Source organism: Pempheris klunzingeri, chromosome 2, assembly GCF_042242105.1.
Source record: "Pempheris klunzingeri isolate RE-2024b chromosome 2, fPemKlu1.hap1, whole genome shotgun sequence".
Classification (NCBI taxonomy): Eukaryota; Metazoa; Chordata; class Actinopteri; order Acropomatiformes; family Pempheridae; genus Pempheris; species Pempheris klunzingeri.
This window is the reverse complement of record NC_092013.1, coordinates 27720822-28009179: the sequence shown is the minus strand read 5'-3', so window position 1 is coordinate 28009179 and position 288358 is coordinate 27720822. Positions and strand designations below refer to the sequence as shown.

Here is a 288358-nt window from a genome sequence, read left to right as displayed (position 1 = left end):
AGCGTCTTTTGCCACTTCACCCTAAAAACTGTAGCTGGTCGTTAGATCCTTGTAGGTGTGGTATATTTGACAAATTGTCACATTTCCCGAACCCACTGTGCAATTGCAACCAAACCCATCATACACGCAAATACGGACTCATACTGACACTGAAAAATGTAATGGTATTTCGCAGAAAGGCGAATGATACTACAGCAACATGTTTAATTTAAATGGCCATAAATGAACAAGTCTCACGACATGACATGACATGATCGTTATTCTGTAGAGTAGCCACAATCAGCTAGTCAGCATGATTATCTGTCAATTGTATTTTAACAAAGGGTGGAATTTTCAATTAATTTTAGATCATTTGAATCATGCCCTTCAGTTCAGACAGTTCACATCACTAGCTGTGTGATTTGTTTGTAGCTTTGGTGGGAGGCCTGAAGGGAGGGGGGGAGATTTTTTTCATTTGGATGCTTTCAAAATCTAGTTACAAACCCTTTAAGTTGATATGAAGCACTTAGTACACAGCTGTAACATTTGTGTTGCGTTTGTGTCCATCTAATCTTCACTGTTGTTTTGGTCTTCACCAGCTCCTGGGGAAACTCTGTGCCTTTTTAGCTGCTAAATGCTCCACTATTTACTAGCTAGTTGCTGAGGTTGTCTGACTTCTGCCTAATGCTGAGTAGAAGCTTTTCTGACAGCAGCTGCGCTCTGCTCAAGAAGACAACGCTGTGAGAGGCTTGAGAGTGAACCTGTAGAGAGTTACGCTGTAAATTCAGTGATGTCACTAAATGCTGTGTCAATCATGATGTCTTCACACGCCTACACAGTCCTAAAGAGACGTCTACTTAACAACTGAAAACATCGGTTTTGATGGACTAAAGATATGTAGATATGTAGCGGATGTTTTCTTTCCCCCTTATGCATTATATTTTTACTTTTCCATTTTAAATTCAGTTATTTTCCAATTTTTCAATTTTGATTATATATTTTCTCTTTGAATTTTCTTTCAACAGTTTGCCTGTATACAGTGTTTCACTGTGTAATTCCCTTTAAGAACCTCTTTTAGTATGAAAGGGCAGTGTAGTTGAAATACTTGCAGCTGTTACCTGCCTGAATCTATCGCTCCCTTATGGCTCCCAGTCCAGAGGTCGCAGTGTGACTGATGACCAGGGAGACATTTTATACCCCACAGCCTCAGTACAGCAGCCCACCACCTCTGACCCTGACTCTGACTTAACAACCCTCAGCCCTCTCTGGTAGGAGTCATAACCTTGCCCTTGTCTCAGGGCAGCAGCCAGCCTCCCTCCTTGCACTGCTCTTTCAGTATTCACCTCTTTTACTGTGTTACATAACCTTGTTATTCCCACAACTCTCAGTGTCCTTGTTTTTGTGCTACACTGCTGTGAATGTTCACTATGAATGTGAACAAAAAATGTGTTTTGTGACCAGCAGAACCGATGTGGATCCACCTATACTTTCAGTCATATTCATCGGTCCGTATGAGGACAAGCGTCCAAACTGAGTCGATTGTCCAAAGTGTTCTCCTCTGACTTCCCTTCGCTGCCTGTGGCACTCAGTCCCAAACACACGGGTCCCTACTGAAGAGAGCATCAGTAGGAACTACTGAAAAGCAACTCTCAAATGTATAGTTCCTCTTTTTTCAAATTCCAAAAGCTGCTGGGTTCTGTAGTTTTTAGCAAACTTTACTCAAATATGTGTGAACAGTGCATTCGTCAGGGCCTATTTGCAGCGGTCTAGCGAGTATTCCCTGCGGCAGGATGGAGTATGTGGGACTGAGTTATAATAAACCACAGTGTGTGTGTGTGTTCATGGCAACGAGGGAACATGTCACCAAGTGCAACAGTGTGTCTCAATGATGTGATTTTAACTGTTTGGATGACAATGCAGCTTTTTTAAACTATTATGGTCCAGTTTAGCTATTTACAGAGAAATTGTGGGGCAGTGAATGAATATGTCTGGAGCAAGTAAAAAAAACCCATATAATCATGTAAACACAATAACAGGTTTTAGCAACTGTGTGTGTATACACTGCGTGTTAAAGGAAAAACGTGTGGATGAAAAAGGAAGTCTTTAAGTGTGATTATATTTCTCTGCCCAAAAATCTGACATGGAAGAGCCTGTGTGTCATTGAGGGCTTGCAGTTATGTAAGGAATGTTTCTACATAGCATTTGAGGAGACATGAGTACAATTATCTTTGGTCGTGAATCACTTAAATCCATTGTTTACACTGACTCTGTCTCGGCAGCCTGGGTGTTGTGTTTGACACTGCGAGTGTTTCTCTCTGTCTCTTGTCTCAACTAATCAAATTGTGAGGCTGCTCTGATTCTCTGAAGCAAATAAAACACGTGCAGCTGAAAACTCAACTAGACCTCGACCTTGACTGGAGTTGCACCCCAAGAACTTTTACGATCTGTAACCGCAGGCTTTTGTTGACGTAGCTTCTGGCTGATTGTCTTCAGTGTATGTAGGCGTGTGTTTTCCGCAGCGTTTTTACAGATCCAGCATGACTGTGGACCGATGACTGGCCTCCAGACAGTGTGTTCGAGAGGGGAGATTTATGGGATGTTATGGTGCTACTCCAGAAGCCGAGAAAGTGACCACCGCCCATCTCAAAGGGAAGGAAAGGGAGGGATTAAGGATTAGGAAACATTTAGTGACACTGTATTCAAAAAGCTTGTTCTATGATAATAAATGTCCAATCTAAAATACAGGAATGTGCATATTATTTACTTTGACAACTCTCTATTTTATAAAACAAATGTGATTATCTTCATCACTGTCAGATATATTTACAAAGGACTCTTTTGTGCTAAACACTCAAATTGTGTTTTTTCAGTGTCCAGAGTCAGAAAAGCGTTGATTAACCGATCCTCTCTCCACTACCCATGTCTGCTCCACCCACTATCGTTACAGTAGCTCACCTTTTTCTGACATCCCTGTGTTTAAAATTTGAATAAAAATGATGAATAGACCTGCCAATCACAACACATCAGTGTGCTGCCATACAAGTGTGACACAAACGTTCCATGCTTTATTCTTTAAGTACTAAAAAAAAAGAAATTATACCTCCCAAAGTAGGCTACATACAAAAAATAACAATGCACATCCAGAAATACGGTCACAGTATAAAGTACAGACAAGATTTTAATTAAATAAGTCTACTAATGTCTGACCAGGGAGATAGCCAACCCTAGTTGAGGAGAATGGGATTGGATTGAATGGTGGCCAATCAGTTTTTACACCAGCAGGTCTATGAGGCTGTGCTTAGGCAAAGTGCTGGTGCTAAATTCTAACACTGGGTTCCAAATCACATATTGTCCTTTTTACTTCTAGTATGTGCTCCAGCAGTACACTAGTTTGTCATAACATTGTGCCTTGACCTTTGACACTCTCGCCATTAAGCAAATGAAATAGCATGCTGCAGAAATCCAAAACAAATACATGAACAACAAGCATGCTGCAAATACAGAAATGATGCAAACTCAAAAACACACATTCCGCCGAAAATGATACATGCCCATAAACTAACCCACCTACAGTCATGTCTAGCAATACCTACCTATGCACAAACAAAATCAATACAAATAAGTGCAGAGCAATTGGCAAAATTCAACGATAAAGACAGAAGTTTGAAGAGCTCTTTATATGGCTGATGAGAGGGATTGCTGACACTGCTTGCTTGGAACTAGAAGAAACTAGAGTGTACAATGTAGAAATCCCCTGATGCTTGTCATCCACATTAGAAACATTTGCCCTTTAATTCATTGTGAAGTCTGCTAGATTATGTCATGAAACTATATATAAAGTACAGATTTAGTTTTTCAAGAAGAATTCAAAGTCAGCATCCCTGTCTGGTCTGGATTGTTTTAAATGATAAATCAAAGGATATACAGTAAGTCCTCACTAAATGCAGGCCACATGTTTCCATGTGTCGTATCACATCGGGAACTTCGGCCAGTGCTGACTTATGCACAGTAAAAACAGGATAGGCATGCTCAGTGTGAAGCCACAGTAATGTTAATAGGTGGAATTGGTGAGATATGGTGAAAGTCATGAGTCAAACAGGCTAAGAGATGTAAGTAAATATACACAGCACAGGTAAGCTCATTTTGGTAGAAAATATTGTGTTATTGAGCTGATTGTGTTTTTAGGAGCTTTAAAGTTGAAAAACAAAAGGAAATCAGTCAATATTAAGATCATATTTCATTATTTATTTAGTGTGAAACAGTCCTTTAGCTGTGAACGATCTGTTATAAGAAGTATTTTATGAAGACTAACAGGGATGTCATCACATGCATGTAAATCTGACCTGACAGCTGTGGACCTATCATAGTGTGCTTCCTCATGTTGCATGACACACAGTCCATCCAAAGGCAGCTGGCAAGAACACAACTGTGACACATTATCACATATGGAATACAGACTATCATGAACTTTTGTTGAGTAAAACATTGAAGCCAAGATGCCTGAGCTGAACCCTTTTATCAAACTGAAGCAGCGTAGCTGTCTTATGTCATCAATTGTATTTTAAATTCTCATTCTACGAGGATATGCCTGTCCCCTTAATGGACACTTCTTTACTTCATGTTTCCCATATGCCCCTGGGGCCTGCCCAAATGCCATGCTGTTTAGAGCCTGGGGGAAAAAGTCACCCTCAAGATGAAATAAAACACTACCCTTTAGTCTAAATTCAATTTTTCAATTCAATCTATTTTGTATAGCCCAATATCACAACAGAGTGTCTCACAGTGCTTTACAAAGTTCACTGAAATAAACAAGAAGTGTAAGCGAACAAACAATCTAATAAAGAGTCCAGCAGTCGATGAGGCCAATGGATCAGTCCGGTGGATCAGTCCGAGGCATCACCTGCCCTTTATGACCCTCCTTCTTCGGGAAGGAAAAACTCAAAAAACCCAGTGGGAAAAGAGAAACCTCCAGGAGCACCACAGTGAAGGAGAGATCCAGCTCCCAAAGACGGACAGGCTGTAGCCTTGGACAGACGCACATCCATTGGCTGATGGGGAACCACAACAGCAGGACCAGGACCAGGATCCACAGGAACCCGATGCTCCCAGACCCTTATATTGTTAGCGAGGGGCCAAGGATGGAGGATTTTCTGAACCCGTTTTATAGCTCAAAGTCAGAAAAAAGGAACACACCTCCCCCTCCTGTTATGCACCCTACATCTGATACAGTCCATTGCCGTGGAAATGATACTTTCATTTCACGGCTTTTATTTTCTATCCACATCTGATATCCCTCGCAGTAGGAGTGAAGACCACAGCACTTACATTGTTTGCCAATGACAACAGACGCCCTCACGCTGCTTCTATGCGGCTCACTGGTTAAGTTATCTAGGGGTGTGCCGTGGGAGAACACAGTGTTTGTATTTTCAGGTAAAACACAATCCCATATTGTTCTATCTTGTGGGGTGTTGCTCTCCGTGTCATCCTCCTCCCTCGTCAGCTGGGATACACACACATTGAAAGACACACACACACACACACACACACACACACACACACACAGGTATAGGCTAACACAGTCTGTTCTGGGTGAACTTAGGTATGAAAGAGTCAGGTCTAGTAAGACATGTGATGCAGCCATGAGGGGATATAATGTTTTACAGGATGTTAACCTGTCAGAACATTACCGTGGAATGGAAATCAAAACAAGCTTGTTAAATTATTCATTTTTCCTGTACTGTGTTTTTTAATGGTAGCAAGATGTTAAATACATATTAGAGTGTTTTTTCTTATTTTTCAAAATACCAGTCATTTGTTTTTATTTCTTGGTACGTGATATGGCTGCACTAAAAGTGAGCTTTGCCTAAATGTGACTCAAAAGTGAAGTTAAGTTAAACTGCATGTGACTCCCACAGTGGCTGAGGCAGCTCAATAAACTACAACTTACAACAACACAAGCAAAGGAAGAAAACATTTCCACCATGTGATAAGGAGCCTAAAGTGTATCACCAGATACTTTTTGGTTTAATTCTAAAAAAGTGAACACAGTTAAAGATAATAATGATAAAAACATAATAAATGTATACATTAGATGTACTTTTAAATAATGCACAAATAGCCTGATAGTAAATGAAAATGAATAAAAATACAGTCAAACTCTCCAATTAATTCTATATCTTAAACTATGAAATAATAAATTAATGTTAAAAAAGGAACTGACAGTTTACAGAGCGATCACATGTCATCTGGCTATTCATTGTCATTCATTAATGATAAAAACTAATTTTGCAATTCCATTTTAAATTTCATCTATTTATTCATCATTTAAAGCCAGAAGGACACAGAACTTTGAATAACTTTTTGTCTTCTTTTCATATTTGAGTTTATTATTAAAGTGCAAATGTCATGTAATGTTAAGGTTATAAATGCCATTTATTAAAATTAAATACTGTGATGGGTTTAGTCCAGGTTCATGGTCCTCTTGCCTCTTTTCAGTTCTTTTTCTTCAAATCAAAAAATGTAACCACATTTTCTCTGTAGTCTCCCCTTACATGCATGTGAACAATGTGCATTACATAATGTTATAGGAATAATATAATCTCATACTTGGCTCAGGTTGGACTGACTCTCTCACTCTCCTCAGGGCACACGCACCGCTGGAAGCTGTCAGACAGGGTTCTCCCTGTGCCCAGTGTAAACTGAGAAGGCAGGGGGGGGAATGGTTGGTTCCTCTGTGCTATTACATAGACTAAAGAAACAAGGAAAAAGTGTATACGTTTTATAGGCAGAGAGAGGCAAAGAGAGACAGAGAGAGAGAGGATGATAGAAAAAAGTGACGGGGTACAAGGGCACACGGCAGGTGGACATGATGGCAACTAACAGCACAACTCTAAGATTGTTTTGTTCTTTCCATTTGTCTCCTATCACTTTAAGTATTCTCTGAGTTGTCCTTATCTTTTTTGTTTGTTTGAACTGTGGTAAACACTGTTCTCCTCGAGCAGGAAGCATTAATGTTTTAGCTGCATGGGATAAAAAGGCCACCATGAGCCTGATTAGTCCCACTTCTCTGTGGAAACACCTCAGACTGTCACCTACACAGTGGATTAGACATGTATTTGTAATATAATATAATCTAATATGTTTATGCATTTAAACTTCATGTAATGTCTCTAACTTTCACATTTTGGCAAAACAACCACTTGAAGTCTTTTCTCACTTGAAACTGAATAACACTCAGGTGAGAAAGAGTGTAAATCTCATCTTTGTTTTGCTAGTCAAAGTTAGAATGTGAGTGGGCTCATTGTCTCCCTTTGTTGGGGCAAAAAATCCACTACAATGGTTCTCACCATCAGTAAAGCACCAGAGGGTGTTTTCTGCCCTCCGGCCTCTGGGGGCAGTAATGAGAGCTAGAAAACTTATTTGGACAAGCGACGCCAAGGTGAGATTTATGCTTCATCAGAGCTGGTTTTTATGTGTCCGTGCTGTGGTCAGAGGCATGTGCTTGGATTCTCTATCTGTCTGTGCGTCTGTCCGCCCGTTCTCATTAATGCAATATCCGAGGACCGCCTTGAGGGATCTTTTTTTTCAAATATGGCACACATGTCGACTCTGACTCAAAGATGATCTGATTAGATTTTTATGGTCAAAGGTCAAAGGTCAAGAACAACGTGATGTCACAAAACATGTTTTTGGTTTCATACACTGACTATGACATCATTCACACAAATGTATTACAGGATAAAATGGTGAAGTGATTTTATATCCAAAAGGTCAAAGGGCAACCAATGTGACACCATAATGCTCCGCAAAACACTTTTCTGGGCGTTTATTCAGTGTCATAAGTCAGGAACAGAATGGAAGATTGTGACAATACTTCACATTTGGCTGGGAATGAACAGACGTACACAGATGTAAATGCAACTGGACCTGGTGGCAGAGACTTACAACCGTGAGGTGCTAATTCCAGTTGAATGATATATTTTTTGATTTTACCAGAGAAAAGGCCACAAGGATGAGGGCTGACTGCAATCAGTGTACTACATGATTCATTAATATTTCTTTTTTGAGCATTTCAATTTTGTACAGTTCTTTGAATTTTGAGGGGTGTAAAGTGTACTAATCTCAATTACACAACAAAAATGAAGAGATGATGATAGACTTCAGAGGATCAAGGCAAATTGAACACTCTGCCCTCTGCATACACACAGAAGAGGTGGAGAGGGTGGAGAATTTCAAATTCCTGGGAGTCGACATCACGGCAGACCACACGTGGTCCATAAACAGCTCTCACCAGGTGAAGAGGGCCTAGCAGAGACTATAATTCCTTAGGAAGCTAGAACAGTCCCACCTCCCGCAGCAGCTGCTGGTGAACTTTTACCGTGGGGAGCCTCCTCAGCTACTCCTGCACAGTGTGGACAGCCAGCAGGATCTGCAGCTCAGTGGGACTGCACTACCACCCCTGAGGGACATTTACACCGTCTGGCTGCAACAGAAAGCCTGCTGTATTATAAAAGACCCATCCCACACTGGATGCTGACTGTTTGCAACTCTGGAAGAAGGAGCAGGACAATAAAAAAAAGAGAAAAATAAAGTTCATATGACTAATGTAGAGAACAACAACAACAATTCAGCTCTGTTTCGGTCTTCACCAGCTCCTAAGAAAATGTTGCTTCTAAACGCTCTACTGTGGTCACTAGCTAGTTTCTAACTGTCTGTCTGTTGCTGGGTACCGAGCAGGTAGTGTGCAGAGGATTTATTGGAGCTGCCGGCCAATGCTGGAACTGTGTTTGATGAGAGCAGTGAGTCTGAACCAAAACCGTAAAATTGCAGGCTGTAAATCTAAAACAATAAGTAAAAAGACACTAGAATGCTCTGTGGAGGTAAACTGCAGAGTTGGCTGGTAATTATTGTGGGTTCATCAACCCCTCTCACATTAAACACACCTTTGTTCTAAAAAAAAACATTGATTAGTGCAATCTTAACAATGTCCTGTATTCACAATGTTAATGAAATGCATGACAGAGTGGAGTGGTGCTTCAGAGGACCACCTCAATTCTAATACTTGTCTGCACTTCTTTGTTTGTTATAATACTGTCACCAAAAGACATATGAAGACTAACTTATCTAACTTTGATGTCCTCGGGCCTGTTCAGTTTGCCTCAACACCCGCTGAGATCTGAAAAAGTCAGTCTGCCGTATGTCGATCCTTAAATATTCACCAAAGAAGGGAAAAATGGAATAATGACTGATAAACTTGTATAACACACCATTCAAAAGTCAGGCAATTTTAGTGGATTAGATAAACGCACTGCCCTCTTGACTCTGTAAGTGTGTGTCTCTGTGTTATGCTTACTGAAGTCAGATCTTGTGTAAAATGATACACATGACGAGGTTATCTTATATGTGTACTGTTTACTGGTTCTGTAAAACGCCACAGATTTCAACAAAAATTCCAAACTCCTCTCTCCATATATGATTCATACAGAACATGACAGGTATCTGTTTTTTTTTTATCATTTGTGCATATTCTTTACTATTGGAATAATTTGAAGTCATGGCTGCTGCAAGAAAACAAGAAAGCTTTAACAATATTTGCTCTGATAAAGTAGCATCCTTTTCCTGCTTTGTGCCTTTATGTAATGCAGCACATTATTGGTCCCAATGCAGGCTGACAGTCTTTTATTTATAATAAGGCTAAAATTGAAATGGTAGCAGAACTAGCTTGTCTGACATAACTACTTTAACTGTTGTACTTTGAGTAGCTGTGGTAATTATTGGATATGATAGCACTGGACTGTCTGACCACAGCTGTTTAGCACTTGGAAGGTCTGGGTCACCCGATCTATTCTCTATCACATTACACACACACACACCCTTTTATTTCTATATTTGTTAGGACCCTCATTGACATATTACACTCCCGTGCCTAACCTTAACTCTAACCGGAACCTAATTCTAGCTTTAACCTTAAAACCAAGTCTTAACCTTAAAACAATCCGTTGAAGTTGTGAAGACTGGCCAAAATGTCATCGCCTCCCAAAAATGCTTTATGCTATTGGTTAAAACTTGTACCAGTTCACACACACACACACACACACACACACACACGTACTTGCGTCTTTCTCTCACTCAGTCTGTGTCTCCTGGAGAAAATCCTCTTTGCTGAACAAAGCAACATTTTAACTTGTACTGACAGCCGCTCAAGCTAAACATCCATCATGGATTCAGCCATAAGATCTGTTTGGCAGGTATAGACATATTCATATCATCATGGAAAAATAACTTCTGCATGCACTTCCATCATGAATGTGTATGTGTGTTTTTTTCTGGCAGTGACCCTGCACTATATTAGGCAAGCTGCACAGAAAGTCTTACTGAACTTGCTGACCTTTGAACCCCAGCTTTAACCTAAGAGACAGAAATCTGAAGGAGCACAGAGTGGTCACAGAGAGTTAGTGTGTGGATCTCTTCAACTCCCACAGACTTCCTCACTTTCCAAAGGTCTTGTTCTGCTGCTAAAAGCAGCCCCTAAGGCCGAAGAATCCTCATGAGACAACTGAAAATGTTAGTGTCTAATTTAATGACCCCCTCACCAGGAATCTCCTGGTCATGGCGCACAATTTAAAAAAAACTCCTCCTTCTGAGTAAGTTTCTCATCACTGATCATATTTTTTGATTCTTTACACACTTCTGAAGCTTGTGAACAACACTGAGTGTATATTGGAAGTAGCCACTGTGATTTTACCCATTGGTGAACTGAGTTTAGTTATCTTGTTTTTTTTTAGCACTAATAGAGTTTTGATGGTGCAGACCTTGCCTCTGAATGGTCAGGTTGAGACACAACCTGCCTCCAATTAGTTAGTCACAAGGTAATCCCTCCCCAATGCATACCATGCTTTGTTGTCTATTTAGCTCCAAATGAGACCACAAGTTACAAAATGACATTTTTTACTGAGGCATTAAATCAAGTTTATATTTGATAATGCATGTACGCTGTGACATGTACCAACAACCATATATATTACAGTATGTGCACATTCTGTAGAATAGGTAAATCCCAAAAAGAAATTCTCCCCAAAAAATCATTTCAATGAGACCAATGTGTGGGCTCCGACAAAAGAGACACACAGGCTAAATTTGGCAATAAACATCCTGGCTCATTTGAAACCAGGAGGTGCAACTGTCACATGAGCAGTGGGATTCTACAATTTACTTTGCAATTGTCCAAATGGGAGATAAAATAATTATTTGTATTATAAACCGCTGTGCTGGGTCTAGTTGTCATGCAACGTTCCAAACTCAGGGGACTGAAGTTCCTGTATCATAGCTTTTCCAATGGTGCCCCAATAAAATTTGTGTGGACTCTTGTGGCAAGATCCTTTGACTTTAAAGGCACTCTTTAAAGGTACTATAGGTTTGCATTCAGTGTTTCTCATCAGAACCAATGAAACCGATGTAAGTATCTTTGAGGTCCAATAAATGTATTCAATACATTTTCTCTCTCCCTCAATTTATTTGAATTTTGAATCTGAAACCTATATTGTGTACTTCTATGTTTGCTAAATAGCTGTCTTCTTTTTCCCTGCCTTTGTTGGTGCATTGCTACATTCGAATGTTACAGCCACAGAGCCTCTAACATGGCCAAGAGGGCTAAAAACACAGCGAACAGCAACAGACCTCCACGGTCCTCCCCCAGTTGTCTCTTTTCTGTGTTACTATGTGAATAGTAAGCCTTGGGGACTCACATGTGCTAACATAGACACTAGCATACATAAACATGCACACATGGCTGTCCTGGTTAGCAAAACAAAGAACAGATAATCTTGGATTCCAACATACACAGAGGGACTGTGACTCCATTCTCCGCTCAGGATGCAATCACTCCACTATGTCATTACATATCAGATATTTAATGCATGCTATTACCTGACATGCTGGTATATATTTTGCCCTGTGAGTTTTTCAAGTAATTCTGATGGCATACAGTTTTGTTGGTAGAAAAATGACAATCATGCTAAAGATTCCTGTGCAGTTTAATGCTCTGTGATGTAGGAGTGGGAGGGGAATGCATCCCTGTCTGCCAGTGCCCTTTTTAATACCACCAGTGGGGGGCCCCAAAGCCAGAAATGGGAAAATCCCACACATCGTGACTTTAATGTTGACTAAATGAGTTCTAAGTGTTGCTGTTTCTTCATAGAATTATGTAAAATACAATAATCAATTACAATCTTACTAAAAAAAAGATAAAGCGCAGAAAAAAAAAAAGTCAGTCACTGTAGAGTTAAGGCTTCACCCTTGTGTTGCACATTTTGAATAAAGATGAGAATGTAATTAAAAGCCTGAGGCATGAAATTGATGATATGACATCTGAGTGTAAGGCAGCATTTTACAGTGTGTTAACGGCGCTGCACTCTAATCTAATGTCCATGGATTTATGGGCATTCCTTCACGCACTTTAGAGAAGAAACCCCTGCTTGTTCCCTTCAAGCACCCATCCAACCCCTACCCCCACCAAACACACACACACACACACACACACACACACACACACACACACTGGATTTTGTTACATAACCAGAGCCCCATTATCATACTCTCGGTTTTAAAGCCAGGGGGTCCCTCTTTCCCAGCAGCACTGTCACTCACTCTTACATGTAGAACATATACATGGATAGAGAGAGAGGACTGTGTATACTTGTTTGTGTGTGTGTGTGTGTGTGTGTGTGTATGAGCTTTACTGCTCATTTTCCTAGAAGGAAGACACAGGATTGTGTGCTTTCTATACACACACTTCGCTCACAAGTTCACACACAGCACACATGCACACAAGCACAAAAACACAGATGTATACTGGCATATAAATGTGCTGCACTAGAGTGCCCCTGCCACTCTTCCCAGCCTCCCTCCCTCTTTCTCTCCCTCTCCCTCTCTCTCTCTCTCGTTCTCTCTCTCTCTCTCCCCCTGTCGTATTTCAATGACCTGGATTTCCTAACGTAGTCACATGTCGAAGTTGTTATGCTCTCCAAATGTCCTTGTGTGTGTGAAGTGGATGGAGTGACAACAACAATGACAAGTAACACACACACGCGCATTTCACCGTGATCAACGTTCACCCAGCAGCCTCTATTTTGGTCTTTTATATGATCTGTAAACATTCTTTCAGGCCCAGGAATGTGAAAGTCATCCAGAATAAGAAGAGACATATGGTAAAAATGTGTCTGTGTGTGAGGCTGTGTGTGGAAGCTCAACAACATCTTATATCAACAGCTACAAATGTCACCCTACATTGTTTGTTGGTGTGTAAGTGTATTTGTGCATTAACGACTTCTGTAACACCTGAGCAATGAGCATTTTCTGATCTGCCAACTTTAAGGTTTAAGTCACCCAAGCTCAAATCACAAAACTAAATAAAAGTTATTGAATATTGAAACAATAACATGCCTTTGGAAATACATCACAAATGCTCCTTTAGCCTCCAAGTGCACATGTTTTACCGAATACTCAGTGGGCGGCTGTGGCTCAGTGGTAGAGTGGGTCGTCCCTCAATCAGAAGGTCGGGGGTTTGATCCCCAGCTCCTATAGGTCAACATGTCGACATGTCCTTGGGCAAGACACTGAACCCCAACTTGCTCCTGAAGCCTGGCTTCAATGTGTGAATGAGTATGAAAGAATAGTCTCCTCCTGTCATTTACATTCCTCCTGTCATGTAAAGTGCTTTGAGGAGTTGAAATAACTAGAAAGGCGCTATACAAATACAGACCATTTAACTGCTACACTGCTAACTGTAGTTCACAAGCTACAGAAGGCTGTGTTTTGCTTGTAGCAGTGGTGGAATAAAAAAGTAGTGAAGTATTCAAATTCTGTAGTTAAGTAGAATTACTAATGCAACACTGTGAAAATACTCCATTACATGTAAAAGTCCTACATTCTAAACCTTAAGTATTAAAAAGTATTATCAGTAAATGCATCATGGTCTATAAGATCCTCATATGTTTGTAGTGCCGCTGTCCTGTGAGAAACTTGTGTCTCTAAATAATCGACTTTTAATTAGCTCAGACAAACAGCCTGTTTTCAGCTTTGTGGCATTGCCTTTTACAGCCTCAGCCCATAAAGGAACACATCATTCTTTCATTTATCTGAAATATAAAATCCAATTAAAAATCACCACATTTTGAATGCATGACTGTAAAAAGCTGTAAAAACTGTAATCTGAGAAGTAACTAGTAGCTATAGCTACCAGACAAATGTAGTGGAGTTGAAAGAACAGTACATGCCTCTGAGATGTAGTGATATAAAGTAGCATGAAATTCAAACAGTGACTCACTGGCAAGTACATTTTAAAGCTGTTCAATGTCGTGTTAGCCGACTAGCTAAGTATCTATCTGCCTGCCAAATTCTAGGCGGCACAGTGAAGCAGCACAATGAATGAAATTATTTTCATCCAGTTTATAGCTGCAAAACATCCTTTCACTTTTTAAACAACATTGAAAACGTACTTGGCTCCAGACCCAATTGTCAATTATTGTGGTCAATTATAACTGACTAATGTATGTTAACATACCAAGAACAGGAGTTAGATAACTTTCGAAACGAGCTACAACTTAACCATACACATGCACACATCCATGCACATCACAAGTGTGCTTTGGTACTTAAACAAATTGCACTAGACTTCTGCTCAACATGTCAATAAGTCATCTGGGAGTGGGAGAAACACACACATCAGCAGATACCAATGAGTTTGAGAGAGCATCTTACACATGCTTATATGGGATGGATGAATGAACATTACCATTTAGATAGCGGCTCATTTGTGGGGCAACTAGGTGTTGATCTGTCCTGCCTTGTCTGCAAAGTCTCCTCTCAGTTATGGGCTGATCAGTATTCATTGCGATGAGACAATTTCAGAGAAACCGTTGACTCTGAATGCTAAAAGATCCCATCTGCCCACCTCTTCATGATAGCAGCCGAGCTTTTTCCACCCACTGAATGAAAGCAAAATGTTCAGATATAAAATGTAAGGGAAGCTGTGCAGTCTGGTCATATAACGCTTAGTGTTCTACAGTTTGTTTTGGGGACAGTTATTCTTCTCCATTGCATTCAAATGGAACAGGGCCTCCAAAGAAAACCTCTTTGTGTTGCTCAGTTCAGACAGGGGCTATTTTAAGCAGGTTGTCACTGACAGTGGAGCTAACTGGGGTTTGGGATGAAGGGCCACCCCCCCCCCCCCCTCCTCCCATCAGTCCAGAGCAGGGGGTACTGCAGGGTAACAGGGCGAGCAAAACCTGTGGCAATAAACCCAATCTCTCTTTGGATATTATGCACCATTCCATCAAACCATCACTGTATATTTTAAATATTGACTGGTTGAAGTCTTGTGTTTTTACCTGCTGGGATCAGTGACTCATTTTCAGACGTGGCTGTTCTTCTGTAGTCACTGTAAACAGACAGTTAATAGTTGAAGTGCTCCCGTGAGGCCAGATAATGCAATTTTTGGATGACACAGCTGTTGCACACTGGCGCTTTGACCTGAAGGCTGACTTGAACATGCTCACAATAACAATGCTAACATGCTAATGTTTAGCAGGTTATGTTTACCATCTTCACCATCCTAATTTACATTGTTAGCATGCTGACACTTTGTATTTGGCTATGAAAATGACCAATAAAAATCAATCAAACTTCATGAGAATCCATTCAGTGGTCAATTTATCTAAACTAAAAAACAAATGCATCAACCTGACTGTGCTGCTGGGGTCAACAGAGTCAGCAGGATTCATTCTCTGCAGATCACACATTCCTGTAACCTAAAAATAATTGCATGTTATTTCCGTTCATAGTCGCAGATATTTTTCTCTCGGGTTGACAAAGAGGTCTACCAACAGACAGACCAGACCATCCAGAGAGCCATGCTGCTAGTGTAGCTAAAATCAGTCATGAGTTCATCACATCTTCGGAGTATGATCAGTTGTCCCAACACCTGGCTGAATCCAGAGTCTATTCCCTAATTTCCCTGTTCCGTTTTACCATCAAAATATGTGTGTGTGTTGGTCCCTTTAAAGTGTCCCTTTCATTGTGTGACAGGTGGATCAGCTGTCAAGCATCATACCACTGGATGGGAATCTCACCTTGGCCATATTCAGATGTCTCAATGTACCAGCACACACAGGAACACAAAACACTCGCACATGACTTGCATACTGGAACATACACTACATAGCAAACACACATGCACAAGATGAACACATGCCGTGTCTCTCTCTCTCTCTCCTTCTCTCTTCCACTTTCTATTCCTCGCTCTATCCCTACACACTCAGAGGAATCCTGCGGCCAGCCATAAACAGCACTCACCCCATCTACCCAAGCCACGGTGTGGACTGATATGGAGCCGGTGATGAAGAGGCGACCTCCCCGAACGGCCTCTGTGATGTTATAGCCGTGACGTCTGCTTCCTACACGGGAAGCTGCCATCTGTATCCTATCTTTAGTCTGTTTTCACGTCTTCTCTCAGGTTTTCCTTCATGGGGTTATGTGCTGCTGTGTGTACTGGAGAGCAAAATACATTTATTGTGAGTATTGTGTTTCTGGTCTACCACTGCCTTGATCGGTTAGTTAGTCTGTGTTATTGTGTGACGTCGGAGTTTTGGGATCTCCTGTGTTCTGCAAGGCAAAAGGGTACAAAGGTTTGAGCAATATGAGCTACTGGTTTTGTTTATGCATGTTAATAAATGGTTCTCATGAACACCAGTGCATAAAAATTGCTAAAGCTCAGTGTAAATGTTCTTCATACTTAAATATACAAGCAGCTCAACAGGCTTGTTTTCCAGGAAATCAACCATTTCCTGCATGGGCACCAGTTTGGGACATTGTTGGGCAGTCACTCACCAATACAAATTGAGCGTAACCACTAGCAGCGCCTTGAGGCACCTTGCCACCTCAAACAAATCTGCGCCACGAAGCGCTTCAGCAAAACACATTGTAACAACCAAAACAACCAACCAAAGCACCAAAACAACAATGCCAGAACGTGGAGCAGCACCCAAACCACAGGAGTCGCACAAACTCATGCCTACTGATGCACAGTGTAACCAGAGATAACCCTTCATTTGCCAGAGGCTTTGAGCAGTTTGCCATTTGACAGAGGAGGAGGGATGAAAGTGTTTATAGCTTGGCATGAGGGTGTAAACAGATCTTATACCCTCAGTCAAACACACACAAACACCCTACGTATATTGCATATTCTTACAAATAAGCTGTGGCATGACATCCACCACATCAGCAATATAACAGCAAACATAATAATGTGCAATGGATAATCAGGTGGTGCACTTGTAAACATCTATGTCTGACTTAAAAACATTTTTTACAACCTGGGATTTATATCTTAATAGTTTTAGCTGTCATTCTGTTTGGTTATAACCTGTATGTATAACCTGTATGTCTATGCACTGGGACTGTGTACCCAGAGAAAACCCATGCAAGCATGGGGAGAACATGCAAACCCCACACAGAAAGGCCCCAGAAAGGCTCTAGGTTCAAACCACAAACCTGCAAGCCAGCCGATTTGAACCTGGAACAGAGGCTACACACTGCACTACCATGCTGCCCACAAGTGGTTTCTGGCCATTTTTTCTGTCAGTAGTTTTCATGGGTATAGGTAGGTAGCTGGCTGGTTCCCTTGGAAGATGATGCTGACATTCGTAAACCTGCCTTTTAAAAAGCTTTGATTGGTTGACTGTTTCTCCAACTGAGCAAAGCAGCAGTCAATGCACACATGATCAAACCTTTTCACCGTACTCCAACCCCTTTGATACTTTGTGTGAATTATGGCTGAGACTTCTGACTTCTGTCACTGAACCGGTGTCTATGTAAGCTGGCAGCATGCTGCACCTTGACTTCACTACAATGTGGAAACGCAGACTATGACACTTTAAAGGGGATCATTTAACCACACCTCTGCATTCTGCTACAGAGCCAGTGAGTTTTTGGCTACACTGAACGTTTATAAGTGACTCGAGGACCTAAAACCTACAGAAATGACTGGAAAACCACAAATTAAGACTGACATTCATCAACACACACAGGTTTCTTAGCAGCATATATTCAAGGACTGCTGAGGACTGTGATTGCAACTGCATCACTAGTCAAGCACACAGTCTTTCATTGTTTACTGACATCTGTCCGTTGGTAAAATAATGGAGGGAGAGCTGTGACCACACAGGTCGTAAACTCCTCGGAGAGAGATGGAGGAAAACTTCGTCTTGCTGAGCTGTGGTTCTGCACTGAAACCTTTCTGTCAACAGTTTCAGACTGGGACTATTTCTTAAGTAGACCTCTGTGGATTATCCCAAGTAACTGGGACAGTGAGGAGTGACTCTTTAAGGTCTCAGTGCTTCCTATTTTGTCCCAAGGTCAATGTTAGAATCAGTTCTGCACAAGGCCAGAACTTCAGCAGTGCTGCAACCTCAGTGGTTTTGAAGCCACGAGCACAGTATCTTAATTACACTGACAGCTCACAGTTTCTTACAAAAGACAGAAACATGATAACAAAACAATAAAATGGGTGCAGGCAGATGGATGTTTTAGTAAAACACTGAAGGGAACATGAATAATCGTACTTTCCTAGTAACAAAGTGTCTGCATTTAATTATTATCACTCACAGTTTTTGACATTAAGACCTGTTAACTGATGTCCAATATTTTTACATAAGCAGCAAATAAGAGGAGGTTGCATGAAAGCATGCAGAGAGATATGCAGTTCATTAATGAGATGTTTCCAAGCAACACTGCTGCACATTGACCTGCTTTTATTTTGAAATATTAATAAATTCCTTTTTCACACAGGGAGATTTCATGCCCTACTTCTCTTCCTTCCTTCTCCTTTGTGTTTAGTTTTTGTCTGTGTTTTGTTCATGTTTGTGTGTTTGTGCTCAGCTCAATAACTTGCACATTAAAACACACACACACAAACCTGTGACTGCGCCACCATATTTGAATATCCACACGTGTACCCACATATTTAAGGGGAAATGTGAGTGTGTGTGTGTGTGTGTGTGTGTATGAGCATGCAGCTTCACAAGAGGGAAAAACGAGTATGTGTGTGTGTGCATGTGTGTGTCTATGTGTTATGTGGACATATGTGTGTGCAAGTATGTGCCAGTCTTTTCCAGTTTAGAAAACAAAGCGTTGTCTATACATTTACATTCATGAGGAAAATCTTCTTGAAGCTACATGCGGCAACCATTGTAAACATGGCCCAGATTTCTATGAGTGTGTATGTGTGTCAGTGTCTGGTTTCCATTTGGGGCTCTGTTTTAACCAAACCAAGCATGACCGAGTGTGGAGGGCGTGGGACCTCCAGAGCAGCAGGGGTGAAAGGACCTTTGCATCCCCCAGGAAAAAAAACCTCACTGTTATCAAGAGGCCACAGACTGGTTGATTAAATCTGCGTTATCATGTCCTTCATTATGTCTTTAATGGTTTAGATACTCCAATATTCAGACTGAATAAACTTTTGGTTGATCTAAGCTAAAGTTACGCCAGTTTACCGCAAACTGATGTCAATACCAACTGCAGATAATGTTTATGACATTCAAGACACAAAGCCACAACATAAAGTCTCTGCTGCCAGTCAGCCAGTGAAACAGATGATAACACATGACAACAGCCCCAAAATAGTACACAATTAGGCAGTCAAAGATTTCCACAAAATTAGAGTCCCCACCAGTGAGTCCTTTGTTTTCCTTTATCAGGACATCTCATTATCTCTGTCATACCATGGACACTTACCAAAGACACAGGGTAAAGCTGGGTTTAAAGCTGTGTCACAGTAAATCCTTTTTTTAAAATTGTCTTTATGGCAACTAAGTGCAGAAGGACTCTTCAAAGTGACACTACTAAACACTATTGTTGTTTTATGAAACAACATAATATGAAATAATATGATAATATAATAAATCATAATATGAAACAAATGATTATGTAACACATACAGAAAATCATTTTGAATAGAACTAGTGCTCTTGTCGTTATTACAAGAAACCACGAGAGTTTCTAAAACAACCAGCACTGAAATCTTGAAAAACCCTAAAGCAGTATTTCTTTATGGAAACACCCTCTGTGTATCACGCCATGAGACCCTTCATCCACAATGAGCTACAAAAAGCTCAGTAGAGCTGCACTGATGGCTGATAATGTTTTGTGGTCTCATCATTACAGAAGCAGAAAAAATGAATCACTTTGTCTATTGAAAACAAAGTCTATTGAAGCATTGTTTATAAAGTAAGGAGCTCGGTTGATTGTAACTGGCCCTGAAGTGTGCGTGTCTCAGTCATTTAAGGAAACCAGGTTTCTCATTTGAATGACATTTGAGAAATATCCACTGCTGATCGACATTTCTCAGAAAGAGAGTTAACACTAAGTTATGTTTGAAGGAGCTAAGGCCAGCTAAATGAGACACTGATGTTGCAATTTGAGCTTTCATTCTTCACACTGAGGTATTGTGTAGCGTAATCCATCCCTTCTCTAATTTAAGACCTGGGGACAGATAAGATTGGACAAGGAAGTAAACCTCAGGTATCAGTCACACAACTGAGAGTTTATCACATCTTATAACAGAATACTGGGCATCACACAACCAGGTCAAGTGGAGTCATTTTTAAAGAAGAAAGTACAGTATCTTGGAAACATCATCCTGCACATTGTTGATGTTACTTGTTCTCCAAAATACATAACATTCTTGTGGAATTGTGGATTCCCACCCGATTCACTCCGCCCCATTAATTTTAGAGTGCAGATGACAAATTTACTTTTCATCTTTTACATCCCACTTTTTCCTTTGCATCCTGTAAACTATTTTTCCTTGCTCTCCTCCTCCTCCTACCTGGCAAAACCACAGTGTGTTTTATGACTGTAAAATATTGACCCAGGAAAAAGGGAGCCAGCTGTATGACAGCGCTCTTTTCCCAAGAGGCCTGCTGGAAAGAACTGGAACGAAGGACAATAGCATCAGCACAATGTGCCGGTCTGTTTGTAAGTATAACTGCCAGGCCCCTCTCAAAGTGTAACATAGGGATACACGTGATTACATCTGTCCTTACTGTGAACTCCCTCTATTATCACATTAACATGGAAGACATGCTTTACATTACACCTTGAATGCTCTGATGGAAGAGAATTACGAGGCATAGAAGACTTTCAGGTGATGTAATGCACCTCTGCTGGGCATAACAATAGTACTCAGCACTCAATTGGTGGCTGGATAAATGTCCACACTAATAGAAATATGAAAAAAAAATGTTTTATTTGCATAGTGACCACAGGAAATGGAACGTTTGATTATCTGCAAAAGCAGTCCTGTGGTTTGCAGGTAGAGGTGTGGGGGAAACTGTTAGACCAACAAATAGATTAGGTCTCTTTAACCAGTGTTTGCCTATTAGAAATTTCAAAATATTTGAAACAGAACCAGATGCAAAGAGTTAATTATGCAAAAAAATATTGAAATGAGAAGAGAAATCTATCATAATGTCATGCAATGTCTGAATGCGGACTTGGTAGTTAAGTCTAGAATTCCGTACAGTACAGAACTAACCGTAGCAGTTTGAAGAGTCATGGGAATTATTAGTTGCTATACATTACTAAACCCAAAACAGCATGACACAAAAGTTAGAGAAGTTTGTATTGCAGAGGAACCAAATTCAAGCAATGTTAGTCAGGCTTTGAGCAGTGTTACTGCATATATGACAAAAGGCTAAATCCCACAGCTGGAGCTGATTGCAGTCAGACACTCTGCTATGCTCAAAATACACGCCTGGTCTATTCTGATGGAAGCCATGGCCTGGCCACATCAAGCAGCAGAGAGCAGATGAGCCAAGAAGGAAGTCAGAAAAAGAAACGTTGAAGAGAATTTTCAAAATAAAACACCCTCTGCAGACTTTGACGAGTGTAAATTCCATCACCACATTAATATAATTTTATAACGGCTAGCACCAGGCCCTACATCAGCTGGTCAGAGAGTTTTTTAACACCATGGACAACAAGTGGTTTATCTTGGAAATGGAGAAACACTTCCACGTTAGCCTGCAGTCTGTTGGCTACAGCACAACAAAGTAGTAAATGCCTACAAGACACACGTTAAAACAGACAAAATAATGCAACTTGTGAAATACATGCATGTCAGCAGATATCAAACACAAACAAAGACAAACACATTTACAGACACATTTTTTTCTCTCAAACTGGAAAACATCCCTAGACAGCTTTACATTTCTTGAGTACTGTTCACCTCGTACCCTTCTGCCCCACTTGTGTCAGAAGTACAAAGTAAAACCATCTCAGAACACATAGGAGCCAACCTTGGCTGACATAGCATATCTCTGCAGCCTGACATGCCATCACATTAATAAAAACACTACACCTCCCATGAGACCTCATTAAGGCCTTCTCTGCTGTGCTGATAAGACAGAATGGGGCTCTTGCTTTGTAAGCTGGAGTACACCACCACCTCAGGCAGGCAGAGAAAAAAAATCTCCTAAGAATAAAGGTCCATTGTCCGATTCCTGCTTTGCTCCCACTCACTGTGTCACTGTTCATCCTTCAAACGCCAACCCTGCCACAACAAGCCCCTTGCCAAATGTCCCTGGTCCACTGGGCCTGGGAATTAGGCAGCCAGTTTACACACTGAAAAATAAAGGTACAGTTTTATAGCCATTTTTCGCAGATGTATCCTCACAGGCACAGAACAGACCCTAATGAGTGCAGATGTGATGTTAATTTGATTCACCAATAAAAATATTTCTGATAGTTAACGAGTTTGTACAAGTTCAAACTCATCTAAATGTACATGTCACGATGAATAATTGGCACTGAATCATATTTATCACTAATATATTAAAATCATTTTAAAAGTTCCAATCAGTGATCACATTACAATCTGGAAATATATCAATCAATCTTTATTTATATAGCGGCAATTCACAACAGCGTTATCTCAAGACGCTTTACATAAAGAGCAGGTCTAGACTAAACTCTTTAATTAGAGAGAGACCCAATGATTCAGGAATTCAAAATTAAGGATTCAAGAATTCCCACATGAGCAGCATCAGATGTTATATTGAGCAACAGTGGAGGAAAAACTCCCCTTTAACGGGAAGAAACCTCGAACAGACCCAGGCTCAATGTGGGCGGCTTCTGTAGGGGTCCGCGTTGGGTGGAGGTTGGACAGAGAAAGAGAGAGAGAGAGAGAGACAACACAAACAGCAACCAACGTACTAGCAGTGACTATAGCACTAACAATAGGAGTGTGACTAAAAGATTAGCAGTATGATATTATTGAAAAACATGACATGACATGAGTGGCCGACGATCCACAGAAGTGATTCATGAAGCAGAGAACCACATCAGCAGGACCAGGACCAGGATCCACAGGAACCTGAGAGATGAGAAAGCACAGAAAGGCTCCGGGGAAGATAGCAAGTTAGAGGCAGACATTTGGCTGACATGAGACATAATGATGGAGAGGAAGAGGAGGAGAGAGAATAGAGGAGCTCAGTGCACCATAGGAGTCCCCCAGCAGTCTGGGCCTATAGCAGCATAACTAGGGGCTGGTCTAAGGCCTGAGCCAGCCCTTAACTATATGCCTTGTCAAAAAGGAAGGTTTTTAGTCTACTCTTAAATGTAGGGTGTCTGCCCCCCTGAACCCAGACTGGAAGGGGGTTCCACAGGAGAGGAGCCTGATAGCTGAAAGCTCTGCCTCCATCACTACTTTAGAGGACTTTAGGAACCACCAGTAGACCTGCAGCCTGGGAGCACAGTGCTCTAGTGGGGTAGTACGGTACTATGAGCTCTTTAAGATATGATGGGGCCTGACCCTTAAGAGCCTTGTAGGTGAGGAGAAGGATTTTAAACTTTATTCTAGATTTTACTGGAAGCCAATGAAGAGAAGCCAGTACAGGAGAAATGTGGTCTCTTCTCTTAGTTCTGGTCAGAACAGGAGCAGCAGCGTTCTGGACCAGCTGGAGAGTCTTTAAGGACTTATTGGGGCAGCCTGATAATAATGAGTTACAATAGTCCAACCTAGAAGTGACAAATGCGTGTACTAATTTTTCTGCATCATCTATGGATATGATGGGCCTGATTTTAACAATATTACGTAGATGGAAAAAGGCAGCTCTAGAAATCTGTTTAATGTGGGAATTAAAGGACAAATCAAATAAGACTCCCAGATTCCTCACAGTGGAGCTGGAGGCCAGATTAATGCCATCCAGAGCAGTTATGTTGGTAGAAAAGGTGTCTCTGAGGTGTCTGGGGCCAAGCAGAATAACTTCAGTTTTATCTGAATTTAGCAGCAGAAAGTTGCTGCTCATCCAGGACTTTATGTCCTTAAGGCAGATTTGAAGTTTAGCCAACTGATTGGGTTCATCTGGCTTTATTGATAAATATAATTGTGTATCATCTGCATAACAGTCGAAATTAATGGAGTGCTTCCTGATAGTATTACCCAGAGGAAGCATATATAAGATAAAGAGTATTGGTCCAAGCACTGAACCTTGTGGAACTCCATGTCTAACCTTAGTGAGGATTCATTGTCAACGTGTACAAACTGAAATGGATCTAATAAATAGGACTTAAACCAGCTTAATGCAGCTCCTTTTATACCAATGAACGTGCGGAGCACGCAGACAACATGCAAACTCACCCACACAGAAAGGCCCCCAGGCAGATTTCAGCATGGAACCCTCTACACACTGCACTGCCATGCTGCATTCTGGAAATACAGAAGAGGCTTAAATGATCAGGAAATATCCAAAGTGAATGTTGACAACATTTAATCAGGTGAAGACATGCATCCACACAGGAGCTATTTGTCAAGTGATGTCTGGGGATGATTTGTGTTGAACTGCAAGCAGTCCACTATTAAAATTCTCTAGTTCCCTTATCACACTTTGCATGGATACAGCTGCCTGTTTGGTTTCTTCACACTGTGACATAAAGAACCACTATGTTGAGTAAAGTTTCTGTGGTAATGACAAGATCTTTCACCACCTATCCACACTAACACTAGCAGTGATGGTTGCACTAAAGTTAAGTTATTTTAGACAATTATTTCACAACTTTTATTACATAGCCTACAACTCAGGAAAAAATATCAAGGTCCAAGCTTACATTAAAATTCAGTTCAAAGCATTACGATGCCTACAGTACAGTACAACCTGAAGGAGCTGCTAGCATGACTTTAGAGTCAGAATCAGGTTTATCGCCAAGAAGGTTTACACATACAAGGAATTTGTCTTGGTGTTTTGGTGCAGAACAATAAGTCTTAAAGACTGTACCCTGGTCTTGTTACAGGGTACCCTGTCATTGGTACAGTTCCAGCAACGAGGTTTTGCACTCTGAAAGAGTTTTTTTTCAGAGTGTATGCACCCCTCTGCTACTGCCCGGCTGGGCTGTCTGGGTTTCCAGCACTGATGAGCAACACACTAACTGGGTTAGGGGAAAAATAGGGCACTCTGGGAAATAAAACAAGGACCTGTTTTGAGTTGACTCAAAGCGCTGGTTCCATGTCAACAGGCACTGTGGGGAGATCAGAAATCAAAAGACACTGTGTTAGAATCACTTAAACACATAAAGAACAGTAGCAGCTCTCTTTATTACACTTGCTCTGGTTAATGAGGAACTGGACTCAAAGAGAGAAGCGATAATTCTAAAAGCAAAAGATGATTTTTCCATTTGTCTCTATTTCGATGTAGGCACGGTGAATATGATAGCCAGTGTGCCTATACAGTGTCAGAACGCGCTGCGGTGAAATTGTATAGCTCAGTCAACAGCAAGTAAACGTACCATGATATCCTGGTCCACAGACACACGCAGTAATCAGATACCAGTGCTCCCAGCACCACTGATGCTTTTGATGCTTTTAACTTCCTCATCTCTGATCAGACTGGGTTAAAGGTCACATGGCACAAAGCTATACTGAGCAGACTTCCATTATAATCATTATCATAATCATGAAAATCATCCCTATCTTACATCTTAAATACGTTTACTACACATGTCTTTAGTAGTATCGTCGTTTGGAGCATTATTATCTTTATCATCAGTATTAGTTTTGCTATGTTGTAGTTTTAGTAGTAATATATTTTTGTTATGCAGTATTCATCTAATCCTTAAGTTGATCTGCAGTGGTTTTGCATATTTGTTAACGGTTTGAGCTGTAACACACACCACTGGTTATGTAAGGAAAAGAGAGGGAGACCATTTCCTGTCTTGGTCTGTGTGTGTGTGGGGGTGTGTGTTTGTGTGTTTTAGAAACAGAGACAGTGTAAGATTGGACAGGCCGGCAACTTGGATCCAAGCTGCATGTGCTTAAAACAAACTGGTTCTAGGAATACGCCTGAGGGACTAAGGAGAGCTACAAGGGAAAAATTTACACATGCACACACACTTGGCCTTTACTGAAAGTCCACAGTGCTTCTCTCAAAGAGAAGCCCCGCTACTGACTGAAGTCAGGCAGCCTCCTGTGTGGAAAAGTGATTTCATTAGGATCCATAACATTCAAAACACAAGTCTTAATTCCTCTTTTTCATGTAGTAAAATCCACATTTTACCATTTGTATTTTATTTCATTTCATTCAATAAACATAAAAATGTACAGTGGAATTTTATTACTCAGTTCAACTGAGTTTATAATGAATCACGCGGCTCAAACATATATAAGGTCATGGAAAAGAGAGAGAAACTGGGAAGAGAAGAGGAAAAATAAGGACATTTTTTAGTCTAATTGTTGTCACATTTTATCTGTTTAAACAGTTTTAGTCTTGCTTTTGTGTGTAACATTTGTCATTAATCTCGTTTTTGCCATGCATTTTTAATTTTTATGTCTCTCACGCCGAGTCACTTCTGAGGATATACTTAAGTGCTTGGTGACGTGGTTATCGTCAGGGTTTAAGAACCTATTCATTTATTATTATCTTTGAAAGCTGGTAAACATGATTTAGTAACACTACACCGAAGCAAACGTTAGCTATGCAAGCTTTTGTTTTCAAAGGTTTTATTTATGTAGTTTTCGTTCAATTTTGGCAGTAATAGTTTCCATTGACAAAATAAACACTAGAGCCATATAATACACAGTTAAATAGACTAAACTATAACATTATTCTGAAACACACAGGCTTTTTCATAGTTTCAACAAATGAAGATAAACTCATCAATCATCAGCACTAATGAGCGACATGCTTATTTTCTGATTATGAATGATTGGCAGTAACAGCTCTTCCATAAACCTGCTTGACCAAATAAAATGAGATTAATTGACACATGTTCTGCATCTGAAAATATGTCTCCTGTGTCTGGACATAGAGCAGACCTGCCGCTGTCAGTGGTTAGTTTCCGCGTGTTGACACATGAGAGCTTTAAAGCTTGTAATGGAAAGGAGCATTTATCACCAATACTGAAATAAGGGCCTGTTGATGGAATGTTATGTAATGTGTTTACTCGTTCTCGTTCAGAGTGACTGCTATATTCATATATGTCTGCTCCCAGATATGTATGTAGATCTATGATGTGTGCTAGATGGTGTCCCTAGATAGAGCAGCTGCTGTTATGGATGACAGATACCGTGCATACCTGAGAAGGCATAGAATTCCGCAATGAGAGGCTCACTTCACTTGTCATTTCTTAAAAGCTGGAGAATGTGTGACATCCCACACTTGAATATGACTGAGGTGCTGTGTGCATTGCAGTGAAGATGCAAAACAAATTCAATTTCATGCCCAGTAATTTTAGCAAAACATGACAGGCTTTTCATGCACCTATTCTCTCTCTGCTGTTCAAACCAGTGGAGAACACAGGAGAAACTGGCTGAAGATGAGCAGGGTGCAGGTTTTTATAATCAGCCTTCTAAGCAAGAGGAACAGCTGCTGTCAGATGTCAGCATATTAACCTTTGTCTTCAAGGGCTGATTTCTGTATTTGGTTTGGATTAGATTATCACTCCCAACAAACCACAAATCTGTCCTGAAGTAAAACAGAATTTCAGTTTGAAAGACACACTTATCATCTCGCCAAACTAAAGGAGGAAACGATCCAGTGTTTGGATAAGCTGTTTTCAACTTGCAGGGTGTGAACACTGCAGAGATATCCCACATAGTATTTCAAACATCCACATCAAGCTGCAATCCACATGTACCAGGATTTTGAGGGAAACTCCCGAATGATTACAATATCCAGCATGAGCCTAACAATTAAGGAAAGATAAGGAGGTAAATGTGTGCATGTAAGTACGGCCTTTGATGCAAGTAGACATCCCTCATGTCCTTAAAGTTCTTAAAGGAAAACTATGAATTATTAAAAGTTGTTTGTTTTCTACGGATGGCAGTGACAGTATGAAATATCTGAAATATCTCATTAACTATTAGACGGCCTGCCATGGAATTTTGTATATGAAATGTTGGACATTCATGGTCCCCAAAGGATTAATCTCACTGACTTTGATGATCCCCTGACCTTTCAGTTAGTGCCACCACAAGGTTAACATTTGTGGATTTGAGTGAAATGTTTCAACAACTGTACCAACATTCATGTTCATGAATTCACTTTGGTTATTGTGACTTTTCATCTAGCTATGATCCATCTCTGGGTCAACAGTTCATTTTGTCCAATACTTTGGCTTATGGCTAAATATTGAATACTAATGGTATTCCAATAAACCTCAGCTGTAAAGCCGTACAGTGCTGCATAACTGTAGACTCCTGGCACAGTTTATTTGTTGATTATAATCCAAGTTTTCTAACAACTTTATCAATAATCATCAACCATAGCTGGCAAGACAGAGCCAACCTGAGCTTGGAACAGATTATCCAGCAGTAGAGTTTTTTCTTAATATCACCAATCCCATGCACAAAACAAATTTCTATAAACAAACTAAAACCACGGACATGAGAAGATCCATCACACATCGTGCTGTGTTTCTAACTTGTGAACTTTTTGAGCAGTTTGCACAATGGCTTCTACCTCATCGGGCATCTGCTATTGGTGTGTGGATGACGCTTTCCCTGCACCGCTTCATCCAACACATCAATAACAACAATAACATCAAGTTAAAGTGTGAATATGATGGGGTGGTAGGCTGCTGTAGCATGACATCTGTGTTCAGGAAAAGGCTGACGAGAGCATGAAAATCACCATTTACAGGAAATTGTTGCAAATGTTGCACTTGCCCTTATTTTTGGGGACATTAAATGATCTCTGAGTGTCCTGGAATCCTGAATTGGAACCATTGCCTCTGAGCAACATACAGTATCTCACAGTGTTCTTCCCAGCTTTAGCACCTAACAAGTCCAACTACTGTGTAGCATATGAAAAGGCCTGGGAGGCCACACCATGTTTGTTAATACTGACCTTGAGTGGAAGAAATCAGAGAGGCTCAGGGATCCTGGCAGGTGTGAGCAGCAGGGAGGCCAGAACACAGAGCATGTGATCAGGGGCGAGGTCTGATAAAGAAATATGCAAAGACTGTGAATCAAGTACTCTGGGAGAACATGCTCATCATTCATATATGCTACATGCATTTTAGAGTTCTTAGATAAAGAAACTTAAAAACATAGCAAAGTAACACTGGTACTCATATACAGATATAGATGTAGATATAGATACAGATACAGATACAGATATAGGTATAGATATAGATACAGATACAGATACAGATACAGATATAGATATAGATATAGATACAGATACAGATACAGCTATAGATATAGATATAGATATAGATACAGATTTAGATACAGACACAGATACAGATACAGATACAGATATAGGTATAGATATAGATACAGATACAGATACAGATATAGATATAGATATAGATATAGATATAGATACAGATTTAGATATAGATACAGATACAGATACAGATATAGGTATAGATATAGATACAGATACAGATACAGATATAGATATAGATATAGATACAGATACAGATACAGCTATAGATATAGATATAGATATAGATACAGATTTAGATACAGACACAGATACAGATACAGATACAGATATAGGTATAGATACAGATACAGATACAGCTATAGATATAGATATAGATATAGATACAGATTTAGATACAGACACAGATACAGATACAGATACAGCTATAGATATAGATATAGATATAGATACAGATTTAGATACAGACACAGATACAGATACAGATACAGATACAGATACAGATATAGATACAGCTATAGATATAGATATAGATATAGATACAGATTTAGATACAGACACAGATACAGATACAGATACAGATATAGCTATAGATATAGCTATAGATATAGATGTGTTGACAGGTTAATGAAAAGTTGTTCCAAAGAGCAGCTGTCATATGAGGATCATTGATGGACAGGCTGGTATCATTCCTGCTGTCGTCATCAGATGTTTGCCTGCTTATCGATAAACAGCTAGACCTGGGGTCCTGAGGGGACCTTCTGGAACACAAAATGCACAAATATTGACCAAGGCGCGCAGCCATTGTCGTCATCAGCTGTGAGCAGGTCAGTGGCACGAGGTTCGGAATATGTCATGAAGTTTTGAGTGTTGCAACATGTGTACACATTGATAACCAATGGAGGAAAGTAACTAGCAAGTAAGTTACTGTTATGATATCACAAGTTCAGGAGTTTCAGGCAAAGAGAGCATCAGAGAGAAAAAATTTACTTTCTGCTCCAGTATAATTTATCTAATAGGTGCAGCTGGTAGTTACTTTGCCATTATAAGAAACATATGATGAACCATAAAACCAGTATAGTGAATTACTTTTAAACTACTCAGTACTTAGCATCACCTGTATCAGCTACATTTAAATCATGTTGCTATTTCATACTGCAGAACGTATCAACTATATACTCTAAATACTTTATAAGGAACAATCAGAATAAGCAATTTCGATACTTGAATATATTTAGATGAAAACATTATTCTCTGGGAGATTCTTTTAGCTGACTGACATCAGCTGCTTTAATAACGCTTCACCATCAGTGGCTTATTCATCAGCTGCTTGGGTACCAGCTGATCTATTCAGTTCCCTTATGCCATTGTTTCATGTTCTTCAGCTGAAATGTATCCATATACCTTGATTGCCAATTCTGAAGTGAAAATCAGACAATGGTTTTCATGCAACAGAATTTATAGCTGCTTATGTAGAAGAACAAAGAGCTTTAATGAACATTAGATCCTGAACAATTCTGTTGGTGTGTCGAGAGATTTAAATAATCAACAAAGTAAAGCTGCTGTGCCTCCGGTAAATGCACACATTGCCTATGTTGATAGGGAGACTTGTTTCACCCATCTGCAACTCATCTACTGCTAAATTGTTATATTACAGATTAACCACAATAAAATTATCAAAAACAATATATTATTGGTAAGTGGTCTGTATTTGTATAGTGGCTTTCTAGTCATTTTGACTACTGAAACATGCTCAAAGCACTTTTACGTTACACCCTCATTCACCAATTCACACATCATTCATTCAGGAGAAATCTTAGTTGGAGGAGTCATTCTTTCACACACATTTACACACTGAAGCTGCTTCAGGAGCAAGTTGTGGTTCAGTGTCTTGCCCAAGAACACTTCAACATGCTGACTCATAGGAGCCGGGGATCGAACCGCCAACCTTCTGATTGAGGGACGACCCACTCTACCACTGAGCATCAGTGCCTTTTGATGTGCTGCAAAAGAGGTATAGATCGTCAGTTTTTCTTTGGTGGCCTCTCCATCCATTTCTGTGGAACATGCATAGGCACCCCCAATGCAATAAATACCCTGGATAGGTATACGTATTTTCTTGCCCCAACCTGCTGCTACTCTGGTTAGTATTCATAACTAAAAAGGCCAACAATGAATGATTCTCCAGTTCACCTTTTAAAAAACACAGTTTGACCAACTATATCAAAATGAAATAAAGAAACAACACAAGGTTTTATTTTCCGTTTTTATTTTCAAAAAGCCCCATTTTTCATTTTACAATTTTCATTTCCGAGTAGGAAATCTAAAAAAAAACATTTTTTTATTATACAGTTTTCATCTCAGGAGATGAAATTGATTGAGACATAAGTACACGGATTGAAATTGTTTCAATACTCTTATTTCTGCTGTGAGGAGACAGCAGGGATCTTTGAGGAGAGATGAGGGAGGATACATGAGACCAAGCTTTCTGTAAGCACGTATGTTAAACATATAAACACAGACTTGGCACGTTTCCCCACAATGCACAGTTAGACTTAACTGAGCTGAAGGGCTGAAGAAGGTCACATGTTGTCCTACGAAGCAGGATAGTGTAGAACAGTGGTGCCAGGCAGTGTGTAGAGAGACTGTAGCTGAACTAATTTTACAAAAGCAGCAACGCTCACTTCTCTCAGAGTGTAAATGAACCCACGCACTGCTTTAACCACACCCTTGACCTTGTTCTGGCATATCACATTGAAATTGAACAATTAACAGTCTTCCCCCAAAACCCTACTCTATTGGACCATTACCTACTTTTGATTTCTTGTTACTGGACTATGCGCCATATGACAAAAATGTCCTCACTAGATGCCTGTCTGAAGTGATTCCTTCAGTATTTAAGCCAATGCCATGTCTCCATACACCAGAAGACCCCTACGTGAATCTTAGCCCCTGCCAAATTGATTATCTGGTCGATAGTGCTTCAGGCTTTTAAATGAATTAAAATGAATTGAAAGATGATATTGATATTATTAATTGATATTATATTCTCTATAATAGTACTATTCCTGTGAAAAGTGGCTCATTGCATGCTTCTGTGTTGTTTTAAATGCCATTTTGTCCTTCTAGGCAACTGTAGCTGTAACTGTGTAATGCCTCTCTGGTTTTCATTTCTCGTCAGAAGGAATTGTTGCATTAGTTTTCATCATGAAAAAGATATGGTCAAACTCTGCTGTTTCTTTGTTTTTATGTAACTTTTGGCAGTTTGGGATGACTGGCAGTGTTTCCAATGAATATTTCAAACTGTATTGTCTAAAGAGAACATGCTGCACCAGTGATGTGCATTCCTCATATGGAAATCTTTATCATCATTTTGGCCCTTCTTGTATTCTTTTAAATGTAATTGAATACATAAACTGTTCACTGGGTTGTTTTTTACAGATGAGGGTTTATTTAAAGCAGAGGCATTCCTATGAGAAACACATGTTACTGTTTGGTAGCTACTTACACTGAAATTGCATCATTCAGCCCCTCAAATAAACGTAAAAAGTATGTACGCACAAAAGCAGAAGGGTACGTGTCCAGTACACAAAACCTCACATTTTGTCTACTGTTATATTACATACATAACACACAGTCAGAGCAGGTAGCACATTTCTCCCTATTTTGTTGCACCTAGAGTTGATTTGTGAGATTTTGATTGCCAGTTACTGGCAGGAACATGATCCCTCACCAGTCTCCCACCCACAGACACTACCGCTCATGAAGCACCAGGGAAAAAAACATAACTTACTGAACCAGGAGCCAGTATTGGGGAAGCTACTTCGAAACTGTAGCTGGTAAAGCTGGAAACCACTGTCAACTCTAAGTAGTAGTTAACTACACCTTTATTAAAAGTGGTAAACTACACTACAAATTACTTGTACAGAAACACTTAAGCAGTATAAGGGTTTTATGTGCATGTATTCTTTATCTCTAATGCTCCCACACATGCGGTATACACTCATAGTCTGACTATGCAAAACATTTACTTTATTCGATATGTACAGTATGTGTATATTCTAATTTTATCAATCTAACCAATAAATGAACCACTAAATAATTGCATAATAACCATTTTAAAACCTCACCTGACTTTAGCTTTCAGTCTTTAGCTTCAGCACAGTCTGTGGTGTGGCCAATACAACTTAAGAGTACAACACAGCAATGCAGAAGCATTATCTCTAAACCACTTTTTTTAATCATCATATAAAATAAAGAAAGTCTGAGCCATTTCACTGTGACATCAGATCTGCTCATGGGACAGTGTCTGTTGGTCTGTGAGATAGTCACGCTCCTGCTGACAGGATTTTCATGATAAAATGATATGACATTCACTAACAAACTAATCAGATGGACAAGCTGTAGCTTTACTTCATTATTTATAAAGTAAAGCTACAGCTTGTCCGTCTGAGTGGAGTGTCTAAGTTATAATGACCCATACAACAAGAACTCAACTCATCCATGTGAGGAAAAGGGGAGGATGGGAGTGCCGTTACGATGATAAATGTTTAGACTGATTACCAAACATTCTTGTTAGCTAAGACGTTACTGGCACTGTAGTTCATTTTTGGCAAAATGACATGTCTCAGGAATGATCAGAGATTAGCTAACACTTTATGCCTAAAACCTAAATATCATTGCTATTGACTTTTTTCACATTTTTCAATTCATTCTTCCAATTCACTGTGCCAATCCCACTTTGCTTGATTCTCTCATGAATCAGTAGATGTGGAGGTACAATGGAGATGCAGCACAATCTTCTTTTTTTTTTTCTCTGATGATTTTTTTCTCCTACTGTCAATAAAAGGGTAAAAATGCAAATAAATCATCTCATCACCTCATTTTGTCCTTGGTCTGGCACCATCAGCTCACTGTAATTGTGCCAAAGCAGCTTTTATGGTGCACACAGAGTCATTACGCAATTTGTTAAGGTTGTTAGGTAACATCATTTTCATCTGAGAGACGTAAAATGGTTAAAAAATGATCTGATTCTTGCATACTGTATACATCTATGGCATGAGGATATGTTATATGGTTCTCTGCTGAAACATGCTGTACATTATATGACATCCATGATAGAACGATATGGATCCAAAAAACGTTCAATATAATCCTTTTCTTCGCTGCACATTACACTTCAGCTCACTTATGTTCATTATGCATAAGCATGCAGTGAACTCATTATGAAAAGCAATGAAAAAGAGTTGTACTTTATAATAGTGCTGAAAGGGGTTGAATGGAGGTCAGTCCAATCCAGCCTGCAGGGATATCAAAAATTTCTGAATCATGCAAACACACCCACACTCAAACACACACACACTTTCACCCTTGAGAAATCCCCCCGCAGACAGCTTACGTTGCATGTCAACATTTCACAGCATGCTAAATTCAGTGTCACCATGTTGTGTAATTGTCCCGTCCCTCTGAGCTCCTCTTTTTGATGCATCATTACATAAGAGTCAGTGTGATTAGCCTGCCTAGTCTGACCTGCTCACCTTGGCTGTCCAGAAATGATCTGATATTTCACAGACTGTCAGGCCAACACCTTTTGTGACTGCTGAGAATCTAACTGGAACGTAACTTATATCCTTAATTTCTGTTCAAATGAAATTTTATAGAAGATTCATTGAAAATAAAGTGTAACCGTGAAATCCAAAATTTGTAACACAAAGCAAACATCTGCTCCACAATTGCTTGTTTCTGATAGGTCTGCTTAAAAGAGTATTCCATAGATTTAGCATCGCAGTCCTGTAACACTGTCGGACAAAAAAGATCAAAATAGATGCAGCAGCTCACCTTTTTTATTCCACACATTCTTGTTCTGTGTTAAAACCTGGCACCAACATTAACCACAATACAACAGAGTTGCTGTTCAACCAGAGATTTATGAATGTACATGGAGGGATTCATTTCTGGATTTGAATATGAATAATTCTCTCAACAAAAATATTTTTCAAAGAACACAGAATAGTTACTGTTGTATGCAAATTTAACAAATACATCTAAAACCTAAGGTTCAGAAATGTATTTTTGATGCACACACAAATAGTTCTTGTTTTTAAGTGAATGTAGGAGAAATCCACACATATATATTTTAAAACTATTTTCAGTTTTCATGAAGCACATATTTGGATTGCAGTGATCAGCATTTCTGCCTCACAACATGAAGGTTCTGGGTTCGAATCCACTTCAGCCAATCACATGAGCATGGATTCAAGGGTGTCATTTAAGATGATCACTTCAGTCACATCTACCCACAGGTCAACCTCAACATGGAGCCGAGTACCTGCTCTCCACAGGTAAATGAAACTCATAATTACAATTCATCTTAAGCGAGACGTGAATGTGTGTTCCAAATTTAATGACGCTCCGTCAAACAGAAAACTCACTCTACACAAATCAGTAGACTAAATTGTTTTACACACCATATCGTAATAATAGACTCTTTACATCATTGAAAAACAATTTCTTTCATTCATTCTATGATGCCCATAGTGTGTGACATGACTGGAAGTCAGTCAGCATTGGGGTGCTGAGAGAGACTGAGTCTATACAGTATAATAACGTCAACATAAATGGTTTTTGAATTCATTTGAATGGCCAGGAACCTTTATGAATTGACTACAGTTTTAGAGTGTTTCACAAGCAAAACAGCATAATGTATGTGGAAGCAGCCACAGCACCTACGCTGGCAGGAACACTGAACTAATGCATGAAAACTGCAGTGAGAAGAAGAGGGAGTGAGACAGCGCCCGGACCCATGATCAGGTGATCATAGTTGCAGTGCAGTGAGGACGCAGACATTTCACGCAGAAGATGAGTGTATACGTGGGTCTAACGATGAGAGACACATTCATATGAGACTGCTGTCACTCTGTTCACTGTTATCAGAGACTCAAGTCTGCTGTGCAGTTGACACGCCTCATTGATAAACACGAGTTTGCATCAGGCTCCATGATCAAATAATCTGTTTTGGTTTTGTGTCTCCACTTCTGTTCATATGCATGACCTCTCTCTCTCTCTCCCCAGGAGAGTACATCTCTTTTAAACATTATAAAATGAATACCCTGCTAAACCTCAAAGGAGTAGGACAAGCTGTAGTTATTATATACATTTCATGAGCCATAACTATGACCAAATCACACATCCTGCTGTACAAATGGAACACACAATGTTTCACTCTACAGTGGCAGTAATTGCTGACCAGCATCCTGACATCTTTAGTTATTCTGATTCAGTGGAACACTTGAAATGACACCTTAAACTCCCCAGAACACCTCAGTGTGTTCGCCTCGCCTTACCTAGTTTCTGTACTATAGACTAACACATATTAATGACAAACAAAAGTTTTTTTTCCCCAATAATACCACACGTATATCCCAGCAAAAACAAGAGAAAGTCATTATAAGTTTCACTGATGGTTTTTATTATGCCTGATTTTGGGGGGTGCTGCAGCCCCCTCAGCTGCAGCCCCCTCAGCTGCAGCCCCCTCTACTGCAGCCCCCTCTACTTCCATGTGAAAAACACTGGTTTCAATGAGGTTTCAACCATACAAAATATGCAATTATTTGAATGCTTAGAGAGAGAAATAATGAGGTGTTAAGTTTTTGCCAGCATCGTAACTGAGGTATATATTTACTAAAATTCTCCTATATTAACTCATATTAATGTCTATTGGCAGAAAAAGTACAGAACTCAACACTGAAGTTTTGCAGTTTCAGCTCACTGGTAAGTGCACCCAACATAAAAACCTCCTGGCATCGGTGCATTAGTGCATCAGTGAACAGCACGATGAGAAACATCCAGCTGACTTCTGGTCCCAGCTAGTCTGAGGTCCTATTTACAGCGGCTCACTGATGAAATCTCCTCTTCCTGTGTGGTTTCAGGAGAGAATAAGGCCTCTACCGGCAGCCTCTGAGAACAATGAGACAGAGAATATGAGTGAAAATAGACACTGCAGACACTTGGACTGACAGTTGCTAAAGAGTAGAGGTTGCAAATTTACGTAGGAGTAGTCTGGGCATAGAGAAAGGAGGAGAATGTTAAGGTGAGAGAAAGACATAAGCTAAGATGACCTGACAAAGTAGCAAACACACAGACTGAGAACTTTTAGAAATAAAAACAATCAAGGTGGACTTAAACTAAATTAAGATCACAGTAATATCACAGTAGACAAGTCTATGACACAGAGGTTAAAAATGCCTGTTTGCTCCTCAGAGTCTTAATGTCTCATTATATTGTCAAGCCCAGTGTGGTTTACAGGTTATAATTATTCAGTTTCAGTGAGATTAAATTGCCAGACTCAGGAAATAATAATCCCTGTTGGTTAGAAAGACTGTCCCTTCAGTGGGAATTAACTAATCCCAATAGCAGCCTCCCTCCCTGCTGGAATGTCCTCAGTCATTTATAATTGCCTATCAAATGACCCACATGAGTGTTTTCTGATGTCCCTGTCTGAAGGATTGGTCATGGCCATGTACAAATAATCACTACTAAAAAGACTGATATGAGAGTTGTCTGAACTTCCATCACCATGGCTTTGGTTTGGTTCGATTTTGGAAGATTAGGGAATGATCATCGTCATGGGTAAAAGAAACCAACACTCACTGGGAAAAAGACTGTTGATTCTCAGTTGAATTGGCACCACGAGCAGCTCTTTCACATTACAAGAGGTCATTTGGTAGCAGTTAAAGTTGCCCCAAACACATTTGTAGATGGGAGAACCATTCTTATGTCTACTTCTGGACTCTTCTCAGACAAACACAGTGGTGCTTCATGATAGAAATTCTAGCCCTATAGCAGACAGAACTGTCAACATGCTACCATCTTTCTCTGACACTCCACGCTAACTGATTTCTGTGGGGAGGGGAATTTTCCCCAACCAATAGGTAAGGACCTACAGTACATATCCACCTGAGTCTGACATCATTGTAAATTGACACTGATGAGTAGTGTGGTGTCTGATGTGTAGTGTCTGATATGATATGGATGAAAGCCAGATGTTGAGCTAGGGGGTCAAAGGGGTATAAAGAAGTGACTAGAGAAGTGGCTCGGGGAAGACGAGGACAGAGACAGCAGATTCGGCCGGGGGGGCACACTGTCTGTTCCTAGAATTGGCTGAGCGTCTTCCCAGGCTTCCATGGTGCCTGTTAGACAACTGATCTTTTTGTAATAAACCTATTTTTATTCACTAAGTCGTTGTCAGCGGACCTTTCCTTTCATCAACTGCACATCATCGGCACCAGAGAAGATACAACAGTAGCCATGCAAAAATACTAGTTTTGCTGGGTAACACCCGACAATGGCACTAGTCCCACCTGTGACACTGATTGGTTAATCGTGCCCCCGCCGCAGTCATTGGACTGTGAAACCTCAGACTTATGTCATGATGCCAGACCAGAGGCAGTCAACTGGGTGGAGTAGGTGGATTTAAAGGTCTGGACCCAGACAGAGGCAGAGAAATGCCTCTTAATTAAAGCTTCATTGCTCACTGTAATAATAATAATGATGAATCAAAATGCAGTACAATGTAGTAATGATTTGTCCATGTTTTAATGCTGCACTCACAGTGTGGGATTTTTTTCAAAGTCAAAAGGATTTGCTGAATTGCAGCTTTATAAAGTTCACAAAAGCAAGTTAGGGTGTTGTAGGAAATTCCTCTCCCTGAGTTAACAATGATTTCCTTCTACATGTGGTGACATTGTAACAGAAAGTTCATTTATAAAGAGTTGTAATGGAGAATACTGCTAGCTTTGTTTCAAACTTGTCTTACCGGTAGTTAGGAGGAAGTCTTACGATCACACACACACTCTGACACACATACGATCACGTGGTCACATGTGTAATGGCCCACAGATGTGTTCTCAGCCCTCGGCTCTCTGAAGAGGATATCCTGATGAGAGCTTGTTGGAGCTGCCAAACCTTCACAGAAACACAGCAAAAGAAATAATACAGAGACAAGGTGCAGATGAGAACATTATTCACATTTAAAATGATTTTCCAGACAATGAAATTGGACTTGTTGGTTGACCATGATGTTATGTGTTGAGATGGAGCAGACCACAGTCCAGGGGGAACATCTGCATACATGTAGGAACAAACTCTAAGGTTCATTCAAAAGTCATTTTTTAACATGACACAACACATCCAAGATCTTTTTAGCCAGCCAAAGGGTTTTACCTAAGCTTTTCTATTTGGTCTTTGTTTTCAACTAAATATTACAGAATTTTTCCACCTTTTTGTTCAAAATGTTCCTGGGAGGTTTCTGCAACTATGACTCAGTCTATACATGAAGAACAATATAAAACCAGTTACGTTAGAGATAGCGATGGCACAGACAAATTAAGCATATAAATGCTAATATTTAAACTTCTGAAAAAAATTCACCTCCTTAAGGTGCGAAGGGAGTTTTTTTCCTGTGTTGCTGGTGCTATTCGGACGTCTGGTTTGACAACGCAGTCCAAGTTTATTTGATTAATTAAAGCCAGACACAGATACTTTGGAGATAACCGTCCCTTCTCACCCTTATTCCAATCTTTATGCTACGCTAAACAAACCAAGCTGTTTGCATTTAGAGGAATCGCTCTTCCATGATGTTTGTTTGGCCTCTCTTTATTGCTGATTTATACCACACACACACACACACACACACACATTTCACCACAGAGCCATTTTGTTGGTGGTTTACAGAAATATCGACTTGGGTATGATTTATTAATAAAGCTAAAATGTATTCACATTTTCATATTCATGCCCTGTGGCCCCTCTATCCTACACGTCCTCGTGTATCAACACTCATAATAATGAGGATTTGTACAGTATATTGAATATATTCATTGCCCACAATCCACAATCTTGGAAGCTGCAAACTGACTAAAGCAATTACAGTTTTTTGACATAAACTGTCAATGCACAGTGGGATTCTTTTTCATTTGGTCACTAACATAGCTGCAGTTCCCATAAGATGTAGATTTATTATGCAGATGTGCAGGAGGTGATGGGTTCCAAGCAAATGAGGAGGGAGGAGAGCGAGCAGCCCATTGTCTCACTATTTCCTTTTTCACAGGAAATGTGGTTCCTTGTGAAAGACTGGTGTGTCTGTGCGGGCTGAGGTACCTCAGGGTACTGTGCAAGCATGTAGATACACATGCAAGCAGGACACGTGGGCATACACACATTCAGTCACACAAACACATCCAAGATAAACACTCTTCCCTTGGACATACAAAGTGCAGAGCACACACTCATCGCCCCACAGTGTATCTACCATCATGTCTACAGTATAAATGATAGATCACAGAGATTCTACACAGCTCTTGACAACCGCAGCTCTCTGCAGTCCCCAAAGCCAATTAATCAGCCCAGACAATCTGCTCAGTCCCAGCTCAATGAACTCAGTTCAGACATAAAGCACCTCCTGTCGAGCCATCAGCATGTAACCTTGAGCCTGCCTGAACGCCATAAAGCCAGTGGGAACACTGATAAGATACTGCTTGTGTACGTAGAATATATGGTCTCCTGTGTATAGCACTGCATGTTATAGAACACAGTGATGTTGCAGTACATGGTGAAATGTTGTAAACAAGCGCTGTAGACTTTAAAGACCTTGGGCTAAACAGAACTATGAATAATTCCAACATTATATACTCCTGAAAACACATCAATTGTTTTTACCTGTTGGTGTTAGCCGTGAGCTATTCCCACCTCTGTGCTAGTGTCAGAAGTGTTGGCTGCTTGTTAACACCATTAAAGTAGTGCTCCACAGCACTGTACATATACTTTATTTTTTGTTCAGTTATTGCCCGTATTAGGGCCCATTATGTTCGGCCTCCTGGCCTGCAGTTAGCCTACAACATCTTTAGTAACATCATTCTCCAGATGAGTTTGTCTTTGAGTGAGAATGATTAAAGAAAAAAATAAATCTAGACAATTTATCAGTTTTACATTATTAAACATTATTGATTCTATTTTGACTAAGCGGTTCATACTGTACCGTCATTAGTAACTAAATCATGCTGCATCATCTGAACTTTGTAGAAGTCGTTATTGTTCTTAAAAAGGCTGATGATGTTCTGCACATTTCTTGTCATGGTGTCATCTCATGTGCAAACCAACCAACCAAACCAACTATGAACGTATCCTTCTAACGAGTATTGTGTCTGTATCGATTGTATCACATATAACTTATTCCTCTGTACCATAGAGCGCCATTGTTGTCCAAGAATTATTAAAAAACACATCAGTGTTTTTCCTTCATTACCATGAACACACACACTGTAGTTTATTTTGACTCAATCCCACACACACCATCCTGCCACTAGAAATACTCAGCAAGTGTGTATTAACCCTTGTATGGTGTTCAGGTCTGTGGGTCATTTTTTTATCAAGAGAAAAATGATACGATTAATTATTTTTTCAAACTCAGACTCATTGGCCTTGGCTCATATTGATGAGTCTGAGTTTGAAAGAATGATTAATCGTATAATACAAACCCGAACACCATACAAGGGTTAATCCGCAGCTGAAAATAGTCCCCAAAAAGTATCCTGCTGAGCGACATTTACTAAAAAACTGCACTGTCTTTAAAGTGTGTGTATTGAGAGACAGATTAATACATTGTTTTTTTTCTCTTTTCATACAATTTGATGCCAATTACAAAAATGAAGTATAACACCAGCCTTATTCTTTTTCTTTAAGTCTGAACCCTAACCCTATGACATGCATATGTCTAATGAACATGAATAACTATAGAAAGGGACCTTCCTCATTCATTAATTTCATATATTGTGACACCTTGTACTGCATTACTACATACTGTACTGTGCCTGTACCCCTTTCAAGTACTATTTGCTTATCTTTAGCCGCTCAGATGACAGCAGAAAGTGGTACTGGGTTGCTCCCAGTGTAAATATATGAAATCAAAGCAAACAAGCTTGTTCTGCCAACAAAACCAACCTTTCTTAGTCAAATAAACTTCAGTCATAACTGTTCCTCCCAAGTGTAATGTGCATTAGATGTGGAAAGACGTCGCTAACAACAGCTCTTTATGTGCCCATAGTTTATGAAATAGCTCAGGAGCTGAACCAGGTGCAGCCTCCTGTACAGTATGTTCATGTCTGTGAGCAGTTGTCAAGGTAAATGCTTCCACAGTGGGATGGATCATATGGGATAAATTAAGTGCCCCCACCTCCCAGCGCTCTGTGCTCTCAATAAACCCTCTCCGCAAAGCAATACACACACACACACACACACACACACACACACACACACACAGATGCTTACCCCCTACATACAGTACTGTACATCATTATCAGTGTACAGTCTCCAGACCAGCGCTCTGAACCAGAAGCCATCATCACCACTTGGACAGTGTCCTAATGGAAAGTGAGCAAGCAGTTCTTTGCATTTGGAACTGTACTGCTGTGAGGTGAACTGATGTGGTCACAAAGTCTGGTTCTTGTGTGTGTGTGTGTCAACAGGGGTTCAACAGAGCTGGAGGTCACAATGGAAATAATGATCTGAAGGGATACTTTTATGTTGGCTGTGATTATACTGGTTCACCCAGGACCTGTGCACATATATGTGGAGTGTGTGCAGTGTAGGTGATCAGGCTGTACACTGACCATCAAAAGACATGGATCCTGTAGGTCTACATTTCAGATGAGTTGATCTCAGGATGAGTTCAGGGTTCCCCTTTATTTCATCATGTAGATACAGCAGAATAAGGCCGTTCACCATGTGTTTATTTAAGATGACCAACCAACTTTTTATTTCCTCTGAGAAACTTAGCTAATGTATGAACTGTCAGCTAGTATGGATTCCTACTAATTACATTTCACAGGAATAAAAATGTTTTCTTGGGTTGATGTAAAGCTCTGAAATCTTTTGTTTTATCCTTTTTAATAATGTAATGTATCTTATTAGAAAACTCTGTCACATGTGAGCGAGAGCAGAGCGGTGAACCAGCTCGCCAGCTTCACTCCATAACTGGCTCTTTTTCTTTTCTGCTACAGATCATAGATTCATAGATTCAGAGCTTCTGACCCATTTGTCAGAACATAAGAGACCATCAAGCATGCAATGCACAATGTCAACAAGCAAAGCAAATACTTCTGCATTAGTTAAACTGCTGTGTGACGTGCAGGCCTGTAGCTACCATTGAGGACATAAAGATCATCTCATCTTTTTCTCAGGGTACTTAAAAGTCCAGTTTATATATTTTAATTCAAAGTCACACATAGTGCCTTCTTACGTTAAGCTTCAGTTTAAAAAACGTTGTAAACTTAATAAATCCATTTTGACGACCAGAACTTTCTTTGTGGTGGAGTAGAGAAAACAACCCCTCAGAAAAACCCCTCTCTTCTTTTTCTGACTTCAAGGGAGATGTATTTGTGATGGACACTGGAAACGATGATATCCTCTGAAGGCGTAACTAACACTGAATGCAAACATGTATCATGTCTGTGTGTCCAGACTGGAGTTGTTACTGTAATGCTTGGCACAAATTGCAGCAACTAGGCACTAAGGGTTGTCAATGAGTTCACCTAAACTGCCTGAATGAGCTGTGTCACAGCAAAACTTCTGATTTAATGTAGCTCTTAAGAAAATAATTATTTTAACATAAATTGAAAAAAATCCAAGCAGTGTAACAGAAATGTGGAACAAATTAAACATGGAAAAGTATCCAGGTTGCGAGGCCACTTGCAAGGACTGCGAGGTCACTGAGATTTATCACCTCAGTATTTCTGAAACCCAGGATATGGCCTGGGTGACATTGTTTTTTGCTGTGTTATAACCTGGGATTTATTGTGTCACCTCTAGAGCATGTAGAGGCTAATAAACTTACTCCAGGATAATGAAACAGGTGTGGCTAGATGAAGGATTGACCCCTGAAGCCTCTGTTTCCAAAAGAAAAAAAAAATCACCTCCTCTTGTTATTGGTCTGGAAGTATGAAATACAACAATGTACAGCTTACTAAAGACCACGTAGTCATATTCGTTTCCTTTTCCATTTTATTTGTAAATGCATTTTGGATAGAACAAAGAAAAATATATATAATATATTCATATGTACTGAAACATTTGTACTGAAAAGTTATGTACACATTTAGGGTTTATACTAGAAATCTTAACAACCACTGATTTGTTTTAAGATATGGTATCAGAATAGTCTCTGTGTGTTTCCTGGATGCAGTGATGTACACTTCTGCATATTTACATACATTCATAGGATGCGATAAAACACCTGTGTTCACACAAGTATTAAAAATTCAAAAATTGAATGAAAGGAATGATGTACAATGTTGCGTACCCCTGCTTGTTGTCGCTTTACACACATGAATTACACTTGGACGGCACTGTCACACATCTACACATTCACAGCGGGGCATGGTACACATAGCAATCAATTAGGGCATTAGAAAGTGTGTCATGGCCTCAAAGGGGATGTTGAGACAACATTTCCCAGAAGCTCATCCTCCTGATAGTTCAGCACCATCGGTGTCACCTTATCATAACGTAACTGCCGTCTGAGGTCAAAGGCTGTCAGGGTGTCTCCAGTAACAAATAAAATAGTTGAGGCAGGTTTTGTGTCAAGTTGTCAGCAAAAAAAGTTCCAATAATGATAGCAGACTGAGACATTCAGTTCTGTGGCCATGGTTGACATGGGCCATATTACAAAGACACCTTTTGAACAGTCACTTAACACCCCATTGAAATAATGGATCACTGGAAAGCCTGATTTCCCAAACCATTTGGCTCTCCAGTAAGGATTTTGTGGTACAGTAAGGCCAGAAAAGCGAGACAAATAGAAGACCAGTGAGTAGGTACACATGACTTGGCTGGATAAAACAATAAACATGGATGATTTAACACTGATCAGAAGGCTGATTTAACAATCACTGTGCGCTTAACCTTTTAGTTGTGGTTTACTTTTGCATTTCTTGTGTTGCTCTTTCGTTGTCCTCCTCCTTGTGTCTCAGCAGGTTCACAAAGTTGCTGTTAAATATGAGAGGAGTCCTGGTAGCTTATTGTGAGAGTTCCCTTACTTTGTTATGTAATCAGTAGTTCATGTCCACATTTTTTAACAGGCCTCTCCCTGTGCGTCAACACCAAGCTGAATAATAAAGGTGCTGTCAGTGAACTGTGGTGCAAGGCAGCAAAAACTAGGACAAAGCTATCAGAGAAACCTCACAGCAGAAACCTCTGTAGACCCCAGGAAGAGTAATCCATGACTCTGGTAGTAGCTAACAAAGATCCCAATGATCCTCCATCTGACTTCAAAACATTGCATAAGATGAGGAATGTCCAAGACATTGGCAGCTTTCAAGGAGATAAAAGGCAGTTGTTTTTATCCAGGTAGAATGGACACGCAAGGCTATTACCAAAGCTATCACATAATCCAGACTGAAAATAAGCTTATCTTATCTTCTGCTGAGGCAGGCGATAAGGACAGAACAAACATAAGGAGTACAACATACCAAAGCACCAACAGCAACAACAACCTTTAGCTGATTACAGGGTGGTAAGTGTGTTGGTTTACTTTTGTACAATAAATTAGAACAATCACAGACTGCTGAAACAAAAAACAAGGTGTGCTTCCACTCGTATTCAAATTGATTTGAAGGCGCAAACATTTGCACACACACCCGTACGCTCACGCCCACACTTTGCTCCCAACCCTGCGTCTGTATGACAGCGATCTCAGCATTTCAAGAGATCCCCGTGATCCGAGCGGGACGTCAGTTTGCTGAGCGAACTGTCCGGCTGCTTCGTGGAAAACGGTGGACTTTGATGTGTTTTGACAGGTGGTCACTGCGGGCGAACTTCTTCTCACACACTGGACACTGGTAGGGCTTGACACCCGAGTGGGACCGCCGGTGTCGAGACAGCTCGTCTGACCGGGAAAACCTGAAAGGAAGAAGAAGAAGACGAAAAGACATTTAATATGCGACAAAGACAAATGGAAAAATTCACAAATCTGATTAAACTCAACTTGACAAAATCATTAAACACTCACAACTTGGCTTTAACTTTAACACCAAGCCTTTTGACTGGGACAGACTTGACCTTTCCCAAACCCAAGGGTTAAAATGTATGTAATTAAAAATTGTGCAGCCACTAAACTTTTGTTTTTCCTGACAACAAATATACTTTAAATCAGACAGTGGCCAATCAACTGCTCATGCAGGACGGAAACTACCACATTATCACATTTTGACTCTAAAACAGTCAAGTGAGCATCAGCTGAAGCTAATAAATGGTAACGGCCTGAGTGATGTGCCAAAAGGCCAAAATGACACTTGTCTGTTAACTGCTGTGTCTGTACTCAAAGACCACAAACAAAGACCATTTGTGAGCTTGTGTCGTCTTTAGTGAAATAATCTAGCTATGTCACAGCAGTTTAAGTTGTGGAAATCTCCCACTTAAACTCTTAAACATCATATCAGTTATTTAAGGTTCAGGACCGCCGGTGTTTAGTGCAAATTACTTGTGTGAGCAAAGTAGACTGCAGCTGTTATTTCAACGTGTCAGATGAATATTCCATATTCCATCCTGTGCAGCTCATCTCATTTTCACTGTAACTAAAAACCGTGAGTTTCTGCCTTCTCAGCCAACAAAAGGTAAAAATCTATAGTCATCTCTGCATTTTAGTTATTTACAACTTTTGTTGCAAATGAAGAAAGCTGAGAACATGGATTCAACAAGGGATTCAAAACTAGACTCAGATTTGATAGACTGCTATCAATCAATCATGTGCACCTTTTGCTCTAAAGTTTATATGAACGCCATAAAACAAATGCTTTTCAATCATATATCATTTCTGTAGATTAACTCTAACTGTGAAAACATCTCTAATGGAACTAAATTTAAAGATGGCGATATGATGACTTGTTTAGCACTCAAAACACAAAGTTTGGGACTTAGAACTTAGGACTTGTTGGTTTTGACTTTGGACTTGACTTAAACATTCTTAGTCAAGACTTGAGACTTGCAAAACAATGACTTTGTCCTACGTCTGGATATTGAGAATGATACGAGAAGTGAAGTCCAAATTTAGCAGTTTGTCTAAGGTGTGTGTGGTTTGGAAAAGAACAGTTGCATAACATCTCCAGAAACTGTTGTTCTGTTCATGGGGAAACTATTCTCCTTGGCTCCTCTGAACAAACAATGACAATGGACCTGACAAAAACATTTATCTCCAGAGTAAACATCTAAGGGGTGCCTTACAGCTCTGAACTTTGCCTATAGTGCATGATGCAATCAGACGAAAGCCTTGATTTCTCTACTGCCCTTGCGCTGTTATTTTGTATTTACTTCTGGCAACTCATTGTTTTTTCCCTACATGTTCAGAACGGCTGCCGAGGCCCACTGAGCCCCACAGTGTAATTATCTATCATAAGCAAGAATGCTTCACATGTTGATGATACAACTCATTTGCCTGTAACTCATTTGGACATGCAAGACATTGCAGCAGGGTTAGCATGTGAGGCACACGCTACTTGGCTGGAGCCACAGATATGACAGCTCTGGGGCTTCTTCCCAGCAACCTAGTTCTCTGAAACGAACTGTCCCCTGCCAGGCTCTGCATCCCAGATGTTGCTCTGCTGACCTGACAAGATGATGAATTGATACAATCGCACTCTGTAATTAAGCAGGAAGAACTAAGAAGCTGCAGTAAAAAGCGGATGTGCTCTCTGTCATACGTGGATACTGCACGTTTACAGCTAAGAGCAAAAGCAATGAGGCTGCAGTAATAGATATGGTTAAGTTGCATGCAATATCTGAGAGCAGTTTATATAGGGAGACACTGCCATTAAAACAATTCCAACAGCACTTGAAACGCCAAGCCCATACTTGCTAGTAACAACTGAAAAAGCAGATCAAGTCTACACAGTGAATATGGTAGATGGATCTGTTATTGGAAAGAGGTTTTGACTCTCTGTCCAGTCACATCTTCTAACCGGCGGACTGGACTGATTTGGATATCATGGGAACCAGCACATATGCTGCATGTGCGGGGTAAATTCACTGTAATGTGGAGCGGCAGTGAGCGTCATCATCGCAGGATGGATGTGGGATGAAATTTCATACGTGAGCATAACAGAGGCTAATGGCTTAAACAAATGTTTCATATAATGCACTCTGTCCCAGTAAACTGTGTGCATCCAAGTCTGATCTACAAACTATAGTAGTTTAGCGATGGTCTCGTTCAGTAAACGGTAACACTATTGCTGCCACTCCGAAGTCTGACGTTCCACCATCTGGTGTGGATCTGTTGCTATATGAAATGACGAAGTATTAGAGAAACAGTCGTGATCTATTATGTTTTCATCTGCTTTTAGTCCCAACTGAATCAACGTGAATCAATTAATCAATTCTTTCTTTTAAAGGGATTTGTTTTCATTTCCATGTCAGCGAAAGGAGTTTTTTTAGTGAGGATGAAAAACTGAATTTACGTTTCTTCAGATAAAAAAAAAAGCATCCAAAAGGGTCACACTGCAGAATGAAGAATACAAGAATACAGTGTTGGGTTGGTTTGGAATGAAAAGCAGTCGATCTTGGTCAGACCTCTTCATCTGACCTTGAAAGAGAGGGGGGCACTACATATAGTATGAGAGTAGGTACGTTTCTCTCCAGTTAAGCATTCCCATCGTGTGTGGGCACACTACTCCCAGAAACAGCCCCCCACCCAGGGATTCCCCAGCTTCATTCCTCCAACAGTCAGCCTGAAAGAGTTGAATAACACAGCCTGAGCTCCACGATATCATGCTCTCTATGAAGCAAAGCTATGCACCAAAGACACCTATTGTACTGAACAGCAGTCAATATAAACTTCTCTGTGATAACACAGAGGCACAAACTGCTGAATCACTGTAGGAAATTTTATTTAAATCTAAAGCTAACTGATCAGTTTATAAGTCTGTCAGATTGCTGTAAGTTGCTGGTAACGGACACAGGGTGTGACGTGATTGTTTTCAGGACTACCCTCCTGGTTCCCATAGGATCAGTGTGCAGCATTTGAGACTTGTTTAAGCTCTATATGCTTGAAGTCGACTCCTGCAGGGTTTGACAAAGCAACTGCCATAACTAAGACCTCTCAGAAATGCCTTTTCTGATCTCTTGTGCCGTGTGAAATTTTAATGCCACACAGCAAGACACAAAAAGACAATGTTCTTACCATTCTAGCTCTCATTCAAGTTCTCTTTCTGTGATCTACAAGCACCTGGCAGCTTCACTTGTGTTTGCTGTCTAACCTAAGCCCAGAGCTCGAGGGGCCCCACAGGCTCCAGGTTCATGAAATTTCACTTGATTTTTGGTCATTTGAACAGGGCTCTGTGTCAGAATCTTAATTAAATTAGTTTATACTTGTTGGTTTATACCGAACTCATGGTGCACATTCCAAACTAAAGGCCGGGGGCAAATAAAGGCCTGACAGCTCATTTTTGCCTCAGGGGCCCCTAACGAGTTAAATCCAGCCATGGTTGTGATTCATCATTTATTTTCAAAGTTTGTGATTACCAACAGTTATTGTAGACGGGTGACGCTTGTATCCTGTTCGCATTTGACATTGTATTTAGTGTTAGGGGACGAGAAGAGACAACATTACTAGTTGAGCAACAAAACAATCTACTAAAATGTTGGTAGGTTGATCTACCTGGATTGCACTGTGCATTTTGTTGTGTCTGGAATGACGTTATAGATTTAAACATACAGTAGCGCACTCAGTGCATCTTTCCATCCAGCCGTTCCCTCCCTGTTCCTCCCAGTCTATGAGGAACCTTGACTGATCCCTCTCTTCCCTTTCATGCAGCGTGGCAGCCTGGACGTTCCTAGCCCACAGTCATGGTAACTATTCAACACTTTGTCTTTGTTTGCTCCACTTCCTCACTGCTGCTCCCTTCAAATGATTGTGTGCAAAACTGAAACAGGCCTTTTTTTCTCCCCCCCACACCCCCTCACCGACGCCACCACCACCAATTTTGTCCTGTCTTTTCTTTGAAAAAAATCTCAGTTGCTCTCTGCTCCCCGCTTGATTTGCTTGCTTCTCTCACATTTTTACCAACTTTTTTTCCTTTGGTTGGCCCCCTGACATACAGTGGGTTACACACACACTGGTTCTCACACACACTTCCATCCAAACTACATCCTGCCTTTTGTGTACAGACAAGAGCCCTTTGTTAGTTGGAACACACAGCCTGGATTACTACTGCACAAATTTCTGCAGCTCCCCTCATGTATTAGGACACACACAGCATTACAAGTACAGTACATGACTGGTGGCGGATTGCCAGGTTTGTACTATATTCAAATGGACCGACACAAAGCTTTTAAGAGATATCATTGATCACTCACTACCTGCATGCAAAAGCAGGTTTGTAAATGATGGAGTATTTAAAACAGGATTCTCCTTGAGGACTCATCTCTGCAAGCTGTGACAGGTAGATGTCAAATTACATAACGACTCGCTGGTTGGAATAGATTTATACATAGATAACCTGTTCATGCACATGCAAAACAGTGTGGGTGGAGTGTTAGGAGCAGTGTGCCCCCAAAGTTCATATTTCTCCTTATTCATTAAGTAATGCACAGGCTAACTTAACACCCATTCATTTTAATTGAATAAAATCACAATGAATTGCGATAAAATAATGAACGCAGACTTGCAATGTGTGAGGAACTGCTGATTCTGTTTCATCAGTTCTATTTTGCATTTTTGCCTAAAGTGAATTCCCAAGTGTCATCTCAAGCTTCAGTCCACTATCAGCAGTGCATGACGCTAAATTGTAGTCTTGATGATTGGGCCATAGGTGATTTCCCTACAGTTTGGTGCACAATGTTTCCGATTGTTTTCTACCACAATTTCTCATTTTTTGTACTGATTTAATGAGGGCAAAATCGACATGACTTTTACTTTGGAATTTCTTGGATGTCAAAATAACTTCTCCCACTTCCTCCCACAACTCTGTTGCAGTAAAATATTGCAAATAGGGCTTAAAATATAACAGTATTAATAGCTTGGAGGCACCTATTACAACTACGTTGGGCTTACTTGGGTATAGGTTAATAATCAAAACGGGGTTAAAACAGTTGTTTACTGAACATTGAAATCATTGAAGTGAAGCAGCAGAGGTGCCACAAATGAATGTAGCCGCATCAATTTCACAGCATAGTTTAGGATTAGGCTCACATCCAAATTCATTCAAATGAATTATGTTCCTACTTGTCCAAAGTTGACTTTTTGAAAAACTGTAAAAAATAAAAAAAAAAGAGAGCATAGCTGAGGAAGTCAAACGCTGCACTCATTTCACCACTTTGGGTCAGTCTCACTGGCTGACCTGATGTCCTCAGAAAATCAGCCAACTCAACTCTGGCAAATATGGGCTCGAGTCACACTCCATCACACACCCATAAACACACACTCACACTTTCAGACTGATAAATGAAAAAAGACGCTTTACTTTAATGAGCACTGAAATTGCCTCACTGATGAAGACATCCAAGTTCTCTCTCTGCCTTTCTCCATTACACACAGCAGGTTCCAAATTAGATCTTGCTGCTTTATACTTAGCATACACTAATACACACACATGCACACACACTCATATCGCCCCAGCAACTGCACAGCTGTCGAGTCTCAACAGGAGGTGCCCATGTTGTGCCCATGTGACTGCAGCCCACATGCTCCGTCCCAGATTTAGTTTACATCCGCAAAAAAAAGGCACCCTAGCTATTCTTGCACATGGCAGATATCTCACCGCCTGACAAGACGTGTGATTTTGCAAGTAAACCTGTCAATACTGGCACCACCTTACATCGTCCCAATTAACACTGGGGAAGCAGCACGACTGCCATTAAGATCTCTTCAGCTCCGAGGCTTAGTGAAAAGAAAACAGTAAGATTGTTTTTCACTCTGCATTTCTATTACGGATCATTGAATAACTGTGAGTGTCGTGTTGCTGAAGCACATTGCAGCCATTCCACAAAAAGACACCCAGTGAAGTCCCACGTAATGAACCCTATAATGAATAACTGCATGCTGTAGTGCTGCTTCTCTCATTCTTAGTTGCTTGGAGCTTTGGGAGATCTTGGGGATGGGCTTCATGACCCTCTGAGTCCCCTCTCCAGTGCCAATAGATGACCCTCAAAGCGACAGGTCAGTTGAAGTGTCAGTTAAAATCTGCGCTGCCATTGAGCGACATGACGCTGTGTACAGCCCAAAGACATGGCCCACTGACATATAATTACTGCTTCTTCCAAACAGGCCACACTATCATATGGGGGTTAAGCCCTTTTAAATCATGCAGACACATGCTAGAATGTTGTTATTGTTCAGTCCTGTGAATAAACAAACCTTTAAACAGGCTTTATATAACCAGTCATAAACATGAGTCATACTCTGAGTCAAATCTGGTAAGATAAACACATAGACATAAAAAACTGCAGTGTTCAGTTACAATAGTTGTGAATGGGCAGAGATCATCTTGTCTGTGAGGTGAAAGTCTGATGTTGTAAGCAAGTGGCCTGTATGTTTATATGTATGTAAAATACATTCATTCAGTCAGTACCCACCTCCATCCACAGCCCTGCCAGTTGCAGGCAAAAGGCTTCTCCCCTGTGTGCCTCCTCAGGTGGGCCTTCAGGTGGCTGCTCTTGGTGTACATCTTGGTGCAGCCAGGAAAAGAGCATTTGTGCATTTTGATAAGATCCGCCACTGGGTTCTTGTGGAACTTTTGACCTCCAACAAGAAGCCCTGATCCCTGGTTAGCTGAGCTCTCTCCGATCCCGAGGGGCTTGGCTGCGATGGGGACAGGAGCAATGCGTACAAACTTGGAGGAGACATTAAGGCTGGGGGAGGGCAGGATATGGGGCACCAGGGCAAAGGTCTGACCTTGAATGTTGACCAGTAGCTGCGCAATTTTGATGTCTGAGGCTGAGGCGGGCTGTGGGGGCTGGGCTACTGGGGTAAGAGGCGCTACTGAGGGCTCCTGCTTAATCTGAAGGGGCTGAATCTGCAGGATGACCGGCATCCCACTACCGTTTGTACCACTGTCTGCAGATGAAGATTTGTTGGCTGTTGCCTTCTTGGCCCCTGTGCTGGGCTCATTTGTGGGGTTAACAGATGTGGTTTTGGTCTCACTAGAGTCAGCAGTGGCCAGGCCAGCAGTTCTGGCGGTGGGGACAGTTTGGTCTGAATACTTGGCCTCTGGCTCCATCTTAGGCCCAGGGGAGGCCTCCCTGCACCATTCTAGGCCAACTTCCAGACCAAGAGCCTCCTCCAGCCCTACTCCCAACCCTGGACTATTTTCTCGGATCTCCTGCTTCATTGTTACCACCTCCATATTCTCCTCCAGGAATTCTTCAATCTCTTCCAGTGTGGGCTGGAAAGACCCTCCGAGTTGTTCCTCTGTTTCCACACTGGACCAGGTGAGGAAGTCAAAATTTTCCTCCTTTACAAGCTCACGTTTGGAAGGCTCGTCTCTCCGTGAGTCCCAGAGGAAAGTGGACAATGGCATAGATGCCACAGAGCCAGCTGGCACATTGTTGGCACTTCCAAGTGAAGCCTGAGACAGCAGGTGATCCAGAATACTGTCCTGACTCTCAGCACTGGAGTTGCTGCCATAGCTGGAGCTGAGCACCTGCGAGTCCGGGCTGGAACAAGAACGAGGGCTGGACGACTCACTCAGGTCGTCCTCCGAAAACGGTGACGGCATCACCTGGTAGGACCCCAGGTCTGTCACCATGTTTGACAGCCGATAGGCTTGTGGAGAGCCACTGTAAGGAAGAAACGTCCCCTGGCTAACTGGGGAGTTATCTACCATCCCTGGATAGTGCCAAACTGCCGTCTCTTGTTGGACTTGGAGTCTGTGTTTGGGATGATTTGTTCAGGAATTTCTCCTATACTGCTGGGAAAGTTAGAACAACAAACCCAGGTCACCAAGGCCGCACTTCCCACTCGGGTAAGATAATGAAACACCTGGTGTGCTCTCTCGGTGGAAAAAGTAAGCGTCGGAAAAGCACTCTTGCAATCCAAGGTCTCCAGCCAGGACACAGAATATCTAAATAGAAATAAATAGACAGTGAGAAGTCTGTTAATATCAATCCCATGTGTGCCTACTCCTCCGATTCAAAAAGACAGTCTTTATGACTTTACGACTTTATAGGAAGAGTATTATATAATTGTATATCTAATGAAAAATGCATAGGGTGTCATATCCTCTAATCCATCTGTCAGCCTATATGAGATACTAGTCACAGTCTGTGTGTGCAAATTCTGAAACGCTGCGATAACATTTTAGACTTGCAAGTTTATAGTCGAATGCACCATTTAAGCTGTCATTTTAGAGCAGCCACGTCACAATATCAGTGACACAGTACGATGAAAAAACAACTTTATGACATACACACAAATGAGCCACTAAGCAAATGTACCAATAGAATCACTTGAACAATATACCTACTGCATTGGTTAACAACCTTTTTTTGTGACACATACACCAAAGTAAAGCCAACTTGTGACCCCTCATCACAGACGTCTGTGAGCTATGAACAGTCACACCAGAGAGTGAGAGAGAAGTGTTCCTTTCTTAAGTGGTTTTTGGAATCCTGAAAACTCTGTTGTAATTTAAAAAAAGATAATATTTGAGAAATAAAATGTCGAATTCTTAGCTTGAAGGTTCAGTCTTGACCTTGGAGACTGTGCAGTTTCACAAAAGTGTTATAAAGGCCATGAGATTCAACTAAAGCTCCACAATAATTCTAGTGAGCAGAGCTGGGTTTAGAATATTTTGCTAATCTTACTTTTGAGTGTTCTGTATTCTGTCTTTTTCTTGATAGTCATCTCCTGACCCCTCAGGTTTGTCCTGCAGCCCTTTAGGGAGCTCCTTTTTGGGTGTTTTGGACTCTTTGTCAGACAAAAGCACGACACTTACTGACATCATCCTGTGCTGGATGGATGTGATCTGTCGTTCTAAAAACCAAACTAATCAAAGAAATCAACGGTTGATAATGAAAATTATTGTTAGTTGCAGAGTTTTTTTGTGATTTGTTATACTATATTTCCTTTTGTCCTGTGCTATTATTATTAATACTGTGATGTCTCCAGTTTACTCTCTTGTATGCTCACATATCATTGAGTTTTCACATATTGAAAACAGGTGGCATTACTGCAGTAGTGATTTATTGATTTAGCATCAACTGGTTTACTACATGTTTTAATTCATCTCCTTTGATATTATAATAAGGAAATGTTTAATAACCTTATCATTTCTTACAGTGGCCTATTTAGATATGTGGTTTTAAGTTTATGACTTACAGATCAAAGGCTTTAGTTGCTTCTCATGTGCCTCAACAACAAGTAGACTATATGTTTCCACTGTATCACATCTGTTTTGATAATGTCCTACTATAGACTTCATGAATATGTTCTTTCCTGGAACAGAGAGCGTCGGTCCCACCCCCCACCCCACTCGCTTCCATCCGTCCTCCCTTTCCAGGGGCCCCTGCACAGTCTGAGTGACCGAGAGTAAACCCGAAAAAGAGGAAAAAAAATTGTCAACATTATTATCAGCAGCACCGCATGGGGCAGCCTGGAGCAGCGTGCGCTCCTCGGCTGCATGCGTAAATCACCTGCCCTGCGTGTTTACGAGACCATTAAAGAGCAGTAAATCTGTCACATCACTGCCTCTGAAGTTGGGAAGACCAATACTTTAGATAGCAGTCATCATATTTATCGCAACATAATGCAAGCTGGTGCATTACTGCCGCCTTGCATGAATTCTGAATTTGGACTCATTTCACATGGAGAGGGAAGCTTGGGCATCATCCCTTATTATGACTGTCTTATGCATTCTTATGCATTCACCTTTGTGATAATAACTCTGCCAAATTCCACGTTTTTATTTGCTCAATAACAATAGTTGCAATAACATCCATTAAGTCTTCAGCGCCATCGATTTTGCAGAACTTGAGAATCCTGGAACATGCGCAGCTGCAAACAGGAGACCAAAGCTGATTCATAACCCATTCATTTACCTTCTGTTGTCAAACTGTCCTAATAGTCCACAGTCTAGGTCTGTGTGCTGTGTTTTCCTGCCCGTTCCGACCGCGGCGCATAACGCATGAGTTGGCGCGCGTCTCCGCTCTCAACGTAAACATGTTTTCGTCCAGCCTGCTGCAGCATATGGCACCGAGCAGACACACGGCAATCCCCAACCCTTCAACACATCAAATCAACCTCCAGCCTTACCTTGTTCACTCGCAGCAAATATAATCCCTACGCAGAAGGCGCCGGGAGAATCGTTTTTATCCGTTGAATCGGTGAATCCGTCTGTTGCCACAGCAGGTTTTGCCCTTGAGACTCGCCATGCAGCAGCAGCAGCAGCAGCAGCAGCAGCGTTCAGACTGGACTGAGCGCTGGCTGAGTTGTACTATATGACCGTCACATGACTGCCAGTGTGTGTTCCAGGGTTACTGTAGTGAGAAATAAGAGGCTGCTGCCGAAGGCTCGTCCCCGCTCCGCGGCCCCATTGGTCGGTCGTGGTGGGATGGAGGCGGGTTGTCTGGTCTGTCAGTCAGAGGCTGGGCTGCGTGGAACAACATGTGGGACGGTGAAGGGGGGGACGTTCTAAGTAGTAAAGAGTTATCACGATAAATAACAATCACAGAGGCTGTAATAAAAGAGATGGGTGCCATGTTTTCATTTCAATAAATACAGTTAAACACAGTTTTACATTTTTAAAAGACCTGAATGATTCCAGGATGTTGGACCCAAAACACATCAGATCAGATACATATGGATTTATTTGATCTAACTGATTTAAGTAGAAGTATTCAGAAGTATTTGGGGAAAGTCCAAGTAAGTTTAGTTTGACTTATTTGCAGGTTAAAAGTAAGGACATGGAAATAGCATCAGAAGAACACTAGTCCTACCTGAGATCTAGATACACAACATTATAAATACATCGTAAATGATTGAAATGATTCAAATTAGATTATAATCTTGAAACAGAGCCTGTTCCTCCTTTGAAAACAGATCCAACATGTGTCCACACTGGATTGTGAAGATATCCTTGTGAATGACATGAGTTCTCTAAAAGGCTGATGACACCACCTGTGTCTTCATTTATATGTTTGACATCCTTTGTTGAGTTCAGAGCTAATAGCTGTGACACTGGGACACAGGAGAGGTTGGCTTTAAAACCTCAGAGCGACCGGGACGAACTGGTTCCCAGTATTCCACACCTACTACTGGGTGTTAACTGCAACGTGGCTTGAAGTCAGTGAGATTTAATCATCGAGCTAGTTTTAATGTGTGTTTGTGATGGAGTCAATACATTTCCAGATCTTGTGTAAATGTAATTTGTTCTCAGATCTGTTTTGCAAAGGAGAACTTGATTCCATTGCTGTTTGCTGAATAAATAAAGTCATCACTTCTACCTAAATGTGTTGCCTCCCACAAGGACAACACCATCCTGAAGTTTGCAGACGACACCGCTGTGATAGGACGCATCACCGGCGGAGACGAAGCATCCTACAGGAGGGAGGTGGACACTCTGGTGACATGGTGTGAGGACAACAACCTCACCCTCAACACGGACAAGACTAAGGAGATGATAGTGGACATGAGGAAGGAGAGGAGCCCTCATCAGCCACTGCTCGTCCGAGGTCAGGAAGTGGAGAGGGTGAGCAGCTTCAAATCCCTGAGGGTCCACATCAACGAGGACCTCACCTGGACACTGAACACCACACAGCTGGTGAAGAAGGCCCAGCAGCAGCTGTATTTCCTGAGGAGGCTGAGGAGGTTTGGCATGTCGTCAAAAATCCTCACCAACTTCTACAGCTGCGTTGTTGAGTCCATCTTAACCGGCTGCATCACCGTGTGGTACGGCAGCACCACCATCATGGACCGTAAACGCCTGCAGAGAGTGGTGAAGACTGCGTCCAACATCACCAGGACTCCCCTGCCCTCTCTGCAGAGCATCTACAGACACAGAGTCCACCGGAGGGCTGCCTCCATCATCAAGGACCCCACCCACCCCCAACACCAACTGTTCACTCTCCTCCCCTCAGGCCGGAGGTACAGGAGTCTGAAATGCAGGACGTCCAGACTCAGAAACTCCTTCTTTCCCTCTGCCATCAGGCTCCTTAACAGCCCATAGGAGTCACAACTACCTCTAATCTGCACATTGTACTTTATGTTAAGTTGCACATTTTGTAAATATATTTATATGTTAAGCAATAGCAGTTTATTTAGCAATAGTAGTTTATATTTATATGTTTTTATATTTTATTCTGTCCTCTTCTTTTTTTTACTCTTTGGCATTCAGTGTGGATGGCAAAGTAAGATTTTCATTGTACAGGGAAACCCGTTTCTGCACTGTACACTTGACAATAAACACTTTGAATCTTTGAATCTTGAATCTTGAATCATGTGAAAAATTATTCATAATTGAAAGAGATATTTTGATTAAGACATTTCTTTTTTTAAAATGGTCGTTGGTGTAATGATAGCAAAGATGCAGATGAGTCCAGGTGAACACAGGTGACATTATCTTACCTACAGACCAGTGGAATAAATACATGTATCACCCTCATCACTAAACTCACTCATACAAGTCATGTATGATAATAATAAAATAAATGACATCAGCTGGTGGTCTGTCTGTCTGTCTGTCTGTCTGACTGTCTGACTCTTACAGCCTACCAATACTGGACTTTTGATGCAGATACTGATGTAGATACTTTAGAGGACGTTACTGTATATCTGCCGATATCGTTTTTTCACATGAACACACAACATTTACAAACATTTTGAAAGGGATCCTTTGCACTGGTTTGAGTTTTGCCTGTGATATTGTGCTGAGCGTGACATGTCAGCATAAAAACAAACTTGTCAGTGCTCTCTGGTGGACAAACATCACCATATACCTCAAACGTCTCATCACGAGGTCAATGTAATTATCCTGACAGCAGACGGAATTGTCAACTTGTTAGCCTCTATTTCCATCTTCAGTCTGACCACTTAAACTGATTTCCGGGAGGGAAGGGGATTTGATATTCCCCAACCAATCACTAGAGATCAACATATCCGCCTCATTTTAAACCAACACTCATGTTTATCAATGTCAACATACTGGTCTTGCCAGAGTTTTTAGAGCGCAGCACAGAGAAGCAACAACAAACTGTGGTGATGTCACACAGCTGGACAACACCTAACAACAGATTAACGGCATTAGATTCGTTCCTGACACCGATTGGCTAATCATTAGTCCTGTCTCTGCAGGACACTCATTGGCACTTAACGACTGATTTTCAGCTTAGAAACCGCTCTTTCATGTCATGATGCCAGACCTGAAGCAGTCAACTGGATTCAAAGGTTTGGTCCCAAGCAACCATTTAGTACCATTTAGTCTGAGGGCTTTCTGTCATATGACATGGTGTGTGAGCGGCTCAATGTCAATGTGGTGTGATAATTTAGAGAACTGTAACATATTCAATGCATTATATAATTCGTTTGACAACTGACATCTGCTGCTTAAGATCATGTGATACAATCTAAAGCTCCAGTGCTGCTACTAAATGGTTTGAAATGATTTTTTTTTATCAGATGACACTTCCTGTGCCCTACATTCATATTTTTCATTTCTCTGCTGTAAGTCCCTCTGCTGCTGTCCCAACATGATTCCAAGAGAACATCAGGTCAGTTACTAGCTGTCGGCCGGCCCATCAGAGGCCTGTCAGAGGTAAGTGTGGGTTACTGTGGGTCAGAGCCTCTCTGAGGCTATCAGTAACTGGCCTCACAGCAACATTAACACTTCCTCACACAGCGAGGAACTCGCTCTCTCTGGAACAATGTGGGCGAACCAGTTGAGCTTGACAGGAAGAGTTTGAAAAGCATTAAGTTGCTCTGTAACATGCTGTTTGTTTAAGTAGTCCCTCCAAGAATCGGAGAGAAACATGGTCACAGGGAGAGAGTGCTTATTATTCTAGGAATTGCAGCAGAAATTAGTTGTATCCACACGATTGGCTACAAGGTGGCAGAGTTTTTGCTGCAATGTAGCGCCTGGAGGAAGGAGCTGAAAATAGACTCTCAGGCGGTTTTTTGTTTTTAATTCTTCTTTTTTTGTGATGATTGTGTAAGTGATCACAAAGTCTATCCTGACGGACCTTTGTTTCTCTTTGTCTTAGGAGAAAGGGAAATTAATGATGTGGTTCAGTGAACATTTAAAGTATAAACAGCTGTTTTAAAACTTTTCAGTTGCGGTGCACATAAGGGCTGAAATCAAGTTAGAGACTTTAATTAGATGTTTCACACCAATTACTTTAAAGGATAACTTCAGTTTTTTTTAAATATGGGCCCATTTTTATACATTTTGGGTTCAAAATGACTAGTAGGTAGAAAAGGTTTCGGAATTGGTCCAGTATATTGTATAACCTGGTAGCCGCAAACGGGCTACAATGGCTGCAATGGAATCCTTTAGGGCAAGTCAAGGTGCGTCCACTAAAAAGTGCAAGAAATAGTTGCTATATCGCTCACGTCAAAGCCACCAGGTTCAACAAAAACAACAGTTTCACAGATAATAAGGTATTTGCTGGTTCAACACCGTCTCAATTTGTCTGATTGTGTTTTAAAGGGTAAGTTCAGATCCAACACTGTATTAGTGTTGTGTTGTGGTTGTAAGATCCTTTTTTGTTTAACCAGAAACTATATCTATATCACTCACTTCAAAGCCCCCAGACTGCACTGACAAAAAAAAGTCGTTTCATTTGGCAGTACACAAGAGGGTCCAGGTGTATAAAGGCTGAAGTTATCTTCTTCTAAGTATAGTGTAACATTTTTAGGTGACATTTTAGAGGGAAATATTTCACTCCATCGTGTTTATCTAACACATACAAATATATAATCAGCTTGTTAAATCTGATGCATTGCTGTAGAAAAACAGCCAGCGCAGACGGCTCTTTTTAGGTGGAGGAATTTTCTCCAGTAGCAGACCGTCATGGAGGACCACGGTTCCAAACTGGGTGTAAACATTCTTATTTTTTAATAAAGCTCATGATGTAGATAGGGCCCAACCGACTGATTCTATCTCAGCATTGGCTTTGAAAGCTTTGAACTGATTTAAAACAGTATCAATCTGTACATTGCAGCCCTGTCACCTAGAAAATATATTAATACACCACTAAATTGCAACAGCAAGTATATTTTGAGGTAAATGTAATGCTGACTGAATTATGAAATTATGAAGAAATCTAGAAATAAACAACTGTAAAGTCTAGTAGACAACTTTGGAAAAGTTAGCGAACATTTTAGCAAGCAGTTGCCTATTTATGCATCCAGCAGGCACAGAAAGACATTAGCATTCATATTTGAAGTTGTGTTTCTGGTCACTCTGCATTGGGTCCACTTTGCTTGAGCATAAATATGCTAAGAAATGTGATTGCATCTAAAATCTCAGCTTCAGCGTATTGCTGTCTTTTGGTTTGAGTTTCTTGGTTTTGGTTCAGTAGTCCCAGAGTTTTGGCTTTACAGCAAGTAGATAAATGTTCCATGACCGGGAATTCGGTGTGTTCAGGCTCTGCTGTTTCTATTGGTCTGATAAACTACAGACATTTTCTGCCAGGAATTCTGGGAAGTGACCACAGAAGTCTGGCACTATTAGCATCCAGACAGTGTGTCCTAAAAGTTGAAATTAAAATGACTGAATAACTGAATTTTAATCAGTTATCTATGAAACCTTACTGCTGCTAAACACTGAGGGGAACTGCAGAGTCAGGTGATAATTCTCTGTGGGTTTGTCACTATGAGCGACGCCTTTCACATTGCACAGCCATCTGACCCACTGTTAATATAAGAATATGGATCAGAGATCATGTCGCTGTCTAATAAGCTGGTAATTATGCAAACATGTCAAATAGCTTTATGATATAATGTTAAACCATCAGATCTACTTTATTGTCTCTGTATATTCCTCTAAGATTAACTTGAGATAAATGAAAATATAAAACCATTTTAACTAGACAATAGAACGATGCCATCATTCATTCATACGGTTACACCTTCACTTATCACTATCTGACCCCGTAGAGCCTCCAGTGAGGAAATCAGTAAGATCACACATCTGTGGGGGTCATTAATACGTTACGAACAACCATTATTTTAAATGCACAGAGACAGACAGACAAAAAGAAACATCTTCCAAACAAGAACTGTGCATCATATTCAGTTTGGCTGCACTTCACCACCAATCATACAATTGCTGCAAGTAGAAGACAGCTGGGTGTGTATGTGACCTGTGAAGACTCTCTCTCTCTCAGGGAGAGCCACATCTGTTTGGCTATTATTCATTTATTTGTCTGTGCCCCTAGTTATTTTAGAGACATCCAGAAAGCTCAGACGATAACTCGAACCCCGAGCGAAGGGTATGACCAGCATTATTTATGGGGACTATACAGAATGCTTTACAGTACAGTTATTAGGCCTACCATGTTGTGCGACAGGCAGAGCAGCATGTCTATCTGATCCCACTTGACCTCTTCACCCAGCCATCAAACAGCTGGAGCCAAAAGCCATGAGACTCTCCCTGCAGGGAGCCCGTGCCCAGCCCACAGATTACAGGCTCGGTCTGGAGGAGCGCAAGCGCTGCTGTATCGAGGATTAGTCGTGTCCCTTTGCCCTACTTCTTCTGCTCTGTCTGCATCTCCCCAGGGAAGTGTACAGGCTCTAATTTTCAGATGGTAGATGTTGAAATCTGGTTACTCTTTCCTTCCAGAGATATTACAAGTCTGAGGATGCCAGATCACTGAATATAAATATGCAAGATGATGATTATTCCAACAAGATGGAGCCTTTGAGATCTCATAAAAATTTGATACCATTTCATATGTGAACTCACTGATGACACATTTAGAAGAATACAGACTCAGAACTAACTTTTATCGGCAAACAATAAGTAAAGACCAGCCTTACACCAATTCCAAGCCCCATTTGCACATGTATTACCCTTATTAACACAAATGGATGTTCTTTTTCTACCAAATTATAATTTCATATTTTTCAAATGAGTTGAGCTACGCTGCAGTCTCTCTGCAGAAGTACCCTCTGGGTAACAAATAGGCTACCTTTGGCAGGGGAGCACTGACCTAGTTATTGGTTATTGTGCTGGCTCAGAACACATACTGAAATGGCCCGAATTAAAATAATTTTCTAGGCATTAATCAAGACTGGGAAGATGATCTTTGGGGAAGAAGTGATGCTTCAAAGTAGCAACAATCTGAGCAAAATGAAGCTAAATTTACTTTAAGTGTTGACAATGTGTGGGAGCTGATTTTTGTTTCTTTGCGGATTGTTCTGGTAATAACTAGTTCTTTTGTGTGGGATCTTCATTACAGGCCCTGTTGTTTCCAATCATCATCATCATCATCATCATCATCACCATCATCATTGAAAGTGGGTGGAGGTCTGCTGGTAATTATGCGATGGCACTGGAGTTCATGCGCTTATAAGGATGACAACATTGTAATTTGTCCACTTTTACCGCATGCAACGAAGCTAATATGAGAGTCATGGAGGTGTATGTGGAGCCTGATCTGTTTACAGTCCTGAGAAGACACATGATGTCTGCCAAATAATGCCAAGAGCCTACGTGAGTGACCCACAGATGTGCAGGTCATTTAAAAGAAGTGGAGTTATGTGGAATACAGCATGGGAAGCGTGAACTCATTAATCATGACCAATCTAATCATCAGCTTTCATGCTCCTATTGTGCGAAAGCATTGCACAGTATGACATAGTTACAGAGATAACAGGTCAGAAAAGTGTTGTGAAGTGCACACCCCAGAACAAGTTAATACAAACACAGCACCTGAGATGAGTTCAGTTTGTAAGGAGACAACACAGAACAGGTTGCTGCCACCTTAGACAAATGTAGACCGGAGCAGGAAACCGTTCGGTCACGCTCCACTAAGAGCTTAATGTGTGGAGTCAGACAGGTGGCAGCTCCTGGTATGTATGTATGTATGGAGGACACAGCTGCTGGGACTGCACCAACCAGCCATCATTCACACCCCAGTTACATTTTTGATGTGATGTTTTTTCTTTCCAAAACCAAATCTCTTGCAGTGCCCTGATAGATATGCAGCTTTCTCTTCCTGTCGGGGAATTATGTTGAGAATGTTATTGTGTGATATTTTACAGTGATCAGTCTGTGTATGACGTCGCCGACACGTGAGCTGAACCTTGGCACCATGCCCTACTGAAAACAAATTCTGCCGAACATGGTCATGGGATCATTAAAGTGAAGTGAACCGAGTGCTGGTGCGATGCGGGTTAGTGACGTGGACCAAAATGCACTGCAGCACTGCAAACACCTTCATGAACCTTTCCTCCCACGTTGTGACAGCTCACCTATGTATCAAACAGGTGCGTGTGAGAAAATAAACTGTGCACCTGACAAAAATGCTGCTTCAGGGTAAAGCCCCGCCGTGATTAATGCACCGCCGCAATAAGAGAATCCAGAACAATAGGATCTCATATCTGTCCTGTGAAAACGTGACTATATTAGCTGTGTCAACCTCTGGCCTCCTTAAGCTCTGACACTGACTTTTTAGCATTGCTGCTGGTCCCCAACAGGGGAGGTTAACGAAGGCATGGATTACTCAATGCCTCTGTAAGATACAGTAGTAGGGAAAGATACAGTTGGTCTTTGTCAATAGCAGTATAATATACTGTATGATGTAATTTACTGATGTACAGTGCCAAGTTCATATGCTTATCTAAAACTGCAAACACTGGACATTTTGACAGAGGCCAAAGATTTGCCTCTGGTCAGATGAGAGAGGGGATGAGCACAGTCGGGCAGAGATAGAGTGCTGTTTCCCCACTCTGTCAACACACCCACAGATAGAATGAGAGATTAAAAAAGAAGAAATCTTGCCATCCAAGACTACGCTGTGTGGAAATCCTGGTGTCACTTCCAAAACAGGAAATGTAATCTTATCTATGGAAAATACCCAGCAGTGCTTTTACAGACACATTAACCTTTATCACACTTTGATTCTTGATGCTCCAGATAGAAAGACTGGTTTCTTGAATCCAGAAGAGTAACATTGTTAGAGAAGTCAAAGAACAGGAGATGGTTATTCTTAACATGAAATAGACCCTTTCCACTGTATCACAACCTGTCATAGCAGGAAGAGCACGGGGGTGACTAATGACACTGATTCCACATAGGTGTCCCACTGAGCCAAGCAACTGAGCCTGCATGAACAACACCAGAGCCCTGGGACTGACACACCTGGATGTAATGCAACAGTATATACAGTATATAGAATATCAAATACACCTGTTCTACTGCTGCGATGACTTAAAATATCTGCTGTGAAAAAGCTACAGTTGCTTCCCTGACACAAAATCTGCAAACCTATTTTTATGTAAATGATTAACTGCCAGTGATACGTTCAGGGTCAGTTATGATGAATTAAAAGTTACTTTTCGGTCACAGACCTTCATCACACATCTATGCTTACTCCATAAACTTCCTTCCGTCTGTATGGACTTCTTCCTTCAGCATTTGTTCTGCTCCCCACACTTCTGCCTACAGGACGTACATTAGAAAGTATGCAACTGAACCACTGCACCTTATCACGGGAGACATGACATGTCAGGAAAAGCACAGATGTAAATAATCAAATTAATGATGGCTGAACTCCAATCAGCTGCTTCAGCTCCGCAGTCCTGCTGGATTATTCATGCTGGCTCACTGTCACACTGTCATGGAGCCATCGCTCATGTTATTAGTAACATCTGTGCTTCTGTCTGCTGGGGAAAAGGACCGTTACACTCTGCAAACAAGCAAACAAACTAAAATAATATAATACAATATTGGCTTTCGGTGTTCTGTAGCATGCTTCAGACATGCTTTTGCACCAGTGCTGGACTATACCGATATGGTTTATTAAAATGCTTCAGTCTTCTTCCTCTCAATGTCATCTGCAATAGTTTCTGCAGATTTGTGGGTATTGGAATCAACTTATTTTCAAATCCATTTGAATGATCCATATTACTTAAATCCACTCGAACACATGTTAGCTATACTAGCATGCTAACATGTAGGTTTTTCTTTTTTTCATTGTTTTAATTTTAGGTTTTATTATTTTAGTTGCATTTTTAATTTTTGTGTTTATGTTTGCATTAATCCTCCATCTTTGCTGTGCACATTTACGATATAAAGGGACAAGATAAATGAGATGATACATCTGAAGGGGTTTGACCTGATGTAATACATCTGACTATTCCTGGGCAGTGGTGGCCTAAAGGTTTGACAAGTCCACCTGTCACAAAGTGAAAGAGAAGCACTTGCCCCTCCATCATTTCATCACTGTGGTGCCTTTGAGCAAGACCCTTAACCCTCATCTGTCAGGTTTGAATGTGTAGGATTAAGTGATCCAGGCTTTTTGAAAAACAACAGTCTCATTTCAAAGAAATGGCAAAAAAGGTTGAGGTAAAAAAAAAAAAAAAGAAGAAGAAACAGTTTATTCCAGGTGCCTAAGCTGAAACAGTGTGAACATTTAGGTGAAAGGACCACGGACAGCGTAACTTCACACACCTGTAATCCTACAAGCTGAAAACATCACAGCTACGAAGGAACACACATGGAATTGTGTAGCATAACAAAAAAAAGGTTTAAGCAAACCAGAATGTGTTTTATATTTCAGATTTCTCATAGTATCCACCTGCACACTCCCGGCATTCTCTCAGTCAGCTTCATGTGGTCGTCACCTATAATGGCAACAGTCTTGAGCTCCCAGAGGTGCTGAACACTTGTTGAACACTCTGCAGTCCAACTCACCCCAAACCAAATCAGCTGTATTTAGGTCAGGTCACTGTGGAGGCCAGGTCATCTGGCACAGCAGTTTTAAATAAATCACCCACAGTGTCACCAGCAAACCTCCCTCCCACACATACCATCACACCTCCTCCTCCATGCTTCACGGTGGGAACGACACATGTAGAAACCATCCATTCACCTTTTCTGCGTCTCACAAAGACATGGGGGGGGTGGAACCAGAGATCTCAAATTTGGACTCATCAGAGCAAAGTACAGATGTCCACTGGTCTAAATGTCCATTCTTGGTCATGTTTCTGGGTCCAAGCAGTTCTCTTCCTCTTCTTGTTCTTCCTCAGTAGTGGCATGTTGACTGTGAAGGCCTGATTCACGCAGTCTCCTCTGAACAGCTGATGTTGAGATGTGTCTGCTACTCTGTGAAGCATTTACATGGGCTCTAATCTGAGGTGCTGTTCATTTGCAGTTTCTGAGGCTGATAGCTCTGATGAACTCATCCTCTGCGGCAGAGGTAACTCTTGGTCTTCCTTTCCCGGGGGGTTCTCATGAAAGCCAGTTCCATCACAGTGGTTTTTGTGACTGTGTTTCAGGATACATTCAAAGTTCTTTAAATTTTCCAGATTGACTAACCTTCATGTCTTGAAGTAATGATGGACTGTCATTTCTCTTTACTTTGGCTCTTGTCATATTATGGAGTCAGTAGTCAAATAGAGCTTTTCACTGTATAGAACTGTGTACCAGCCCTACCTCAGCACAACACAACCGATGGTCTCAAACACATTAAAAAGGCAAGAAATTCCACAAATGAACTCTTGACAAGGCACATGTGTTCATTGAAGACAAAGTAGGTGAGGACTTCATGACGCCGATTGAGAGAAGGCCAAGAGTGAGCAAAGCTGCATCAAAGCGAAAGGGCACTGTGTATGCACATAACAGAGGAAACTGTATTAACCACCAGACAAGCAACAGCGGTGAATGTTACAGAAGTCACAGACAGTTCCTCTGGATGTTCAACCCCATTTGCATTCTCATCCAAAGAGTTTTTGATCAGCGTCACCACATCTTTGTGTTGATGGTGATGCAGGACATCTGTTCGATGTCACCGAATGAAAGTATTGAGACTGGATCTTTAAGATGTCTTGCAATAGATGACGTCATATCATTTATGTGTCTGTGTATCACATGTGTGTTCCAAACCATTTGTTTTGTGAATGTGAACAGGGTGATACTGAGAAAGAGAGCATTGCTCTCAGAGAAACTACCCTGAACACATGAATGAAAAAAAACCTAATTAAAAGTTCCCATTACTTTCAATGAGAGCAATTTGCTGTAATCAAGCAGAAGCATATTTAAATGCTGCAGTGGAAGTGAGCTAAAATAATGAAGCAGTGTCACTATTATAAGTTAGCCCTACAGTGTGCACATTAGCTTCTGTTAACTTTCTCTAAAAGTCCAAAATCAGAAAACTGGGAGAGAAACCACAAAAAAAAAAGTTCTTTATATTGAACTAAAACCTGCTAATTAACAATGAACTAGAGGGGCCTGGTGCTCTGAAGTGACTTCATTCCAAAAAAAAAAAAAAAAGATCATGCAGGTATTAAAAGCTTAAGACAAGTAACAAACACTATCAAGCATCACACACTATGCAGCTGAGCAGTGTTAGTCCTCCAGTGATTATCTGTGTGGAAGGTCTAGGCGTTATCCCCGATGACATCACAGGTGGCTTTAGGAGCACATAAATGTCAGCCCACGAAATAAATCCATCTGAAGACATGTGCAGTTGTGATCTCAACAACACTCAGTCTCAACACATTCTGACTTTTGACACTACACTGCGATCAGATTTAAGCAGCACACGGTGAGCCCTGTGGAACTGTGGGTGAGTATCTTTGAGCACACAACCATTCCTCTGCTCACCAAGCTCTCACACCCAAGTGCACGTGTTGAGGTCAAAAGATCGAACAGATGGGCAGGTGGAGACTGGACAGACAACAAAGAAAGCAAATCAACAAATCATCATAAGGTTGTTGTGAGAACTAGTGCCACTGCCAATAGATGCCCACATAGTTAACACGGTGTGAACTAACAGCTTCTCTCTGCATGGAAGCAATGAGGAACACATGACTTGGACGCCATCTACTGGTTTGGAAATAGGACTGTATGCATTTTTTTTTTTGTCCTCTTTGGGGTTTGAGTAAACTGGCCCTTTAAAACAGGAAGATGGTGCCATTTCTCTAGCACAGTCAGAGCTGAGGATGTAAATGGCAGACAGAGAGGGAGCGAAAGACCGACTAGAATTTGACTTGCAACACGAACAGTAAGTCCCCTTTAGCAATGTGGAAAATGGACCGCAAATACAAGGGAAGAGCTCATGGGAAATGTGGTCCAAACCCAGAACCAGCACAGGTGTGAGATAACAGAGAGCAGCTTTCTCTAAACTGCTTGAATTTTTTTTTTTTATGTTTCAAATGATTGAAAAGGTCCGGTATTTTTAAACCTGCCCTATTTTAACACATTTTAGATTTGACAAGTACGACAAGTAGTTAGCAAAACTTTTGAAATAGGTCCAGTAGCTCACCTCAGCAGGCAGCCCAGAATGGGCAGTGAGTGAGCTACAGTGGAGGTAATGTAATCCTTCAGGGCAATCACGACTGATCAAACTGTGTCCTCTAAAAGAGCTTGTTTTGCCTACAGAGATACAGAGATAGAGATAGACCTGTAGGACCCTGTTTATTTAACCAGAAATAGCTGTTATATTGCTCACATCAAACCCACCAGACTCCATTGACAAAAGCAATAGTTTTACAGGTAACAGGTAAAACAGTTACCTGTTGTGTCTACTGATGTGTTGATCACTTGTTTGTCTGAATGTGTTTTAAAGGGTTAGTCCAGATCCAACACAATATCTGTGTTGTGTTGTGGCAGCAGCAGGTCAGCCACTCCTGCAAGGTAAAATTGCCATTTTTGTTGATTGAGTCTGGTGGGTCTGAATAGCTTGATGAGCTCTGTATGGATTCCCTGTGATGGACAGGCGACAAGTCCAGGGTGTACACCGCCTCTTGCCCAATGTCAGCTGGTTTTGGCTTCAGCCCCCCGCAGCAGTTTAGATACCGAGGGATGGATGAAAAGGATCTTGTAAAAGCAAGGCAAGTTTCCCTTTATGACGAGAAACTGGGCAAATACGCTTGTCATGGTAGGAGCAGAGCTGCTGGAGAGCCACAAGTCTCTGATCTAATCTTTTTTTTCCAACAAAGCTGTGAGTCAGTTGTGGTCAGAGGCTGTCTGTGCAGAGTTGTTTACCTTCTAACCTTTGGTACTCATAACTTCAGCTTCAATACTGGAACTGCAATAACTCAGTAAATCTTTCATCAACTGTAGCGACACGTTAGATTGAGCTGAAATATATTAGATCAACTGAAAATTGTTACCATTTGGCCAAGTTGTTTTTCCCACACTACACTCATGGCCACTTCATATGGTGAAACTGTTCAATTGCTTGTTACTCCAAATATCTTATCAGCCAATCACATGGCAGCAACTTATTGCATTTAGGTACGTAGATACGGTCATAAGGAGGCTGTTCAATTCCAGTCCTGCAGCTCTTTGCTCCTCCCTGGTGTTTAATGATTCACTCCATAAGGTCACCTTGCTACCAAATAAAGAGGCTGCTGAGTGTATTGTACAGGCTAAACACTTGGTTTCCTTCATGAATCGTGTGCATGTTTTGTGTTAAACACTGCAGTTCTTACTCGATTAAAGACAGTGAAATGAAGGATTCTCCACAAACTGTTCTGATTGTGCTTTGATTCTTTAATCCATCTCTGTGTTTGGCTCTGCCATTCTGTAAACCCACAGCTAAATAATAAATAAACAGATAAAATTATTACAAGGTAGTAACTCATTAGAATGTATATAAACACATGAATAGGCATGTTTTCAACATGGACTTACTGCTGCCATAGAAAAATAAATCTAACAAAACATAAGAAATCAAAGTAGCAACAAATGACGCAGATAACCCGCCAGTGGAGGAATGCACAGCGTGAGGTGTCTGTAAGGCAACTGGAGCGTAGACAGCGCACTGTGTGTGCATGAGTGGCAATGTGGCACCATGGAATAGACACCGTTACTGTCAAAACCCACAGGACACAGAGGAACAAGGAGCCGCTCACATCTCTGTGACAGGTGAATGCTCTCAGGTTTGATTTTGGTACAAAATGGACTATAGAAAGACATAATATTCTTCTGAACAAAGACTCCTCATCTCCTCTTCTCAAGGTGCATTATCTGTGGACTCTTGCCCACCCCCACCCCTCCCCCAAACACCATATTAACCACATGTCCGAAAAGGCTTTCATTGTCCTGGGAAAAGACGAGGCAACCGTCTCCGGGTACGTTTGTTTTGTAAACTGTGGACAGTGACGAGGCGCCTGTGAGGTCGGTCGTCGCAGCCGACCTCTGACCCGCAGCTCTGTGGTCATCACTCCAAGTCCTGAAGGTTGATTGTGCTTCCTGTGAACTGGGAGTTGTCTGAGCCGTTGTCGTCCTCTGTCATCACCGAAGGCTCCTGTGAGGAAACAGTCACACAGCTCAGTTCTCTTATAACGAAACGAACATCACACCCCACCGCGTGGAAAGGTCCACCTGTGCTCCCACCTGGTGGTTACTGTATGTATACTGGTCAAATAGATCAGCAGTCACAAATGTCACCAACAAGGTTCATGTTGGCAAGTTCAGTGTTTAAAAAGACAGGACTCAAAAAATATTTCAAGTCATTTTGTTCACTTGTATCTAGATTTATCACTTTGTCACTGTGTTCTGTGTTCTTATTGGACTTCAGTGGCTCTGACCCACAGGAGACATCCACAAAACATGTACCATCATCCACAAATTTCTCTCTATCCACAAACTTGTATCCATTTATTTGTGATGTTTAAAGTCATACCTGCCAAAACACACACGCCAATAAATACGTTTTGAAAACACGTAAAAAACGTATATTTTAATTTCACATAAAATTGACAAAGGTTTTACAAATTTAAAAATGCTCTAGGGATGTAATTCAAATGTTTCATCACAATGTAACACTCTTATCTTTCTTTAGACAATAATACAATAAAATTTCGGTTGGATTAAATTCAGGGGTCTGTGAACAATGCTATATGCCTATAATATCACAATAGCTTACATTTATATCAACTCGGGATGCAACGATACCAAAGACTCATGGTATATTATCACCACCATAAAAAGTCCATGATCACGATAAGATATAAAAAAAAGAATGAAGGAAAATTATGATTTGAAAAAGTTATTTGATGAAAAAACTGTCAACGCCGTCAGTAAGAAAAGTAGGTGTGAGCATCCCATAACAGTCCAAAGTATTTTCACACAGCTGATTTATTCTTAAGCCGGGAGTAAATAGGAGGGAAGTCACAAATGTCACGTTGCACACAATGGATGTGACTTTAAACAATGCAAAAAAAAAATCATTTGTGGATAGTGAGATATTTGTGGATCACGGCACACATCTGTGGATTGTTGTCTGTGAGTTACGACTATTAAAGTCTAACAAAAACTTTAGGTGAGTTTCACTGTGCTAATTTCTATTTGTGAATGTACTAACATAAAAAGAAGTCAAAGTCTTACTGTACTACCGTTTTCATTTTTAATGTTTGATTTGCTGTGAAGTACAACCTCCCTGTATCACTAGGTTCTGTGAAAAAAGGCATCAGACATTGTAGATGAAAACTTTTCTCACTTGTAAAATGTTGACGGGCAGGTCAGCAGTGAGCTGAGAGTGGGAGCTGGAGGGCTGAGAGCTCAGCTGGAAGGCCAAGTCACCATCAGTGGCTGGGTCATCCTGCACGTACACACAATTTGATCAGATAAAGGCTATGCTTTATGTGGCGACTCAAACAGGCAGTACCACCCCAGAAGCTATTCCAATGTCAGGTGGGAATGTAATCGAGCGACATCAGATCTACACAGGGTGTGTTTGGGAAATTGTAATCAGATATCTGGGTATCTCACCTGCAGCAGCTGAATCTGGACATACTGGGCCCCTGTGACAGGGTCACGCAGAGTCAGGCCCCCATTGGCCACTGCAGCTCCTTCACCATAACGCACACTAGAGGAAGCCATTGGCGATGGAGCCATCGCAGCCTTCCCTCCTTTAGTTTTTCTCTGACTCAATCCTGAACTCCCTGAATTGAGTAAAGAGAAGGCAGTCATCAGTCGCTATTGTACAGTGTCTGAATGGCAGGTATCAAATAAAAGCCTGCAATGGGCCAATGTGTGTCTAACCAGAGGAGGTTGAGGGACCTCTTTGCTTCTTCTTCTTGGCCAGCTGGATGGCTCTGTAGTCAGTCCTGGCTGAGCCTCCACTCTCCTGAGATGGAAAATGGGTACAAAGTTAGTACAGAAAACCTCCAACAACATGTAGGCTTTTGAGGGCAAATACCAGCTACATTCAAGTTGTTAATAGCAGAGATTTGTGACTTTTCCAAGCAATTCGACCCTTTCATACCAACAAATACAAACAGCAAGAGCCCATTTCTTTAAAAAGAAGAGAAGTGTGAAAAAGTGTGAGATGAGGAGCAGGCTGCAGAGGTTACTCCTTTCCAACTCTTATTCCATATACGCCATAGTACTCCCCAACACCAGGAAACATATTCGGAGGTGTTAAATTGGTGGAGCTCCCCTTTAAATTGTGCTTCATGACAGCAGGACCACTCACCAGGAAGCTGCCTGGAGACACAGCGTTGAGTTCCTGGTCTTTCTGTGGGCTGAAGCTGTTGCTGTGACCAGGAAAAACAAACTGGGTAAGAACTTTTCCTCCCTCCTGAGGTCCCAGCACCTCCACACATCCCAGGAGAGGCCCTGCTCCCCCCTGGCCACCCACCTCCACCACCTTTGAGGGTGAAGCCAGGAGCTCAGCAACAGGGGCCACTGCCAGGGAGGCTGTGGGCTCCACGTTCAGGGCACTGGAGGAACTGAGCGGATGCTGCAGAGTAGGGTCCACAGAGGCACCAGCACCCTGCATGGTCAGAGCTGTGAGGGTTCCCAGGGCTTCTGGGGTAACTGTTTGCACATCATCCAGATTGAGAGTACCCTGTGGAGGCAGGACATCACCCACCGTTCCTTCCAGACCATGGTGGGGGCCCATATCAGCACTGGCTGCCAGGATAAGAGGGTCCACAGCTTTGGCCAGCGCGGTGCTAGTGCTGGTACAGAGTGTAGTGCCGACTGAGGAGGGGTCAATGGTGAGAATGCCTGAGCTGACCAGGGAGAGGTCCATGGTGAAAGTGCCATTAGAGCTGCTCCCACTGACGGGGATTCCCACTCCAATGCCAGCGGTAGGCACAGTGCCTCCAGGCACAGTAGAGAAAAGAGAGCTAAGGTCCAAGTTGGTCAGCTGGTCACCCCCGGCAATACAAGGCCCTGCAACTGTTGTTGGGGTGGAGCTGATTAGCTCGCTGCTGGGGGTCAGGGTGGGTGTGGTCTCCATCTGGCTGAGAACATCTGGGGTGGAAAAAAATTAGCAAAATTAGCAAAGTTTTCCCCCATTTTCATAGTCAGACTGTTTTATACCAACAAAAACAAAATACTTTGGACAATTTTTCTGACTTATTACTACATACAAAAATCTAAACGTGCACATTACTGTGGGAAATCCTTTGTCAGGAACAGACATGTGTATCTTTGCCTCTCTGTCATGGCTGTGTATTGTGGCTGTGACAGCATGTTACCATGATGGTGCTGTCTCATTGGTGATGGTGTATTTCCTGAATTTTCTTTTGGCACTTTGTTTTTGCCTGCTTAGATAAGCTTCAATTCAGCATATATAAACTGCAGAGACATAAGTGGGCCACCTATGAGCTCTTGTTCAGGAGGAAGGTTATGTGGTTATCAAACCCCCCACAGTCAAACAGTTCCACTAAATGCATTACTTTTTAGGTCATGAGTCACTGCATTAGTGATGGTTACTAACCAGGACTGAGGTGGTGGTGTTTGAGCATGTGGCTCTTAAGGCTACTGCGGGATGAGAAGTGCTTGGAACAGTTGGCCACAGGACAGCGAGTCCTCAGGGTGCTGGCGTCTTGCTTATGCTTCTTGGAGTGGATGTACAGGCTGCTGCGTGCTGAGAATTTGGCATTACAGCCTGAAGAACATAAAAAAAGACAACATCATGAATGATCACCAGAAAAGACACAATAAATCAACCATCATTTATTTGATGATTGATTTATTTGAGTGGAAAAAAAGAAAACAAAAACAAAAAAACATGTATAACTACTGATTTTCTTCGAACCCTTTGTTTCTGGTATGCGTACGTACCTTCGGCATGGCACTGGAAAGGCTTGGTGCCCAGATGGGTAATACTGTGACCTTTAAGGTGCTCTGCCCTGGTGAAGGATTTCCCACAACCCTCCTCAGTGCAGACAAAGCGGCGGTCATCATCGTGTTTCCTGATAATCCCAGAAGGAGACTGTGGTCAGTGGGACACTCTGCTATCACAAACTCGCACAACATTATGGGTAGAAGAGAAAGAAATGCCTTCAATGCTGATGCAACTATACGGAAGCTTGAAATGCAACAGGAACCCAAACCCACAAAATCATGACATGCTAGTGGTTTTCAGCAGCACATACAGTTCACCAATAAAGCAGAACTGCAGCAGCAAGGCTGGTATATGCCAAATTCTGTTTTACAAAATTACTTAATCCAAAATCTGGTGTATGGAGTACAAAACCTGAGGCCGAGTAACGTCAAAAGTCTATAATGTCATGTCTATAGCCAGGATTTTGTTATTTAGTTGACATAAACCGGCAGTAACAGTTGCCATTAACCCTGGTTATGTCGGAGGGGAAGCCTTTGTTATTAAGCACTTACCGTTTATGTCGGAGCAACTTAGACATGCTGGTAAAGGACCAGCCACAGCCCTCTGAGTCACACACAAACGGCCTTTCACCTGGAAACAGGTAATTAGAAACTTATTTTTCAGTGCACAGGATCTACAGCCTGTATCACACCAAGACTAATTAGTTCGTAACCAGTGAATTTGGGCTCAAGATAGGCTTTCTGATAGCTGAGCCACATTTATCCAGCGCAACCTATGCTGCACGGTTAACCTGCTGCAGAGTGAGTTGAGTTTAGAAGATTCAGTCCAGACCTCTTCTTAGTTTCCAGTGACTAGTTTTGTAATTGTGTTTTAGAAATATACAGCATTAACAGCTGCTCTCATCTGAAATGAGTGAACAGAGAGCAACACATTCACAGCATCATGTGATTGAGCAATGACTTATTCTTTAAGAAAACAGCCTCAAACGTCTCTATGGCCTGAATACTCTGTTGTAGAATTTAAAAACCAGGTTTAATCGGAGCCACTGTTCACTAACTGTGCCTTAAAGTCCAGTTAAAGAGCATTCGAGCTGCCTCCTGAACCAGTGGAAAGTTCTAGTAATACTATTGACATCAGTATCAGCTTACCAGTGTGACTTCTCATATGGATTTTGAGGCGACAGGCCTTGTCATACGTCTTGTCACAGCCTGGGTAGGTGCAGGTAAAGTGGCCCGTTTCTCTGAAGTGAGTGCGATTGTGGGAGAACAGGGCACTGAAGGTGATGAAGGTTTTCTCACAGCCTGCACAAGACACAGGGGAACATGAAAGGAATACAGTGATGGTAGACTGAAACGTGTTTTACACATGTACAATTAGATTTTTATATTTATCTTGCTGCAAGAATGGGATTTTAAAGATTCCCGCTCCTAAATTAAAGTTCAGACATAGTTTTCAGATGGAATCAAATGGACCGCTCCAACTGAGTGTTTTCAACAGAAATCCCTCTCCTTAACATATAATCTCTTATGTCTTTCAAAAAAGGCATCAGATTTATAGAGAATGTGAGTATTGCTGTGATGTGTGCAGTTTACAACCATCAACGTAGACATTACCGGCTCAAAACTCTTTGTGCAGCATTAAACAGGCTATTCTTTCAAGCATCATATCCAAAATGACCAGTGTGTGCTTGTACAATACCAGACCATCAGCAGGTGGAGTAAGTATATAAGGAAACAGGGGAATTGTAAAATGATAAATAAAATCCAACATTCAGCTTGTGTTACCTGGGAATTCACACTTGTGAGGCCTCTGTGGCTCGAAGTGTACCCTCTGGTGATTGGTGAGTCGTGTGGCACTGCGAAACCTCTCGCTGCAGATCTCGCAAATGAAGGCATTATCCTGCTCATGGACTTTGACATGAGCCTTTAGGTTGTAGACTGTGGTGAAACGGCGCCCACAGCCCTCAAACTGACAGGTATGTGGGCGTTGCTTGTCGTGAGACTGAAGATGCCGCTTTAGCTTGTAAGAGGTGGCAAAAGCCCAGCCGCAGCCCTCCACGGTGCACTGGTACGGGCGTGGGTCCTCAGCATGGTTCAGAAGGTGAACCTTGAGTTTCTGGCGTGTATCAAATATACAAGAGCAGCCCGGTTCTGGGCAGCTAAAAGAGGCCACAGTCTCTTTCTTGGACCTGATTAGCGGTGCAGACTGTAAATCCCCATGGTCAATGTCGGCCACAGTGGCTTTAGGGTGCGGGGTGACCAGATCAGCCTCTGTTACAGCACAAAGTGCCCCTGTCTCCTGCTTGATGATAGGACAGGAGTCCAGAGAGGTGCCAAGCTCTGATAATGAGCAGTCATCCACCAGAGCCAGCTCAGAGTCACTCACAGACAAACCAGGCCTGGGCTCTTCTTGCTGGTTGGAGCTGGACACTGCCAACGTGCTGATCTTCCCGATGGACTTAGTGCCACTGTCATAGTTGAGCAGAACAATATCCTCGTGATCCTTCATGCCTAGATGCTCCTTCAGGCTGACCATGTCATCCTCCTTGTGTACATATCCCTCCGGTGGGGCAGCCAGAGTCAGTATCCCGTTTTCTATGGTCACTATGATGCTTTGGTTGTTTATCGTGATAGTTCCGGAAAAGGTTTCGCTAGCAGGCGGACTTGTGGAGGCCGTGACCGGGTTCGCACTGTTTTGAAGCCCCGTTGAATCTGAAATGAAGTCCGAGGTGTCCATGGCTTCCACCATACCCGAGTCCCCTGAAATCAAGGCATTGCTCTCGCCATTACGGGAGTGCGACGAAAGCTCCCTAACCAGTTTACTTTCATTGTTTTCGGTGCAAATCTGGCCACAAATCTTATCGCCATATTTGTTTGTCAAAACAACGTCTTCGACAGTGTGGCGATAGTCCGTCTGTTTAGCATTAGCCACGGCAGAATTGTCGTTCAGTAAATTAAAAACATGCTCAGTCTTTTTCAACACTTGTGTATCAAGACAGTTCAAGTTGTCATTAGATTCGCAGAGAATAACGTCACTGCTGTTTCCAACCTCCATGGAGCCGCCGGGACTTGCTTTACAACACTCAGGCTTTTTACCTTTCATTTTATCGCCATCTTCAGACAACACATCCGGTTTGCTTTTGCTCGTCTCGCCGTTGCCATCCTCTTGAACGACATTAAAAACAACATACAGTTCCTGGGCGTTTTTGTCTGCGCTGTCCGCCGTGTTGAAGCTCCCCGGCGCAGTAGCGCTGTGGCTGGCCACTGAGGGCTGCTTGAAGGCGCCGTCCTCACGCTGCTGCCGTAAAACTGGAAATGGTAACGTTAACTGCCGCTGCGGCATCGGTTCCTCTTCCCCTTCAAACAGAGGCAGCGCCATTTGCATTACAGTGTCCCCGCTTTCCACCCCGTATTTCCAGACAGTCCTGACAAAGTCCTGCGAACCAAGCACTGCGTTGAGCTCATTTTCCGTCTCCGTGTTTACGTTATGAAGCCCGACACTTGGTCTGTTGCCCGGCAAACTGTTTTTATCTGTTGGCTGTGGTTTGCTAGCAGGCGCACAAACCGCCCCGCTGCCATTTTCCGCCAGTAGGCGAAATGGTGATGTCCTCGGCCTGGTGTTGTTGTTGTTGTCACTTTGTGGCTCAGACGACTCCAGTTGTCCGACCGCTTCGTTGTCGGCGGAAATAGAGCGAGATATCGACCCTGTTGCTGTGCGAGGTGGAGACGAAGTGGTTCGGTGTAGGGCGCCATGTTGAGACTGAATGTTTTGGGCACCAGAAAGCCCCTGGATTTCCATCTTGGTATCCCTGTAGCAGCGGCACAGGAAAGGCCCGCCCTGGTAGACGGAGGCCGTCCAGCGGGCCAGCACGTAGTTTCCAGCAGGCCCGGTGCGCCCTTCAGGGACACCACGGAAATCTCACTCACGGATGGAAAAACCAACCTGGGCGATCGATAAAACGTTTACCCTTTTATTAACCCATCTATCAAATCCATAGGAGATTGCGATTTTTCATATTTAGTTCGGTGGTGCAACTTTTCAGGGTAGGTTTGTTTTAACCACCGAAGTTTGAACGAAGAGCAAAGGCGTGTACGGCCGATGGCTACATGTTCATACACACCAACATGAAACACACGTCTCTTTTTCAGTTGACCATTTCCGTATAGAGTAACAGTGTGTCATAACAGCAACTACAGCAAGAAGGTTAGACAGTCACTCTCTACCAAGGCTACATAAGGCGCCTGTCAAAACTTTAGATCTACGAACAGCTACGAAGGGGCCTGAAGGCAGCAGCAGCCTCCTGTCGGCCAGTGAAGCTGTGGAGTGGATTTTATGGCTACGAGGAGGATTTGTTACTATGAGTAGGATTTATCAATACATTTGTATGACCCACTCTGCCAATAATGCTCTAACTGTTAATTGAAATGTGAAGCCAAACTCGTTATGATTAAAGTAGTATGATTTCCAATCCCAGTCAGTGTTTTTTCATTGCATTTCCACTGAGTGGCAGTGTAGTATAATGAATCGTAAAAAAAAAAAATCCTCCTCTTAGACTGTAAGAAACAGATCATCTCCTCCATGATGAAACCGACATTTAAAATGCATGACACCCTCAGGGGTTAGACTAATTAAGACTCACTCTTTGCTACTACTGTCCAACTTCTAATTGTTTTAATAGCAGAAGTGTGTAAAAGACAATAGAAACTGATATATCACCTCACCACACTCAGATATAAACATTACTAACTCTGACAACTTTCTAATTCTAAAAGCTTTTTTCTTTTGTAATAACTAAAGGGGGCAAAGCATTAATTAAAGATGGCACAATCAATATAATATGTAAAGGAATAGTTTTTTTTTTTTTTTTTTACAATAGCTACAAGTGCGTATATTAGAAGAAGAATTTACAGTTTTCAGTTTTATGCCAAACACTATAAATTGATATATTCCGGCCAGCTCTTGACTTTTCCATAAAGAGATATTAAATGCAATACCTGTAAACATTAATTATACTGGCCAACTTAATATGACACTTTTTTTTTTTACATCCTATTACAATGCAAGAAAAAATAAGGCAAAAGAAAACCCTGAAACAATGACAAGGTTTTTTCCCATTTCCCATGTACATTTTACTACATACAATTTTTCTACAGTCCCTAACGTAACTCATTAATTACTGTAAAAATAGTAACAGACTACCCTGCAGGGCACAGACTAGAGATGAGCCTGGAACAACATCTTTATTTTGTTTCTAAGCAAAAGCTAGAAAACATTGACAAACCTGTGACTAAATTCCGACCAACACAAATGGAGACAAAAATAGCAGAGACATTTAGAGTATAAGAGAGGAACAAATGAAAGGAAGGAAGACTGTTCACTGTACATCACTTTAGATGTATTTACATTGGACCTACATAGGCTGTACCAAACACACTAGACTGGGGAGAAGCAGTTGGCAGTATATTGTTTGTCAGTGTAATTAACTAATACTGTACACACTGTATAGAAAGTTCAACATGCTTCATACAAAAATATCCAACAGGTTATGTGACTTTGGGTTGGTGTACATGTCGATCATAACACACACATGCATGCATGTTTTTAACACTGCGTGATACAAATCTATCCTACTATTCATGTATCTCTTACATGTTTTGGATTATTACATTGGCAGTTCCTTCAAGTATACTGTACACGATAACAGTAGAAATAGAAAGAATGCTCCTGCACAGTACACAAGTCAACACATGTAGGAATGTTGTTTGAAGTCATTTTCACATATGAATAAAGATACAGATCATACAATCATTGGCAGCATATCAGCCAAATAAGCATGCAAAATAACATATAAATATAAAAATAGAGTCCTCCCTCGCACATACTTGTAGGATTATGACAGAAATAAGGCCACATATCCATTTCCTTTCTGATACAAATATGACATGCTTAATAATCCAGGCAAGTCCTAATGAATCCATTCATTATTGTTATTATTAGCTTCACAGAACCATTCCTAAGCCTACAACAAGTGTCAGAGACAAAAAGAAAAGTTTTGACCAAACTGCACAGTATCTGTTTTTAGGAGTGTACGTGAGGAAAAGACAGCACAACCTGTTACAGTATAACAAGTCTGGAATTTCTACACAAGCACTAGCTCACTCTTGCTTGAAACCCTTCATGCATACGGCAAAGGCGTGATAGATGAAACCACAAAAAAATGGGAAAGTCTGAAAAAAAGTCAACATTCTTTGCAAATCAGCCTGTTTACACAGTAGCTGATGAGCCCTGACTGACAATCACAGGGAATATGCAGCCACATATCAAACCACAAAACTGAAGAGGGAAAACTGTGCATACATTTCCAAAAGTAGTCAGCACATCGCAGCTCCCTGAAAACAGTCTGAGTGACTTTGACACAGCAGTACATACCAAACGTTACTCTCTTTTTCACTGTTTTTCTTGGTGTCTTCTTTTCAGGCAAAAATAAGGAAAAGTAAAGGTGACCCTGACACTTTCACACATTCTCTGCTACATATGAAGTATTCTGGCCTGTGAAATGCACACTGACCAGCTCTATTCATTTTAAACAGGTACATGCCCCAGACAGGTTGGGAACTAGAGGCACCCACCTTATAAATGATTCATCCCAAATGACAGCCCCAGCTGAGAGAGTTACAATTTAGAAGAAGAGGGAGGACAGCAGAGCACACAGACGTGGTTATGTTCAGCTTTGCAGCCGGGGCTGAAATAATCTGTACCTCCTGATATTGTTAAATTGTACAGTGGCTGGAGGAAGTGGTAGAGCTGGAGTGGAGGATATTCCAGTCTGTTCTCCATCCTGAGCTAATTTCACGGCCTTATATGTATTTCCTGCTTGCAGGAGGTGCTTGCAAGCGCCTTCCTTTGCGTCCAAGTGGGATTAGTTTGCTTGCCGATGCTCCATCTGTGAATGTTGACCTTGAAATGTGGAGCATTCTCCACCCCTTTACATAAAAGGATATTTGAATTTCATGATCAGCATACAGTAATATACAGCATACATTTTCACGAAGCAATAAATAGAACCTGCTTCCACTGGCTCTCAGATGCCACAGCCAGGGCAGAATTTAATTTCTGCTTCTTTATTTTCAGATCCCCTGTGTTGCTGTCAAGCCTTAAAAATGCCCTGAGAATAAACAAACAAGAAAAGGACACCAGCTTCAATTACAACTGATCAAAATCAATTGCCCGGCTACTTCAGGATTTATTCCTCTATTACAGCTGACACTCTTATCACTGTGAGCAGAACAAGTGGGTTGGACGGAGCTGTGGATTCCACTTCTGCAGGAGAAGTTGTGTTGGCAACCAGTCTTTAGTGGCTTTTGTTGCTCGATTGAAATGTTAGAATTGATGACTGAGGAAAAAGTGCTAACTACATTTGGAAGCTTTAATTTAAATGCAGTCTGTGGGTCGTTGCAGAATTGTGTTGCACCCGCAATGGGCAGATCATGATGGGTGCTGACAAAAGGGCCAGAAATGTTAACAGGATCAAAAGTGGATTTTCTACACCTTTAGTCCAAATCCTGTAAGGGGAATCTTCCCAACCAACACCTTTAAAGGACTGTATTATTTTGTATTAGGTGTCCCTTTCCATTTACTTTGGAAACGGTCTTCCTCACTCTGTTCCTGTCAACAAACCCTGAAACCATACAACATACACACAGAGACACAAACACACATCTCCCTTTGCTCAGATCTCCAACTACCGTACTGCTCCTCTCACTGCCCTCATTTCAGGCGTGCATGTTGCGTTCCTTGGGGGTAGCAGTGGTGGTTGTGGTGGTGCTGGACATTGAGGGGGAGTCGGAGGTGGCAGGCAGGGGGGGCCGTGGCTCGATCCCCCGGCTCTTCATGAAGGACAGCAGCTGGTCTGGGATCTCCGCCAGGACGTCCTTGGCCAGTCTGGCCATGCTCAGGACCTGGTTCCCTGATCGGTCGATGTAGTCCCGAAAAGGAACGAACTGGACGAGAGCAGGAGAACATGGATGATGATGATGATGATGATGATGATGATGATGATGACAGCAGGGAAATTTGCCTAAATTTGGTATTTCTAAATTTCTTTTTACATATTGTTTGTTGGCTATTGAAAATGTGTTCAGGATTGCAGTTGAATGTTATAAGAATGGTATAAGATAAGAATAGAGCATATCGGCTTACTGTAGTCAGAAAAACAGAAATACTCCATTGTTTATGACCAAATACTGTTAATGGCAGCCCTTATCTGCTGAAAATAAATTAGTTTGCTTTAAACAAAAAAAATTGTCTTAATCAAATAAAATGCCAAGAAAGGGATCTGAGCATAATTCATCAAAGCTTCTCCAGCTTCCTATGCAATCTTGTTTTCTAGTTAAAACTCTGATGTGGACCTTTGTTTGGAGTTGAATGGTGAAGCATCATCGAGACTAGTAGAGCCAAACTACTGATGTCCAACATGTCTACTAGTAGAAATTCAACAAAATCAACGGCATGCTGATCTTTGCTGGTCACACTGATAGAACATCACATTGAAGGACAGCATGTACTTCACCTGGACAATGTCTCTCTCGGCGAAGCGTCCCCTGGAGGACACTCTGACCTCATCCCCATCCAGCTCCTCCATAGCTGCAGTCAACAAACACAACATTTAACTGTTAGAGGTAGAGGCATACTATATTGTACATTCTATGTGTACCTTGCTGAACAATCTAGACCCACTGCTATTTACAGAGCAGTTAGTGGAGGAGAGTCTTTACCTATAAAAGTGACACAAAACAAATAATAAAAATACAAATACAGGGTTAATTTATCCAACACTTTTAACAAGTTGAAATATCAGTCCCAGCCCAAGAGAGACGCACCGTTGAGGGCATACATTTTTTAGCAAACTGTCATCTGCCAGCCAGAGTATGAAGCTCCTCTCTCAGTCCACAGTTACTGTGGTTCATTAGTCTATTCTGTCTTTTTTTTGCCAACTGTTGCGAACAAAATCTCAGTTTTTCCTCAGTCATTAGTGGAATTCATTATAAATTAACAGCACGACGACTTTAGCTGTCTGGCTAACTTGACTTTCACTTCCAGTTGTAAACAAAGTTAATTATGTCTCACAGGAAAAACAGGGAAACCACTAAAGCCACTAAAAGCACATTCTTTTTTCTTATATTCATGTATTTCTTTAACCAATCCTCTGAACAATAACTGAAATAATATTCCACACTTGTAGACAATACAAGTTTGTCTATTTTTATGATTAACACTGATAACACACATTAAATGATCTGTATTTGTAGAGCACCTCTCTAGTCATTTAGACCACTGAAAGAGCTTTTACATTACATCCTCATTCACATACCATTCATTCGGGAGGAATCTTAAGTTGGAGGAGACAATTCTTTCACACACATTCACACACTGAAACTGCTTCAGGAGAAAGTTGGGGTTCAGCGTCCTTCGAGGCTGACTCATAGGAGCCGGGGATCGAACCACCCACTCTCCCTCTGAGCCACAGCCGTCCTAAGCATGTTAGCATGCATAGGACGGATATCTCCCCAATCTTTTTGTCTTATCTTGGGCGAGATGGCCAAAGTAGCAGAAGTGTTAAAAAGCAATGCAGCCTTTTAATAAAGGCTACAGGACTGAAATGGTGGTCTGCGTGAACATTCTTCTTCAAAATGAAGTCTCAGCATGCTGCCCAAACTGTGACCAGGGGTAACAATAGATCCAGGTGCTGACGGGCCATGCCACAGTCCACAGGGAAGAGTTCAGACCAAAGTCCGTCTGTACCACATCACCTCCATGCTCTTCTCTATTCTTATACTGTAACTCAGCCTCATTAGTGCTTATGTAGGCCACAGGAAGGAAGGCAAGGTAAAGTTCCTGCCTGGGAAAGAGTATGAGTTCTGCATCTTTTTATAGTTTCTTATCAACAAAGCAAATCAGATGAGCGAGTGACAGTCTGTGGCATTCCCAAGAGAGACCCTTTTCATATTCGAATTTAAAGGGAAAAGGAAAGGAAAGGATGCTGAGGGAGGGATGCTGATGGGAGACTGGTGAGGCTCCACATGGCACACAGAGATGGCAGATGGTGGTTGAGAGCAGCAGAAGAAAGGAGGAGAAAAAGGGGGAAGGAATAATTTGACATGACTGTGTAAGAGAGGAAATGGTGAAACAGCGGACAGCGAGAGACCAGAGCGAGATGGACAGAGACTTGAGCGGATGGCAGAGATGGAATAGAAATAAATTCAGGCTAAAAAAGTGGTAGCGAGGGAAGGTTCAGGTGTGTTGGGTAAACCTCGGCATGTGGGGGGAGGTCCACAGAGACGCTGAGCCTGACAGAAAACCTCCTGCTGCCCTCAATATCATATGGCAAGTGTGTGTCTGTGCATAGACTGCACTCTCAGGGGATTGTGGATGTATGGGAATCACACTCAAAGCTCTGATACACATGTCCACACACACACAATCACACTAATAGGGACATGTGTTCAGTACATGAGTCATAGAGGATCTGGAGTGGCATGGAGGCTCTTAATGATTAAGAGAGTGGAGAAAAGATGAAAGATGAACTGACTGTTACATGATCATGTTTAAACATCAGCCTGAAATTTGTGAGATTTCTAATGACAGTTTGGTGTCATCAGAATCAGCACCCATTAGCTAAGTGTCTCTTTGTATTAAACCATGTTTCACATATACCCTGTTGTAGTTCCTCTCACCCCTCAAGTAGGTGCACATGTTGGAGGTTGGTATAGAAGACACTTAACAATCGTTCATTTAAATTGTTCAAGAGAGTTGGTGACCACCACACCTCAGTATGCATTTAGGAGATTGTTTTGCCGACTACTATTTTTTTATCTCAGGCTCATTAAAATTCAGTCACTACTCTCAGAATTGTATAAAGTCAGGATAGAGATCATGACATTCATTTCCCTTAAAACAAGCAGATATTGTGTTTACCGTGTTCATCATCATAGTTTAGCCTGTTAGCATGCTAATATTTGCTTTCTCCAGTGAAGTCCAGTTTTACACATCACAGCAGTCTCGAGACCACAGTTTTAGCAACAACGTGCGCTCCAATAATATTAAAGCATGCTCGCTACAGTCGATAACAGATCGTGTTTGATGCTCAAACTGCAAGACAGCAGAACAAAGTTTAGGACGTGCCAGATGTTCAGCCACTCATCCGAGAGGGTTGGGTTTCGCTAATTTCCAAATTGCTCACTGCACTTTTTACCAAGCATCACTCAAACACGGTGAAGTAGTGAGTTCATGGAAATGAAGGAACATGTGATCCAGTGCAACATTATGGCACGCTGATAAAAAAGTTTGTGGACAACAGTGGACGTCTATGGCAGTGAGGACAGAAATCAGGCTTTGATGTGCCCACAATACTTGTTTGAAGAGTCTATTCATTATAAAATTATACAGTTTCATCTGCCTTAATTTTGATGTGATGCATTTAAATGATGGGATTTCAACGTGCTTTTTTTCCTTACTGTTTTAACTGCATATGACTGGATGGAGAAAAAAAAAATATTTAGAAGTAAATGTAAATGCTACATCCCATCCCATCATATTCTGTGTCTGAATGTTTAGTGCTGCCTTTCGAAATAAGCACAAAGTACATCAAAATGAATTCACAAGTGATATTCATTCAAAATACATCTGTCAGCAGATATGTGCTGTCAAAAGATGAGCGTCTTGATGTTATTCACATATTTCACCCTTCATTTTTATAGTTCAAAGTAGCACAGTGTCTTACTGTTCTTGTGCGGTAATTTGATGTTTCCTGATGTTTAATATTCCTCAATTGAACTATTTCGTCTCCCCGTGGGGATCAACAAAAGTTAATCTTACCTTCATCTTCAGACATTTTTTGAATGAAGGCTACACATTCACAAACACATTTGTGGCCCAGTTTTGTTCATTTCGCAACACATCTTTCAAGCGTCCCAAAAATATATGTGAAATGTATTTTTAGCAGCGTGGGAAGACAAACAGATGAGGGAACGCTGAGAATAAAAAGATGCAAGGGAGATGAAACAAGCATGAACAGAATGAGTTATAATAAATTTTGGTTTCAAAAGGCTGATCCCCACAGGGCGCTCCATGAGAGGCTTGGCTCTGACTGGGGATGAGTGATGTGTGGAGGTCTACTCAACCAGGGAGCAGACCTGGGCGAAACAGCAGCTGAATACATTTCGAGCTCTTGATTTGTCCTCTTTTGCGTGTCTGCTTTTGAAGCTTCTGAAGCATCACAGACGGTAAATCGGGCACACATGAGGAAGTTCTGCATGTTGAGTGGCAGACTCTGCAAAATGTTTTGCAGGGGCCTGACTGGCACGTATAGAAGAGGAGAAAGAAGGAGCATCAAAGATGATTCACCAAACACTGCGGTGGAGTTCTCCTCTCGCCACTATAATTTTTCCTAAGTCTCCCATACTTTGCTCCTGCCTGATTAAAGTGAAGTGATCCCCTGCGTGCACGGAACTCCGTGATTAGATTGGCGAATGAGGTAGATGAATCTATAAATAAGTTCACCACAGATTTACCATCTTGTTCTCTAACTCATTCTGTGCTTCTCCTCCTGTCATGCTCTTTCAGTTCCATCATCTCTGCTTTCACCCTTGACCCTTAGCCCTGTGCACTGAATAATAGCCCCAACGAGGACTCTTTTCGTTCAGCTAGAATAATTTCGTGCTTCACCTTTTCTTCATCTGGTGATTTAACTCAAATCCTTTTGCCAATTAACTTCTAGAAAGACACCTTTGCTTTTCAATAGTGCTCAGATGGTGAGCACATGATGAGGATTCTATTTTTCATTTAGCTGTTCTGTACAGCAGACTGAACCTCACAGTACATTGAGAAGCATGTCCCAGCATGCACAAATCAAACTTGAGGATCCGGAGATGGACTGGAAAAAATAACAATGGTCCCGCCTTCAAACCCTACAATTCAATACCATGTTAGAAAAGGTGCAATGTATTGTGACACGCATGTTAAAGTAGTTTTCTAAGATGTGACTGGACATTAATGGTCTTTTTGTGGAAATGAGATTTTTGCAGCAACAAAAAGGTAAATTAAATCCAGATAGTCTTCAGTGAGGATTAGAGGTGCCGTGCAGAGTCTGATCTCTGCATAGGTCTATTATTTACATTATAAAAATGACATATCTGGCTCTGTCCACCGGTTAGTCTCTAACTGTGTCTGTCTGCTCTTTGTGGCTGAGATAGGTGGTGTACGGTGGGGTTTTTGGGGCTTCTTCTCAGAAAACAACAGCGTGCTGCTGCTGGAAAAGGGCTCAACACAAAGCTGAGAGGAACTGCAGGATTAGTTTTTGTAGCTCGGCCATTAATTCTATTGGTTATTTACATTTACATGATGCTGAGATCTTAGTTACAGGTTATCTACTCTCATAACTTACAGGACTAACAATCAGAGCTGTGAAAGTTTGAACAAATTGCAGTTTTCCATGAACTGTGAAGAAAAAATTGAATTAGAGACATTCATTACATATAGCTTGTAGCCTATATAGCTACACATAGCTTGAGGAAATGTTCTCTGTTTGAAAAGAGGAATGTCTCTACATGTTCGGTAGCCAGATGAAGGGATACTAACTCTGGCTTTGGAGAAACACAAAACATTTTTATAAAGTCACAGTGTGTACCTGCCAGAACTGCCAGGAAAATAAACACATTTTGGCAAGTTTGGATAGACAGTGAGGACTAAAAACTACAGCACTCTGTGTGTCAGCACAACTTAAAGCTGAGCAGTAGAAGTGATAGGGATAATTCAGGATGATTAAAGACCCCTCTGCTTTGTGTCGGGGTCCTGCATCTTTTGCAATAATGACCAGCTTGATGTACATTATTCGGCTTATAACACGGCTTTGTGCCCAAGAAATCAACAGTTTAAGACAAACTAATGACTTAAAAAGGATTTTATTGAATTAAAAAATGATTATATGGCTTCTGCTATCAGAGTGGTTTCCATAGCAACAGTCTGCTATACAGAAATAACAGACTGTGGAATGTTATATATGTATAACACACCACTTAGCTTCGCCTGTAACAGCCCATCATGACACTGCAAACCTCATGTGTGATATTAATCTGTTTCATTGCAAGTTGAAATGTCATGGGATTAATTTAAGTTTCTTTTCTCTCGTAGAAATGTTCTGCTGAGGTACCCTGAGAGGGAACATCTCTATTTGGGCAGTGGAGTTTTGTCCAGTAGGTGTTCTTACACTTTCAGTACTTCTGAATAGTGTGAAAGAGGACATGTTAAACCATTTGCTCTCATATTTGCTTGTACAGGATCACTAAAGCTGATGTTGTCCATCAGTGCTAATTTAAAGGTAAAATCAAATGATAACACAATGGCTCTCATTCTGTTTGGTTATGACAACATTGCAGTCACCAATGAAATTGCTGAGATCTGGGAACAAACCAGGCAACCGTTTATCCAGTTTATTATAATAAAAACCTGAAATGTTGGTAATAATCCCTCACTGCATTCAGCACTATGGATACTCATTCAGTTCCATTGTATTCATAACTCAGTACCTGCATGCAGTATAAACTCCATTCACCATTGTTCTCACCATGTGCAGTCCACAGCTTTCATACAATAATATAATAGAAGTCCCCATTCAATCCCATTTTATTTAAAACTCATTCATAATAAGGTCAATTAGTGTTCATATGATCATTAAGTCATCCAAAAACCATGTCATTCAGCACCGGGGAACGTGCCAATCATGTCCATTTTCTTTGAGACATACTTCTCTGGTTGGAGATTGTTGCCATGATACAAACAACAGTGCAGTATCCTTTAATCAGAATCAGAATCAGAATGAGGAGAGGTCTTCTGTTTAGGACTTAGTCTATTTGATCCTGCCTGGAAGCACCATGTCAGTCATTTCTTCAGGAGCACCAAATTATCAAATGTCTCTGGAGTTCATTGTGATGCCCTGGGGGGTCATTCTAAATCACACCTGGACTCCTTACACATGTGCCCACTTTCTACTGAGCAGTAGAAACAGTAGAGGCAGTAACAGGTAGGGTTTTGAGTGAGATATTTTTTTCTGTTTTGCAGTATTGTAGCTGACATTTTCTGTCCATGGCTTACTGCAGTCCCCTGGTAAATTATTAAACAGTGTGGATGACTGACTGATATTACAGGCATGTAAGTGGGGGGAGGGGGGGGTGGGTCCGGGGGATAAATAGAAGATTTACATATCTACACTGTGGAAGCTTTGAGGGGCATTAAATAAGCTGAAATGTATGTAGAATGTTCATGTGTATTTGAATTATTTTAACGAAAGAAAGAAATGGCTTCCCAGTTGTTCTGCCTAATATGATGAAAGCTCTGTACTGACCAATACACACACACACACACACACACACGCACACACTTACCATCAAACTCAGCAGGGCCCACTCCTACTATGATGACAGACATGGGCAGGGAGGCTGCCTGTGGAGAAAACACAGGAGGGGTGTGAGCCTGAGTACTGCCCCCCCCCCATCCCCCCACTTCAAAAATACACACTGTACATAACATGCTTGAATGTACAGTATGTATACATGTCTGAGTAGACTTGGCTGCAATGAGAATAAACTGCTTTCAGACCATTTTCACATCCTCACACTGCGGTTCTTTGTTTGTCCAAAGAATTCACTTGCACCCCCCCCCCCCAGCCTGACTGCACTGGTCTGCTTTCACACTGACTGCACTGTTGATCTGCTTTTCTTCTTTCCTTTCATCAACAAAATTCAGGTGTTTGCTGACATTGTGACAAATGCAAGGAATATTCTGAATCATGTCACACGCCCACCCGTATGATCTGCATAAATGAGACAAATGAGCTCATCCCCGCAAAGATATTATGTGGCATCAAGGTGGGTTTGAATGTTAATCTCTGCATCAGTGGAGCTTTTTATTGCTCTCGTTTTTCTAGTCTTGCTAACAATGTACACATCTATTTGTTTCCTGTGTGAGTACTCATGCCTTTAAACTGCCACCATAATTGAAGTGGATCTGAACTAAGACCAGCACTTTCATGTGGACATTTCATTTAACCAAATGTTTACCCACTCTCTGCTGCAGAATACACTGAAGTGTGGCATGAAAGTAGCCATATTGTGCCAAAATGTGCTTTTCTATTTTGTCTCAAACTGCTGTTAGGGTTAGTGCCCATTTGCACATCCAGCAAACACAGAGCAAGCAAGTATCTCCTTTCAGCCCTGTTTTGGTCTCACCTCCTAAGGAAATATCTGTTTGTTGGGCTGCTCCACTATATTCACCAGCCAGTTGCTAGCTGTGTCTGTCTGCAGTGGGTTTGCTGTGGCTGGACATCGGGTTGATGAGAGCTGATGAGAGCTGTGTGAACCAGTAACTTGCAGGCTGTAAAACCAAATATGACCTCAAAGATGCTAAAATGCCCTATAAAACTGAGGGGAACTGCAGAGTTGGTGATGATGCTCTGTGGATTTGTTACTACGTGGGACTCTCACATGACACAATTCAGCCATTGTTAATATGAAATGTCAATTAGTGCAATTAGTGCAGCTTTAAGATTCTGTAGGTGGCACTCTATTTGTGACTATCTCTGCTAACAGACACTTTGTCCTTGTAACTATATCCCAAACAAACACAGCACCAAATCTATCAAATAGGAAAATAAATATGCAAGGAGGTACTGTAGAAGTAAACTGCATTTTTATCAAAATACTTTCCCTTAATTGAAAATCCACAGGCCTGTTTCACACAAATTACCTCCCATACTTTGATTTTTTGCTCTCTTTAAATGCATAGACACACACACACACACTCCTCAAGGACTCCATCTGTCCCTCGTGGCTCCGGTGTTAATCCTCCTGGATTTCTGGGGACCTCCACAGCACAGGATTGGATCGGTTAAATCCTTTCCCCACTGAGTCTTCTTCTAATTTCCTCACATTTCTTAACATGGACTGGAGCCACATCCTGCATAGGCACATGTTGTCGGGGGTTTTGGCAGGCCCACATGTCAGTGACAGGTAACAGTTTGAATTTATTTTAAGGACTTTAAACAACAAAATCTATGTAATATTGCACCAATACATCTTATTTACTAATCTGTGATGACTTTAGAGTACAGAATGTACAAGTGGCAAAATATTTTGATTTATAAACAAAAGGGGAAACTATAAGTATTTTTTATTTATCAGTAAACCACAATGGTTGCTTATGGCAGTTTCACTTCAGAACTACCTGTAAGCAGAGATTTTCCTGCACCAGCTGCCATACCCACATTTAGTTTTACATAAATCTGAGGTTGACTGTCAGCCCTGAGCTGCTGAAATGTTAATGTTACTAGTGTAGCTTTGATTCTGACTCAGATTCTCAGCTCAGTTATGATGTAGCTTCCCTGGTTTGACCTGGATGTTGTTTAGACTTTAAATGGGATGTTATTTAAAATTGCGAGCCCATCCACGTGGTACCTCTACGTACACTTTTATGTTCTGTGTGCAGTGGTGTGTTTTACTCACGTTCACCACAGACTCTTTGGTCTGCGCCATGTCTGAGATGACGCCGTCTGTGATCATCAGCAGCACAAAGTACTGGGAGCCGTCAGTCACCTCTGCAGCACACCTAACGTCATAACACACACACACACACACCAAAATTAGGTTAAGTGTTGTAGAAATAAAGCTTGGAGTAATGTCACGTTTCTGATGTGGTGGAACAAATCACTGACAGCACAATGATCTTAATGCTCCAGGTGTTTAACATCTGTTTTCCTGGTGCACTTTGAGCCATCTGAAGAAGCATCCTCTGCCAGTCCCTCCCAGATCTTGTTGATTTTTTAAAATTAACAAATGAAAAATTACCATACTTATATATATATATATATATATATATATATATATATATATATATATATATATATCGTGATAAATTGTGGCAGTATTCAAAAAATGCTAAGCCACAGGAAAGAATGACAGTAAAGGAATGTGTGTTTAAAACAGATATTTCCAAGTTTAGTGTTATTCCCTGGATGGTTTTATTGAGGTGCAGGTGTGGTTTTATCTGCGCTGGCCCTTTTGAGTAGATCTTGACAAGGAGGTATTGGCTGAAAACTGACCACAGTTATACCTGACATCTTCTGTTCTAAGCTCTCAATCTCCACTTTGGTTGCTGAGCTAACGTCAGCTTATGTTACATTAATGCTACATTTTCACAGACTGACAAGTTGCTTGTTCTGGAGATCCCATTAAATGAATGACCTTACGATACAATACTGAGGTGCTGTGATTAAAAGATTAAAATCATGACTGAAGGAATCTTTTAATACATGCTAGTGTTGCAGGTCAGCCTCAGCTGTAATCTGGCTGGACTTTTCCCTCGTTTGAATCATTTGTTTTGTGTAATTTCTGCATCTGTGTGTTGATATTTTTACACTTACACCACTTTTACACTTTACACTTCCATCTGCAATATTAGGATAAACAAAGTTCTCTTATTTTCTCTGTGAAGTTGTACCTTGTGCATGTTCTTTATTGGGAGTATGTTACCTGCTGATTCTCGTATGAAACAAATGGGCTACATATCATTCATATCAACCTTTAAATTGAATGCCTGTCACGCTCTGCAGGTAACTGTCCAACCATCAGATATTCCGATGGTTCTCTGCAGGTTGTTTAATATGTGGATTTAAATGTCTGCGCTAAAGAGCAGATGCAGAGTGCTTCCCTGCCAGCACAGGCTTCTTGTAAAATAGTCCACATAACACTGTGTTGTATAATAGAGTATTTTTGCTCAACACTGGTTGGTGTGTGTGTGTGTGTGTATGTGTGTGTGTGTGTGTGTGTGTGTGTGTGTGTGTGTGTGTGTGTGTGTGTGTGTGTGTGTGTGTGTGTGTGTGTGTGTGTGTGTGTGTGTGTGTGTGTGTGTGTGTGTTGCAGGTAATGCTAGGATCCCAGCAGGGAGAAGGAGGACCTGCTGTCTGACTCACTGTTTGATTGGCTCACACTCTCAGTCTGGCCTGAGGGTGAGAGCAGGCAAAATGGCAAACTGTCTTTCTGTCTACCAGCCTTCCTGTCTGCTGGCTTCCTCTCTGTCTGTCTCAATATCTGCCCCTAATGTTTTCTGTTTCCCTCTCCCTCTCATTGCTATCATTGCCAAAGCGCCGTAATATCTACAAACACGTTTTTTAGTGTGTCAGCATTTAAACGATTCTTTCACCAAAGACTTAAAATGGCCTTGTGTAATTAGATATAGTTAGAGCATATCATCATAAATAAAATATCATATTCTCATATTTCTGTATTATAAATATCTCTATCATATATTTCTGTGTTTTATATTTAGTCTAACAGAAGCGTCTTGATACTGGTGTCCTAACAGTTCCGTTTTAATGCTTATATTAAGTCTGGTACTGGGATTTTCAGCTCTCCAAGTAAGTCACTGATTGTCACACCAATGCAACACTAGATGGATACTGTGATTCATGAATAAATTAAAAAAGCTTTTTTGTTTAGTTATACTGACGAGAAAGAGAAAATGTATGACAAAACAGGTGTTTTGAGCAAGGAGGATGGAGTGGCTAATGTTTGGCTGTTTGTTAACTGATGATGAAGAATGCTAATGCTACAGATAAAACAGCTCCCAGGACTGACATAATGGTCCGCTGGAAGCAGCTCATAAGAGAAAATGATTGTGTTGACAGTGCTGAGCATTTTGGAATATTTCTTAAGGGCATAAGTGATGTCATATTGAGACACTCTGATGAAATGAAACTCTGAAAAGTGAGGACAAGTCAAAGGGAGGACTGTAACTGAAACTATACATTTTAGCATCTGAGGAGGTTCAAGATATGTCAGCATAAAAATATAAAGATTTAGCCAACAATTACTACTACCGTGAGTCAGTGCGTGACTCACTCTTCAGACGACAGAGCTGTCAGTCAGCAGGAGAGATGTTCCACTGGGGTGTGAATTTAGTCACTGAATTATGACCAGGGAACACTCTTTTTATTTCTCCGACTATGTGAGAATGTGACATTTTCACATCACCAATGACAAAAAAAGGAATTAAAACATAAGCCTTTCAGGTTAAACATGAGACTCACGCAGGCTGTTATAGGGGCACAAGCTGTGAATAATACATGTCTCATGATTGTGGGTAAGACATATTGGAAAAAAAACCCATCTCTAATCATTTTGGGTATTTGTACAAATGAAAAAGGAGGTCAAAAAATGTAAGACCCACAAGCACATGATGAATTAGAATATAGATGTTCCCTGTTGGTATACTACGGTGGTCGGGAGGTGCAAAACAATTTTACAATACGAGAAACACTTTTACGGCCGAAACAAATTTACAAGTAACTTTTTCAACCGGAAAGGGAATGTACCAACTGTCGAGTAGAACCGGAAGTCATAAGGAGTTCATGGCGACCCACGATGGACGGCAGTCAAGCGGTCTTTTGCCCGTATTGTGGCGAACATATGAGGTTGAAAAAGTTATTTGTAAATTTGTTTCGGCCGCTTGTAAAAGTGTTTTGTCACTTGTAAATTTGTCTCGGCGTTTGTAAAAGTGTTTCACGTCTTGTAAATTTGTTTTCTCAAATGTAAATTTGTCTCAGGACTTGTAAATGTGTTATGGCAATGTCATTTTGTTTTCTGATTTGTAAAAATGTTTTCTAAAATGTAAATTTGTCTCCAGCTTTGTAAAAGTGTTTCTCGTATTGTAAAATTGTTTTGCACCTCCCGGCCACCGTAGTATCCACTTCACTGCTGCTGAGTTATAGGCTTTGGGCTCACAGACTTCAAAGACCTCACTGAAACTGTGAACCTTCAGTTCTATTGGACAAGAAAAACGTAGACTTGATCCGGGTTGTGTTTGTGTGTGTGTGTGTGTGTGTGTGTGTGTGTGTGTGTGTGTGTGTGTGTGTGTAGGCTGGTTACTTGTTTCCAATAATAACATAAATAGTATTTTCATCGACCCTCACAGATTCTCTGCCCACAGAGACACACAACATGGCATCAGACAACACACAAGAGCATATAGTGTGCAGACAAAAGCTGGGCAAAAAAAGCAGTGAGGGCAATACAATGCATGTAAACACACTGTTGGAGAGAAGCAGCGTATGTTTCTTTGGCTGTGATAATATGATTGTTGTTCCAATAAGTTACTGCAAATGGTAAGAGTAGCCGTATGTATTTATGTATATATGGATTAAACCATGCATCTCTCTCCTTTCTCCCTGTCTTCATCACCCTCGCTTAAAACCCTCGCATGGATGACAACAACAAAGAAGAGATGTCTGATGAAGTGGAGGAGGAGGGGGAGGATGAGGAGAAGTAACTGGACCAAGAGGAAGAAGGAGAGGAGGATGGGGAGGTTAATTAAGAGGAAAGGGAAGAACCAGAGTAGGGAGAGAGGATGGCAGACAACAAGAAACAGGGAGGAGGAGAGAGACAGCGAGCATGTGGAGCAGGAAGAGGTGCAGAGGGATAGCAAGTCAGAGTAAGTGCTAAAGGTATGGAGGGAGGAAGTTTAAAAAGAAAAAGAAGAAAAGGAGAATGAAGGAAGGTTAGCGCATCTGATTATCACAAAGCAGAAAATATCTGGAGACATGAGAAACAAAACAAAACAAGAAAAAAAAGTGCAAGGACAGAACATTTCATGGTCTCTCTCTCTCTCTCTGAATGGATGGATGGGAGTTTGGAAGCTCTTGAGCCCACAGTTGAACAACACAGCACTGCTACACTCCATTTGATTATGCAACCACAATCACACTTAACTGGGACAGGATATTATTGCTTCATATGGGGGCTAAGAATACAATAGTAGGTAATAACCAGCCAAAATCCATTAAAAACCTAACACTGGCTGTACTCCAAAAAAGTTTTATTGGTGAAATGTAATTTGTTTTAGAAAGAGTTTGTAGAATGAAGTGCTGCAGGGTTGAGCAAGGTTTGTTAACTTATTCCTAGTGAAGCACTGACATCATGTGTGCATGGTTTTTCAGAAAATAATACTCAGGAAATAATAAGGTGCAGTCAGCGTGTGCGTGTAACATTCAATACCTCATGGCACAGCTGCATAACCTTTCATATGTAACATACAAGGACAAAAGGCTCCGAGGAAAAAGAAAGCCCTTTGTGGCCGCTTTGCAAGACATGTTGTCACAAATGGGGCTGTTGATGTTCGATTACACAGCGGCAGCGTCCAGCGGCTCTGGGGCGTCCCTTCTCTGTGTAAGTACTTTGATGTGTTGTTTTAACACTGACACAGTGAGCAATGAACTGTTGTAGATTCATTTTACATGAAAAAACTATTAGAAGAATATCAATCAGAAGATAAAAAAAATGTGGAAAATGTAAAATATATTTAAACAAATTGAAAATGCTTTGAAATAACTAGCTGTGCACTTAGCAGCAGTGGCTCTGCAGAATAGAGAGGAGGAACAGAGTATATAAGGGACTCAGAGCCACTGCGAAAACACCAGTCAGTGTTTTTTTTACAGCTGATAGGTAGAAGACAGTCGGGATAAAATACACAGTCCTCAAAGCATTTTCTTTGTGTGAAAAACCACTAAAAAGAATCGTGTTTGGGGGCTGTATTTATAGTGGTGCTGTCTACTTTGTTTTCTCATAAAGCATTTGCAGAGCCAGTTTCTAATGAGGAAGAATATGCCCTCCACACACTTGTTAGAACTCAAGAATACATTTAATATCTATGGTCTGTGTTTCGGTGAGAGGCACTGCATGTAAACATACGTTTTATTTATTTACGAGAAAAATCTACAGGGATCTATAAAATCTGAAAATGCCTGGGAAAAAAATGTGAAACTGATTTCTCTACAAAGACAGGGATGATTGACAGACAGACGGTCTCTGTGATCTCTTTATCACTTCTCCTGCTTCCTGTTTGTAGGCACGACATGCATACACATAAACAGCTGGCTTGATGGCACATGATGAGTGACACATGCATATGGAACACATGGAAGTTTGCAGATTTTATGTATGAGAGACATTATGTATGTGTATGTAGGTTCGTGTTTGTATGCACATATGAGTGTACGTGTATGCGCATAAATTGTGTGTGTGCCTACATGACATGTATAGTGTCACAAGTAGATGTGTGTCTCTTGTATGCGTGTGTGCATGTGTATGTGTGTGTGTGTGTGTGTGTGTGTGTGTGTGTGTGTGCGTATCTCACCGAGCCACCTGGTTGATGACAGGGGCAAAGTTAGTTGGGCCATACAGCTGAACAGTTCGTAGGCTCTGGAAGTAAGCCTCTAATACACCTTCAATGGCCACACAGTTCGGGTTTTCTGGATTTGTGTTCTGCAAGAGAGAAAACTCAGTTTGTGTAGAAACATTGACCTGGAAGGAACCAAAAAGGACATGGGGGGGTGCACATTTTTTGTCTTGTGAATTATTGTCCATCAGTCTTGTTGTTTTTTAACCCTTGGACTCTGACCAAATCAATTCATCAATACACAAGGTGACTGAGCTAAACGATAAGTCATTATTCATCTCTGACCCTGACTCACATACCTTTAAACCTTCACTCCTGGATTCCCCCAAGCAAAGAGCACAAACTCGGCAGCATGCCTTATAGTATACTCTAAACTGTATCTGCTTTGGCTAACCTACATTGGCTGGCCCCACTGGCAATCATAAATAGACTAGGTTGTCATGGAAATAGCCACAAACCAGCAATCCCTGCAGTAACAGAAGTTTTCCACATATTCGTTAAGGCCCCTAAACCTAGAGTGTAAGACTGCAGTCAATCGAAAGGTTTATAAGATGGGGGTCCTCTCAATAACTGGCCCCAGCATCCAGAAAACACCCCCGTCTTTACCTGCCCCACACGCTCATCCCATCCCTTTGGAACAAATTAACACTATTCAACAGGGTTTAACTGGCTAACTCCACTCTCTGGGATCCATGCTTCATAGGACACAGCTGAGATACCTCTGAGACATTTTGGTTGGTTGTAACTTTCAAAGGCCAGTTGAATCCTTTGAGGATGGGATTTTCTTAGCTGAAGTCCAACACTGTGCATTCAGCTGGAGCTTCATTGGCACCAGTCCAATCAGCCTGGTTTCATTTTTTGAGCTTGCTGTTTGATATGTACCGTATTTACCGGACTATAAGCCGCTACTTTTTTCCCACGCTTTGAACCCTGCGGCTTATACAACGATGCGGCTAATCTATAGATTTTCCTTCGCTAACGTTTCAGTGACGGTTTCAGTGCACAGGAGGAGGATGAATAAAAACATTAATGACTTTTCTGTTTTGTTCAATCAGCCGTGTTACAGGCACCGTTTGGAAACAATTAAGGTATGTAAGTAAACATTTACAAAATCTTTCTGTGTAAATATCTCATTTCAAAACATATATCTCTGTGGCTTATAGTGTGGTGCGGCTAATATATGTAAAAATATTTTTTTCTTTTAAAATTTAGTGGGTGCGGCTTATATTCCGATGCGCTCTATAGTCCGGTAAATACGGTACTCAGTGGCTACTTTATTAGGAACATTTCTCTGGTGCTGAGTAGAACCCCCCCCCTTTGCCCCAGAACAGCCTGAATTTTATGTGGCATGGATTCCTTTTTGCAATTTTACAGAAATTGATGGTGTTTGACCATCCAAACAAGTACTTTGGTTGGATTATATGAAATAAAATCTTTTGACTGTGGAGGCCACTTTACATTTGATCATGTTAGAGGAACCAGTTTGGGGTGTTCTTCGTGAGATGATGAACTATCCTGCAGGAAATTGGGTACGAGCTGTGACATTTTAACAATGTTCAGTTGGTGTCTAATGACTTAATGCGAGCCAGGAACATATTCCCCACATTAGCTTGACTATTGACACAAGGCAGGATGGATCCATGGATCGATGACTTTTATTCCAAATTCTGCAACTACCACTTGCATGTGACTGCAGAAACATTTCAAGTCTTCTTCTATCCAGTTTTGGTGACCCTGTGCCAACAGTTTGTGGAGTGGAACAGATTGTGGTCTCTGCTGTTGTAGCCTCTCAACTCGAGGGTTTCATGTGTTGAGCACTCAGAGATGTTCCTCTGCAACATTACAACGCCTGTTTGATTGAGTAACTGTTGTCAGATCAGCACTGTGAGAGCCAACAATCCTTTTGGTCCCATCTACACCCACATGCATTTTGTATCTACATACATTATCTGGATAATGACATCTGCTCTATGAGTATTTAAATCTACGGGTAGTATTAAATGTTCTGTTACAATGCATTCATTCAGTCATCTATCATTTATTTTTCATTATCAACATACAAATCACATTAGTGCCATGTATAAATGGGGTTCTAATGTTCAGTCACATGCATTACGTACATCTTCCCCATTCTGATATTTGTTCTGAACAACTGAAGCTCTTGACTGCATCTCCATACTAGTATGCACTAAGTGTCTTCTATATGATTGGATAACTACATATTTGCATTAATAAGCAGCTGTATGTAAATCTTTAAAGCATATAGAGACAGACAGGAATATCACCAGCTCATGTTCCTGCATGTGATATGTCATTTGAGAATAAAATATGAGATGCATTTCTTTACATGTCCAAAGGAATATGTGCTTTGAATTCTCACAAGTTACATTAATTACATGGGGATTTTCACTTGTGACAAGTTGCATTCGTCTGAATCACTCTTGACACGTCTGCTTTGTTCTGCCTGAATTAGTCACCTCTTAAGACTGCATCATTTAGACAAGGACATGTCAAACCTGTGAGATTGTCTTTGATCTCCTCCTTCAGTGAAAAAGAAGATAGACGGCAGGAGAGAATTGCATGTCGCAGGTTAAAAACGGAGGGATAATTGACATCTTAACCCTGTAGTGGCTTCACATTCTTGCTTCCTCCTGCATCACTGTTGTAAATGTGCAGTTGACCACTTCATTCACTTTAATACTTTTTCAACCTATCAAAGTCACCAACTGCTTTGAAAAACTGCATGTTCACACTTTCACACACTTCAGTTAGTCTCTCTGAGCAATAAAGACATTTCCTTGATCAGAATTATATTAATGCTTATACGCATAACCTCTTAGTTTGCTGTGTATTTGAGGGTTACAGACAATGTGATGGTACTTCTTACAAGGTAATTCAGGCAAATAACAATGACTCATACTCAAAACAAATACTGGACCAGGTGTCTCATTAGTTTACAGAAGTCTCTGTAACTTTGTGTTTAGACAGAAAGCAAATTTCAAGTCATTCACCAGTGTGCTAACGACAAACGTCAGCTGTAAACTAGCTGCCAAGCATGTGGGAGCTTGCCTTTGTGTTTGTGTGTTCAGTTAAGAAACTCCACTCATTCCTATTATTCTCTTCTCTGTACATTTATGAAGAAGAGTCATACATCTCAGATGTAAATTGGTCTTCTGAATACCACTGAAAGAGGACTCATTCTTTCTGATTATTTGATAGGATGTCTAAAGTAAGGTTCATATGGAAATTTGATTGGAAGACACTGGGCCTCATGCATGAACATTTTCATCTCATCTTAAACGTCCTGAATTTTTTTCTACGAGGCTTACACTCCAGAGCCCTGACTCTTATTCTCTAGAGCCCTGTGCGTGACTGTATTTTTAATGGACTGGATTTCTGAACCACTGATGCTAACACTAATCCCAAGTCTACGCCGCTTAATAGGGTCTTTCAGCTCATTGTTTTGGTTTAACCAAACATGTACTTTTTTTGGTTCAGTCTCATCACTCACATTGTGTTTTCAGCACGTGTCTGAAGCTGTCACGTCACCGTGCTACTTGCACCAACAGCTGCAAGTAGCTTTTTCATTTCTGCTTTACATTTGCATTTTTTTGCGATTATCAGCATGCGTCTATTTTCAAATATGCTAAATTTGATTATTTTCCACTGTGTAGGCCATTCACATGAAAACTTGAGTAGTAGTGTTTGTTTACTGCATTGCTAAAGAGGGTCATGTTATCCAGCATGGGTACAGTAAGTGCCCGTCCACAGAGCATGAAAACGTTGAAATGATTTCGTACCCCCATGTCTAACCCGCATTCAGCATTTGCAAATCACCAAACAATGATGAGACATTCTAAAAGTCTAACATGTCTGTGTTTCCTGTCAGTGGCCTGACGCTGTAGCTGTTGACAGCTAATCATGTTTTTTTCCAAAGGCAGGTTCACATGCATGCTCTCTCCAAGATTATTTTCTTAATTATTTCCTCTGGGACTGGAGTTTTTGCTTAATAATATGGATGACTTGAAAGCATCAAAAACAGATTCCAAAGACAGTGTTAATTAGGCACAGAGTCAGTGATTCTCAAAGTGTGGCCCACAGGCCAATAGCGGTCCTCAGAACCATTTTGAGTGGCCCCTGAATGTGACATGAAATGCATGCTTATGATTTATTCATCCGTCGTCCCTTTCAATACTTTCAACAGCCTGCATTATAATAAATGACTACGCTGCTGCAGCAAACTGGGCCACCCTATTAAGTGTCTGTCAGGTTAGGACAAACAACTTTGTTAATGTTTCAGTATCATTGATACTAGTGCTGTTAGCTTAAGTTAGCCAGACAGCAAGACAATCGTGACCCGAGAAAATCAGCACGTTTAATCTCACAAGAGAGGCTGTGTTGATGTAGTAACACATTTAGTCAGAATGTTACTGTGATTTATGTAAGCTCCTATAACTGCCAAAAGCGAAAATCTCTCTATCGCCCTTACTCCCTGCAGCGGGGAAGCTTTCTGGCATCTTTAATAAAAAATTATGGTTTTGGAATGATTGTGTTTTATCTGTCATGAAATCACGAAATATCTTATATCTAATAAAATAACATATCTAAAGAGATGCCATTTTAAGATTTTAAGATGCAATTATGAGATATCTAAAAGTGCATATGTTCATATGTTCTTTATTAGGAGTTGATATATACAAGAGCGACTATTAATGAAATGATCGTTAAATGAACCAGGGTTGTGTCTGAAGATACTTTCTTGTTTTATAGACATAAACAGCATAGACTGCACAGGTTATTATCTCACTATACCCAACGTGAGCCATATATTATGTGACAAGATACTAAGCTTCACATTTGATTTACTCGAGGTTGCTCGACGTGCTACAGGCAGTTTCCAAACAATGGATTCCTAATTAGAGTTGCCTTAGCATGACACGGCGCTGGGATTTGTCACGCTGAGGTGAATTCTAATTGGGAAAGCTGATCGAGCTGCTGCTCACATGGAAAGGAGCAAAGTTATACAAAGTGATGAAGCTAGACAAGCCAGATGCTGATGCTGTGGTCCACCAGTGACTTCTGACTGGGAGGGCGCCAGGAGGATCATGGGATTTGACAAACCTGATTGAAGAAGACAGTTTCAGGTCAGAGAAAAAAAATTCTTCAGTCCACTAATGCAAGACCTGAGGCGTGTCATTGAGATGTTTACACCCATATGAAAAGTGCTGGTCACATTATCATCTTCTTAAAAAACACTCCCACTAATCTTATCCTGCAGCCTTGGAACGGCTCCAAATATAAGATGACTCTCTTTTTTTTTTATATCTTCTCCCACCCACTTTTATCCTCATTTCCTCTGCAGTAACTGTCCAGGGAGACAGATGTGTGGAAGGATAAGTCATCTTTTTTTTTTTCGTTTTGCTGCTTTGCTAATTGCTTTTGTTGCCATCCTATTGGCTGACGAGGGCACAGCAGAACATCATCAGAAATGCTCCTCTGCGCTGCTGCCTGTCTGTCTGTGCTCTATTCTATCTCCATCACTTCCATACCATCAAACGGATGGTTTCTCTCGACGTGCAGCGTGATTCACAGTGTTTTCTTCCTCCCACCTCTTGTTCCTTTCCTCTGCCTCAGTCATCCACTTCACAAGACTACTCCACAATGCCTACAGCTTGTGGGTTTATGTAACCTTTCCTTTCATTGACTCAACAAGTTGTCCTGAGTTGAATTGCTGCAAGTGGTTCAGTGCATTGTGTCCTTGAGTGTGAACAAACAAAATGGGGACTCACACACAACAACATTCTTCCATAGCTTTAAAAGTGGTCTATACTCCACAGGGAACATTTAACTAAACATAAAAACAATCGCATTCTGTTAGTTCTTGTGGTTACTTTATCTCAGTATGGCCATGCTTATAGTAAGTGGAGAAGGGTTAAATGGTCTTTTAAGGGATTTAAACACGCCCTAAAATACTTCATAAGATAACAGCTACTTCATGAAAAATTGGTGAAGCGTCTAAATGGTTGAAGCCAATTATCAGTATCCTCCATACCCCTCATCCTTATACTGTGCACTGTGTATGGATTCTATTGCCTTTAATTCAGGATTCAGGTGCAGTTTAGCACTCATGTTCAGCCCGGTTACTCACAGTTGTATTGGTTAACACAGGCTTTTTCCAAAGTCAAAGGCTTTTGTTTTTGCCCTGTGTGTTTGACTGTATTTTTATCTGGCAAAAAGTCAGCCTTGAAGAAAGTCCAAAAAGGAAGTGGGCTCCACATCAGCAGTCAGAGACCTTACGTCTGACCGACAGACACATATCAAATCCTGGCAGTGATTCAGTCAGAGCATGACAGAAGTCAGCCGTAAATAAAACCTTCAGGTTGGCAAACGTGTTTTCTGCTACTGCTTATCATCAACTTAAGTTTCCAACAACAGAAGTACCTATTCACTGAATATCTCAAATTGTTTTCTACTTTTATCTAAAGAGAGGCAACAAAATTGTATTTTCTCCCTCCCTCTGTCGTTCTCAGTGCTTTTAGACTCAGCCTGTCTCTTACCAGTGGGAAGGCATGGGAGATCTTGCCATCAGGGGGGAGTTTAGCTCCAAAGCCGTATGCTGGGAAGAGTTTGTCGCTGTCGTAGTCCTGGATAATCTCCCCCACTGCCTTCAGGGCCATGGCGTACGCATTCATCTGGTATGGACTCATGTAGTGCAGGGAAGTGGGCTGGGACGGGTTACCTGGAGAGGCAAGACCACACCCAAGACACAGACAGACACACACACACACACACACACACACACACACACACACACACACACACAATGCAGGGGGATCTTACATTATGGAGGTATTAGAAAGGCATGCAACAAGATTAACATGACCAAATATTTTTTCTTTCATCTGATTATGGTAAATTTATTAAAGCCATGTTCACTGAAGTTAATACATGCCACATCAATGAAACAAGTGTAGGCGAGGCTTGTTTATCTGTGTAGCATTTGCGTATTTCATACAGAAATCGGTGAAACTATAATGGGATACTGCTCCTTTGGGAACTTCAGCCATCTACTTAGAATCTGTTACGACTTTTCCATACGCTGATCGATTCCAAAAAATCACGCATGCAGAGATGACGATACATGCTGGAAAAAAAAAATTGTGTTCTTTTCCGTCAGGTTTGTATTATCACACACACAGAAATGACAAAAAAAAACATGACTTCTGGTCTGAATCCTTAAGAAAAGAATGTGTTGTCTCCACTGACAAAAAGTCCAAACTTTATAATTATGTATCAAAATACCTATACTTGACCTATACAGACACTAATTAGTAAGCAGCACTTCTAGTTATGGGTATGAAAACTGAATGCCAAACAAAAACAACATGTTGATTATTGTGTCTGTTAAATTGACAATTTTTAGAAATGATGTTGTGACAGGGCTTCTGCACAGTACCACTGGTGTGACGGATCGTTCGATAAAGTAAACCAATTATCTTGTTTGTTTGAAATTACACCAAAGTACAGTACCACTAATTATCTGACAATGCTGCTCGTGTCTAGGCGTATCTAAGAAAGTATGTCATATGAGCAGTGACAATCATATGTTACCGAAATATTACAGAGGTGACCGATCAAGATCAACCCAAGGGTGACAACATAGTCCATAAGCAAATCAACAAATGTGATAACCACAAACGTTGCGGGTGACACATTCTCACTGAACAACAGAAATGTGGACATTTCTTGCGTGCACAAAGATGTAACGCTGTCCTACCGTTGGATGCTGTGAAGTCTATAGCCACAGTGAAATTGAGTTGTGTCCTGGTGAGAGATTGAGCACATCAGTATCATTCAAAGCAGAGATGTTAGGAATGTGCCAGGAACTCCAGATGGGAACACATTCACAGCTGTTCAGGCAAGACTGAGAAACTCATCAAAGGTGCACCGCTGTCGCTTATAAAGCACAAGGCAGGGGATCTGCACCATGTTTCAAACAATACGGGCTTCTCGAGTCCTTCACAAGCGCTTTCTAATTCAAATGCTGATAATATTTTGCGATGACATCCAATGTCTTTACATTTGACGATTTTCAGCCTGAAGACTTTTTATGCGTCTCAAGAGTTTCACTCATATTACTAGAAATCACATATTGCATTCTAAATCTTTGGGAATACAATGAAGGGGAATATTTTAGACTTGAGAATGTGTTTGCCTTGCAAAGGAGGGACTGCTTTCAATTGATTTCAGTGCAGTATAAAAGCTAACTTTTAGAGACTTGCAACTTAGATCACAGAGAGCATCATGTCTGTGTTTTATGACAGTAATGTAGTGCCTCAGTTCATACAGAAACAATGTCACTTTGGCAAAAATCAAAAAAGACTGTAAGGAGTTTAACAATAAAGTAACAAAACGTAAGTAAAAGACTCCAAACGCACCACCTGCTGTCATTCTGATGAGATACTGAATTACTAAAGTCCTGGTCAGTTATTTGAATATTTCATATTCAGTTAATAGTTCAGTTAGATATTCAGTATCCTCTGCTTCCCAACATGAAGGTCTAAATGCCTTTTCAAACCCGTCTCCACACTAACAGAAATAACATGCTTGTGAGAGAATAATGAATACCTTATTTGTTGACTCAAATGTAGACAAATTTAAATCTACTAATAATACTGGAATCCTATTAAATACTTACAATTTTCTTATTGTGAAATGCAAACCCCTCCCAGGTAGCAAAGACCCCCAAATACCCAGAGAAAATACAGAGGATATGATCACAGTGTCCTAAAAGGTAACTATAGCCCTGCAATCAAAGCAGACATAATGCTCACTGTGATCGCTTAACTTAGGTTAAGTCTCCACAAACTGATGTTCACTGCACTAAAATAAATGATTCGCTGGCTTGAAAGTAAAAATGTGACATTCGGCAATGTAGAAGTATATAAATGATGATACCTGCTTATAACTTACTGAGGTAAATTATTGATTTTAGTAAAATCAGTTTTTTTGCTGTTTAGTAAGTGGAAAATTAAAAGAATAAATGAAAAACTATGATACTCATGGTAATAATCATCTGTTCCTAATGAGAAGAGTTCTGGTTTTACAAAGCTCAGCCTCTCTGAGGTTCCTGTTTATCTGAGTGCTGAAGATAAAAATTGAAAGGGACTTTAATAACTAAAAGCATGGCCACCTGGTGGAACTCACCTTGTTACGGTATTTAGAAAATACTAGAAAATAATTTCAAATGTAAGATGTGATTGAAATTTCCTACAAATAATAACTTGTATAACAGCAATTAGTGGATTCACTCAGATTCACAGTAAAGCTGCAAATTTTCAATGTCAAGTTCAACTTTGGTGAACTTTGACCTGTGAATTTTTGCCGCTGGCCAACACGTTTCGACCTTTGGGAGGACAGAGAGTGTGAAATGGACGAAGCTGTCGTTGCTTATTAGCTGTCTCGCACCATTAGCCTTTATTTCTGTCAGAGTAAAACATGTTCTATGAAGTAGCTGTGGTAGCTGCGAGAAAGTGTGTGGTGCAAATATACGTCTTTTGAATGAACTGCATTAGCTATCCCGTTAGCAACAAACCTAAGCTAATGAGCTAACAAGTTTGCTAACTGACCAACAGCAGTTAGTTAGCTTGGATAGCTTTTATTGAACATTTTATTGAACAAAAATGATAAAAGCTGTACAATCAAGAGTAAATGCCAGAGAGACTAAACAGAACAATAGACAGAATACATAGAAAGATAGAAAATATAGACAATTGAGACATTGTGAGTGAGCACTAGCACTAGCCCAGCCAGCTAGCTCAGGTTAGCTCATTAGCTACTGCAGTTCAAAAACCCATTAAAACCAAATATTTGCACAAAGACACGCAGATTAATTTCACAGTTCCACTTTCAGGTGTGACCAGGTTTTAGAACAAGTCACACTGTGGAATAGTCCTTTAATGGCTTCCCATAGACACTGATGAAAGATTAGAAACGGAGCTCTCACCCTCCTCTGATGAAGTCGACAAACGTGTACTCAGACTCCACTTTGAAAGACAGCAGAGTCACCTTGAACAGAGAGGACAGAGAGTTAAAGGGAGGAGGGGGAGGACAGCCGGAGATCACAAAAAGGGTCACGGGAAACACCATCCGTTCGCTGTTAAGACATGTCACCGCTCTTCATGACTCTTCTTCGCGAAACACGTGACAGCTGCCGAAAAAAGAGACTCAGAGCAGGTCTTACCGTCCCTGAGTTGACGTATTTCTTCTTCTTGCCTTTCTTTTTAGGATTCAAAACCTTGACCACAAGACAGGAAAAAAGAAATGAGTTTTTCGACCAAATATTTCTGAGTCATTCATTTCATGTCTGAGCTGCTGTTGGTAGATGTCAAAATGATTCTATCCTCAGATGTGGGATGGAATTTATAATACAAGAAATACTTAAATGAATAATATATAACATTGTCAAAGAACTATTGATGTTGTTGCAAGTTACCAAAACACTGTTACATTTTTTATATCCTTTACATATTCAGGGAAAAGTTTTGGAGAAAATCTTGGATTCCTTTTTAATTATTTGCTGATCGAGTTTTTCAACTTATTCTTGGCTATCCTTGTATTTTACCTCATAGACATTGAACTGGCTTTGGCCTCTGGACAGTTCTCTGTAGCTGGTGGTGAACTCTCCAATAAAGTCATGACTGGCAGAAACATTAATTTCGACATGAATAGACAGAGAGACAACAGAGAGGAAAATGGTTATACTACATCAGCAACATATTCCTAATTTCTAATCTGCTATAAAGAGAATGATAATTCCAAGAATGCCCGGCACTCTTAAAGTCTTTCAATCACACAAGAGAGAAAACAACTCCAAATTTGTCGTATTCTAATAAATTGTAAATGCAAGCAAAACACAACATTAAAGTTGCATTTTTTTGTGGCAGTGGAACAAATTGAAAACACAGCAATGTCATATCTTCACCCTCTAAACTTGGATTTCAACATTAGTTTTGATTCATGTTTCCAGTCCAATATTCGCTCTCCTTTTAGCTCTGTTTTGGTTCCCACCAACTTCTGAGAAAAATGTCTGTCTCTTCATCTGCTAAATTTGCTCATCTGCTCCACTATGTTCCCCATCTAGTGGCTAACCTTGTCTGTCTGCTGTTTGGTGCTGGGCAGGTAGCATGCAGTGGATTATTTGAGCATTTTATCTAAAAACAGCTTCCGGCTTTTGCCAAAAGTGAGATAAACATGAGCGGTGAGACTGGAGGTCCAGCTGGCAGTTCCAGTCCCACTCAGACTATAAATAATATAAACCTATTTCACTTTAAAACCTTGTTCTGCTCAGGATGAAAATTTAAATAAAGTGTGACTCTCACATTGAGTGTCAACTTCAAAACACATTTTTGCCATGTGGATAGCCAAGAAAGTCTGTGACAATTTCAGTATAAAATCCCATATTACACCCATTGATCCAATGTCACAGCGGGTCACGACTCAACTTTTGAGGCTATTTTTTGTGAATAAAAGCACACACACATGCTCAAAACATCAATCTGAGATTCTGACCATTTTCTCATGCTTTTTAAATTCAGCTCCTTACTATGTATTCCCAGATTACCAAATGTGAGACACCAGGTTTAGAAGATGAATTTGTATTCTACCCACAAAGTGGAAGCTAGCATGCTAGCCTGACTAGCTTCCATACATTGAGTTGAAGCTAGTTAGCCTAGCTTCTTAACCCCACTGATTCCCACTAAACATTGTTTTAATGTTTTTTAAACACTTGCTGACTCACTGGCAGCTCCTGCACACTCAATGTTGTCCCAAATCATTCAGAAGAGGTTTGTCTAGCCAGCGTCAGCTTGTAATCGCAAATAGCATGGTGCTGTAACGCCAACACTTTATAATTACTATAAATGTGATTTGAATCATGACACAGAGTAACATATGGAGTCACAGAGACACAAGGAATCCTCAAGTAAATCACAGATGGGGCCAAGCTATCAGCGTGAGCTAATTTACTGCCTGAGTCGCTGTTGGAAGTGAAATACTATAATGATGATACTGTACTAATCAATTCATCAGTGCAGATTCAAAATTGCATAAAAAATTTGTGTCAAAAACATTAATCCAGATTAATGCAAAATTAAAGACAAATTGTATTTAAGTATATATAGGTATATATTTTTCATACACAGTAGACAGTATACAAGAGAAAAACAAACACTAATGTCAACTTGCAGTGAATTTTAATTTTAGTTTGACCATAACTGGCCTGTCTGATTTACTACGTTACATTAATTCTGATAATATAAAGTTTTAATCAAACTACACTGAAATGGTCTAATTTGTAATAAAACAGCATTTGAATTTGCATGGTCACTGCACTTTATCTGTGCCAGAATGAAAATCTGTCCCGAATATCGGTTGAGAGGTTCCTTTAAGAGAAAAAATGTTTGCATGAGTTCAACACACTATTTTTCATATGAACAGGAAAAAAAATCCCCCCCAGCGTCATCAGACTGGCAAATATCAACTCTCTGCATGCCCTTAGATCATCTCTGCATCTCAATATATCACCACCTGAAGCTGTGCGTGACACCAACGCTGCCTGCATAATGCTGGTATTTAGAGGGGAATCCTCAAGGAGTAAACAATGACTTCCATCTCCCAATGGGGAAAGAAGGAGGATGGAATATAACAAAGGGAGGAGGTCAGGAAGCCATAAATAAGTAAGAAATATAAAGAGGGTATGTGGATGCATGTGGATATGATGTACTGTTCAATAATCACAAAATGCTTGTATGTACAAAGAAAAATAGAAAAGCTGAGGCAGGCGCAGGTGAGCAAGACCCTGGGAGCTAAATAGACTGTTGTGATGTGACATTTCTATCCAGGCTGTACATGGGGCTGCCTTCATGGAACTGAGTGGATTGGTCTGGGGAGTGTGTTGTCCATTAAATGATGTATGCAGTTATCGATGGGCATTAGTCTATGAGTTCTTTAGCAATACACTTTTTCAGATTAATCTTGTTTGTCACTTAATCCCATCCAAAGGGTGTTACTTGTCATTTTCGGTGGTAATCTGTGTTGGGTTGACTTGTTCACTCTCTGACTCTGACTCTCTTTTCTAAAATACTAACCAGCATCTTTACTTTTTGGTAACACATCGTCTAGATACAGTGTAATTACTTGTTTGGGTGTACCAGGTGGATGATATATTCAGTGGATATATTTTTTTATGGCCCTATTTACTCCCATTCCAGAAATCGAGAACTAAAACTGTGGTGCTCTAGAGAATTGCAGATTTCAAAATTTTCAGTTTTAATGTTTTTCCTATAATTGGAAGTTAGTTCTGAACTTGAAGTACACTGAGGGGATGGTAAACAGGCTTTAATTGTTTAATGGGTGAAAATGAGTTTTAACCATATTTTACCCATATTTGGCAAATGTTCTCATTATCTGGACACAATGCATCCCAGGCCCACTTTCAGAGAGCATTTTGAGGGCCCATTTTATAAAATGAAGGTTTTCTTTTTTTTCTTTTTAGCAGAAATAGTAACAGAAATTACAATACTGCTGACAGTAGGCCTTATCTATAGATCTTTATGATTCTTGGTTTTGGGATTTTGTGACAATATGACATAGTCCATTCAATCAATATCTGCCTTATGAGCCAATGCAAGCACATACAGAATGAAAGACATAGAGTAGCCTAATACTAATATCTAATACAATATCATATCTACCTCATATAATATCTAATATTAATATAATTGAAAATTGAAAATTTTATTGCATGTGGAATAGTAGGCTAATAGATTAGAAATGGGGAAACTTGACATTAAACATTGACCGTACAAAGGAAATATGGATATATGGACTGTGTTATGGATAAACAAATGAAGTGTACGCCTATGCAATGGTGACAAGAGCAAAAATTAAATGTAACATGTGCATAAATAATTAAATTATGTAAGAGTGGAGGTTGAATATAAAGCACAATATAAAGTTCAGTTTGATCTAATCTAGTTTGATACACACAACACTGTTGGCAATACACTGGTAAAGAACACTTAGCCTTTTTTCATTGTCTAACTGCTCCCCACTGACAGCTGTGACAGCAGCTCTGTTTGTCCTCCAGCAAACTCATTTTATTTTTTACAAAATGTCTTTGTCACATCAATAGGACGCTCTGGACATATTTGTTTGCCAAAACAGATACATTTTCATATTAGTTCAGTTGCTGAATATAAAAGTGATATGCCACAGCATTAATGGAGACTTGTGTACTCCAGTTGTACTTCAGTTCACTTACATGAGCTTAAGGTTCACTTTACAATATGTTATGATATCTCAGGATTTCAGACCAGAACAACCTCACCGCTCCCCCACTCCCTGCTGCTGCTGCCACTCTCTCTTGTTTGTCCTTATTTGTTCTGTACACAATCGCTGGCTGATAACCTCTCTTTGCTTTTGTTCTACGGTGTTAATTCAGTAGTTTAGCTGAGTCTGTCGCTGGGCAGCAGCTCTGATTTGATAAGCTTGGACTACAACTCACATAGAGGGAGTGTAACTGCAGTCTCTGCTCAGGTCACTATTACTCCACAATAGAAAATAGTTGTTTAATGTTCTTAATGTGATGTAGCCAACATTTAAATGAGCACAAACTGTACTGGGATCATTACATTCAATGGGTTTAATTGTCTCTGTGTGAATGACAGCACACTCTCTGTACTTGCTTATTATTACACAGCCTGAAATCTTTTCATCTAAATAAAAGTTCCTTTCCGTGATTCCCTGGAAGGACAAAACATAATCATCTGTCAAAACCTAAAGAAGCAACTGAGTATGCAGATATGCAACATAATTACCACAATGGCTGTCAGACTGACAGACTTTACTGGAACACTGCAAGACAAACATTTACCTTTAGTTTCCTACTGTCTTGCAGATAGTGATAGGGATTTGCAAATCTGGGAGTGGGGATTTATAAAATACCACAAGAATTTCAAATGAACCCTAACTGAAATTTATGGAAAGCGCTAAAACACAGATGGGCAGCATGTAAAACCTACATGTGGTTTCCAATTTACACCCACAAGTCAATGAGAAGAACTTGTACAGTAACCCACTATCACTGAGGTGGAGAAGCTATGTCAGCACTGCGGTCAGCGCTCATAAACCCTGACCTCGTGTCCACTCAGCTGCAACCCAGTTGTTTTTGATTTATCAACCAGCATGTGCGAGGCGGGTGGAGCCATCCATCTGTTCTAATATCTAATAATATGTCTTGAAAGAACTGCCCCCAGACAGAACAATGTGTGACATTTGGACATTTGAGGGATTCAATCTAGAGCTGAAAATGAATAAAGTCAAAGAAAAAAGGAACAATAAAAGAGAGATAGCGAGCGAGAACTTACCTTCCGTCTCTGTCCCAGTCATAAACGTCCACCTTGACCGTCCTGGAGGAAGGTGAGATGAGAGAGTGGATGTGAGACCGACAGAGGTGAGATTCACCGAGAGGAGAGAGTGTGAGGGCGAGAAAGAGAAGCAGCAGAGAGGAAGAGGAGAGAGATCCACAGAGGGACAGTAAACTTTTCTTGGCCTCATATAAAAGGATATTTCACATTTTAATAGCAACACAAACCAGGATCATATCAGTATTTTCGGCACTGACCCTTATACGCAATGCAAACACAGTCACATAACATTCCATTTATAAACCTGACTGGTAGGTATGCGTCACTAAAACTTGTGCTCCACAGTGTTGACAGCTCCATAATAATACTTGTTGTGCTCTTTGTCATAGCAGGCCAATAGTATAATGGGATATGAAAGGACTAATAATATCAGTGTCTCTCACTGGCTCATCAAGTATCCAGCAAGTACAGCACCTACTGTAGAATACACACAACATCTTGATTGTATTTTGCTTAGACCCCTGGTGACCAACCACTATATGTGCTGTAAAATACCATCAACCATCACCATCAACTCTTACTGCAGCTGGAAAAGTTACCCCTTAATAGTTCAGGATTATTTCTGTAGGGGTTTTTTGGATACATGCTACAATTGAAAACTGTCAGATTTGGCTTCAATCAAGTCAAACAGTCAAAAGAAGGTAAAACGTTAGAGTTCTGTACAGTTGTCACAGTTAGAAACACTTCAAAGGGAGAGAGAGTTTTCCTGTACCAGTACCTGTACCTGTCTGGATTTTGAATCTTAGCACATTTGCATTGCTCTGGCTGCTCCTCACCTCTAAGGTCCTCGTTTAAATTAGGGTTTGGGTATAAGCTTAAGAAATATGAATTAGGTTTAGTTTAGGATTAAGTTTAATTAAAAACTTGGACAACTGGCGTATGGCCAAGGTAAGTACAGTTATTTAGTTATATATCTATATTTGTCAGATTGCAGCTGCATTGCCTCCATGTTGGTCTCAATAACACCAGCACTGGCCTGAGACTGACAGCATGGCCGACTGCTGGCATTATTCTGACCACCACAGAGTCCAGCGTCACCTTCACGTGTTCAGCAGGAATTTAACTCAAAAGCATGATCTAAAAAAGTAATTCCTTCCAGTAGCAGATTAAAGGTTTTAATGAAGGGAAACTCACAGTCGCAGAACTCACAGAACTCTGATGACAAATCTAACAACCAAATAACTCGCAGTAACTAGCTGTATAACCCAAACCTCATCCTAAACTAATAGGTTATCAAACAAATTTCAATGAGTTCAAAAAATCTATCACAACTGTGAGAATGAGCAACCCAGTCAGTGAAATAGTCATGAAACGCCATAAATTTATTTTATCAGTCCACTTCATTTTAAGTCATTTCTCCTTCCATCCTGGACAATCTTTTTTCCGTCAGACCAAAAGCGGCTCGGCTGTTTCTACGAAGCCGAAGATTCTCTGCTTTTCCTCGCTGTCGTAGCTTCCTGTTAAACGTGTCGACATAAAAACACAACAGTGTCCTTCACAGCTCAACAACACGGCGGACTAATGTTAAAACAACCAGTTTTCATTATTTTCTCCTTGATTCTAAAAAACAGCTTTTCTCTGTTTTTCATAGCGGAAACAGCATCATTAACAACAAGCCTCATCAAACGTTTATATGGAGACTAACACATACATCTTATCATTATTATGATACTATTAAATCATTTACACTACTGAATTAAATCATAGATCATCCAGGTGCATGTTATTACTAATTTGGCTGCATTAGATATTTGATATATTTGATAGATGTATTTTTTTTTTTTTTACAACCCTTCTTTGTAAACTGTAAGAACGTGTGTGTGTGTGTGTGTGCATCAAATTTAGCCATATAAATGGGATGAAAATAGGGTTATCAAGCTGGATTTTACACTTCATATCCCTCATCTAATCCTTGCACTTTCATGGTTTCTCATCAAACTGAACTTTAAATGAATTGCATCCAGCCTCCACTGTTACACAATTCAATTGTTTATCCACGTCACATTTAATTCTTGCTCTTGTCACAGTCATATATTTCCTCGACCTACATGTCATTTTTTAATCCATAGTACAGCTGTCCAACTGTTATGAAGACCTTCAAAAACTACAGTTCCCTAGAGCTGCAACATTTGACACAAATCAACATCACAGCCATAGTTCTCAGTTTAGGGCTGTAAATAGGGTCATCAAATATATATATATACTGAATATATCACGTCTAGTGCACCCAAACTAGTAACTACACTGCATCTAGATGATCTATGTTATGTCAGGTATTTAAGTTAGTACTATGAGGATTTGGGATGGCGGTTCTTACAGTTAACAAAGTAAGGTTGTAAAAAGATATATCTATCGAATGTATCAACAATCTAGTACATGTGATTAAAATTTCGTGTCTATTTCACAGACTTCTGTGAGACTGGGTTGCAATGAGAAACCAACATGGAGACATGTTCCACTGTCACTAGCAGAGCATAAATGAACTCATCATATAGACTGGCTACACTCGGTAAGGTATTAATCTATAGCTTCTTGTTAGCACTGAAAGTAGTTTGGTTTTTTAAATTCTATGTCACGCTTTGTGTCATTTAACATTTCAACTGTGTGTTTTAGTTCCTCACTTTTGGACATAATGCATATCCAGTGTATTTTTTCAGTGTCCCTTTCAACAGCCATAATGATACAATATGAAACAGTTTTTTTTGCCAAGATGACATGATGTGTATAAAACTGTTTAAACCAACAGGTGGAAGATCACTTTTCACCTGCCAGCAGTCAGACCCCTCAAAATCCTTTGGAAATTCTGAATGGATTGGTGGATCATATTACCATCTAACCTCTGACCCTCAGCTGTCTCCTCACCTGTCATAGTCTCCATTACAGAGTGCTCGAACGGGGATGGTAAATGGCTGCCAAACAGGGTTCAAATTGTTCTTGATCACCTCAGTCTTGTGGCAGATGGTAAACCTGGGAACACAGAGACAGCTCGACATAGTCAACTAGTTTGTTCAAAAGTACAAGCCAAAAAGGTTCCTACTGTGGTCTGATCTCCACTTCTTGTAGTATGTAATATGCAAAGTTTGCATAAGTAGAGAATATGTGCATATATGTCCAATATTCTTTGCCCCTGGGTGAGTATTCAAAGGTAGCTCGTTCAGACTCACAGTCTCTTCAAATACATATCAAGTGTAAAAAATCTTCGGCATGAGACAGCAGAAAGGGAACAGGCCCACAGAGGGTTTTGATCCTGAACTGTCTGAAATATTGAAGACTACATACAGTACTGTAAGTACAGATTAGAACTTTATATCTCAGAAGCCCTTCTTCCAACAGCCAGCCAAGAAGCTTTCAGACTCGCCTCAGCTAAAGGACTGCACAATGAAGGATTTACAGCCATTTAACAAACACACACACCTAACAAAAAAAACACACACTCACGTCCCATCCTCGTTGCTCCGGTAGAAGACGAGGAAAGGGTCAGACTTGCCAAAGAAATCCTTTTTGTCCAGCTTGTTGGCACAGAGCTGCATGGTGGCTATGTCCTGGGAGAACAACAACAGCTTACTTTTTTAATCCTGCATTCATTTCTTCCAACTATGGTTTAGTTCAGACTCACAACTGAACTTTGAATTTCACAACATTTACTCATGAGTTCACTTGGAATTTAGCCTTATTGCTTGATACCTTCCTCAGGCGCACAGAACACACTGTGAACACTTCAGGACTGAAAACTCACATGTTAGGACATGAGACTTCTCTGTTTGTGACTTGGCTGTCTTTACTCAATGTAAGATTTGACCATTAGGACCTGAGACTCACTGGCCAGTTTACAGGTTCACCCACTATGGCTGAAATGATATCGTGTTGGTATTTGGTGAACTTAATAAACTGACACATGAGTGTACTTCAGTGGTGGAAAGCAACATGGTACATTTACTCAAATATCCCACTTTTACTTTTACTCCATATTTCAGAGGCAAATATTTGTATTTTTTACTCCACTGTATTCAACAGCTGTTGAGCAAAAAACAGCTAAAAACACGACAAAATACATATATTAATCTAAATCAAGTTCTAATTTGTTTTGGTGAGTGGTCGAGTGTGACTACAATAATGCTTTATGAGGAGTCCCCATAGTGGCCTCGCCTCTACCTTATCTGTTATTCTGTAATTCTATTATGTGTATTTATCACTGACTTTACCTTACATCAGTGTGATATTACTATAATAATTTATTTATTTAAATTTATGACATAACAGGTTTCTATGAGTCCAAATAAGTAAATAAAAAGTGAATATGACTGAAACAGTATGTGTTTAAGCAGATTTTCCTCATTCCCCCGCCAATCACGTTTTCAAGCAATGAGATATACGTAGACATAGAAAACATGGGGCCGAGAAAGCAAACCAGAGTAACTCGAGAGCTTATGGTGACATCAGTTTTGCAGCTTGAAACATAAATTGCTCAAATTGCGAAAGTAATGGGTGAAAAATGCAAACCTCCCTTTGAATTCAGAAAGCGTTATTGACTATTTGCATTTAGCCACCTGGGAGAGAGAATAGAGGTATTGGTGAAGAAGAAACACTTGTTTTAAGGCAAAACAGCTATCACTGCTTTTGCGTGTTTATATACTGTATATATATATATATATATATATATATATATATATATATATATATATTTATATTACATTGCTTTGTTTCACTGTGTGACTGACAGAGGTGGAAAATGCATCATATACACTGCAGGGTCCTAAGCTTCTGCACTAATGTAAAACATCTAGATGATATCTCATGTCTGGCTTCTTCAGCTGCCTTAAACAGTGATGTCCAGGTGCAGTAGAGTGCAGACGATAAATCAGGTACAGTACAAAAGGTAAAGACACACTGGTTTGTTATTAATCATAAAACCTTGGATAGAATTGATGTTTCATCCATGGAAATAAAACCAACCAGGGCTGGTTTTCCTGAGATAGGCGTAGTGAACCATAACTAATAGATGTGAATGTAAACTCTGAGTTCTGCAGCCCTGAAGCACTCAGCAGTATACCGTCATCACAGCTATAGGGCCTGAAGTGTGTTTAACCTTCCTCACATTCTTATGCATGATATAGTCTGAGAAAGGTTATACTTACTTTTGTGTATTCATCACAGAAGACTCCTTCCTCAGTATTCAAATCATTAGCAGCTTGGATGTAACTGCATATGTTTGCATTTAAAAGTGTATACTGCAGCGCCATGGTGAACCTGTTTGTGTGTGCTTGCATGTGCTTCTCTCTTTGATTGGGGTGTCTAATTATTTACCCACTGTGGCAAGAAAAGTGAACTGTAAGACTGGATAAATAATTCATGAGCGGCCCTCATCATCACTTTGAAGGAAAAGTACAAATTCACTTCCCCTCCACTTGATGCAGATGACAAAATTATTCTGAAGTCTGCGCAGCCATTTAAATTCACTCCGCAAAGTTAAAAATGGAAACACACAACGTGCATGTCATGAATTCAGACTGTAGTGCTTAACTTTCTGACCCCTGTCTCGGACTGTTTAAGTTACCGAGTGTGTGTGTGTGGGGGGTGAGCGTGAAATGTCCAGAGAATGATCTGATACTAACCCGGCAGTTACTGAGCTCCTCGGCTGTGAAGATGATGGTTCCACACTTCTTCCCGGGAATCCCACTGAGAGAGAAAGAAAGAGAGAGAGAGAGGCTGAGGAACAATGGAGGACTACAAAAGCAATAAAAAATTGTCCTGCAGTTATGTGTGGCTGTATATATGGTCATGGTAATTTCCTGCCTCAACACAAGTATGTGTGAGCCAATATTGGTATCAAGAAATGCAATAATACTTGAAAAAGAAGAAACATCAATGATTAACAGCAACCTGCTCCCAACACTAATCATACATTTTAATATATAAATAAAACAGCTACTCAGAAACAGAATACTTTTTTGACTTTTTTGCCTTTTTTTTTTCTGCCACCAGTCCAAATCTCAGAAGATTAATTAAATCCATCATTGTTTCATGGCCCAGTAACGTTAGATAACATTAATGACAGAGACAGTACGTTATTAAATGCAAGATGTAACATGTATTGTCATATCTCCTTCTCGGCGGTTAGCTTTAGTGTTGTTTTTGCCATGAGAACGGTTGTTAGTATTCTTTAGCGTAGTTTTTCTTGACAACATGAATACTGTATGGAGCAGTGGTTTGTCACAGTAAAAAAAAATGCGTCATTTTGCTTCAAAAAAAGTCTACAAAACAGCAGATGGTGGAGTGAAGGAGTGACTGGCTGAAGAAAAAAATGTGCGTCTAACCTGTAAAGCTTTGGAAGTAACAGCGTTTACTGATTTGATCATCACAAATGCTTCATGCAGCAGGCTGCACGAGTTTTAACTGATCCTTTGCCACAAATCACACAATCAGACAGTAACCATTCATCCGTTAATCCCATTGCAGCCAGTCACATTACATCCTGTTGATTAATCACAGCAGCAATGAAAGAGGTACTGACCCCTGATCAGATCCTCACCACTTGCAATTATCATTTATAGGAAGAAAAAGAAGACTTCTGCTCTGGAGACATGTCACCAATCTTCTATCTGATCAAAGCCCTGTTCCTGCCTCTTAATTTATCTCAGGGGAGAATGGACTTTCACTGACTGTGATAAATTACAGAACAATCTCTGTAATTGTATTGAAATTAGATCTGGATTGGAAACGAGGCCTGAAGTCATTTTTCTCAAAGGGAGGAATCCCCGGGACAGTTAGAGCTGAATGCTGATTTCTGCTCCACCTTTAAGCTGCTAGAGGAAGCTTTGTTTCTGCTGTCGTACCTGTGGCCTACTTCCGCCAGTGTTTAATGATCCCGATCCAGGTTAACAGACAAGCTTTCAGGTATTTTCTGCACAATCTGCACAGCTCCTCGTATCTTTTCTAAAGCTGTGTTCACATTGAACACAAAGCTAATTTTTAAAGTGGATTGATCAAACACAAATGGAAGTTCAAGGTAATCAGCTTGAGCAGAGAACACATTTTGTCTTGTTAAACATGAACCTGTCTGCTGTTCTTCCTCCAGTTTCCTGTCTACGCAAGTTCTGAGCTGTCACACACACAAATACACACATTATTACATGTAGATACATCTGAGATTCATGTTAATAATGTTTGAATGAGCCCGAACACAGTATTTCCTTTGCTGCAGCAGCAACGTGATACTTGGCGCCTTACAGAGTATTCTGACCTGCTATTGACTATATACGACTATTGGCAATCCATCCAGTAGCTGTCAAGATATTTGACTAAATATCAAAAACCTGCAGATGATGCCAGGAAGAAAAGTCAGAAGATCCATGAAGTCATTCCTGGTGTTAGTAAGATTGATCCTTAAAGTACCATCACTGTACAAAATTCCATGGCCATCCGGTCAGTGGTGGTCAGCCAGTCCGTCCCCCACTTTGTTGTAGACTAACATGTATGAACAGTAGTTGATGCTGTAGAATAGCATTTGTTTGTAACATTACACTCACATTTTCAATTGAATCACAGTGATTCGATCAACGTTGGTGGGCTCAACACCTGCACTCACCCAATAAAGATCGATGAAATTAGCTGATAACAATTCTTGAAATACCTTTTTGACCCTTTTATTTCTAATTGGGAATCATACAAAAAATCTTTAAACAAAAGCACTTATACTGTAGTTTATAATTGGATTCTTCTTCAGACTGGCTTTTATGAAGCTGTTTGCTAATTGCTAGTCTGCTAATTGCCTTTTGGGGCATAATTTCGTACAGACATTCATGGTTGTAATACAAGTCCTGATAACTTTGGTGATCTATGACTTTGATCACTGCCACCTCAGTGGTAGAGTGGGTCGTCCCTCAATCAGAAGGTCGGGGGTTCAACATGTCAAAGTGTCCTTGGGCAAGACACTGAACCCCAACTTGCTCCTGAAGCCTGGCTTCAGAGTGTGAATGAGTATGAAAGAATAGTCTCCTCCAAATTACATTCCTCCTGTATGATTGATGTGTGAATGGGTGAATGAGGATGTCATGTAAAGCGCTTTGAGTAGTTGAAATAACTAGAAAGGTGTTATACAAATACAGACCATTTACATTATTTTATGACCGAATACCTGAAAAACTCTGTTCTCTGTATTACGTGCTAATGAGCAAATGGTTGCAATAATGGTGAACATGCTAAACACCAGCTTTGAGTATTGGGTCAAAGCAGCACTGTGCTTCAGTACACCCTCACAGGGCTGCTAGCCTGGCTGTAGACTCATAGTCTGGTTTCCCTGCCTATGAAAGACACTTGATGCCAGGCAACACAGTATGCTGTTAGCCACAGTTTTGCTTCTCCTTGTGGTGATACCTTGTTAACGGTTGAGAGGCTCTGAAACACCCGGAGAGCTATTCCCGGTTTTAGCTCCCAGCAGACTCTACATGTATTTGTTTCTATATTCTTCATCATGTCCCTATATTAATTTGCTTTTTTAGTTCAGTCCTTTCTAAACTTATCTATGTGGAGATTTTCACGTCTGTATAAACAATATATAAGTACGCTTGATTCTAATCATCCTTGTTGTGCGTTGCTCTGGTTTTTGAACTTAAGTAGTCCCAAAGGTGACACAGTTTCATAAAACCACACCTGTCAAGGGTTTGGCCCACCCCCCTTCTTCATAGTCCAGAATATCTCAAGATCTGTATGCGAGGGGATTACATGCTGACAGAGAAAGCTGCATAATTAAAAAGTTTTCAAGTCAAGTCAAAAAAAAGTTGGAAAACCTTTGTCATCCACTTGAAAATTCCCCATAGCTGCGAGTCACACTCCACTCCACAACGCGACATGGCGATTTGTTCCATCCACTTGAAGCTGCACTGCTGCAAGCAGGCCGCCTGATGCCGAGCTGTGATTAAAATGCCGGCTGAGATTCACAGATGTCGCCGTAAACATCTGTGACACATACGAAGGCACTAACACACCAGAACCCAAACACACAATCCATTATGCTGGAGGGAACCACAGATAATAATATTGCACACACACATAATATATTCTCCTTGAGAAGCTGTTTCCTGTAACCTTGAACCTACCGTGGCTTCGCCTCAGTCAGTCTATTGTCCATTCCTCAGCCTATTTTGTGAACACAGTCACGTAACCCCTGCTGCATGAAGGCAGGTAAAACTCACCAGAAACAAGAATTAATTCCTACACTTCCTTCCTCTCAGTGTAGTTTTGTTTTTAAGCAATCTCCGCTGACCCTCCCATTCAATGAAGGATGCTAGCAGTGATGTATGAGCGTTTGCTGCCAGCTATTGCTGTGATAATGACTTTTGCATGGTCATGGGGGATGATGGGGATACCTGCAGCATGGCAGACAAACACACAGCAGCACCACTTGTCACAGGAGGTCCTGTTCCCATTCCAGCTGCACCACTGCTGCTATAAGCTCTGGGGTGGTGAAGCAGCAGCTACATGACCGGAGCGGAAGCATAGAAAGATGGAAGAAATCGATATGGCGAAGATGAAAAAAATAACTGAAAGACAGGAGTCATCAAAGAAAGTGTGTGTGGATGTGCGTGTTTGAGTGTGAGTGTGTGTGTGTGTGTGTGATGTATAACATGCTTGTATAACATGTGTGGGAGTGGGGACCCACATCAGGCAGTGGAACATGTGGGAGGAGGATAAGAAATGTGTGGGAAAACTCCTGCTGAAGGACCTCACACACACACACACACACACACACACACACACACAGTTACACAACTCTGAACAGACATTAATACACTGAAACAGTACATAAAGCCCCAAACTCTCTCCTTTTGTTTTAGTTTTTTAAAATTAATTAATCATTTAATTGCAATTCAATACTTAACTCACATGAAGTGGGGGGACTCGCAAGAGGCAGAAAAATAAACAGTAGCCCAAATCAAAGCAGCAGACTTCAGTCCCTTACATCAGAGTCAAGTAAAAAACAGTCTATCTTCAGCACAGCTAAGACCTGAATCTGGCACATAGTCGTGTCTTTAATACCTGACCTGAAACTGCCAAGTTTGAGACCTGAAACCAAAACACCTGAGACTCAAGGTTATATTTCATTTTTGACCGACCCACAGCTAGCAAGGTTAGAGTGCAACACATACTAAGGATGCCATTTGATACTCAACTCCTGAGGAGAGACTGAAGATGTAGTCATGGTACAGAAGCACATGGTCTCTCATTCAGTTTCTGTTCTGCACTGTAAGGACCAGTGTTGACAGAGCTGCCAAATAACTGTACCTAACCCAACCACCCAAAGCTTTACACAGAAAATCTATTCAAATCTGAACCCAATCCTAATACTTCTCCTTCACTTCCATGATACAGCTTTGTTTCATCAGACCCACTCTGCCAGGTAAATGTGTATATTGTATGAGACTTGGAACTGGTCATAACTGATGGAGCAGAGTCCAGGATATCCTCATTTTGACCCTCCTAAGTTCCTACATTTCCCATAATGCAACTTCATAGTGTCTTTTCGTTCGACCCTCCTTGCCAGATAAAGGCCAACACTTTCAAACTCACACTTTATAACCAAATCCATGTACGATACGACTAATATGTTAGCTTCCTACATTTTGACTCTTGGGCTCACTCAGGTCCTTGAAATGGCAGATAAGATGGTCTGCAAAAGATCCCAAACGAACAAAGCTCATTAAAGTTGAACATGGCACAAATTTTCTTCACCTCTGCGTGCAAAAGAATGAATGAGCAGTGAATCCCTCCCAGATTCATCTCAAGCAAATCTTGAAAAAAAGAAGAACTCTCACTGAAGTAATAAAACTGACTCATGTATATACTTTGTATAAAAGTTAAAAGCACAGTATGGGGACAAAGTCAGAGGATTCTAAATGTAAAACATACAGTAATTCCTTGTGCTGAGCAGTAAGTCTGTGAAACCATGACTGTCACTGATGCAGTACATTCCTTTGATTCCTCTATTTTTCAAGACGGGAAGATAACAGAACAATATGAAGAAGACTTTTTTTAATGCAGAAAATAAGCTACAGTGGAATGTGCCCTCACAAAAGATTTGACTACTACTTTATTACTCTGGAAACTAGTTTTCCTGGAAACATGTAGACAATTAAAGACATGCTCAGCCAATGTTTTTTTTACCTGTGTAAAGTTTTGGTAAGAACCTGTGCTTGTCTCATGCTACAATCAGAGAGAAATGTACCTTTAGTTTATGAATATGAATATTCAAGAGATTATCTAATATTTCTGTTGTCATGTAAAAAAAAGTGTCAAATTTTCAGGAAACATGAAAAACTAACGTATTTGATTAAAACCAGAATTTTTATGCAGGATTTTAAATATTTTTTTACAGTTTTTGTATGCAGTAAAGGAAAGGAAGGGAGCAAATGAATTGAAACAGTAATGGAAAATGATGTTGAGTTATGTAAAGCTGAGTTTGTCAAGATTACATGAATATTATATAACCTCTTTGTGGCCGTGTCAGGACATCGCATACTTGTGGAGGGTACACAACATGATCAACCAGGACTCCCACCAGCGAATGCAGCAAGCCATCAGCCTCCTGACTACACGTGCAGCGTGGGGGATCCCTGTCAGAGCTATAAATAAATGCATGGAAATTAATGTAAATGCAGCACTTTCAAAGCACCATGAATCAGTGCGGTGCCTGGATGACTTGTGCTGCTGCCTGTGATAGGTGATGGCACACAGTGTCTTTGATGTGGTAGTGTGGGACTACTGTGTGACATGATTGAAGAGGAATATGCTCGTGCATGTGTAAGTAGAGAAGCAAAGTAACAGAGTAAATATATACCTAAATACTCATCATGGGGAGTACCAATGAAAACACTTGTATGATGTCTTCTGTCACTATGGAGGGGCTTTGTCAGGTCTGAGAAAATAACTCAAGTGATGTCACCCAGCTTGGGCTAAGGTTTTTAAGGGATTTGTTTTAACACTATACATTTTTTGTTGTATACATCTTCTTTGTTTTACATATTGTATTTTCTATATTTTTGATTGATTTTTAATTTGACTGATTTCAGCCAATCAGTCATGAGGTCCAGGCTCTGTATACAATGCAGAAATATGTAGAATAGGTGACAAATGATAAACTGAAATGGCTTAAGTTCCCCTTTAAGGGTAGAAGTCTCCTCATTATTTGATGCCGATACAACTGTGACCATTAAAGTCTCTGCCAGAATATATGATATATGATATATGATCATATGTTGGCTATCATGTTGTGAGAATATACTGTATATTCCACTAAACTGACAGTATCTATCTGTTGAGATCATTATTTACTTTTAAGGGGAGACTATACTTTGGTTTTGTAGCTCTCACCATCATTTCTATTGGTTATTATAACATCGTTCACACCAAAACTGTTGCTGAGATCTGGGAAAACAGCAACACCACTATGAAACAGTCAGGTGGGGAAAAGAGCGTGCAGACCTTTCCAGGGTTTCTGGGAATTTTTGAGCTTCCTAGTTTTTTTTTTGGTAATTTCCCTGCATTCCCAGATCTCATCGGTACAGTTATATCATAGCTGACGGAGGCAGTGGTCAGAGCTACAAAAATAAAGGCTCTGTCAAACATAGCTTTTCTTTAAGCCCATTCTCTGATCCCACATCAAGTAAACAAAAATAAATAGCTAAATAAAATAATCTTAATGAAGTATTTATTATCAGCCACACAAACGTCAACTGTATTTTGAGAGGCCTTCGGCGAATGTACCAGATCCTTAATATATCTGCGAATCATGTCATTATACACACAAAGCTGTTAAGGAGCTTTCATCTTTCAGCAACAGATGTATAAAGTAGAGAAAAGGAGACGGCTCCCTCAGATATGCTTTAACAGGGACAATGCTCATCTAGTATTCATGAGCAAAGATTAAACAGGACTTCACATGCTATCAATAAAATATCTCAACCAATTTTTTGAATAACTTTAGATTTTCATCTGTAGTACAGCTGGAAGACTTACTTCCTCTCTGAAAGAGAAAAGGTCCAAAAAGCCTAAAAAGATCATTCAGACTTTAGCTTTGAAATCGCTGACACTGTCTTCCTCTTCTTACCTGAAATTTCTTACATGTTTTTATACATACGTTTACTGAAATAATCATATTGCTGATGTTCACACTTGACTTTAACTTTCTGATGTATTTAAGCTAATATATCCTTGATTCTATGGTTAATTATATTAGAATAAAATACATCGCAGCAAGCTTGAGTTTTATTGATTTTTATCATTATTTTAACCAGGCTAGATATTAAAAAGTCTTCTAAGGTAAATCAGGCCAAGACAGCAGCATCAAAATCAATATTAATATTGGAGGGAGCCAACATATTCAATAAGGATTATTATCCAAAGGCTGCCCACATGGTTTACATATACAATATGTCATATATAATAACATATTAGCAAGAAAATATCTGAAATTGAAAAAGTTAGTAATCGTTCTTGCTGCAGAGTCTGTATCACAAGGACATTTTACTCATAAACAGCATCATACTTACTGAGTTTGTTTTCATCTTCACTTAGAGCATTAGCATTAGCTAACGTCATTAGCTACCGTACATTAAATCTGTGACTGGCAGCGCTGCCTGCACTTCCACCGCAAGCTTCTCAAAATAAAGGCAAAGTGTGCAACTCAAGTTTTAAAGCCAGCAAAGACTGATCAAACCAGAACTGAACTTCAGCTGAAACTTTGAAGACCATAAAAAGTAAATAGTATGATGGCAGAGGCAGGATGGCCTTCTAGACTGATGATGATTAATAAATGATCAGTGGACAGGTCAGCACAGTAACTCGGATGTATTCAACATGATGACGTCTGACAACTTTTAAGTACAGAGTAAAGGTGCAGTTGACATTTACAGGACAGAATAAAAAGAGAAGGATAGAAAACAATGTTATAATAAAGTCCCAGGAACTAAATTCATTAAATAGGGACTTTAAAATCCTTTACAGCAAATGGAAAAAGCTTTAAAGAATGGATGAAAAAACACATACACTTTGCCTGCCTGCAAAAAAGCAATAATTCTTTATCCACGCTAGCAGCCCGGCTCTATGGCTGGTAATGTTGGTCTGTCATGTTACCAAGTCGGCTAAAGGACTGTTTCAATTAAAGAAATCCCCAAACCTAAGAACATCGATACTAGACGATTCTGCAAAACTCAAATTACATTTGGTGACTACATTCTGAAATGTTAAATGCAAATGTTTTGTAATTTTTTTTTGCGCTGGCATTCAACCTTGGTACTGGACCTAAATTGTGCATTGTGCAAATGTCCCACATGAATGTAATTCTGAGACTTTCACTGTTAAAACTGTTTCAGGAGATAAAGACAAATATATTCCTGATCATTTTACAATGTAATTCCCACCTTTGATGTCATTCTGCATAGAGAAAGTGGAGCACCCTAATCTAAGGCTGTCATTAGGCTGCAGTGATGGCCTGCGGCAGTTTGGCCCACACAGGCCAGTCATATCCACTCAGCAGTGAGAGAAAGAGATGTCCTCTGTGGTCAGTGATGGCTCTGGGAGCAGGACCACATCAGTAGTTTCACTGTGGCTGAATTGTTGCCATGGTGACATGATTGGTAGTAGTAATAATAATAGCTTGATTCCTAAGAGATGAAGTTTCAGTGAGTGAGGAACACATAGACAGCAGGTGTGATATACACACTGTATATACCTACTGAATAGCATCATTATGTATCTAATGCGGCCTATAGCTGACTGTCAAGGATCCATACAGCCCTCCTTCTGGCATTAAAGAAAGTGAATATGTTTGGAGGCTGTTCTTAGTACATTGTTAGTATCTGTGTGGAAGGTTGTCTTTGGAGTTTTGATTTATTTCATTGCATTGGTGATACATCAGGTTGCATCTTTTGAGGTGCACATGGTTGTGTGTTGTGTTTTTGTGATTGCAGTTTGATATATTGAATAGTTTTTAATGACCTACAGATTGCAGTTGACCATTGTAAATTAGGTGTATTGGCAAAATGTAAAGATATTTTGCTGTGTTCAATGAATAAGTCAAACAAGAGCAATTGAAATAGGTCAACACAACTAATATTACAGGTGGTTTCTCCAAATTCAGAGGTAGAGTGGGTCCCTCAATCAGAAGGTTGGTGGTTCAATCCCCAGCTCCTACGAGTCAGCATGTCCGTGGGCAAGACACTGAAAGCATAACTTCAGTGTGTGAAAGTTAAAGTTAAATTCCTCCTGTGTGAATGGGTGAATGAGGATGTAAAAGCGCTTTAGTAGTTGAAATAACTAGAAAGGTGTTATACAAATACAGGCCATTTACCATCTACTAAGGCGGTTGCCAATACACAATTTTGAGTGTAACTGTATAATAACCTAATACATTGTAAGCAATATCAAATGTAGACATGGATTTCAGATGATTTTGCAAAATTGTGGATTATGTTCAATGGCAACAGTTTTGAAATTCTGTCTTTCTACAAAATCTGCGTATGACAAGTGTAGTATGGTTAAGTTTAGGGTATTACTACGGTGTTACGTCCTCCAGGAGCACTGAATTCAAAGATTTTTCTTTAAAGATAATTCCAAGGAATACTGTGCCACATGAAGATTTGGCCCAGTTTCTTTAGTTCTAATGGGGAAGGATATTACTACAGGTTTTAGCAATTCTTATTCCCAACTGTTGATTGTCTGTATTTTATTCTTGGAAGTGTAACTGTCATACAGAATAAAGAACATCATGCTAAGTTTAATGTCAATGCAGGATGTGACTGCAGTCTCAGGGGATGTATTTTCACTGTGTAGGTTCCTGGTGAATTGGGTTTTACAATGTTAGACCTCTACTGATACATAATGTGATGTATTGAACTAGTTTTGTTATTTCACATCCTCGCCTCTGTTATGAGCCAGAAATGCCTCTCTGTGTGATCATTCTTCAAAGAAACACATTTCAACAAGTACTTTGAGTGCAAGTAACGTTCTGCATGAATGTTAAACCCATATTTTCTTTTTCCGTTGAGGTCTTGACACAAAAAAATGTATTTCAAATTTATTTAGTGTCATGCTGGAGCTTTCTGCTCCTAAACCCCACCCTCCTGCACATACCCCTCTACTTATCGTCCAATCAGTACCTGCCAGTTTTTTCCCGCCAGTACACCTCCCACACCCACGGCCACTTCCCCTGTATTATCTGCCTGCCAATCAGCTGCCAGCCTGCTCAGTCTGCCACTTTGCCAGATTGTTGTTAGTGCTCCTCCTGCTTCGTATCCCACCGGTCTGTTTGTACAACCATTTGGATTTCTGACCCGTGCCCGTTTTCTGATTTGTTGCTCTTCCAGATGTCCTTGTACCTCTGCCTGGTTGCCTGGATTTACTGTTTTTGACTTCTGGAACGGACTGTACTTTCCTCTGCCTTTACCCTTCAGGAAAGTTATTGTTTTGCCTTACTCCTCTGTCAGGTGCTTCTGCGTTTGGTTCTTCTGACATTTAGATGAATATTCATTTGAACTAAAGAAAACATTTTATTACTGTGCACAGTAACTTAAACATATTTACAACTTACACAGCACTTTTAAAATGCAGGTAAGAAGCACAACTCCAAAGAAACACTTTTACATAACCTCAACTTTCATGGATGCTTCTAAAGTAGGCCTTTATATCGAAGTATAAAAAAATCAAGACTTGTGCTTGGTTCTGAACGAGTATAAAAATGACATTTTATTTACAGTAAAAGTATTCAGGAGGAAAAAGTTACATAGTTATTAGTTTCCTATTATGGAGATTTAAAAATACATCTTAACCCTTTAACCTTCTGCTCAACCATATGGTCGAGCACATTTTGACTCACTATATCTTATTGAAAACATGTTTTACTTACGACATCTCAACCGTTTGGTAGAGGCCAATATTTCAAAAAATGTGGGGTCTGTTCATAAAAAAACATTGATTTTTGTAATTAGTGCCCCAAGGAAATAAAATATATAAAGAATAAATTTTTTCATTGCTTTTTTCTTGGTGAGGAGGTTAAAGGGTTAAAGGATCTCTAGAGTCACTAATGTGCAGTCAGCTACATCTTTTCTCCTTCTCCTGCTGTTACCTTGCTGTGCTGGAAATGGGAGAGCTGAATCAAGTCAGATTGGTCCCAAGGGCCCTCAAGGGCCCTAATGATACACAGCTCACCTCCCAGTTTACAACGCCACTACATAAAAAATGTTCTATTACAGAAACTAGAAAAGGCTGTGAAACAAACGCCACACATACAGTAGATTCTGTCCTCCTCTAAGCCTGAGGGGTGTCAGGAGTGCAAAAGAGGATCTACTGAGGCGCATAACCAAGATCTGACTAATGTTCAAGCCATATATGAGACACAGCACAGCAAGTTCTCAGTGAGACAAAAAATACCACCTAAACATCCTTTGAATAAGTGAACCTGGCTCTGACCATCGAATAATGAGCTAGCCAAGATAAACCTAATGTGGGTCGACGTGTTGCCAAGGATATGGACAATGGATGGAGGTCATGGTGGCAAAGAGAAGGAGACAAAGAGGATTAATTAAGTACGTACAGACTCCACTTAATGTGTAGTCACAAGCTGGACTCATGAGGCACTCATTCAAAGAGAATTCAGAGACCCTGTCTTCGGTTGTCATGGTGGAGATTCCAGTGTCACATGACTTATGGCTACCAAAATTCCTTTCAGATAGTCCACTCACCCAGCAGTGTTTGTGAGTCATCTGAAGTGTGTTTGAACCTCAGTGTCGGCTCGGCTGCAGTAGCCTCAGACTGACTGAAAGGTGTTGGGGCTGCAGATGTGAGATTTCTTTTTTTCTTCAGGATATCCTCACAATTGTTTACACATTGCATCACTGTTACGGCCCTGGCCGTTTTTGTTCTGTTATGTGTTGTTGTTTTCTGTGTGGTCCTGTATTGTCCTTTTGGTTTGGTTCTTGTTTTTGTGTCGGAGCGAGTGTTCTTCTTTTGTAGCAGCTGTGTTGGTCCTGCTCACCTCCAACCAGCGAACGGGTGTGATTGGTTCCTCCAGCAGCATCCAAGGATTTAAATCCAGGGAGTTCCAGTCACCAGCGGGAACCTCGGCTTAACAGCAGCTAGATTGGAACTTTGTTGTGAACTTTGTCCTCAGATCGGTTTTGTAGTAGATTGCTAGTGGTGCTCTGATTAGGTTTGTAGTTTGGGTGGTGGTTTTGATTGTTCGTTTGTTTGATTGTTTGTCTTTAGTAGTCACTATACACATATTGCACTATTTTGGTTTTGTTCTTGGACCTTTTTACCTGCACGGCAGGCCTCTTTCTGTTGTTACAATAAATTGGTAAATTTGATTTGGAGACAAAGTTTGTTTTTTCTTACTCTTTTATGTTGTGTCCCAGCTCCCCTAGACTGGGTCGTGACAATCATTTTTCTCCAGACACACTGTGAAACAATACATAGATTCAAATACAGGTCTTACGGGAAGCAGAGGAACTCATCCTGCAGGATGAAGGTGAGTCAGAAGAAGAGGTTAACAGTATTCCCTGGCAACACCGATCCTCTGCAGTTCAGCTCGATATGCAGACATGGACGTGAAAAAGGAGAAGCAAGAGTACGTTTGTGTCTCAACGGCTGTGTGCACAAATGAGCATGTAGAAAATAGTGTATGGCAAATATGTGTGAGTCCATTCCTAACAACGTGTGAGGCTGTCCCTATGTCAAAGTGTCTCTCCACATGGGGCTTTTTCTTCATGGGAACGCTGATGTTCACTTTGATTACAAGGCAGGGAATAGGAGAGGAGGACAGGAGGGGGGATAACCGGTAACGTTGGCCTCTGCCACACACACACACACACACACACACACACCCTCAACCCCTTTCTCCCCTGTCACCCACTGATGGGGATGACAGGGCGACAGGGCGACTGACAGCATGAGCAGCTCATTCAATTACACAGCTCTCTGATGAAAAGCTTTCATGTTCTCCAGAGAGAGCAGAGGATGGAGGGAGGAGAGAAGGGAAGCGGCCTGCATTTGGGAATAGGGAGAGAGGATGTGAGTCAGGTTGATGATAAGTGGAAAGCATAGAAAAGAAATGAAGTAGGAAAGAGTTGGCTCATGTGTGAGGCAACCATCAGATACAAAAATTGCGATTGGGAAACATTAAGGGCACACTCACTCAAAGTATCAGCCTGTTCACTTCTTGTTCATTTCTGAAGTTTAGTAAGCAATACCACTAGAATTTGGGTGACACCAAATCATATTCCTCTCAGCTTTGTAAGGTAGCAAAGCAGTGTAACCATTAAACAGTGTTTTGGAGCAGTACACATCCATCTGTGCAGTTGTTTCAGAATTAACTACGCTGTTATGTTTATGACACTCCTTTATACTTCTTGGCTGAGTCTAGAAGAGGGTCTGTACACATGTTCTAAAGTATACATGAGGAGCACGCTTTCTCACAGCATGCTCTAGATGTTTTAGAGCCCATCTTCATTTGAAAAACATGGCTGCAGGAGCTTTATACAAACACATTATTTATACACCTCAACCCTGGTGTCTGGGTCTTTGCTGGGGAAAATTCTCCAGCCTACAACAAGTGCACATGATGTAGCACACTGCAAAACTTACATATCTAATTTTCTTTTAGCCATTACGGAGGGAGTACTGGGCAGTGATAGCCACCATTACAGAAGTGACAAAGAAATCAGCACCTCCAACAAAGTAACTAAAAAGTCACTGACAGGAATTCCAAGGAAATGAACTTGGGTAGCAGCAGCACCAGCCTGTCTTGTTGGAGTCAAAAGAGGAGGGTCACATTTATAACCACTTTAATCACATCATTTTCTTAATTGCGCTGGCAATTGCTGCTCTGTTGTGTGGGTGAGCCGGTAGCCAGTAGCCAGTGATTGGAAGGAAAGGGATTAAAGTAGGTTATAGCTGTATATCCTTTTTCTTTCTTTCCCGCCAATTAAAGCCTGTACTTCACACAGGCATCTCTGCCTCCCTGTCTCTTTTGTTTCATTGCTCTCTCAGATAGTAATTATAGTATGTGAGAGTGTGTGTGTGTGTGTGTGCAAGGCAAGAAAGGACCGCCTCCCCTCTATCCTGATAATGAAGGAGTAAATGGAGTGAAAGTAGAGCCTTGTGCTACAGGATCTTCTGAGATCCAAAACTTTTCGAGGACTGGCCAAAAGAAAACCTACCCAAACATGATGTGTCTAAATCAGTTTCCAAAAAAAAGAGGCCAGATCCAAAAGGGACCTGTCAGTCAGCAGGACCACGAATAACTGTGATTTGGACCTAATAGAAACCACGAAGATATGGTCCTTGTGCTGGAGACTTCTTTTGCATGTCTCAGTCCATAGCTGTTTTTCTCAAGGGGTCCATCCAGCCATCCAATCACCCATCCATCTTCTGCTGCTTATCTGGGTCCCAGTCGCAAAGGCAGCAAGCTTAGGAAGCCCAGATGTTTCTTTTTTTTTTCTCAGTAGCGTTTGATACACCTCTCTCTGGGTATCTTGCAGAATTCAACACAGGAGGCTGGTATACATTTAGTCCTGCTGTTACCAGAATGAGGTGGGTTCTGCCAGGCTTGTGCCTTTCACCAATTACATATGTGATTGTAATGGATAAAATCTCAATGATCAGCCAGGGAGCATCTGGTGTGGCAGCCTTAAGACTGCAACTCTGCTTTTTGCAGATGATGTGGTTCTGCTGGCGTCACCTGCTGTTTTACACTTGGTTTGCAGCCAAGTGTAAAACAGCAGGGATGAATATTAGTCCCTTTGTGTGGCGACTGAGTTAATTCCCCAAAGGAAAACTTCAAATATTGTAGGTCTCAGGGATGCTTCTATAAAATCATTATCAGGCTGTTTGCAGATTGTGGTAGTTGGACAGTCCCACGAGCCAAAGCAAACTAAATGAACTCAGCCAGGCATCAGAAGAGAGGGTGCCTAAATTAGAAATGTAATCACAAAATGGACACTGCATGTAAAGAGAAATTGGAGAAAAAGGTGAGTGGAATTTTTCGAATACATAATTCAAGACAAAGTGTGTCAGGCACAGTGTAACTCAAGAGAGAAGGGCATGGCATGTTGAAGAAAACCATGAAAATGTGAGTAAGAGAGACAAAATAGAAGATGCGAATAGCAGGAAGATGTATGCCCTTCTGCGGCGTCCCCCTGGAGCCGATAATGAAAGATAAAACATGTCCATTGGCCTTTTCCATAAAAAGGAGGACGATTCATTATGCATGTTTGTGTTTCTTGCTTCACGCTTACCCTCCTGTGAAATGTGACGAGAAATTTCGCGCAGGACGAGAGGAGAGCTTTTTAATTGGCAATGAGGGGCCATTGTGGGTAATTCTCTTTACTCTGGTATTCAAGAGAATTGAGGGGTTTTAAAGCAGAAAGCATCAGGAAGTAAATGAGAGGAGACAGAAAAACATTTGCAGTTCTTGTCTTTCTGGAAGCTTTCCAGTTTCGTGCTGGTTTGGCCTACATACAAACACTGAGGAAAAAAACACTTCAAACACTAGAAAAATAATGTTTTAAATGAAACCAGGTCAGAGTCAGGCACTTGACAATCCCATAAAGATGCATATAGATTGATCTGCTGTGTAAAATCCTTTCACTGGATGCTCACTGACACTAACCTTCTGTACCGTATCTCTGGCACTCAAGTAAAGGGGTTTGCAAAGATGGAATATTTTTCCTAAATTAAACACGAGAATGTATAAAATTTAGGACAGTTGACTGGAATAAGTTTGACTGCAGCATTTTGTCTATGTTTCCATTCATGTTGTGATGTATTTGGTCATTTTGAAGCATTTTGAATGGATCAGTTATATTTATGCATTATATTTATACATTTATCCAAAGAGCTACACAGTTTTTTTTCTCATTCAACCATTCACACACACAATCGCACACCGATACCAGCAACATACCATGCAAGACACCTTGCATCTTGCTTAAGACCAGGGATCAAACTGCAAACCATGCAATTCATGGATAAATAATCAAACTCCTTAATCAAGCCTCATCAGTCAGTTTTAATTCCCATCAGCCTCAGCTGTGCCATGTGTCAATGTTACCATGGCGACATGATAAACTAAGTAAACATGGTAAACATTACACCTGCTTAACCATGTTAGCAGTGCTGCAGCATTGCACTCCAAGTTTCGTTCTGCCTAAGTGTAGCCTCATGCTAGCATGGCTCCTCTAAGAATATAGCAGCGATGGACAATGGCACTTACATCGGGCTCTTACAAGCCCCTAGCAGTGCCTCCCCATCTGGACATCCCTACCACACCACCACCAGACTAATACAACAATGGTCATGTTCTTCTCCATCAGTCGAGTGCTGAAATGAAACCTTCATTACAACATTAAATGTAGTAATGTTTTCACAAGCTTGCTTGTGGGGGGGGTGGCAGTGAAGCAAGCTTGTGAAAACATTACTACATTTAATGTTGTAATGAAGGTTTCATTTCAGCACTCGACCGATGGAGAAGAACATGACCATGACATCCCAACCCTAGTTAACTCCTAGCTTTCCTCCTGACTTCTATAGCACAATTGTATGCTTTTCTTCTTAACACTCAATTAAAACGAAATAATTAGAAACTATCGAGGAACATTTTATGCTTAGATTTTGAGTCTTCATCAGCAGGTGGCACACAGTACAGTCTATGGCACTGCAGAATCCACATTGCTACTGTCTTATACAATATGCATGGTGTCATTTCAGATCCAAAGTGAACAGTCTGGACAGAGCACTGGTTGAGACAGCACCCTATCTAGGTTAGACGAAAGCTCAGCGAGTAGCTATTAGGCTGTGTTTAATAATAAATGGCCAGTAGGACTGAGGTTGAGCGTCTAGGAGGAGCTGTGAAATACAGAGGAACACATTCATCAGTGAGTGGTGCAATCCCTGCCACGCTTATTAACCTCATTACACTCAAGGAAATAGTTAATGCCAACTTGCTGTGCTTGTCAAGGTGGAAGAAAAGGAGCAAGGAAGATCCTGTTATTTGAGTGAATTTGAAGTCTTAATCAGGCTCAGCTCACTGCATATTTGCCCGGACTATTTTAGGATACAGTCAATTTAGAGAGGCAAGAAGGCGAATTTGGCCGATTCACCGATTAATACACAATCGATGGACTGCATAGTGTACATGCTAACTGAAGGGTTATGAGAGGTGCTGGCCTGAACTTGTTGGCTAAAGGAAGGAAACAGAAATAAATCTCCAGAGACGGTCTGACCTCCTTTTGCTGCTCCTGTGAAGTACTAAGGGGGTGGTGATGGAAGAGTGACAGAGGGAGGTATGGAACAGGGTTTCCCTCTGATAACCCAGCACGCAGCCACAGTGGATCTCATTCTAACAGCCTTCATATACTTTATGTGAAATGGTTTAAAACACAGCAGAACAATCTGAGCCGGTGATTTAAAATGGCAGTTCTCTTTTTGTCTGCCGTATGGCACATCTTAACAGCACACCTGTATTATTGCCACACCATTGTGGAAAGGAGAGCTACAGGGCATTAATGAACCCCTTGAACTTCTGGAAATTGCCTTTATTAATTTTGAATTAAATTATTTTTTTAAGTCAACTTAACTCAGAAAGAAAAGTTTTGACTATATTCATTAAATTAGCACAGGTCATGAAATATGGTCTTGTAGCACTCAAACTGCTTAGCGCTTCAGAACAGACTGATTTGTCGTTGCCCTGGACTGGAAATTGACACAATAAACTGCCACTTTGCCGTGACCTTCAAAAGCAGACTCACACAGGTATTGTAATTGATTTTAAATGACTGTTAACTATCGGCTACAGGAACCTTTTGATAAAATAACCACTTGTCTGATCATCATTTATGAGTATTGTGTAAAGTTTATTTAGAGCCCCATCTCAATTGTCCATGTAGCATATTAAGCTTCCCATCCCATCCTAGCATTTAGTTGTGTCAGTGTTGTGGTTCGCTCTTTTGTCTATACTACACAGTGAATGTGCTGTTAGTTACAATGTGTCGACTGCATCCACTGTGACAGAGATTCTTCTTCACACTGTGCCTTCATGCAGTGGCATATCTGTGTCTAGACTCTTTGTGGCCTTTGTGTTTTGTGGCTGTATGGTTCAAACATCAGGAATCAGTGTAACCCTTTAACGTCCTCACCAAGAAAAAAGCAATGAAAAAATGTATTCTTCCTATATTTTATTTCCTTGGGGCACTAATTACAAAAATCAATGTTTTTTTATGAACAGACCCCACATTTTTTGAAATATTGGCCTCTACCAAACGGTTGAGATGTCGTAAGTAAAACATGTTTTCAATAAGATATAGTGAGTCAAAATGTGCTCTACCATATGGTTGAGCAGAAGGTTAAAGGGTTAAGTCAGTACTCATTTAGTGTCATTAAACTAATGAATTCATTTATTTTGATATTAGGTGATACACCTGCCATCACTGATCAGGCTTCGTGTGGAAGGACTGAAGATGGGCTCACGGCTTCTGATGCTGTGATGCTCTAAGGAGACACAACTGAACAGAATCAGTTGATAACCAGTAAAAAAAAGGCCATTTTGCAAAATAATGGGCAGAGAGTAGGTTACATTGTGTGAATACACACTTGAGTCAATTGAAATAGACCAAGTGGACTTAGAAGCACAAAGGGGGGGTATTTACTGAAGACTAGCGGCACTTTTTCAGATGCTAAACTACCAAATAATGTTTGTCCCCATTTATTAAAGGGCCTCACAAAGGTTTTAGACAGGTAAAAGAAAAACACCACCACTGAAAATGGCATATTTCAGCTGATGAAATATGTGTTTTAAAGTGTTCCTGGTGAGAGCTGCAAAATATGGGAGGAGGAGAATTCTACAAAGCTGCTGAACTGATTTATTATTGCTGACTGACTACTGCAGCTGAGGAAACTGTCTGACATTTAACATTTGGGAAAAGCAGGTGTAAAATCTGCAGCATTATTTTTTGGACACAGAGAGAGAGAGAGAGAGAGAGAGAGAGAGAGAGAGAGAGAGAGAGAGAGAGAGAGAGAGGCATGGACACATTATAAAGTTACTGTGTTGGAGCGCTCAGTTAAGCACCATAACACAAGTCATAAAAGCAGCAATACAACAGCATGTGATTTTTCACATGCCTTTACCTTTCTGTTTCCCACAAGTACCTCCTGCCATTTCCCCCTGACTTTTAATGTTTTCCAGCAGCTCCAGTCCAGTGTGATGTGCAGCCACAATAGTTCATGAGGGGGCTGTAATATCATCTGTTCACAGAAATAAGAGATAATCTAGTCCCAGGAGTTTTAAAAGTTACCAAAAATCTCCAAACTGATTTTTAACAGCTTATTCGGTCTCTAATCTTTGTCATTGAGCTGACAACATCAGAATATTTCACTAATACTTCTTCCTCAGCTGAAAACTCTCCCTTGTTTTCCAGATACGCACAACGCCAGTATCAGATGTCATTTAAGTTCTCTTTTCTGTTGCTCTCAGAACAGAAAACATTGTCCGCGGAACATTTACTACAAAAAGTATCAAACATTACAATGTAAAAAGCAGCTAGAGGAATGGGATTACTCTCCTGACATCAAACTCCAAACAGCTCTTTTTTAAGTTTTCACTGACCACCTGTCTGGAATGACAAGCTATTTCTAGTCAGCATATGGTCTTAGTCACAGACAAGAAATTAAATTTTGCCCCTTACAGCAACCCTCAGTGAGAAGTACATCTAACATAAAACAGAGAGACAGAATCCATGAACCATTACTGTGTGATCAGACAAAACAGCTCAGATTCAAGGACTTTCCACTTGGCAAGGTATGTTTTGTTCTGATGAAAGAGATGAGAGGGGGCCTGTGGGAAAGAAAAATATTACTTTACTTGGCAAAGTAGACACTTGAAGGCCTTCCAGCACTCTCCTTTCTGTCTTTAAAATAGGGATTTCTATTCCCTTTTCCAAAACTTTGTTTGATCCACAACTTGATCACCTGCATTACTCAAAACTAGCGCTATGACAGACCACAGTAGATTTGTGATCCTTGTTGACACACTCCCATGGTTCGGCATGAACGTAAACCACAGATTAATTGCAAAGTTGGATTATCATAGCAGGAAATATTGTTCTACTGCTGCTGTTTAAGTAATAATTCCCTAAATCTTGAGGCAGAGTTGTGGTGAAAAGACACAGACAAGACAGATGAGTACTATGTTTGCAGTGTTTGTATCTCATCTCGTCGATCTGTGACCCCAAATCCTGATTTGTGAAACTGCTACACTACAATAAAACTTAGATATTTTGTTCTTCTCTGATGAGCCATTCCTTTCATTGTGTAGGGACAGATATCAACTGACTCCAGGGGTAGTCAGGAGCTCACACACGCACACACACGCTCCACAGCAGGGAGTCTCAGCATCATAGCACCCACTTAACCACACAAGCTGTTTGAAGGTGTAGTGGTAACAGCGCTGTGGGAGCTTGGCATACAAACCATATAGAAAACAGGCCTGAAGCCAGAATACAGTATGACTGACAGAGGGGAAAAAACTCTGAATGTAAGGTTTGATGAAAGGGAGGAAGCTGAGAGACTGGCATGGTGAGGATGTCACGAATTTTAAATGGCAGTAAGATAGTGCCACCATCTATTGTATGTCTAAGATAATAATAATAATAAATCTAATCTATATTTTTGTAAGCTCATTCCTCTGTGGCATGGAGCTCCACTGTCCAAAAAAACACATCACTGAGCCATATTGTTGCTGTTGGGTAACGTGTTCCCTCGTTACTATGAACTCACTTTGAACTTTGTACTTTATTTCACTACTTCGTATATCCAGAGATTTTTTTCATTGTCCTTCCCTTGTGTCCTAACTGTGCCAGGCAAAGGGGAGTGCACAGCTGGGCTCCCAGATGGAAAACTGGTGATGATTCTGCCCCAGTGCAGGTCAGGTTATATCACTGAACTGAAAACAAAAAGTCAATGGGTCAAGAAGGTCACACTGATTGGGGAATTTTGATATCTGCAGTAAATTTTGTGGAAATCTATTAAACTGCTGTTGAGATATTTCAGCCTGGATCCAAGTGATGGACTGACCACCACTGCCGTCGCTAGAGCTAGTTTAACTACAAAACAGTAAGAAACGCACGACTATACTTTCTTTATAATACTTCTGCTTGTATTGCATTTGCATTTTTTGGTTCAAGTGGCATCTGATCAGGATGCCTCCTGGACATCTCTTTGATATTCTGGAAACATGCAGCTGGTAGGATGACCCTGGGGAAGAATCAGAACATGGTTGGGGGGATATATATCACATCTGTTCTGGGAACGCCTCGGAGGAGCTGAAGGACAAGACTGGGAAAAAGACTTAGTGTGCTGCACTGCTGCACTATGGGAGTGGAAGATGGATGGATGGATGGATGGATGGATTATAGTGGTGAACTTTAAGTTTTGTTTCATGTGCCTTGGTGAATCACAGCAGCAAAGCCAATGCCTCCAGTCCTGAACACCTTGTCTTGTTTTTATGGCCAAGTTTTCAATGCCACAAATTAAAAAATGGATATAATCCAAGCTGAGGATACAAGCATACAGGGATGATAAGAGGGAAAATTCAGCCTCGGTGCCACTTAATCAGTCAGTAACTGAGCCTAAATAAAATATGCTGATCACCTGCAGGGTAAATGCTGCTATAAATAGCTCAAGCAGGCAAAAAGCCTGCTCACAAAAACCCTCAAGAACCCCTTAAGTTCCCTCCCGTCACTGACGCCAGTCGTAGCGGGACCTGCCGGTAGAAATGGATCCTTTTGTTTCCTCACAGCACGGGTGTGACAGGGAGATGGTGGGTGGCATGCCATGGCATCTCCTGCTAATTATCTATTTGGACAAAGATCAAACACCCCACTGTGGAAATTATGTTCAATGTTTATGCAAGTCTAAGCATAGAATGTGCCAAAAGTCTTCTTACAGAGAGGAGAAGGGCCTGAAGAGAAGCACCAACAAGGTGTAAAAATAGTGACACAGTATGTTCTTTGCAGATTCCTTTGCTCACTTAATTGTTTCTATAAATCAGGCCCAGATTTAGCCAGTCTGGCCTGTGGGCCTGTCATGGGGGGCATATTGTCATCAGTCAACAGCCATCATGCACTACTGTTTTGAACTTTTGGTTTTAGGTGTGCGCACATTTGTTGTTTTCAACTGTCTCCACTCATTAACGCTGTGCCCCTTTTGAAACCCAAACCAACTCTGTGGATATTTTAGAGCATGTTACGTGACGTAGACAGCCTCAGTCTGCCTGGAGAACAAGTCAGCCTTGCTGACATTTTGGCACAGTTTTTCTGATGCAACTAAAAATTCCTTTTTGCCCGAAAATGTTTCCTCATAGACTGCAATTATAAGAGACAACTATTAAACTGCAGACAAGACACTTGCAATGCAAACTAAATCAATTACTATGATTGTGATTATAAAACAGCGAAGGATTAATACATGTATAGCTTTCCCAGAGCCTGGAAAAACTATTTTTCAAAGTTAAAGTCAATGTATGGGATCAAAGTGGTAAGAATTTTGTGTGAGCAGTTCTCATTCAAATGAATGGACGCCATCTTTGAGTCCAGTTCTAATCATAAACTAAGTGCATGTGCTTCACCAGGCAGGTTGTATGAGGTTCTTCATGTTTTTGCTCAGCTGTGATTGGGATGGGTATTAGGATTTGTCAGTTCTCCTGCATCTCAGCTGTATACTTTTTCGTTTAAGGTTTTCAACTTGTCGGTTGTCCTCCTCTCACCTCCATAGTTCGTCCACACTTTTCTCTCTTGCTTCCAGTATTTTATTATTTATGTGCAAAGACATCATTCAAAATTAAACTGAGTCCTAAATGGTGCACAGCACAGTTGGGTGTCCTGCTGTCTGAGGCAGGGTGCAACACCAAGGCGGCTGTGGCTCAGAGGTACAGCATCCATCAATCAGAAGATCAGAGGTTTGATCCCTTGCTCCTTCAGACTCCAAACTCCAGACTCCACTACTCCAAAAGCATAGCTTCAGTGTGTGAGTGTGTGTGTGAAAGTATAGTCTCCTCCAACTTAGATTCCTCTTGCATGAATGATGCGTGAATGGCTCATGTGGATGTAGTGTAAATACACTCAGAGTGGTCAAAATGACTAGAAAGGCGCTATACAAGTACGGACCATTTACATTTACCAAGGCTTGTCTGAAGGCCCGGGACCAGTAAAAAGTTATGTCAGGCCAGTTGTGTGACTAAGCCAGTGAAAAAAACATTAAAAAACTATTTCATGTAACTAATTTGCCAGATGTTGCTTCGCAGGAGATGTTACTATGTCTGCTTGAGACTTCACTCTGCTCTGCCTGTGTCTGTCTTCGCACAGCTATATATTGTAAACAGTATACAACATATAATACTGTGAGTGGAGCACGAAGGTAGACACAGGAAGGCTTGTTTACTTCATAGACAGAGCGGCAGTCAGTCATAAAACGAGATACAAGTTGAAATCCAAAAAATAATTTGTTTTGGACAAAAACCTACGACTGAGTTGAGAATGATGACTTGATCAGGTTTGTACCCAACAAAGTGAATGAATGAATGAATGTCTTTGTCATTGCAACAAGTACAACGAAATTGGATGGTGCAATCCTCCTTTAGGTGCCATAAAAAGTATAAAAGAAACACACTTGAATGCAGTGTAATAAATAGCTAAAAAAAAAGTAGATAATTATTGGAAACTGTCGCTTAAGAACAATGAGTCAAGTAATATTTGCTATGTGTGGCCACAGAGAAGAAGGCTGAAAACCATTCAGTGGCCAAGTTAAATGTCTTTCTGAGATGAATGAACGTGGAGTTATATCACTGCACTGAGAGGTTGATGACTTTGGCTCTTCATCAGCCTTGAGCAGTGTTGGAAGAAGTAGCCATTTCACATATTTTACTGAAGTAAAAGTAAAAAAAAACATAGTGTAAAAATACAAAAGTGCAAAAGTGTTGCATTCAAAATCTTTCTGAAGTAAAAGTACAAAAGTATCAGCATCAAAATATACTTAAAATACCAAAAGTATAAGTACTCATTATGCAGAATAGCCCATTTCGGAATCGTGTATTGTTCAATTACTGATGAATTTATGTGTTCAATCGCAATATTTCCCTCTGAAATGTAAGCAGAGGGAACAAGGATGGTAGTTTGATCTGAAACAATAGTATCGGTTCACCCAGTTAAAAGTTATTGCCAAAGTAGGTTGAATGAATGAGTGAAACTGCAAATGAAAAAGTCAAACCACTTTTGACGGCAGCTGGGTCTGCAAGGTCTGCTTCAGGTATTCGGGAACCTGGACTGCCTGATAAGAAACGGGCTACTGGAATAAAACGAGGGTGAAAGGGAGCCGAGGATATGGACCACTTGGAATGCTACTATAGAAATCCCCTCAGTGAGAGGGGCCACGTGTAGAGGATGTGTGATATATAGGTGCTACTTTAGAAAAGTCGGAGTCTGTTATCAGAAGTTTAAGGGACCTGCAGGTATTTCACCCCAGATCTGTTACAGAGCTGGAGAGGCCAAAGAGCAAGACATTTAAGTTTCATACAGAGTGATATATCTAAGGTTTTCTCCTAATTACAGAGAGGGTATGGTTTAATTAAGAGGATTCAAAACAGTGGTCAGTGCTGAGACAGAAAGAGAAAACGCTCAGGGGGAGGGAGATATGAGTGAAGAGAGTAGGGGAATCCGGCACGACATATTTCATCTGAATCTAAATCTTATCACAGCGCTCACGATGTGGAATGCAATTACAGGAATTTAAGAGGCAGCAAGTTGCCACGATGCTCTTCGGCATGTCTTTGAGTCCGAGGGGGGAGAGAACAAGGACACAGCAGCTAATGAAAATACCTGTCGGCAATGAACATCCCAGACATTTTGAGTCAGACTGTTGTACTCTGAAGTGATTTAACTGTCTGTCACAGTGAGTCAGTGTAATAACTTTTCTGAGCGGTCTCAGTTCAGCACTGTATCATTTAATTTTGAACCACAATCTACATGAAAGGGCTGAGGATACATTTATTGAGCCAGTCAGTGTCTGTCTACAAACAATAGGAATGGAAATGGGGAAAAAAAAACTCTTATTTCTCACATTGTAACTGTTCAAAGAAGGCCATTAAAGCAGTGCTGAGAACGCCGGGCTGGTTGGAAGGATTGGTAGGTGGTGGGGTATCCTGTCACCTCCCTCTTCCTCTGATTTAGCTCAGACCCTCCAGCTCATACATCTCAATAAAGCACCTCGACAGTTTGTTCCTGCTGTAAATTGATGTTTGCGGGATTTAATTTATTTTGGGAACGTGACTCTATTCTCTGCACTGGAGGACATTTAATTATGCATGTATGAACTAAATAGCTTGTCCTGGGTAGCAATTCATGGTTGCACAGTGACCTATGGATAGGCTTGGTTATTAAAAGAGGGAGAGGACAGAAAAAGGAAAGGAGGGGGTAAAAAGGAAATTGGCCGTAGGAAAGTATTTCACATCGTTTTACTCCATAATGGAAACTAAGAGAGCAAATACGTACTCAGTGTGAGCGTACAGCTCCAGAGTCTCCAGGATCTCTAAGGAGCTGTCAGGGAATGCAATTTCAAATAGAGAAGACCTGCTAAAAGCAGTGGGATGTAAGGAGTAATTATTTTATATATGACGCTTTTCAAGGCATTGGGGGATAGCTGGGATTGAGAAAACGGAGGGGTCAAAGGTCAAATATGTGAAAGTTGACTGGAAGCTCCACCGTGATTTAATGGAGAGTCACGAGGTTTTGTCTTTACCAGTGGTGGTAAGATCTCTGTGGAGGAGAAGATCGTTATAGTAGGCTCATAGAGTTTGTAAAGTGGGCTGACTGCAGGTCAGAGGCTCCGACACATATGACTTGCATGAATGGACTACAAGGCAAAAGTTTTGCTCATCTTCACAGGCCTTTAATGCCAATGATCTCTCAGCCACACAGATCATTCAATGGCTGAACTGATGTGGGATCAGATCAATGATACAACAGCATGAAAGCATTTGTCACACATGAAACACATGTTTCACACATGAATTGGTGAAGAACCTGTAGGTTTTATTTTGTATGAAAACAGCGTCACAAGCAAGTTAACCATTACACTTGTCCAGAAGTCCTTTGTGTACGCTCTTTTTACATTGGATTTATGTTCTATCTTGACCAGACTGTCAGGGGCCATTTGGCCACTGATTGACTGTGTGACAATTACTTTGATTAAGTATATATTTGTTTGTACCAGTAAAGGACAGTAAAACTTGATAAGGGCCTTAGTGGCTTCTGCATTTTTACCTAATCTTGTGTCAGAACGTAGTTTTCTCAGTTATTCTCAATTAGATTTGTGTTCATTCAGAATATCACAAACTAAGGGACCAACTTGTCTTAATAATTACACAACAAGATGTGATGTCCGCGTCCTGCAGAACAACACAGAAAAGCATTTTGTCATCTGCGGCCTGTACCAGCAGGACTACATCACTTCTCTGTGCCTTCGAAAACAGTTACATTTCACCGCTGAAAGGTAAATTCAAGATTCAGTTAGGTTTCTTGGCAAAACATGTTGGGGGGATGTCTGTGTCTTGAGGTTTATTAGGGGCCCACAGCTCATTTCTGCTCCGGGGCCCCCACGCGGATTAATCAAGCTCTGAGCACAAAGCTCTACTTTTAGATCTTTCCGGGGGTTTTAATCCTTAAACTTGTACTTTTGTCAGAGCAGCAGCAAATTACAGCAGTCTGTGCTGCTACAGACTGTGCTGGAGAGGTGAGAAACCTGGAAACAGACAGACAGGAGGTCTGTTAAGGCTCACTGCTATCCTGAAACTATTCCCCACACACACGCACACTCTGCTCCCAAGAGTCCTTATGGGCTTAATTCAAAGCTCGTCTCACTGACCTGGCCCTCAGATGTTGCCCCATCACAAGCTACAGCTCGAGCTGAGGGCTTAGCAGCAGCCACAGCCTCACCAGCCTGAGTCTCCCACACAGGACCTTTCCATGGCAACCTTCTCTCCAAACACCTCAAAATAAATAAAACTCAGACAGGCACAAGGACGCACAGACGACATTCAGATCAAAACACAAACTTCCTGCTCTGTCGAAACTCATCCGATATATCAAAAGCAAAACTACAGGCTTTGATCTTACTTTCAGAATGGAATCAGTAGCTTTCAGAGAGAGATGGGGATCGTCAGGTTCCTGTCAGATGAACAGACATCAAGTTAAACTCTGGGTGGGACAAAAGCAGTAGTGCCTTGGAGAGAATTGACAAATCTATGCGAGGGTCTGTTAACAGGCAGGAGCGATAGGGATTGATCAAAGAGGCGAGCTGATGCCAGATCGCTGTATCAGTGGCACGCTAGATGGGAAAAACATCAAGCATCTATCTACATATGGCTTTTTAATATTTAATCAGACGGACTGCCAATAGAAAGGGATTTACATCTGAGAGGCAAAGCCCTCATTAAGAACAAAAATTAATTAAGTGCGCCAGCTGATACGTGCACTGCTCATTAACAATTCTTTTGTCAAACCTCAGATGAACATACTATGTGAAGTATTTAGTTTTGCTACGACTAATGGCACAACTTTGTCAGACACTGCACAGCGGAATGAAGCGAGGGGTCACATGTCAACAGATATCTGCAGAGCCAGACCCAACAGCTCAGGTGGACAAAGAGCAAATCAATTACTGTTCAGTTGTGAGGGACTGAAGACCTCCCATCACCCCACTCCTCTATTCACTCCTTCACATGTGAGAGCAGGACTTGAGACTTGCACTGTAAATAGGAACCATGGGGACAGGCAATTTGAATTTGTGATGTGTGAGGCAGCGGAGGAGAAATTGTTGGAGAGTGGAGAAGCCCCAGTTATGTGGGATGTCATTAAAAAGAAATAGGGGGGGGGAGAAATAATTTAGCGAGCAAAAAAAAAATCACTTCTTGTACGTATGTAAGCCGGAGGCAGTCGAAGAAATAATACAGAGGAAAATATCAATGCACAAACAACCTACCCAGAGTGTTTCACTGGCCACATCTGTGAAATAGTATTGATGATCATAACTGCCCTACTTCTGTGTCCACAGACACCTACTTTGCTGGTGGACCTAGTGATGCTGGTTGCTATGGATACCATTCAATCATTGCAGATCGGGGCTCTCTGAGACATCTCTTGATGTCAGCGTTCGGTATAGTAAAAATAGCAACAGTGAAATTAAATTTGTGGAACAGATTCCATGTAGGCTTTATACCATCAGTTTGTATAGTTCAATCTGAAATGTTTGTTCATTTTTACATGAATCAGAATCACATAGAAAAATAAAATCATGTGAAAATGAGTTGTTTACTATCTCAGCACACTCACACTTAAAAACCTTATCAAAAGCCAGAAAAATGACTTTCTCAGTCAGCTTCTTACTGTAAGCGATCAGTACCACATATCTAATATTTTCAGCTAAAGTTTGATCAGTTTTTGTCATTTCACATATTATTTTCTTTTTCTTTTTCTTATCTTTTTCCTATTTTCTTCTTATTTGTTTGTCTTGTTGTCGCTGTTTGTGGGACTAAGTCAGAAAAAGGTGAAGCCACGTCTTTCTATAAACCGATCAAGATTTAGCCGTACTATAATCAGAATCAGATGACAGCTGCAGGGTTATCTGCTGATGTGACCAGCCCACCGCCAATCAGATCTCATCAAACCACGCACATGGAGCCGTGATGTCAAGTGATGTCACTTGAGCCGTTGTCTGTTGGAACTACAAAAACTACAAGTTTGAAGTTGGAAGACTACAAGTTTGAAAATAAAAATATCTACAGGTTTTGAATTAGAAAGAAGTGAACTGACTTCTGTTGCCAGTTGCTCATCTCTGCTTGAGAGCTCAAGGCTACATTAGTCGCAGCTAGCACAACACACCTGAATCTCTGACCTATTGGTGGTTCAGTTGCATTGTGGGTAAAACAAGGAGGAAGAATGCATTGAATAAAAAAGTTGATTTCTGATTCTGCTGCATTGAATTCGATTCTTTTTTTTTTTTTTAAACAGTAATGGTAAACGGACTGTTCTTGTATGGTGCCTTTCTCTGTCTTTTTGACCACTGACAGTGCTTTAACATTAGATTCACATTCACTCATTCACACACTGACGATTGCCACCCCTACCAACAGGAGCATCCAGCGATTTGCACATTTGCACATTCACATGCTTCAATAAAAACTCCTTCATGTTCTAATTACTTCTCCTCTGTGTTTGCTGCTGTGCATGAAGTAGTCTTCTTTGTGCACTCACTACTGTCTCTATGTCCCTGGTGTCCACAGTATGCACACTGGGACTGACATTTCATTGGATGTACGATTTTTATTACAAACAAAGAGGAGGCCTAGAAATGTCTAACAATAATAAGCCCTTTTTCCAGTGGTCGAGCGTCAAGTATCACAGCAGTCACACTATTTCATGTAGACCTTGATTGTAGAGTACATTACCAAAGCACAGGAGGCGGTTCAGTTTAGGTCAGCAGGTGGGTGATTCCTATTAAAGACCCATATTTCAGCCTCAAGCTCTTAAGCTGCCTAAACAGAAGAGCGTGCATCGTGACTCGAGGTGGGTTTCCCTCGTAATCCTGTCCTCCGCATGGTAAATGCCACAGGGTCTTCTTCCTCTCCCCGCCCAGCGTCTGAAAATAGATTCTCACCGTGGCTCTGATGTCATCTTAAGCACAGGAGAATAGAGCAGCACGGAGGAAACAGCTCATCCAGCTGGATTTTTCAGAAATACAAGGCACAAAGTACACTTTATGCGCTCAGTTGCCTTGGAAACACATCTGCCATTAAAATATACTTTTATAATTTCTGTGTCTAAAATCTGTGTGTGTGTGTGTGTGTGTGTGTGTGTTTTCAGGAGTATGCATCTACGCTTTAAACTTAAAACTCACTCATCATCATGGATCATCTCTTCCTCCTCCCTGTTGTGGTCATTGTGCACTTTGTGGACAACAACTAACACAGTGTTAGTGTTAATGCTCCATCACTGAGTCACCAGTCTAAATACAAATGACAGTTTGTCTTTAAATCTGACAATCCGACTATGAGGACAGGACTTTCAGAGATTCAGCTGATATTAGTCAAAACTTGATTCATGGTTGAGGGACAAAGTCATGTATTATATTTTACTATTTATGTGTTCTATGTTTTTGAAAAAACAAGATACAAGATCTTTATCTCATGCGATATGGATCTAATACCTTTTTTAATCAATTTAGCTGGAACTATGCTGTAGTATGTTGTCGAGTGTGTTTAGAAGGGGCACACAGAGTTTAGTCTAAAAACGACTATTTCAATGTTTGCTGTAAAAACCAGCTGTGAGCAGTTCACTGTGAGTGTGTCCTTATTGTGTTTTATCAGCATGACCTGACACAACTCCTGACATCAGTCAAAATGCTGCTCCTGTCTAGGTTTTTACTACTAGCTGTTCCAAATATCCATTATGACAACTATTAGCGATACTGAGTCATAATTATAAGAAAACATTTTCTCTGCTGCATGCTATCCTTACATTTCACAGTCTCAAGCCTCAGTTGAAACCACTTCAGTGATATAACATGAGCCATTTTCTCAGACATGAAGAACCCCCCCCTCCTCTTCTGACAGATATGAACTATGAAGAGTAACTTGACTTTGGCATATATTATAAATGCAGTGTCCTTAAATATAACAGCTTTTGAGTGCATGGAAAATGTTTAAAGCAGATACTCAGATACGCAGATAGCAGTTTCCCACTGCTTCCAGTGTTTGTGCCACGCTAGGCTAAACTCACCCCAAACTTGCACACACACAAACAAAAATGATACCAACGGGAGCTCCGTCAGGTGAGACAATGTACATTAACCAAAGCATTAAACTGCTCCCTTTAAATTTGTCAAAATTACATGTTTATTTTACTGTCACTGAACTAAGTCGACTTGTGAATGTCTTGGTCACAGTGTTGTCTGAGTCTGATGTGAACACTGTATATATCTGGCTGTTTACCAAGTGAGTGTGACTTCCATCCAGGTTGCAGTGTGCTGTAATCAATCCCTCTGTGCTCCTGAACACACTTTGCCTCTTAGTCACACACCTCACGTCCCTCATACAGCTTCACTTGATGGGACACGGCCAACAATCGTCTCCACACACCAAAGTTGCTGGAATCCAGCACTGGCATCCAAGGGCATCAGAATCTCTCCTTCTCATTGACAAGCTGTCCGAATTAGGAAATGCTCCTGCAGCTCCAACAAAGACAAATGACAAACAGCTTTGACAAACAGAGAAGACGCTCTGACTTCTCTGGCTTTATGACTTAATGTTTTCCTCTCACTGCTGACGTTGTTTATGGTTTCATTTTAGCAGAGGGTTTTCACCAATCAATCATATTAATATTCACAACACATACACCATGACAAGATTTAATTCCACTTTGGTCCTCATCCACGTCTCCGGTAACACAAAAAAAAAATCTGTCAAGAGAATCTGTCTTTGTTTTCTGCCTGTTTGTTGTGAAATGCCACCTCAGAGCGACATCATCATGATTCGAGCACACACGTGTGTCTGCTTGGCCCGTCACAATGACTGTCTAATTATACACAGAACATGCAGAAGCCCTCCAGGTTCTTAAAAACACATAAACAAAAAAGCTTGGTGGAATAGTAGTCTCATCTTGTTTCACGTTGTCAGCCTCAGGCAAACACACAACTCACCCCATTGCTCTCTCCAAGGTGGGGAGAGAAGCTGCCACTTTGTCAGAGCTGCTGTCAGCAGCCGAGCTGATGATGACGGATCGCTCAAACATAGACAGGTGACGCTCAGAATTTAGTGACAACTGGATCATTTTTTGTATCCTTACAGTAGTACTTGGTATTGACAACATGAGTGGCAGGGTGTCATTTTAAACCTCCAGGATGGTTCATGCTGTATGTCCTCTAGTCTGAAGGCTACATTTACACTTCCCAATACAAGCACAGCTTTCCAGTGCTGGCCAATAAGGAGCTCCAGCTGAAGGGTAAAAGCCTTGCTCAAGGACACCTTAATGATATCTACATGGGCTGGAGGTTGTCTGAACATTTCCCAGGCAGCCTGCAGCCCTGAGCCTCCTGACATTCTGACTGGAGGAAGAGGTGATGAGGTCAACGCACCAGTACAATCCATGCAGCATGACTTCCAGCACACAGAGCCATCGCTGTCCATAATGACTTCCATACTGAGTTCCAAATCAGCATTTAATTCTAATCACAAACAGACACGGGCAAGCTGATCTAGCAGCCTCACTGAATTTATGAAAAGATACTGAAGAGAAGTTCCGGAAATGAAGGAAGTAGCACTCTCATCATTATGACAATATGTGTATTCAGTATTTCAATCTCTCCAAAGTTCTTCTGTAAAAGAAAATGCTGCTTCTGATCAGTGGGCCTGTGAATAATATTATGATATTAATATTCAACTTAAAAGTCTCTCTGTGTCTCATCAGATTGCAATTATTGTGAGAGATAACTGAAGAGATGACCAACATTTATATTTGCACTCCAGTCTGTAAAGTATTTGATTCTTAAAAATAGCCGTAGTTGACATGTTATTGACTAAATCTTTCCTTTGGGACTTACATGAACAACCATCAGGCAATATGGATAAAAAGTAAGATTGTCGGAGTTTGTTGAACAAAAATATCAAATTAGGATTAGTGTGTTACCTTTTTAACCACACTGGCAGGGCTCTATGGATGGTAGTGCCACTCAAATGGTCGGTCCACCACTTTAGTCCAGACTGAAATTACTCAACAAATACAGGAACGCTTTGCTATGAAATTTTGAGGCCCCTGAGTGCCTTTTTTCCTAGAGCCTATTTTTTTTTGCTGGCTTTGGACTACGTAAATTGAAGAAAAATGCTATTTTATGTTCTTTTCTGTGCCATTACTGTCTGTCGGCAAGTATGTTGAGCAGCTCTTCTAAACTTTTAGCTGAGGTGAAAAGACACAGTTACATCAAAATACTGAGATAGACAGACAGATACATGTTTATCCTTCAAATTTATATTCGTATTTGTCATATTTGAACACTGCAGAATAATGGATCTACAAGCACGCAAACCTAAATGGTTCAAATTATCTAAAAAAAGGAATATCTTATTTTTCTTTTCCCACAACCAATGGTGGGACATGAGCGCCTGGGTGCCACGTCACTACAACAACAGCCCATTATTCCAAAGCCCATTTGTCTGACATCCCACAGGATAACTTAACTCGCAGCCTACATCTGATGATTCGGGTAGCGGGGGCACACACCTACTTAGTAAAACCTTTATTCCATCATTGAAAATGTGTCTGTAAAAGTAAAATCACTTGAAATGTCATTTGGTGTAAGGCAGAAATATAGCCTATCAGAGACAAAACTCCCAGCTGACTCAGCACCATGGACAGGAACCGCTGTCGTTAAACTAACAACTGCAGGAACAATGGGAATTTTAAAAGGAATGGTTTGTTTTCTCGATAATTGAATTTTTTCAGTCTAAATAAAACAATATACTCTAATGTGCTGTTGAAACAATTAGCAGTGCCTGTGAGCCTGCTAGGGTCTGCAGAGTCTCTGGAGAGGTTTGGGAGATCAAATTATAACAATTAACTGGCAATGTTGAGTCCCCACGGTTTGGTTTGATGGGCCTGAAATAATGCATTCTGATGTGCATAATGTGTTTTAAAGACATTGAAAAACTATTAGAGACATACGATTAAAAAAGAACTGAAATGTAGAAGTCTTGCGCCAGCCTTCGCCTGTCCGCAGAGCGCCCCACTTTGGTAACTCAGACTCATAGTCTTGTTGTGTGTATTACTTTTAACTGTTGTAAATACGTAATTATAAATATAATATAAATGATATGATTAATTATTTCATCTACAATAGCACAAAATGACCTGCTGTTTCTGCTTCTCCGAAACCTGGTGTGTGTGTGTGTGTGTGTGTGTGTGTGTGTGTGTGAGTGTGCTGCAATGTACTTACGAGAGTGTCCTGTCCAGCCTGCTGCCAGTGGAGCCGATGATCTCCCCCAATGTACAGAACGTCTGACCCAAGAAGTCCTTCATGGACGAGACCAGCACACAGTTAATACACAACACAACGTTTCTGCACACTAAGTCTGTTTCCATTGCACTTTGCTTTTCAAATTAGTTTTCAAATTTCTGGTGTTTCAACTCAGGTATTATTATGTGCTCATTGTAAACAGGTGGATGAAAATGTACTGACTCACACATTCATGCACTCAGTTATTTACTCATTTATTCAGTCATCCGCCCACTTACTCATTCAATCGCTCACTCACTCAACACCTATGACTTTAATTGAAATTAAAAACTGGACACTTTAATGTGCTTAAAACATAAACTGTAATAATATGATAATATTTGATGATGTTACACATTGTTCCATACTATTAAACAACTTAGCTCATTGTAAAAATGTAATTCTATCACTAAAATAAATTGAAATGAACAGATGAACCAGACAAAAGTGTAGCATTCTGTTGTGGGATTTTGAGATTGCAGTTGTAGTCTCAGAGATGAGCAGATCCACTCAAAATCCAGCGCAGGTGCTCTGTTATCTGTGGACCAGTGTGCTTCACTTTATTGTTATATGAATCAGTTAAGTAGTCACAGACCCACCATGAAAGGGCATCCAGCTGTATGCTTAACCCTTTAATGCCTGAACCATGAAAAACTTGCCAGAAAATTCAAATTTCTTTGAAACTGGAGTGTTTATTGAACCTTCTGACAAATTACAAAAAAAAAAAATTAAGTTTAAAAAGTCTTAATTTGTATGGTTTTTGCTACATCCTGCATTTTTGTGTAATTTATTGCTCACAGTTTGGTCATCTTAAACAAACAAAAACATATAAAACACAGATAAGATACAAAAAACCAAAAAATATCACACTGATGATGTAGAGGTCTCAAAAACTCATGTATCAAATATGATACATTTGGCGTTAAAGGGTTAACACATGCAGTATACAGTAGCAAAAGAAATGAAAAGAAGGGATACAACATGATGTATGAGCCTACCTTCTGCTCATCCAGGTGGGTAGGCAGTAAGGAAAGCAGACACAAGTTATAGGAAAAGCTGCAAAGACACAAAGAAAACACCTCAAGTTGACAGTAAAATAAAATCTAAATTTTTAAAAATGGAATGCTACATTCCACATAAAACACCAGAAAGGAGCTGTTCCGAACTCATGTCATGGACCATGACTTATTACTGTGACCAAGCACCGTATGTTGTATCGGAATTAAAAGCCAAGTTATCCTCTTTATTTCATTGAAACTTTATACTGTTCTTTTTTTTCATTCGAAATTCAATTTCAGGAAGTTCAATTTAACCCCTTGTTGCCTGTTGTCGCGAATTCGCCTCAAACCGCTTCCGGTCTTGATCTAGCTGAGGTGGCCTCTGTATCCCACTAATGCCGGTTGATGCATATTCTATGTATATATTATATATACATAGATGCATACATACATAAATAAATATATATTCTATGCATATATACATATATATTTTATTATACTATTATTATATTGTACTAGTCTATGCTATGCTATATTCAACTTAACAATCTCCACTTCATTTAGCATCTGCTTGAATGCAAAAACACAAATCATTGATTTTTTTATATAATTGTAAATAAATTCAGGCAGTAAGGGGTTAATAGAGCATACTCCATATTCCTATTCCTATTGAGCCCTGAAACCTCACAAAATGAAGACAAAGCTTTTCAGATGAGTCAGAAACATAACAGTACACATGCATGAACAGTAGTAAGTAGCTAAAGAATAAAACAGTGTAATGTAACACTGTAACAGCTTAATGATTTTCATTTAACCTTCGTGAGTTGTTTAAAAAGAAGAAAAGCTTTACACTTTTTTCAGGTAGTAAGAAAAGGTAGTAAAAAAAAGTGTCTTTTCTTTTGACTGATGTCAAGCTGTTTGTTACTTGTATTGAAAGTGCTACACAAATAAAGTTATTATTATTATCATTATTATCATCTATGTATGTATGTATTTATTTATTTACCAGTGTCTGTCTCCTATACCATTTTACATCACTGTGGATTTCATTTCTTAAAGTCTGCTTACGTGTTTCGAAAGGTTGGAGCTCCTGGTGTCCACATTGTACCTGCAATGCAACAAATAACAGCAGACTTAGACATTTTAGAGGACACATAATGCAACAGACATGCCAATAGGAAGAGAGAGCCCAGCCTCAAAGAAAAAAGAAAACCTCCTCCTGGTACATCATCTGACAATCAGGACATTGACATAATGGGCAGCAATAAAATCTTGTATGCCAATCAAATAAATAGATATGGTGTACACAGAAGGGATGAGTCAGGAGTGATGAAAACTAACTGCGTGGATCTGGAGCATCAGTGCAACACAATGAACTCTGGGATCAATTTAGAGGCTGAAGTCATTTCCTCTCTGCCAGATGTGTTACTTCTTCCTCTGGGCGACTGTCTCCCCAATGATTAATCTCTAGGAGTCACCACCAGGGGCTTCTTTGAAAAGGATTCTGTTCATCTTTGACAAAGGAAATCCACTCCTGTGCCGGATAACATTACACAGACATCATGTATTCTTTAGCTCCTCATCTCTCCCTGGATCTCTCCCTCTCACTCTTTGCCCAATTCATTCACTGTCGGCGTCTTTCTGATGTCTACAGAGAAGATGAAGGACGACACTGAGCTCTACAGAATCAGCTACAATCTTTTCACCTGTTTTCTGATCTCTTCCTCCACTTAAGTCACAGAGCCACATATGTAACCTGACAGTAATTGACAGCCTCACGCCGGCAGGAGCTCCAAGGTTGTCTGAAGTAGATGGAGCATGGAAATACATAAAGAGGTTGTAAAAGAAATTCTTTATTGACTCAGGAGGAACAGCGCTGAGTACTGTACCAAGCTAGCTATTTCAACTTTATTATACAGATGTGCTGTATATCTCAGCAGTGTTTAGTTCTCAGGGGAGCAGGCAGGCTTGGAAAAGATGAGTGACAAAGCCTCTACACTGCAGTGTTTGTGCTGAAGCCCTGTGGACCCGCTGCTCTCCTGTTAGTCAGGGGTGAAAGCAAAACTAAGACCATATAAAATGAGACTGTCAGTAGTTTTCAGTGTCTAGAACACTTCAAACAACTGGCACACAATTCCCAAGTTACCGTTGCTTTTTCATTCACTCTACATCATTTTTTGCATTTCAAAGTAAAACAATGGGGAATGTTGTGAGAGGGAATGTTGGGAGGACAGTTTATTTATGTCCCAAGCTCCTCTGCCTTTTTCTCTCTCTCCTCCTCAGCTGTCTTTTTCCTACTTCCAAATATTTGGTTTTTAGTCTTATTCTCTAGTTTCCATTCTTCACCTCTCTACCCAACACTTGTCACTTAAAAATGATATACAATATTATACAATTAATTTGTATTTGGAAATACATTTTGTAAGAAAAAATAGTTTCAATTAAGCTTTTCTTTGTGTGTTTGTTCATTTCTTTGCTTATACTGATATATGAAGGAAAGGGTTGTAAGAACTGAACTGTATCTGCATATCTTAAATGCCAGAATATTTTTACTGAACGTACAAAATGTTTGTGGTCAACATTTTCATTTGTTTTCCTAAAATATCCACTGGCAACTAAAGCATGATTAATAATGTGATTGTTATATTTCAGTAATTGAAAGCACTTATTATGGTTAGAGAAAGATCATCTCACGCACAAAACAGGAAGGTGGCCACCACATTGCCAAAACTTCCACTATTGCGACTTGGAAGTATTCGTGCAAACCACACCGTCAGTCCATCATTTTGGTCTATAGCCTATTGAAATCAATATCTTGGTGAATATTGGGTGACTTGAGACAAAATGCATTCATGGTTCCCGGAGACTGGAGCCAGCTGACACTCTAGTGCCAATGTGAGGTTGACATCTTTGGTCTCAACTTAATTATTTAGACAAATATTGATTGGACTTCCATGAAATTTGGTGCAGGAGGATGAATCCTGATCCACAGAGGATGAATCCCGCTGACTGCACACTAATATGCTCTAAACAGAATTAGTATTTGAATTAGTAAAGTATTTAGCACAAAGCATGCAAAGCAAGTACAACATCAGTGTGTTACACGTGTGTAGTGGTAGGTTAACAGGTTAACAGGTGAAACCAGATACATAGAAACAGCACATGCCTCCTTTTATTATCTGTTCTGGAAATGGAAATTCTTGACTTGGAAATACAACTGAGGCTCATAATTACTGTCTGAGGGACACAATATCTATACTGCTTAAAGTCTGGACTTTACTAAGTTATAAAAATGTCCTGGACTGGTAAAAATATTGTCAATGATCATCCAATAATCATATTTCAAAGGAGACGGGATCCCTTAACCACACACCCACTTATTCTGCACTCCTGTTTGATCCCTTTTCTCTCCTCAATACTTCCCCTGTTGGTCCTGTAGACCTGTGATGGACAGGGGAGGGTTCTGCATGGCCAGAAAAGAGACCAACACAGTGTTGCAGCGTGACAGGACTGACAACCGTGTGACAAACTGACCCACACAACCTGCATCGGGAAAAGGGGGGAACCAAAGATTCAGAAATTTCAGAAGTAAAAATCCTGTACACACCGACTCTTTTTCTAGTCATGCCTATTGAGAGGGCACACAATAATGGAGCTTTTTGGAAACTGTATATAGCTACGGTGCCCACTAAACTCACTTTGATTGCCTGCTGCTTTCGGGGGTTTCATTTTTTCTCAGCTCGGCATGTGCCAAGTGTCGGGTTATAGGGCTTTGAAGAGGGAAGCAAAAGCCGGGGACTAATGGAAATGATGGAACTGAGAGGGAATGTGAGAGAGCCACCAGCTACATATACCACCAACTGTGGCACTGTAGCTTGTTCGAAAGTGCTAAATGCAGTGCTTTCTCCACTTATACCCCCCCCCCCCCAACACACACACACACACGCATTTTTTATTATATTTCTATCCTCGGTAAATCACTACTTCAATCTTTCCACTCCTCCATTTTAACAGAAATCTCGCCCACCCGCCCAGCAACACCACCACTACGACCACCCCATACTCGCTTAGCAAAAAATCTCCTTCTCCTATGATGTCAAATCGAGCTCCATGTCGAGCTTGGGTGGAATCAAATGAAATTACCACACAGTAGGTTAAAGCCTGTGAGCGATGGCCAAATGAGATTCGAGTGCGGAGGAGAAATAGAGTTGCTAAAAATCTAATGACCTCGATTTAGGTGGCAGGCGGCAAGGCAGCTTATCAGAAAGGAGAGTGAACAATGAACAATTTGTGTTTTGATACATTGTGAGTCACCTTCATGTTTCATATCCCTCCCTTCCTTCATTTTGTTTGTATTTCTTTGTGCAACCTACATGGTGGGATTCAGATCACACTATGTGGAGCTGCATGGGTCTTTTGTGAATTGAGATCCATACAGCTGAGCTGCACCAAATCAGGATCTGCATTAGGATTTAGGTATATCATGCTTTGAACCAGACACTCCTGAGAATCCGGTTTATTAAAAAACTTGGATTTCCTCCTGGGCTTCACACATACTCGTAAAACTCAGCAGTAAGAGTATTACTCTGTGCAAAATGTGCAGCGAGGTAATTGAGCTGATTCATATAGTAATCATGGCAAGGATTAATGCAGTGGAATCATATTACTGTTGTGTGTCAGCCAGTGAAAATCCACCCTGTAATGAATTTTTAAATCCATCATGATCCACCATGTGTGGAGACACACCACATAAGAAGAAGCTAAACCAAGTTTATTTGGGGTAGCAGCTTTAATGTTAAGGCCCTCAAAAATGTTCAAAAGCAGAGTACAATAACTTTTTTTTAATTCTATTCACTGACCTTTCCAAGAGGAAAACTCTCATAAATACTATGATTCGTCTTTGTTAATCAGTATTTTAACCAGCACAACACAACATTTACCAAGAAACAAGTGAAGTAAAAATCATAACTCATGTTCTAATTTCGAAGTTCCTGAAAAAACCTTGAATCAGTAGATACTTTACTACATTACATTACTTTAACTGTGATGCACCACTTTACTTAGGGGCATTAAAATACTGAATTACTAAACAATACTAATAAATAAATGCTACTGATAAATCAATGACTAATAAACACCAAAAAATTACTAATACAGAAAAAGTCAGCAGTGACTTGAGACAGAAGACTTGAGGAACTGTGATACACCACTTTGCTTTGGGGAGTTAAAATACTGACAGAGACGTCAGGAATTAAGCACCGAAGTTCATTCTTGACGTTGGGATTTGGTATGTGACAAAATATTGTCAACTGAAGGTACATTTACTAGCCTTTTCTGATCTCTGAGGTTTCTACCGTCCAGTCCTCACTAGCAAGGAGTCTCAGGTGTTAGTATTTGATCTAAGTGTGGAACTTCTGTCATGTGTTACACTAAGGCTATACAATAACTTGGATTAATGGTATTAAGGCATAAAACATTAAATTCACCTTGGACTGTTTTTCATAAATGTCATAAAACAGTGAAAATGTTCTGCCACTACACATGTGGGTCTATTTGTGAAGGAGTAACCACAATATCACCTTCTTCTTCATCATTCTCACCACAATCAGAGGGACTGCAGCAGATTAAGAGTCATGTCACTGAGAGCGATTTATGTTAGGAACAAGCAGCTTTATGTTAGGAACAAGTTAGCAATGTTATGCTCTATTTATGTTAGAAACAACAATACAATAAACTGTATTAAGGCACTTTAACCCTTTAACGTCCTCACCAAGAAAAAAGCAATGAAAAAATGTATTCTTCCTATATTTTATTTCCTTGGGGCACTAATTACAAAAATCAATGTTTTTTTATGAACAGACCCCACATTTTTTGAAATATTGGCCTCTACCAAACGGTTGAGATGTCGTAAGTAAAACATGTTTTCAATAAGATATAGTGAGTCAAAATGTGCTCTACCATATGGTTGAGCAGAAGGTTAAAGGGTTAAAACCTGAAGATATGAAGCACTCACAGTGGATCTTGTACTGCTGTTGATCTAAAGGGATCAAGTCCAACAAGTCGTCCAATTTTAGCTGAAGTGGGACTGAGTAAATCTGAAACAGTGAATGACTAATCACTGAATGACACTGACATAATATTATTAGTTCCGTATTTATTAATTTTATGACAAAAAATAACACCTCATTGTATGTCATGACTATATGTTGCTTATATACACTGACGTGGTGTGTTAAAGGGGAAATTTGAATTAGAATACATCTGTTTTGTAATAAATGAACTGTACAGTCTGACCTGCTCAAACTGAGAAAACATGGTTGTTCATGGATCAAGCAAATCTCTATTCGAAAGACAATTGCTAAATCAGTGAAGCTACAACTTGATTATAATTCTACGCGCAAACGGTTTTAGTGGAACTTTTTTGCATGCAGCTCAAATGTGCCGCCTACTTTGATGTGGCGAAGGACACAAGTCGCAGGACACATTTTAATTGCTTCACTACAGGCACTGGACAAGCTTTTAATGACATTTTAACTGTTTCAACAGCATTACAAATTTGATGTATTTCTCACTATGTTGTAGTGAAATTGCATTTGGCTGTTTTGTACGTCTGCAGGTTTTAGGACTGTAAAGAAAGGAGCTTCTGAATTAATTGGCTACATTTAATAAAGGTGTGTATCGAAATGTGATTTACATATTCAGTTTGCATCATGGATGAGGCTTCTCCTAGTTAGAGTCTGAGCTTGGAATCGACAGAGTGTTGGGAACATTTAAAAACCCAATTACACACCACTGCACGGTGTGTTAAGCCAAGGGCCAATTCACTTCTTAAGGGCGCAGAAAGAAAACGTTGAACAGCCTTAATTGCATTTTTCTACAATAACCAATGATTGCAACACCTGTGCTCTCACTGTGATGGAATTCACACTATTAGCACCCCATGGCTAGGTTTATGTTCTTTTAGTGTATCACCGGTGTTAGTTTGGTTCTCCAGTGGACTGGCCTAGAGGGTCTTTGATGAGCATCCTTCCTTTATAATGTTGCATTCAGAAAATTGCTTTGCCTTGTCCTGATGCCCATCCCAAAGCTAGCATCTCTAACATCAGCTCCATGGTTTGAGCTAAAAAAAAAACCTTAATGATATTAGCAAAGGTGGAAGACACACTCAGATCAACACAACAATATAGAAATACTACAATTTCAAGATAAAGTCCTCCAAAGTCCCAGGGTCTAGGGTCACTAGATAAATCTGAGAGTTTCTGAGAAAATTAAAGGAAAAAGGAAAAGAGAAAAAACTGCTACATAAATGTTCAGTTTTTGCTAATCTTTCTTTATTTCTTGTGAAATATTGCATAACTTAAACAGTTACTGAATTGCAGCCATGTGAGAAGTTTAGAGCGAAAACAACTCGTTCACAGATACTGCTTTTTTGTAAAAGATCTTGTGCCAAAAAATTGGGAACCACTTTAATAATGTGTTGTGTTTACAAAGCTGTACTGTGCTGCCACCAATTCCAAATACTGGGCCTCAATGGGAACAGAGATAGTGGCAACGACCTCGTCTGAAAGCACCTTTACTCTCATTAAATCCCATGTGCTATAACAAGTATTTGGTGTGTATCAAAGCCTGATATATCTAACTCCTCTTTGCCAAAGAGCTCCATTAAATCACATCTGTGAGCAACATGCACTGGATGTTGCATGTTTATATACAACTTTGAACAACTTTAAATACATTTGGAGAGAAACGCACTGCCAATCAAATTATGTTTTCTATTAACATAATGAGAAAATATTGTTAATCAACATACCTGGCAAGTCTTAACCCCTTACTGCCTGAATTTATTTACAATTATATAAAAAAAATTAATTATTTGCGTTTTTGCATTCAAGCAGATGCTAAATTAAGTGGAGATTGTTAATTTGAATATAGCATTGCATAGAATAGTACAATATGATAATAGTATAATAAAATATTTATGTATATACGCATAGAATATATATATATATATATATATATATATATTTATGTATGTATGCATCTATGTATATATAATATATACATAGAATATGCATCAACCGGCATTAGTGGGATACAGAGGCCACCTCAGCTGCATCAAGACCGGAAGAGACAACAGGCAACAAGGGATTAATACTGTTAATACTGAATGTACAGTTGCACTCAAAATGAATCTATACAAATATAATTTTTAGGATACAGAAGATGCAAAGGGTGGCATGTCCCTTCATTACACACACACTGTAGTTTATTTTGACTCAGTCCCACATATACTATCCTGATGCCCCAAATACTCACTAGAGCACCAACTGTGGGAATGAATCCAAACAAATGCACTATTTCCTTCCTGTTTAAATAATATGCTTGCATTTTTTAGGAACCAGTTGGACTGAGGCTGAGGGCCACAGACGCTGTAGGGAAGTCAGGAAGTACAGATGGACTTAAATATTGTTGATTTTAGTCTTTTCATGGAACTTTTGTTTATTTGAACACAAACACAAGCCTTATCCTTCAATAACACAAGTGTTATTACATCAAATGTGTGCCTCATTGCAAACCATTATTATTACACTGATGCATGTGATATGAATTACTCAATACTGACATTTAGTGCAACGCAATAATAGATATTTAACAACCAGATAAATCTGCCATTCAAACAATATATTTTTGAACAAAAATCACTTCAAATGATAAATTGCTTTTGTTGTCACAATTTATCAGTTCAGCCCATTCCTCCTCCATTCCTTATGGAAATAATACATCACTTTGCTCCACATCTATCTATTGTGATTCAGTGGGCTAAAAATAACCTGTGTGAAGAGGTGGGAGTTTAATAATTGATTCCCTCTACTGGGATGCTCCCTTTTATTGGAATCCCCTGTCATGACCCCATATCAGCGAGACCACAGCACTCTCCCGAGACTCAGTACAATCCATATCTGGGCCATGCTGGATTCAGACTGAATACCCATTTATTTCTGTCTCTCAGACACTGTTGTCATCATTTTTGCTGTGTGGGAATGTGAGTGCCAACAGATGGAAAAGTGGCCGATAAAAATATATTTCATCATTACCGTATTTACCGGACTATAAGCCGCTACTTTTTTCCCACGCTTTGAACCCTGCGGCTCATACAACGATGCGGCTAATCTGTAGATTTTTCTTCGCTAACGTTTCAGTGACGGTTTCAGTGCACAGGAGGAGGATGAATAAAAACATTAATGACTTTTCTGTTTTGTTCGATCAGCCGTTTTACTGCCGTGTTACAGGAACAATTAAGGTATGTAAATAAACATTTACAAAATCTTTCTGTGTAAATATCTCATTTCACAACGTATATCTCTGCGGCTTATAGTCTGGTGCGGCTAATATATGTAAAAATATTTTTTTCTTTTAAAATTTAGTGGGTGCGGCTTATATTCCGATGCGCTCTATAGTCCGGTAAATACGGTACATTATTGACCAAGAACACCTTATAAGGCCATGAGTTATTATGTGTTATTGATGTCAACATGCAGCGACATTAATATGAATATCAACAATGGATCAACGATAAACAAAGCATGGCAGTGACCAAACCATGCATAAGACTCACCCTTCATCATACAGATATGTGTGATGCAGGGCATAATATGTATAGCCAAACAATAAAGGTGACATTCTTTTGTTCCTCACAGTTACTGTGGACAGAAATAGCAAAGCCAAGCAGCAGCCAGGTGGAACCCTCAAATCCAATCTGGAAGTGTTTCTTGTCTTCAACTTTTACTGTATCTTTCCCACATTTGGTGAAAATGACATGTACCTCTGAAATCAAAAAATGATTTAGGTCATTTGAAGCATTTATATTAAACATCATTTATAGGCCACAGTTGAAGGCAACAGACTGAGGTGCAGCTAATATGGCAGATAAACAGCGCTGCACTGCCAACAGTTGCAACTGCAACATATGCATGAATTTTAAAAGATAAAACTAATTAAAATGGGAATTAATTCTCTGTAAAGGCCGTTTAATATTACTCGTAGATTCTGGGCATTTGTCATTTTCACTGAAGCAGTGACTTGGGCTTTATTTAAAGAAGAAAAAAGAAAAAAGAAAAGCACACATCTGTTGTTGGTGATTTTTTTTAAGGTTGACAAGGAGCAGGGACAATTTTGAGTGACAGCATGATTTTGCTATCTTACATTTACTTAGGATGTTCTGTGGAAATTGCACATAAACTGTTTAAAAAAGCTTCCATCCAGGAAAAATGTGTTTCGTATTTCATAAGCTTTTAATGATTAATCAATGATCCATCCTTTACATAAGGTCTGAACTTTCAATCCTGGTTTAGCACTTTGTGGAAGCCCATTAGTATTTCAAGGACAACGTGCACTTACTTACTACAATTTGCATCAAGCACCAGTAAACAGTTGATGTGATGAATTCATTCTTTTCTGATTACTGACGTGAAAGCATAGAAAAGAAAGTCAAAGCATGCAGTCTTTGGGAGTTTTGCACCGCAACCAGAAACAAAAGATTTGCTGTCATGTGTGAAGAACGGTGATTCAGGTAGCATCCACATTAGCTACTAAAGCCGATGATGCACAACACTTTGAAAAGAGGGAGAATGTGTTGCCATTGTTAGTGTGTGTGTGTGTGCGTGCTATATTTTGCTCTACTTAATAATTCAGCATTAATGATTTACTTTGTTTGGAGATTAAGACTCCTCACTGAGCGGGGCAGTTGCTGTCCCAGGGGAGGAAGCTTTAAACTCAACATTCAGTGCCATGTAAAACTTGGACTCTTATGCAGCCAGAATTATGGGCTGTTCAAATGTGTCTAACACATTAAAAATGTCAGCTGTGTCACTTTAATTCTTTTATCCAAGGTGCTTGGGAGATTATGCTACTGTCGTGCCTGCTGAGACTAAGCAGCCAAAGCCAGATACCGTTTTGCCTAGAAAATATGTGGAGCAAACACTGGAGAAAATATAAATTAGAACAAACTAGCATGACCATTACATTAAACAGGATTGTTTATTCGTCATCCTGAAAAGTTAAGAGAGGCTGTCAGTCAGTGGCGTCAGCTGTGGCGCAGTAGCCAGACTCTCTTCACTATTATGGACTCTTGCTCCAGCGGTAGTGAGGCAGTGTGTATTCAAATGGAGAGAGGCCTGAAGGGAAGGGGTAGGAATTTTTCATTTGGTTACTTTCAAAATCTGCTCTTGCTAGTTTCTCTAGTTTAACCAACTCTGCCACCACTGACAAATCTAGATATTGTTAAATAGTAAATAAACACATTTTAATTGTGCTTAACATGTTTCTGTCCTTATTTTCTTTCATACCCTGCCTCCCAGAGAACATAAACCATCCTAAAATGCACACATTTTTGTAGCAACTCGTCATTTCTTTCAGTTAAACTTGAGTCTGTCATACAGTAAAGCATATACTGTATCAACTGAAACGCAATTTTGCCACCTTGTATTATGTAACAGTATATAAAAACTGAGATCAATCTTTTTATTGTCTTTACTCTTAGTATAAATCATTGTATCAAATCAATCAATTGTTTAATGGTAAAAGTCATAAATCAGTTTGTGTTTGTTGTATAACTGGTTTTGTCATCAGAGTTAACAATGCTGTGATTTACCTTTACATCCCTGTCCTCGCTGAACACAAATGTCGAAAGTGTAGCTTCTTCATTGACATTTCAAGTTCTAACGAGCATATCAGTTCAGACTGCAGCTTCTTCTGTTATTGACAAAGGATTGGGATTAGTTCAATCAATGCTGCAGCCTGGTGTTGTTGATGTTCACATTTATTGACCACACAGTGATGGGCAGAGGGGTGATGAGCAGCTCTGGTCAATAAGAGGGATGTGATAGGCTCTTTGGCCTCTTCTTGTACCTGACCCCTGCTGGCTCTCTCATCTGATCCCTGTAGGGGCATCGATCCCCTATTACAGTGGTAAAAGTCTACGTTTTCTCCTTCTGTCTGCCTTTATCTACCTGCAGTCTCCTCCATGACTGACTTCACAATAAAAGCATACTTTGAAATGGATCTGTAACTACAGGGAGGCTATGTAGATCAGTAAATAAACAACAACACTGTTCTCTTCTGTTTGAATCCTCTGAGACTGGCATTGGCCTCAACAGGCTGCAGAGCTCATTGTGCTCATTTGCAGACTCTGAAAAATTCCATTTTAACTCTCCTCATAAAAACTTCAGAACATCTTTATATACTTTAAAGCTTTGAACCAAACAAAACAACTTTGAAGATGAATAATGAGCTCTTGACAATAGATTCAGAGGAAAAATAGATTGTGACAAACATAAAAGGATAATCAAAGGCTGCGTGCATATCGTGCTGTAATGAATGAACTGCTTGTTTAGTGATGCGCTTAGTTCACTTTCAACTGGAAAACTAAATCTACTCTGTCACTGCTGGTTTATCAGAGTGGATGGACCAGTGGTGGATAGGCTGACCTTTGATAAAGAAACAATTATTTACTTTTCAGCAGCAATTCATAATTCAGATTTTCATTCAAGACTGTGAAACCATCAGAGATGGAGTCTTGCTGACAGGAGCAGTTCTGGTTTAATTACCTTGCTCAAGGGCAGTGCTGCAATGCCAAAGAAACGATAAATAAAAAGGTGCTGACATTAGATACTTTTCCACTAATTTGCGCTTGTGTGTGTGTTCACATGTTAATTGGTGCGTATGGCCTGAGCAGTCATAAAGTTTGGGCTTCATGCAGATCATGTCATGTGGATGTCAAAATGAACCTCCCGCATGGATCCTCGCAGCTGATGCATCACCTTGGATTTAATTTTCATTGGACCTAATAGCTCAAATTCTCATATTTAAATGAGTCATTTCAGTTTGTAATATTCAGAAAAAATGTATTCATTGTTTCCCAGCTGTAATTTTTGCAATGACTGTATATGAATAGGTAAAACTGTGGCCGGTGTTGATCTCATGCCATTCAGGAACAACTGTCTGTGTAGATTGACATCTGCTACTTGTGATCACCTTGTTTCTACATTTTTTGACAAATATCTGACCAGTTGTATAATCTAACACACAGCATGAAGGACTGACGGAGCTGGAAGAAAATGTGCCAGTTTCTTCTACAGCAGTCTGACAAACACCAACTGATATTTACACAGTAGTGTTGCACTGGGACCAGCTGGTCATGTTTCTGTTGTCTGATTGTGGCTATTCAAGACATGTGCTAACACCATGTTTCATGAAATGAGCTTATTAGTGTGTCACAAGCTGACAATTCAAAACTATATTATCAATGAAACACGTATCTACAGAGGTGGCTGAACAGATGTTTTTAAATTCATGTTAATAAATCAGCATCCAGACCAACCAAGTAAAAATGATCTGGTTTAGAGATTGTTTTCGAGATTGTAAGTAATATTAATAACTTCATTATCTGCTTCATTGCCCTGATAAGTTAGCATAGCAGATCTCAAGCTGGGCCGACAGGTCAGACCCATTTTTAGCCACTGATGAAGAACACCTGACAGATGTCTGTTAGCCATAAAATAAAGCCAGCATAATCTCATTTATTAGCCTAAACGGGTAATAATCACACAAATGAAGAGGACATTTAGCTACTGAAAGAAATTTTTAACGAGACAAGTTTTAGGTACCATGCTAGAAAGCCTGAGCCTGGGTAAAAGAGTTGAAGGCTGTCATCTCACTGACTTTACAGCTTGAATGATTTTTTTAGGATACAGTTTTCCAGGATTTACTTTATTCTAAAAATAGAAGGAAAAAAAAAGTGTTGCATACTCTGTGATTCTGCTGATTTAATCGAACAATTTGACACGAGTCATCCAGTCATGATGCTTTCATGCTAATCAGCTTTGACTGGAGGCTTGTAAACCTAGCGGGTATGAGTCAGCAGGCCAAAATAAGAGGAGGTTTGATTGAAGTCATTCCCTGGTATAACAAAGGAAAGAGACAGCAGTGCTGTAGAGGGAAAAGGCGGAGATGTTCCCACTTACACATCAAAGCGAAGATTCTGCTTCTCTTCAAAGAAGAAATCAAGGACAAACTTCCTCACAAAGTCTGGGTTCAGCGTGTTATCGATCACTTCTGTCCGACCAAACTGGAAGAAAGACATTGACAAGAGAGACAAGAGAGGATGAGAGAGTCAGCACCATGCTGATCTGTACATTTAGTGAGAGGGAGAAGAAAGAAACACTGTAGGAGGTTAACTGCTTCTGCTGTGTTGCTTCTTTTGTGGTCTTATAAGTAACCAATTAAAACCATTTAAAAGGAAGAGACACACCGTAAATCAGTCTTAACCTGATTAAGGCAGTGCTAAGTGTGTGGTCTGATTATCTTACTGGGAAAAATGACTCATGATACATTTATGCTCATCTTTTTTCAGGGAATGTAGATGACTCAGATTTCGTTGGTTTTGTAAGCTACACATCGGTCATCAAATGCAGGGAGGGCTGCCGAATCAATTTCACCTCAAGATAACAAATGATGGCTTTGCTGAGACAATTAATCCTAATTATCTGGAGAACGATTGAGGTAATATTGAAAAAGGCAGAGCTAGATCTTGATCAACGAAGTAATTCAATAAGGTATAACAGGCGGAAAATGGAACCCCATAATTGCGTCACAAGGGGCCGTAGGGTCAGGGCCCTCTGGCTAGACAGCTCCTCGGCACAGATTAAGAAAATATACGTATATTTATGTATGCAAATTTTCACATATACGTCCTGTAATATATGAACAAAATATTGCTGAATACAAAAATTCCTATCCATACCACAAAGCACAGTGATTGTGATGGCACTAATTAAAATCAGGTCAGTTAGTTTTAACTAACTAAGTATTTCTATACATTTTCTATATATATTTCTATATATTTCTTGTTTGAGCGTCAATGGTCTATAGTATTCTAAACCAAGCCATAGTTTTCCATGCCTTGTTAGTAGTAAGTATCTTGTCTCTGTAAGTATCTTGTTGAATTAAAAGTTTGTTAATCTGTCTCACGTTGTGCATTTGGGTCCACCTTGTCTCTGAGCCTTGAGAGTAACAATAAGTATTTGGAAAAGCATAGCTGGACTCATCCAGACTGACAGGTCTCATAGAATCTGATCAGATCTGGAAGCAATATTAACCCTTGTATGGTGTTCGGGTTTGTGGACCAGATTTAATCCGTTTTCATGTTCTTTATCAAAAGAAAAATGATACGATTAATCATTTTTTCAAACTCAGATTCATCAATATGAGCCAAGGCCAATGAGTCTGAGTTTGAAAAAATAATTAATGGTATCATTTTGCTCTTGATAAAAAAATGAAAACGGGTCTCACAGAACACCATACAAGGGTTAAAATCAATTCGTTAAATTGTACAATAAGATCAGAGATAATCAAGGCTGGATTATGGACCAGACCAGTGGTGCCAGCTCCCTGGTGCCTCAGACAGCCAGGGGGGCCTCCAAGCCTCAGGCCACGTGTCGTCTCAGAAGAAAGTTAAATGTCAGGGCCCTCTAACCACTAGGGCCCCTAAGACCCATCAGGGCTTACAGTGTGAGGGCCCACAGACCCCTTGGTGCCGTTGGGCCCCTCGGCAACTACAGTGTGAGGATCCCTGGGCTCCTATGCCCTTCAAGCATGAGCTGACCTCTAGGGCCCCCAGGCCCCTCGGTGCATACACCAAGCACAACACCTGGGCCCCTTGGTACATAAAGTGCATGCTTAAAACAAGAGCCTCTCTGAGAGCCACTGGTTGGCACATTATACTGTTATATTATACTATTATACTGTGACATGACACAATATTCACTGACAATCACTGGCCTAGAACTCTGTCTAGTTAGTTAGTTGGCATTTTTACTCACAATCACACTATTTACGGATTATTGTATATGAACTGTTGTTCATATTGTGTAAAATTGTGAACCTTTAAGTAATCTGATTATAATTGTGGACCTCACAGGCAGGGGCCTCACAGGATCATGATCTGATAATGATGATAATGTCTTTAGAAAACACCGCAGTAAATAATACAGCATGATGCTGCAGTCAGCGTTCAAAGTCAAGAAGCAGATAGATTTGTAAATGCGTGTAAATTGGGTTATTTGAGATATGTGAAATGTTAATATCACCTCAAGCTGTTATTTCTATGTTTTACTGCAAATGTTAACACATTTCTTTGAGGGGGAAGAAGTTGGAAAGATTACCATCAAAGATAACACACATACTAAAATATATTTTACCCTGACCTCATCAAACTATGCAGGTAGGTGGTACTATGAGTAGATGAATGTAAGCATCATTGCAACATTGACTTTTGTGCAAAATCCAAACTGGCTTTTAAATGCTTCTAAATGCATTAACTAATTTTCGGCATCAAAATATTTATTTCCTGGTCACTTTAACTTGGATTCATCAGTTAAGTAGACGTGAAAACAGCTTATAGTAAAATCCTGAACTGCTCAAACTCAATAAATACAGTATATGTATTATTCACACATGGTTACCTTTGACACCTATATTGTTTTGAAGTGCATTATATTGCATTCTGTACTGATAGCACCATTGACAATAGGACAGTAATTTTCCAGCTCATCCTGTCATACTGTGTTGAACATAATAGCATCCTCTCACATATATGTGAATCTCCTTTTGATTGCTGTACAATCATACACTCATTCTTCCACTCACAACACAATCCCATCATGCTCTCTGGCAGGTGACAGTGATGAGCTATTGATCTGACAAATGCTGATAACCCCCACCTCCATACCCGTTCCTGCTCTACTCTGTCACTCAAACTCAGTAGAGACAAGAGAATCTTCTCCATCAGGTATTAATCTTTTTGGATGGATTTCAGTCAGAGCTCTTTAAGTCTGTCAGCGGCAGCTGAAGCCTTCAGAGTTATGAGTTCAGATTGTTGCAATAGATAAAGTCATATTGTCAACAGATGCCATCAAAATATTAATTAGTCACCAAAGTTGTCACCAATTTATTAAGCATGGCGAGTACATAATAAGATCTGTTTTCAGTTGTATATTACAAGAAAACCACAGGTGAGTTCAACATGATAATTATCTTAGTTGTTTAATTGAAGGGGAAAAACAGCTCTGTATCACACAGCTTCACATGATCACATCTTCATTGTGATAAAAGCCAGTAATTGGGATAATGAATGGGTTGCACTTCATCCCACAGTGTGATGGCACAGATGAATGGTAGTCATTACCTGATTGGTTATGTAGCATGGTAGCCAGCATAGACTGTTCAGCTTGATGATGATACTGAAGGAACTTGAGGCAGACGCCAACTTTGACCAACTTTGTCTCTTAAAAATTACATTTATATATCATCCATCCATTGTCTATACTGCTTATCCTTACGGGTTGCAGGGGGACTGGAGCCAATCCCAGCTGAGATTGGGCGAGAGGTGGGGTGCACCCTGAACTGGTCACCAGTCAATCACAGGGCCAGCACAGATAACCACTCACACTCACACCTACGGGCAATTAACCTAAGCTGCATGTCCTTGGACTGTGAGAGGAAGCTCAAGCATAAGTTCATTAAAGCTGTGGTGAAAATACTGGAAAATCAGATATTTGGTAGAAAACAAATGTAATATGTTGTCAGAGAACATTTACTGGAATGTTCAGCATGGACATTTTGTGACTTACCATTGTATTGTTTTTTCCAGGTTGAAATAGCAAAGTAACAAAACATCCAAACGGCATTTGGCCTGTTTAACAGCAGAGTCTTAAAGCCACATTCAGTATACTATACTGTGGTTAAAAACCCTAATCTTTTCCCCTGGACCAGCAGATTTATAACCTCATCTAGCTTTGAGCCAGTTATGGTCCAGTATACAGCTGACAGCAGTGTGATGTGGACACTAGACGCCACCAGGTCACGTGCACAGAAAACTTTTCAGTGAGGTAGGAGGCATCTTGTGCCCAGCACTTAGAGTTGCATACTCATGGATTTTGTTTTTTTACAATCAAAATCTTGTAATTTTTAGAAGTAATAGGTTTTACGTGTTGGGAAAAACTATATTGCTCTTGGAGAACATTCCAATCTGTGAAAATGAATAAATTACCTTTGAACTGAAATGCTTCATGATTGATTTGGAATTCAATTAAGATTGTTGGCTCTAGTGACACTAAATTAACAAAAATAAATCAGATCAAATAGACCCTGGGATTATATATAAGAATTAAGAATTAATTTATGCATTTTGTAAGGTTCGACTCATGAGAGATTTAGATTTGCCGTCTATGTACCCTGAGCACATGATGTCTCAAGAGCAAGCCATGGTATTTCTAACGTGATGTTTATCTGAGGTAGTCTCTGTCATGTTTCCTCTCATTGAAAGTGAGGGAAAAACAAATCCAACTTTTATGTGAAAGACGGAGAAGCATTTTAACTCTAATCTGGGTAAAGGGTTAATACTATGTAGATACCTGCATGTTAATGCTAGGTGGAAGGAAGATCAAACACCCACATACAGTACAGTACAGACCCCCCACCTGCCCACTCCACAGTGTAGAACTTCTGGGGCGAGCCAAGGCAGCAGGGTGCTGTCGTGGACAGAAACTTAAATACTTCCTGCCATTGCTGCTCTGCTGAAAGCTGCCAAAACACCCAGCAGTGGCACCCGAACCACCACTGATCCCTTTATTTCATATCTACATGTTAACTGTTTTGCCTGGAGCCTGAAGCTCCTCGAGGGACAGGATGAGAGACTCATCGTATTCCTACTGAGACGCCTGGAGGAGGTGAAGGGGAGGGGCACACTTCTTGGGTCATTGTTGCATCATGATCTTTTGATCCAGCAGTGACAGCGACAGACTGGGAGATCACACTGCCTGCTGGCCATAAGGAATAATACAAAACAAGTTCCTGAAATCACTGCATTTTCCTGAAATGATTCTGCAACTTTTTAACAACTATAGATTTCATTATATTACTTTGTATCCTGATTAGATTTTGCATCAAAATAAACTTCAGTAGTCCCAATTAGGAAAAAATAAGTTCTTGTTCAAATAAAGAATAGCACAAAAGAGCAAAGAAAAGATGGCATGTGTACAGTAATTAATATGATAATAATAATAATGACTGAAAACCATGTACATATATATGACTGTTCTGGGGCACATGTATTATTCATGCCGGCTCACTGGCATGGCTTAGTGGAAGCAAGCCATTGTTAAGGTCATTGGCAACACCTGTGCTTTACCTGCGGTGACCTGTCAAAATGTCTACCATGAGCAACACCTATAGCATGTACCATGGAATACAATTGGAAACAAATAAAAAGTTATGCCACGCTGTTTGGAACATACAAGGGAAGTTTCTGCATCAATATATTTGTGATGCAAAGTGCTGCTAAACTGCTATGCAACCATGTTGATCTGATGGGATGGAGACGGGTGTGGTGATATTGTCAAGTACGGTAACTAAAAGGTCTCACATGTCTGATATAGTTTCAAATGAAATACATGATAAAAATATGATGAGAATAATAATTGTATAATATTAAGTAAAAATACAGATTAAAATATAATTACTTCACCTGTAGATTCATATGTAGACCCTGTAGAAATGTTTTTCAGCCCTGACAAGTGTCTGCAGGTCTTACTCTCATGCTGTTTACAGCCACATGTTGGGGCTTCTCTGTGTTCCTCTCCCTTCTGTAAATACATGCAATCTCATTCAGCATTTCTTTCATTGGTCTTTCAGAAGCCTGTTCTTCAAAGTAGCAGACACAGTAGAATTTAGAAAACTGGGGGGTATCTGTCTTAAACTGATCACTTTCCATTTCTCATGCCAAGAGCAGTCACCTACTCCTCCACAGGGATGCGAGTGACTGGAGCTTATCCCAGCAATTTAGAGTTCCCTGCTCCCCTGACATGCATGTTTTTCGGTCCAAATCCAGGGCCAGAATTTAAAGGTAGCACCTTCTTGCTGTGCAGCAAACCAGTGTCTCTCTGTGACATCCAGACTGTACAGTCTGTGGTTTTTATCTCCAGGCAGTAATATGGGAGTTATACATGAAGCTGTGATGGAGATAGGGTCCTGGTTTGAGGCCAGAATGTGTGCATACAGTCAGTTTTGATCTGGGCAGGGCAAGTGGAGCTCTTTCAGCCATTAGGGAGATCTACAGTTAGCACAGATCTGTTCAGTAGGGCAGGAAGGACAGCACAGGGGCTAATGAGCAGGCATGTGCCTTTGTTGGATGTAGGACCGTTTCACAGCCAAACCCCTGCGGGGTCATTCAGTAAAGAGGAATATTGGAGCTGCAGAGGATTTTCTCTGCTACTATTCTCCTTCGTTTCATGGATAAAGGACTACACCAACTTGTTATGTTAGTCATGTTGAGAGGTTTGGAAATTATGCACAGTACAGCTAATTAGCTAGTTAATTAGTAAGCTAATTAAGCTACCTTTAGCATCTCGAGTTGGTTGAAAACACTGTGTCCAGTCCAGCTCTTTAAACGATGAACGATGGATCAAAGCCCTTTGGCCTTGTTGGGCAATTATTTTACCCAATTCCAGTCTTTATGCTAATCATACATTCTGATGCCAGTCCTGCACAGCTCTGTTATGTAAAACACATACAAATGTAAGATTGAGCCTTTAATTTTGTGTTATATTTTCAAGAAAGCAAATAAGCGGCTGTGGCTCAGTGGGGCGGCTGTGGCTCAGTGGTAGAGTGGGTCGTCCCTCAATCAGAAGGTCAGGGGTTCGATCCCCAGCTCCTATGGGTCAACATGTCGAAGTGTCCTTGAGCAAGACACTGAACCCCAACTTGCTCCTGAAGCATGGCTTCAGAGTGTGAATGAGTATGAAAGAATAGTCTCCTCCAAATTACATTTCTCCTGTATGATTAATGGGTGAATGAGGATGTCATGTAAAGCGCTTTGAGTAGTTGAAATAACTAGAAAGGCGCTATACAAATACAGACCATTTACCATAAGCTTATTCCACAAAACTCTAAGTTAATGACTAGATTCAAATAGGTATAACGGTCAGTCTTTTGTGTGTTAGCTTTGTCTTTCACTTGAACTCTTGAATGCTTTTGCTCGGATTCTTTTACAGTGAAATTAGAAGGAAGTAATTTGCTTGCATATCATAATGCCAGCCAAAAATACAGGATTAGGTAAAACAATATAATGACGACATTATTCACATGCAAGGACTGTCACGAGAAGACTTGAAAAAGTTGTAATTGCTAAAAAGTTGAGACAACTGTACCACTTATCTGTGAATGCGCAACCCACAGTTCTCACGGTGCAAACAAGACTCCTTCCTCATTATGAAAAATACAAATTCAAGGGGAAGACAACCGTAAGGTCTGGATAATAAATGATGCTGTTGCTCTGTGAGAAACTACCACTGTGCATCGCTGACCTTGTGACTTATGTTGTGGTTTTATGGAGCTGAATGGAAAGCTTCTGTGAAGTGCACTTACCACACATTTCCTGCAATATTCTGCGTTGTTGCCCCTGAAGTGGTTTTCATAGTCATGAGCTATTACTAAAATGTTGCTGATTTGAAGACATAAACGCCCAGGTTGTCTAATTTCTCTCTTTCTGGCTGTCCCTGTCTCTCTTGTATTTTAATGATTGAATTGTCTACAGACAAACAAACTATTTCTCATTTTGCCATTGTACACGTTTGTCAGAATGTAGATGGCAAAAGAACTGCAATCTGCAGAAGAAACGGTGTGTTTCCAACATTAGTGGAGAAGGTTGGCGCAACAGTTGGTGCTCGCAACTTTACATTTGGGTGCCATTTAACTAATGCAGGAGATAACAGCACAGCAAAATGTCACAATGGAAATGATGGGAAACCTTTAATGGAAATTTCTGTTTGTTTCTTGTGGTAGTGTGAGGAAGGTTACAGTTTCCACATTACTCCACACAAATCCTCCGTTTTTGTCTCTTCAGTTTTTATCTCTTAACATGATTCATTTATGTTATGATTAATCCACTAAGCCTTTTTCCGTTACATTTAGTCACATTTTCTTTTGATTCATACACCAAATTTTCCATCTCACAAAAAGCAAGTACATTATCAAACATTGGCAATATTTGATTATGATCACCTCCTGCCTGACACACATTTACAGTACACTCACACTTAAAGATAAACTTTTCCTAGATACTGATGCCATTTTTATTCAAAGTCAGATTTTTGGTTAATAAACTCCACATGGCCAGCTTCAGATAAATACAGCTATAGCTGCATCCTTTTTACTATAAAAGAAAGTGTAACCATGACCAAGGTGATATCAGATTGGTATGTTCACTCCCTTACTTGCTTTGCTTGAAAGTATTTCTTCTTTTAACGATGTCATTTCTGATAATCAGAGGTTTTCGAGTTTTCGATAATGTACTGGTAAGATAAATGAGATACATGTTCAGGTTTCGAGGTGCTGGCAGGCTTTTGTTTCATTTTGGAGAGAACCAAACTTGCCGTTTCCCCCTGCCTCCAGACTTTATGCTAAGCTAGGCTAACCATGTCATGACAATCGATCCTCTCTCACTCTCAGAAAGAAAACAAATCAATGTATTTCCCAAAATGCTGAATTATTCCTATAATGCATTCCGTAAAACAGACATATCTACATTAGCATCAGCAATACAAGGGTATTATGATCCCATTCAGCTGACTAAATCCCTGCAGCCATGAATTTTTACACCATTAGTCACTCATCTAAAAGAAAACAGAACGACCCCGTTGCACAAAGTGATCTAATGTAGGTACCTGAGCAACAAACACCAACCACACACTACTGCAAAGTAATCAACAAAAATAAAATGCCCTTCGATACGTCCCTACTGTCAATGAATGCTGCTGAGTTGCATCACATTCAATCAAACATGATGCAATACAGTGGTAGAGGAACATCCAATGATTTCAGAAGACCTCTGTCGCTGAGGAGTAAAGTGAAGCTTGAGGGCTTTCAACATAAGACAATCCATTAAATTGTGTATGTGTGTGTGTGTTCACCTCCCAACAGCAATGTAGTGTGAGCAGGAAAACAGCCTGCCAGCATCAAGGCAATCAGGGCAGCTTTTTTCTCTATTTGAGTCTGCTGCATCGTTAATGAACTGTCTACAAGTGGAGGAGCTGGTAGAGTAGTAGAGAAAGCAGGGCAGAGACACAGACAGAGGGAGAATGAGTTTGTCCCAACGGATCGGGGATCCAGAACTGCATGTAACGCCCACAATGTGGACGCAAGATGTCAGTTGAAATGTTGAAATTATTAGTGTTATTCCCCAGAAGTTGTTGACGAAGTAGGTTAGCATGTGTGTGCGTCCTGGGGGAGCAGGTTAAGCCAGCAGTCAAGCACTGTCAGAAACTGAGCTAATGAAGCAAGAGAGAGGAAGAGGGAGCAGTGTCTGGTGGAAAAACTTTCAGCAGTAACAAATTACAGTAAAACTACTTTTTACTTTTCCAGGGGCCCATAAGCAGGATCATCCAAGCTGCCATTTTCTAATTAAAGTAACATTAGCCTGTCTTCGTAATGTTGGCACCGTAACGCTCAACCTGCTCTTAGTGAGTCCTGGTTCCCTTCATGACAGTATCAGATCCTGTCGAACGTTGCACTAGTGACTTAAACTCAGCCCTTTCTACACTCCTGGATTCAGTTTTACCAAAACTAAATGTTCAAAGAGGTCTGCACCCCGGTTGTCTTATGAAGGAGATTGGAATGTAAATGGTAATAATCAAAACAGCAGCACAGCACTAGAGTGTTTTGAATCTAAATGAATTATTCAGTAACAATAAACACAATCCTAGATTTCTTTTTGGCACTGTAGCTGAACTTTTTCAACATCAATTATACACAATCTGCAAACAAGCTGACACTGAAATCCAAACCTTTGATTTCCTTTCTTTATAATCCATATAACACCACCAACCCCTAGATTACAATTTCCCAGATACAAGACTCCATAAAGTTTTTCATTTCTCTGGGTTTATTATTTCCCAGGATTGATCCTGAGTCTGAAATTGACTATTGGAGGTGAAACAGATGGAATTCTCATAAAGTATTGACCCCCCAAACTAACAAGTAAAATTATTTCTGCTATGAGCAAAGACAGTGAAGTATTTCATTACATGTTGTAGGTAACAACACCAACACTGACGGAGAGGAGAGGTATAGTAGGAGATCGGTTTCAAATAAATGGAATATGAGCTGCCTGCCTGTCTCTCCCAAACACACAAACACACACACACACACTGACAAGAAGCATCTTTTAATAAGCTCTGCTTTAGACAGCTTCTCCTTTTGTTTAGTACGTTTCTGTACAGTTTCTTCTGTGTCACAAACTAAAAAAAATCAAGATAGTTTGTTTTTGGCAGAACTGTAATTATTTTCTTCTCCACATTAGTGTGAGAATTAGATTTCTGCTAATTGCATCAAAAAGTGCCTCGAGCCAAATCTGCCAATGTGTTCAGACAGCCCACGCACTACAAGCTGGTGACAATACACGTGTCGCAGGGAGGTTGATTGTTTCCTTTTGCTCATTGACATGCAGCCATACAGGAGACTGTAATAGGAGGAAGTGGGCAGTTGAGTGGGAACTGGAACCATATGGAAGATCTCCAACTGTGGCTGCACTCCAACCTGGCAACCCAGGCCTGAAGAAAGCTCCTCTGCTCTTCAATCAGTTCGGATTTATAAAAATAAAGAGCAGCGGAAAATAAATTCACGGCCAGACCACATGCCTCTGTTGCTGCTGTAATCAACGGCAAAAGGCCCCGGAAATTCCACGGCAAGAGAAGAAAAGCTTTGGCTCGCCGCTGAGATAGACAGGCAGTGAGGAAAATAAAGTTTAGGATGCTACCAGATAAACTTTTATCTTTTTCACAGAAGCGAGGCATTTCATGATATTTTCCAACTGTGATGTCTTTCCTGAGATGGGGGCTTGAGAGGTTATCCTGCACAGTTTCTAAATCTGTGATAGGATTACTGCGCTATCGCTCCAAGCAACCTAATATTTTCATAGCAACTCGCTCTGAAGTTTAAAAATGTGAATTGCCTCTATGAGCACGGCAGAAATCTGTTTTAGTCAATCACTGTCAGTCAAGCAGAAAATAGTAAACCCTGGGACCAAAACCAAAAAGAGAGCGATAAGAAATAATATATGGAAATCTTGACAAAAAGAATTACAAAAATGATGTATTGGTGAAGGAGGATTATGGAGGCTGTAATAATGACCATGTATTCTACTCACAACAAACATATTATACTGTACAGAGCTGCTTATCAAAGGCATGAATCATTTCACATGAAATAATGATTACACGTGATTTTATGTGACTCTGAAACCCAAATATTTCTGTGTGTGTGTATGAATACGAGAAAATAATAACTACATTTACACAGGTTAGTGTGATGCAGATCTCTTCTCCATAAAACGGTTATTTTTGTATCTTGTGTTATCAGCTCATATCATTTCTGTGTAGCTGATTGCTTTGAATTGGACGCCACTACAGGTAGCAACCAGTTCACACATTCCTTATGTTTTTAGCAGCTAAGACATTCCTTCAATTTTAGCAGTGCAATACACCCATTTTAAATTAATTGTAGATAAAACAAATTAGGAAGGACTTAACACACAAAATGTAGATCCAGAAATAACTGGTGAAAGTCATTACTGACCGTGGTGACATGAAGTTTTATGGTAATGTGATAAGATCATCATAGTAAAAACTGAATTGATAACAAAAGGCTTTACCATTCGAGCATATTGTTAGCTTTGGAGGTGAAGCACTGAAGTTACACTTTCATGAGCTGATTGGCAACAGCTGTTTCATTCAAGACTGGCAAAACCAATCAGAACGATGCAGGAGTACAGCCAATCATCTCTGATCCCGTTGATTCAATTCAGACTTAATGATCATGTGTTTATTAAGGGGAAGTAGCAGCCTAGATATTTATATCCAATATATTCACATTACCCCAGGACCCTATGCAGGATATGTAGACATGAATGGATTCATGTTTAAATTACTTTTACATTTAAAGTAATATTTGGGTCGTTTGTTTGTTTCAGGATTTAGCTCTCTGATGTCCTTTACTTTGTCGTTTATCTTAGAATTGTCTTCTTATTGTGAGAAGAGAGTAAGCAAGAAAGATAATCAGGATAAACACTCAAAGGAAACAGTTTTTCATTAGTGATTACTTGTTAATCTTCCAACACAGATTACTGTATTCTTTATAATAAATGAAGATTATGTTTTCATGTTCCATCAAAATTCTTATGATTTTTTTTTTTTTCATTTTTTGGAACCTGAAGATAAAGATTAACAGTAAGACCACAGAAAATGAAAAATAGAAAAGAGCCCCCATCTGTCCATGATAAACAGTGTTTATATTTGCATAATTACTAAAACTGACTCCTCATCAGCAGAAGGAATATATCAGCCAGTAATCAGATAACTGATCCATCTCCAAATTCAAATCTTAACATTTTTGTGATCAAAAAATATTTCCTCAACTGTAATACTTGAGGACTTAACAGCATCTTGCACATTTGTTAGATTTATTGAAAAGCAGATATCCTTAAACATAAATTGCCTTGAACAAGCTAAATCTGCCTCTCTCCCTGTCTCCTTCTCCTCTGCTGCGTGTACCTACAGCCTCATCACTCTGTTCCGTGTTAAAAACAACTCAATGTTCCCGTTCGTTTGTGACGCTGGCTGCCCTTCAGCATCAGATAGCCAAGATTACAGTGACATGCAGCATAGCCATTTACCTGCAAACTGATCCATACTGCTCTGTAGGTGTATCGACCACTGCGTTACAGTGTGTGTGTGTGTGTGTGTGTGTGTGTGGGTGTGTGTGGGTGTGTGGGCATGTGAGCATATAGCTCTGCTGAAAGCTTCTCTCTGTGTGACTGATTGAGGCACACTGTGATCTATGTGCATGCATGTGGATCCCCGCTGAGGTGAGACTGATTTTCTTTGATAGCGCAAAGTCCAAATTACAGCAAAAGAGAGAGTGAGAGATACTGAGGCGGAGAGGAGGGAGAGAGGGATATGAGCTTTTCTGTATGTTAGCACAGCCACGGTGTTCCAGGGCCAACCTCCCAAAGCGTCTCGGATGATTTTCCAATTTATGAATTCCTATATTTGGCTGCTCTGGCTTCACAGAAGGGCTTAGTTTTTATTACATTCTGTTTGCCATAAAACACTCTGATCAGTGTGACCGTCACAGGACGCTCGCTTAGACTCTTTTTCGTTCTGACCTTACTGGAAGAAAGCAAAAGCCATTTCTTACATGTCAGTTTGTTTGGGTTATCGCTAATGTGCTAGGAATGACAAATGCTTTTTAAAGGGTTGCTGTTATTTTCAACCTTGGCCTTGTTTTCTAAGATGTTTTGCCAGTTTGTTGAGTGTCTGTGAACACACACTCAAACTCCAAAAGCAATTAAGGGATAATAAATAGTTTGTGAATTTAAAATTAACCCTAAATTAAAACTCAAAACACGTTTTTCTCAGTTGAGTTGAGGGTATTACTGTGCATAATGTCCATACAAGTGGTAGTTTTGATATTCAATACTTTACAGTGGAGACACAGCTGGATTAGTGCTTTTGTTTACAGATCTGGTGGCAGGTGGCAAACGTTATTGCAGCACTCAAAAGATTTTCTTCATATCCTGATTAGAACAACCACAGAGATTGATGTGTAAGGGTCTTCCAGCTGAGCAGTTAATATCATACACATCTGCCAGAACACACTGTAAATGGCAGCATTGTGTTGGATAGATAATAATTTCATTTCACAACATAGACAAAGGGATCTGAAGTAGGATGTACACTAATCCGACAGAATATTAAAGAGTATATGAATTATAAAATCTAATCTATGTAAAGATCCACACATTATCAAAGTAAAATTCATTTTGAATAGAATCAATCATCAGGATGGTAAAAAAAAAAATAAGGCACAATTTGAAAATAGCTGACTTGATGTACAGATTTGATTATGTGATTTTGATAATGGCTTTAGAGTTGATATGGCTAATGTGCTGGCAAACAGTGGCATATTTTCATATTTAGCAGACACAGCGCAACATTAGAAATCATTTGACGTGGTCTTTCAGGTCACCTGATGAATCTGAAGAAGACTAATATTCAGTCTTCTTATAGCTCTGTTTTTGGCCTCCACCATCTCAAAATAACCATCTCTTTTAGCTGTTAAATGCTCCATTATGTTCACCTGCGTGCTGCTAACTGTGTCTGCTGTTTGGTGCTGGGCAGTTAGAGTACAGTAGGTTTATCAGAGCATTGTTACTGAAAACAGCTGCAACCTGCTGTTGGAAACGAGGTTCGTGACAGTGATGAATCTGAACCAAAACGGTTGATCTACAAACCAAAGCAATGAGCTGAAAGACGCTAAGAGGGTGCTGAGTTGGTGTTGATTCTGTGGTTTTTGGCACTACATGACACTAAGATGTTTGATCCATTATTAATCTAAAAATATTGATTAATGCAGCTTTAAGAATCAGCCAGGTGGAAGTTAATTAACTCCTCTTCACACTCACTTAAAGGGCAGTTCTGATACTGCATGTCATGGGTTAACAGATGGATATACTCACACAGTTGCATTTATAGCACAGTTTATAATGTAATTGTTAGAGGGGCTTAAGGAAACACAGGCTCCCTACTGATTCTTTCAACAACAAGAAAATCTACCTTGACGTCTTACTCAGCTGACTAAATTCATTGTGCAACAGTGCACTCAACAAGTCAGCCATCAGGGAAACAACCATCCCTTTAACATACACTACGACAGAGCACACTGTGAACCTGAATGCTAGCAGTGATCCAGTGTCAGTAGTACAACTGCTACTTCTAATGACCACTGCTTACCACACGACCACTGCGACTACCCCGTGCCAATCTTGTGGTCTTATCTGTGGACAAACAGCAGGTGATTGTGCTCATCAGTGATGGAGGTTAGCCATACATAAGAGAAGCTAGCAGTCCTTTCTAAGTCCATCTGCTGAAGACTGTTAAGGACCACCTTACTTTTTGTCAGTTGCAAACTCAATGAACTTTCAGATCAGCCCAGTTATCACCCTGAATTTTTGAATCGATGAAATCTGCATTTGAAAACAAAACTACAATTTCATCTGGACTCAAGATTCAAAGACATTCCACTCACCTCTCTCCACTCCTTGGTCCCCAGGCCCTGCACGTACAACACCACCACTGAGAAGAGAAACGCATATATACATGTACATGTTAGATACTTTTACACTTTGTACATTTCAAGGCAGATGAAAGTCTCAGAACCACACATCATGAATACAAATAGTTACAAGTGCAGCTCTGCGGTGTTCTTATAATATTAAAAATGACAATGAAAAGCTAGAATAATCTTTTTCATAAAAGATTAATATTTATATAATGCTCAATTACATTTATAAGAGACATGATGTTCTATATTCATACTATACTGTATGTATAAAAGTTCTAAAACGAAAAAAAGAAAAACAAAAGATTAAACTTTGATTGTGCCTGCAAGGAAATTGTTGTCACTGCAGAACAATAATGAGGTACAGTAATGGAAAAACCAATTTGAATAATAATTAAAACAAAGTTATTGAATGCATGAGGTATTAAAAAAACTGTATTAACCACAGTAGAAAAAATAATTAAAAAGACATCATTAAAGCGTCAGCTACAAAACAGATAATAAATCCCTTTCAGTGGTGCAGGTGTTTGATTGATTTATTAAATCATCATTTCTCCATATAAAGAAAACAGTGTTTTTTTTGTGTCATCGAAAGTGACATTCTGAACAAAACCTTACGTGTTTATTCTCGAGGATTAGTAAATGTGTTGAATGCATTTCTTCATCATAAAACATGAAAGTAAGAATTTTAAATCCAGTGTTCTTTACATTCGCGTTCGCTTGCTAGCAGTCTTCTTCTTCCCTGTGCTTGCTGGTGCACTGCAGCATGTCTTGGCATGTTACCACCACTTGTTGATCACTGGAATAGTGTGAAACCAAAGGCAGGACTGTCTATCGCGTCCTCATGTGTGTCCACAAGGTAAACAAATTGGACACCTACTAATATAAAAACTGCTCCATAGTGCTGCTGGACGTCTAACACTCCTCCAGAAATCTTTAACCCCAAATAACAGAGTCAAATATACTGTCACAAAAAAACGGCATGTCAGTTTGGTGATTATTGGTCATTTTTGTGGGGTATGTAAAACTTATTGAAAGTCAGGCTGCTTTTGCCTATCATCACAACACAAGCACTTAATAAAAGCTGTTCTAAACACTTTACGTTTGGGAGGTTTTAGGTCTGGTCAAGTTTGTTAAAGCTGGTTCATGAGTTTTATATATTTCCTGTTTTATTGTGGTCAACTTTTCCCTCTTATTTCAGGTCCCTTGACTTCCTGCCCTTGTGCATTTCCCGCTCCTGTGACTGTCTGCCCCGCCCTGATTATTCCCACCTGTGCCCCCTCCCTGGTGTATACATTGTCTGCGTTCTCCCCTGTCCCGTGCATTGTCTTGAGTGTTCCAGCAGCTCAGTGTTAGTATCTTGTTGAGAGTTTTTGAGTCAAGTCAGGTAGTATTTGCTGTATTTTTGATTGTGTTTGTTGGAGCCTTGTGCTTGTTGTTCTTGTACAACAATAGACTGCATCTTTTTACCATCCGTCTCTGAGTCTTCTTGAGTGCTTCTGGTCATAACAGTAGGTCGCTCCAGGTAGCTGATGCATTTTACATTTACACTTTGTTTGAACCCATTGGAGGCATGGGCAGTGCAATGGTGATACTGAATGATCCTGCGCTGCCATGATACATAAACAACAAAGGATGAAGAACAACACTCCCTGTGATGGCACTGGATGTCAGCATGGGATGTAAGTCATGAGGTGTGGAACTGCCCAATATGGACGTAACGCTGATGTTAGGCTGGGGCAGTGATGGACAACATAGTTCCCCACAGACTGTATATACACTAGCAGAGAGCACTATATCAGCTCATAGAAACAAACACCACAGAAATTCAAACTTCATCAGTAGAAAATATATACTGATTGACACCGACTTTATTTATTTATTAGGGCAGTTCTGTGCAGAAACACCATGAGAATGATCTCTTAGCACCAACGACAGGGACTCAACTACACAAAACAAGGAATGCCACTTTAAAAAGAGAGGCTATAAAGCATGCAGGAGGAGCGCGTGGGCAACATACAGCTCCAGCTTGTACACACACACACACACACACACACACCAGCTTTCAGCATTGGGCTGCTGTGGTTCAGCTGACAGCTCAGTTGGCTGTCCAAACACTCAGGCAAGCAGTGCATCACTTCCATTAAAAACTGCTCCTCTTCCTCCTGCTGGCTTGAGTTTTAGGACTACAGTTTGAATCTATTTCTGTTTCCAGATCTGTCTGGAAAAATATCACCTGATCACACTGTCACTGATAGATTACAGAAATGTCTGAATAAGAAACAATGACATGAAGTGACTTTGTTTTAGTAAAGTAAAGTCCCGTCCACCACTCTGCATCCATTCTCTTCTTTCTATTAATCCATCATCCTTGCATTCAACTCCTCCTCTTCATTTTTACTTCCTCCTTCTCCTGCTCTCCCTCATCCCTCCTCTCCTTACTACTACCATCTCCTCGCCTGTCCTCTCCGCTCCTCCTTGTCCGCCTCCTCTCTTCACCTGCCCACTCCTCTCTCCTCCCTCCTCCATCCTCACCCCTCGTGAGCCACCAATGTTGTCTTCTGATGTTTTCTTTCTAATTCTGCCTCTCTCCTTGCTTTTAACTCTTCATCTTCTCCCCTACCTCCTCTTCTTCTTTCTATTCCTCCTCCTGTCCTGCCCCCCCCCCCTCCTCCTCTCCTCTCCCAGCATCAAAACAGAGCAGGGTAAAGGCAGCCAGTGTAGAGAAAGCCTCGTGTTTCTGCTTCAGTGGGACTGAAAGCCAGTCGACCACGACCACCCAGCCACCACTGGGACCTGTACAGCCCAATTCTCTCTGCTTTTCTCTTCAATGGAGAAAAAAAAAGGAGAGAAGGAAGGGAGAGGAGAGGAAAGAAAGGGTCAAACTAAATTAATAAATGCCGAAACAGACAGAGAAAGGCAAGAGCTCGAGACTTTAGGTACGGTTGGCTAACTGATTCCATTTGGTAGAAAGAGAGAAACTGAAGCATTAATGGTCACTGACCAGGCTAAGTGAGTGTGTGTGTGTGTGTGTGTGTGTGTGTGTATATATATCTGAGAGAGAGAGAGAGAGAGAGAGAGAGAGAGAGTGGGTGTTGTAAGAGTATGGTGAGAATAAGCATCCATCATAATCTCAATCACATGCACTATGTATGTTCTTTACTCGATGCAGGCCAGCACTCCTGAAACACTTACTGTGTGAGCGATGTATGTTGTCAGTGATGTATGTTGTCTCTATATGATGATATCATATAGAGGCCCTCCCATGGTGGTGTGCAGAGAGACTACATACAATATATATACAACACGGATCCCCATCTTCTTCATTTTGAGTTGTGACATCTCGTTAAAAATGAATTGTACTTAATTCAGCCTGACTGGTTTGTAGTTTTTAATTTAATTCAGTTAAGGAGAGCTGACTGAACAGTAAATGAATAAATGAATCCCACACCATGCTAGGGGCATGGATCAAGAGATGCCACTGTCAGCCCGTCTGTCAGTCAGTCGGTCAGTCCACCACTTTGGTCCAGACTGATATATCTCAACATCTATTGGATGAATTTTTGTACAGTCAAAGGGTGTTTCGAATGAGATGCGTCAGAATTCCCAAAGCATAACACCAACTGAAATAAGACCTGAGGTGGGTCTTACATAATCCTGATTTGGAAGAGAGGGCCCTCTGTCGAAATCCTCATTATGTTCGCTTACATTGTGTTTACAGCGCACATATTCCAAATAGTTTTTGCACTTGGTGGCTAAGCAGTGTTATAGTATAAAAATACTTTACATGTTGCACAGGCAGAGGGAGAATGGGAATCAACACGGGCCTAATGCCACATTTTTTTCCTCAGGACCCCGTAGCAGGTCAATCCGTGCTGAATGGACACAACCAATGATGTGATATGAGAGTGAACTGCAGACTGGAATGCATGTTTACACTCCTATACAGCTCCTCTCTGAAGTGGACAGAGATGATGTGTTTGCATCCTCTGCAGTGCAGGAGTGAAAATAAAAAAGGGATGCATTTTCTTTGCAAAACGCCTTAATGTGACATGTTTCCTTTAAGGTATCCTTTGCTTACTTAGGATAGATAATTGTACTTTTAAACATGCACATGGTGCGACAGGTTGGACTGCCCTCGCAACTTCTTTTGTATTGCTCTGCTAATTTCTGTTACTTGCATATAAAAGGGCAAAAAGGTCAGTTAATTAGGATAGATCTAAAGCAGACCAACCGGTGCCAAGAGAAGGCGAGGATAAAGGCAATTTTAGTGCGTTTTTCAAAAAATGTGATGGTTTTTATAGCAGAAACTAGGTTATGCAGAACTCATGGAGGAGCATTCTGTGCTAAACTTCAAAGCAGCAGTGAACTGACGGTGGTTTAGGCCTTTTTCATGTGGAAGCAAAGATTTGTGATGGATTATCGATGTGAGGAGAAAGCCATCATGGGGACCTTTGCCTGGTCAGCGCTGCCCGCATAAAGGATGTGAGCAGATGACAGCTGGAATCAAAAATCTAATCTCACAGGCATTTCCAAAGAGATGAAGGAACAGCTGAAGCCCACAACACTCAGCCTGCAGAGACTGTGAACAAATTCATCCACACTCCTTTGGATCACGAAAAGGATATTTAAGAGTAAATGTTACAGCCGATCATTTCCTCTGCATCCATGTTTATAAAGAAGGGAAGGCGCCACTCAGTCCACTTGGAAAGGAGAGCTGGTGTGAAACAGCAACGCTGTCTGTGGACCCCACCCTCTGGAAATCTTATCCAACTTATTGGACTACAGCACAGGGGTTTATTAGCATCCTTTATTCAGACTTCATTTTATATAGCAAATCTATGAAGTGTTCCTGAGACACAGTGCTCTTGGGAAGAACATTCACATTTGGCTGTGACCTCTATTAAAAAACAGAGAATGAATGTAGACTTCCAATGAAAGGCTACCAATTCAAGCTCATTTGAATACTAACTCTACCTCACTAAAGAGGTCAGACTGAATTGCCATTTTGTTTCAATTCACAGTTCAGTCTGAGATCGACTCAGCCTCAGCTGTACTTTGTGTTTAATGCATGTTCTCTGTTGGCTTATGAGGTTACAGTGTATGACCATCACACAGCACAGGTTCAATTCCACTTGGGGATTTTTCTTCCAATTCACCTATCCACCTATCCAAAAAGAGGCGAAAATCCCTGAAAATAATCCTATAAAAAGTTGTATTGCAGGTGCATGATGATATTATAAATAAATCTTCATACCACAGAGCATTTGAAAACAATAAATATAACCACACATGTCCACTGTGATTAAAGAGGTTCAAGGTTTCTTGGGGAGTTTTTCTGAGGATATAAGACATAAGATACATATAAATATATACACAGTTGCTCTCAAAATTATTCATCCCCTATTGCAAAATATATACACAGTTGCTCTCAAAATTATTCATCCCCTATTTGCAAATTTTGTTTAAATTCACAGTTCAGTCTGAGATCATGCTAATCATCAGTAGTGATGTCAGTTTCAATCAACATGGAAGCAGTTGACTTCATGTTCTTCACTGTTTTTCCATTGTTAATGTTAAAATATTGATTAGTTTAGCTTTGACTTAAAATTACTTGAGCATTTCTACACCTGAATAATTAAACAAGCACAATAAAATCTGTTCATCGACTTTACTACATCATGATAATTACCATTATATAATCAACACTGTTAATGGTAACTGAATAATTCTGAACAATTCCCGACTATATATTTGGTAACATGACATTAAACATTAAATGACATCTGATGTTGTGTAGTGCCTACTTGGTGCTGGTGGCCTCTACATATTTATAATGCTTCACTGTGAATTTAAGTCATATTCTTTGTGATAATAGATGGAAGCACTTTTAAAGCCAATTTTGACAGGATCTGACTATGAATTGAGAACTAAATTATAAGGAAGGGGGAGGAAGCAGTTGTCGATTTGACGCCAAGCAGACAGCATGTGACCTCTAACACAGCATCATTTATCAATCGGTTCATCTGTAAAGAATCAATACTGATGTTAGCATTTATTGACTCCGTCAGTTATCCACAGGAAAGGATCTACCAAGTAAACGGGTTCAGTCATTTATCAGTGGTTGTCAATGGTGCGTGACATTATCAGTACACATCGACCCCGTCCGGGTTGGGCGGATGCCGGGCTCAAATAGAGGGGTCTAACCGGGGACATGAAAGAGCTGAGGGGGCATCATGGCCACAGCGAGTCCCGCTTCCCTCTTTCCCCCGGTGGGGAGGACAGGTTTGAAGTTCAGGACCCCTCTGACACGATCATTACCCTCCATCATGGTTCTCCACCTCCGCCCAGGAAGAAAGACTAATCTATGGGATGTGTCAATAAAGGACCCCTGGCCTGTGTGCAGTAGTGTGTGTGTGTGTGTGTGTTTTTTTTTTTTTTGCTTATTGTCCTAACCTAACTGTAAGCACAACCAGAAGCACCAAAGAGTCCAAAATCTGCAGCTAAATTTCTTAAATTGATTATTTGATTGCTATCAATACTATTTCACATTACGTATTATTTAATATTCTTATTTAATAGCTGACAATTATAGGTCTTATATGTAAGATGTAGTTATACATAATCACCCACATTCCTGTCTAGGGGTTTGGTACCCTTGTAAAGTGTCAAAATGACAAGCCAAGATGATGCTAATCCTAAAACTGAGTTAAGACACAGGACATAAACCAGATAACAGTCAGAATCTTTCATTTAATGGCTTCTGAAATGTAGTTCTCGAATGAGCATCAGCGTGTTATAAGATTCCTTAATCCTGCCTGTTAGCCAAAGTAGACAATCTCCTTTCTGCCTGCCTGTCACAGTATTTACTTAGATAAAACCTACTGAAATGATTGTGGTAAATGCTCAGAACAGCTGACATTTACCTCTTTTTCTTGCAAACGAAGCAACATTTTACAAAATCAGAAAGTTTACTTGAGGTTTTTGGCCTCATAGGAGTTTTATCATAATTACTGATTATTAAACAAGGAGAGAAAGTGTTTCTAATCTGGAGTCCATGAACCAGATCCAAATCTACAGACTGACTTTAGACAATTTGGCTTCTATCACAAAGATACACTTGTGAGAGTTTGTTGTGGGGCTGTGAGATAAAGGTACTGTAAGGACACACACTTCACAGTTTTCAAAAGTGTGAAATCTTATTAGATGTTACATCAAACAAAATCTCAATTGGTTTTAAAGCTGCAAACAGTCTCAAATAACAAGCATGAGGCCCTGGTTGTTTGATATTTTAGAAGTGCTATGTCCAGTTCACAGGCAGTTTGATGTTGAGGGTGTTAAACTGTGACTGGTGCCTTTTAAATCAGTGGTTCTTACTGTAACACTGCTCCATATTTCCCATCTCTTCCTGCTCCACATTCACATAGTCAACTAAATCAGGTGAGTTCAGCCAGTCAAAGCAGATTAAACGGCCCCTCATTTAAAATCAAGTTTTATCATTTCAGCTTACATTGCACTTACATGACGTATATTCCAAAATGTTTGTGCTTAATCATGTTAAAAACAAATTAATGCATACACAGTGCACAGGACCCACAGCTGATTTTTCCCCGAAGCCACCTAGAGGGTTTATCTGACTCAGTGGTTAAGTGAAGACCTGAAATTTGTTGAGACAGTTCATCAGTTACAATGTGTTAAGTCACGCTAGCAGTGTGGCTCTAACCACGGCAATGTCAGATAATTGGACAGTTGGTCCGTCATTTTGGTCCAGAATGAAATGTCTCAGTAATTATTGTACTGAAAATAAATTTGGTACATACATATTTTTATAATTCTTTATGTTTGCGATGAATTGTAAGGATTTTGGCGATATCCTGACTTTTTATATAATGGCATCATCATGGCTTTATTTTAATTTATCCAATACCAAATACCTGAAAAAACTAAAGTCATTCCTATCAGCCTCAGCTGTACTTTGTGTGTTTAATGCATGTTCTCTGTTGGCTTATGAGGTTACAGTGTATGACCATCACACAGCACAGGTTCAATTCCACTTGGGGATTTTTCTTCCAATTCACCTATCCACCTATCCAAAAAGAGGCGAAAATCCCTGAAAATAATCTAATAAAAAGTTGTGTTGCAGATGCATGATGATATTATAAATAAATCTTCATATCACAGAGCATTTGAAAACATTAAATATAACCACACATGTCCACTGTGATTAAAGAGGTTCAAGGGTTTCTTGGGGAGTTTTTCTGAGGATATAAGACATAAGATATATAAATATATACACAGTTGCTCTCAAAATTATTCATCCCCTATTGCAAATTAGGTATATTAGCAAAATGTAAATGCTGTGTTTAATGATGAACTATGTGAAACTCAACACAACTAATATTACAAGTGGTTTCTCATTTGCAAATCAGCTGTTGTCTCAAGCACACCTGATGCAACTAATCAAGGGTCTCATTGGTTGCATCAGGTGTGTTTGAGATGGAACGCATCAAATACCCGGACACAGTGTTCACAGTGACGTTTGGTTGCATCGTAGAAATATGGGTATGTCAAAAGTATTATCCAAAAAGTTAAAAGAGGAGATCACTCCAAATGTACACCACTACTGACCCAAAAGCAAGACAAAATGTTCGAAACCATATAAATAAGACACGGAAGTTTTGGGATTCTTTTCTGTGGAGCGATGAAACAAAACTGGAACGTTTCGGGGTCTATGGATCAGCAGTATGTCTGGAGGAGGAAGACTGAAGCATACGCTGAAAAGAGCACCCTGCTTACAGTGAAGCATGGCGGTGGGTCAGTGATGCTCTGAGGCTGCTTTGCTTCTTTTGGCACTGGAAACCTGCAGCGTTTGCAGGGCAAGATGAATTCAATCAAGTATCAGGAAATCCTTGGAAAAAACATCATGGTGTCTGTGAGGAAGACGAAGCTTGGGCGTCATTGAACCTTCCAACAGGACAATGATCCCAAGCATTCTAAGCATTCCAATACCAGGACTTGGCTTCAGAAAAAAGTCTTAAAAGATATTAGAGTGGCCATCATAGTCGCCTGATTTGAATCCAATAAAAAATCTCTTGTTGTTGTCCATGAGGAATTGGCTAAGATTCCTCAGCAACGCAATCAGAACCTGGCGTCTGGCCGTGCATCACATTTGCAGCAGGTCATAACAGCAAATGGGTGCTCTGCTAAGGACTAAAGATGCTTATCAAGAAGGGGTTGAATACTTTTGAGACTAGAGTAGTCATTAAAAGTGGCACACTGTGTTCAATTCGGAGAAACCACCTGTAATATTAGTTGTGTTGAGTTATTTTATTGTTCTTGTTAAAGTTATTCATTGAACACATCTGAAAGTTTGTACGTTTTGCCAATACTCCTAATTTGCAATGGGGGTTGAATAATTTTGAGTGCAACTGTACTATACTGTATAGATGTTAAAGCCCTTTGAGGCAAATTTACGATTTGTTCTATTGGACTGTATGAATGAAACTGACTAAAGTTGACATGTGATACGTGGCCAAAATGTGGGCAAAGCACAAGTTAAACATTTTTCATTCTTACAGCAATTACTTAAATTCTGATAATTGTGTGGTCTTAAAGCTGGTAATGTAACATGATACCTGAGACGCTAGGTATCTTTTGCTATTGTTGCTTAACATTAACAGTAACATTAACAGCTCCCAGACAGACTCCGCTTCCTCTCTCCCTGAATAGACTAAAAGTGTTACCCCTTCATCCATTGCCAGGAACTCTGAAATAGCCTTGTGTCTGCACTTATAGAAAGGTCGTTGCCATAATTCCCTCTGCAAATCTGACTGTTACACAGTCACACACAGTACACAGAGCACCTCTACCTAAGGCGGATTTAAAGTTAGGGAGCGCCTGCTTCGTACCCGATTTGTTTTGGCTTGACTTTTTGTTGTGTCAAGCAAAAAGCAGCACAAGCTCACACGGGTTTTGTCAGGTTGTAGTGTGCGACTAATGTTCAAAGAGAATTTCTTTTCTTTTGGTGATAGTACTGTGTGTGCTTTGGCACTGAGATCTGAGGCTCCTTTATCTGAGCTACAGAGTAACACAGTCCGTGTGGAATACATGACCCCAACAGCACTTACATATACACTCACTATCAAACTCACTATCAATCTGAGCAACAACCACACAGGCATGCATGGACACACTGATGACACACACACACACCCCCCACACACACACACACACTTTGAACAGTCCCTTAAGGAACTGTTTGTGTGGTTGCATGTCTATGCAGCATTCACAGGCCAAGTATGAGTCACGTGTATCTGACAGAACTGACCATTTTCAAAAGCATGTCATACAGTCTTATACTGTACGTCTGAGTCAGTGATGTATTAAAGGAAAATTCTGGTATTTTTCAAACTGTCCGTGGGCCATGCTAATTTTGCACTCGTCATGTCCTCTGTAGAGATTCTGGCAACTCTGACCCAGGAAAAATAATGTATATCTGGGGTTTTTCATTCTGTAAATCATGGTAAACCTTTGTCTCTGAGTCTAACCAAAATGTATTAAATTAAAATTTAATTTCTGTCACAGCACCGTTTGTGTCGGGCCAGAACATGCAAAATACTGCTCCAATGATATTACAATACAATACACAATACACTACAATACACTACAAGAAGGAATAACAAGGACCTTTGGGATCACAGAACTTCTCAAACTCAAAGACAGCCAATCAAAAAGCTGACCGCAAGATCATTGATTGTTTGGGCAATTAGGAAATCAGCCGTTGACCTCCCTATCCGTTTGAAATTTGGCCCAATTGTAAGATTAGTCGGGAGCAATCAAGAAATGTCAGAGCAGTGATGCAAAGGTTAGTATACTATGTAATCAAACTAAATTGTATTAAATGAAATGTTACATATATGAAATAGACTAGAATATGAAAACACAATGGTACGGACCTAAAGTATAGCTAGCATAACCACATAAAATATACTAATACACACTTCAGCAATAGCATGCAAGATGATGGAAGATGGTAACGACCATGATGAGGATAATAAAATGATAAACCATGTGAGATCTACTTTATTTATCCCAGCGGAGAAAGATGTAACTCTCTATCTCACCAGTCAAGCACAAACCTCTCTTGACAGCCATGCTATTTATTTTTTGTCATCCTTTGTCATTTGCTAATTGTGCTTTCTTTCTCTGAGTCACTTGTTCTCTGTCACTGTTTCTCTCACATTTTCTTTCTTTCTCTTTCTCTGGTCTCACAAATTGTTGAACTAATCACAGTAACTCTCCGCTGTCCACCACTCACTGCTGCTCATACTGTATCTCATGTTGTCTGTGTGAGTGAGTGTGTGTGTGTGTGTGTGTGTGTGTGTGTGTGTGTGTGTGTGTGTGTGTGTGTGTGTGTGTGTGTGTGTGTGTGTGTGTGTGACCAGCAATCATTAAGTGTCACTAATCCTGTATTGATTCTCCTAACACTCACTGTGTTACAGCTCATTGGTGCTTGCTGTGCACTGATAAGGTGCATGAGGTAGTGATTCAGTAATCGTTGCATAAAGTCAGTTTGAGAAATGTGCTGTGGTGTGTAAATGGCACTGAGGATGTGAAATCACTTCAGAGCTGGAATTACAAAAAAGGAAAGTTGCGTTTGATTAAAAGGCAAGTGTGGCGGCACTTACCTGGATCTGACTTTGAAAAGGTGTCCATGTCTAACAGGTTTCTGCAACAAAAGGAAAAGACTGTTAGAGATTGACAGAGACCGTTTTTCTGTCTGTGATGCTGAGATCTCAGTTAATATACAATTTCAGTCATTCATAAATCACTGTAATGCACCAGGCTTGTAATGGCTCCCAATGGCACCCATTAACTGGCCCAAATAAATTAAACATAACACAACAGCATTAAAGTCACAAAGAAGTCACATGTAGTATTTTTCCCTGATAGATGACTTGATTAGTGAATGTAGCGTTATGCTTAGATTAGCATAATCTCTGGGGTGACCAGATGTCACAGGACACCTGAGACAGTCCTGGGTTTGTGCCCGGGTATCTTTTGGACTCTCTACAATACATGAAAACATACCGTGGCTCACACATGAAATTATTCACCAATATAGGATGCTTTTTCCTCCTTCTGTTCTGTGTTACTGCATTTGCTATCTTCATATAAAGCACAGTCCGTCTGCTGTAAGCCCAGCATTAGGGAGGTTTTGTTTTGGCTCTGCACTCCATCACACTGGATATACAGTGAAACAATGAGCGCTTTGAGGTTGATACTCTCCACATCAAATGAATACATAGAATGAGTAGTGTTAACTATAGTTGTTAACTATTAACTCTGGTATTGTGACAAAATGTCTTGAATGTAAATTAGAACTTTAAATCAAGTGTTCCATATGTTCCTCAAACGTTGTGCAGGTCAGTGTGACCTGACAGACTGGTGTCTCCTCCATTGTTTTAAGAAGCAGGTGTGATATCTTGATTGTAAGAAACAGAGAGTTCTTGTTCTGTAAACATATTCCTGATAGACACAAGCCTACGCAGACAACGCTGATGGCTGGTGGAGACTGACGTACAGACCTTAGCGTCCAATCAAACAATGGCTACGTGTGATATTGTGACACTCTGCCCTTTAAAATCTGTTGGAAAACCCCAGTTCTTGGCTCCCCTGACCAGAACCAGTCATGAGCCCGGCGCTTCCTGAACCCCAGCGTTGTATTGCATTGTATTTCACCTGTGAATCAGAATTAAAGGTGCTTCTGAGACCGTCTGAACCCTCCGGCTGTGATGTCAAAAATCTTGGGTTGTCCATTAAAGAATACGGGTGCATGAGTTTCAATAGTGTCACAGTGCTAAATCATGCCGTATAGGTTATAATGAAGATCAAGTAACTAAAATGTTTGGTGCATGAGCATTTATCCATTTTACCTGTTGCTCACAGGTCCAGACAGCCGAAACAGGAAGTCAGAGCTTCCAATGGGCTTTACAGCAGAGGGGACTCAGATTGTACCATTCTGAGTACAGAGCGGGGGGGTCTCAGAGGATAGGCTTGCTTAAGTGCCCTAAACAACTTGTATGATTAATATATCTGTCTAGGGACAGCTACAGAAATGATTGGGTATTGTTTCTATTGTTTTCGCATCGTATTGTTAATGAACTAAGTGTTGGTTTGTCTGAGGGAGGAGTTACCTGTATAAAACCAAGAGGTACATTTGGTTGGTCGAGCTGTTCAGGTGCAGATCTGCTGGAAGCTTGACATTTCTTTTGGTTTTTTTGAAAAGTTTTGTTTGTTGTCACTTTGTATATACAGTTTCACCACCACAAGTCTGAGCAGTTTTTGGTGTTTGGTGTGTCCTCTTTTCACCACTCAGCCAATCCTTACAAGTAGCCTTTATCACACCTTTAAGTGGATTTCAACACCATTTAACACCCACCCAATGTTTTTGATTCTACACCTCCACTGCTGCTCAACGAGGAAACACTGTCAAAGTGAACATAAAGGGTATATAGGCACAAGAAACAACAACAAAGACCCAATCGTCCTTTACAGGTCTCATATTATGCAAAATGTACTTGTCATTTCAATTAAACATTTATCCATTCTGTGTCCAGAGACCCTCAGGCTCTAAGGGAAACCCATCCTCCATCTGTTTCTCCTGCTCCATCTTTCAGTAAATGTCACTGAAAACTCTCCCTTTAGATTTGGCTCCTTTGTGACGTCATAAAGTTGATCAGTTGATCATGTGACCCCCTGAGCCCACCAACAGGCTGACTGGCACTTAAAACCTCGTCCACCTCGCTGTCCTTCATTGCTTTTTCCACACACTGTTTTTGTTCTTCTAAAACGGAGCATTCAAACAGAGGCTGAAAAACGCTGCAGCAGAGAAAAATAATGTGTTTTTGAACATTCTATCCTATCTACTCTAGTAGGACCTCCAAATACGAGTCTGAACCTGAATATGGGGCCTTTAAAAGCCGAAACACAGTGAAGAGTTACCTTTCAAATCAAATGGGCTATATTCTGTCTAGTTACAGACTGCAATGTACAGTGCATAACTGTTCCTGGAAAATGTTTACATTCATGGCATGGAAATGGAAAATACTCATCTCTGATTGGCTGGCAAGTCTTTAAAATCAAATAAATCACATAAATCAGGACACTTTCAAAATGGGTGACAAATTAGAAACAGTCTCTCTTTGGTAGTTGGCTATGATATAAAATAATTGGTGTGAGGCTTCATTCCCTTCACGCTGCTTTGCCCCCACCACATCCATTTTCTTCTTGCTGACTTTACAATTAATAGTACAACTTCTTCAGCCCTTTCAGAATAAAGTACAGTACTTCAACATGAACTTATTTCAAGGTTCACAAGTTCACAAACAAGACAATATAGCAAAAACTTCCTTTAAGGATAGCAGCCAACAGCTTTGTGACCGAAAAAAGGCTCCCATTTAAAGACATGCAGCTTTCCTCGCCTACAGGCGTCTGTCTTCCAACAGCCTGCAAGGACAGCTTCATTTCCTTCCCTCTGAGCACTACAGCACTATCAGTCCTGTGTGTAATTAGTGCAGTGTGGGCACAATTTGAATGTGTCTGTTTATTTGAGTCACTGGAATTTCTCCAGTCAGCTCAACAGCCAACAAAAAGAAAAACTGGAAAGGCATGAGCTAGGTGCAAACTCTCACTCCCTGGTCAGAAACACTGAAGTTCACACAGAGGAGGATTTCATGCTTCCTTATTTTCTAGCAGCAGCAAGGGAAATGAATCATACACACACACACAAACAGAAAAGCATCATAACACAGACTTCAAATCACTGCCAGGATTATGACCCAGTTTCCTTCTTACAACTTGATACATTAGTGAGAGGTGACTGTGATAACACCTTGTTCAATAGAGAGCAGAGGAGCAGTGAGTGACACAAGCTAAGTACCGTCAAGACTTTGGAACTGAATGAAAACTGTTGAAAACTGCCACTTAACTATATGGTTCAACGAGGTCAAATTCTGCTGATTTATAATTTATATATATGTATCAGTGTGTTGTTTAATCAAAATAACATCTGCAGAACTTCCTCTGGAATTCCTCCGTGTGAATCTGAGCTAACTTACAGGATGGCCTGCAGAAAGATGTCTTTGTACTAGATTTCTCTGCCTGCTTACCACATTATCGGGTCATTACTGGTGAAGCCAGAGACATGATTATTAATTTGTCTATTTTTTTGAGTCATCAATTTGTTTTGTCCATGTGAGCATCGTGTAGCTGTTTATTGGTGCCATATTGCAGTTATAAATAGCCTTATAGATGTGAGCGTGTGTTGGCTGGTACATACAGTACATCTGCAGGGCACTGGAGACATTTCCTGAGGGATTTGAAGCCTGTTTTCTTTTTTAATGCTTGATCAAGTCATCCCTTTTGCGTGTTGCAATGTTGCTTTTATTTTGTAAGTGTGGGCACATCTTACATGAAGCGTGTGAGTGCACTGCTGCTGACTGGTGAGTGATTTGGTTGATGATGAAGCTGCACCCTCATTACAATTCTCATTACAAGTTACAGATCTTAAAGAATTTGAACATCAACAGCACCCTGAAAATGAACAGAGAGTGAGCGAATCGATCAATAGAATGATGAGGCTCAAATGTCTGTATTTCTAGACAAGTTTTTCAATGATTTTCCACTTACATTTCTTGTCTTTGGGTGAATATGTATATTGAGGGACTTATTAGGGGTTGCTTGTTGGCAGGGGCTCTTCTCTGATAAGGCAACAAAATCGCACATCTTTGAAAGGGGCACATAACTACTGTAGAGAGCATGCTGCTTTCCAGTAGAAATACCAAGATAATAAGATATACATGCAACTAGGACTGCTGTCTGTCTTCTTTAAACTGTGACGGGTTCTGTTTGGTGCAGCACTTTTACTCTGAGAGCACATAATCTCCTTTGGCTTTTAACCGTAACTTCTGTGAAGCACTTAACTTAAGGTGGGGGGTGAGGAAGGGGCGTTCGCTTGGAATGTGGCCTTATGCTTGAGACCTTCACGACATGATATGGTGGAAGTTGAGTATCCAATCAGAGACCTTCCCCTGCTGTGATTGACATTCTCCCACTGAGAAGGCCTGGCTCCCCGTGCTGACTGACCTACCTGGCATTTCACTCTGAAAGCACCACCAATGTCACGTTTTAGCACGAGACCACCTAGCACACTGTGCAGCCATCACAGCTGCTGTGCCGCTTTGAAATAACTACAGCGCCACAGTGAAGTACACCAAAAACCATAAACATTCATATGACATTATGCTCTGTACGATTCTTAAAATTACATGGAGTCTGTCATTTTGTTTGAAGAATTCAGAATCTGTACATGCAAATATTGTAAAGTCTTGTAAAAACTACAGGATGTCAGTTGTTGTAGTTTGGCCAATGATTTGGCCAATTTACCCACAAGGTCAGACAGCAGCGTGAGGCTGTGACACACAGCTTCTTTAAAAGCTTTAGCGCCTCATTGCCAAAATTTGCATCAAAAAATTGTGCTCCTTCTCTGAGTCATAGCTCAGTCAAATCTGAAAACACACCCATGATGTGCATGTTAGATGGAGAGTGACTTACACTTCCCGAGGATATCATTAACTCAAATGATCATCCATACAGAAAAACCCCTCCTTGTAGCGCCAGAACTTGCCTGAGAATCATCACGCTTTTGAGTTCTCTTAAGTATCAAGTGACAGTAGTCTCTACATTTATGAATACACAGCAAACAGGAACTGCTGATCGCTAATTTGGTTCACTTTTAATGGGAACAACCTGGCAAACTGTAAACACATAAATGCTTGGTGTCTCAAGCTGGAGTCCACAGATAATTCACTGAATCCGTGGCAGCATTATATTTCCTGTTAACATCTCCCCAAAGCTTTAGGGGAGACATGAGGTGTAAAAGATTATTTTCATTATCAATGACTCTACTGATTGCTTACTCATCTAATAAGTAAATTAAATATCTAACTAAAATGGAAGGAGTATATCTGTCTGAATGTGTGTCTGTCTTTGAATTTTCAAGAACTGTTTACAGCTGTTATTCTGATGGACTGTTGGGTGTACGGCTGAGGACCCAAGGAAGTGCAGTGCCGAGTGCAAGCTCAAAATTCATAGTACATATTTATTAGTAGTGCGTTACTACTGCCAGAAGTGCACACTGTGTAGTGTATTGAGAGGTGACCCCTTTTAACTGTGACACCACCAAACGGTGTGCAGGGTGCAGTGTGTTCTCTGCCACCCGTTACAGTGCATTCAAGAACAGATGAAGAAAGAGAGACCGAAGACACCAGAGATGTTACATTGTAGCAAGCTCAAACATTTCCAGCATTAGTGGTGTAATTTTTAGAATTAACACTTTTGAGCTGTGAGCAATGATTAGGTATTAAATTAGGCTAGGTATAAAAGAAAATGTTTATTTGCATGAGCGGTTCTTAATACCAGAGGCCAAGCACTCAGCCCTTTCCAAACAGGCACTGCACTAATATTTACAAACAGAACTATAGAAAACGGTATGCCCCTCGTGGTGTGAGACGGAAAGTAAAGGTGTGGAGGACAAGTGTTCATCTGACTCTCAGTGTCATCGGTGACTGTAACCTGGGCTTGTTGGACAGTGTCGAGCGTGACGTTGTTTGGATGTGAAATGTTAAAGATATCGTTAAAAGAGATCAGGACCTCTTGACCTCTCCAATACGGTGGCTGCAAACACCACCTCTCATCCTCTCCACCCCTGACGTGTGCGTGTGTGTGTGTGTGAGACCTTTCCAACATGGCCGGCCTCTCAGATGTTTGTGTTCATCTCGAGAACCGTTCATTCGATCAACTTCACACTTAACGAGTGTATTGCTGTGAACCCAAGGGAATTTAGTGTTGATCAGATCAGCGCCTCCAGGAGCGAAGCCATTGGCCTGCTCCGAACATGCAGTCTGAACAGCCACCCCTTGATTTAAATTAATTACAATAAATTGAATTAAATAAAATATTCAGCAATACGATACCCAAATATCCATCTAACTCTACTTGTTTCTAACAACGTAAGGTGATAGATATAATCATATAAGCACCCCCAAAACTATAAAATGTTTGGTCTAAAAAAATCAGTTCAATCAATTCCAGGAAGCTATTTTCATAATTCTGGCATCCCACAAGTCAGGGATCAATTGTGGAGGATTGTTAGGGTTAATAGGTGCTTTGCTTGCACAAGAGGGGAGGTCATTCATTTCCCACTGTCTCATTTAGGCACTCCTGTGCCAGCGGTAATCATTGCAGACTGCAGGGTGGCTGCCACGCTCAGCTTGTCTAATAGGATCTAGAGGAGCGGCGTTTGGGTGGCAGGCGGGCTGCCACTTATATAAGACAGAAGAAAAACACTGCTTCCATCCACACTATCTGACTGTGAGTCTAACCCACATACACACTGACACATCATCTGACAGAGCTGTTTACACACACACTGATACACCATGCTTACACTGCAGCCAAACTTGAGTCATTTTGCAGCCTGGTCTTTAAGGCAGAGCCTCCATATTGCCATTGACAAGTGATCAAATCAGATTTGTGCATTTACACAGCAGAACCATTTTCTGTCGTTACTGATCTATTTCATGGCAAAATACACAGTGTCACTGCTTTGGACACAGCAACAAGCCAGTCGAGCAGGAAATGCATCAACTTCTTGTCTGATGAATGCAAATGGCTGATAAACGCAACAGCTGTCTTAATGCTGTCTGTCATACTACATCTAAACAATCCAATAAAGGCTTTTTACAACTCTGAACCCACAGATCAGCATGTCTCTGTGCCACTGACACCACTATGGTTGGAGAAAGTCCTACTCTTGTCCAACTGTCTGATTCCCCTCCAAAAGAGCACACATGGAAAACAAAATACGTGAGGTCTTCCTTTATGTCTTTTATATTTACATCCCATTTAAGAAGTCTGATTAACACAACTACTTCTATGTGGTTTCGCAAACTTTAAAACTCAAAACTTTAAATGAAGCTACGAGGTGGAAAAGTCAAAGTATCAATTAAGAAGAGATGGCTACGGGGGATCTGCTTTCACTAATTCTTTTTCTAATTTTATTATCTGTGGTGTAGCCTAAGCATCAGTGCACGCAGCCATCAAGAAAAAAATGCCACAATGTATGTGTGGACAGAGGAGACAAATTCATTAATTAATTCATGAAAATAATGCAATCAGTGATTCAGTGACAGAGAAAATGGGCTGAAAGCAAAAAATAGACTGCACAAAAGCTTCTACCATTAGAAAAGATCCATTAATCATATCAAGTCTCCATACTGTATAGGCACTTTAAGGTTTTTACAGTAGCAGGGCTTCATGTGCACATTACCTGACACTTCTGGATTGTTTAATAAATGCGTGTAACATTTGCTGCCACTGTTATTACATGGTTTGGCTGCTATGTCAAATTGGCTTCAGAGTCTGAGGCAGTTACTGGGAGCTTGCCCAGGATGCAGATACAATGATCTTGCAAAATAGTATAACGTGGAAAATTGCTTTGATGGAACATTTGCACAATGTGAGCCCTGGCATTCATGTGGCTATATGCCTGCAAAAGAAAACGCCACATAAAACACTAAAAGGTGTATGTCGAGTATGTGATTCAATATAACTTGACTGAAGCCTGCCTAAGTTATACTAAAGCTCTGGAGGATCTCACAGGACTCAGTAAATCCACAGACATTTTAATGGCTGTACGTAGCTCTTGAAGAACGTTTCGTGACCGGCTGACATTGGGCGAGAGGCGGGCTGCACCCTGAACTGGTCAGAGATACAATCAGACCATTTAGAGTCACCAATTAACCTAACCTGCATGTCTTTGGACTGTGGGAGGAACCTGGAGTGCATGCAAAGTCCAGACGGAAAGGCTGCAAGTGGCACGCAGGTTCGAGTCAGTAACCCTCTTGCTGTGAGCCAACAGTGTTCATCACTGCACCACCATGCTGCCACATTATGAAACCAATATAATGGACACTTGTGTGAAGGGACAACAGCAACTTATTGAGCACACCAAGGAAAAACCCAGACTCTCACAGGACTCTCATACCTGATGCTGATCTGTTTTCTGACACAGATGTCATCAGTCGGTGTTGGTGCACCACTGACACTGACCTGACCAGTGTACCAATCTGCTGCACTTCACAGGGGCTTCTGTGATATCGGCTTAATAATGCTGTCAAGTTACGTTTATGTTTGTTATCAGAAAAAGTTGTTGTTTCACATAATGATGGGGGCTTGAAAACTGTAGCACATACGGTAGAGGATGTGTTAAGAAGACTGAAATATTCAGTCAACACCAGAATTTATACCAGCAGCTTACATCCTGTGCATAAGACTAAAAATAACTTCCTAAACCTAAATGGAAATATTGCTGAGCATCAGTGGCGGCTTTCCTCCAAATGCTCCTAGTTGTGACGAACAATCATGGATCTCCTCTTCTTCTCTTATCCCTACATGACGTCAAACGGCCATCACGTACAAAACACTTAAAGCAGATCTGAGCGGTCGATTGCAGCTGCCTGCCTGTCATTCTGTTTGGGATCATGAATCCTCCCGGTTATCCCCTGATTCTCATTTCCCTTTTCCACTTGTCTTATCCATCTAAACGGAAACGTCAAGCATTGTAACCTGAATAGGGAAAGCAAGCCACCTCATTACCACCTGCCGTGGCTTTGAGCTACAACACGATATCTGGGCTGTAGGATAAAACCCTTAATGGAAAAAAGGGACAGGAGAGAACAGAACTACTGGGACATCAAGTTTGTAGAGACAGACTGAATTATTTTTCCTTAAGATAAATCTCCCTCATATTAAAACACAAGCTGACTTACTTCAAGATGTAAAAAGAGGGTATAAGTAGTGAGGTCACAGAGCAGGAGAACCTTTAAGAAATGAATCACATATTCACCTCCAGGTAACCTCCTCTGAATAATCCGATGTTCACGAGATAATGAGACAGCATGGCTACTTTTCAGATCATCCAGATGTCAAGTATCTGTCAAAACACATCGGGCACGCCCTCTCGGACAGAGGAAGATGAAAGAAGCCAAGTCAGGACGAAGGTGATGGAGAAGCACCTCAGATCAGACTGAGTTCAGAGGTTGGCTTGTTGGGAGAGGCAGCAGTTGTTCTGATGAGAGGGAATAACAAGAGTTAGAATCCACCTTCAAGATGTTTCTGTCACCGGGGATGTTTCTCTCAGGCTCGGCTGGTGATGCATGTCATCCTGAATTATCTTCAACGCCATTAGAAGATGTCTACATCTGAGTAAGAAGCTGACATTTGATCAGGAATTCCACTGGTCCCCTGAGAAATGAGGAATTACCTTGTGTTGTCTGACTTGGAAGAGGAAAGGAATGCCCAGCCTCACAGATGAATAGGAGCTGAGACAAGTGACAGTTGTTTGTTCAATAAACTGTTTAATATAAATGGGCCTATTCTTCTAAAATTCTTATGTTATAATCCTTAAGATCTGCATTATGTCAGCATGACTCTTTGCCCATGTGGGCTTCAAATTGTGTATCCACACAGGAAAAGATGCATGTACAAAGTGGACATGATGAAGAGTGAAGAGTGTTTGCTGCCCCCAGTGGTTAATTCAGGACATATATACAAATCTTGATTGGTGCAGCCCCATCAGTGGCCTACAAATGAGGGGCGCAGTACATTTGATAGGTTCACTTTGATGCTTATCATATTTAAAACTATCCAGGTTTTGGATTGCAGGATTTGTGATTGTCTGCATTTACTCACACACTCAGACAAGATGATCTCTAGCTTATCCACATGGGTGTAGTCAAATGGGAACAATAAAATCCATCAAAAGAATAATAATAATTGTACAAAATGTGTGACCAATTCCTCTCACCAGCCAGGTAGAAACACATTATGTACACAATAATCAAACTCCAGTGGTTTAACCTCTTAAGAATGGGTGGGGTTGGAGGTCATGAAGCCTCACACGTGCATGTAATAGTGGTTAGGGTTGGCTGGAATGTGAAGAGGTATCATCCTCTGTTCTTTCTGGAAAGCTCAGGTGTTAAGAGCATTGATGATGGCTTGTTCCATTAAAGAGTCAGTACATTACTTTGGAGTTGTTGATAATGTTATATCATTCTGTGGGTTCATATACATGTTAAAAACAGAAAATTATAATTATTTCGTTTTAATTTTGTTAATTTTAATTTTGTTGCTGTTAGACCTCCTTTGGTCTTTGGGATTCTGTAGTGTATATACACTGATTCTGTCCTTTTTCCAGTAAAATCTGTTAATGATGGAGTCCAGGGAGCTGAGCCAGTGTGATGCCGGTTGGACTGGGGTCATGGAACAGATATAATTCATTCTTGGTAGTGCCGACATTTTTACTGCTGCTCTTCTTCCAATCAAGAGGACAGGTGAGCTGTTCCAGGGAGTGAGGTCTTCTCCAATGCTTCTAAGTAGTGAGGTGAAGTTAAGATGGAATAACTCTGACAGCCTGGTGGAAAAAATGATAACTGTGTGAAACTTTTTTTTTTTCATTGCAGCATTCTCATTTCCGGCAGTTGTGGATCTAGACCAGTTTATGGAGTAGCAAAATACTTTTTTCCCACTGCTCACCTGAGAATTGGTATATAATTGGCATTTCCATTGGAGAAACCCGGAAAGGAACGTGGGTAGAGTTGCCCTTTAAGTATCCCAGCAAGTCAGTGAGTGTACAGGAGCAAGGAGCTAGAACTGATCCACCTGAATGGAATGTAGCCATTGTTAAAATGATTAATTACACCTGTGTTTGGCCAGTCAACATGTCCTGTGTGAAAGGACAGACCTGTTTTATCAAGCGCCTGATTAGAAGGTGGTTCCTCACAGCTCCACTGCTAAATGTTTCTTCAACGTTTTCTCTCAACAAAGGTCAGCCTTCAAAAACCCAGACTCTCTCTCTCTCTCTCTCTCTCTCTCTCTCTCTCTCTCTCTCTCCCTCAGCAGTGAGGATCCTTCTGGGGTCCACTTAACCAACCCCATTCTGTCAGTGTCAGGGAACTGAAGCAGCCCCTCTCTAACCTCTACAGACTGGTGGGGCTGGGGGACACTGAGGACCAGGAACAGCTTGTCACAATCGGGAGCTTCCAGTGCTGTTAGCTTATAGACATGACCCAGGACAAGGAAATGCTTTTGTCTGAAGGGAAGCACTGGCCATTATATCCTGGCCTGCCAATACTCAGTGACAAGGGCCCCTGCCGTAAAGCGTTTCATGGTTGAAACTGAAAACAGTATGATTTTTTTTAGCGCCTTAAGAAAATACTGTTATCAAAACGTAACATTAAATTTGTATTCATTCATTTTTGGCCACTTTTTGGCAGCAGAATAAGTCACACAACACAACACTGACATATTCTCACCACAAGTCAGTATTCACTCTCCATTTTCCTCTGTTTTGGTCTCTACCAATTCCTGAGGGAAATACCTGGCTATTAATTGCTAAATGCTAAATTATGTTCACTGACTAGTGAACAGGAACACGCTAACTTGTTTGGTGCAGGACAGCTGGTGAATAGTGGGTTTATTGAGGTTGCCATAAACCCAAAACCAAACCAACCAACAGACACTCAAACACTGCAGAATCCCATGATGATTCTCTGTGAGTTTGTCACTACGAGCAATATCTTTTGCTTTTTAAGTAGCCATTTGAACAACTGTAAATGTAAAAAATGGAAGTGAAGCTTCAATGCCATTGCACACTGGGTTCAAAATGAAATCCCATCGTAAAAAACGTGTGTGTGTAGATTTTGTGCAGGAACAGCCCACACTGAGCTGAGACACACAGTACTCTGCCTCAGACAGCTTTCGTTTTCTTTTCACAGAGCGAGTCAGCGGTCTCCACACTCTCACAGTTAGTATGACGTTCTGCTTTTCATGGCCCTCCCTTACTTGTTTTTCTTTGACCTCAGCCTCTGGTTATGGCTTGAATAATTCACAAAATAAAGAGTGGACCAGATGGGTTAAAAAAGAATGCCTTCACTTCACCCCCTGGTCTTGTTTCGTCCTTTAACAAGGCACGATGTTCATTTCTGTCCAAGAGAAGTGTCCCTCCACAGTGTCATCTGCACTCAGCTTGATAGAAATGCTAAGTTTCGGTCATTTACCAGGTATGAATCATCTTTATGCTACAGGCACAGGCTGCAACAACCAATCAAGCAGGAGTAAAATCACAAACACTTGAGACAAGCTCAAAATCAATGAATAATAATCAAACAAAAAGGAAACAAGTGCATGAAAGTGTTTTTTCTCGTCAATATCCTGCATGTAAATTATGATTTTAGCATACAAAATAAACTAATTTCCTTTCATTCACTGTTGAATCTTGTCACTATATTACAAAAATCATATAATGGCAGTGGAGTGGGGGTGTAGGCAGGGGTGGGTGGGACTCATGACATGCTGCTTGGAAAGCTTTGGCTTGCACTGCAGTTCTAGCTTTTAAGAACGAAGTATATTCAAGTCTTTCAGGGGGGGGGGGACAGTTGTTTATGGCATCCTGAAAATATTGATTCATTTTTATGAACTGCTGTTTTTGTTGGTCTTCTCCAGGGGCTTTACGTACAGCAGGGGTTTGCTCAGGTCTGTGTTCAGCAGCTTCTTGGCTGAATATCAGGGAACGAGCTAACGCCTCGGTACCTGACACCAGGATGGAGACATCCAAACAACACCGCCTGCATCAGCTCCTTTTCTTCTTATTTTGTCCTTTTACTTCCTTTGTCTTCTCACTATTATCACTATTCTTTGACTTTTAAGACACACACACAAACTTACCTTATTTCAAAAAACATTTTTTTATTCTCTTGGACAATTAGTTTTTATTAAACCTGCTTATTTCTATTTACCTATTTCTATTCATTTATTCTGGTTTACAGCTAAAACATATCACCATCTTTAGAAATGGACCACTGGCACAAGGACTGCTCCTCCTGAGCCTCACAGTTTGTGATATCAGAGCTGTTGGACTACAGTTAGTGCTAAAATTAGATTCTGCTTATAAAATGAGTTGAAATGTTGTCAGATGGCTCCTCTCTGATTGTTTCTCTTGCTCTTATTAAAACAATCATTGTTCACACCACAATCAGTGCCCCCCCCCTCTCTCTCTCGCAGTCTTGTCAGTTAGCACATTTAATATCCACGCATTCATGTGATTTCAGAGTTGCGCTCTCCGGAGCTCTCCAAGGCACTCGGAATAAATCCTGGTACTGTTGGTTACTGCACCCCCACGCACTTCTACACCCACAGCGCATGCAAATTCTTCCTTTGCAAAAAAAAAAAAAAAAAGAAGAGTTTCTCCGTGCACGTTAAAGACACACAGTGGTGATGAGAGAGGAGAGGAAAAGTCTGGGATGAACCCGAAATGGCACCAAACTACACACAAGAACAAGAGAGCTCCTTAAAACACAGCCACAAATCACACTTTCATTATAAGCGTCGCAATTGTGCAAATATGTGAAGGCGAGAAGATGAATGACAGGTGAGTGGAGAGGGAACGTGTGTGTGGTCCAGACCTGCAGGAAACGGTGATTTCAATCTTCGTCGCAGGTACGGTGGAGTTGAGTGGGTCGAAATCCCCGATTGTCGCCATGGCTGAGGGTTTTTTTTGTTTTGTTTTTTTTAAATCACTTCTTCTGAATCCTTGAAGTTCTCACTTATATCACAGCACTAATTTTTTCCCGTGGCTGTGATGTGTTTGTTCCATCCACCCGGGAAAGAGAGGCAGAGAGCGCGGAGAGCGCGGCGGGCTCCGGGAGTTGGAGTTGTTGCTGCTGACGGTCGTTGGAGCGCAGCTGAGGGTTAGGAGGCATACCTGAGGATGAGGCTTTCATTCATGGCGAGAGGGGGAGAGAGAGAGAGAGAGAGAGACACACACACACACACACACACACACCGGAGCAGGAGACGCGGATCCCGGAGCCCCTCCGCTCCACATTTCTCTTCATCTATCGCCAGGTGGAGGCAGAGACCTCCACAAGTTCTGCTGCGCCTGGGCGCAACTTGTGGTCCGCTGTGGTGGTGGGGGGGGGGGGGTGGTTAGAGCCTCAGAGGAGCAGGTGGAGGAGTTTACAATCTTTTTGCATGCTTAACCCTTTCATGCACAGAGGTCACTACAGTGCACAGCTATTCAAAAGCTTTCCTTGTAAAAAAAAAAAAGTTGTCTTGTATATGCACGAGTTTTCAAGATTCAAGATTCAAAGCGTTTATTGTCAAGTGTACAGTGCAGAAACGGGTTTCCCTGTACAATGAAAATCTTACTTTGACATCCACACTGAATGCCAAAGAGTAAAAAAAGAAGAGGACAGAATAAAATATAAAAACATATAAATATAAACTACTATTGCTAAATAAACTGCTATTGCTTAACATATCAATATATTTACAAAATGTGCAACTTAACATAAAGATCAATGTGCAGATTAGAGGTAGTTGTGACTCCTATTGGCTGTTAAGGAGCCTGATGGCGGAGGGAAATGCATAGTTGCACCTCAGCCACTACAGTATATGTTATTGCATCATCTCGTCCACTGCCGCCCAGTACCAAGCCAAGATGGTCGACAGACAGACAGAAACACCAAGTTGCTCATTTTTTTCAAGGAGTCATGCAATTGCTACATTTTTCAAGTATTGATTTTATATTGGGAGGAAATGATGATTAATCACATGTCCACTGAAGTGTACATCATGCATCACTGGCTATATTTCAACTACTGGACATGTAAACATATCTATAAAATATGGGTTGAAAAAATAAAGTTCAAACCTTGTTTTTCATGGCTAAAGATGAATAAAAAAATCCTGACTGATCATAATTCATGCATGAAAGGGTTAAGCTGTCTTTTTTTTTTAGAATACTTTTTAATGAAGTACTAGGCCCAATTTGGCTTCAGGCGTGTTTTTCACACCTTTCATGTTATCATTGTGCGAAGTTAGTTTTATTTATACAGTTTGCCCCAAAGGACCCTACAACAGGTACAGTACACATCACACAACACATTAGCCTTAGATCCTTGTCAGTTTGGATTAGGAGTAATTTAGAGGAGGGGAAATCAGCCTCCAACATAGCCTACTGTGCAGTAAGGGGAATCCAAACGTGGAGAAAACACAGTGTTGACTTCTAAAGTCAATCAACACACTCAAATGCATCACCGAAATAAAGTTCCAGCAGTCAGACCCACATTGGAAAATGGACTGAAAAAGTGCTAAAAGTGATTTTTGGTAAACTGGCAGAATCAGAATAAACTCCTGTAATTCGTTTTCAAGGCCGCAGTTTGTAGCGGTGCCCAGGAAGAGTCATGGAGTCTGTGAACAATTAACACTCAAAGTAAAACTCATGTGCACAGGTTACTTAATCCGTGCTCTAAATTTAACCCCTTGAAGGTCCTCAGAAATAATCACGTTAAAGATCCTTACACACATAAATGTGTATGCATAAAAACAAGCCATAAAAATGTTAAAAATCTTTCTTTTTTTAAAATTTTTTTTAAATAGTTTTTTAGACCAGCATCAGCCCTAATCATACATATCAAATTTTAATTAGTTTTTTAAAAAATTAACCCTTAAATTGCCATGTTTTTGTCATGATGCGCATCATTTTATGGTCTAAAATACACAAAAAATACATGAAAAAAATTGAGAACTCTGAAAAATTCACCATCTTGCAAAATTATAAGCAATATGCATGAAAAACTGATAAAATATGCTAAAAATAAAAATCATAACACACTAGAAAGTGCTGAAGTCCCTCAAAGGGTTAACATCATATTATATTTTTGCTTTGTCTCCTCTTAGAGCAGCAGACGCCTTCGAGGCTGTGCACTCAGGGAGCTGGAAGCTTGATGATGAAGACATTTGATCCAGAGCAACGTTTTTATGAGGTGAAAGTTTTGATATTACATTTTTGAATTTAAATGTATTTTTGAAAAGGGTACGATTTGTAGAAAGCTACTTTTACGTGTTTCTGCTGATCAGCAAAGTCTGAACACTTCATTTTAAAGAATTCTAGGAATAACAGGTGTGGCATTTAAAATTTATAAAGCTTTTTACTGACGTCAGAGGTGTTCTATCAAATCAAAATCATCTAACAAGATGGCAGAACTGAGTTGGGGAAGGATGGCAGGTAGAAGAGCAATGGGCTGACATGAGACGTAATGATGGAGAGGAAGAGGAGGATGGAGAAAGAAAAAGAGGAAAGCAGCGTGCCTCTCCTTAGTGCATTTATCACCCCTCCTACCTTTCAAAGTCCATTACAACAGTTTATCCACATCCCATAAGCAGCAAGTACACGTTAGGCCCATCACCAGTTGATTAATAGGATAAATATGTCATGAATGAATAATTCATTAGCCACTGCAAAATTTTAGCGTTCGCACCTCTGAGGCAGCAGGAAGATGTAGTTGATTTAACAACCACAGGCTGACTGATCTCAGGCCAGTTTCCAGCTGGCGCGTGGACTGTTAAAGTGTCACATTGTGGGCTGAACTCTGACCTCGACATTCAAAGAGGCGAAGAGAGACTTTGACCATTGAGAGCTGTTCAGGTAAAGTTAAAAAATAACTGCAGTATTTTCAAACATGCCCTATTTTTCTCATTTTGAGTCAACAATGGCGAGTAGGTGCAAAAAGTTTGGGAATTCTCTCTTAACTAAGGAGTTTGGTCTTGACCTGCTCTTCTATGGAAAGTGAAACATTTGTTATGAATTGGCGCTAAATCAACAAAGATTTATTGATTTATTTGTACTTTCGACATCATTGCAAACGAGGACATGCCCTCAATGATTACTTGAAAGCATGTCCACTGAAAATGCATGTTTTTTTCCACTGGCACTATGTTATTGTGTGTTACAGCGGTGGACCAGCAATCTGACCTGCGATGTAAAATGACTGTTTTTGTCAATGGAGTCTGGTGGCTTTGGAGAGAGAGCTATAACGGCCATTTCTGGTTAAACAGAAAAGATCTTACAGGTCTGACTTCTGCAGGGATCCATTCAGTAACATTGTCTAACAGAACAACCATCTGAGCCTGTCAGTGGTGAAAACAGGCGAGTCCATGTGGGATTACATTGCAGCCCGTTTGCAGCTGCTGGCTGAAGTGATTTACTCGACCAACTCCAAAACTCGCTGTTCCTGCCAGTCATTTCGAACCAAAAAGAAATAAATAAGGCCCAGGTTTGAACACAGATTTCTCATTTGCCAAACTGTATTTAGTGATCTTATCTGTGTTAAGAAGGACCACTTACTGTCAGCTCAGCTGCTAGGGGAAGTAGATTGTGTGGTGTAAATTGTTAATACGTCTCTCCATGGATGATAATGAATAAATCAGAAGCAGAAAGTATAAGTAGTATAAAGCTACAGAGAACGTCTGCCAAATCAAATTCATTTAAGCAAGACAGAAATAACCATTCACAAATGTGTTTTTTCTTTATTCACAATTGCCATCCGCTGCTCAGTTCACCTTTCATTGTAGCCTGCATCTGCCGACAATTAAGAACACAAAAATCAAAAAAGGTAGCATTAACTGTACAAAGAAAAGTCTTTACACAGAGAACACCAGGACAAGTGCAATGCAGCATTTTAATAAAAGAGATTCTGAAATAAAAATGAATTTGTAAAACAAATAAAACCATTCTATGCCACAATTAAGATCAAATTGGAGGATGTCATGCCAAACCGGTGAGAGAGAAAGTATTTTAGGTAAATCAGATTTGATAATGACAACAGTACTTTTGCAAGTGTCCTGTGATTGGCTGCTTAACAGCTACTGGCAGCCAGTAGAAATTATGCAAGAATAAAGACAAATGATATGAATTAGAACTCCTCCTCAGGAAAGACATCTTAAAAAGAAAGCTTAAGGCCTGACAGCGAGATGAGATCAATCCTTAAAGTCTGACATAAGCCTGGACAGAGTGTTCACCTGTGAGTTTATGTGGGGGTTTAAACTTCAACCACTTCCACAGACCAGGCAGAGATCTGAGACATGCAGTCATATGAACCAAACACTGACAAATTCCTAACTGCATTAAGGAAAAACGGGATGGAAACCCACGTGGCTTAAAAATGGCTTGGAGAAATGTGTTTGTGGTACGAAGAACTCAGAATATGGCATAAAATCTAGCAGATCAAGAAATTCTGCAAGTGAACAGATGAACATTTTGGGAAATGTGCTTAAAATTCTTTCCGAGTGCAAGATGAAAATGGATAGCACTCACATGTCTGTGCACGAAGTACAGAACGGCAGTCAGGACGTGGTTAGGCTAGCATAGCACGAAGACTAGAAATAAGGGGGAACAGCTGGCTTGACCATATTCAATCAGAAAAATACACCTTACAGCACCTCTAAACCTGACTGACTCACATGTAACCCCCCTGTTTAACCCGTGCTGGAACACAAGTGTAAAAAGATGCTGCTCAGAACAAATAACAGACTGACTGTTGTTTGTCCAGAAATAATTACACCATGCAACTTCTCCTTAAGGGCCAAATGTAAGTTTTTTATACTTGTCTGTTTATGACTTCAGCAAACCTGATTGACTTGTTTGGAGGTTTATTAAGCCTTCATGCTAATCTAGACTAGACACGTCCCAGACCCAGCTCTGCACTGTACACAGAGATATGATACGGATGAAAACCTTCCCATCTCACTACAAAGAGAATACATCCATTTCCCCAAAATTCCTACTAGAATTACTCCCTAAATCAATAAAATCTTTTTTGGCTGCAGTCTTTTTCAAAGGCAGAAATGAAAGTCTCTTCGGGTCTTGCGTATCTTGGGGTGAGTGACAAACGTGTCATCTCATCAACATCATCAGAGGTGTCCATAAGACTCAACAGCTTTATGTCACTGTACAACTTAAAATCTTGCAAAAGTAAGTGGTATGGGAAAAAGCTTTATTGCAAAGCTAACGCTGCTAATGCTCTACAGTCAAAACCTTCAATAACAATCAGCTGCAAACACCCCAAGCTCTTAAAACCGCTTAAGAAACAGAAATACACCTGAAACTGGACCAGACGTGGAGATCTGATCCAGTGTTACTGAAGTTAAAAAAGGCACAACAAAAGGTCCTGAGGTACAGCAGCTGTCAAAACCGTTTGGCGACACCGACAAGCTAGTTTCAAATAAAAACTTCCGACGCAATTCTCTCGTACTTTAAAGTGTGAATCTAGCCGAGAGTAGCCCAGGTACAAATGTCTGTCTAAGTGTGACCTGAAAGAAGGTGCACGTTTTTGAACAACAGTTGTGTGGTGGCAGCTGGGCGGAAACCTCAGCACAGACGGGAACCGCACGGACCTCGCTTCACTGGAGTCCGACAAGACAGAACATTGAAAAAGGCATTCTGTTCATAGATTTGCTACCACAATACTCAGTGCCTCTTGTGCTACCATGTCAGTGCTACTGAAGAAGAAGAAGTGACTGGATATGGACTCAAGTAGAGCGTATGGACACATTAGACTGGCGAGGTGAAAAGAGTTGCTGGTTGCTGTAATCATCCCTTCTGTCTGTTCTGATCTTTAATAGGTTTGCAGCGCAATTAAATCTGTAAGAAACATTTGACATTTCGTTGCATGTCATGACGACAGGCTTTGGGCCTTCACATGTCACCGTTCTTAACAGCCACAAGCACTTTTGTGTTTAAACATGCTCAGCAAACTAGTACAGTGTGGTCACGCTATGAAGGGAAGGCTTCACTGCCAGAGCCGACGGAGGGCGTTACAGCAGCAGCCAATAACTCTTTGCACGTGCGAACGGCGTGTGACTGATGAATTAAAACAGACTTTTAAAAATTAAATCATATCCTTTAAGTATAGACCCCAAAGCTGTAAACTCAAAAACTGATTAGAGATTCTGATTTCAATCTACGGTGCCAAATAAGAAACCAAAAAAAAAAAAACAGTTTGGTGCCATTTCTGTCTGAACACATTAAGTGCTGTATGTATCCCATCTTTAAAATCCACCCAAAAGACCAAAAGAACTTTCCTCCTCAGTTAAGAGTAGCAGCACAAAACAAACGAAATAAAAACATCGCTTCCTGTACATGGGACGGTCACTGCAAGGACTCTTTAGGGACTTTCATGAGTTGTGCACAAATTAAGGAAGAACAGAGGAAGGAAGAACTCTGTATATTCTGCCTGTACCAGGTACAGACCCCATGTTCTCAGCCATTTACATTTCACTATCCCTTTTTGATGCCGTGGCTGAAACCATTTCCCTCCCTGAATGCGACAGATGAACCCAACATGGAAGATTAAAAGTCCAGAGAAAAGTTGGAAGAGCACAGATAAAATTAAACTACGGGTGTGTAAAGGTTTGAAAACAAAATCAATGAATATTCGAGAAAAAAAAAAAAAAAGCAGCTTCACCCCTGAATTGATCAGAGATGTTTGGCACTTTATTGTACGGAGTCCGACATGTAGCATCGACTGTGGATGGATGGAAGCAGAGGGAGGGTCTGAAGTCACATTGAGAGGGTTCAGACGATGGCGTTGGTGCCCCGGAGGCCGACCCCGCGGGCGAACTGCTCCAGCAGGCCAGAGATGGCGGCGGAGGGGCTGGGCGCTGAGGACTTGAGGCCCACGGTGGAGCTGTAGGCCGCCAGGAAGACTTCCCGCACTGCCTCCAGACGGGCCTGACGCTCAGAGGGGAAGGGACACCTGGAGAGGAGAGAGGAAGGAGGGTAGGGGGGGAGAGGAAGCAAAGAGGGAGCAAGATAAGACAGGAAGAAAAAGGTTAGTGAGGGGAAATCCTGTTCTAAAAGTGCTGTAAAAATAATGAGTAACAGAAGAAAAAAAGATCAAATCAGAGGAGAAGAAGAACAGAACGATGCAGTTTGGATCACCCTCACTCAGGTCACAATGCACTCCTAAATTAACCATCACAGAGCTCACACTCATCATCGCCATCTCTCTGATGCTTTTTTTCTCTTCCCTGTTCCTCTTGTTCTCTCAGAATTTTAATGGATAGACGTTATTTGACTTTTCCTGCTGCAAGTGATGCTGGGGGGACTCACTCAATTTGGCAGTCAGATCAAGCAGAAATTAAAATGTGTCCCCCGCTGGGAGCAGAGAGCAGGAGGATGAGTCAGAGGGAGAACCCAGCGACAACTTCATCTCCCTTGATTCTCCTCCTCGTCCATGACTCGGTTCAGGGGGGGGGGAGCAGCGACAAAAGCTGCGCGTTCCCTGACCGGAAACCATCTCTGCTGAATGTTATCCATTTTTTACATGAGCGCACACACAAACTTTCCCCCCGCAAGATATGTGATGAGCTGGGCGTTAAACAGTAGAGAAAACAACCTGCCAATGCTCTCTGTTGGACAAACACTGTTTCCAAGTAACCAAAAATTGCAGTATTTTGTTATTTATAGGCCACCACTCGTGCTGATATTGTGCACACGGAAGTAATTGTTGATCTGTACACATGTAATCATGATATAATTTATATATTCAGCTGTTTCTGTTGTCAACCGAACGACTATAAAAGAGTCATTTCATCATGACCCACATACTTTGTTATGTAGTCAGTTGTTCCCAAGCTGCTGCGCTGCTGCTAAAATCAAGTTTTTATGATGAAGACATTGTCTGACAACTATGCCTTGTTATTGGCTGTTATGACGTTTAACCCTTTAACCTCCTCACCAAGAAAAAAGCAATCTATTCTTTATATATTTTATTTCCTTGGGGCACTAATAACAACAGAAAAATCAATGTTTTTTTATGAACAGAAATATTTTTGAAATATCGGCCTCTACCAAACGGTTGAGATGTCGTAAGTAAAACATGTTTTCAATAAGATATAGTGAGTCAAAATGTGCTCAACCGTACGGTTCAGCAGAAGGTTAAAGGTCAAAGTGAGTCATCGCAAAAAATTAGAGGCAGCAAAAGGTTGATTTTTACCGCCACAAGCCCTCTGACTGTGACTGGGCGAGCTTACATCACTGTTTTACAAAAGCTTAGTTCTACATGTACGCAGTAAAATGCCAGCCTGGTATTTTTAGACACATCCACTCTCAGGGCCGTTTTGGAAAAGCTCAATTTTGGGGTGAGAAAATCTCTGTCACAAGCACAACCACAAATTCTCTTGTGCCACATCCTAACGAGCTGCAAATTTGTATTTAAAATGTTGTAAAACGACGGTAAACTATATTGGAAATGTAGCTCCTGAGGAACAGACTGCATTAAATGCTGGAGGCACTTCCAGTGGACACAGCAGAGCCTGTGGGGTCCTGTGGACACCCAGGGTTAGGACGGGCTCCGTCAAACTGCACTTAAGCACCAAGTTAAGCACCTGAGCTAACCTGCTCACAATAGAAATCAAAACATAGAGAGCAAGCATTGGTTGTGCAGGTATTTGGCCATAAACTGAGAAAAGTATTGGACAAAAAGAATCACTGATGATGCTTCATGAAAAGTCTGGGGGTCATTAAGATTCATTATCTGAAGAACATAAATGTTTGTGCCAAATTTCCGGGGGGGAGATTGGCGGAGGGGTTGTTATTACTCACATTCGTCCACTGGGTCCTTCATCCTGAAAACTGAAGGGCAGGGGGGAGTCGTATGCTGCAGCGACAGCAGAGGATGTGGAGGAGGCCGAGGCCAGAGGTGGAAAGTGAGCGTGGTCGTGGATGCTGCCACAACCCGAAACTATCTGCCAGCTACCGTACTCTGTAGAGAGGGAGGAACCTGACCGAGGGTAGTCTGCTGCTAACCTGAGAGACAGATCACCAAGAGAGCAGCATGTCAAAGGGGTAACAGCTAGAGATCCATATGTAAGTTAGTTACCACGTATCCAGGTCTTCCTCACTGCATAGTGAAATACAATAAGATGATAAAAGAAAAGAACAGCAAAAAGGTGGGGCCACTGATCTAGTGAGACCCTAATATTACCCTAACACTCTGATCTTTAGCTAGCTTTACATCATCCATCACACACACCTCCACTGTCTGAACTAGTCTATTAAACACACTGAGTTTGACTGTTTGCTATATTTTTTACTGTGTAAATTGAATGAAACTTTGCAGTGAGACTTCTAATATTATTGCAGAAAAGATTTATCCCTTAATTAAGTGACACTCTTAGCACTCTCTTCATTTTCTGTGCAGCTCTAAATAAAATATCCTTTTAATTTGCTTGTGTTTCTTTGTGGGGGCAGATAACTCTGGTTCACACTCCAACAGATTACACCTGATCTTTATTTCTGTCTCTGTGGCTATTTAATAACCGCTAATAAATAAAACAATTTGCATTAAGCCAAGACTCTGGGCAACTAGATTTCTGATACTAATTTCAGATGACCTGAAAAAAAGCTTAAGGTTGAAGCTTTTAGTCAGGGAAAATATATCAGCTACAACCTGTATGGGCTGTGAGTAGCTCTGACCTGCTTTGAACCAGTAAATAATTTAAATGTTGGTTGTGGAAAAATGTATGCTAAAATATTAAAAACAGGTGGAAAAAGAGACCGTAGAACTTCAGTGGACGTTTTCCTTGTGCTTCCAAGAGACAGAACTCAGGCGGAGCTACGCTCAGTTGTTCAGGTCACCAAAAAGAATCATTACGGTCAAAGTTTTTCTTCCAGTGGACTCAAAAGTCAAACAAATGCAGCTGTCACTCCAACACTCCTTATAAGCTAAAGTGAAAACCCCTGTGAGGATGTGTTTGGACTACACCCTTTACAGTGTCATACTGATGTATGTTTTAATGGTGTGAGAAGGTTTGCATCTTATTTCAGTGATTGCTGGGATAATTTATATCCTTATATTGTGAACATGGCAAAAGTAACAGTTGAAAGGGAGAGACGGTCTCATTGCCCCTGCACCAGCTGCAGTTTGAGGCCACAGGCCCTGATGTGCTGGTTGGTGAAATGAAGACTGAAAGTGCCTCTGGTGATCATCCAAAGTTTACAGTACTGAAGTTAAGTGTGTGTGTGTATAAAAATAAGATGGTATGCAAACTTGGGACTGGCTCATGGAGTTGCATCGACTCACTCACCTTCTCCCGGGGACAGCCAATGGGCTGCTGCCAGTGCGTGTGACGCAGTGTTCTGATTGGTTGGAGGAGGAGGAGCTTGAAGACCTGGCCTCATTGAGAGGATGGGAGAGGTGCTCCTCCAGGGGGTTCTGCTTATTCCAAACAACCATCTGAGGAGAGGAGGTGGTGCCCTTCCTCCTGAGGAGAGAAAGAACACATCCACATGGAGCATGGAGGATAGAGGAGCAGTAGGAGCAGCTTGCTATGGAAGCTTACCAAATAATTCATGTTAGCCTTCAACTAGAATGACGATGGAAGAATAGCTTTGTAACTGTGTCTTTGATTGGCATCTTCATACATTAACAGTTCCTTCTGAAAATTGACTGAAATGATGATATTTGAAAGTAGTTTGCCATTTGATTTTTCAAACACTGATCCAAACCTGCCAAATTCTGGGGCTGAGACTGTTAAGACAGACATTGGTGGTTTAAAAGAGACCACTGTGTTTGAACAGGAGGGCTTAGTTTGCAAAGTGAATTTTGCAAAGAAAACAGTGAGGATAAAATGCTCATTTCCAATGTCAGAGTTTGTGTTTCACTCAACTGGGCCAGTGTCACTGAGATAACTTTCCTCGGTTGGAAGATGTCACCTCATAGTAACATAAAAGGCTGTTCAGTGTCTCCTTCAAACTTTGTGTGATACTGACCAGCTGGAGGCCTGGGGTTGGCTGGAGAACAGGTCCACAGTGTCGTTGGTGAGGCTGGAGGCGCCGCCCGCCTCCTCAGTGATGAGGGAAAACTCGCTGCTCAGACTGGTCACACTGCCGCGATCCCTCGATTCTGAGACCAAACACACAGCGGGGCTGTTAGTTCACGTTCCTGACTCATCACCCCTTTTTCATGGCATAGATGTACAGAGAGCTGAAGCCAGAACTTTAAAAGGTAGAAACCCTCATTCAAAATCCTACGGACATTTGTAACTACACTGACTAGAAGGCTTGAGACGGAGCCTTTCTCAACTCTCTTTCTTATAACAGCTCCTGTAGTTATGCTGATTTGTCTAAGACAGTGAAAAATAAACCTCAGACAGACAGACAGATGAAAGAAACGCTGAATGGGAGATTGCACTGAGTTACAGAAGCTAGAAGGTAGCCAGGACATGATGTCATAATCAATGATGGCTGCATTCCACTTAGAGGACACCCTGCTTTTGTGTGTGTTGAAAGAGCTTACTGTAGTTTATGTATATTGTTCTGAACACAACACGTCTCTCTCCTCCAGTTGTGGCTAAATTGAATTTAAAAATGTAAAATAAATCTATTGAACTATTTATAAAAACTGTTTACTACTCAACATAGCAGGTTGATAAACCTAAAATTAAAGGCATTACTCTGACAATACCGTGTGAGCACACTGAATCCTGAACAGTCCTCCATCATTACAGTAAACACTGGGTACATAACAGAAATGATAAGAGGCCACTTATACCTGTGAAATCGATCAGCTATGACAAAAGCTGTATACTGATGTGAGTGTAAGACTCAGCTGGGAGTTTAAGGCCTGCAGACATAAAGGTTTGTGATGCAACATGTTTTGGATTCAAAGCCTTGCAATTTTCTAAGGAGATGAAAGCGCTGTGTTATCACAAAGAGCCTCAATGCTCAGTCTCTGCCCCGACACTTTCTCTGCTCGCAGCACTCTGAACCTTTGTTATTCCTCATTGCATCAGACCAGAGGCGAGGAAGGAGCTCCCAATGCTGCTCCAAGCGTGTATAAATATAACAAGTTGGAATAAGAAAGTTGAGAAATATTTTACACTCTGCCTACACAGGTTTGTGAATTTGTATTAAAAACTATGAAGCTCAAGAGAAGAACATGGGTAATATTTTAATTGCTATGGTTTTTCCACCTTAGAATTAGTGCATATTTCCTTGTAGCATCCTTATTTAATGTTAATGTTAAAAAATACATGAAGTATTATTTAGTATTATTTCTGTATTTAGGATATAGACACAAAAGAAAAAACGTTCTGCGATCAATTATCAAATCCAACGCCTTGATGACTCACCCGGGAAGCCGGACTCCCGCCCCCGTTCACACATTACACAATTCCGCCCTTTCAAAAGTGAACGGCGCTTAATGAAGAAAATGAGCTTACTCAGGTATTACCAAGGAGATTTTCCAAGGAGAAACGCAGACGATGTACGTAAACAGAGCAGGCATTCAGCTAGCCAGACTTAGTCATACATACGTAGTTGGGAGACCTCCTGTATGCTATTTTTAAGTGCCTTTTCAGTCTTAGCTGTTAAATAGCCTTTCACCGACATTTTATTTCTGTACTGTGGCAGCGAACATACCACACAGCTTTTCAGTAACTACTAATTTACTAATTAGTATTAGTATTACTAATGAACAATAACAACAGAGCCAAACCCTGAACAGTACATCAGCACAAATACAACCAGAACTGTGACATCGAAATGTTTACTTTCACCTATATTTATATATATATATATATTTTTTGTATATATTTCTGTATTCCTCCAATGTAAATACCCCTACCCCCCCGTGAACTGTACAGTCTATTCTAATTTCTTTTTGCACTATTTCATCTTTGCACATTCTGTCTTTTTGCACCTTTTTGTTTTTTGCACTGTCCATGAGAGCTGCTGTTTTTATTTCAATTTCGTTGTGCTTCGTGCATAATGACAATAAAAGAATTCTGATTCTGATACTGCAACACACTTTATGGCGTTATCAGCTTTAACAAGAAACCCCGGGTGAAACATAGCTTTCTGTACAGTGACATCAACAGATAGTTTAAAGTGCAATAGTACAAGCTCTACTCTAATTAAACATAATAACAAAAAACTAAACTAAACAATGAACAAAGGAAAAAATACGTTGAATGAGCTTCATCCGTCAAAGGTACCCTGTATGTGGACCTGTGTGGGGGGGGAGGAAATATCAGACACACTGACTTACTTAACTGGCAGAGATCTTCCACAGTGAAATCACTGTCTTTGAAGTGGGAGTTCTTCCTTCTGAAAGAAAAAAAAAATGATGAAATAAAATCCAAGATCAAAAGAAGAGAAAGAAAACTGGATACTGGATTCACACAGCTGCCATTTGCCTACAGAAACTGGTCTTTCACTGAGTTAGTTATTTACTGTATGAGTGTTACTGTAAAACTTGAACAACTATGATATAATTATAATAAATATAAGAAAGAAAGACAGAAAGAAGTAGAAAACACAATATAATGAAATAGCAGATGGAGGAACACACCTCTGTTTCTTAACAGCAGAGAACTTCTCTGAGACAATGTGCTTCAAAAAATTGAAGCAAAAAAAGAAAATCTGAGGGAGACAAAATATTTTTGATCAGAGGGGAAACACAGTAATCAAAAGTAAATCACTGCACTTTTAGTTCAAGACAACAGCCAACTGTCACATTTTTCCCCTGAACCAGTAGTGAGTGAGCAGGGCAGCACGCTCCAGCTGGCTGTCCCCAGAGGAACATGCTCTGCTTTACTCAGACTACTCTTGATGCACATATTGGTATTTCTGCCACCTTGACAGATACGTCCCTCTGTGATTATTGGCTGTTGGTGTAAAATAGCTTTCTAATAAAGCAGCCATCTCTAATTTACTACACTACCCTCCAGCATGCTTGCACTCACCTTTAGAGTCTGACTGACTCGAGGTTTTTGAAGCCAATACCATTATCAATATTTAAGACAATGATATAAATGATATAGTGATTTCCATTATTTCACTATCGTCTTTCCGGCCTCACTGATCTTTTGATTGATTTTTCATTTCTGTTGCCTTCATCTGAAAATCCGATTGGCTGCTACAAATACTGCTTATCGGTTGTTGAGGGTGATGACTTAATGCAGGTACTATCATGTATCAATAGAAGCTTTATCGTAATTGTTATAGAAAAAAAATAAAAAGCTTCAATAAGATAGACTTACCTCCTCCCCTTTGGAGAGTCGATCTGGCAGCATGTGACTGGAAATACAGAAAAATGTACTGCATCACATGTCAGATGCCAATAACACATCATCCCCTGACGCATGTTATAAAATCTTTGAACAAGAATGAATCCCTTAAACTTGAATTAGTGGATATTTTTGATGTGAATACTAGATGAGATTGTAAGTATTGTACGTTTTCTCAGCAACTTTTTACTACTGAAGAAAGTAGTTCCTATAAAGTAGCTGACAGAGAGGTCTGTTGTACTCAGAGTCACCACGCCATTGTTTATTCTGGATTTTTTTTCAAATGTAATTCATTCAGTGTATTCATTCATTAACCATACTGAGAATCCTTATGGGCCGTCGGGGGGGCTGGAGCCAATCGCAGCTGACATTGCGCGAGAGGCGAGGTACATCCACACACAGAGAGCCCACACACAGACACAGACACACTGACAGCTGTCCCCTTTCTCAACTGTATTAAGGCAGAGGAGAACATTTCAACTACTTTAAGATTGAATTGTTCAGAAATGGCACCCGTGCTGGTGCAGAATCTATGATACTCAACAGTGATTACAGCTGCTTTGGTGCTGCTCACAATATTAATGGCCATGAAAGAGTACAGAAATCAATATAATTACTCCACAAATAACCTGTAGTCCAAATATGACTCAGCTGTGACAGATGAGGTGAAGTGCAGCAGCTACAGCGTCTCTAGGCTCTGCTTTATCCAACTCTTTTTTTTTTTTTTTTTTAATACACACACACCTTTTCTGCTTGGCCAATGTCCCACAGGCTCGCGCAAGCCTGCTGATGCATAATTACATAGGCTAGCTGGCAGTAAAGGGGCTTTTTACGAGACTGCCTCTGATGAGCTCAAATTGGAGAGATCGTGTTGATGAGTATGAAAGGAAAACCCCGAGAGAGAGACAGTGCGTGCATTAAAGAAAGAAAATGTGTAGAGCAGGAGGATAAAAGACGTGGTCAAGACCAAGGCCTGAGCCATAGTACTTGCTCTGAGCCGTCCTGGCCTCCCTCTCCCACTGCTCCCAGTGCTTCATTAACCAGCCACTTTTTAATTATGCGCAGCAGACAACACGGTGCATCTCAAACCAGATGGCACAGGGAGGTTGCTAATGCACCCCTAAAGTATTTATGCCGGCTAATGCACTGTGAGTTATGGCTCATCGTAAGTCATGAAATTATGATAATGATGATGTAAATGATTATTTTTACCCGAAGAGGAACCAGTCATAAGCAATGGTCAGATACAGGATCTCGGCCGGCTCCAGGCTGGCGTGCACTGCGCCATCCTGTGAAAAATACATGACAAGAGCGAGTCAAACATCGTCAAACATCCCATGTTAAATAAAACACGGGCCAATCATGGATGTCATGCAGCTCTGGACACCCAAACTGTATTTCTTATTCTGTTTGAGAAGCACTTCATATGTGTGGCCACTGGTTTCATGAGAAGCCACGTCTTGAGAAAAAGATTACATATTTATCACATACGGTATCTATTTTTAATAAAGGCAGTGCATACAGAAGAGACTAATTAAAGCACGTGTTTGAAATGGTAAATTAGGTTCATGTGGAAAGCGAAAGGAATGAGGAAGGGGGGGCTGGGGCCAAGGCGGATGGATTCGGCATGGGATTAGCAAAGTCACTAATGAATGTTGGAGGGGCCAAACGAGCTGCGGGGTGACTGGGTGTCATGTGGAGAGACACCAGGGGAGAATACAGGAGATGAAAGGACAGGAGGGGAGGAAAAGGTAAGAACTTACTGCCCACAGAGAGAGCCTAAGGAGGGACACAAAGAGAGGCGTTCGGTCCCAGCCTGATATGCAGTGCACCAGGAGGCCACTCTCATCTGAAACAACACATAGCATCACCTTCAACACTGTGCTCTTTAAAGGATCGATGCATTATGAGCAGATAGGGGACATCATTTGTAACACAGAGGCACATCTTGTGTGACATGCACCTGATGGGTTGAATTCCTTTATGTAAAGTACTAAGACAAAGAAAGAGCTGGTATAATACAATAATGATGAAACTGGAGGAGCTGTCTTCTGATTGGTGGATGACTCACTTTTTTTCTGAGCCACAGCAGCTCCTTAATTAAACATTTCATCCATCCATCCATTGTCAATATACCGCTTATCCTTAAGGGTCGCATCCAATCATAGTGCTGACACAGACAACCACTCACACCTATGGGCAATTTAGAATAACCAATTAACCTAACCTGCATGTCGATGGCCGGCCAGCAGCAGTGCTAACCACCGCACCACCGCGCTGCCTGAGACATTTCACTGTCTACACAAGTAATCAATACAGCAGAAGAATGAGCACATCAGTCATTAGTCGTTTCTGTTCCTCCAACACAACCACCACCTACCATCAATGTTGATGATATGGAGCAGCAACTTCAGGTAGTTCTGGGTCTGCTCCACCAGGTCCCATGACTGAACAGCACACACACACACACACACACACAAAGAGTAAATACACTGTAGAGAGATGAAGTTAAGCAGACAATATTCCCCTTACATTGGACACCTTATTTTACACTACTCTTACTCTTACAGTACATTCTGTCAAGCTTGTTCCAGCTCCTTGTTAAAATGAATTTTGAGGTGAATTGATTTGAAGGTTTAAACCACACTGTAACTATTACTGCATGTGAGCAATGCAAGTGGTTATGAATCATAACCACAGCACTCTGCAGGTTGGACAACAGATGGCACTAACACACCACAAATTCCACAGAAAAGTCACAGCTGGTGGTGTACATCTGAGAACAGAGTGAAGAAAATCAAGAGAGAAGAGAAGAGAAGCAAAGAAAAGAGAAGAGAAGCGAAGAGAAGAGACGCAAAGCGAAGAGAAGAGAAGAGAAGAGAAGCGAAGAGAAGAAAAGAGAAGAGAAGAGAAGAGAAGCGAAGAGAAGAAAAGAAAAGAGAAGAGAAGCGAAGAGAAGAGATGGTAACCTGGTACTGGGTCCAGTCAATGTTCAAGTTTGGAGTAAAGCACACAGGGATTGTCAAAGGAGCATCCACATAGTCCTGTCAGTGGAGACACAGTGATATCAGATTAATGCATCAGAGCCAAGCTACTGTATATTACCAGACTGAACAGACTCATAGCAGTATCTCTACCTGATTCCAGTTGAACACCAGACCCTCTGCTGTGTAGTCTCTGTCTTTGTAGTCCCTAAAAAACTCACACCCTAAAAACACAAGAAAAACCATAAACACTTTGGAGTCACTGAATGTAGCATCTTCACAGTCACTACTACAGTTCACGTACGGGCAAACTACCTGGAAAATAAAGTAATTTGTTGTCACATGTTTGATATAAAACTCCAAATGACAGATAGTGAGCAGGAATCTCTGGAGGATGTCTTTCCCAACTTTTCCTAACATGTATGTACATGTATTTAGTTTTCTGTGTCTGCTGTCTGTTTGAATCTAGCCCTTTTCTTCATAAGCACATAATGTGGCCTATCAACACGTTTTCTGCTGGGCAAATGTATTTAGCACAAAGCTACTGCATGGTTTTTTTTTTAATAAAAAATTAAGTGTCAATAAAAACATGTCACTGTCTTTATCACCTCATACAGATCTTTGGCATTTCTGCTCTTCTCTCTCGTTACTTACCTGCCAACATATACACACTACCTACTATATATATATATATGTGCAGTAAATGAATGTGTAGCTCTAGCGGAGGGAGAAAGTTAACAGCAGCAGTTTACCTGGGTAAGGCACAGAGAGCAAAGTGAAGTCTGCATAGCGTTGGGCCTTATCTGCTTTCTCAGAGGACGTCACACTGCAGAGACAGACAGAAAGATGCAAAGAGCCACTTTATTAAAATACTATATGTGCCCATGACTTCTCACACTGTATATAGTTTTGCACACATGCAAAGTAAGCAGAGGGTTTCTTAAACAATTTCTGAACTGCTGTCTACAATTGTTAGTGTGTTCTTGTGATTCAGAATTAAAGGTAATAAACATTGTATTGAGGTCATTTCAAGAAACATCTATCTTTAGACTGTGCACTGTGTATTTTCAGCCCCAGTACCATCATTCCACATGTAACCCATCAGCCACTATCAACAGCTACAGTGGATTAATCCCTTAAAATACCAAGAACAATGTGACAATGATTACCAAGCTCTAAATCACAAGCACCCTGCACAGAGCCAGTCTTCTGACTCAATTAATGGCAGAATCCCAACACTAGTACACTGAGTCAGTACCGAGATGCCTCCCATAAGGTTTCTCCTTACAAAGTCCAGTGGAAACAGTGACCTAGATAGCAGAGTGTGGATGAACTAGTCCGTGCTGTTCCTTACTTTAGGCCAAACTTAACCTTCTTGTTCTCCACCATCAGGTCACAGATGTAGCGAACCGAAAGGTAACGTAGCAGCTTAATGTCGTGGCCTCGAACCTTATCAAAGAGCTGGGAGTCCCCGTTCCTGAGGAGGAGGCACAGAGGAAGGGGAAGAGTGTGAAGGAGGTAAAGGAGGAGAGTGTAGAAGGGGGGAAATTGAAAAAAAAAAAAAAGACTTTCCTTGGTTGAAGAGTGTTTGTATTACTAACCCTTCCTTTGAGGTCATTCATTGTTGTCACAGACTGATTTAGCCCACACAGAGAGCAGAGTGTGATGTTCATTGTCCACTAATCTAGTTAAAGTGATTTGATTACCTGACTGCGTTGTCGTCCTCTGGAACCTCCTCAGACTCCGTCCACGTGTCATCACTGCCCCCTAGAAAAGACAGAAGCATACAGGAGGTTTATCTTCACTGAAAGTGAGGCTAATGACAATGGCTCAGGCTCTGCAAACCAATCACTTACATTCATTTTTATTAGATTTGACTTGTAAATATAATACTTTTTAGAGACTATTTGTCAGCCTAATTTTAAGGCAGACCTTAAGCACACAAGGGAATCTTTTTTTAATTGGTCAAATTCTGGTACTTTTTGGGTAATTTCAAGAATAATTTTAGGCAAAGTTTACAGACAAAGAGACAATTTAGAATGTTATATATGTTATATAACTGCCAAAACGTTAGCTTACCACAGATATATCAGTATTAGTATACATAATGGCCCCAAAGCAACAGGAGCCTGCAGTACCAAACACCGAAGATGTGTTTGAGGAAGTATTAGATACAGTGTCTCAGTTGAATAGTTTGATGTCCAAAGGTGAAGATTTAGTCTTTCGTCGTGCAAATCATTTTGACTGCGTGCAGGTCATATGACCAACACTCGTGTTTGTTATTGATAGGTGTTGACAACTTTCTAATCATACTGATGCACTGACAGATAATTCAAGAAAAACTGCTGATATTTTGTCACCCTCACCCCCTGACGAGTTAGAATATACTGATCATCAGTAGCGCAACCAGTCTGCATAACTTGCTCTCACCCACAGCAACCCAGTTGTATTTGTTAGAATATAGACAGCCAAGGAAGCTGACACAGCAGTTTGACAGCAGTCACACTCAGCACACCCTTAGTTGTTTGTTTGGGAAGGATGCACTTTTTGATGACATCTAGCTCTTATGGAAGTTGAATGCACTTATCGTAAGTGCCTCGGACAAAATGCATTTGCCAAATGAATGAGGGTAATGTAACAGCTCAGTCAGCGAACTGGGTCTACAAGCCTCTCCACCTAACTTCATTTGCTAATAGTTCACAGAACAGAAGTATTCGGGAAATGAACAGACTGTCGGGCCAGTGCGACCGGAGGAGAAGAGGACTTGAAAAGAATTCAACAGGTACATCATTTGGGTACAATTCAAATGGAATCAGACTTTAAAGACTTTTCAAACAAACAGAAAAAAACCCAAAACAAGTGAATGCTCATTGCTGTATGCTTTGGCACTACACACTTTAAAATTCTAAGACACGACTAATGGAAAAGATATACTATTTCGCTTATACACCTGTGCATACTGGGCCATTTCCAGCAGAAAGCAGGTGTAGCCATCAGATTGTCAGTGAATAGGGATGCAATGTAAAAGCACTTTGAGTCGTCAAAATGACTAATCCTTTGCCTCCTGAGCATCCGTTTCCAAATAAGTGTGGATGTTTACATTGTCTCTGCGCCATCGCGGCATTCCTTCCATCTCTGTAATTAACTTTGCGAGTACAGTGTTTTTAGAAATGACGGCAACAAACAACAAAAATCAGACCCGAGCAGTAAAACACCTGAATTGTCCTTTAAAAAAAGCTCACCTTAGCATAATTTAGCTAATTTACCACGCATCATTTGAAACTGCAGCCAACGTCTTTAAAGACAGACGCTAACCCCAAATGTTAGAGGGACATAAAATCACAATAGGAAAAGTTTGACAGCCATGTGACAACAGCTGCAACTATTCACATGTCAGAGAGCACGCACGGAACTGAAACCTTCCATGGAAAATAAGTAGGGCAACTTCCCGTTTACACAAGATTTATATATATGCGTGTGTGTGTGTGTGTGTGTGTGTGTGTACCTGAGAAGATATAGTTGTAGCTCGTGCGTCCGTAAAGCTCCCCCCATCCTGCCAGAGTGGACGACCTGCAAATATGCTGCAATGAGGAAGAAACGATACTGGATCACACTGGCGTTTTCCTGCTCATACCAGCATGCAGTTACTGTAATTCATAGCTTGTCCTGCTCACTCTAAACATAGAGAAAAGAGGAAGTGGCAACCACAGAAAATCTACTACTTACATTCAGAGAAGCAGTTGCACCTGGAGGTATTTCTTATTTTAGTTCCATAACCAGCACCTCCCATTATCTCTGTTTCTGTGTGTTTTACTACAAGCTGCAATATAGCTGTGTTTGAGTGCATTTCCATAATACACTTGTGTTTAGATTTGAACTTCTCTTTAAAAGAGAACATAATCCAAATGTTGTTATTTTAACTTCACATTTGCACATGCGTGCCTGATAATGACAGAAAGCAAACGAGCCTGGTGCACAAGCTTTAAAGTAAGAGGAGGTGTGCAGCTCTACTGTTGGAATATCAATTACACTGTTACATTACGGATCCCTCCACCTCTCTCTGTCTAAACACACCTCGTTTTGTGTTTTCAGTGCCTTGTTACACGTGACGCACCTCTCATTTGTCAGGTGTGTATTGATACAGTTTCAGTGTTCAACACATACACATTTTCCCTTTGTCTACCAATGCACCCTAAACTACATGGATTTGCTTTTGTACTAAGCTTCGGCTAAGTTATCCGCACTATTTCTTTGGACGTCTGAATAGGTTTGTGATTTTAAGGTGTTCGGTCAGATTTTGTGCAAGTTGATGTATTTTGTATGGTACATCACATGAATACCTAAAAAAAACAGACATGACTCAAAACCTGTACCTTTCCATATTAACCTAAATCAGCAATAATAACATTGGAGAGGGATGACAGCGAAAAAAGCATGAAGAGTCACTATAAATACTGGGGTTACATGGGTAATCTCCAATATCATTTGTACAAGGTCTTTGACAGAACATCTTAAAATGTGTCAGCTCTTTAGGAGCGGGTTGAATATAACTGCAAATAAACTGTGATACAGACAGATCACAGACTGCAGATTGTCCTGATGAGCAGCAGTACCTTTCCATTGTAGAGGATGACTGGACAGACGAACCTCCCTCTGCAGCGAGCCAGCTTACTCCGGTTCACCAGGTCCTGCAGCTTACTGATCTGCACTGTGCTCTCAAACCTGCACACACAAAGCACCACGTTATCCATCAGTCTGCGTCATCGTTTCAATTTAATTTTGCATGCCACATATACAATGCCGTCTAATCACGACAGCACACAAACTAGCGTTAACTACACATTGTAGAGTCAGCTGAGAAAAGCCAGCACTGCTGACATCTCCATCAACAACCAAGTGTTCTTACCTTCTGAGATAAGTTACTGCTAAGTGGAACATTCAGTCTTGACTACACAAGAAGACACAATATTACATTCACCATTAACTGACTGCCTGCTGCCAATTTAGTCATGAAAACACAAACTCTTGAATGATTATCTAAAGGGTTAACTAAGTTAACACTGTGCATTAAACAGCCTCATGGACATCTAAGGTAATTAAGAGTGAACTGACAATCAAACAAGGGGCTTTTGTGACTAAAAAAGCGTCTACATTAAGCCTAAACCACTGTAAAACAGCACAACATGAAAATGGGAAAACCTCTAACCCCCTTTTCTGTCGGCAAACAACAAAACATCACAGCCAACATCTGCAACAAAAAAATATATATATATGTATATTCTGCAATGTGTTGAGGAGGGAGACAGACACCATTCTAAGATTGAGCCACTCTGGGGGACACTTTAAAAAAAGAAAAATGCTGTTTTAGTCTGGACGAAGCATTGAGAGTATATAAAGATGCACAACATGACAGCTCCCCAAAGGTGAAGCCAAAATATCTCATTTGCCTCCTAGTGGCTGCAGTATAAGCCATAAGGCCTGCCCCCTTCATGTTAGAGAATGGGACATGGGCCAAACTAAAAAGTCAAAATACACAATCGGCTCCAGCCCCAATCACTACTGCACAGACTCTGGCTCCAAATGACATCACCAGCACAGGATGGCAGAATTTATTTTGTTTTTTGTTTTTTTACAGTGAAGCCAATTCTATCCTATTCACAACAAAGGCATTTGTGTATTATATTAAATAATGTACTGTATTAAATAATGATACATGAAAGCCTTTGTTCTGAATAGCCATTTTGCTCCTTCAAAGCACACCTTCTATTCGCAGCACTACAGTGGAAAACACTTCGACTACATTCATCAGCAGTGAGAAATAAGGAGGATTTATTGAATCACTGCAAATTTCCTATTTCCAGCTACAATGTGACCTCATGTGACGAAGCAGTCACTACACCTCTACCGCCTTAATGGGATCAGAGGAGCTAGAGATGGAGGCTGACCTTTGCTCCCTGCACGACAGTAAGGTGTGCATGATTACAGGACTGACACAAACAAACAAGAGGGTAATTGGTAACTGAGTGGACTGGACTTTGTATCGCAAAATGATGGACAGAGTGAGCAGCGGAGAGGTACCTGTCTCTCTCGACATCTGCGCATTCATACTCCAGGAAAACTATCTGCCGCGGGTAATGGCCACACACTTCTCCATTGGAGTTGTGGATGATACTGTACTTGTAATCTCTGGCAAATAACTCCAGACAACGCTTCTCTATTGCCTCCACCTGAGGAGAAACAAAAACAGAAGTTATGCCAGCGGATTAAAAACAAACTAAACAGGTGGCTAAACTTGGTACAGCCACAGAATACACTGAGCAATCAAAAAAATCTAATTATATAATTATATATAATACATATATCCACAAATAAAACAAATCAATCAAATAGCTTTCAAGATCAGTGTCACCTCTACACTGGTAGCATGAAGATTTATATGATAGAATAATTACATAGGATCTTATCAGTTATCAGTTATGGATTTACTACACCCCTCTAAAGATGATTAACACATACTGTATAAGTAGCTCTAGATGCTTTATGGCAGGTGGTGGCAAACTTAAATAAAGATCTGCCAATAAAGAGAATGTCCCTTATCACAGTCAGTATGATGCTCTGCAGTGTTTAAGGATTAACACATGTGGCATTCAAGATCATAACAATTTAAAGATTGGTGACACTGTGAGCAGGCACAAGCCTGATAGATGGCCTTTTTAGTCAATTTTGCCATCTACTTCAGAATACCAATTTGTGTGTCAAAACCTATTCATTTATTGATATAAATATAATCAGCTGGGTAATATTTTATACAATTTTCAATAAAATTGCACCTATTTCAGATACGATTGACGGCCATGTGTGCAGGAGAGGGATCACACCAGCTGCACAAACATGCGATCGAGGTTGTCTATAACACACTGGAAATGTAAGGAACTGTAGTGCAGGCTGGTGGATCAGATACATGCCGAACTGAGCAGTGGTTCCTAGAGGTCGTTAAGAGGTGAAATATCACTACCGACAATAAATATAGTTTTTCTTGTGAATAAGGTTACTTTAATTTATTTGATTCTACAACTCAGTTCGGCTTTTCATTCACACAGGTTGTCGATAAATCCAAGCCCATCGAATGACTCCCCCAGTCTTACCCGCGGAGTGACTTCCTTTGCTCTGTACTGCATTTTGGAAAACAAATCTATCAAATCCGCTATTTCCTCGCTCTTTCTGACCGACAGGCCGGAGGCCGTGAAGCCGCCGGCCACGGAGGGGGAGGCGGCCATCATAGCGCCTCGACCCGCGGTGGTGGCCTCTAGCCGGACTCGACCTCCTTCAAACACCGCGGAGCCTTGTCCTCTGGAACGGGAAGACCGACCAGGCCATCCCTTCCCAGCCAGCTTCTTCCTGACTGCCCGCTTGAGGGGGCCGGAGCCGGGGAGTCTTCCTGAATTCAGGGCACCGGCGAGCTGCTCCACTCACACAAGCCGTTAGCCAGCCCGCTCAGCCAGCCACTCACACCACGGCGGCGGCTGCTACCGGAGTTAGCACGACTAGCTAACAGGCTAGTTCAGCTTTCCAGGCGCGCGTTGATCGGTTCCACAAACTCAAATCCTCGTATGTACACTTTAGAGACAATTTCAGACGTGTGTAGTCCTCCACATCACCGCTGGTTTGTTGTGCGTTTGTGACATCTGGTGAAGTGACTGTCAGCACGACCGAAGAGAGCCGCGGTCAGCTGCAGCCAGGATATCTCCAGGATCCTTCCCGGCCTGCTCACGTTTCCTCAATGTCACGTCTTCATGTCTCCTTAGTAACCACGACCTGACGGTAAACGGATTAAAGTTACACAGCAGTCACCCTGCGGCTGCAGGATCTCAATGCTGCATGTGTTGTTGTGGATGAGAGCCCCTGTAGCGGACGGCGGTGTTGCAATCTGTGTGGTACAGTCTGAAGGTACAACAGGCGGTAAACAGGAAGCTGGCGTGACCACGTGACAGCCATCTCCCCCTTTAAATGACGTTTGTTGTTGACCAGAATGAGGTCTGACGTTGAGGGCTGTCTGCAGCCAGTTTGTTTACCTAGAAAGTTTCTGCAAACAGTTTATTTGCATGTGGGATCTGCCATATGGAGCTCATCCTAGGATCATTTGAACATAACTTCTATTGTGGTCTGCTTAACTCCTCTTCTTCCTAATTTGATTTATCAAGTTGGTCTTACCAGAAAAATAAGTATTTACATTGTCCTTTAAAGAGAAAACAGGCAAGGAAGTTAGTGTCCATTCTTTTTCCTGAAAAGGTTTGAAAAAAGAGAAGAAAACTATAGCAAAATAAACACAATAACAACGTAGGGGAAAGATTTAGCCATGTTATTAATTATATCATCATCATCTAGGATTACAAAAATGAGGGGGCTCATGTGCCATGCTGCTGTAAAAGCCCCCTTCCACTTGAAACTTAGTCTGTGTTGTTGTTACCTCACTTTAATGTTTGAGCTAGTTCAGAAGCCAAACACAGTTCACTATGATACATACACATGTGTGATGTGGAAACGTGAGACCTCCAGGGTACTGTCGCTGAGTAACGACTTCTCAGCGGAGACATCTTGCACCCAGCAGCTAAAGAAATGAGCATTTGAGTAGATTCAAGATTTTTCAGTGATCAAGAAGAATTAGATGTGCTTTAACACATTTTTAAGTATGTAATTGAACTTTTCTGTGGGGAAGAAACATATCTGGCAGAAATGATCATTCAGAGTACTTTTATATATCTTAAATCTGGAGGGAATATTTAAATGTGCACTAACTTCATATGTACATATTTTACATAAATATCAGCTTTGTTATTATCATATTAGTTTAGTTGAAGATGATGGTGGAAACAAATAAACAACACTTGTTATTTTCCTACTATCTAGTGAGAAAACAAGCCAAATTGCAAAAGTATTTTCCAGGGACTTGATATAGATCTTCAATAACATCATTAAAAGAGTATTCCACAGATTTAGCATTTCATAAGGGACAGTTTAAAAAGGAATTGATCAGTGCATTTTATTCTACATCAAAACCTAGCCTACGTTACCCACAATGCAACTCATTTGTCTGTGTTATTCTAGTGGTGGCTAATATATCCTGGAGCCACTAACCTCCAGTAGAGATGAGGAGTGGGCCATAGAGGTCTAGTAAGAACACTGTCTAGCTCCACATCCATGAGACTTCACACAGCTCCCCCTGGGGACCCTAAAGGCTTTATATAACCGACAGTTTTTTAGTTAAATTAAGTGTTAAATAGCTCTATGATTTAACAACCACGGATGAACAGGCAAGGCTATCAGTCCCAGCATTTCCAGTATGAGTGTATACCACCACATAGACAAAGCGAATGAAGACCGAAAAAGAGTGGACAAAAGCCAGCTGTGAGAAAATAAAGACAGGAATCATACAAAACCCACATTTACATTGGTGCGGCCTTTGATCACTGGAAAAGCCTCAACATTTTGAAGGGGTTGAATAACAGATTACAGTTTCTGGACAGTATATTTTCCATGCGTGCAGGAACAGGGAGTGCAGGGGAAGGCTGAGCTTGGAGCTCTGAGGGCTTGAGTGTCAGGGTGGAGGATGTGGTGGTGCTTATCTGCACGGCCTGCGGTCTGCCCGTCAGGAAGGTTGGGATGCTCTCTGTTAGCTTTACCAACGTTAGCATAAGCCTCAACAGTATATTGAGTTTCAACTTCGCATTGCCCATGACATGAACTAGAATTAGCCTTAGCCTTTGGCTGACATTATATTTAGCAGGAGGCTAAACTATTAGCCACATGCAACACAGCGTCTCAATGCCTGCTTTTATGGTAAATCTCCGTACACGACCCATGAATGTTTTATATGAGGTCTTATAATGAAGTTACCTCCATTACAGAATTTAATGAAGTTAATGAAGTTAGCGGCTTGCTCTCTCCATCTCCTCCTCTCTGAGACACTTTGCCAATTGCCAATATTAAGTTATGTTTTATTGCATTATGTCAGCCCATAGACTGTATAAAAGAAGTGGACATAGCCACAGTGACGTCACCTATTGGTTTGTGGACCGCCTTTTTGAAGCCTTGAATTTGGCTTTATGGGCATTCCACAAAGACCACCTCTGATTTGTTACTTACGAGGAAGCCCCACCCTACAGCATACCCTGCTTTATCATCTATTTTCCTCTAAACAGGAACAGAATTTTCTAATTGATCAGCCTGCAATGTTGATGAAGACTTGAAAAATAACAACTGAGACCATTAGGAAAGTGTTTACTGAGGCAAAAAATCAAGTGAGAAGTCTCATTTTTGCAGAAACATGCAGCCGAAATGAATTCCTCCGTGGGGTGTTTGTGCTCAGCCTCAGAGATAAGGTGAGGAGCTTGGACACCCAGGAGGGTGTAGGGAGTAGAGCCACTGCTCCTTCGCATCGAAAGGAGCCAGTTGAGGTAGTTCAGGCATCAGGTCAGGATGCTTCCTTTGAGCTTCCCTTTGGAAGTTTACTGGGTCCCACTGGGAGGAGACCCCGGGGCAGACCCAGAACACACTGGAGGGATTACATATCAAATCTAAGATCCACCAGGAGGAGGTCCACCAGGAGGAGAGTGTTGCTCGGGAGAAGGACGTCTGGAGTGCCCTGCTTGACCCTACCATAACCTGACCCTGGATAAGTGGAAGATAATGGATGGATGGATGGATGGATAGATGGATAGATGGATGGATGGAGTCTCATTTTCTCATAGACTTCACACATTCTGACTTCTCTTTGCAACCTTCAGAATCGTCCCCTGCTGGCCATTAGAAAGAATGCAGGTGTAAGACTCTTACGATGTGGACAGTTGTTGCCAATGCTGTAATAGCAACTTTTCCTGCCGGATTTTCTACCAATCAGGCTTTGACTGACATCAGAGGAGACCATAGTTAGTAGAACAGCTAATAGAAATTCTCTCTCTGTGAGAGGACCGGTAATTGGCCAAAGTCTCCTGTCACAAGCTAGATCTTCTAAAACCTGAAAACAGAGCGAATAGGAGGTGCAGAGGTCAAGTTTTCTTTCAGACCTGTTTAGTTACTATTTGAAATGTTCTCACAACATTTTTGCACAATGACACCAACAATAAACCCCAGGTTTAGGCCTGAGCTAAAGGCACAGGCACTCTGGCACACACGCCTGTATTACAGGCTACGATGCTGAGAATAAAGCAAGGGTCACATTTATCAGCACAAACAGTAATAGCAGTAACAGCAGTTGTGATGCCTAACTCTGGTGACCCATTTGACCCAAAACATGGTCTGTATGTCTGACCCATTGGTCATTCCAACCTTTGATTAAAATGTCATTTTCACTTTCTTTCTTGACATTTCACCCACCTTATTTGAAGTTGGAGATTTAGTCTCTTTTCTTGAATTTTTCCACACTTTCTTAAACACATATCGACCCTCAGCTCTACAGGTTTGAGTTGTAACTTACTTATGTTACATTGCTAATATGGATGCAGTGATAACATAAAATATATTGATTTGTCCAGTGTTCTTTATTCACTAATTCAGCTTTGGATTGTATAGAAATAAATCAGGTTTAATGTGTCCCTGGTAAGGATTCTTAGGTCCGTAACAGTTACTAGTATAGAATATATAAAGCAGGGTAAATAGCAAAGGTGTATGGATATAACTTTACTTTGGTGAGTAATTGTGTAGGCACAGAGACTCCCAATATCCACCTACAGGCACCACTGTGAAACTAGGAGATGGAAGGGTTCCTAGAGCCTCAACATTACCTTCAGTTAATGTTTAACCAGGGAGTAGTTCTTCTTCAACGTGTCCATCCTCCATGCAGCAGAAAGAGAGTGACCATGTCTATATGATCAAGCCTCATAAAGCCACACTGCATGATATAGCTGTGGCGCTAACGCTGCACTCTCTTTCATCGTGCATTTTACTGTCTGTGTTTTAATCAAGAATAGGTTTGCAGAAGAGGTTACCAGCTCCCAATGTGTGTACAAAGTTGTGGGTTTCTCTCTCACACCCACTGGGCCAGTGGAGCCAGTGCCCTGGGGTGTTAGACTACCTGGAGGCCTTCAAGCCATGCGAAAGAAGCCCCCTAAAAGAAGTTCAGTCCCAGGACCCTGACCATTTGGCCCCTGGGTGCTTATAGCTAAATGAGCTTACCACTAGGGAACCCCTGGACCACTCAGTACTTACAATGTGAAAGCCCCCTGGCACCTTAGTGTTTAAAACATGAGCAGACTACTACTGTCCTCAGATCCTTTGGTGCTCACAATGTGAAGGTCCCCAGTTCCCATGGTGTTTAAAGTGTAAGCTGACCACTAGGGCCCCTAGAAGACATATGCCCACGGGCCTCACGCGACCATGACCTGGCCCTGCTCACGTCTGTTCTTCATATTATAATAGTGAACCACAGGAAGTTCCTCTGTTTCAACGTTTTTGGTCATCTGCTACTTCTTCTGTTTCCCCTGAGATTACTTAGTCTTAGACTAAGATGGGGCTTCATTTCAGTGAAACATGATTCAGTAAGTTCAAAATAAGGGAATTCTCAAAAGATAAATAGAAGGCAAGCGTGGACAGAACGTTTTTGGATTTCATGCACTTCATGTGGAAAAAGTGTAAATGTAGCTTCAGTCCTCACACTGCAGTTAGACCCTTAGTAAGGCCTACCACCTGAATGTAATGCTTTAAGTATCAGATAACAAGATTAGGACTCTCTAACCACTCTACTGTATCAGCTCTGTGAGTGTCAATACTAACATGCTGATGATTAGTAGATAGGTTCATGTTTACTATAATCACCATCTTATTCTAATGTGTTCGCATGTTAACATCTGCTAATTAGCACTAAACAGCTGAGGCTGTTGGGAATGTCATCAGTTCTGCAGCTGTTTGTTCACAATAACAAGTAGATTATAACAGATCTTGAGATAAATGGACCCTCCTATTGGGCCGATTTGCCGAGTTGTAATCTAGACTTTATTGAAGAAAAGTTCCTGAAGGTCCCCTGGAACTGATTATTGTTAGAGAGGCCTTCAGTGGAAAGTTCTAGATATCTTAGTCATAGTTTGATCTCTGTAAGTGAAACTATAGGACACCATATGCGCTATCTGTGTGTGTGTGTGTGTCTGTGTGTGTGTGTGTGTGTGTGTGTGTGTGTGTCTGTGTGTGTGTGTGTGTGTGTGTGTGTCTGTGTGTGTGTGTGTGTGTGTGTGTGTGTGTGTGTCTGTGTGTGTGTGTGTGTGTGTGTGTGTGTGTGTGTGGCTATAGAGGGGGTTCTGTAATATCAAAAATCATCCACGAGTCGTCGATGTTCCTCGGTTGCGCGCAGAGACTGGAGAGGACGCACATTGAGAGAGAGAGAGAGAGAGAGACAGAGAGAGAGAGAGAGAGAGAGAGAGAGAGAGAGAGAGGGAGGGGGAGACAGAGAGGAAGGGGAGAGATACCCTGAGAGTGAGTGAGAGTCACAGCATCCAAAGCCACAGTCGTGGGGCTGTCGGTGTGTGCCGTGATGGAGGACTAATCTATATTTTTATACATTTTTTCACGCTCGGACTTTCGTCGTGTCGAATTTTGCCTTTTTCTGTCAAGTTGTAATTGTTGAGTGAAGCATGTCAGAGGCGGCATCGGTCTCTTTTGGATCTTTGTTCATTTGCGGAGGATACTTCTTCATCATCATCATCATCTCGGGGAAACTCGACGGGCGCATTTCGTGTCTCCTCTGAAGCCTTTCCAGCGTGAGCGCGGTGAAGTGCCGGAGGAAGACAATGCTGCTCATCCCGTCCATCACCGGCCGCTGTTTGTGGCTGCTGCGCTGAGTCTTTACGCGCTGAGGGGAGCGGAGGAGAGGGGAGGCTTTTCCCGTCAGTTGAATCACACTTCGCCACTGAATTGATTGACTGATCCGAGGGGAGGCAGGAGCGGGGGGGGTGGGGGGGGGGGGGAGAGCAGGATCTGCTGGTTGACTGAGCCTCAGGAGGAGGAGGAGGAGGGGGGGGGGGGGGAGTGGACCAGTCACTGGACCTTTGGACATTTGCTGTAGGAGGAATTATTATTATTATTATTTTTTTTTTAAATCTAATTCACTTTCATCTTTTCTGCCCATTGATAGTGGAAGATAAAGGGAGATAAAGGGGAGAGGGAACACCAGGTTGACGCTGTTGTGCGGGGGGGTTGGGGGGGGTGTGAGACAAAAATGCTGCCTTCGCAAGAAGCCTCCAAAATCTACCATGACAACTACATGCGTAACTCCAGGGCCATCGGAGTCCTGTGGGCTATATTCACCATCTGCTTGGCCATCATCAACGTGGTGGTCTTTATCCAGCCCTATTGGATCGGCGACAGCGTCAACACCCCCCAAGCCGGTTACTTCGGCTTGTTCCACTACTGCGTGGGCAACGGGAACTCCAACCGGGAGCTCTTGTGCCAGGGCAGCTTCGCCGACTTCAACTCCATTCCTTCGGGAGCCTTCAAGGCGGCCTCCTTTTTCGTGCTGATGTCCATGGTGCTCATCCTCGGCTGCATCGGCTGCTTCGCCCTCTTCTTCTTCTGCAACACCGCCACAGTCTACAAGACGTGCGCCTGGATGCAGCTGCTATGCGGTAAGGATGGAAGACACTTTGACGTGTTTGTGGGTGGGTGGGGGGGCTTGTCCCAACGAGGAGCATCAGTATCCCCACCTCACCACTCTTGTGTAAGTCTACACGTTATCTCTTTGTAAGAAATGTCGCCCAGATCCTCCACAGGATGAGCGCAGCGGGAGCGCATCGGTCATTCCGCGCACGAACGCTGCACGGGGGACTGGTTCCTCGTCAGTAGCGCACACCCACCCCCATCTCCCCGTCTCCCACGGGAGCGCAGGAGTGCTCCTTGTAGCTTACAGGGGAGCTGAAATGTATTTCAAGTGATGGAGAGCAAAGATCAAAGAAAAAGCCCTAAAACGTATCCTGAACTCTTGTGAGGCATTCGGGTCAGTTCCTTGAGAGTTTAATGAAAAAATAATGTCTCAGTCCACAGTCATTATTCTACTGTCACCAGACATTTTGCAACATTAAGAGGTTTTGAGGCCCTGTTGGCAGACCCTGGGTCCTCCCCAAAAACCCATCATTCTGACGCTGCCTGTTCTTTTCATCAGGCTGGATGAGATAATGTGTAATTGTATGGAATTATGATAATGAAATGCCTTCAGCAGCGTTGCATCAAAGATCACAGCTTCTATTTTGGTTGCCATATCTGCCTACCAGATTAGCCTGCATTATGCATGATCTGCACATGCATTCCAGTAATGTATCCCCACTCAGCGCATTCATTCATCTGTGCAAAACTGGAACAAACTCCATGTAAAGGCCGTATTGTGCTTGTAATTGTATTAGTGGATGCAATAAGCTGTCAGATAGACACAGCTGAAAAGATTACTGAGCGACATTGGAATAAAGACTCAGTTTCCATCAGTGTCACGTGCTATGGAAGTGAAGTGGGTTTTTAAATGGGATCAAGCTGATGGAGATTTTCAATTTTGTCAATATTGATTATTTTTGTTCAACCCTTAGTTTGCTTTGGACTTCTCATCATCCTCTCAGCAGTCATGGAAATGCTCATGCTGAGTTGTGACAGATTCATGTAGTAGCAGTTACTAGTGTGTGTGTGTGTGTGTGTGTGTGTTCATTCCCAGGCCGGTATTCTCCCACCACTGAGCATTGAAACAGATTGTATCAGTTCAGGTGGAGCCTACAAGTGTCTCCCTCAAGTCAGCATCAAAGAATCCCCAGGCGGATTCCTAATCACACAAACCGCTAATTATCTATAGACGTGATGCAGATGAAACTGGTCTCAAACGTGCTTACAAAGGCGCTGAGTGTTCGTGGCAGGTGGGAGATGAGTATTACCACGTTGAAAAATGAGGTTTGATGTGGCTTTTGTTGAGTTTTTTTCTCTGTACTCAGCACAATTATTTCACATATCATCACTCACAGACTGGGAACTCAGTTGTGTGTGGAGGGAAGGGTGGGAGGAGAAGGGTTAATTGTGCATTGGCCTGGAAGGGCTGACATTATCTGGAAGGAGGTATTGATGACTAGATTATTCCTTCCCAAAAGGCAGCCAGGGCTGTGTGGATGATGGTGGACCTTTAGAAATTATTGACTTTTTCCTGCAGTCTCTGTGTGAGTGAGAGGCAACAAAGACAGATCGACGCAAAGAGAGATTAAGAAATGAAGAGCTGGAGGAGGGGGAAGCACAGTTGCCCACTGAATGACTTTTCCATTTCCAAACAGGCAGGATGCACATGCAGCAACAAGGGGAGGAAACATGCTGCCAAAGTATCACGATTTTAACCTTAACTGGGGACATTTTCAGGATTGATTCAGTGAAATGAAGATAGAATAAGCAGAGAATCCTCAAATTTGAGAAGCTGGAGCCATAGACTGTTTGTTGCTTGTGTCTGATAAATGATTCAAACAGTTCATCAAGCATCAAAATTATTGTCAGCAAAGTTTCTCTCACTTCATCTATCAATTAAGTGACTAATTGTTTCGCCACTATGATCATAAATAATCAACTTCTAGGAGACAGGGTTGAAAACTGTTATCAAAAATGGGAAAGGGCATCATTTAATTTCCAGTGAAAACATTGAACAATAAACAGTGGGTATGTGTGTATGTGTGTACGTGTGTGTGTGTGTGTGTGTGTGTGTGAGAGAGAGAGACCAGTATGTTCACAGGCCAGCTCTGTCCTCTCCCTGTGCATCTAACTGTTGCTGGCTGGCATGTTCTCAGGTCCAAGGCCATGCTGAGACAATGCATAAGAAACATTAGCAGAACCGTTGGAGGTTAATATCAGGCAAAAGCAGAAGTCTCACTTGAAGTGGTCCTAATCTGACTAAATTATATCTACGGATTATAGTGGGTATGTAGTATTTTGTGCTTCTCAAACATGTAAAAGACCACATTTCCCATAAACCCCTCATTCTTTCTGTTGTCCTCATGAGCCAATTGCAGCTAATATTCATCCTAACCGCACAAGTGAACATCTTAACTAATTAAAACATGGTGGTGGTATACTTTTGCATATTCATTGCAATGTAAAGAGTTTTCCATGTTGTGCTCTGAAGCAGTCTGCTAAAACCCTGCTTCAAATGACACTGTGTGCCTCTACAACAGGATTACGCACAGCTAAAACATTAAGCATTAAGCACGCTTTTATAACAGCAGCAACAGCAATACTATTTAATGGTTGTCATCGCTTTCACTTAAAGCCAAAGAAAATGACTCTTAGAAAGTTTTCAGACAGTCAACTTGTCAGTTTTTTGGCAGCACTTGGCAGAAATCCTGCCAGGTTGTGTAAATATATGAAATGGTCCCACCATAGGCTAAAAGAATCACATGACAGACACTTTTCTTGCTCTGTCGGCAGCAAACTCAGCTGTAAGATTGTTGTAATTTGTAATTTCTCTTGGACAGCGTCTGTCCTGAGACCCTGATGTACGTATGCAGCTTTGGAAAGCTGCTCTCTCAACAGTCAGAGGAATTCTAAATTCTGAGGGCAGTCTCACTGTTGTGAAATGCTTTTGAGGAAACAGGGGTTTTGAAGTGCTCAGTTATATCTCAGAGAATTCTCGCTTCTTTCAACTGGTCCTGTGTGTTTGTGTCCTCGGGGTTCAGACGTGCTTCGGTGTGTCACTCAGTCTGTTGCAGTGATCAATATCTTCTGTTTGAGTAAAACTATACCCAAACATGTTTTTAGACTACTGTGTCTTTATGTAAAGCATGTGGGGAGAGCACTGAGACCCTGATCAACTTAAAATAGTGTGTTATAGGCTTCCTCTGGGTTCTGGGTGTTTAACCCAGGATAGAATAACTGCACTGATTTTATTGTTACAAGATCATTTATAAGGTAATTGAGAAAAGAAACGTTATTCAGTTATTATTATCTTCTTGTATCTAATCTATGTTGTAAAGATGTAACTGTGGCAAACTCTATCTTATTGTGAGAGGATGCAGCTAGTTATAATGCTGTAGCTGAATATAATTCAAATTCAGTGCTCAGTAGCAAATCACAAAGTGTTGGTTGTAGTTTCCAAATGCAACGTCTTAGCTGTAAAATGAGAAGAGCAACATGTCAGTTCCATCATAGGTCCTTAACCTATTGTGAAAGCCTGTTAGCAGTGTTTTTCTCTCCTGACTGCTACAAAGGTTACATTTGACATTCTGGAGAAAGCTGACATAACATTTAGGAAGAATTCAGTTGGGCTTTCTCCTGTTTATTCAGAGTGGGTTTCTCCCCCCTTGCTCATCCCCTCTTACATTACCTTCTACACTTCTATCCCCAGACCTGTCCCTCTGTCATTTCCCAACCTCTTTTCTCTTCTAGTACGAACAAGTACATACAACATAAGCAGCTCTGCCTTCACAGCCTCCCCAGGCCTGCTGGTGTTTCCCATTGACACATTGAGTATCAGCAGTAGCCTTGGAGGTGTGAAACTGAGAACACACTTACAGTGCATTAGTTTTACACTTCTCTGACAGCACAAACAAATTCTGAGAAATGTTGTCACATTTGTTCATGATTTTTTAACAGCTTTCATCTTGGTGTGGGAAAAACACTCTCTGTTTCTGCATCAGACGTATGCTCGAACTCCATAGATTACAAGGAAGAAAAACTACACGTGATTTTTCTCTTATCCTGGTGTACAATTTAGAGGGAAACATGATCTTACAGGATGATAGGCTTCAGTGTTCCAGAAAGCGTCCCTTCATGCTCAGATAACTCAAAACCAAGGAATCAACCATGAATGCTATTTTTTCCCAGTTCTCTATTTTCCCTTAACTGGCAAGCAAATCATGTCATGTTTGTGACTATTTTAAATGCTGGCAGGAGCTCAGCTGTAAGCTCAGTGATCTATAAAAGATAGGCCCCATAGGTGGTTTGCTGGGTCAGTGCAAAATCGTGCAGCGCAGACAAGTTCCCCGAAAAATTGACTGTCTGCTCCAAAGGTGCCAGTAAATGCTCAAATGGACAGCTTTATTTCCCCAACAACAGATTCTTCAGGTACTGACAGACGAGGATTTATGCACTCCATGTCTGACAGGTCGTCAGACATGACTAACTGAAAGACACCATATTGAATCTTTTTGTAGTGCACAGGTTGAATAGATATTGGGTGGTCTAGTCTACACCCTGCTCCTTGCCAAAGTGAGCTTTGTGCTGTGCAGACTCATCCTGAGGGAGTACAGAGAAAGTCTGGCAGTGTTTCACATTATACAGGTTTTATTAGATTAATCGTCCTGTGGCGTGCAAGAAGTGGAGAGTGGATGACACAACCCAACTTGAAATTGTTTAATGCTGATTAACGGGGGATTTTAGCTTTGATTTCTCATGACCGTTTCATTCTCTGCCAAATATGTTCACTTCTGACTTTTAAATGCCTATTTTTAGAGCTGCGACAATTCGTCACATAATTGATCAGTTATTTAAAAGAAAATTAATCTGCATCCATTTTGATAACTGATTGATTTTTTATTTTTGAAGCAGAAAAGCCAAACCTTCACTGGTTCCAGCATCTCAAATGTGAGGCTTTGCTGTTATACTATAACTTCGTTATACATGACAGTAAATGAAATATGTCTGGGGTTTGGAACACCACATAGACAAAACAAGACATATGAAGATGTAATTTGGGGCTTTGGGATGTTGTGATGGGTGTTTTTCTTTTTCTTTCAATTTTTTGACATTGTAAATACAAACCATTAAACAAGAAACCATCTAGTAGTATTGTCAAGATTGCCACCCACCATAAATCTGATCCAGGGACATGCACATTTCACTGGACTCTCTCATTTTTCCACAAACAAAAGCTCGTGTCATCAGAGCAATTCGGCAAATGCCATATCACATAAAAGAAATGTATACAGTGATAATAATAAAGATAATAATCTGACACAAATAAGATGTTAAGGACTTTGACACAGGTTGAACACATCTGTATGTATCTTCTCTCTTTAGTCAGGCGGATCTTTGCTGGAGAATTACTTTCAGTGTTTGAGCCTCTCCACATTTCCTGAATCTTTCTTACAAACTCAGCAAAAACATCCACTTCAGACGGAGTGGAGTGAAGCCCTGAGGCATATATGGCTAGGAAGTGTGTGAGATTGAGTGCTGAAGCTCTGGTTTCATGTTCCATTGGGTTGGCACTGCAGCCACAGCAGTCTCCTGCAGCTCAGCTCACACTAGCACTTGTGTCCATTTCTTCCCAAGCATACCATAGATTTTATATTTCATGAAGTCATTCTTCCTCTACCCCACAGCCACCTTTCAAGAAAGTCTTTACCACACAACAGTACTGTGACCCATGCTGTTGACTGAGGTCCATTACTTATTTCAAATCCCTATTACGAACCTCACGTTGACACTGTTGAAATCGACCAAAGCCTCGGACAAGTCAAGTTTCCATCAATGTAAATTGCATTACGTGATATTAATGACTGAAGTGCATAGACCACAGGACAAACTGGATAGTAGCGAAATGGAAATTTCTTGGTTGCATTGTTTTGTTTTTCTGTTATACCAAACAGATAACACAAATGTAATGTTGGATATTTTGTATCAAGGCACTTTTGTATGACCAACATCGAGCGATAAAATCCCCAGCAGCATGCCTGCCTACAGAATATCCCTCCACAGTGGGCGTGCATGTGTCGAGGACACAGCTCTTTCTTCTCGCTGTTGGCAAATGCCTGCAGAGTCACGGTACTGTGGTGGCAGCCTTGGTGGTGGCAGCAGTGCAGCCTTTGTGTCTGTGTTGTCTTGGAGAGAAAGCTCTTCACTGATGCACAGAGACAGTGCAGTAAACTCGCTTCCATCTACTGCTGCAGAGACAAAAGAGGAGGGGGCTGCAGCAAAGTGTGCCGATCTTGATTTTGGATTCAGTGCCTCACCTGCTCCTATCACTCACTCTGGACTTCTGCTGGAGACATCTGTACTACCAAGAGGGCTCTGATTTTTGATGTTATCATCCCTTTCCACCCCCCTCCCCTTCCTTTTATTTATAGCATATGGTGGCATTTTCCAACTCCAACAAGGATTGGTTGCTGATGCAAGAAGTAGAGTGACCTTTTTGTAGCAAGGCGAAAAGTGAGGCTGTGGCAGTGTCTGTGGGGTGGTGTATGGGGGTGTAATGTGTCAGACTTCTTTCTGAGTCTGACATACTTTGGTGAATTAAACACATTAACATTGTATGTAATTAAACATAAACATTAACAAAATATTGTCATTGAATTTATGCTAAATTATTATCTTAAGTAAAGGAAACATTGCTTCTCTGCACTAAGGATAACACCATCTGATTGCGGTGACATTTTCTGGCACCACCCTCTGGGTGATTTGTTGCCTGACAAGTGGTACGGAAGTAAGAATACTTTAGCAAAGTTGTCTCTTCGTTTTCATCCATCAACAGTTTTGGTCTCCAGTGTGTAAGGTAAACGGCAGCATCACAGTGTTACTAGCACAGCTGTTATGTCTTTTACTAAGTGTGTTATATAACATATGCAAATCAGTATTTCTATTAATTGAAACATGTTGAAAACTTAGATACCATATAGATAAGACAAAAGTTTGACTTCATGACTTGGGGGATATGTAGAGGAGAGATAGATGGTTAAAATGGTGAAAGAAAGGCATGAAAAGACAAGATCAAATGTGAGTTAAGAAGAAAGGTAATTAAAGAAGTAAAGAAATCCAGCAGACAACCAAAAGGATGGAAGATATGCATGATGTGTGTATGTGTGTGTGTGTGTGTGTGTATGAGAGCCGTTTGTTGAGACCCTGCAGAGCTAATCACCAATCAGAGGGGAGACTGCTCAGGGTTTCACATCACAGCAGCCTACTCTGCATACCCATAATACTCAGTTCTCCCAAGAGGTTAGGCCTCAACCAATTATTCTCCAAGCCATGCAAGACTCATCATCATTGATAGCAAAGGTAACAAGTGAGGGGAGAAGTGAGGGATGCTGGGATATGGGAAGTTATTGAAAAATTTGTCACACTCAAAGAAAATGTATTCACTACTTCACAGCCACTCCTTATCCAATGGTTGTATGTGGGAAAATGTTTTTAGGGCCAGTGTGTGTCATGTGATGAACGTAGAAGTTGCACTACCCTGGGATCATGGTCCTTCGTTCTCCAGGCCAAACAGTAGAAGTCGGCGGTACAATGACAAGGACAAGAAGCTATGCCACCTTCCCACCTGCCAACACGACCACTGGTGTTGGAATGACCAAGCTGGTGATGTGTTTAACCTTGCACCACCTGTGTTTCCTGGAATGCATTTTTTGACACTTTAGCGTTATGTTGACCAGGGTGCAGTCAGGAATGTACTTAGTGACATATTATTTCTTTTATTATTTTTGTTTGGCAGGTGGGTGTCCCATGCACTGTATGACAGGAGCTAAATTGTATTTCTTTCACGTGTGTCTGTGTGTCAATGAGGAAGCAGCCTAATGGCGTTGGAGCTGGGCCTAATGCTCTCGGGCCGGGTGCAGATGATAGTTTAATCAGCTCTGTGGTGCAGCTCTGCAATGGGGCTTCACCTGGCCACTGGGCCTTGTGAAGGAGCTCTGCAGCGTGCCAACAGGCAGCAGGATGGCTCAACAGATGCTCGCACAGTCAGAAACGCTAGAGCTACAGCTGCTCCGCACTAGACCAAGTGACCACGCCAATACTTAAACTATCACATAAAGAGAAAAGGACAGAGGGAGAAAAATAATGTAATGAAGCAAGATAGTGTTAGTTTGGTGGATGTTTAACATATATAGCATCTTTCAAGCAAAAAAAACAGATCAAAGGAGAGCTTTTAATTTAGATTTACAAGTGGCTAACATTGGAGTACATTTTAGTTCATCAGGAAGTTTCATCTGTGTGCAGCTTCACGGTTTGGTTCTGCGTAGAAGCACTGCAGGCTGACTGTTGGTAGCACTTAGTAAAAAACTTTTCTCTGCTGTGGAGAGGTTGCCCATTCAAGCAATCAATCAATCTTTATTTATATAGCGCCAATTCATAATAAGTGTTATCTCAAGACACTTTCCATTAAGAGCAAGTCTAGACCAAACTCTTTAATTAACGATTCAAGAATTCAAAATTAAGGATTCAAGAATCCCCACATGAGCAGCCATTGATGCTACCGAATATTTTTTTTACCTTTGTATGCCACTTTTTCCTTGTTTTCCTGAGGAACCACTCAACTGGCTGTGGGAATATCCCTCTGATGACAGAAAACAATGTTAATGAAACACATCTCCCCTGAGATGCAACACTGGGGCTCACAAACGCAGCAGCATGCCACTTACGATAACACATGTACTTACTTTCTTTGTTACTTACTGTCTTGCCCCACTCCATAAATTAGTGAGTGAGTAATAGAGAAATAAAAATGAGAGATGGCCACGCCTGCAGCAGACTGTACTTGTTTGAGTCTAATTAGCCTACATTCAGAGAAAGCGGTCTTTCAGGATCTCACCCTCACTCTTTCTCCTCTCTTTTCATAGTTAGCAGTACTGCTAATTTGGCCTAGTTAGTAATGATTTGTTGCTGCTTAAGTGAGCAGTTTGGCTGTGACATTGGAATACTAATTAAAAAGAAAACAAAGACAAACAAAGAGATGGATGGTCAACTCCCCAATAGGATTCTGCTTCAATAAAAACTCTAGATAGAACTTTAGATAGAAGAAACAAAATGGGGCATTAATGTCAAGATAAATAAACCACAGAAAGAAAATGATTTCACATGTAAAGCCCAGCAGACCAGTATCGTTGCATTTATTAATATTCTTACAATAACAAAGGGTTAAATTACTGTATAATGGGAAAGGTGACGAACCCAAGAGGAAATTATCACTCTGCAATTGAAATTGGATAAAGGGAGCGATGTCGTCATCTCTTGGCTCATTTTCTTGATTTTTTGGCCCTGCAACAACCTCATCCTCATTTCCAGCTGCAACATCATCAAGAAAGTTCTGATTTGTCTTGAGCGCAAGATACCTACTGCACCTACTGGTGAGGAAATAATTAGGCATTAAAGATAATTTTCCTAGTTTATGGAGACCAATTTGTGACATGAACAGAAACTAGAACAGAAACACGACTCTAAATGAATGACGTTGTTGCTTTATGACTGCTGGTCGTGTAAATAAGCAATTTTGATCATGAGTGAGATATATCAACTTTGTATGTTGATAAAATTGTTTCAGCTTGTTCTGTTGCCACCAAGTGGCCAAAATATCAGTAACTGCAGCTTCATCAGCAAACTGTAATAGATACTTCTTCCTAATGTACAGTTCACTAGTTCTTATCTTTATTATACAGCATCATCCTCATCCAGTGTTATTTAGCAATATACAGTAAGGAGGCAAGAAGCAATTGAACAAGCATGGACATATTAAAGAACTTCATTAAGACATGTATTTAGTTTTATCTATTTGGCATTGGTGTCCACAGTGTCACACTAACGTCGGGTGATTTTCACCCACGCAATTGTGGTCATGTGATTTTCATTGTGTTTCATTGTGTCTTTTTTTTTTTGTGGATGGAATTATGGAATATGGAATTTTTTGTTAAAGATTCCCTAATTTTTCACTAATTTTAGAGCCTTTTTATAGGGTCCCCACAAAGAGACGTTGTACAGGGGAAAATAAAAGAAGAGTACTTCAATTTGATATATTTTGATGAGATGTATTTTTTTATCGGGTATATTATATCAGGTAAAATATACCCAACGTTAGTGATGGTGTTACTAACTGTTAGCTTAGTGTTCTAGGGTTAAGAACATATTGAATGAAGTTTGAAACATAGTTGCAGCTTGATGCTGCTATCATTTATTTTTCTTTTATGTATTTTATTCCCTTCTTCTGTTCACTCTTATTCAGTCAAGCCTATTACTGCCACGTCCATACAGCCCTCTGTTAAAAAAAACCAAAAGAAAGGTCATTTTAACTCCTGAGTGTCAGTTAGATTATAATCTTCATATTGCCAGAGCACATTAGTGATACAGAAGTGTTTATTCCTAAACCAACATGACCGATTCCCGTTCTTGAAGACCTGATGAAGGCAGAACCAGTGACTGAACTCAGATGTTCAGACATTGATATCTGCCTCCAACACCCAGAAGACTTTTCTCCAACACATTTGGAGAGAAAAGAACCAGAAAAGAGCCAAGATGGGCTTGAAGAGCAAAGCTGCCACCATTTTCCATGAGAAGGTAAAGACAATCATTTATAGTGACCATTTAAGTCATTACTGAATTCTTGATTTCTTTATTTCCTTACACCTCAGTTAAAGAGCTTTAGCTGAGCGGTTTAATCTAAGATAATGAATCAACAGACAAGTTACAATATTAGAATAAGACATTATAGTTGTATTTATTATCATTTTGCAGTTTTGTTTAGCAGTCTTTTAACAAGAGAAAACCCTTGCTCCTTTTGTTTTGGCATTCTAGGAGGAAGAGAAATGCAGCTCAGCCAGGTAGACAGTCCAGGAGATTCTTCTAAACAAGTCCACCAAGAGAATGAATCTGTTCCAGGACAACATCTTCTGTAACCAGAAGGTTCATGTAGGAGACTGTTGTCACTGTCAACTTTCTGCTGTCCCCACAGAAGAAGTGAAACCCAGTGAAAACAAGATCAGAGCTACTGGGCACTCCAGCACGGAGGATCCCCTCCCTAGAGTTGATGTTGATGGTGAGGCTGAGAGGGAGATGAAAGAAGAGAGGGAGAAACAGAACACAGAAGAAGAAACCAAGATTGATGCACAGGAAGAAGTGTGCACACCGCTGCTGCAGAAGGAAGAAACAGAGCAGGCAGAAGAACATCTGCAGGAACCTCACAATCTGTGCCAAACATGGCAGTGCTTTATCCAGTCCAAAGATCTGGAAGTATTTGATGATATTTCAGATCTTTCAGAGGAGACGGTGGAAGAGCTCTGGGAGCCAATAGATGCTTTCTGAGTTGGCTGAATGACTGGTTACAGGACCGAAGCACCAGGAAGATCGCCAAAACGTACAGGAGAGAGCTAGAGGAGGGCGATCAGATTTACAGAAGTAAGATAATCCACTAAAACACTGCTGCTGTAACCCATTTAGCTATGCTTTGTGGTGCACACCCTCATACTTTGCTGTTCTAATATGCAAATCTTTTCCTCTGGTGACCTCTTCACTGGTGTAGCTTCCTACATGGCTCGACCTGATCTGAGGGAGAGCAGAGAAAAAGGCAGAAGCTGATCCAGCAAGACAACATGAGGAGGAGGGTGAAGAAACTTCTGGATGTTCACTGCGAATTGCAGTGATACCTGAAAGAGGAGCGGAGAGTCAAGGAATCTTTTCAGAATGAAAGAGTTCTTCACCCACTGATCCTTCAATGACACCGCCCCCACCAGCGTGGCCCTGTGAGTCCATAGTGACGACCACGCTGGACTTGCACATCACACATCTCTCATATATACAAATACTTTGTACATGTATACTGATGGAGCGCCAGAGTGGCCATGGAGAGAAAAACATATATCTGGTGGTTTTGTGAGAATAAAATATATCAAGGCCACGTTTTACGAAATTGAGCATAAAAAAACAATACATTTTCATGAATTTGTGCACATGAGATTAGAGTAGCTGTATATAGCTGCCTTTGCTCATAGCGGAGTGCTCTCCAAAGGCAGCGGGGCTGACTAGAAGCCTCTGGAGAGCCAATACCTACGAGACCCTACTGGTCTGGCTCACACGGTGCAGGATGTCTGTGTGACAGCTGCCACTGAGGACAGACTGTAGTTCGCAGAGAACTGGTCTGTTGTGCTCACTTTCTATAAGCACACTTATCTCTTGTGCACTAATCGTGGTCGATGTGTAACACGTTCATTCACCATTAGCTCAGATAGAGCTCTCTATTAAAGTTCAACACGTTCATTTAGCACAGTGGCAAGCTAGTTTGTTTACCGAGTGCCCTGTTTTACATTACATAACCGATTTAGCTCTGTAAAAGGCATTTATCCACTTATTAAGCAAAATATGGACCTAAAGCATTATGAATGCAACAAATATTACACATAGTCTGATAGTCAATACTACCCACAGCACTACAATAGCAACAGTAAAGCAGGAATATCTTGGCACATGCAACAATAATGGACAGAGATACAGACAAAAACATAAAGCAATTGCAGTATATGTAATGATAGAGATTAGATATTAGATTAGGTTAGGTTAGATAAGGCTATTTGTGGGTAAAGTGTGTGGGCATGTGTGGGTGTATGTATGAGAGGCAGTGAAATCTGTGCTTATTGATCCTAGAGAGCTAAATATGTGGAGTGAAGAGTTTGGAGAGGTGTTATATTACTGTTATCATAACAGCAGCAACAAATCTAGTAATAATGTTTATGTTCTGTTGAGCAGTGACATTCTTTGATTGCTTCCCTTGTTTATTTGTTGCCCCCCTCCCAAGAAGCAGGAGGAATAGAGGAACTGAGGGTCCCGCCAACCTTGCCCCTTCATCTGTACCAGCCCGAACCCCCATCACGCCACGCAATTATCTCAAAGGGGCGGTGCCATCATTACACTTACACCGAGGGAGGGTAAAGTGATAACAGTCTTCTACACCAGCATTCATGGGTGGAAGAAGTACAACAACAACAAAAAAGAAACAAACTGAGTCGCACAGACAAACCAACAAACCACCAAGAGAATAAACTGTTTCATTAGTAATGAAACCATTAGGTAGTGCAGTCTGAAAAGCTGTGTGTGTGTGTAGGAATGTGTGCAGCATTAGCCCCAAGGTGGACAAGAATGAATTTTCCTAAAGGCTGTTATCTTATTGTTTTTCTGAGCAGGGATTCTTTCCATAGATATGTGTTCTGACAGGAGGTTGGTCCAGTGTTTAATATTAATTGATTTGTTTGATTACCAGTTTAAAAGAATTGGGGGTTTTTGGCGACAGTTAGAGAAATGAGCAAGCTGTTTTTATATTTGTTGGGTATACTGATAACTGTAGTGTCCTCTAGTAAGCAGAGCTGTGGGGATGGAGGGATTCTGCAGTTCAGGAAGGTGGAGAGTTTTACTGTAAATAAAATCTGTAAATCTTAACACACAGAGATATTGTACTGGGTACTCACACTACCAAATGGCAACATGGTAACACTGCACAAACATTATCCAAACACAAAGAAACACTGACACAAAATGATTCAGGCTAATAGAAAAGGAACATCGCTTCAATGTTTAAATGGGCAAATGAAAAGCAGCATCAGTATCCACATACAGAAATGCTCAAGCAAATCAAAAGAACAACATTACACAACTGATATGACGCAAGCTAAAGTCTTGTTTGAAATGACGACAGTCATTTGCTCTAATAGGCCCTCACTGTTTATTTTCTCAAGTGACCTGAGACATTTGTGACGCTGACTGTTGATTCTAATCTGGTGTTTGGTCCGAGGCAGATGATGATACATGAGCCAGTCGCTCTGTCTGTCTGCCCTCTTAGACACAGTTCACTGGATTCACTGAATCCAAACATTACATAAAGAGAGTCTATATACAAATTTAATGGGCTATTTTGGGACGCATGCCACTCAGAGCGCATTTTGTATTTTTCTGACACCACAGCATGCTTCATCTGAAACCCCGCAGAAATAAGAAGGCTAAATCATGCCATAGACGCTCTATACGGCTGTAAAACAAACATCAAGGATGATATATAGAAATGTACATTTTGTGTACAGTGAATGTGTATTGTCAGCTCCATCCACCTGGCAGCATTGTGTTTGTGTGAGGTAAACTTCTGTCCACGTCATTAGAGGACCACGATGGATCACTCCTCTATTTATTACATGGCACATTTTATCAGATCTTCCATTCAGTGTAGATCTTTGGCCATTAAGTGCGGTAAAAAGTGCGCAGTTGATGATGTCATCAAGGCTTTAAAGAACACAAATGAGACTGTTCAAATGAGCTGGAAAATCCCTCACTGCACTCATTGTGTCATGAAGAACTAACAGCACTGACTGCATTGTGCAGCTTTTGTGCAGTTTTATGTTAGTGTGCCAGGAGTGCAGTGAGCACAAAGGCACAGTTAGAGGCAGGAGAATATATTTAATATCTTTCTTATTGTTAACAAATCCCATGAAAAGACTTTTCCTTTTAAGGTTGTTTTTGTGCTTTTCATACCTTTATAGAGCTAGTGTAGAGAGACTCACTGCTCAGGGCATTTGCACTCACATGGTATCCATGTCCCAACCACTTGGTTATCAGATCACTTGACACTGTAGTTTTTAACAAACATTTCTCAAGCAGGAGGAAATAGTTTTCAGCCATGGATTAATACACATTTGGTGTTTGTTGGCAGCAGGATGGTGTATGTGGGATTGAGTTGAAATAAACTGTTGGTGGTAATGAAGGAACATGTCATCCAGTGAGGCTCACTGATGTGTTTTTAAGTTTTTGGACAACAATGGAGCTCTGTGGCACAGAGGAGGAGGATATATCAGGCTTTGGTACTTAACAATGCTTGTTAGTAGATGTATTCAGTGATGGTTTGGTCTTTTCATGGGATTGACAGTAAGACAAATGTGAAATAGTAAAGATGGAGTCATAGTAAAAGTTTTATTATCTTCAAGAAAACTATATCTGGTTAATCACTGGCCAGAACTTCCTATAGGTGAGCACTCCCACTGGTATGGACAGGAGAGAGCACCCAGGACAGTCTCTAAGCTGCTGTCAAAGGCAGGAACAGCACCTTGGAGTGACTTGGACTCACGCTGACGAAATGAAAGAACAGCTCCTAACCTCAATTTTTTTTATAGAGGAAAAGCATTGTTACACTGATGTCTGTGGGTATGTTGTATGTACGTATGTATAGTGAAGTACTATTGCAACTCAGATGGTCAGGACACAGCTTACAGCAGGGGTGTCCAAACTTTTTTCCCTGAGGGCCACATACAGAAAAACATCCAAAGGGCTGGGCCACTCACTAGAAGTGAGCTATAGTGCTAACTTTAATCCACTAGAGGTGATGTATATCGCCTCACCTCTAGTGGATTAAAGGATCAAATGTAGGTAAATTCTGCTTGATAACTGAATATGATTCAAGAAAACAGCCTCTCCATTAGTGGGCTTTCATTTATTAGTTGTGGTCCAAGCTGGTCTTTGCCTTGTAGGCTCTTGTTCAGTGTGTTCAGGTGATCAGTGAGATCCACTAAAAATGCCAACCAGAGAGGGTCACTGAGCTCATGAAGAGCTCCTTCTCTCTTCAACACTGGTCCATTTCTGATCTCAGGGAATAAAACCGCTGCAGCACAGAGCCACGACTTAGCCAGCGCCACCCCCCGCACCCCCCACCCCCACCCCAGCACCAGCACCAGCATCAGAGAGGGAGGCTTGAAATAGTCTGTGCTAGAGCCCTAGTGCTCGATTTAACAGCCTTGCCTCCACTTTCTTGCCCCTCGGCGGACACCGTAGAGGCCAGTCCTTTGCTCTCCTGTCCCAGCTGGAGCTCCATCCGTCGTACCTCCACACAGCTCGTCCCATTTAACTCCCATCATGCCAACTGCATCTGGCACAACTTCAAAAACATCCTCACCCGTCGTGGTGCTCTTTAGACTGCTAACATCAAGCAGCTCCTCCGTAATGTAAAAGTGATCTTCATTAGTTATTAGCTGTGCTCTCATCGCACACCGCGTCTGAAACTTTCTACACTCACTTGCTCTCTCACGTTTCCTTAATTCTGCCATTTTGGGTCACCTGTAGCAAATTTTTTCTTCTATTACTCATTTTATAGAGAAGCTGCCTCGTTCAAGACCGTTACTCCCCCTAGCGGTGAGACTAAGAAGTACAACACAGTCCAGTGCAGGTTCCATGTGTGGGCCATATTACAATACATTTTGAGAATTTCCTGCATGCCAATGAAAATTGGACCACGGGCCTCAGTTGGCCCGCGGGCCATAGTTTGGACACCCCTGGCTTACAGCAACTGCTGGATCACAGGATAAGCAGGATTTTCAATTTGGGGGTAGTTACTTTTTTGAGGGATATTGGAGGCAGTTACAAAGAAAGCAAAAAAAAAAAATCAAAAATCTTCATTAAGTTGTTGGAAAGAAATCTCTGGAGACATTTCCTCCAAAAGACACATTGAAGCATTTTCTGATCTGACTCTCCAATCAACAGGATGACATAGTTTTCCTGTGCTGTGCTATGTGTTAGAGCTTATTTCACCACATGGCATGTTAATCAGATATTAGAAATGTCAGTATAGCTGTTAAGTGTGAGTACTGGCCCAGCTCTCTGATACACACCAGGGCCGGTGCTAGTGTGTGTGTGTGTGTGTGTGTGTGTGTTTGTTCTGGCTGTTTGCTGTGTTTTGGCTGTCAGTATACTGCTGTGTATTCCTCCCATTCATGTGACTCATCTCATCCTCCTAACAAACACACAAAGCACGCTGACTGTCCACTGTCTTCTTGTCTGTTATTGTCTCGCCATCTGAGCTGGGCCTGAGAACTGGATATATACTTTATCTGCTCCAACCCCCTATACCCCCACCCCTCCTCATAGGTCCAGCCAGTTGCCACGGCAACCCCACCTCCCTCCCTACCGTTCTCCTCATCTCCATCTCCTCACCCTTATCGCCTTCTCCTCTCTCTTTCTCTGTCTATCTCTCATCTAGTTCTGTCAGCCTGGTTTTCCATCCCACAGCAGCCCACCACCACTCATTCTTCCTCTTCCTCCTCTGTCTGCTCATTGTTTTTTTTTACTTATTTACCCCCCTGCCCTCTTCCCAATGCTTTCAATAGGATTGTGACTTGTTAGTAACGTGCGTGCAAATCACACTTACACACACACACACACACACAAATATGGCCCCTTACCCAACTAACTTCATTCTTTCTCCAGGTCTGACACACACCCTTACACATGCAGTCACACACCTAATGTACCCGAATCTCTGATGAATCTGGAAATGTCACTCCATCTGCCTTGTGCTGACATTGCCAAATGGTATCACGCTGATATTGGAGAGCCAAGCAAAATCCCAACAGAGCATTTTGTGGGCTCTTAATCCATGGTGTTCTTTTAATCAAGTAGTTGGGCCAAACGTATCCATATTGTTAACCCTCTGTGATGACATAATACCGACAGATGGTCATAGTTCAAAATTGCCGTCCAATGCATTTTTGAGTGTGTTAGACGTAAATGAGTGTGTTGTACATTCTGCAGCATATGGTAGCAATACCATGATATGAGATATCGTTTCCATTTGTTCATGGTCCATATGAACAGAAAGCACCACAGTTTCAACTATCCTGTTGTCATTAGATTAGACTAGGTGATTCAGAAGTGTCTTCAAGATGTTGCCCACCCACACAGGTGCTTTCGCTTATTTTGGTTTATTAGACTGCTGCTCAGATTGAAGGCAGGCTAAGATCGTTTGCAACAAGCTAACTGGAGCGTGGAGATGTCATTGAAACACAGGCTGTACACTCCCACACCAACCTTATCATCCAGAATGAGTAAAATCACCAGAGGGGGCGTACCATGGGTGCACAGGGCCTTTAAGGCAAGCTAAAGGTGTAAATGCATCCCAGAGGGGTTGTCTACAACATTGCCGTAAACGTGCCCTTACCCTATGAGAAAATACACACACATAATTGCTTTATCTAAGTTGGGTCTTTTTTTATGAACTATTCACTGCACATGATAGCTATGGGTATAACTACAGTAAGTACGAAATGCAAAGATTGAATCAGAAAGAGCTTTTTTGCTCAGCAAACATGTTTTGAAAGAAAGCCAATGCTGCCTAACCCTAACCCTATTTGGCCAAACCATTTAGTAGCTACAGATACAGTATGTGTCATTTTTAGTAGACTGGTGTTCTAAAACCATTAACAGTGACAACTTTACAATGTACCGAGTATATGCAAGCCTCAGCCAGGGAGACTGGTGATGTTTGAGATCAAATAAAAAGAGAAAAGTAACAAACTCACAAATGATCTCGGGGTACAAGAATTACAAGCAATAAGTGTTCCTATACTATAATGAGCTTATTTATTTATTTATTATTTATGCTTTGCACGATACTGTTTGTGTTTGAGATGGTGGGAACTCGTCTGTTGTCTACCGTGGTGTTTTGAATTAACAGAATCAGTTAAGTCATCTGCTCCGCCTCCTCACAGACTGTCCAACCAAATGTTAATGAATGCCTCTGAAATGCCAATGCCTTATGGGCACCTGGGAAATGCAGTTCTTTTCAAACACTGAGAAAGGAGAGGCAAAAAATCAATAGCACAGCTGTTGTTAGTATCATAGAGAGCTGCACTGTAGAAATCCTGTCAGCATGACAAAAAGAGCCAGAGAGGGTTCCTGTCAATCATCAAGGCAGCCATTCCACTTTCTATTTTTCTGCAAACTATTTATTCTACTATACTAACTACTACTAAACTATTCCTCTGTAACTCATGGTCTCTGTAAAGACTCTGCACTAATGGCACGACTTAACTGAATTATGTTTGTTTTACTTGCTCATTTTCTGGCAGTGGTGCAGTGAGTCTATTGGATTTTCTCATGTGGGGTATGCACATTGGAAGGGGGGGGGGTGTGGGATAGATGCATCAGCGTGCATTTTCAAGTCTTCATGTTGTTACTGAGATGCTGAAAACTCATTTGTGTGTGAAGACTTTTTTAATTTTCTCTCGCAGGGCTTTTCTGGAACGATGCAGTGCTGATGGTTTTCTAAACCCTGGGAAATCTTTCAGCCATATTGCTCAGGGTAGACTGCCTACTACAACATTTGTCAACAAAAAAGCTCAGTCTGTGGAAAATATTTGGCAAAGCACTCCTCTCCTCCGCAGCTATCAAAATTCAAAAGGAGAGGCTGTGGAAATCCTCTCCCATTGCAGTCACTCTTGTGACACTCAATACAAACACATCACAACACACTGATGAATTTAACAGCCTTTCTGGGATGAAGATAAAATGTGACTATCTAACAAAGGCCATGGGCACTCAGCATGGTTTGTGTGCCAATCCACAGTTGCCATTGCACTCCAGCACTGTAGGCTGGAAAGCCTCCCACAGAGTTAATGTAATAATTTGGTAAACCTACAGTTCAAGTTCAGTACGGTGTCTTTATTTTTAACCAGCTAACAGAGCTGCTCAGTTGGTTGGTCCACTACTTAGGTCCTGACTGAAATATCTCGTTTCCTATGACACCATATAATAGAATAATAGAAATAAAGGAAAACCACTGAATGAGAAGGTGTGTCCAAACACCCCAAGCTCTATATTTCATTTTTGAGAACATCTCCTAGTTTCATCGCCGCCACTGGAGATTCCATTTAGATGGTTTGCTAATTGCTCCTCAATCAAATATAGTAATTTTTTCCAGTAGCTACAACCACCCAAAGCTAGAAATGATTCACATAGATTACAGCTTACCCAATACGGACCTTTATTCCTAATCAAAGTGGTAATATCTCATGATAAGTGATGTCTTCCAGAGGTCACAATGGCTGTGCCCAGCATGGTGAATTCTGACCTTGTTTTATGATCTATTTATTTCTGCACATTGGGAAGTGAGTGACTGACTTGTGCTTGTGTATAATACAGATATGTGACAAAGATGAGAGATAATGTTTCACAGCATCGTGATGTCGTCCAAATCCATATTGCTGGTGTGACTTGTGTCTTGTGAAACCAGATGTTTTAATAGAAACTATTGGACTTAAGATGTGTTAATTCAGATTAAAAGGCAATTCCCTTACAGTGATACAGTGCCTTGTGTCATTTTCAGTGACTTCTATCAGCTGTAGAGGAGGGGTAGTGTTCCTGGAGATTAAAAACTACATTTTCCAAAAATCCAAAACACCCTCTGTACCTTTAGCTCTCAATGTTTTAGAAGAATAATGTGTGTAATATCCAGCAACTTTGTAATAAAATATTTAGAATATATGAGTTAAGTCTGTTTGTTCTGATTGATGATATGTGTGGGATCTGGGGCAATGGACGAGTTTCATGGAGGAGTATTCATTTTTACAGTTGTCAGTGTATTATTACCATAAAGAGAGAGGCTCAAATAAACCCTACAGTGTATGAGGAGAAGGTCGAGTGACTAGAAGAGAAGCCACAAAGCTCTACTTTGTGCTACTAAGTATCGTGCCTAAAAAATGGGATCAGTCAGTGCTGATTTACAAAGCCAGGTCTCACACACACACTCACACACACACACACACACACACACACACACACACACACACACACACACACACACACAGTTTTCCGCATGGATGAACTAATTTGCAGACAATCCTAAATTCATTCTTTCGTGCAGACATGAGCACATACACACACACATGCACACACATGCAGGGAGACATTGTTAACTGCTGAGCAGTGTAACCTTCCCAGCATCCCTGACACAGATTTAAACGAGGCTCGATGAATTATTAAGAGTGAGTCTTGTTCACTTCTGTCAGCCAGGCAGGACTAAAGGAAAACCACAGGGAACAGACAAACTCTTCACACCACATTAAACCTGTTGTGGCCATTTCCAAAGCGCACTGCAGAAAGTGTACGTCATGTTTTCAGCATGCCAGTAATCTCTGAGACAACACAGGTCCAACTTGTGATGTCTGTAGCATCATACAACGGTGTTCAGTGCTTTGTGACACTTAGACCGCACATGGGTCAGTGCAGTGAGTGAAATGTTGCTCCATGTCTACTGGATGTGAAAACAGGCCACGGCTTACTAACATATTAGCCACACTTTCAGAAGGTGTTTTTTTACCTCCATGTATCAGTTACTGCTGCTTTAAATGATTAAATGTTTTCACGTTAGCCATGGTACAATCTATGATATAATGACTTTTCTCGTGATCAATATGTTGCATCATTTATTAACTGACACCTTGTTCACACAGTTAAACCCAAGTCAATTGTCCTTGACTACCTTTATCTGAAATAATATTCTCAAAGCAGAGTGAAATATGTATCCTAGAAACAAAATTATTATTATGAGTAATTACAAGCACAATATTTGTGTGACCAAATAATCTTAATTCAAGGTCCACTTGTTGTTTGTTTTGGTGACTTCAGTGGTCTTCATCAATAAATGGAGACAGCTCACTTGTCATAAAGGGACCTCAGTTTGGAACTTCTGAGATCATTATCACTCAGACTGATTCCAAAGTCAATTATGAATTTCAAAGCTTCCTAATAAGAATATTTATTAAAACTAAAAAAGTGTAAATTATTGTAGTAATTACAGTAATGCTTGTACTTCACCAACCTGCACTGTGAGTACTTACTGCCCTTATTTTCATCGTTTACAGTGGAGACAGACAGGAAACATAAGATAGTGGCATGACCTGCTACAAAGCTCCCCAGCCAAATTTAAACCAGGGGTATTTTAGTAATGCGGTATTTGTCCCAGACCAACAGGGCACACGAATGGAGCATTGGTCAAACTTGTTTATACCATGGCCACGGGAAGAACTCTTTTCTAACTGGCTGCTAGATGTGCAGTGACACTGTAAATGAGTGAACCTTAAATATAGTTCAGATCAATTCATTAATTAACATTTTAAATCAGATATTCCAGATATTAGGCTGCAAGTAACTGTTGCTGATGGAGGCTCATTTAAATGCTGCTTTGTTGTTGCCTTGGTACAACACAATGAGATGCTCCAGTGTTGTGATACATAAAAAATAGACGTGTTCTTCTCTCTACCTTGGCAGTGCATTGTGAATCACCTGCATGTTTACTGTATTCCACAGTCTATTAAGTGCCACACAGTATTTGGATAGTGTCTGAGCTGAAGCATTGTCTTCCCTGTAGTGTCATAATGCAGATCTGCTCACTTTTGCATTAGACTCTTTAAGACCTACGGGTGTGCAAGCGTTCTTTGGATTACTGTAATTCACAATTTGTGCCATCGGAAAAATAACAACAGTTTCTGAAAGATGAGACATTGGGCTTTACAGCCAATATGGTGTCATTATGGTAATTCCACTCCCGCCTCTCCCAGAAATCCGTGAAACAAACATTTCTTTCCCAAACATTTCATTTCTTTTCAAGACAGTAAAAACGATTTTTTTTGTTGTTGTTTTTTATTGCACTGAATTTCTCTATTTAGGAAAATATGTGTAAAAAAAAAAAAACGATTTTCACTTTTTTTGTGGTTTACTGCCCTTTTTGGCAATTTATTTAATTAGTATAGGCATAAATCTATACATATTATTAAAATTTTGGATGTAAGGGTTGTATTGATGTATAGTAAGTTAAAATACTCCAAAAAATGGGACTACAGTACAGTAGATGTAAAAAAAAAAATGCTCTGGTGGACTGATGGTAGGACATAAAGGGTTAAACTGGATGTGTATCATCAACTCCTCAGCACCCCTGCAGCTCACTCCCAGAGACTGTGGGGATTTCCCCTTCTTTACTATCCTTACATCAGCTGAAACCTACATCTCTGTATGTCCTAACATGCACTGAGCCTGTACATCTGTCTGTGCACGCCTCTCAACAGTAGCAGTGGTCCAGTAAATGAGGCATTCAGGGACCCATCTGTTAGGGCCAGCTTGGCCTCAGCTGGACCCTCTACACACCAGGGGACGACTCAGGCCTTATGGGAGCATGCACACACACACACAATCTTTCCGCAGAAGAACAAAATAAAAACATTAATATGCCAAATCTGCACAAACATCAAGCCTCTGATACAGTGTGGATACGTATCATACACACATTTAGAGTGTGTGTGTGTGTTTATGTGTCTTGATTGGCAGAGTCACTGTATCAAGTCTTAAATGGTTACAATTCAACACTAATTTTAAAGGCAAACACATCAAAATGTGTGTCTGTGGTGACCTGTTGTAGTGCAGCCATGTCACATACAGTGAAGGACAGAAACTGGACAAAAGGTGTTCAGGAAGCAGGTCAGTGGGCAGGTGTGGGCGCAAAAAATGAGTTTCATTTAAAAACAAAAAGGAAACTTGTTGAAACAAAGGCTAAATGAAACCAGGGTAATGAAACAGTGAAACAGGGGCACTACATTGCTTCTTCCCTTCAGTAAGGCACAGTGATACCAAATCAACCTCACAGTGAGCAAGACAGCTTCTCCTGAAATCACTAATTGTTCTGACTGTTCTTGTGTCTATTAAACGATGGTAAGAAAATGCAGCGTGTTAATTTGTGAGCTATGCTGGTGCTGGTTGGCAGGTATTTACTTTTGACAGAGGCTAGCTAGTCGTGATTCCAGTTCCATACTTTACATGTATGAAAAATACATGTAAAGTAATACTGTAATGGGAGTGCTATGGGGTAGCCCCGTTCAGGAAGTAAAAGTCCCGTTCATTTCATCTGTGGATGTTTGGTGACTTACTTGTGGAACACCTCTAAAAAAACACCCCTGTTTGAATGTACAACTGCATTAGAAAATATCTGGTTCTTTGATAAAGAGTAGAAGAAACAAGCCTGTCTGATGTACCATGTAAAGCACTTTGAATTGTGCACGACGTGTGCTGTACAAACAAACTTAAAAACTTTGTGGAAGTTAACTATCCAATCACAAGCTTAAACTTGTGTTGTGTGTGCTGCTGACAGTGGGTGGGATTTGTGGAAGATTACAGCGATGAGACAACTGAAAATATAAATTGCAGCTTAAATGAATTTACTTCACTACAAAGTTTGGATGGTTTCAGTAACCTTGGTGCCGTGTTTTCTTTACGAGATGGCCAACGAAGGATTGGAATCCTCTCTATAGAATGGGTATTGACGTATTTAGACCCTTCAACCATGCTAACATTACTGACGAAACACAACAAAAAAATTAAATGTGTTTGTGTTTCCCAAAATGCAGAACTACTCCATTAATACAGTTTTTTCTGATGTTCAAAGAAGGTTCGTTTAAGTGTAAAATGACGTGACAACAGCTGACTTTGATGTGCCTCTGCTCTATCAGGGGTAGCCTGGCTGTAGAAGCACGCCAGCGCTTGTACACGCTTTCTTTATTCATTTCCTTTTTGGCATGTTCTATCTTTCCATTTCTCTGTGCGTCAGTTCAAAGACTTGCTTGTACTGACGAGCAGAGAGAAGAACAGACAGCGGGTGATGAGACAGATACTGGAAATACCACTGCAACAGACTTACAACCCAGAATGAAATGGAAAAATAATATTTTGTCTTCTCTCCTCTGCCTCCTCTCTTTTTCCTCACTTTCATCTTGTTAACATCATGTAACCCTCTGGCCGGCCTGCTGTTCTCAACCTAAACCGATTCTCTTTCCCTACCTGCTTCCCCCTCCCATTTACTTTCCCTGACTTTCAATCTTGCTTTGTTCTACAACTCAACCCTCTTCCTCTTCCCTACGCTGCTTCTCAATGGAATATGATCCTGTCACCTTGACCCACTGCTCCCCATGTTACATTACATATACTGCCTGCTAATCCAATATGCTGAATGCCATCACGCTGTTCTGTATGCGACTATCATATCCATCACACCTTTGTACTCAAACATTCATTCATTCACCAATCATCCACTCCTTCTGTCGTCTCTTCACTCCTCCATGTTTCCCTCTCTGCCCTCCAGCCGTGTGTCTGGTGCTCGGCTGTATGATTTTCCCAAACGGCTGGGACTCCGAGGTGATCCGGGACATGTGCGGAGAGGACACCGGGAGGTACACCCTGGGAAACTGCTCGGTGCGCTGGGCCTATATCCTGGCTATCATCGGCATCCTGGACGCCCTCATCCTCTCCTTCCTGGCCTTTGTGCTTGGCAACCGGCAGAGTGATTTCCTGCAGGAGGAGCTCAAGGCCGACAACAAAGGTGAGAAGTGGAAATTATTCTAATATTATAATAGTCTTTCTGGAAAAAAAAAATCCACAAGACAGAAATCAAAACAAAAATAATGTGTTTGCGGCAACAAAATGATGTGCTGCTTCATGGTCAGTGTCCTGTCAACTATTGCATGAAATGATCAATTAAGTTCAGAACAGAGCAGAAAAGTAATCAATGAAATGTAGATAATTGATTCATCAAGTTAAGATACCATATATGTGCTTCTCACAGCCCTAAAACTGGAGGATTTCCTGCATTTTTGCATTGAATGTTACTGTACTGTATCTTTAATGTCAGCTGGGACTAGTTTACCCCTTAAGGGTAAGCGGAGTAGACAATGGATGGATGAAATCCAAAACTGAGATTTTGAAAAAAACGGACGATCACACTGCAGCAGTAGAGCTCAGCGGGTCTCAGTAACTCTTTTTAATTGATCATTTCTATCTTCTCAACTCAGTCACCCCATTCTGACAGTACCATTAGGTGGTGTTTAAATTTAGGGTCATTTAGCAGCACCGAGGCCAACTCACCTCTGCCGGGATGACAAATCACACTTAGTAAGCAAGCTTAGAGCAGCAACCAGCCTCGGCTTCATCAGCTCAGCCAGGCTGTTTGTTTTTTTCATCAGTATTAGGCTTAAATAAATGAAAGCAACGAACCAAACTGTTGGTTGTAGACAGGAAGTGAAATAAGTTTTAGCTGAATAAACAAAATTAGCAATGCTTTAAAAAATGTGCACACACCTAATTTGAGGACATGTGTTAATTAATTGGTTTACACGCATGATTAATTTGTTAACGCGTGGCGTGAACTGAATGAATGAGCATTTTGTGCTTTTTACCTGACTAAAAGAAGAATTTGATGTTAGCACAAAACAGCATTTCACAAACTTCACCAAGGACGCAGACGTGTACCAACTTTTCTTTGGTAATGATATGGTAAATAAAGATGTCCTCATTAGTGCTCAAACTTAACTGATCACAGTGAAATCTTCAGGCGGCCGATGTATTTGTAGCTGATGTATTACTGTGCGTTTTTTCTGATGACAGATATTGGAGCATCATCAGATGAGGTAAAGACTGTGTTGAGCTGCCTTAAGAGAAATAAAGAATAAACTCCTGCAATTCCTTTGAGTGTGTGGAGGAAGTTTCCATGGTTACGTGTCAGATTTGAAAAGGATGAGGCTCTGGTTTCCTCTCGCTGCATATGTCTCTGTCTCTTTATGTCTGTCTCTCTTTCACTGTTTGATTTTCAGTCTTTCTCAGTGTCTCTATTGTTTTTTTTTGCCCTCTCCTTCTCTTTCATCCTGCTGTTCGTCTCTTTCTCTGTCTATCTTCCTCTGTGTCTCTCAGCGTAAAGCATCTGTAAGTCTGTAAACATGAGCAGATACCACGCACAAATATTTACATAGATACCAGCCGTCATACTTGCATGTGACTCTAAAAATGAACTCATTTTATGTCATAGCACCCAACTACATCCTCTAATCCCCAAAAATGTGGGACAAATTGTGGGACTCACACGGGTGTAGTTAGCTTTCAGTCTGATTAGACCTCTGCTCAGGTTGAAGTTGGGTGGAGTTATGCTGGGAGCTACATAAAGAGGGATTTTGGTGGAAGCACAATACGTGGAAACACCTGTGTGAGACTTTAACATGCCCCCTACAGGACAGTGAAGCATTCAATAAACCAGAATGTTCTGGAAATGTAAGAAAAAAAAGCAGAAGTGTGTATGCCAGGTTTCTTCTGCTGTGTTTACCACTTTCACACACTCATGCAAACAATGGGGCTACATTCATGCGGCCAGCGAAGGCTAATATTTAACAACATTACTACTGATTCTGGCTTTGTTTGCTCCAATTGTTAAATGCAGTAAAATCACTTTACTACAGTTGCCAGCTGGAGTTGGAGAGAGAAATGTTGAATCTTGGTTGGTATTTGGAGAGGATTTTGTGTCTCAGCAGCGGACTGCTGAGGGACCACTGATACTACTGTTTGTGCACTACAGTCTTCTTATTGAGTGTATTCAGTTAGAAAAATCTCTTTTTGTCTTCTCTACAGATTTCGCAGTGTCAAGGGTAAGTTCATACAAGCGTTGTTGTTCTTGTTGTTGTGGCTTGAGTGTGTGGTCACATGGCTGTCAATAGTCTGGACTGTGTAGTAATGCATGGCAGCATGTTTGGGTCCCATCAAGATACATAATTCACTGAACTGCTGTTGCAGAGACACTTAACCTCTAATATCTGTACCTTATGAAAGCACATGGAAACAAAACTAGACAGGATTGTGGTCCAAAACAAACTGACAAGCATGCATGTAGGTATCTAGATCAGGCAGAATGAGGGGTGAAAAAGCTGAGGAATAAGCAGGATAAGTAGGATAAGGATGCACACATTAGCTTGTTAGAATGTTAGAATAACATGTTTCTTTCACACTGACACTATACTACTTATATACACAGTAATGTATAATACATGTATTATTTGCAAAACACTTACAGATATACTCAGAGGCCTGTGATATTTGTGTTTGAGAGGAAGAAAATGCTGACAGGCTGAACTCAGGGACATTTCAGGACACCTCAGGGCACTTCTTCACTGTGTGATGCCCAGGGCAACGAAGCAGTGGACTCCAAACGAAGCCTGATAGACGGCACTGCTTTTGCATGTGTGTTTAGAATTTACAGATTTTTAAAAAGTCAGTTATGTGATTAGGTAACTCTTAATGGATCATCAGTTAATGATTGTTAAAGGAGCCTGTTTAGCATTTCACTATCACAGCATGGTGAAGCTTAGTTTTTAAAAAGTAAGCAACGCAGCAGGACCAGAGATATTATCTTTGTCATTGCACACTTTCATCTTCCCCGACTAAATCTTGTGTCTCAAATCCAACTCGACCACCTCACAAGCCAAGCTAGTAGTTGCAAATGTAGCCTCAAGCAAACAGACATTGGTGTGCAAAATTGGTGGAATTCCCCTTTAACTTACAGTTTATTAGGCTGGAATCCAGTTACATAGTAAAGAGCATGTCAGACCCATACTGCCGCTCTAAAAGAAGGACATCAGCCGTTCTCTAGTCATGTTGATCAGTCAGAGTCAGACCTTAATACCCAGTTTTTCTGGCTCACTTCAGTACAATGTAATGTACTGAATGTGCTCGACTTCCTTCAACAACAAGCACATAGAATAATGGCATTTAAAAGAACCTCACATTCCCGTTCAGGCTTTAAATTATGGTGAATAATGCATTGGCTATGGGTTACTAAGGCATGTGTTTTGTACCCTTAAATGTTACTTGTTACTTTTCTAGAAACATATTTGAATGAAAACATACCATTTGAGGCTCGGAGGCTTTTTTATTCTCAGTGGCACCGCTTCCATACATCTGCAGTAGCAGATTTACAGACAGTAGCTATAGCCAGGTCCTTTACGGGGCCTTTGTCTGGCTCTGTTCAACCCACCATCATAGCTGCAATCCTGTCAGTGTATATTTTTCATTATTTATCAGACTTGTCGTCTTCAGTGTTTTTTAACAATCAAACTACAACCAATCTTTTCAAATTCTTGCACAGATCGTGTCTCACAGTCCATCACATGTCAGAGTGAGATCCTGCATGTAACTGCCAAACTTTGTCATTTGAAACATCACATTAATCCATTCCTGCTCAGCAAGTGCAGTTTGCCCTCAGCTGACGCTATCAGATGTCAGGTCAGATATCCTGCATTCCTCCTGAAACAAATGATGTTTGGTCACATTAGAGACCCTGGTAAGGCGATCTATTTCATTCGGGGGATGTGAGCTGGCTAAAGGGCTGTGCTGAGGCAGACGGGTAGAAGAAAAGGAGGAATCAGCGGGAAAATAAAAAGGTGGGAGAATGTTGTGGGAAACATCCCCGGGCACAAAGCTTTCTCAGAGGAGTAAGGCCTACTGCGAGTGGAGAGGAGACGTCAAGTCGAGGAAGGCCTTTCGCTGAGGAGTGTGTCTGCTGCGCACACCGGGCCCTCCAGCTTCTCTGTGCAATTGCGTCAGCATCAAAGAAAGAGAGGACAGATAGAAAATAAATAAATTTAAAAAGCAGCCTAATTACAAGTCAAGCTGATCTGCAAACAAAATCCCACAAACACAAATGTGACGTGAGCGGCTGGGTGCCGCGGTGCATGAAAAATAAATTGTTAAAAGCACCAGCACGAGGAGACACATCTCTTCCTCTTAGTGTCCTACAGGCGAAGGGGATGGGGGAACACTTCATGTGCCTCAGTGGTTTCTTCTGCCTACGCTTTCGTCTTACATTTCTCACAATGAACAAGAAATAATCAGCAATTTAGTATTCCATCTAAGTAAAGTTGGAGCACTTATAAAGGACTTCAGAGGTTTTAAAAAAGAATTAAAGCAGGCTGAGAACCAGAAAAATGCCTACACTTTCTCAATTATTGTCTTCGCTGTCCACATTATTACAAAGGATTTAGCTTTGTCATCTTTAACATTTTCACCTGAGTGTAACTGTGCGACAATACTACAAAAATCTAAAACATTTATGTATACAGGGAGTGTGAATACTAGCCATTTTGGGGTTTTTTCTCTCTGTAAGCAACCCCTCACTGCATGAATGGGACTCCATCTTGGAACAGAGTATCATATTAGTTTAATAGGTCCATGGTGTCCTGGTGTATCTGACACTTTGGGTATACAAAGCATCAGATACCCGCCACCTGGTAAACAGGCACAAATTTCAAACTCTATTACAACAGAGGCTCTCTGTTAAACTCTGTTGACTCGTTGGGTCTCTCTCTTAATTAAAGAGTTTGGTCTAGGCCTGCTCTTTATGGAAAGCATCTTGAGATAATGCTCTTATGAATTGCCGCTATATAAATAAAGATTGATTGATTGAAACAGTCAGTTCCTTGAAATAGCATCCATGCTTTGTTCTTTAGACAGATGTTAATAAGAAAAAAAAACATGATGATCTCATTTGGAAACTGCTTCCTCCCTTCAGCTCCATCTTGGCTCATCTCTACGAATGGACGGAGTAAGACCAACCAGTTGTTCCTATAAGTGTATATAACATGTTGACCCAGCTCTGCAGCATGTCACCCTTGCATGCACTTGGATCAGTTACTTCTAAACCACCCTCTCCTCTGTCTTGTTAAGGACAATGCACTGTGAACCCCTACACCTCTCCTTATGATGTCTTTGAGTTGAATTTTCTCCCTTCTAATAGAACATTAGGTATAAGATGGTGCGGATGAAGTAATGGAGGCACTGAACCAGTACAGTTTAAGTTAGACAGCTTGAAATCAGACGTACATGACGTGTTTTCTTGTCGAGAGTTAGCAGAGAAAATTGCTACCACTCTCGTGTTTGTCCGTCAAGTATGAAGATAATTAGTTTAGCTTAACATAGATGATCTCATGTACTGACAGCATGCACGCAAGGCCGCGCATGGTGAAAGGTGCCTGAGCAATTAACTGGAGTATCTTAATTATGCAAATTTTCTGAGTAGTGAGATTTGTAAATTGGGGTTATATCTAAGGAGAATGTGTAGTTCACAGTAAATATTCACAGGATCTTACTTGTGTTTCTTAGGCATCAATTTATAGCTGAGTACATATAATCTGTACATACAGTGTGTAATGGACTAGAACATCTGCAATATAGATGCTAATGGCAAAATGTGACCTGAGTTTTGAATGCTGCACAGAGCCTCAAGAACGTCCCAGACGCATTAGCACATAATAACTTACACTGTGTGCGAATCTCTGCACCACCAGAGTTAAATAAGTTAGTGGTTCAGGTGAATTGACCCTTCACATGCTTCTTCGGAGCAGTTTGTAAGAAAGCCTATGTATTTCTCCCGTTTGCCCGACCAAACCGAGCAGTACAGGATGGCCAGCTGGTGTCCTGCTGCAGGTGGTGTCAGTGGCTCGCGGGTTGGTTGTCACTGTGCGTATTACAACCAAACAACAGGGCGCTGTTTCATCATGTTGAAGTCAAACATTTAACGTGATGTCACGCTCAGTTCTATCAGGCCATTTTGTGGAAGACACACGAAACACTGAGGTGAAGAGAAATCTTTATATTTTGTATGGGTCACAGTCATTTTTGGAATAAAAGCTTTTCAGAATCAAACATCATTAGTGACATTCATGGTTTAATTGCTGCTTAAAAACTTAACAGTTAAGTTAATCAAATCTTTCACTGAAACCACATTGATAACTGTGGGACTATGGGACAACCAACCCCAACCAATCCCATGTAGGAGTGTCTTTGATGGTTAAGAGCTTGCTGTTACAATAAGTATGCAATATGAATGAAAGGGACCCTAATCAACCCAAGTCCTTAACCCCTTACTGCCTGAATATATTTACAATTATATAAAAAAATTAATTATTTGTGTTTTTGCGTTCAAGCTGATGCTAAATGAAGTGGAGATTGTTAATTTGAATATAGCATAGCGTAGACTAGTACAATATAATAATAGTATAATAAAACATATACACTACTCACAGTAAGTTAGGGATATTCGACTTTCAGGTGAAATATATGGAAAATGTAAAAAGTAAATGCTACAGTGATATTATATCATGAAAGTAGGGCATTTAAGTAGAAGCATGCAATGGTGATTTCTTCATCTTAAACAATTTATTGAAAGAAAATCTACCAACAGTGGTAGGTATACCACAACAAAACATTTTCAGTGTCTCAATAAATTGGGACGTGGCCAAAGGACGTCCACTCCTCTCCTTTCTGTGACTCTTCCAGTCTCTGTATCACTGTTCCAACCTCCTGATGACACTCTGTGACCCTCTAAGCTCAGTGAACACCTCCGTCTGAGGACTTCCTGTTTGAAGCCTCCAGTGTTGAGGTGCTGCTGATCAACTGTTAGGTGTCGTCTTGGTCTCATGATGTCAGAATGTGAACAGCAGGATGAGGAGGACTGTTTAAATACCAATTCTAACTGAAGCAGGAAATGTATTGGTGGATTCATGGATCAAACCTGTTGTGAATGTTGCTGTTAAGCTTCTTGTTAGAGAACAGCAGCTGGTGCAGAAAGTACTGAGACACTGAACAGTTGGACATGTGCATTCAAAGGTTTAGAGAAGGTCACATTAAGTTCACCTGGAAAGGTTAGAATGCATTTTAGGTTCATCCTGAAATTTCACCTGAAAGCCGAATATCCCTAACTTTTTGTGAGTAGTGTATATATTTATTTATGTATGTATGCATCTATGTAGATATAATATACACATAGAATATGCATCAACCGGCATTAGTGGGATACAGAGGCCACTGCAGCTGGATCAAGACCGGAAGAGGTTTGAGGCGAATTCGCGACAACAGGCAACAAGGGGTTAAGCTTCCCTCTAATGACTACTGTAAGACGTGTTGATGATTAGCAGTTCACCTGAGAGTAAAAAGTGTGACAACAAACCCTGGTCTCCTCTATACCTCTTTCAGGCTGAGCAGTATAGTGAATACTGTCTGTGGCCTCCAGGCCATCAGCCCACATTTGAAATCCACCCAGGGCGATGGAGCCAGAGACAGGTCACCCCAAACAGATTAATAACACAATAATCCCCAACCTATACACCTCACCATGTCCACTCCTCCACCCCCATCCACAACCCCTCTCCCCGGACTCACTCATTCACTTTTGGCAAATCCGATTTTCATTTAATTGGCTTGCATGGAGGATGAACCGTCACAACGTGCTACGTCTGTTAATATCCTGCTCCACAGGCCTCCATCACCAACGCCCCCCCCCCTGCCAAACAGGAGGCTCTGACTGGGATTGTAATGGAGGGTTAGGGTATCAAATCAGATTGCCTCTTGCTTGATTGAGTTGCTGAGTTAAATGGTCCATGTTATGACCTCGTTGTTGAAAGGCCAGTGAGTAGCTCCTATTTGCATCAAGAGTTTCTGCTAGTGTGCTGCTCTGTTCATCAGTTAGAGGGGAGAGTAATGATACAGTTATTCACTTATCTTTTCATCTTATGGAATTCTCAACATCATTTCATGTCAGAACACAACAATATTACACATCAGGTTATAGATTTTACACAAACAGAACTGGCAAAAGCTCTCTAGGACAGTACGGCAGAGAAAGAAGTAGCTTAAAGGGAAGTCTGGAAAATGTTAGAGAAATGTATTAAATTGTGACCTTTCTAGTTCATTGTATTAGTATGTTAGTATGTACAGCAGTTGTTTTTGGTTCCTTTCATTTTCCACATCTCCCACGTTGTCTCATACATCAGAGGCCTCTCTCTTCCATCTGCAGCCAAATGGAGCAGCGCAGCAGACACAGCGAGGAGATTAAGTGCACAGATCCCAAATCACAAACTACAAAAGATGGCTGGTGCAAGTCAAACATCTTTTAGTAGCAGTTTCAGAGCCACACATTAGTGTAACATGGGCCCAAATAAAGTTAATCAGAGCTGAAAAACCTGCATCAATAGGTATTTTTGATGTGAACACTGAATAATTTGACTGCATAACATGAAAGGTTGTAGTGCTACAATATTAAACACCTAGCAAACAGAAGACCCAGATCAATTTTCAGGAGTAGGTGGAGACCAAAACAGAACTAAAAGGAGAGTGAATATTGGCGATGATAGTGTTCCTCTGTCAGCCATGACACCTGTGGAAGACAGAAATCAGCCATGGTGGTTCCAGTTCATCTTTGTTTCAGTGTGTTTTCTCCTTCTTATACCACAGCTAGTGATGCACTGACTTCTGCTTGTGGAGTCGAACTTTTATTGGTGCAATTCAATACTTTTTCCTACTTTTTTAAAACTCAATTGAGTGTTAGAAAGGAGCTCAAAGTACAGTTCAGTTTAAAGCGTAGAGAGGATGAAAGAGTCTCGACCCTTTTCTCACCTCCTATGTCCTCTCTCCCCTGAACAGCACATTTCTCCCCAAACATGTCGATTTCTTTCTTTCAGCTGAGACGCTGCTGCAGCCGTCCTGACGCCGTCTCTCTTCTTTCTCTGTTCCTCCTCCAGATTGAAATCCGGGACACCAAGGATCCAAGATTTGGAGTCCAGCGGTTCCACTGAGAACCAATCTTCCTCTCCTCCTCCTCCAGTTCCCTACTTCCCTCCATCCAACCCCCTCTTGCTCCTCCTCTCCTCTCCTAAGCTCTTCAGGTTAAACCCTTGATCTGGGCTTGGAGGCCAGAGCCTAGCAGTTTGTAGAATAGGACTGAAATGGAAGAGAAATACATCCTGAGAGGAAGTATGACCATCAGCTTTATCAAACTCTGGGATAAAAATCATCCATAACATGCAGTGTTACTGTCTCATGACGTTGTTATAACAAAGATTGAAGTTATTGAAAAAGATAATAATGCTTGCAGTGGGAGTATTCTATGAAAATATACATATTTTTATTGAGTGGAGAAAAGCTATTTCCAGCTTTAAAAGTAACATTATAAAGTGCATATGTAAAAGCACACAGGTGCTACTTCTGACATAAAAAGAAAAATCTCAAGAAAAAAAACAAGATCGGGGGGGAAAGATGATTTTGTACAGCCACAGTGTCATTTTAAAGTCTTTTTCAGGCTAATTTTCAACTGCTCTTTGTATATGACAAGGTCTGATCCCAGGAACTACAAAAATAAAACAGATGTTTCTGTGGAAACAGGGTAAAAAGAGACACTTTTAATACCCCCCCTCCCCCCCCCCATATATGAAACATCTGTGTGAGCTGTGGAATAGCAAAACTGGTTTCATTGTCAAAAAAAGTGGATTCCACTTTTTGAGCCACTTTTTGGTGTAATTTTGAGCCACCAGTCATCCTTCAGTCCACATGACACAGAGAGGGCAGAGAGATGTCCCTCTTGTCTTCAACTGTTTCATTCATTTCACTACATTTATCTTCTCTTTGTTTTCTCTGAGTGCACCCCCCCCCCCCCCCCTCCATCCCCACTCACTGGTCGTGTTCAGTTCTGCTCTAGTCGACGGGGTTTTGCTTGTACGTCTGCCACCAGGAAAGGCCCTGCATGCTGCATCTATCTCAGGCTTGTAAGACGAGGCTTCCTCTCCACGCTCGGCGGGGCTCAGGCTCCCGTCCGTCCAACAGGCAGTCTGCTGCACTATCCAGGCCCACCGGCTGATCAGCACAGAGCTGAGCCTCCATGTTGAAAGGACAGACCCAGCACACACTTTCATCGGGACACTGCGCCGCTTCCCTGCTCTGATTCCACACGGGACCCTTTCGATGGAGAGAGATCAGTGCTTTAAAATACATGCATTTGAATTTGCTATGTTCATTTTGAATGGAAGGCACAATTGAATGCAAAGGTTGGAAATGACCCAAATCAGTATTTAATTTTACCTTCAACAGTTAGTTTTAAATGAAATGGAATCAGTTTACATTGTGCTCTTAACCTCTTAAGACCCGAGCTCTTGTTTGATATGCATTTTTTATTTCTCCTTGCTATTTGGTCTTATTGGACCCTGATAAGTATAAAACCTAAGCATCATCTTTTTACATGATGTAGTTTTAGAGAAACATTATGTCCATATATGTGGACAATCGGTCTTAATTTCCAGAAAACACAATAAAGTCACCTTTGTGCAAAACTCTTTATTTCCACCCTGAACATAGCAGTTTTTGTTCCTGACTGCTTTTGCATGTATTTAGAACACATACAAAACATATTTTGAAAATCACGGTGCAAAAAACAATATGAAATATCACCAATTTTGCCCACATACATGTCCATACAGCCCCAGCTAAGCAGAATTAACTACTATGGTAATATAACCCAAAATGTGATGTCCACGCATGTGTACGCCAGGTCTTTAGAGGTTAAACACAGATCTAGGAGCAGAGCTGTGCACACAAAGGTCGGCTCAAGTCACAGTTAAACATTTTAAAAAAGATATCAGTTTTGGCATGAAACTGTATGTGTGTGTGAGGAGCTGTGAAAACTAAAACACAGCAATTGAATGGAAATAATAATAGAAATGCATTATTATATATTACAAGTTACTGTTGACTGAAGTGTAATTATGTTTCCTCTGGCCCCTGATGTGTCTGACAGAGACCAATCTGAAATGAGAAGAAATACATTGGTCACGTGTTATTTTAAAATAACGTTTCTTTAAAAGTGTTTTTAATATTGAATAAAGTAGTCCATGAAGAGCGCAGAACTTCTGACCTACAGATAGATTCTGCAGCCACGGGAGACTGAGCTACTTCAATAGAAGCGATCACACCAGTAGGAACAAATGACATTTTGATATCTTGAGGAATAAGTACAGATTGGTAGTTCATGTCAGGATGACACCCAACACACAAGCTGCGTCTTTTTGTTGTATTCCTATCTTCATTCAGCTCTATTCCTTCGGTCTGAATGTTTGTCTGACCCATGATCCTGTTTTAGACATCTGTTGTTGTGGTGTTTGAGTATGACATACTTTTGTTTTCTATTTTTAAAAACATGGATGGATATGGAAATAATTGTATGTTTCAGACTTGTGTTTTCAGAAATATAAAAAACATTTAACAACGGATCTGTTTGACGGTGTTTTCAGATAGACTTCATTGCAAAGCAAGTTCTTTTCTTGTTATTTGGATTTGGACAAATTTGCTGGCACATCTTTGCGGCAATAGATATGATTATTCATACTCAGTTTAAATTGTTCCTTGTCATGCATCCATTGTTACCAACCTGAATTACGTGACATTATAGGAATGATAAATTAAGTTTTCTCATTGTTTGAAGGAGTGCAGTAGGATGGATTCCACATGGTTCAGTATTTGGACCCTTCAGTTTTCCATCAGTTTTCACTAGTGGAAAGTAACATTCACTCAAGTACTGTATTTAATAACTTACTTGTTCTTTACTTGAGCTCCATGTTATGTTACTTTATACTATAACTTCAGTACAGTTTAGAGGATGGATGGATGATGGATGGATGGATGGATGGATGGCACACTGCTGCACATAAATATATATCACAAATATAAATCATAAACACCACAGCAGCGACCTTTTTGGCTTCTGACTTTGACCGGAAAAGCAATTTTAAATGTTTGTAAGTTCTTACCAGTTTCACCAAAGAGACTCTAAACATTGTTCATGGTTTCATTTGAAAAACTAAACCCAATAGTACCTAAAGTTATCCACAATATTTCACAAAAAGAAAACAAAGATTAGAGAAAACATCCTAAATGTATATGCAAAACTGAATTTATGCATCAGAACTTTTCTTTGTTCATCTGCCATTGTTCCCCAGTTATCTTGAGACCCTTTGGTTGCAGCCTAGACTATAAAGTAGGTAAATGTAGTTCCACCTGGAGCAGCTGCAACAGTAAAATGCTGCATACAGGATTGAAAATATACAACATGTGATAATTTATCAGTCACAGGAGACATTTTATTACACAAGTACTTTTACTTTGGATACTTTAAGTACAAAACTTTAAGTAAATGACATGATCGTTCCTCCGTACTTTCACTTATGTAGGTTTATGAAAGAAGGGTTTGTATTGACATCTATCGTTACATTGTGATATTGATACTGATATGTCACTTTTGTGCAGCACAAAGCATTTAAGCACTTAAGCAGGTTGGATTTCAGGCCTTAAACAACAAATAACATAATTCATTCACAGACATCAACGTATGAAAGTGCTTATTGTAGTGTGCTGAAACAGTTCTAAAGTCTGCAGGTAGTGTGTGAAATCAGTCTAAAAACTTACAGTATGTTTTTTGGAATAGTTTCAGCAGTGATGTAGGCAATTAGTTGTCAATATGTTGAACATGTGAAACCTCCTTAAGTGCGTTTCCATGCATTGTCTTTTATACCGATTCTTTCCTTTCCTGGAATTTTTAAAAAAAAAAACAGAAATATTGCAAAAAACACTTGGCTGTGGTGGAAAAGTGTATCATGCAATGGAATCAGCCTAAATTATGATGTGCATGAAGCATGTGACTTCAACGTCCTCTGAAGAAGCTTCTGCTTCACTCTAGAGACGAAAGCATTCGATCTGTGAGGAGTGATGAGGAGACTGTAAACCTTATTCACATCAATAAATGAAACAAACACAAATGTCATCAGTGTTCCCTCATGTTTCCTACTTCCCTTTCCATCATTCGATCTTTGACTGGTGCGTGACAGGATCTTGTTGTGTCTTCCTTCTGCAATGGTTATTGCTATCCCAATGTGCCAAACTCCAACATCACATAACTCTAGTGGATGGAAACACATCTTAATTTGCATTATATTTTGGACTATATTTGGATGGGGACTTGCACAGAGACTGTTTTGAGAGGCCAACATGTTTTCACTTAGGTTGCCTGACTACACCTCTGTGTGTCCAGACTGCTTTGCTTGACATCTCCCTCACAGTCCTGTTGCTCCTGTTTAGATGGGAACATTTACATCCATTTCATTCTTAATGTTAAACTCATGCCATTCCCAGCATAGCCCCACCCACTGCAGTCTGAGCAGAACAAATGGAAACACCTGTGTGGGTGTGCAGAGCCTGTAACATACTGTACATTAGCATTAGCATTAGCATTAGCGTACATGATGATGATGATTTTGGTGTCAGTCTTGAAATCACATGATGTTTGGGACAAATCCTTTCAGCAGTTTCAGCCATCTGACTCTAACTGTGATGAGATGATTTTCTTATCTAATTTTAAGGTTACACTCCATTGTTTTGTTACAACACCCGATGATCTGATTGTGACAAACCACTGGAAATGATGTATAACAACGTAATCTGAGCTCAAGCTTTCAACCACAACCCCTTGTCCTCTCCCCAAGAATTTTCCACCAGTTCTACTGTTTCATTCGTTACTGCACAGTGCAGAATTGCATATGGAATGTGGTATTCAATTGTTGAAATGAAAGGTTTGTTTCTTGAATGATGCGTGGCTTACACCGTGTAGCTTTTGCTGGATTATTATTATTATTATTATTACAGTGCAAACCATGACATTTAAGATTCATCAGCAGTCGTTAGTCCTTGAATGAATCATATGCCAGGGCCAAGCTCACTGAGGATCTCTCAACACAAACAGCTGTCTCCTCTCTCAGAGTCTTTTTTATTGGTCATCTGCCTAAATATCTGCCTTCCCCTTCACTGTCATTCAGTTGTGCCAAATTAAGATATGGAAAGTGTACATTTTATATTTGATGTGTCTTTTGTTTCTTTTTTTACATGGTTTTACTTTCATTGCTCTGCGGTTGTTGTAATGTTATTTTCTCTGGTTATGGGATGCTGTGATGTTTCTCAATGTTGACGAAAGGAACGTTTGTGCAGGGTTGTCACAGGAGAATTCAGCATGGCAGCCGGTGTCACTCACCATTGGTGTTGTTGTTTTAACAAGACAATGAATAAACTGATTGACTATTAACACCATTCTACTTTTTTATTCTATGTTTTCAGTTCACGTTCCATCATATCCAAAGTTCAGCAGTCATACCTCAGAGTGTTAATGAGATCATGATGAAAACCTTACACTGTATTTCCAAAATGACAGATTTCAGGAAATAAGAAACAGCTTTGTCTTAGCTGACGGAATTTCTTTTTTATTCAATTCATGTATTTATATTATCCAAAAGGTTCTGTGAGAGTTTAATTACGTAAATCTTTCTTAGAGGAGCCAGTAATCCTTTAACCCTCAGTCTTTCAAAGTTCACCAATCGTACACACGCTGGGATACAAGTGGATGCAATAACCATATTTTAGGTTTTAACTACATTCTTCAGCTTAATGGCTGTTCATGCTTTGGCTGATTTATGAGGTCTGCAATTGGACCCTCTGAGAGAAATGTGCAACATCTGGTAAATTTTAGGAACAGAGCTCCACCACACTCATTATTCAAAACAGAAAAGCCTCATTTTCTGCAGCCATTTTTACACCAGCCACCCCTCACCACTCCTCCATTCATCCTTGTGACATCATTATATAAGCAGCAGCTGACCCGCAGCTCATCCTCCTGCTCTTCCCACAGTCCTTACAAGAGACGCTACTGCTGGAACATGGAGCCCCGGGGGATGTAACACACCCAGTCACTGCATGTATGCATGTGTGTGTATATAACAATGCATACGAATGTCCTGTCCTAGTCCTGTCCGTTTGCGAGGAGCGATCAGTACTATCAATGATGACCAAGCCCTGCCCTCAGGAACATGCGCACACACACACACACACACACACACACACACTGAAACTGTAACTCTAACTGCAAAAAAAAAACTGTAACTAGTTTCTGCCTCTCAAGGATTTCCAACACTGTGAAGTAATGACAACATTTGTTTGAAGCCTAAATTGGCTCTGAATCTGGCACAGAGAAATAAATAAATGATGACGGACCAACAGACCTTCCTCTTTGGATCTTTGGTCTTTGGATGTGTGTGTAGTTGATAATAGAAACAACTGCATTCCATTAAGTCAAGCTGGTTTCAGGGTCCTGGTATTGCGGATGCTGGCTCACCGTCATAGCATGAGCGTGATTTACCTGTGCTTTCTTCTGTGACAAGTACAAAAAGCCTGAGAAAGGCCCATTTAGGCTCGACACGCTGTACTTTTCCAAATGGAACAGAAATTGATCTCAGAGAGGGTTTGAAGTGGCAGAATGTTATTTTCTTAACTGCCGCTCAGCCCACACATTTGACAAGCTTACATCATCCATTTCATTTCTGTTTCTTAATTTTCCCCATCGACACCAAAATGCAAGGCTAGCAATTTAATCTTTGTTCAGTCTTGACAGGATATTTGAAAAAAGCCAGTGTTGACGCTGTTTTGGCACAGCCTGAGACGACTGATTCATTTGATGCTACAAACTGTAACAGCGGTACGTGTGCAGGTGTACACAAATGCACAACAGTGAAAGTGACACTAATCTGTCACATACTGTACAGACCACAGCTGCCAACCAGATAAACAGTGCCCGCCTCAACCGTGAGTCTCTTTAGGTCCTTTTTAGAAAACAAATTAACGTGTAACCCAAACCTCATGGAAACATTTCCTGGCACACGACACAGATCTCTCCACCCCTTCTGAGTTGGTTAGCCCACGCCAGCCGCCGCTATTTATAGCCACGACAGAGCGGCTAAAAGATGGCCGGGGGGGGGGGCAGGCCGCACGGTACGTCAGAAGAGATTGGCGCTTTCTTTGTTGTGCAGCAGCGTGTCCAGACTGCTGGCTGGATTGGGGATAATAACAGAACAACAGTGATGTGCCTCACAGTCCTCTCTGCCTCCCACTCTCTCATTTTGTCATCTCTCTGTCTGCCTGTCTGTCTTCACAACTCAAAGAAGAGCCCTGACCTCGGAGAGCTGATGAGGCGCTTCAGGTGAGCATCCGTCACAGTTATAGAATTTTACATACAGCTTAATTTCAGACATGACAGGATGATTACAGGAGGAGCCGCATGATTGTGTGACGTCAGGCACCACATCTGATGAGCACTGCTGGGAAACAACAGTGACTTTAACAAGTTAAACACGAGGGACGCTCGCCCCACAATGAATAGCCTGATAAACTCTCTCACATCCACCATTACTAGACAGGCCCTTCAAGTTCAGCTGCCTATTTTCTACTGTCCGACAGAGGGCATGCAATATCTCCATTAAACATCTAATCTAGCCAATGCCAAACAGAGTTAACTGCACTGACCCAAGCAGTCGTAATGCTAACGTCAGACCGGCCTGTTCCCTCTGATGTCCTGTGGTCCTTGAAAGTTTGACCTTGCACAGCAGAGGACCCACAACTGAATGACTGAACCTGTCATGTAAAGAGAAACAGACATGGTGGTACTCTTTCACACTGAAGGAACCTTAATGTCTTGGGGATTTCTTAAACTGAGATGGTTTAAATGTAAAGGTCTTTATGCTTTGAGAGGGAGGATGCTTCTCACAGCTGATCTCAGTGTAGTTTAATATTACTCTCAGCTCAGGACAGCAGACCTCCTGCTGCATACTCATCCATGTTGGTAATGGTAGCTGGTCCATGTTAAGATATTATGAGATATAGACAAGCTGACATCAAACATGGCTGACAATGTTTTTCCTCAAGCTCTAACACGACACAGTGAAACATGAAGAATTTGTTGATGGATGCCAGATGTCTCTGGGGGTGAGCTGTGTCCTGAATCATCGGCTCAGCCTTGGACCACTCCACAAAGTCTGAGACAGACGGCAGAACTGACTCCCAAAACAGAGTGAAGTGGTCCACTGAGGAGAATCTGGTGTAGTTATAAAAATCCTCATCTGTGATGCAGGACATGTAGACCAGCGGCTGCTGCCTCTCAAGTGTCAGCTGTTGGACTGTCTTTCATTTTCCTAATGGCATCATCCAATTCACCTTTAAGTGGGAGGGGGGGGTAAAAGTTAAGTGGTATCATAACCTGTCTTCCATTTTCACTATAATTCAATAGCCGATGTTGCTTGTGAAGCTTAGTGAAAAGTACAAATGCAAACACACACCACTGTTCAAAGGTTTAGAATCGTCTGTCACAAAAGCTTGATTCTGCACATTCAGATGGGTAAGAGGACCACTGTCAAATTCGGAATGGTTTTTCATGGTTTTAGGTTGTAGAGTCTCCTCTTTACAAAAAGATAGTATTTTATATAAAACGGTTTGCAACAAAGTCATGTTTTGTACACGGAGAACCAAACACTGGACTGTGGTTCAGCCAGACAGACAACTGAAAGGACGGTTAAATAAGAATAGAAGAAACCACCTTTCATTTGTAAAAGAAGGTTTAAATAGGAGCAGGTTCCTGTTTCAGTGTCAAGTGCACAAGAATACCTATAACCAGCTGGAAGTAGCAGGTGCGTTGTTTTGCAAAGCTATTCTTAAAACTTGTTAAAACACACAAATAAATAAAAGGTTAGTCTAGGATAGTATTATTGAAACTGGATGACGGAATATCAGCTGCACAGACTATGGTTTAACAGTTTAATCCCAGTCTAACCACTGAGGACACTGCAGACGGCCCAAAGACAAAACAGGTTCCCAAAATATTTAGAGTCAAAGCATCGTTGTAGTTTAGTAATGACCTCAGGTCACTCGGTGCTTTTCTGGGACATCAACTAAGTTGATGTTGTAATCACTTAATGATTCTTCTATTGGGCCATCAATTAGTTCAAAAGTAAATAAAACATTTGGTGTCTGGCTAAAGTCTTTGTCTACGCTAAAAGTGTTTGGAAATGTTTACTCTCTTCTGGGATCAGGATTTTCATCACATTATACACATCAGTTCATAACGAACGTTACTTTTCGAATAGAGCAGGTCCAAACGCTTTAATTAAGGGAGACCCAACGAGTCAAGAATTTAATATTAAGGATTGAAGAATAGAAAGAAAGAAAAAAGAAAGAAAGCGCTAGACAACAGTGGCAAGGAAGAACTCCCCGAAAGGTGGGCGGCTTTCTGCCTGGGACCGTTTGGGGTGTTAACAGGAATATGACTAATTACGAACAATATGACTAATAATGAATGATGACTAATAATAGCAATAGAGACAGTGGGATCACACAGGCTCACAGCAGCAACCCATGGAACCGCAGCCAGGCGCACTGTGACCGCAACAAGTTGCGAGATGAGAAAGCACAAAAGCTCCAGGGGACATGATGCATACAGGTGGAGAAGGAGCGGAGGAGCTCAGTGCATCATGGGAAGTTCCACAGCAGTCTAAGCCTATATTAGAACAACTAGGGGCTGGTGCAAGGCAGGTCTGAGCCAGTCCGAACTAGAAGCTTTATCAAAAAGGAAAGTTTTAAGCCTCCTCTAATGCAAAGAGGGTGTCTGCCCCCGAAACCCAAACTGGAAGAGGGTTCCACCGGAGAGAAACCTGAGAAAAGTCTCCCACAGTTCTTTTTGATTCTCGAGAGGCCACAGTTGAGTCTGCATTCTGGGAGTGCAGTGTTTTAGTAATAGGTTTCTTAAAGAGTTATGAACATTGCCACAGTGGAAGTGAGCTCTATAGGAGGACTGTCCCCCCCCCCCACTACCGTAAATACTGCCAGCACTGGCTCAGGTTCTACGATGCGTCCCAGGACAGTTTTAAAGACAGAGTCCAAAAATTGGATCATTTTAGGCATAGCCATGACATACGCCCCAGTGAGGCAGGACATGTAGGTACGTCATGTACCCAAGTGGATTTCAGAAAATCAAGGGATTTATCTAATTAATTAAACATATACTTATAGATAAATGACATAACCCTCCTATATGAAGGAACCTAACCCTAACATTAAACAAAGATTCCATCTGGGTGCTATTAGGGGCACTGGGAAAGGTAGTTGTGTTAAATCAAATGATATTAAGAATTTGTAGAAATCGAATGAAATGGGTTTGAGGAAGATGGAACTAATTCAAAAGAGAGAAACATGTCAATACTAGATTGCTTTCATTTTTATGTCATTCATGAGTCCATAATTAAAAGGAGCAATTTGATAGAGAGGGATGGAAATGGTGGTTTGCAAACAAAGGAGCAAGGAGAGAATCCCCCTGCCACCCAAAATGCTCTCTTATTTTAGTACAGATTTTAGGGGACTGTTTTACAACAGGATTAGTGTTCGCAAATTCCTGTGGCAAGGAACAGAAGAGATTAACAGTGCACCAAGAGAGGTACGATGACATGAGGCGTGTTCCATTTGCAGCCGGGCAGGTTGATCATTTGACTCAAAAGCCTCACCACAGACAGAGAGAGCCCCCAGATTACAGGCCCAGTAATAACACTGAAAATTAGTCAGTCCCTTGCATCTAACAAATCATGGATGCCTGTTTGCAATTGCAGTGTTGCACTGTTGCATTAGGGAGAAATGACTCATGGCGGATCTAGGAGTAGCTTATTGGAACGTTGGTGGTTCTAGTGTCAAGTTGTTTTAAGTTGTGTATTTTATATCAATTTACTCAAAACTGAAAATGTTACTATTAATAATGTCCTAATAATAGTGAATGTTTCGTGAGAAAAGTTCAGTAAAACTCAATGAATATTGGTTGTTGGGCTAAAGCCAAGTTACAGTAAACCACTAACAGTGAACGCCTCATAGCTGTCAGTGCCAGAGTACACTCACTCTTACTCATGTTTGCAGAGTCTACATGAGGATCAAGCACTGTCTGTGCAGACAAATGTTTTGATCAGACATGCACGATTCAGGGCCAACCCAAACACAAAGACACTCACAAAACTAACGAATGAAGCCTGCAACTAAAACACCTGTAAGTAAAGTAGCAAAGTGTAAGTGGCTCATAGCAACAAACCTGGTGCCCCATACTCCTGCAGTACCCCCCACAGGACACAGTCATAGGCCTTCTCCAAGTCTACAAAGCACATGTAGGCTGGATGGGCGAACTTCCATGACCCGTCCAACAACCCCACAAGGGTAAAGAGCTGGTCCACTGGTCCACTGGTCCACTGGTCCACTGGTCCACAACCAGGATGGAATCTGCATTG

General features: G+C 40.8%; 5 protein-coding genes across 6 annotated transcripts; 1 reads left to right on the top strand and 4 right to left on the bottom strand.

Annotated features, from left to right (window-relative positions):
• Positions 1-44732: 44732 nt before the first annotated feature.
• LOC139215238 (Krueppel-like factor 15) lies at positions 44733-57177 on the bottom strand. Its single transcript, XM_070846143.1, has 3 exons — positions 56986-57177; positions 53310-54796; positions 44733-46646 (listed from the first exon to the last, which is right to left on the bottom strand). Exons 2-3 carry the CDS (start codon positions 54557-54559, stop codon positions 46478-46480), a joined length of 1419 nt encoding a protein of 472 aa, XP_070702244.1. The 5' UTR covers positions 54560-54796; positions 56986-57177; the 3' UTR covers positions 44733-46477.
• A 14204-nt stretch (positions 57178-71381) lies between these two features.
• LOC139216579 (zinc finger protein ZXDC) lies at positions 71382-79732 on the bottom strand. The gene is made up of 10 exons (XM_070847742.1): positions 77708-79732; positions 77072-77224; positions 76475-76553; positions 75920-76050; positions 75573-75743; positions 74319-75103; positions 73886-73970; positions 73613-73785; positions 73341-73442; positions 71382-72146 (listed from the first exon to the last, which is right to left on the bottom strand). The coding sequence occupies exons 1-10, from the start codon at positions 79719-79721 to the stop codon at positions 72060-72062; spliced, it is 3780 nt and encodes a 1259-aa protein (XP_070703843.1). The 5' UTR covers positions 79722-79732; the 3' UTR covers positions 71382-72059.
• Positions 79733-83695: 3963 nt separating this feature from the next.
• On the bottom strand, positions 83696-210709 carry LOC139209562 (copine-9-like). The gene is made up of 21 exons (XM_070839325.1): positions 210633-210709; positions 196737-196777; positions 185017-185063; positions 169842-169945; positions 156889-156928; positions 155821-155823; positions 154763-154839; positions 120301-120364; positions 118127-118230; positions 117551-117655; positions 114629-114670; positions 109825-109900; positions 109444-109497; positions 109207-109268; positions 106978-107024; positions 105758-105939; positions 99159-99286; positions 93476-93578; positions 91361-91418; positions 84493-84566; positions 83696-83923 (listed from the first exon to the last, which is right to left on the bottom strand). Exons 1-21 carry the CDS (start codon positions 210707-210709, stop codon positions 83696-83698), a joined length of 1716 nt encoding a protein of 571 aa, XP_070695426.1.
• Positions 210710-214513: 3804 nt separating this feature from the next.
• On the bottom strand, positions 214514-236013 carry mtmr14 (myotubularin related protein 14). 2 transcript variants are annotated; one of them, XM_070838750.1, is made up of 19 exons: positions 235214-236013; positions 234147-234295; positions 232682-232790; positions 231574-231649; positions 229775-229835; positions 229423-229545; positions 228821-228894; positions 228222-228292; positions 228054-228128; positions 227465-227531; positions 226848-226933; positions 226297-226373; positions 225058-225094; positions 224367-224437; positions 224064-224122; positions 221786-221918; positions 221101-221277; positions 219617-219820; positions 214514-217766 (listed from the first exon to the last, which is right to left on the bottom strand). In XM_070838750.1, the coding sequence occupies exons 1-19, from the start codon at positions 235346-235348 to the stop codon at positions 217586-217588; spliced, it is 1965 nt and encodes a 654-aa protein (XP_070694851.1). In that variant the 5' UTR covers positions 235349-236013; the 3' UTR covers positions 214514-217585. The 2 variants fall into 2 exon arrangements, with proteins under 2 accessions (XP_070694851.1, XP_070694860.1); XM_070838759.1 differs by lacking the exon at positions 219617-219820.
• A 6258-nt stretch (positions 236014-242271) lies between these two features.
• lhfpl4a (LHFPL tetraspan subfamily member 4a) lies at positions 242272-276985 on the top strand. Its single transcript, XM_070849331.1, has 5 exons — positions 242272-242677; positions 267685-267921; positions 269994-270010; positions 272926-272958; positions 276932-276985. The coding sequence occupies exons 1-5, from the start codon at positions 242272-242274 to the stop codon at positions 276983-276985; spliced, it is 747 nt and encodes a 248-aa protein (XP_070705432.1).
• The last annotated feature ends 11373 nt before the right edge of the window (positions 276986-288358 follow it).

Bases quoted from the DNA above. Each gene is read 5' to 3' on its own strand.
- LOC139216579 (XM_070847742.1), bottom strand. From the start codon at position 79,721: ATGGAAATCCAGGGGCTTTCTGGTGCCCAAAACATTCAGTCTCAACAT. The intron at 73,971-74,318 runs GTGAGTGGTCCT...TTTCCATCTCAG, and splicing joins TGTCTCCAGGCAGCTTCCTG to GAGAGTGGAGGCTCAGCCAG. The intron at 72,147-73,340 runs GTGAGAAAAGTT...GTTTCCTCACAG, and splicing joins TGCCCGTCAACATTTTACAA to GAGCCTTCGGTGATGACAGA.
- LOC139215238 (XM_070846143.1), bottom strand. From the start codon at position 54,559: ATGGTAGATAACTCCCCAGTTAGCCAGGGGACGTTTCTTCCTTACAGT. The intron at 46,647-53,309 runs GTGGGTACTGAC...TCTTCCTTTCAG, and splicing joins TGGCAGGGCTGTGGATGGAG to GTTTTCCCGGTCAGACGAGC.
- LOC139209562 (XM_070839325.1), bottom strand. From the start codon at position 210,709: ATGGCGACAATCGGGGATTTCGACCCACTCAACTCCACCGTACCTGCG. The intron at 196,778-210,632 runs GTCTGGACCACA...CTTTTGTTGCAG, and splicing joins GAAATCACCGTTTCCTGCAG to AAACCTGTTAGACATGGACA. The intron at 109,901-114,628 runs GTAAGTTCTCGC...TGTTTCTGCCAG, and splicing joins GACTGGGACAGAGACGGAAG to TCATGACTTTATTGGAGAGT.
- mtmr14 (XM_070838750.1), bottom strand. From the start codon at position 235,348: ATGATGGCCGCCTCCCCCTCCGTGGCCGGCGGCTTCACGGCCTCCGGC. The intron at 224,438-225,057 runs GTAAGTCTATCT...TGTCTCCCTCAG, and splicing joins GACTCTCCAAAGGGGAGGAG to ATTTTCTTTTTTTGCTTCAA. The intron at 221,919-224,063 runs GTAAGTCAGTGT...GTTTGGTCTCAG, and splicing joins GGAAGATCTCTGCCAGTTAA to AATCGAGGGATCGCGGCAGT.
- lhfpl4a (XM_070849331.1), top strand. From the start codon at position 242,272: ATGCTGCCTTCGCAAGAAGCCTCCAAAATCTACCATGACAACTACATG. The intron at 242,678-267,684 runs GTAAGGATGGAA...TCTGCCCTCCAG, and splicing joins CTGGATGCAGCTGCTATGCG to CCGTGTGTCTGGTGCTCGGC. The intron at 272,959-276,931 runs GTAAGACCAACC...TTCCTCCTCCAG, and splicing joins CATCTCTACGAATGGACGGA to ATTGAAATCCGGGACACCAA.